Source organism: Corvus cornix, chromosome 4, assembly GCF_000738735.6.
Source record: "Corvus cornix cornix isolate S_Up_H32 chromosome 4, ASM73873v5, whole genome shotgun sequence".
Lineage (NCBI taxonomy): Eukaryota > Metazoa > Chordata > Aves > Passeriformes > Corvidae > Corvus > Corvus cornix.
The window spans coordinates 30,289,924-30,522,581 of NC_046334.1; the positions used below are offsets into that span (position 1 = coordinate 30,289,924).

Below are 232,658 nucleotides of genomic sequence, written 5' to 3' on the forward strand. Positions count from 1 at the left end.
TTGCATTGTCTCTTTGATTGTATTACTAATTTGAAATTTGAGGTCTCTTGTTCATCAGCACTTGTGTGCTCAAACAACTAGTTTCATGTGTACAGAAAGAGTAATATTATGAGCAAATAAAAATATGATAGCAAACATTTATCCTCAGTTAGACAATCCTATTTAACAAAAGATCCAATAATCATACTAAAGAAAGCTGTACAAAAAAAGATTCCTATTTTCATTAACTGAAACATTTACAAAAATATTACAACTATTAATTTCTTCGTTCACCTCACTCCCTATGCTGAATGAAATGCAGTGCTTAAAAATTTCGCTACGGAAGTTTTACAGAGCTTTGCAAATTTCTTCACATACAAATGAAATTTTATATAGATTTCAGTGATGCAGTTTCTACAGACAAAATTGTAGGTTGCTCTCCATAATTCTTTCCTCTACATCTCACCAGAATGTTTTTACATTCATCAGTCACCCACAAACAAAAAGCTTCAGATTTGGAATATATTTGAGATGATGATAATTTGAAATAGCTAAGGAAGACAAACCCAAAGAAAATCAATTTCAGAACTTTTCACTTACTGTATATAGATTTTCCCAAAATATTGTATTCAAAACTTAACTGAAAAATAAGTGACAGAGTGGGTAGGAGAAGGAACACAGGGAGAAGGCCACGGATTTTGACCTAAGGGCAGGGAGTGGAGTTAGAGCTTTAACTTATTTTACTTAAGGCTGGTAAGTTTAATTAACCAGGTATGGTTTGAATACACAGGGAATTCATTAGACTAAAACCACAGTTTCATACAGATGGTCATTTTGTGTGTTAATACTGAAAGACTCCCTCATGTGCTGAGCTTAAGACCACATGAAATCCCATGTCAAGTCTGTTTTGCCATGGTAATTGGCGAGTGACCTCTCCCTGCCCTTAGCTCATGAACCTTTCCTTGTATTTTCTCTCCCCTGTCCAGTTGAGGAGGGAAGAGATAGAGTGGCTTTGGTGGGCACCTGGCATCCAGCCAGGGTTAATTCATCACAGGGGTTCTACAAAAACTTTAGAAAGAAACAATTTGCAAGGGCATGTAGTGGCAGGACAAAGGTGAATGGCTTTAAACTGAAAGAAAAGAGGTTTAGATTAGTGAATAGGAAAAAATTCTTCACTTTGAGAGTGGTAAGGCACAGGAACATGTTTCCCAGAGAAGCTGTGGATGCCCCATCCCTGGCTGGAAGTCTTCAAGGCCAGGTTTGATGGTGCTTTGAGCAACCCAGTCGAGTGAAACAAATGTGCCCATAGCCATGGCAGGGGCATTAGAACTAGATGATCTTTCAAGTCCTTTCCAACCCAAACCATGATTCTCTAATACTAATACCATTGTCAAGGGATTTATCACAAAGTTGCCTATTGTGATGAGGAGCAGAAATTCTCATTACATGAACTTGATTAAATACATTACTTCAGCATCTATTTTTTCAATACGGTGAGAAGCAGTGAGAGGTGCAGAAGGCAAGGCTGGAGCAACATGCAAAACATGCTTTTTTGGATACCCCAGGTGCTATAGGAAGGGTACCCATGAAATCCCTGAAACAGTTGACAGCCTTCACCCCACCCTCCTCTACAGACATGCAGCACACCGTAAGGAAAACATGCCATGGACAAAGGTCTCCAGAAAACCAATTCAACATGTTGGCAGCCAGTGGTTTCACAGTTCCAAACTGTATTACAACTAAGTTTTGGGGAGTCTCCAGATCTTCATCTGCTGGCCCCCAAAGAGCTGAAGTTGCCCTTCACAAGAAGGTGATGGTTGCCCACTTGTTTAATGGAGACATCTACATCCCAGATATTCTGATGCTGTTCTAAGATAGCTCACCCAGGGAGACATTCCTTATCTCTTCCCTGCCTTCATAGAACCTTTTCAGAAGAAAATCTGAGATAATTCTCCCTGCTCCTTTCCACCAGATACCAACAGGATATAGCTACTTGTGTTTCTGTCGCTATTTTTCCCAGTTTCTAAAGTATTTTTTGTCTCTTTCTACAGCTTACTAGGCCTAGTCCACACTTCAAATTCATATTCTACTTGAAGTCTTATTAAATGTTAATCTGACAAAGAAATCTCAAATTATGGGTGCCTTTAAACTCAAGGCCTTATTTTAGAATTGCTTAGTTTCACTAAACTGCAAAAATTCAGTCTGAAATGATTCATAATTTAAAAAAATAATTAAAGCCCTGATTGATAATTGCACAGATGTAATCTGAGTGGCAGTACTTACACCAGCACAAAACCAACACACATCCTATCAGAATCCACTTGCACAGACTGTAGTCTTTAAACTGCTCATTTTCCCCCACTCCAGACACGCCGAACTTATTGTTTTAATAATTAGCATTAAAAAGCCTGAACTTTAAAAAAAAAAAACACAATAAGCACACAAGTAACACGATCCACATAAAAGACAAAAAGCATTTGTTCTTTCATTAGATTGACTTTTGCTTAGATGCACTTAAAATACCACATCATAAAATGTATGTGAGGAGACCATTTATTGCATGAACAATTAAAGAGTTTTCTCTTTCTTTATTTATTTGTATAGGACTAGCTACCCCACAAACCACTTGGCCAAACAACCTGTTGGAGTACTTCCAGGATGCATTGAGACATCCACCAAAATATCAAAGGCTGTAATTACACTTTCATCGTATATTCCAACTCATCCAAGCATAGTAAAGAAACATTAAAGACGACAATCTCATCTGAAGCTAATTACTGACAACTAGCTCAATATTGCCTATAGAACTCATCATCTTTGATTTTATTCATTAAAGAGCAGTCTCATCAGTTCCCATGTTTCTCAAAGTATTTCTTGAAAGGGTTATAATTTAGTGGCGATGAATTCCAGGTCCTGGGTTTCTGAAATTTTTATAACTTCACTGTCTTAATAGGTTCTTCATAGTTGGTCCAAGTTTGATCAAAACTGTAATGATGCAATGACTGGTTGAGGGAGAGGAAAAAAAAAAATAAAGAAAGACTACTAAGTTAATAAAAAATTTGGTGGGATTTTGTCCCAGAAAATAAAATAATGATAATAATAAAAAAATCCAATCAAATATATTTTATGATTTCTTCTCCCATTGAAATTTTCAGCATATTTAATAACTTAAAGTTTACTCCCAAAACATTGGTTGTTGAAAACAAAAAGTACTGTTGCTCACATTTTAGATAGGGAGGTGAGGCACTTTGGAAAACTGCAGCAGAACAGGAACTTTTAGCCTGTTCTCCAAACTATCAGATTGGTCTTCAAAATACTGAAAATCCTTTCCTATTGCTGTTCTCAAACAGCAGCTTCAATAACTGCAGGCTAACCACATTCTGGCTGAAGCTGTGCTGGAAACCAGATTGATTAAACCAGTGGAAACATTGCTGGAGACATTTCCTTAACCAACATGGTCAGCTAATATTCAGATTTTGCTCCTCAAGAGAGATGTTGGACAAGCTACTTGAGGGAGAATTTTTGCTATAAATATTAATCAAATTTTCCATGAAATCAGTATTTTGTTCAAAATACAATAAAATGAAAAAAAAGTTCAATAATACTACAGTGCTTTTAAAAGCCTCACTTTTCCCTTGGTGATTCCTTTGGCTAAAGTATTTCACTTACGCAAAGCACACTTTTTGGTCTAATTAGTGGAACAGGACTCGGGGGGACCACTCTCATCCCCCAGGTGGGAGGAGATCTCAGCAGACCACAGACCTGCTATTGTCTTCTACAGAAAACACAAGGAGAAGGCGCTCCAAGGAGCACTGGGTGGCAGCAAGGCATGCTGAAGACAGTCTTGAGAAACTGCTGAAACTGGATTTTCTTTACTATTTGGTCTATATCCTGCTAAACCTCAGTCCTGTGACTGAGACATACCAAACACTGTTTTCTAAAATTTTTTAATACCAGAAACTCTTCTGCGCTGAGATGACCCTCACATCCTTACACTTTCTCATCTGAAGACACACGTAAGCTAACTGAGGCCAGTACCGCGTCTCTTTCCTCATGCCACGCTCACCCCTCACATGTCGAACCAGCTACACACTTCTTCCTCAGTAATCCCCAACACCATGGCTTATGTCACGTTTCAGCTCTCTGTTGTAGGCCAGTAAAATGCACAGTAAATATAGTGCTGGCATTGGTTGTAACCAGGTGTTATCCTTGATTTTGCACTACGCCATGGTGGAGGTCTCAGTAGGTGTCAGTCTGGGCCTGTCTGGAGCTGTGCTTGAGCTTGTTTAGTTGTAAGTGCAATTATCTAACAACTCTTAAGTGACTTTGGCTTTACCTTTAGCCCTCAGCTTGGTTTTGCTTAACTGCAAGACATGAGGCTAACTTCCAGGTAGTAATTGGCAATAACAAGTACTGCTTGGAATTCTAAACCAAAAAGCAACATGGAGGGCACAGGCCAGAAGCTCAGCCTTGTTGGTTTGGACCCAGGATGACACTGGAGGTAGCAGGGCTATAAGCTACTGGCAACCAATGGTCAGTGACCAGCCAGGAGAGGGATGAGTCCTTGGGAGCTGGGTGAAACTAGCCAGGGATAACCAAGAGAGCAAAGAACAAGTGTCAAACATATGTCAAAAACACCATATAGAGTAAATTCAAATGCAATGTGGAACTACAAACCAGTCAAGAATGAGACAGGTGCAGACCATGCAAAAATGCCTGCAAGCTGATCCTAAAGTGAGCAGGAAAGATTTCTCCCAAGGATGTATTCGTAATACTCAGGATGCAGACAACTCACCAGAAACTTCCCCTTATGCCAAGATTGAACACATTGACCTCCAGACCCAGAGTACGAGTGGTAATTTTAAGTTAAGCAAAAGAAGTACGTAGAACTTCCATGATTCTATACATACTAGAAAAATGTGTGTATGCCTCATTTTATCTGCATTTGCTTTGAAGTGGGTCATTATTATTGTAACTGGAAAAGTAAGAGCCCTTTGACTGTACAATTAAGATTTTAATTATACTAATGAAAATTCATGTCTTTGAATAGAGGGTGAGTTCTTTTTGCCTGTTATAAGATCTTGAATGTGACAAATTTGTGGGAATTCAAGGAACCTGTTGTGTAACTGGGATGCAACAATTTCCTAACAGTAACACGCTCACTGGTTCATCAAATTCAGGGTATTTCTTCCTTGAAGAGGGAGCAAGAATGCTTTGGGAGAGTCAGAGCATTTAATAGACATCAATACAAAGAACAGGAGTAAAACCATTGACATCAACTTTTTTTCAGCCTTACAGCCTCAGAAATGTTTCCAAAGTGGTGGATTTCAAATCGATACAGAGTACCAACTCACACAGCGCTCCAACCCCAGGCAGATGACACATATCACAGAGCACCAGTAACATATGGTGCTCATCAAATATACTGCTGCCCGCTCATATTGGGAGAGGTTTATGGTTATGTTCTACACGGAGTTATCTTGTCTTAAGGTATCACACAGATGGATCACAGCTATAAGATCTGCACCTAAGAAAAACCACTGGCCTCCTGGCCAGCTTCAGCTGTAATCAATACTAAAAAAATAATGCTGTTTCCAATTCACTGAGCTACAGCAGAAAGGGCTCCATGAATTCCTCAAGGCTACACATCCATATAAATGTCACAGCCTGAAAGGGAGAGGTCAGCCACATCTCCCCACCCATGCCTTTTTTGCATCACCTTTGCTTGGGGCTGAGGCTTTCTGTCCTCCAAGTCTCCTTCAAGCAGGGTGGGCAGTCATCCCACACAGCACCTCTGAAGTTGTTTCAGCAAGAGAATCTGGCCAGGCCTAGCACCTCAAAACTGAGACCCTGCTCAGTAAGTCAAAGAAGGTTTGCCAGGATTTTACACCATGCATCAGGTGCTGCCAATTAAAAAGTCTCAAAATAGTGGAATTCATGCCATCATATGAATAATAATAATAATATAATGTATAATTTAAGAATAAAAACCTGATTTAATAAGTAATTTTGTTGAATAAATGGAAAACACGGATCAACAGTGGAAACTGGTATCTAACATGACTTTTAGTTATGATTTTGGAGTAGAAGGTCTAAACTTTGGAGGGGGTTTTTAGAATAAGACTTTATTAACTGAGAATCAAATTCTCTAGAAATTGCTCATTTTTCTTTTACCTTTTGTTTTATTGTTGGACCAAGTCACAGCAAATTTTGCCAAGAAAGGGTAAGATTCTGTATAATATAGCTGCTCTAGGGATAGTAAGAGGTTATATAAACCCTCCCAAAGGAAGGGATTTGGTTTTTTTTGTGGAACTATAAACATAAAGCAAATGGAATCGCTTAAGAGTTGCTATTTGCCCTGTTGGTTCTTGTTCATCTTGTAAACTAAATGCAATAAAAGAACAAAGACTGTTTTCCATTTTTAAGGATTGTTTCTCCATCAGAGCTGCTCAGAAACAGTTTATTTTCCAGTTGGTGAATTCAGATTGAGGAGGTTTCTGTCTCTCCTTCCTACACTTGGCACAGCTACTCCATTTTTGAAAAATACAGTATCATGTCAATGCCTTACACTTTACTTTGGTGCAAGGTACTTTGCCTGCTGAGGAAAATAAACAATATGTTTTAGAAAATTTCTAAAGGAAAATTTGAAACCATTCATATACTCCTATATGGAAGCTCTTAAGGAAATATTTTAAGATAGTGAACATGGTGAAGTGATTCAACAACTCATTCCTAATTTACTTGAGCCAGCAAATATTTTTTAAAGGAAACCAAAAAGCTACATGACAAATAATTTAGTAGGAGCTGCTAAGTGCTTACTACCAGAAAAAGAAAGTTATTTATTTAGGTACTGGTTTGTGGAACAGGATGGTATTTTAGATAGTGATTAGGGTTCTTTGCAATTAGACTGTGAATATTTCAGACCATTGTAAAAATTTATAAAGCCTCCTTCTACATTTTCTTCTTCTGTGTGTGTGGACAAAGCAAAAGTGAAACTGAGTTAATGAAAATAAATTTATAAAGCCTCCTTCTACATTTTCTTCTTCTGTGTGTGTGGACAAAGCAAAAGTGAAACTGAGTTAATGAAAATAAATGTATAGTACTTCATTAGTAACCCATGTCAACTCAGAAAAAAAGGGCAGATGCTAATCATGCAGTTCACTCTCCTGGGTTCTCTCCTGGTTTGTTTTTACTGAGTAAATGTATTGATGCAAATGGAGAGTCTTGAGAGAAAGGAGCAAAATGTGCAAGAGTTATCCATCATGAAGAACTGGGAGGAAAACAAAAATTTTTGCTACTTACGAGAATTCTACAGAAAACATATTTTCCTCCCTACAGGTTGAAACACACAGACACACACACACTCTGTTCCTGAGACGTACACATCAGAGTGAATTTAAAGGAAAATACCCCAAAATTCATCCTCATTGGCATACACTATTTGGTGTCCTTAGGCTATTTTGAAAAAATACTGGTGATAATAATGAGCAAAATTATGCCTGTTAAATGTAGTTCTATACACAGCACTCAGGAAGACTTCTGGCCCTTGTGAGTTCTGCTTTATTCCTTTGTACCCCTTTATTGGGCTCACACATCAATTCACATAACATCATGTATACAGTTAAGCCATCTAAACTGTGTATGCCAAGTGAGAAGTAGGGAGATGTTCACAAGGCACACTACTGGACACAGTATGTTCATATGTTTTTTAAAACTGAAATGTCACACACCTTTCCTAGACATACCTTGAGGAAGGAAAATAATTTTTGATTCAATTAGCTGCAGAAATATCTTGCAACCTCTTTGCAGCAATTTGTTAGGACCTTTCATAAATCAGAACAGTGTTGTTTAGCAGCCAATGAAAACATCTTTCAGAAGACAAAGAAATTAGTCCATACTCACATGCAAAGATGATTAAAATCAAATTCAGACATTAATAATTGATCCCAGGTGTCCCTCTATTCTTTGACCCATAGTTGTCAGTTGTCACTGATGTAGTTAGATGGTTAGAAAACTTTTTCTTTTTTTCCATGGTGATTTGGCAAGGTTCTAAAAGCTTTTAAGAGTCGAATCTAGGAATTCATGCAATAAATATCATTATTGTAGAAGCCACAACAATTAAAAACTTTTTCCAAGAATCTTAAATCATCTTAATCTGGAGCATTAGAGACCATAAAAATAACAACTGTTTGGGGATAACTTTGTCTGTGCTTTTTCTTTGGAAGTTTTGAAACAGATGCTGGAGGTGGGTTGCAAATTCAGCAGTATGTTTTGATCATTCATGTATTAGGCAGATGTGCAAACACTCAAGAAGATATGCTTTTTTTTCTTTCCACAAAACACAGGCAGTTTAACAGCTGAAAAACAGTAATGACCAATTTCATCAGCTAAGAAGCACTATGCATGCTCCGTAACAGACTTTCTTAATTCTTGGGCCTCTTGCATTTTAAACAATTTCTCTTCATCTTTTAAAAACCGATCAACCTGATATACACAGAGGCAACTAATACCTACAGTTTAAATTTCAAAAGGCAGTCCCCATCACCATACATGGAAAGGAGGAGAGTGGGAAATTCTGTAAGGAGGCTCTGCTTTTGAGTCAGTAGTGAGTGAGCACTGCTCTCAGTTCGACATTTTTGGTTAATAAAGAGTTATAAACTGGTCACTAAAGCAGCTACTGGACACTGAATGTAAAATGCACAAATTAGCAGTCAATTAAGAATTGTCGGAGTCTTTCTTTTGTTACTCACACTTAGATGAAGATTGTTGACATCTGAACACCCATATTAGCATTTTTTCTGTTATGCAAACATTCTCATGGAAATAATGTGCTTGCACTCTATATGTCAGGCAGGAACAAGACATACAAATATTGTTTTAAATACTTATTTACTAAGCCAAAACAAAAGTTTTACCAAAACAGAAAACCGGTTTCTGTCAAATGTCATGGTCTAGTAAGATCTGTTTAAATCTGTTCTGGTCTAGTTTAATCTGTTTAAAAGGTATTTGCTCATACGATGTTAAACTTCTACCCTTTGTTCTGCGGTGCAGCTGTAGATAACAACTTTGAGGCAATGTATTTAAACAGTGTCTGCCCATACACCCTGAGCAGGATAATTATGTTTGGTTCTAGATTTGAATTCTCTTTTGAAAGACTACGTTCTGCCACTACGAATCCATTCTTGGCAGAGTTTTTTCAGGGCTCCACAGTAGAACGAAGTGCACCCAAGGCAAGTGTAAGAAGTGATGGCCTGTTGTTTTGAAGAGCTATAGCCTTGCTGCAATCACAAGCCTGAAGTAAATTTACAAGTCAAACGTATGCAAATAGCTTATCTCTTATTTGCTGAGGAGCATTTATCATCAACTGTTTAATTAGCTGGAGAGCTTTTCCCAGCAGGTCTCAACTAAAGAACAAATGTTTAGAACTGAGAACTTCCCTTCAACTCTCCCAAATCCCTGGCTTTTTTTTTCTTCTGTAACTCTAACCCTAATACACAAATCTACAAAATTTGAAAACTGAAAAAATAAAAGAAAAATTGTGGAGATCACCATGATTTTGTCAAAATTCAATCAACCTGCTTTTCACTTGTGTCTCCTATCCCACCTTTCACCTGTTTGTCTCTTCGGAGAATAGAATGAATGCCTTCCTCCTAATTTTAAGAAAAGCTTAGTGAAATTCACCACACTGGCATGCCATGAGGCATCACCACCAGGATGCCACCATGCTCAGATGTAAAGACTTTTGTTACAAGAGAGACAGCTAACCCAGCAAAGAGACTGGGTCCACAGGGTGACCCTTGTGGTGACGCGGGTCTCAGGTTCATTTCATAGTGCATCATCTATCCGGAGCATCCCCTGAATCTGCAACTTAAAAATAAGAGTTTGTACAAATGAGCCTTAAAATTCTCATTTCCCTTTATAAGGAACTCTTACAGTCTCTCCTGACACACACATACAAAAAAAAAAAAAAAAGCATGGATGTAGAAAATGTCTTCCAGGGAGAGAAAAATGACAGTCCTCAGCACACAGTGGCACTGCAGTAAGTCTTACCATCGCATTGTGTTTTATCTTGTTACATTTCCAGCTGAGGCAATGCGTAGTCTTTCCTGTTTTTCCTAGAATTCTTCACAGGAAACCAGCAACCCACCATGTCTGACAAAAGCAGGCTGGGCCCAGCCAAAAGAGAAGACTAATAATATTCCTAATTAACAGCCAAAGGCCAAAGAACCAATGCTTATAAGCCACAAAAAATAAAGCGTCATAGTTACGTCAAGTGTACTTGATATGCTTAGTTAATGCAAAGAGAAAAAGAGAAGTTTTGTTAACAGATGAACTTTTGACATTTCCTTTTGCCCCAAAGGCCACACACTCACAAAAGCACTCCAAAAAACAGCAGCAGAAAAAGACTTCATGTAGGAAGCATTCTGTCACATCAGAGGCCACTGTGGCTTATTTAGAAGAGGGGCATCTATGTATTTGCAGAAATACTGGTTGCTCTTGCAGTAAAGGAATAAACTCAAGGTTACATGTGAATTTAAACTCACTGCCTCCTAACAGCAAAGTCAGGACTGTGTTGGCAGCTCTCAGGCTCTTTTGCTTTTCCATATTCAGCTGGAACTTCATACAAAGAGGCAGATTTCCATGATGTAATTAAAATCTTGCTGGAAATGAGATTTTTCACATACTTCATCAAGCTTAAAAGCAGAGACATTCAAACAGACTGCATCTTTTTAACTCTTGGATGACATGCAGTCTGTTTGTCTACCAGCTCTCATCATTATCCGTGCAGGAATTCTTTACAATTACCATTACATCAAATTAAATTAAATCCACAATCTCTCTGCTATGATCAAAATAGGTGCAGATGTTGAGATTGTATAAGGCAGGGTCTGCAAAAAATGGGATGGGAGCTGAAGCAAAATCACAACATCACTATCCAATAAACCAGGTTATTAGTAACAAAGAGGTTACCTGCTCTCAAGATACTATCATTTCCATCTAATTTCACATACTCTTGATTATCTTACAAAAGAAAATATCCTAGGTCTCAAAAAACATTTATCACCCCTTTTTGCCTTTGGAAGAATTCACCCAAACAAATATTTCTTTTCAAAAATCATATTCTTCTGAGTAATGTCATCTAAATGAGATCCTTCCTTAGCTTTTATAGCCCTCTCTGCTGTTATCTATGAGACTCTCATCACGCTTTTCAGTAACTGAGGACAGTATTTCTCCAGAAGTACCACGAGAGTTCATGTTAACCATTTATGGATGATTTTTATTTTTCAGTACAGAAGAGGCCTGCAATGCGGTATGGAAGTATTTAGCATGCACACAAGAGTTAGGTAAGACTGTTTCACCCTTTTTTTCTTTTTAGTGCCTAATTGTTTTCAAATTCCTGACAGAGTAAATTAGACAGAAAGAAAATCAAGAAAAAAAATTGTACTGGCATTTGGTATTCTGAAGGCCCTGTTCTTAATTTCCTCCATTCTTTCATGTAATAATAGCTTTGGTTAAGCCTCCGGATACATGGTAAATTGGACTGAGTTTGAGTCCTTTCTCTTAATAGCTTTTCTTGTAAAAAGGTCCAATGTGAACACAGTAGGTCACAGTTATCCACAAGTTTTTTGGAAGGGGGAAATCACAAAGTAAAAACTGATTAAAAGTTTGCAAGATTCATAACTTTAGAGAAAAGAAAAAGTTCATTCAGGTCTCTGCTCATCTCCCCTGTGATGCGCAATGATGATTCAAACCCACCAAGGTGTGCACATGGAGCAAAGCAGTGCTGGTTCTCCTGTCCTCTAACTCATTATATTTGGAAGATAATTAGCACTTGAACAGCCATTATTAGGTAGGTGACAGATTACTCTGCATGCTTTTTTAGAACCTGGAGTGGCTTTGCAGGACAGGCTAAGAATGAGGAGCAGCTTCCCACAACCAGCAAGGAGACCACATAGACAGTAATGTAACTTCTAACCACAGTCAAATCCTGAGAATTCAGTCTGAAAGTTGACTTTTCAGTTGATGACAGGAGTGCAATCTTATTGCGTTTCTAAATAAGTCTCTAAGTGTTTCTAATTTTTATGCGAATATAGACAACATTAGCATACCAAATTTAAAAAAATAAACATATATATTATATACATATCTACAGTAAGTCACAAGAGAACCACAATTCTCACAGGCTCGGGAGCTGTCCCTGCAGGGGACATATCAAAATCTTGCACTGACATAATATGTGTTATTTCCCCCACTTTTAACCTCTATTTTCCTCCTGTAATTACTATTTTCTTACCCACCCCTCTCCTGACTGCCTTAGTAACTCCTTACCTATCTCCTTTACCTTGTCTATAAACGTGGGTGCAGTTTTGGTCCATCAAATCACTTGAGTTTTCTTAGTAGCACTGCACCTGCAGATTTGCAGTCTCCTACAGTCTGCTGCTGCTAGAAGTTATCCTCCCACTGGTCAGTCTGTAGGAGAATTCTCCAGCTACTTCCAGTCAACATGAGACAGATTACCAAAGACATACAATTTGAACTAATTAACCTAGCCTAGATCCTTTTTGCTTAACCAGGTGTGGGGTCATCCACATGACCAACTTAGCTGGCAGCTGTGAAAAAGTGAAAACCTCTGGGAGGAAGGACGTGATGAGCAGCCAGTAACCATTGTACTTCCTCTTCCAGCTGCATCCACAGCTCTCCCTCTAAAAAACAGTCCTGATCCTCCTTGCAAAGGGTCATGCTTTCCTCTGCAGACTAAGGGAACATGTAGTCAGTACTAGCAGGCTGAAACCTGAGAACAGCAACTCTAGTTTAGCTCTTCCTTATGCTGTCCCAACTACTCTTACCAGTCTCTGAGGACCTCCTCTGGCTACAACTTGGCATTTGTAGGCCATCTATTTTCTCCTCTATTTGTGTACCATCAACACCATTGGATTGCTCCTCTTAATGCTGTGTCCTACCCAAGTTTCCATAACTCTACTCTGATACTCTTCCTCACTGGGTACTCTGGCCCTGTTCCAGCTAAGCAGTGTTGAGTAAATGAGGTAATTTGGGTGTCTTCACACAACAATGTGTGGTCACTCCCTGGGACAACCTCCTTACTCAATTACACTGAGAATAATTTGAAACAAAACTTGTACTGAAGGTTCTTGTAAAATACCAGCTGCTCCAAGGTCCATAATTCAGGCATCCCTGAAGCATTACCATGCCTATGTTGGCTGAAATATCCCCTGCAAATAGGCTCCCAGCAGTTTTCTTCTGTACACTTGCCACATCCTACTGTATGCTTAAGTGCCCTAGTACTGAAATACAGCACACTTGAAAACAGTCATGCCAATTTTTTAATTAAAAGCCCCTTTTTGTTACTTCCAATTAGGTAGGAGAGCAAAAATCTCCTTTTCCCATTTATAGAAACTCCTATTTTTGCCTCTATTTTTACAAGAAATACAGAAACATTGCAAAGTGTGCCCCAAATGTGTCATCATCCAATAAAATTCCACATGTGCAAAAACCAGCCCTAAAATTCTGTACTGAATTCTGTACTGACAAAGTTATAGCCAGCTGGAGGAAACAAAAGGTAGTGAGGTACAAGTTAAGAATACTATTACTAGCTGTTGAAGGAGAGTCCAGGGTATATTTCAGAAGTTCAAAAATTAAATCTCCTGGCCAATATAATAATGGAATTCCCAAACGCATCCAAATGAGTTTTTACTTCATCTTGAGGTAGGCCTGTGACTGTGCCTCTTCAGGTCCTCTACAACACTTTCAACAACATGAACTTTTTGTTCTGAAAACCAGAAGAGGAAAGACCTGGAATACATCTATGTGACATGAAAGCTGGGAGAAGACCCAAGCAGGGTGAGCTGCACAGGAAAAGAACACAGTCTTTGATGGGTTTTGAACAAGCACAGGTGTGGTGGCAAGAATTCCTAGTAGGATTTATGCATTTGTAGCAAGAAAGACCTTGAGGAACCAAATTTAATTGTCAAAGAGTCTAGAGGAAGACTCTATTCCTCAAAACACATAATTACATAACCATGTATGATTTAGAGATGGTGAAAAAGTACAGCACCTGTCACAGACTTTGCTAAGCCAAAGCCTAAATATGGTTATCCTTTATAACATGTTTCTGACTAATCTTTTTTAATTCTAGGTCCACTGCCAAATGTGAGGACTAACCCTTTCACCAGAAAAATAGACTGAAGTCTTTACCACATTATCATCAGACAGATGTTTACCAGCTGAGGAGAAATCCAGTGCCCTAGAGGGTATTATTCCTGCTGACAGAAAAAGCAGGTAAGGTGTGCTAAAAAATGTGCTCTGAAGTCAAGTGAACATTGTAGTGCCTTAAAGATAAACACTGGTACCAACATGAATTATTTCAGCTAGATGAACAAGATAAGAATTAAATATTTTTCTCCAAGTTTTCTTCCATGTTCAAGGCAACATTGAGAGGTCTTCATAAGGTGCAAACTAGTAAGAATAAGAACATAGACAAAGCATACATTAGCAAGTGGTGCAGCATGGTAGAAACATATCCATAAAGAGTAGCAGCTGGCAAAGAAGATGAGATATCCTCCTCACTGTTGGACATTCAGGGATTTCTGGTCCCCAACAGTCTGGTCCTGTGAGCTGAATGCCCACTAGCAGGTTGGAATGCATTTTTTTGTTTAGTTGCAGCCAAAGGAAATCCTGCTAACATGCTACCAGGCTGCCCCACAGAGTAAAACAATGAGCTTTCAATGTGGTTGAGTGGATGATGTGTTCAGAGCTCTAACATACTAATGGAAATGTTAAACACAGAGGAGCATAAACCTAAGCCTTGTTTAGGGCTTGTAACTCCAGGTCACGAGATTTGCAGCTTTCTTCTTCACTGATTGCTGGCCATCTTGGTAGGCTTATGGATTTCGGTGATAACTTCAGGAGCTCCCTTCACTCTGAAATCTAAGCCATTTTTATTGTGTATCTAATTTTAGGACTTTATATCTGATACTATTTATTTACATGTTTTAAGAAATGTGAAAGTGTAGCTGAGGTGAAGACATGTGGCAAGAGTATTCCAGATGGTCAGAGCTGTAGGGGAAGGAAACTGGATTACACTGGTGTGTTACAGATCCGCTGGGAAGAAATTAAAAAGAGTAAGTTAATGATAAATTATGAATGAAGTATGTGCCATGAATATTAACCACACACACTGTGTACTTTCTGAAACTGTCTGTCTCCGGAAGAATAGTTTTGTAGCTACAAGACAGCATCAGTTTATTTAGGGGACATGAGAACTCTGTAGGGATTAGGAATCTTACAGAACTAAAGAAATTGTCCAGTGTTGTGAAAAACAGAAAATTATTCCTAACTTATACAGCACACTAAATAACAAAGACATTAAAGTTTTATGGCACTCCTAGGGATGGATGGAAGCCCATTTCAATGCAGATTTAATTCTCCCCAGTTATAAAACATCAAGATTTACATGAATCTGGGGAGGGGGGAAAGCCAGGGAGATACAGAAGAAGCATCACATCCCAGTACAACATTAATTAATAAATAACAGAAGTGTCTTGAGACTCCAAAAATATGGGTAGAAATATTATTATCAGTAAGAGATATTTTTGGAAAGGATACCTGTGTGACTTCAGAACAATGATTTTTTTAAGTGTTGGAATGAAACTTCCACATGTCAACCATAAAAATGAAAAATAAGTTGTCACTTTAAGTTTTCTTTCCTAGGCAAGCACCTTATTTCAGACTGTATTGAGGAGCAGGGCTGTAGGGAGTGGAGAATCCTCTTTTTGAACTTTTTGAGAATATACAATAGCAAGCTAAGGTACTTCTTTAGCCTATAGTTCCCCATGCCTTAATAAAGTTTACTCAATAGTATCAGATATGAAGACTCTGCTGGCACAAAAAACTGAAAACACAATGCTCCCAACAGCCTTTCTGAAGGCTCAAGTGTTTGTGGTCAGACATCTCCCAACATAAACATGCAACTTCCCAGATTTCCATTGTTCTGGCATGTGTTCATGGTAAACAGGAGAACACAGCCTTGGAGGTCCTCACTGGCCAAGGAAGAGCAAAGAAGTCACCAGCAACATCTGCCAGTGCCTGGCTCAGGAATAGGCACATTATCTGCTTTTCTTCTTTGTTTTACCAGCACCAAAGACAACACTGGTCAGAGCACAAGGTGTCCAGATTAACTGTTGTGAGCAAGTATAATGAGTCAGGCATGTAAGAACGCAACCAAACCCACATGCTTTCTACTAGGGGCTGGGCTGAGCTGCTGATGGTGAGCATATGCAACAGGTAAGGAGTGCCTGAGATGCAACACAAGGCACAGACCTGGGAGTAGTGGCAGACAGACTCCAGCAGCTGGAGAAATCCATCACTTGCTACAGTGCTTAGACCTCAGTAAGGCAAGAATGAAGTTTAATATGTACATTTTGGCTTTTATTTTTAGAAGACTAACTTGCCTTGCTCTGTATTACATCCTTATTTAAGACATCCAGAAAATTATGCTCCAGCTCTGTGCCTGAGAATGTCACACATAAAACCTACCATAAACTTCTACTCTGCTCTAAAAGTGCCAGCAATTTCACTTTTAAGGCGTAAACTGAACGACATGTTTCTAGATACATGGAATATTACACAAGTTATATATATCATTGGCACAAAGGAAAAAAATACAAAGTATTAACATTTACTTTAAGAATGAAAAGCCTGAACAAATCAGGATGTGTAGTTTACAAGGCTGTCAGTCATGCAAGTAAAGTCCATATAACAAAGGAATATATTGGCAGTAACCCTCATATGCAGTGTTAAAGAAGTAACTTCCCCCTTACTTCTCCTTAAAAGGAAAATCTTACCTAGGTACACAGAAGGACACAAGCTAAGTGGACACAAGCCATGTATTTTATTCCACTTTGCAAACACCTGAAGTTTTTTGTTGAGTTGTTTGGGTTTTTCTTTTTCCCTTGTAACTTAGCTTTGGAAACAGCTAGGCTATTGTGGCATCAGTTTATTCAAAATGTCTGCCTCAGCATGGGAAGATAATGGCTGCTTTCTCTTACTGTCTCTGCTAAAAAATCTTTTACAGATATTTAATATCTGTAAAACTCTTTGAAGCTTGATGAAAATATTGCAGCCCTTTGAAGAAGGATCTCAAATTTAGAAATTAAATGGCACTAATAATAAGGAAGTAATGTCAAAATTGCAAGATAGCATGCTGTGTATCTCTTGAATATTATTTTCCCCTGCATACACAGACAAATGGAAGGATGATTATAGAATTTCCTGCTGTAATAACTTAATCTAGCTAGCAGCAGCACTGATTATCCAGTAGCTTCAGTGGTCTTCAGTGCAGGGCTGTGATGACTTGGAAACTGGTGGTGTGGCAAACATGCTCTGATGGTTGGTAAGACCTAGAGCATGTTGCAGCATCCTGAAGTCCCATCCTCATGGTCTTCAGCTTGCTGTAGAGATGAGGAAGAGACTCATTGGAATACCATGTGATATACTTTGTGAGCATCTGCTGTGTAGAGCTACTGTTATACCAGGAAAAAAACAAACAAAAAAACCCCAAACTAAATCAAGGCTAAAAGCAGAGAAGAAAAACAGATTACTTAGACTGGCAGTGTTTTAAAACCACTTGCTCTCTATCAGCCTGAAGCTGGAAAATGACAACCAGCACAAGTTCAGGCGGGTCTAAGTCAGGCAGCAGAGCAGGGGTGAGCAGAGGGGGAGGCTTGGCTGTGCAGCAGCCCAAGATCCCTGCGCTGAGTGTCTGGCTGGGGAACCTGCATCTGCAGCCTCCAGGGATGTAAGTAGCTCACAAGGCCACCCACAGCTTTTGCTGGATAAAGCTTATGGTGAGCTGTGCTCACTGTCCTGTTTTCCAGGGACATCAGTGCTCAATAACTACTTAAATTTTCACCTGTTCACTTGTCACCTTTCAAAAGAAGTCCTAATGCCACCTAATGCGTATTGGGTAGCAGATACAGAGTGCATGTATCCTGGCAGGGATAAGCTAAGTGAGTTGAAACAAATGAGGTGTTGCAGTCTATGACACAGGAAAGCAGGCAAATGATTAATAGTCCAGTGAAAGATTATCCTCATCTGATATTTCCACACTTGTGTGAAATCCATCCCAGCTGCAATTTAATGTAACAGTTGTCTATTTGGAGTTCCGAACAGCTCTGCCTCAACTACTTTTATAGCTGTTTGCATTGGTTTTCCAGTAATCTTTAAGAATTAATATAAAAATACCTTAGAATCCTAAAGGTTTTAAGCTGAAGTGTTCAAAATAGTTTGTTTTCCAAGTCTAGATACCAGAAAATGGTAGCAAAAACCCCTAGCCTGCCAGATGATGAAGTAACCTGCGAAGTCATAGCAAAGAGAAACGTTGCTGAAGTGGCAATGAAGATCCCTCTCTGTAGCTTAAGAAAGCTGCCAATGGCAACAGTGTGAGCATCAATCAGACCAGGGAGAGGAAAAAAATGCCTTTCTTAAGTCTAATCACCAAACACCAGAGCTCTTGTAAAGATGGGCCATGTCTCATGTGCAACTTGCTATTCAGTAGATAAATTCTTAAGCATCTTTTTATCTTCTCATTCCTGCAGTGACCAAAGGTTACAGGAAATTTTCTGTCCTATCTCTCTCCATTCATTTCTCCTGGTTTCAGTAAGCCTCTGCAAAAGAATCAGCAGCTCTTACTATAGCAAAACAAAATATTATCTCTAGTTCTATATTCTTATTACAGGGGAAAAGGTAAGAAAATTCACTGTAAAAATTCTTTACCAAAGGGGCCACTGTTGTGGTATACATGCAATAATCAGGGGAAAAACTTGTCATTAACAAGTCATCATAAGAACTCTGAATTCTTGTAAGATCTATTATTCCTTGTTACCAGTTCTTCCATGCCCATCACCTTTGATAGAGCAAGAGGAGTTAATTATTTTCTAATATACAAGGTGGGTGGGAAGAAAAAAAAAAGACGGAAAAGAGGAGATCCACAGGAGAGTGACAAGATCTGGTGATGTTCAGCTCATACAGAAAGTTTAGAAGGTCAGAGTTTATAGGGACAAATGGTCCCTCTCCTGCAGAAAACCCTGTTCCTACAGAGAGAAATCAGCTGACTGCTCCATCAGTTACCCAGGATGACAGATCAAATCTTCCTTCATTTCCTTCCTCTTTCCATTACACTTCGTGTACCTCCTGATATATTGCTATTGTATGTAAGAACAGGTGTCCTACCTTACAGTAAACTTCCCAAGGAGAAGCGCAAGGAAAACATCTGACAAACCTGAAGACATAATATTTTTGGTACCTTTGGGGGGGAATCTTAGGGGAACACACTTTCAAGCTGTGCCTCCCACCTCTCACTTGAGTGGAAAGACTCAAGGAGAAAAGACTTAAAGACAAGCTTCTCCAGGGAGCTGGAATACTGCACCTGCAGTGAGTGCAGAGAGAATGCTTTATGTCAGTGAAGTTATTAAGACCTTTGCAAACATTCTCATAGCCACAGTCCTGGTAGGATTTTCTTTTTGTTTTTTTCTCTTGGTTGGTTTGCAGAGGTTTTCTCCTCATTTTCCTTTGTCCTTTATCTTTCAGATTGAATGGGTGGTAAAATAATGAGCTTGGTATTCACTGGATTTAAAGATAAACTATTAATAGATAATAGGGGGATGAGGCTTAGATTTAAAGATAATGGAAAGAAGGCTTGGAGTAAATACCGTACAGGAAGGGAGGCTCCTTTGAAAGGCATTCCATACTAATAATTTCTCTTACAGTTAAGGAAATGGTATGATCCTTTGAGTTAACCTCTGAGTATAACCAGCAATCATCACTTCTATCTCCAGTTTATTTGTCTGAACTTTCAGAAACCAAACAATCATAAGAACAGTGATGCTGTACCCTGTCAGAGCTGGGAGCAAGGAATAGTCCCTAGGGTCACTGCTATTCTATCCACATGCTATTTAGTAAACTTGTCTCTCTGGGAGGAACAAAGAACCCTACAATGTCACAACATTTTCATGGAAATTTTGTAGCTTTTTGTTTTCTGAGGTTTTGCATTAACTCTCAACAAAATCAGGTGAAGAAAAGCAAGTAAACAGCTAAACAGAAAAATTATCCATTATTCATAGGTTCTGTGTTACGACTGGGTCAGTCTTCGGTTGTTACTTTCAAAGTGCTTTTTTAAAACACCTTTTTCTGTGCTTCTGACTTCCTTTAAAAAATCCAAATTTGCTCTTCATTGTGGAAATCTACTTTTTCTTAGTCAACAGGATACTCCATTTACCTCAGGTCTTTAAACCATTCCACCCTCAAAGTCAAACAGAACTACCAGGTTTCCAGATCTAATTTCAGCAAACCAGGGGTTTAATATTTTCTGAACAGGGACTTTAACAGGTTGAACACAGCCAAGGAAAGGAAGTTCTATAGACCAATATTTCAGCTAATGCCTTCTTCATAAGGCATCCAGCCAAAACATTCATCTGCAGAATTTCCTTCCTAGTTATAGTGAGATTTACCCCTGAGTGTTTGTAGTGATAGAAAGAGCTTTCAAGAGACCAACTCTCACTAACAGTCTCAAAGGCAAGGAACAAGAACTATGAACAATATATAATCCACACCACGAGCAGCTGTACCCAGTGTCTTTGCAAGTTTTCTTCATTTCGTCTGGCTGCTCATCTTTCTCAAGCACTTTTCAGGAACCAGCCACCTTTTCTGGGGAATTCTTCCTCTTCTGTTCCTTGTGAAGATACAGGTGGCAATGACGACGTTGCTATTCACTTAGGATTTGGATAGTGAGTGTTCAGTGTTTTATCAAGCTTGAGGAAAATTTATTTAAGTGTACATTTCATCATTTTTTGGATCTTTATTCTGGGAATAATTACCACTCAAAAAAGTGTGTTTCTGACATTTATGTCAGTTATACAAAACTGACATTTCTGATACAATTTTCACTTTTCAAAAAAGGGCAGCACTTGAGCCTTACCTTACCAACATAACTTAAATAAATAGCTCCTAAAAGGTATCCTCTGGTTTTGGATGAAATATTTGAATTTTAACAGTTAAGGTTCAGCTTGAGTTTTGCACCAAACTTACACTGAGTCTGTTCTACTGATTCTGGAGGAATTATTCCACCTTTGAGCAAATATTATATCAGTATCAGAACAGGAAAAAATGCTTTTCTTGAGGAATGTGGACAAATATCTAGATATTTTTTCTTTTATATAATTAATGTCTATGTTAATAAACTAATTCCTTATATTAAAAGTTACTCCACCTAGATTAGACCACAGATGGTGTCTCTATCTTAAACAGAGTATGCACTTTGTAAGCAAACCATGTAATACTGTGGGTAAGGCAGGATTACATTGGAGACACTGCTAATTTAAGTGTCAAATGTTTTTAAGAGTTGAAAGTGTTCACTCATAACTGTTATGAATTCAGCATATGTTATAAGTTACATGCATATAATCTAAAAACCAGATGAATTCTGCATAATGTCTTCTTTCAATTAAGACATTAATTGGCTAACATGTTAAAAAAAAAAACAGGATTAGGATAGGTGAGGCTGCTTTCTGGTTTAAAAAGCAAAAAAATATTTTGAGGAATCAGCCAAAGGGTTCCCTGGTAAAATTGGTAGCTTTAGTGGGAGAAGCAAGGGTATCTGTTTTTTGATGCTTCAAAGGCATTCATAAATTTGCACTTGCATCACATTCTTGATAGCTTATAGCAGCTGAAAATTCAGATGAAAAGTCACAGTATTTCCTTCATGAAGGGGCTGGACAGCAACTGGATATTTTGTCTTAATACCTTTTACTAACTTGATACGCTATCATTTTTACTGTACTGTGTAGACTGTAAAGCAGTCAAAACCCATAAAAAAGAGCAACAAATTTATAAGGCCTTCATTCTGCACCCATTTCTTACAAAAAGAAGCCAAGTAGCTAAAAAACCAGCTGTACCAATTTCAAATACTTTTAGTTCCCAAGCGAAACAACAACACTACAACCAAACCTACCTCATGTACACAAAAAACCCCACCAAGGCTATACCAGAGATCCCTTCAACCAACCCAAGCAGCTTCTCTGCAGCTGCCAGGGTTCAGCAAAGGCTGTTCAACAATGACATTTGCTGGCAAAAGAAAAACTGGGCAAGAAGAACTGAACAGTGGTGAGTCGTACTTTATGATTTAGATGCATATAAATTGAATTAAAAGTCTGGAACACCAAATAAAAAGGAGCTGTAAATAAAGGTCATAAATGTTTCACATCAAGATATACACAAAGAAGCAGTAAAACAATGTCACTGCACTCCATCCAAGCATATATTAAAGGAACTCTTAAGTTCTGTCACAGTGCATTCCAAGGTATTTAAACATAGCAAACGAACAAAAAATTATAGAACATTCTGCCAATACAAGCATATAGGATAAAGACTTCTCATCTAGCGACCAAAAAAAAAAAAAAAAAAAAAAAAAAAATCACTCTCTTTATTCTTGAAAGCAGTTTGTTCATCGTTTCTGGCCATTTTCAAGTGTTTGCAAATTACTGGTTTCCCCAAAAGTCAAAGTATAAAAAGTCACAAAAAAGACTGACCCTTGTGTTATTGTTGACTCTATGGAAACCAGCAAATGATGACGTATTCACATAAAGACTTCATCTCTTACAACTTGGGACTCCACAAAGCACCTAAAACGATTACTTTCTGTGGTCTAAGTCTCCCCTGAATGCACACTTCAACAACCTTTAGCAATGAAACATCTCAGAGTTGAGATTATGCTTTCTAGTCCTGCTAAATGCTTTATAAGAATTTGAACTTGAAAAGAGCCAAGTGCCCTTTCCTACTGAGGAGATCACAACGAAAATAAATTACCGGGGAGAAAGAAAATGCCACCAAAACAACACTTGGTCCAATAAGGTTGACACTTGTAGCGTTTACAGGAGGGAAAACAAACAGAAGTTAACTTCTCTGTAAGTCTAAAACAGGCAGTAAAACTTACAACCAAAGCCAAGGTCTTCCAATTCTCATTCCACTATCCAAGCCACTTGGTCTCAGTTGCCTTAATTTGATGCCTCAGAGAGGTCAAAGTACGGACTGCCTCTCAATTCAAACTATGCTGGAAAAGAACTGAAGCAAATGTCAACCTCAGCACAAACAATGCAGCCAATTGATGAATGAACTGAGGGGTTTGGACCCGCTTTTAATTGAACAGACCAAAAATCTCTTTCAATGGTCTTTGAATGAAACCTTTAGGGAGAAATCCTGGTTCTGCTGGAGTGAGTGGGAGCTTTGAGTTCCTTAAACAATGAAGCCAACAGTTAAGCAATGAAGCAAACAGTCCAGAGTTCACCGCAGAAAACATTCAGGGCTTCTCACCTCCAAGTTCATTTCACATTTAAATTCTACTGAGGATAACTAGAGTAGTCTGCCAATTCCAATTCACAAAAAGGCAAGCAGAGCCAGCCAGACTCCTTCTGTGCAATCTACTGGAGACAGCATCCCAAACTTTCTGTGTCTCACTTCACATCCTCTGAAGTAGCAGACCACCACATCTGACTCACAGGCACAACACAGGAATGACTCCAGTCACGTTAGTGTAGGTGCTCAGACTGCTATGGTAAGGACCACAAATAAACCCTATAAACAGAGAAGAGAAAAAACCTCCACATTTCTCTTGTTTACACAGGAGACACTATCCTGCTCCCCAGGAAGCCAATGATAAAATGCTCACTGACGTCAATGGGACCACATTCAAGCCTCAATTTAGGTTAAAATTGAAAAGTGTTCAAGTAATAGTTTTTGCTTTCCCCTTTACCCTTCGTATAAAAGTGAACAACTCCATCCTCACTAAATCATTCGTGTATGTCAGCTTCCCGCCTCTCCCTGCATGGTGGGATCCAAGCAGCCAAGCTTTTTATAGAATCAAATAGACTTGTGTATGATTTTAATTTTATTTGGACCTAGAGAAGAGCAAGACTTGCCAGGCGTGGTTTCTGTCACTACAGGATTAACTCATTTTCTTCATTCCTGTCATATTTGCAAAAGCGGTGGAAACACATTCAAACTAAGACTCCTGTGGGTGTGGCAGAAGATACAGTCCATAAATATTTGTGAGAGCTCCTAGAAGCCTTCCATAGTTTTAAGAACTTTATTCAAAGGCTTTCAAAAAACACTAAGGTACCCATAGATACAAGAAAAGATCTTGTCAGGTCCTCAAAAAAACATAAAGGGACAAGGATACATAATGCCCCATTGATCTCAGAAGCAATTAGGTGCATAACCTCCTTGGTTAGAATTACAGAACTCTCTAAATCCTTCTCTCATGTGTTTGCATCAACACCTATTAATCACACAGAAAATGTGGATCACAGATTTCTGCTCCCATTGACTTTTCCTGAAGCATAACTGGACTCTTAAAAGTTTATGTTGGTGGTGCCAAATGACCCAAAAGTGATGATCTGGAAAGAACTGATGCTGCTGAGATACTGAACACTGACATCAGAGTTGAGCACGAATGCTCACCTTCAACATTCCATTTCAGTTCAACAGTCACAGCTTCAAAAATTTTTTTCCCAAATGCTTCAGTCCCATAGACATTCACCTAGAGATTTCCAACCACTCAGCAAGGTTCCACTGAGTTCCTTGCTGAGTATTTCCTTTGATTTATGAATGTCTTCAAGAGGCAAGAATTGAGAAAAAGCCTGAACATCTTGGAGAAAGTCAGAGAGATATTATAAAAATGCTTACATTTGTTTCAGAATGTGGCAGTTGCTGCTTGTTGACTGAGCGAAAGTCTCAAGGACTACAGTAACTGGAAAAATTAATAAAGGAGCCATACAGGGAGCAAAGCAATTAGGAGAATATTGACCAAATATCCCTTCTTCTTTCTCACACATATGCATGTCAACAGTCAAAGAAAAAAGATGGGTTTTATGCAAGAAAGAAAATCGAGCCTCTCTAACCAGTTCTTTGCATCTTCATCTTTCTGCTTAGTGTGACATGGCTCTTTCAGAAGTCACTTATTGAAAATTTCAGAATTGTTTCAGCTTAATATTGAGACCAAGATGCCTAAAATAGATGACTTCCTGAGTAGCTGCACACAGTTTTTTAACAGCTTTTTTGCCTCACAGAGATGTTACAGGGGTGGGCTCTTCCCCCTCGCCTTCCCAAATATTTTCTTTATTGTGATCTGAACTTCAGAGAAAGATCCAGGAGGGTAGCTGTGCATCAGTCAGGCCCCACGCTGGCTCTCCTCAGGGGTGGGGAGCAGGCACTCCAAAGCTATCCTGCATGGCAAGTGGGGTCTGTCTTAATTACTAACAGACTGACATAACAGGCACCAATCTGAAGATGATTAAGTCTCCCCTGACATCACTCCAAAAGACACTTACTCACCCTCCTCCAGCTTTCCCCTTCCTTTATAGGTGAAGAAAGGCCACAGCTAACATCGCTGCTTCTGCAGTAAGGCAAAAAATTAGAGGGGAAAGTGATGGCTAACCACATAGCTCCATAGTATAAACTCTGTTAACGAACCTAAAGCGTTCCTAATGTACAGTTAATGGTTTCTGCCCCTGAAACTGCTAACATCTGCTGATTTATCATTTAGCTTACTTACCACCATTTCTAAGCCTTGTCTTCAAGAAAACAGGGCAGATGAGCACTTCGTCCGTTCTCTCAGATTAGTACTTACCTTTGGACGCTTTTAGCTTATTGTCTATTAAAATAAAGTGTGCCATGCTTGCCAAGGTTTCCTGTACAGACACACTGCAGAGAGAGAGTGAGAGGGAAGCCTCCAAGTACTGCAGTCTTCGCAGATAGTACAGCTTTGTTCACCATTCAGTGAAATGGATCTGTCTGATATGGGCAGACCATCAGTGAGATGTCTAGGAGGAGACACCTGCTCAGCAGAGAAAACCAGCAAAAGCTGAACAGTGAAAATGCTTTGGCACGCTGAATAAATTCTGCACAGTCACATCAAAGAATATTCTCAGGCAACCCAGAGGAAGTCAGCAGAAATTCCAGTAACTTAAAGAGTGGGAGACCACAATATAAGCAGTTGGCATTTACGGAAATTACAAACATAAATCAAATAAGAAAATAACACTTTTAAAAAGAATTTTATTTATTAATAAACCATACTCCCATAATCTAGACCATACACTGGCACAGGCAGAAACTCATCAATTTTCACCTTCTCATTCAGGACAATTTATGGTGTCAAATAAAAAACCCATGAAATTAAGGTGTCTAGTGAGTAGAGCATTTTCTTTAGAGAAATAAATACCAACAGATAAGTCTTAATGAAAATAGTTAAGCAGAAGGCAATGAAGAGATGTCCATAATGTTGTCAGAGAATTGCTGGTCCTCAAACTTTACTGAATATTTTCCAGCAATGTACTTAGCATGTGACCTCTCTGTGGCTCCACAGTTTCCCCAACTGTTTTCATAGCTCATAAAACGTTTAGAAAGTGTTTATAAAAACTGCTTGAGGAAACCGTGCCACAAAGAACTGGAGCTTCACGTCTCAGCAGTGCAGCTTTGATTTAGTTCTCTTCGACGGGATTTCATTTTGCGAATGCCCCACTAACATCTGCATGCAGGTCCTCTTGGGATAGCACCGAGACAGAGTGCAGTTTTATGTATATTATTTGGCCAAGTTCCTCTAGCATGTGATGGTTGACTTGCCTCCCTCATGAAATCACACATGCAAATGTTCCCCATGCATACACTTACTGATGGCCACTTTCAGTGATCTGTGTTGGGAAGAAATATTATGTCATAAACACCATTGCAACATCTGCGACGGATCCTTTTGGAACGCGACACGGAGCACTGAACCCAGAGAGCACTCTCACATCACAAGCCCATGACTGACGGTGCTCGACCTACTGCCCTGCGAGCTCACCCCGGCTTTTTCATGCATGTTCAAACAGCCTGTTTGGAAACACATGGCCAGAGAAGTGTCACAGACAAGCTCTCAGTATACAGCTCTCTAGAGAATGTTTGCAGAGTGAAACAATGAAACACGATCGTGAAAGAACAATGAGGTTTAAAACCAACATTCTACTATGCTTAATTAACTAAAACCAACATTCAGAGTGTTCTGGTGGAACACTAGTCTTCAGCCACAGACTCATGACTTCCTGCATCTTGGATATTAATTAGCAATTATCAGTAGTCTGTGAATGTGCTCAGGAAAAGGAGATTCGCCCCTACTCTTCATTGAATTCCTATGCTGTATCTTTCAAGTCAAATGTCACCAAGCATTCTACTAAATAAGGTAAGAAATCCTTCAGTCATAGCATATTTTTCTAAGTTAAGAAGAAATTTTTGCTGGTAAACAAGTAGTAGACACAGCTCCAGTAGACATATTTTAAATATAGCCATCATTAACCTCTTAAGTAGTAAGGGAACATCACATGGCAAACTGATGGCCCTGACAACTTGTCTAAATAGTCACATACTCCACCAAGATCATCTTAAAAGAGTTAGTTGAACAAAAAGCACTTCAATCCTATTCATGTACCTATCTCCATACACCTAAAATGCTTACTAAGACAGCTTGTGAAAAAAATATTAATACTATGCAATAAAATGCCACCAATAACTATGGCAAAGATTTTATTCTCTTACTGGTAGAGATTAAATATCCTTGAGCAAGACAAGCCCTATTTGTAATAAAAATAAATTACGGCGTAGACATAAAACTTTTAGCACATACTTTTGACAATAGAACTTTTCCAGTTCAAGGCTGTTTTATGACACTAAAATACTGTTATTCAAACCCAGGAATCAGTTATGTGATTTTTGAGTGTCTAGTCAAGCATGCACATTCTCACCCCTGTTAATTAATTATCCACTCCTAAGCAGTAAATAAGAAGCAGTCATTACCCTTGAGGAAAAAGCAGGACGTATGTATCAGGTGTTAGACATAAAAACCAGCTTCCACTGTTTATTTGGCTCCCAGGCTTAGCCCAGGAATTCAAATGAAGCAGTCAGTGTAAAACAGCTACCCCGTTCCCAGCTCCAAGGACCACAGGGCTCTTCAGGAGTTGTTAGACAACAGTGTACTGCATCTTTCTTTAGACTTCAAGTTACAATTAAGGTCAAGTCATTCAGATTTTGACTCCATCTAGACAGCTATGAGAGGGACAGGGGAAAAATGAGTGCCCCTTCTACACAGTCTTGACATCATTTCAGAGTAATGAATAAACTGCGCTTGTGACATCAAGAAGAAATTGTAGCATGCCCTGTGAATCTTTTTTTTAAAGTCAGTTCCACTAAAAATTTGTTATTGGCTACTTTTAGTCAACAAAGACCTCTTGTAATGAACACACATACATTCACCACACTACACCAGCTGCTTTACTTCATTTTTCTTTCCCACTAAAAACAAGAAAGCCTGCAATAATGCTCTCACTGCCCTCCACCTTAACAGGATGACCCAATCCAAACATTTCTTATTGTCTTGATGGTTAAACAGAGACAGAAAAGGCACAAGTGCTCAGATCTGAGAAATGAGATGAAATAAAAGAGGTCTGAATTGTGGCAAAGTGTGACCATCATTACTTATGGTAGTTTTTTACTTTCTCTGAACAATCAGCCACATAATGTGCTACTGATTGCTATAGTTTATATATCTGGGAACATCCCACAATTAACTTAACTTCACAGCTATGGCTTTTGTGCTTAAAAGAATGGCCAACATACCCAGTAACAGCTGCAACACTCAAAGTATAGGTTCTAAAAATCAGTTTTTATGTGTGCTTTGCTGCTGTTAAGATTAATCATGATTGAGAAGACTCATTTTGCAAATGTAGAGGAAAAAAAAATATCATTCAACAATGATGAAGGAAGGCTTCAGGATATTATCAAATCCCTGCTTATGAAAATCACTGAGAGAATATAAGAGCTGACAAATTAGTATGCAAAAATGTGTATAGCTCTTGCTCTCCCTTGTCTAAAATCCCTACTTCACACCAACCCTGTCTCACAAGCCTTATTTCTTAATGGACAAAAACCAGGCAAGGATCACATCTGCCTTGTTCAATGTAAGACACTGGAAATTCCCAATAATTTCCAGTAGCTGTAAGCCTATGACACAATTGCTTTACAGCAAAAGTCAATCTAAAATTTTTTGGGGAAAAAAAAGACCAACAATCAACCAAAACATAACCCAAAGAACATGACCTTCATTTAAATATCCCATGCCCTGAAAGTCTGTGCTCACCACCTGTCTTGAAAATGAATGCATTTTTTGCTACTTAGAAGTCGTGTAATCAGATCATAAATGAACACAATCTAATACTAGCACTAAAGAGGATACATCAAAGTCGCATTTCCCAGTTCCTCATTCCTTAATTAACAAAATATCTAGTGACATCACTACTTTTCTCCCCTACTATCCACCTCTGTGCTTGGCTGTCACAGAAGCAGACTGAATATTAACAATGCTAGCAATTAACATTAACATCACCATCACATCACTGTTTATTTGTTTTACTAAGGTCTATAAAGCTAGGAATATATTAACATAAATATCACCTTCAAGATCCTTCCATTCAAACATATGTTTGCTTGAAGTAGTTTCTCTAGATAATTGAAACTTACCTTTGTGCTTCCTCAAAATACAGGTGGCTTTATCACACTGTAAGCTGACCTACAACTGCTGGAAATGATAAGACACAAGAGGTACACTATTTAAATTTACTGTACTCAAGAAGGGTAATTCCCTCTTTGCTGAGTTAAGCTGCAGCCCTTCAATCACCATTGACATGCAGGAATGAAGGAGGCAATCAGCAAGAAACATTGTTAGACCTGGAGAGCAATTCACAAGAGGAACTGCTCTGGGAAGGCTCTTTGATGTAAGACATGACGCTTTATGGTCATAGTGAAATTTTTCTTCGCGCTGCTCAAAGCTCTTCACTGCGCTACAGAGTGCTGATATTTAATTTTTTTTCATATGGGAAAACTCAAGTCTATTCAAGAAATCCCTCTTCAGTTACCTTCACAGCACATTTGCTTTATTACTGAGCAGTTAATGTTCCAGACCTACACGTCTACAAAATTAATTCACTGTCTTTCTGTAGCTACGCTAATGGGCTGTAGCTGAATAGTTTTCTTTTAGATGGGAAATGGATTAAAGAATATTTCCTTAAAGCAAATCGAGTTATAAGTAAAAGCTTTTAAATGGATGGTTTTCTTCAGGGGGTTAAAGTAATAAAGTTAAATGAAGATGCAGGAATGAATACTTGGGCAGAAGCAACACTGTAGGGTACCACTCACTAATTGACATCTCTGCAAAGCCAGCAGGATGACCATGAACTCTGCTCCCAGGGGCACATTCAGTTCTGTAGTCCTTTCATTCCATCCCCACCAATGGGGGACCTGCATCACTTAACAACTCCTCCAGAGCACCTACCATTTCCTCCACAAAACTGAACAAAATTAGGTGTTCGTAATGTGCCAAATTCATGAGCTGTGATTGCAAGAAAGGTGTGTGGTGTCTTAACAAAGCCAAGATCATAACACCATCCCTTCACCTTAGCTAACAGAAGGAGTGATGTGCACTTGAGCAGAATTCAAAGAATTTTTATGGGTTTTTTAAAAATGTCATTTCAAAGCTATGACACATTCTGTCATTACCTTGGGAATAGTCTTACAATTTCTATCCCATAAAAGTACACCACTTCAACTGATGTGGAACGTCTCTAACTGGATGATGGCTGCCCATTGCTTAAAAGGCACCTTACTTGCTTGATGCAGTTATCTTTCTGCCAGCCTTGGAGCACAGACAACCTGGTCTCATGTGGTTTTACTTGTGCATTTGTTTCTCCCTTTATTGCAGATTCCACACCTGAATATGTAATCTTCAATGGTGGTGTGCGTGCTTGGCCAGAACTAAAAAATATTTTATGATCCCACCTTGCATTTCCCAACACATAGATGAATGCAAAGGATTTACAGAGTACTTCTGACCTCCAGCCCCCAGCAGTATTTCAGCAAGGCAGCTTCTTTTGGAAGAAGTGGGGGAGAAGGGAAAGAGGGAATTCCTGCCTTTTTGTGATGGATCTAGGACCTCAATAATTTGAGGTAAGGTGATTAAATGATGGACAGAAGTGTCCCATGTCTAATACTCTTGAAAAACAAGATCATTTTATCTCAAACATTCTTTCTATGACTTCCCCAATTTTCATTGCTAAATACCAACATGAAAGAATATTTTAAAAATTATCATACTTGCTTCCTAGGCTCAAAGGTACATAAAGAACAAAACCCCATAACATCAGTGACACTAGATGTGCCCCACATATTATCAAATCTAATACACTATCTAGTTTTGCATTGTCTGTTTTCACCAGAACACATTTTGACCACATAATTATTAGCCTTATGGTATTATATTTATTTTAAAATTAATTATAGGACAAGTCTGGTTCCTGTTCATGTTTACAATAGCACCAAACCAGATCAAATCTAACTTCAGTAATTAGTTAGTAATCACACTAACAAAAGCAAAATGCCACTCATATATCCTCTTTCTACATTCCTCACAGCTACTAAAACATATGATCTTTTGGTTACGTCATTGTATAATCAAAGAAACATGAAACCAATTTCAGTATTTTAAACCCTAATAATGTATATTTCTTTTCTGAGGGACTATAGGACAAGACAACTCTCTGCTTACATTTATTTGTATTCCTGTCACTCTATGTGGCAAGCCTGAAAGCAAAGCTTCACAGCATTTTATGACCTTACTCTACATTACACAAAGAAAGCTTAAGTCACCTTTTATGAGTGCTCTGCCTGTAGAGGAGAAATGCTGAGCAATACTGGCTTACCTTTGCTGGAGTAAAAGTCATTAACTCAAACCAAAAGCCAAAAAAAAGCTAAGAGAAGTTACAAGAACTTTGAGAGAGGCTTCTCTCCAGTAGAAAAAGAAGTTTTCTGATAAGACCATGCCTTGTTCCAAATAACAGAACAGTGCTACACCCACAGTGATTTACAGCATGAGCTTCAGTGTGAATATGGACAAGAAATCCTAGTCCTGCAGTTACTAGCAAGTTTTCAAACACCTGAGTCCAGAGAGCAAACTTGTTCAGGTACAGCCACAAATTTGAGTGGTACACAAAAGCCAGTGCTTTGAACACCTGATCTCAGCATACTTGTGCATTCCAAACGTAGCAAGTTATTGCTCTCTCACTAATCACTAATACATCTGTATGTTTGCATTATGCCTGAGGGCAGTTATGGGCCCCCAGCAGCATTTTAATAAGATATTATACGTGTATTTTCTGACTTCCATTAAGAAATTTGCCCCACAAGACACTCCCAGGAAATAGCAGAGGAGGGGGCTAAAGCTCCAAAATCCAAGTAAAACAAAACAACCCCATAAGTGCAGCCGACCCTCCGGTTGTCAGTATAATATTAAGGTTATGATAGATTAGATCCCACTCATGATAAAGCACCCAGGATAAAGCTGCACATTGATGACAATCTGGCCACCTTGGAGAACTTTCTGTTAGAACAAAATCCCCTTCAAGAGCCAGAAGGTATGGAAAGCTGATACAATGAAGCAGCTGCATTCATTTCCCACTATAGTTTGGCCATTGTTCCAAATGGCCCAGTTCATTGTTTTCTAGGGTCAGACATATGATATGGCACCAATATGCTCACTAGTGCTCCATGACTCCTGAATATTAGAGTCCTACTGACCCAAAGGTATCTGCAGATTACATTCATGAGACTCCTATTGGCTAGGGAGAATGGTTCTTCTCCATTAAGATGTGCTCACAGTGCCGTCACTTCACAGAATCAAGCATCTAATGTGTCTCATGAAAGAAGTGGAGTAAAGAAATACCAGGGATTTATGTATTAAAGGCTGATTAGATTCTTCTTTTATTTGAATAACTCTAAAAAAGAGACCCTATTAGAAGACATAAGAAACCATTTACTTCCAAAGAAGGGACAGTCCATCAAATGGTTGAAGACAAAATACTATGCAAAAAAAGTGCCGTAGCATTGGTCAGTGCGGATATTCAGTTCCTGCTTATCACCTTATGACAACTGTCTTTGGAGTCAGAAACTGCTCATATTTCGTGTGAGCCAGTAGGGGGAAAACGCAAACCAGACATTTCCGAACTATTCTGGAAGACCATGGTTGTATCACTTCTATCTCCACCCTGAGCTCCCTTGAAACATGTTGAACACATGGCCACATCTGACAATTGACTCGTATCAAGCCTGTCAGCCTCCCCTATGAGGCAGTAGGTGAGCACCAACTGGATGTCCACAAACTGACCACAGCTTTCTCACCTAAACTTGCTAATTTCCATGTGGATGCAAGAATTGTCAGGGAAGCATGGAGGTGATACAGAGCTGATGTTTGGGGATTTTTTGTTCTGGGTTCCTCCTCCTCTTCCCAACAAAAACTTGGTGGTTGGAGTATGAAATTCATTTGGGGCTTTAGCATAAAGATAGCCATCTTGCTTATTGACCAAAGTGCAGGATGCTTTCTTCATGTACTCAGAACCACTTGGTTGCAGTGACATGTATAGGAGTACATGATAGTTAAGTATTTGTGTTAATTAAATGGGACCTGTCTGATGAGGAACAGTGCTCTCATTGAGAAGAGATAGCAGTGTTTCTAGATATACAATTTATTTACGTGTTTTAAAGTCAGGACAGTCTGTAAGTCACATACTCATGCAGAAAATGGCATGTTTATTATTGAGCTCAACTCAGAGTACCTCCTACTGAAAAAAAAAAATTATTGAGCAGGGGAAATCCCAAGTGGCACAGTTTCAAATTATTGAAGAGAGATCTGTGAATGTTAACAAAAATACTAAAACTCATTCTAGGAATCTAACAATTTGTCTGAGAAGACTGAAGTATTTTTAATTTGTTGAGGTTTACTGATTCCACTTTTTTTTTTTTTTTAAAGCCCTCTAAATGCTAATGAAGTTATCTGAATTTCGCTAAGGAATTTCAACCACGTTGTTTCTTCCAGGATCGTGTTGAGCATATGACACTTCTGAATAGCTTTCACTTATTGAACACCAGCCATGAAGGTAAGCAATTTTTTAACCCTTGCTTTGCACACGGACTACAAGACACAAAACCCAGCTCATGACTCCCATTGCTTTTCTACCCTGCTCACCTTTCCTCTAGTCCTCACCCTTCCTGAGAAATTTTGCTATATTATTTTATTCATGAAGGAATCAAAGTAAAAACTAAGTGGGTAACCGGACAGTGTACTAGGTAAGATCTTTTCACTTACACTGGTTTCAGGCCCACCCAAGGGTCTGAAGAGAAGGAAACCAGGTGGTCTAACCTAAGTCCCATGGCAGAGATATTCTATATTACCAAAGCAAAATAAGTGATCCCACAGAATCTGAAACATATCTGTTGACTCTTTGCAAAGAGATGAAAGCTGAAATGAATGGAAATTAAATTATCTCCTTCCCCCAGAGGCAGTCATCTTCCCAGGTCAGAGGTATGAAAAGGAAATATAAGAGTTCCCATTTCATGGCTTGCACCATAGCTATGACTATACAGACAATATCTCCGATTTTTCTCTCCCACCCCACCATCGTGACTTGGAGCTTCCAAATATTCCTTTTAACAGAACTATTACAATACAGAGGAGGAAAAAATAATATATGCAGATTTAAACAAAGCATTACTTGGGGAAATGTGCTGAAGCTGAAAATTGTGTGGTTTTGTATAAAGGAAGAGCATACTGTCACATAACCTCGCTGAAACATACGGCTTGCATTCATTCTCAAAAATGATAAGTAAACATTAGGAAAATAATTATGAAATTTTTCAGAAATTGTTGGTGGGAATTGGAAAAGAAGAGACATGGCAAAAGAAAACAGACTGTCAGATTTGCAACTGCAAGCTAGCTGAGAATAGATACTTTCAAAAACAAGCTTATGTTTCCAAATATTTATAGTAGATGAAAAGCCTAAAGGCATTTAATAAAAAAACCCCCAACAAACCAGGAAGAAACACAGTTTCCTCATTAAGACCAGCATGAAAATTTCTAAGCTTTAAAGAATTCACTAGTCCTGCCTAGGTCTCTTGCAGTGATTTAATCAGAATTCAAGCTTGGCATTAACAAAGATGAGTTCTACCACATGTGTAATCTGTAAACATACATATAAACCAACAAAAGTAACACACAAACATTTTAATGCTTGCCATATTTGAAGAAGTTGATTATTTTTCTCCAACACTTTGACCAAATTACCTTCCAGATGATCAATAATTTGTCTTGAAAATTTACCTTGTTTCTTAAGCAATCAGAAAAGGGCATGACATGAAACATTACCACTTTAATGTGTAGAGTTTTAGATCACTGAAATTGCAGATTTAAATATTTTGGCTTATGATAGGGCAGCTATGAATCCATCAATTAATATTGGGAGTTCTTTCACACTAGCCCCAAAATAGGTACGCAATCAATGAAAAATACCTGCTGAACAGTGGTAACCAATGAATGATCAGTAATACAATCACTTCTGATTGTCTATACATGCCCTTCAACCAGCTTGCTCTGTAAAGAAGTGTTTTTATCCCAAAGATATTTATGACTAAGTCATGTGTGTTTTGCTGACTAGAACCAGGCAGATTATCCACATAATATTGACACTAATAATAAGGCAGTGTAAATTGACTGAATTCCTCACCTTTTACAACATTTAAGAAACAACCCTATATTGAAGACATTCAGCTCTATTACATATAGATGCAGGAGTGAGATCCATTTCCTTCCCTTTTTGTTGCTTAAATCTTGCCACCAATATCAAAAAATGCAGCAGCCTCAGAGGTTTCTGTAGTAGCCCTCGCTGTTCCTGCTCGCACTGCCACAGAGCAGGACCGGCACTCTAGCTCTGTCCTGCCTGCTCATGTATCTGTGTCTTTATGCAGGAAAGAAGTTTAGTTTATTCTCATCCAAGATAATTTCCACTGTGCATGCTGAAACTCTGTTTCTGCTTAGTCCAACACTTGACCATATTGTTAAAAATACGTAAGCACATTTTTGCAGGAACTGAATATTGAAGTCTTCTAAGTCAACAGGAAAGCAAAAATATGGCTATGGTAAAATAAGCACTTTCCGGGGAAAAGACACACATTTTTCAAAGCTTCCTTCCCTGGACCGTTTATGACATGATTTTGATAGAAGCAGTCAAGTGGAATTTGATTTTACTTTTCCTTTCCCTAAGGAGTTTTGGGGTGAGAAGACAGACGTGCTGCCCATAACAGTGAGCTCAGCTGCAGGACAAGCTGCAGTAGGTTTGTGATCATGTATACAAGCAGAGACTGAGTAACCACATCTGTCTTGTCTTTGGGGTCTTCTACAGAGAGGAGCTGATGACAGCTCAAGCAAATACATGCCATTTCACTATGGACAAATCCGTTTGTGGCACACACTTCTGCTATTATAAAACTTACAATAACAAAAATACTCTATCCAACAGCAGCATGCCAAGATAAAATAAGCAAGTAAGCTGGCTCCTCCCTCTCCAAACAACCCCAAAACATGTCCAACAAGTACCTAGATCCTCCACTGCTGAGCTGTATGGTCTTCATGATAGCTGAGCTTATCCATCTTAGCCTGAATTTACTCTCTGGCATGGAATTGTTCATCCCGTGAGACTGGTTTTTTGTTCAAAGCATTCTCAGAGCTTTGTTGCCTTTGTGGCACATTTTGTATCCATCAACATCAAGCCACAAAGCTCCATTTTTTCCTTGTTAATTATGCTTATGCTGCTCTGCTCTGGCTTTGTTCATTGCAGAGCTTTGATAAATGAGCTTTCTGCCCCCATCATTCTGAGGACACAGAGAGAATTCCCATCCAGTTCAAAATTAAATGATGAAAATAAGGAAAAGGTTTGGTTTTTATATTAGAAATTGATGAAATGTGCAAGGGAGGGAGGGTGGGGGAAAAAAAAGGAAAAAAAAAAGGAAAAAACTCCAGAATTAACCAGACTTGACCAGCGGCTCTGACTTCCTGGAGCCACTCAGGTCATCCAGCTCTGGGTATGTCTCCAGTTACAAAACAACTTTTCACTTGATTTTTGCACCAATGGGCTGGGAACCTCAGCCTCAGCAAAAGCCTGATTTTACTGCTCTGCTTAAGGTTAGGCTTAAGATTAGGGTTAGGGTTGAGAAAACCACAAAGCCCAGAGCTCCAGGGACACTGCAACTGCAAAAGACATGCCAAGGGGAGCAGGGCACTGCCCCAACATTGCGCCCTCCACACCATGCTCCTTGGCACCTCCCATGTTCTGGGAACCTAGGCCTAGGAAAATGCTGATTTTACTGCTAGTTTAGGGTTAGGCTTGAATAAACCACAGAGCCTAGAGCTCCACGGACACTGCAACTACCAAAGTCTTTGCAGTTTGAAAAGTTGTAAAGCTCCTCTTATTTGGATAACTTTTGAGTGCACCTTGTTTCCTCTATTTAATAACTGCACAAGTGCTGCATGAAACTATTCAAGTGCCACAAGGCCACTAGGAGATGTCCTGGGTTTGTGACCAAGTGACCCCTTCACATTTAAAATTAGCTTTCTGCTCAGTTCTGTACTTCAAATATTCAAACATTACAGCTACTCTATATCAGCTCATTTCTACCTCTGTGGAGCTAAACTGAAAAAAGCCCCAAGCTAAATTTTGCACAAAGAGTACAGTGCCCTCTCTTTCCAACACCCATGAAGGAGTAAAACAGAAGGGGTTGGTGGATTAGGGATGAGGGAGGTAGAGAAAGAAAGAACGCCCCAGTCCTAAAAGCACAAGCCCATGACTGCTCGGTTATTAACTAATGACAAGGTCTTTATAAGGGTGGCAGCACCTGCTTCTTACGGAGGCAGAAAACTGCATTCCGGACTGGATCTAACTAGCAAAATTACTGCGGCCTGTAGATTGATTTGATGATAGGAAAGAAGGAACACCATAAAGAAAAGTGATTTCAAATTGCTTTGCATAACCAGGTAAGATTTCTGGCTTAAGCAGGTAGAACATAACAACAAAATATGTTCAAACAGCAGGAGTCACCTGCTCTTTGCCTAGGCCATGTTCAGAACTGGGAATATCATGAGCAGCAACAGCCACATCAGAGCGCAGTAGCACAATACCATGGCTAAGAGGGAACGGGTTTCTTTCACTTATTATGTTAATTCCCTCTTTTTGTCTGTTTTCTGTCAAACAAAACATCCTTCACTTTTTGCTAATGCATTACAATGAAATGTACCTAGAGGGACATCCAGCTGTGTTTAAGTTCACTTAATTTCCTTGTTCTCAGGAAACTGTGAGTTTCAGGCGTGGTATAAATAAGGAAACAAACCAGACTTGATTCAGAACAAGAATCTTGGTGTTCCCATGAGCTCTCTCCTTTGTTCTTCTCTTGTTTCTCTCTCTGTATCTGATTTTTCCTAAGCTCCCACCAACAGGACGGCACAGTTTTTTATTTTGCTAACTGCAAGTCACTGTTGCTCTGGGTGAAACAAATGAAGTTTTCCTCTGTATTCTGTGTTGCCAAGCACTCTTTCCTGCTGATTCAGACTTGGATATCCATTGCTAACAAGGCAGCAATATCTTGTATGAAATAGATATTTCAGAAATAAACATCAGTGCACAAATTCTGCATTGAAAGAAATACTGTGCAATGCCCCAAGATTAAATGGGCTCATGTGTAGAGGCACAGCACTTAAAATATGATGCAATTTGCTTTGAAATGACTGAGAGGAAGATGCAAATTTCTGGGACAATCACAACTGCTACAAATGTCACTCCTGCCTGACCAGGTCCTACAGGCCCTTCCGTGAATGCACACCTTGGGCAGTGGGGCCTCACACAAGCGTTTTCCAACCTTTCCTTTGAATCAGTCAGCAGTGAAGCAATTTGGATTAAAGGTGGTACAGCCACTGTGTGCCCCTTAAGCACATGCATCAATGCCCTCTGCATACATGGACTTCTCTGACCTTATGTTTCCCATGTCTGACATGTGTTTCCTCTGTTCTCACAAAAAGCCCCTCTCGCTCTACATTTTAGTCATTTGCATGAGCCATCCATTTGGGATACTCCCATTTCACATTCACTAGTCGGTTTCCTTAATCCAACAATTGCTCTTTCCATGTTGGCGCCACTTGACTGTTCAGCCACCATGAATGAGATTCCTAAATATCTAACATTACAAAAAATTAATTAAGTTAGTTAGATATGTGTATGAAAAACCAAAACAGACCAAGCTAATAAGCATGGCATCAGCTCAGCAATTACCCAGTTGTACAGCATATCACAGTTTTCTTCATTAGATTAGTAGATGTGCCTACTAGATGCCTATACCAGCTTTGTATGTATTTGCATGCACACAAAAAGGATCTTATTTACTCAGTCCTTAGTTCTCTCACTGGTCTGAAGGAAGCAGGGAACTAAAGCTGAATAACCCTGCCAAGTAGTTACTTGTCCTAATACAAAGGTCTTTGAATTCTTTATTTTTAGAGGCAGCGGATAACTCTGAATAAGTCTTATGCTTATTTTTTAGAGGTAAACAAATATATTGATTTTTCAAAGACTTAATTGGAGCTGCGGTCTTTCATTTGAATTTTGACTTCCTGATAATGGAGAAAACAGTCAATAGAACACTCAACAGTGCCTTACTGAAATCACTTTCATACCACTGCAGAGTATAAAACCAGCTAACCCATCAGTACACTAACCCCAGAAACATGGGAAGCCACATCAAAGTCTGGGTATTTCGGTGTCTTTCCTGATGCTCGTGCCTTGTTTTCATACACTTACCTCAGGAAAAGCCCTGAATTCACCCTATGCCTAAGAAAAGAGAGTGGAAAAAGTTGAAGGCAGGGTTGTTCCAAAATAAAAATAGAGCTTACGATGTGTGGTGACTTGTGTAACGTGCTTTCTGTTTTACTGACATGCAAGCCAGGCACATCTGATATTCAGCTGGCTTTTTTTCACACAAGATAGTGGGATTATATCAAACACACTGTGGCTCACCACAGCAGAAAGGGAGGTGTGCCACATGACTTTCATTTGACCAACATGAATAAACATGTCACTAAAAGCTTTCTTAGGAAACATAGTCTTCTTGAAATAAAAAACATATTTTGAAAGAGAGCCCACAACAGAAGTCATGGAATCTTTGGTCTTTGCGTAACATGGAACGTTTTCTGGGATAACCATCATGGTGCAAGTCCTCAGGACTGCCTGGTTGCTGGCCTTCAAGTAAGAATGCACAAGGGTTTCACATATTCCATGTTTGGCAGCTGTAAAAGGTACCTTGAAACATCAGGGAAACTGAAGTCCAGATACAGTGACTAGCTATTAGCTTTTGTGCTGGCAGTGGCCCAGATTGTGCTCAGTTTCCTCACAGGAGCCATCCAGCTGAGGTCAATGTGATGACTCACAGAGACCAGAGTGCACAGGACTTGGCACAAAGTGTCGCAGAAGTGCAGATGTGGAACTACTCTACAGCCAGAGGCAAACGGGATTCACAAGGCAAGGAAGGTTTTGAAGTTGTTTCTGCTGACCTGTTCATGCACTGAGATCCAACCAGACAACCACAACTCCCTCACGGTAGAGTTTATTGCTAGTGTGTTATTTATGGTTTCAATAACCTCTATCTGAAGAGCTCACCAGTTCAACGGGACCCACTGACATTTTTCTGAGCACCTACTGCAAGCTAGATCCAACTATTAGGCCTTGAAGAGAGAATGTAATTAAAGATTCACAGTTCCCACTAGAACACCTTAACATATTAGCATTTCCCTACACCCACAGTACAGGAAAGTATTTTTCCCAAGACATTATGTGGAACCTCAGATGGTTTTGTTACTCAAGATTAGCCTTCCAATGCTATTCCTGATAAATCATCCCCATACCAGAAATGAGATCTTACAGGTTCTTTTAAGCTTTAATTATTTATTTAACAAGCCAAGTTGTGGAAACATTGAGCAGCTGTATTAGTTTTCAGTACACATTTTTTCAAATTCATCAGTTTATTCATTTTGAATAGATACTCTCAGATGTCTCAGCTTGTTCAGTAGTATGAAGGACCTAGATAACTCTGTGAAAATCATCTGAACAACTGCAATTTTATGAATTTTCATTCCATTTGCAATATGTCACAGTCGACAAGCTGGAAACTCCACCAGTTTTGACTTGTAGAGTGTTTCTGTGATTTTTCTCTCTGAGGGCATATTTGACTCTCCCCAAAGAGACCAGGAGTTTCAACCTACAGCTCCAGATGGATCACTAGAGGCAAAGATCACCTGCAGCGTAGCTTACTACATCTGCTACTCCCATGATCATACTCTCTGCTTAAATATTCTTTCCAGGTTCTTCCTTGATGGTGGTTTTTTTTTCAGAACTTCCTTTCAAGGGGGTCTTCCTAACCACAGAAAGGGAAAACATTATAATCTAGAGCTGACTGTGAGTTGCACTATCAGTTCGGGAGAGAGAATAAGAGAAATACAAAGAGGAAAAAAAGAGAATGGGAGGGTGAAAATTTGGCAGAGGCCTGTCAGTGATTTCTACACCATCCAAAGTCTGGATATAAAATATAGAAGAACAACCTGGGAGTCGACTGGGAAAGATGGAATATGGCATATTTTGTATGAGGGGAAAGCCTATTAAACAAAGAAAACTGGGCTGGAAATTAGATCAACCACACGTCTGACATATTCTGACTTAGCATAGAAGCCTTATTTTATTCCATTTGGGATTGTTAAATTTTAGGCATATAGGCATCATATTGTCCTTCCTTTAGCAAGGGTGTGATTATCAGCATCAAGATTCACAAAATAAAAATATTTTGGGAGATATTTTAGAATTTCCTCACAACTAGATAAATTCAGTGAAATTTATGGGCTTTTTTTCACAGTATTTAAGTTCTAAACCATTTTGGGAAAGAGATTGGTTGCTTTGCTGGCTTTGCACATGCATCCTTGAGTTTATTAGTTTGGCCATTAGTTCTTTGCAGTCATAGTGGCGACATTAGCTGGCTTTTACCATTAAGTCACTGAAACGTCAATGTTTCACTCTAAACCAGTAAATACTGCTTCATCTAAGTGGAAAAAAATATTTTTTCAGCAATCTAAGATGTATATGCTGCTTCAGCAGAAACAAAACCAGGTTCCCAGCTTTTGTGCCTGGCTCTTCTAACAGGCCAGTTCTTATTTTGTTCCTATACACGTAACATCCACAATCAGCTCACACACAACTCTTATACATACATGCACACATAACATCATCTCACCGTCTTGTTCTTTTGCCTTAGAAATGAGAGGTGACACAGGTGAAGGCAGTCCTTTCTGGTGTACGTCAAATCCTACCCATGCTCTCAGTGGACAGCCTTTATGTAGAAAAAAGCTGTTTGTCAGCTCAGGTGAAATGTCCCCAGGTTTTCCCATTAGCACCTGGCATTATAAGTAGTAATTTCTTCCCATCCCATCCTACAATGGTGCTGCCCAGCTGTCCTGTCCTTATCCCACTGGGACTGCATTCATATATGGCACAGCCCCCCTGATTGATTCAACGTACAGGAAGGGACTCCTTTGTGTGCTAATCGAAGTTTAAAGGAGACAAGAGTTCATGCATTAAACATGACTGGAAGCATTTTAATTCACCGTTTTAAATGTGGATCACCTTAAATCATAAGGTTTCCCACCTTATCTCAGCTTAACAATAGGTTCAGGTGCACAAAATCAGATGGGGAAAATGCTTACAAGCATATTCTTGAAAAGAGGAGAATCAATAAAATATTCCCTGTCCACCAAAGAAATATCTATACTTGTACTCAGATTTTAAATAGATGTTAGCCTAAATTAATTTTAAATACCAGAGTAAGGAAATAAATTTTTAAAAAATAGCAGAGTACTACCCCTGCCCATTCACAGAGAAATAAGGCATCTCCACCAAGAAATAGCTGGCAGAAATTGCTTAAATCTTAGGGCAAACCTAAATATCTCACTTGCTCTGGAATTTCAGAGGATTTCTCAGATGCATGTTGAATGAGTTCTGTACATGATGAATTATTTGGAGCTTTGCATCAGTGGTTGTAGCCTGATTACAGGATAATAGAATAAAACACTAACACTAGCATCAGACATCTTGTTTGTTTGATGGTTCAGCTCTTTTCTGCAGCTGTAAAACAACTAAAGCACATCCTACTAGATTTGTTACAGGCCTCCCACCTGCTATGTGAAGTCTGAGGAAGAGCCTTGAGCTAATCCCAAAGAACACTCTCATAATTTAGCCCTGGGCAAAATTTACACTGATCCTTCACACTGCAATCAATCCTTGTTTAGTTTTGTAGTCTAAGTCTGACAGCATCTGCCTTCTGTCAGCTACAGAAAGCCATATGTGACACTGGGCACTGGAAAGCAGACAAGTTTTGTGTTTTCATAGGTTACACCATGTACTTCAGGACATCACAACTGAAGAGACAGGTTTGCTTAATGTTAATCAGGGGCAGGATTGCATTCTATTACACCAGAAGTTCAGAGACTTGATTTAAGCCAGTCACTACAAAACTGTCTCTTAACAACTGACTCAACTCCTACAGGAACAGTGCCTCTATTCTAGTGCTAATGGCAGCAAAGCATATTTTGAACGTACGCAAGAGTCCACCAAAGTGACTCACTCAGTCTTAGACTCTTCTGGTTTAGGCTTTTCTGTGAACCTTGGCTTTCCTCAATCTTTCCCCAATTTGTGACAGAAGGAGAGAGCAAACATTTCTGTCACAATGGCAGGATTATTAGCCATTCAATCATACCTGCCAAGCTGGGAAAGAGTTCATAAAGAAACAAAGCATTTTGGAAGGTCTGCGGGACCAAAGTCTGCACTTTGAGTGAGCATGTTAACAGCATGAGTGGTCTTGTGTCAGCTCTTGGGTGATCCTGCTTAGCATTTGTTCTTCCCTTCATTTCTCTAGGAAAGTGGGGGTTTGGTAAGACACCTTGTCAGCTTTGCAAGCTAGTTCAAAAGTAGGGTAGGGAGAGAATTTCCAGTCAAGTTCAGCGTGACCAGATCAACTCTGCTTCTTGACATCATTACCTCACACAGACAATTCTCCCACCACCATGCAGCTTTAGCTCCAATACCTGGCCAACAATATATGGGCATAATACCCCCTTACGTGACGTTGCCCTTTCTAGTACAGCCATACTTGTAGCACTTTTTTTTTCTGATCCAAAACATGACTCTGTTTGCATGTTTTTATTTGCATGTAAAAAGGCATTATTGCTTCTTGTGCTAACTGCTCTAGCAGCTGGGAAAGGATTTTTTAGCTTGTTTTATGCTTTTTTTTTTCTTCCAGGCATGTCCATTCTCTAAGACAATTTACAAGAACAATCCCTTGTAAATGTTGGCTCTCATATTTATTGTGCTGTCCTAATTGTCACATTCTTTGCAGTATTTCAGGGACCCTGTATACCTTGCCTAGCAGCTACATGCTGTTGCTGACATCAGCATAACTTCCTTGGTGGGAAATGATGCTATTTAGAAATATAAAGCAACAATAATAAATTCAAGGAAAAAAAATGCAAAAATGCTCCATGACCTCCCAGACAAACTGCTGTAATGGTCTGAAAACTGCAGATGTTTTTCCACTAAGTTTTTACAATGTTTGTTTTGAAATGATTCTTTTCTAAATCATGTTGTTTTCCTGTTATAATTTCTGCAAAGCAGATGTGACATCTTGGGCTTAAGGGCTTTAAGCTGGTTTTAATGGCTCAGTCTTTCTGCTATTCATGCAGCACAGAAAGTTCTCCTGCAGTGGAATGGGATTCGCTGTGTAAAGAACAAAGAATCACCTGGGAGGAAAGGGGTTGTCTTCACTGTCAGTGATGGGACTTGGCCATTGGATTTAGGGAAAGGGTCCATCTACTGCCTAGTCCCATATGGCTAGTTCTTAGAAACTGGAAGAACACAATAGGCCATATCAACTGGCCTAACAAATCTCTATTTCGAGCAGTCTAAGGTCACTTTTATGCACACACACTGGTGCTACAACAAAATTGGGCCTGAGAACAGCAGGAACATGGATTGCATCCTTGGAAGGATTTACAAGATAATTCTTTCTTCTAAAATTAAAAAAATCTGCAGAACAGTTAGGAACTGGACCAAATAGATTACCCTCTTATATAACCAATTTACAGTCAAAGCAGAACTAAAGCTTTTTGCCATTGTATGTCCTCAGGACAACTACAAGAAAAGCTATGAATGTCCAGCTGGTGAGAGTGATCAGCAATCATAAATGCCTTGTCTGCCTGCCAGTTAAGCTGCAAATGGTTTCAATGAAGTGCAGAACAAACTTTTGTAGGTTTTTTCCAGTCTACAGTCTTAGGTTTCACCAAAGTCTACAAAACATGCACTTTTATATCCACAAAACCACGTGATTCTTATGCAGTGCTATAGGAAAAATAAAGATGGTTTTCTCCCTTCTGCATGGCCCTGCTGCCCTCCTCATCCTCAAGGCCCTCTTACAGACTCCCACCTTTCAGAATAGTTATCCCTGGGCAGGGAGTTCTACTTGTGACCTTTTGTGATGAGGATGGGTGTTATTCTAGAATTAGCCAGAGAGGTTGTGGTTAGTACCTAACAGGAAAATTAACAACAATTACCCGCACCTTCCTGCCATCTCCCTACTCATCCATGGCCCTTCAGATTGCACGACAGCACCCTGTAAACCCACCCACAATGAGATCCTTATGCATATCAGCAGCACTCAACCGAATTTTTGACTTGCTTGAGTGATGGAAAATCCCTCATGCACCTACATTCAAGTCAGGAAACTTCTCTCTTTTCTCAGGAACCGGGATCCCTGAACAAGTAATGACCAAATATTTTCTGCTGGTTCTCAGTCATGTCAGATCTTTGTGGAAAGTTAACTTCCATACTTAATGACTCCCTGCAAGTCTACACATCCACTGAAAATTTATGTATTCAAATTATGGTGCTACTAGAAGATGGACAGAAAGAACAAGGTAAATATTTCAAAGCTCAGGAGTGTGATGTGATATCTTTTAGGTGAAAGGCAACAGCCATTTAGTGCCAGTCAGATATTCACTCAAAGGGTGAAATACACTTAAAACCACTCATTAATCATTCCCAGCATGCTGTGAATCTTGAAACAGATGTTCATTGCTGGACAGATCATGTGGTTCAAGTGTCCCTCAAACAGTCAACTACCTTGGCCTCTCAAGAGGCAGCGTTTTGTTTTATAGCATTACCTCAGAGAACTTGGGAAAGTGCAGTGAACTTTAACACACATTAAACACAGCTCCAAAGACAAAGCAACATACCTTATGGAAGCAAAACAAAAGCCAAATAATGATGGATATCTTAGGCCCTCAGGTACTCATCATTAGTAGCATCTTCCCACATCTGAGATAGTCAATAGTGCAGAAACATTAAAAATGAGGATTTCAGAGCTGCCTGGATGATTTAGATATCCATTAATTTTCAAATATACTTGACAGGTCAAATGCTGCCCATAAATTTCCAGTGATGGTTTAAGGGCTGTATAGCTAAGACTGAAAGAAAATTATACTCATAAGTAGACAGTAGGAACTGAAATAAGAAGCTGAGGGTGGCAGGCAATAAACCCAGAATGACTGTTTATTTGATTTCTCAGTATAAAACGAGCTAGACTTTTCCTCTTTTTACACAGGCTGAAAAGGAAGCTGCTCTGTGGAACAGTGAGACCATGCCTACATCAAATCCACTGTTCAACAAAATACTCTTATTGGTGTTACTCTAACGTGAATCTTTGTGTCAGTATTTTATTTCTTTTGCACCTTGAATCAGAGACAAGACAGCAAGCAGTGTAGTCCCACAAGGTATAAATAAGGCAGCTCTATAATCAAACTGAGCCCTCCACCTCCCTAAAGATTGCTCTTTCCAAGCTGTTCAAATATTGAATAACTCCAGAATATAATTACCCCTTGTATTCGATCATGTGCCAAAGTTAAATTAACCAAGCATTGTAATATAATATAGTTCCTTGAACCAGCTAAACTTGCACATTGTTTATCTCTCTGCCACATGTGAAAGGACCACCCAAACAGAATATCAGGTAAAGGTTATTGTCCGTGCTCAGTGAAAAGGAAGGTGCTAGAGAAGAGGCTATAGATGACAGAGTAGTAAGGTGATTTAGTAACACACAAAAGAGTTGGAAGATTTCTGCTTTTTTCCTGATTATAGCCACTGACAGCTGTAGGAAAAGCAGTCACATAACTTGTTTGGCCTTGACTCAGTACTTTCTTTGTAAATTGGAGGCAACCCCATTGAAATGTATCTGTTGCCTAAAGGTTTTTTGAGCCAGACAAGAAATGCAACATTTTATTAAAATAAAACTAGATTTTAATTTCAGAAAATGGTGAGGGTTTTTTTCCTCAGTGTTAAAGATAACAAAAGTAGAACATACTGCTTTCAAACAATCACAGAAAATTCATTTGTCTAAAATGTAGTATTATAATTAGGTTTAAGGTCAAAAAGAAAAACATTCCATTTACTAAATCTGATGCTAGTAAATATTCTCCTACTTTATATGAATTAATAAAGTTTCAAATGAAGAGATGCTATCTGAACCTGGGACTATAACCAGCTACTAAAGATTTTTTCCTTTCCAGATAAACCTCAAACTCTGAGACATGTAAAAGTAAGAAAACACTAGATAATCTGTTGAGACCGAAAAAGTTACATTCATAGATACCTTTTTGGAGAGTGGTTTAAAGACCATGTGGGGAACAGCTGATGAATCTAACAGGATATTTTCTTAATGTGGGTCATATTAAGGACTAGGGTTCTTAAAAAAAAAAATTGTCAGTGCCCACTAGGCTTAGAATATGGTATTTCCTGTCTGTTTCAGTTCAGATCAGTATCAGAACCCAATTTTCCTGCATTTTCTTCTCCGAAGTCCTTCCACTGCCATTGTCTGGAATATAAGGTAGGACAAAGTATGAAATGGGTTTTCCATACGTGGTGAAAAAGTCATCACCACTATTCAGTTTAAACAAGGAGAGAGACATTATCGTTTACTGTTGATAGGCAAAGGTGAGCCAGAATCTCCCAGTTTCTGATTCTAGTGCTATATAGCACCATCTTCAGACAGGTCACTCACACAGTCATCCTCAAAAGATGCCTAAGTACCAAATTTTAGTGGATTTAAGGGCTCATATCCCAATCCAGAGAAGCACTGAATAGTATTGTGCCTTTCTGGACCAGGATTTCAACATATGTGCTTTCCTTTCAGTCTGTAAAACTTGGACAGAAAACTGTAAGAAAAGGGCAAAAGAAATTCCTACAAGATTGAGAACAGGATTTCCCAAAATCTCATTTAAGTGTCTTAAGTGAGATGCCTAAATACCTTCTGTGCAACTCCAGCCTTAGTTTCTTTTTAAGCTTATAGAGACAGAACTTCAAATGTGGCTCTGACATACCATTAGCTTCTTTCCTGGCCATTCACACCATAGCACCAAAATACACAATTATGAAGCTTTCTAAAGATATTTCAACTATTAGGAAGAGAACAGAGAACCAAATGGTAAAAGAAAATTACGTGAACCAGCAGCAAAAGTCACATCTAGAAGAAGGGGGTGGTGGAGTCTCAACTCGGTTCAAGAACCATAGAACATCTGGGACTTGCACATGTCAGAACTTGCCCATGTCAGCAGATCATGCATTTGAAAAGTTGTAAACTGGTGTGACAAAACTGAGGGAGAAGGGAGGAGAATTCATGTATCATTGTGTATAAACAAACGGTTTCAACACACTGGTACTACCAGGTAAGCCTCAGAAAGATCCTACAAATTCTTATGATTTCAACCTTCTAGAGACAAGAGTAAGATAAAAAATAAGATCCATTTATCAGAACAAGCCTCAACCCATCTGCAAGCCTGAGCACATCCACAGTGGAGAAGACATTTTACCTCAGGTAGGAGCCATACCACTAGGACAGCTGATGAAGGGATACTGGGCTGTGTTAAAGAAGGGGAAGGATTATCCTACACTTTGCAGGCTTTTAAGCTGCTAAAAGCACTTTATAAATTCCTCTGGCACCAGAAGCTACATAAGGAAAACATAAGTTGCTCTATATGAGTGTAAGAGTTTTTAAAGCTTTCAAGGAAAGCTCAAACTCAGTGCTTATAGTACATTTCCAATAAAAGGAGAGATAAAAAGAGAAAGAGAGATTTTTGTGTGCATCATCCTATACAACAATTCACATTTCAGTCCAGCTGTACCCTCTGAAAGGACTTGCTATACTTACACAGGCTGTTTTTCAAATGCCATGCAACCCAGTTCCAGGTGATGGGATTGTCACTACAATTTTGCATCAGTGCACTAAAGAAAATGCCAAAACCCAAAATTAACAACCAACTAAAAAGAAAAAGGCTCACACCTATCTTTGCCTGCTTACTTTGTGGTAAATGCTTTACTGAAGCATTTTTAAAACCTACTCAATTTTTAAACCTACTTTCTATACAGCCCCTGCTCAGTTCACTGCACAATCCTGAATATGCCATCAGAGCTGACAAATGCGTTTCTGAAGAGAATGAGTTTGTGGGAAAAACATGACAAAAAATCCTCAAAAAACACAAATAAAAACTTTACTAGTTTTTTGGGGTTTCTGCAGAACAGTTCTAATCTGACATTTTGTTTGCCTGCATTTTGTCATACAAAAAAGCCTCAGCTGCTCTCACTGGCTGCATGTAATAAAGAGATGCTGCATTTTGGTCTGTTTAGCCACAGTTACACCAAGATGCTTTCAGCCACTGTAGAATTTAATATCAACGTGCCTCTTGGAAACACAATAACACCATAATTAGGGCTGGCAAATCACTTGCTACTCATTAGCTAAGAGAAACAGAAGCAAATTTAAATTGTATTTAAATTGACTGTGTGCTGTGTATTGAAGGTAAGCCAGCCATTCTCGCCAGTGGGAGACAAAGTCTACAGACATAAATAAATATCCATAAAGATGTTTATTTATGAACAAATGCATGGACTTCAAAACAAAGATACCTCAGAGAACATTGCTGACATGCACTACATATCCTTCTAACTCTGAAATAAATGCTAAATGCTGTGGCCACATGCTATTTTTAATTCTTAAAATACAACATTGACCACAATTAATACATGTATGTACAGATGTGAATAAAGCTTAAAATTCAAGAAGAAAAGAAAAAAAATTAAGCAGGAAGAAGATGGGTATCCATAAGAGTAAGGGCCCAAAATATTCTTGATCAAGAATTGAAGGTGACCTGAGACAATATGGCTCTTCAAAACAATGGGAAGTGTGTATAAACAGCAGTAACTAAGTAGCAGTGTTACTAACACATCACTCTCAATTGTTTTGATATAAACATATTCTTCTTAAATAGTTATTTGATTTCTACTTGGAAAATATCTCTTTGTGGTACATAATGAGCTTTGAGACAAGGTGTGAATAAAATCAACTTCTAAACTGGAATATCTTCATTAATCACACAGAAAAAAAATTAAAATGCAAGTAGGTCACCCTTCACTCTTACAAATTTCTCCAGCTGTCATCCAAACAGCACATAATCAGGAGTGGTGTGTTTCAGAAAACTAGACTCCAAGAGGGACGACATTCAAACATTCAGGAAACTGGCCAAGGCTTGCAAATATGGGATTGATTTCTTGCTCTCACAAGGATTTCCAGTGTATCTTGGCTTACATTACCAAAGGGATTCCAAAAATCTAAAAATCAAACTTGGTAACAAATTTAGCATCAAATATTCATCAAAGAGTAGTTGCTTGACTTGGAAGCACCAAAGACCATCAGCATGTATTCTTTCTAGCTTCCAATTAACAAAACAAGAAACTCTCTGGTTTAGAGTACAAAAATAACATCTTAGCCTTACCACAGATGAACAACCATCTTCTAGTGAGACCCCCAAGGGACACCCTCAGGGAGCCAGGGCAGCAGGCTTCTGTTATCCACTCCAAATGGTGCTCCCATTCCTACTCTGCTTCCGTGTGTTGGGGGTAGGACACGCACAGACAGACTTCCTGCACACATGCAACAGAAGTAAACCGTACCTATGCTTAAATTGCCACTCCAGCTCCGTGGGGTCTGGCTTGCACTTTCACACCATTGTCTTTGAGTAAGCAGAAAGGTCCAGGTGAGATGCTCAGGTGCTGCAGGAATAGGGCCACACTATGCAGATGGAAAATGTCCCCATCTGGGATATAGCCACAAAACAAAGGAGTGGCGAGTCTTGTGCAGCAAGTGTTTAAAAACTTTTCTAGGTCATGGTCCAAGGGGAGAACAAGCCCTGGAGATCGCAGCATTCTCTAACAGAGGAAAATCGATCAGTTGTATAAAAATGTCCTGACAGTTTGGCACACCTGTAGTTAAGGACTTTAGTGAATAACACCACAAACACAGTAAAATGTGTTTTCTATTGTGTTGCACAAAGCCAATATTTAGATTAATTTTACTTGACATTTTCCACTTCATATCATTACTTTTTTCATCAAAATGGGAAAAAAGTAATAAGATGGATTCCCCTGAGTAACATTTTTCCAGCGTGAAGAATTTCTATAAGGGATTCTGGCCAAGGTACAAATTTCATATAAAACAATCAAATGCAATTTTACCTGCAGCTTTCTACCTTCTCCACCCTCAGCAAGCTGAAGGTAGTCCTGGTTTTCTACTTCCTTCTCCTCTGTCCTATTTAGGTACTGCCATGACCCATTGTGTTATGAAAACGTGTGAGCTCCTCATTTGTTTGATTTTCTTTTATCTGTCCTTCAGCTCTTGTGAGGTTTTAACTGCAGCTGACATTAACAGAGAACATAAATCCCTATTACTACCATATTCCATTTTCACAATTAAAGCACAGAATTAATACACAAGAAGACAAAACACTATAACAAAAAACAAATATTCTTCAACTTTTATCTCTTATTTTAGGACTCCCTAGTTTCATTGTAGTTTCCCCCTGCATTATTGCTGGATAGACTGTTGGAGCCTCTGTAGGACAATCAGTAGTCAAAAGATTTTTCTGAAAGAAAATGGCCCTTTCTAATCTTCCTCTGCCTCCTGATAACCATGAAAGATGAACCAATTTTGCTAGGCCATTTTGAAAGTCCTAACATGGATGTGCAAGGGTAGTGAGGGTTCTAGCAAACTAACAACAGAAATGCTTGTTAGTAACTCATATTTAGTTTCAGAATCCCTAAAAGTTCAAAACAAATGGCTTTTTAAAAATTATTATTTCGTTATCAATTACACAAATACCATGTGATGAAAGGGATATTGATTTTTTTTTTCCTTTTTTCCTGACCAGGCCAAATTCAGACATACTTTGTGTGCCTGTCCCACATACCTGGACTCTTTTTGATACAAAGGAGGGAGGAAGAATTCTACCATGTCCCATTCTAACCCAAACAGGCTGGAAATCGGCCAACTACATACTGTGGCATGGTAGTTTGAAGGCCTTCCAAAGAGATGCAGTTTAGATACACCTTTAGCACAATAGAAGTAAAATTTCACTGAGGAGGAAACTCCGCAGCCTTAGCCAGATGTTCAGGAGTGGCTATGGATGTTAGAGGTACAGTTCTTCCTCAGCTGTTCATCCAGAGCAGTGAAAAGACAGGTAAAAGCTGATAAAATCATCAACTCAGTGCTTTGACTTTTCAACTGAAGTGTTGCTGAGAGTTCCTCACTTACACAATCAATTCTTGCCAGTTTTAACCAACAAAGTTCTGTTCTTTAAGACAAGTTGGTTTAAATTTTTCCTTATAGAATGGTGATATGACCCTGTACAAAATAACAGTATTATATCTTGAAATAATACCACATATTTAGAATACATGTCAATAAGAGGACATACAGTTAGTACAGGAAATTGAAACTGCCCTACTTTAATGTACACTAAAATTTTGTGCATCTCCCTCTCAGTCCAGTATTAGTCAGAAGTGAAGACAGAATACCAGAATAAAGAGATCCAAGGTCAATTTCCAACCCAGGTGGCCATTTCTAGGTGCTCCTTTGTGACAATTTCCAACAGCAAAAAAGGCAATTGGTCATAGTTTTGTACATACACAAATCATTAAGATTTTTACTTGCACTTTATACATATTAATCAGTCACAAACAGTACCAGCAAAAGCCATGATCAGGAACAGAATTCTCACACTTGAAAAAGAAGTTCCTCCTTTGAGCTATCAGCAACTCAAGGACGTACCAGGAAGTGGTTATTTAAAGAGTTTTCTGATCTTTACCAAGAACTTTGCTGCTAAATGAAAAAGAATGTACAAGCACAAAAGCAGCAGTGCTTTCTGTTACAGTTACTGAGGAAGAACAGACTCTCCTATTCCTCCCTTTTCAGTGAAGCATCTTCTACACTATGTGCAGTCCAGGAACATCTCTGGCACTGACATTTTAATGATCCTATCCCACAAATTATTCCCTTAACCGATTAACCTTATTGTTGTAACACTATACTAGTCTAATTTCACTTCTAATTTGGCAGAAGTTTTCTGTCTGCCAAGACCACTTGTTACTTTGAAGCACTGTTTGAAACTCAGCTCCAACTATACAAAGAGAGTTCTTAAAATAGCCCAAGAACTGTGTGAGTTAATGCCAGAATGAAATCAGATATTTGCCTGTGCTCTTCCAGCTACTCTATTTGATCTCTCCTGAGAAGAGCCCTAAATCTGTATTTATATTTACTATACTTCATATAATGCCTGGCTATAGAGAGATGGGCTTGATGGATGTATCTATCTGTGCTAAGAGATACATACATCCATCTGAATTCACAGAGCACAAGATTATGAGCACTCATTCATGTGAATGTTCCTTTTATGAATTGCTAACCAAAGGATTATCTCTCAGGACAGAATGCTGCGTAACGGGAGAAAGCAAATACACACAGCAACAAATATGAATGAGATAAAAATCAGTGATTTAAAGCACAGCATCCACAGCTGCACAGAGAATATCTAGAAAGACCATTTCTTCTTGGAAAGAGATGCTGGTTGAGTCTCTGCTGTTGTAATTGTCGGTGTGTCAGCTGTTATGCCAGCAGGGAGCTAGCACAGGATCCTTTCACCTGTGTACTCCCACAGGGAACAAAAAACTTAATCCTTTTTAGCTGAATGATATCAGAAACTTTTTTTGTCTGGCTGTTTCTGTTTTTTGGGGTTTTTTAACTGTGTAGGTGTTCTGAAGCAAAGGATTTGGGAAGAAACTGGAATTTACTATATATTAATGCACATTTTACCAAGTAATCTAAAGTCTATGTTTCAAAGAAGTTTACATGAACAAAGCGTTAGTAGGGTATATTTTCAGTGAGTTACTAGTATTTGGTAACACTGAAGGATGAATAAATAAAATGTAAGCAGAGATATGCCTGATGAGGAAAGGGTGATTTATGAGCAGTAGGTAGACACTAATCACAATGTTTTAAAGAACTCATGCAACCGCAAAAAGGATTCAGAATATATGAATTTTTGAAAGATGTAACATCTGATAGAATTTTCTGAAGCTACAAGGCCCTCCTAACCTCTAGAAAAAATCTGTAGAACAAATAAAGCCAAAGCTATAAAATCTGGGGAAAATATTTATTTAAAAGGAAAAAAAGGTAACTCTACACAAAGACATGAGTTCAGTTATTCAAAATCTTCATTATTAGATGTTAAGTTAGAACAACTTTTATTTCTTCAAATCAAAACTTCTGGAATTCTCCTAAACATATGTTTTTGGTAGATGGCAATACTCTATCACCACATCATTACACTACTGAATTAAAATAAGCTGTATAATGTCAAGTTTCAGCTAACTACTTTACCAAAACTTTGCAAAGCTACCTTTTAAACTAATGGAGAATTACTTTTAGGGACTTCACTTGAACCCTTACTGCTTTTTCAATTCTCAAAAGATTTAAGAAAGGGGGCTTTGGGGTGGAAGTTGGAGGTAAAACTAAGAGTGATGCAGTAATGCATTTTGTCCCAGCTAGGAATGCTGCCTGGTGAATCTTTCAGCAACATAGGAATATTGGCAAAAGTCTTTACTATCCCCTGAGAATGTCATCTGGATTACATCCTCTCTAGCAGTGGGATCAAACCACTTGTAAAGAAAGAGATCCCTTTTCATTAGCTTTTATTTATTTATTTAAAGAAAACAACTATAAAACTAACCCCACTAAAAAAATAATAGGAACATTTGTGTGGATTTCTCAAGACCCAGTCTGAATTTTATAAGCTCTTCAGAAGGAGCAACTCTTTGGTTTGTATTTTCAATGTGTTGTAAGAGTCTCACTTATCCATGGGTCTAATCATGACATTCCTGTGGGGCAAAATTACTAAATGGTGACAACACAACACTGAAAATTCTGCAAGTATAAAGATGGGAATAGGGGGTCCAACATCTACAGCCAGAAATATATAATCTTCTTCCCCCCCCCCAAAAAAAGTTCTTTTGTTGAACCTACTGAGAAAGGCTCTTAGCTGTAATCAATAATTGCCCACTACAGGAATTTTGAAGACAGATGTTAAATCCAGTAAGTAAATCACTACACTGTATTTCTTCAACACTGACCCTTTAACAGTATTAAGAGAAAGGTTTGGGTTTTTTTCACCTCTGCAACTCCAACTGAAAAGTGATGATTTTGGCTGGAGTTTAAGCACACCTTTGAGTAGGATTTGGGATGTCTATAACCATGGAAGAGAGAAGTTTATTGCTCCAGCTCTGATCTTAATGTTGGCTTTCACAAGGGCCTGTGGGAGATCCTCTGACAGCAAGCAGGTTTGAAAGCAGCTGTGATTACAGTCACTCTGAGGCTGCCAAATACTGCATGTGGGGTGAGACAATGCACCATTCAAATTTTCAGTATGTTTTCTTCCAGCAGAGATTTTACATTTTGATAAAGAAAGAGCACAGGATTAAGACACCACACAGAAGGAACATGGGGGGAGGAAGGAAATCAAGAGAAAAAGCAACCCTTGGTTGTTTTAGCAGCAGCATGGTATGAACCAAAGGCACATACACTGAACAGCCATGTGAAATAATACAAGACATTTCAGGTACACAAAACAGACCAGATATGATGATGGCTGGGAATCTATTAGTGATATGAGTATCCAAATTTGTCGAGTATTTTAACCTGAGTTTTACAGCAAACTTCTCAGAGCGGCTCAAATGCTCCCTCTTTCCAAACCGATTTTTCTCGTCACTGCCTTCTCTAGTAGCCAGGTCATGGAACACCTCTCTGCCAGCACACCATTCACACCGACTAGTGCTTTGGAAGAAGTACACCATCTCACACTAGGACCATCTGCTCAACAATCTGTCCAGATCTCACACACATCACTTAAACGGAGCCATGGGGCACTCTGAAATAAGCTGAGCTCTTTGCGGCCCACAGAGACAGTTGTAAATTACATTTGGCACAGCTCTCTGAATACATGCAAACCATCTTCCCCACTTCTCTAGACTGGATCCTGACTTTTGATTAATTCATAACACAAATGCTCTTTATTAATCTCTTCTCTAATCATTTTACGGTCATCACATATCTGTGTGTTAGGTGATGCAACACTTTCTTAACAGATCCTCCTGGACTTAATCCAAAATAATAATAACCATGAAAAAATCAAAAATTATTTCCTCTCATTTGAGCACATTCTTTTTACTCTTACTGAGAAAAACATTTTACATCAGTGTCAATGAGGTAACAGTATATGTTTAAATAGAAGGATAGTTGTTTTGATTTGCTGCTAATTTATCAAGATTACATTTTTTTTGTCAAAGGATGTTGATTTAGTTTGGAAATCCTAAAGTAGTATTGCACATGCACAATATTACAAGAACTACAAACTGGCCCGCATTGTTTAGTATTATTTTAATTTACCTTAAAGTTTTAGAAAGGAATTGATAGCAATTTATGAGAAATTAGTTGCAAGGATGAATACTACCAAGACAAGGCATGAATCCAAAGAATGTTAAAAATTAAATTGCTGCACCCTAAGTCCATGTCAGACCCCTTAAAGCTTTTACTTCATTCTCAGATATTAGCTGCCCATCAGTTTCTATTATCTAAGCAATTGTATTTTAAGTCCTACACAGGTATGGCAAAAGCAGAAATGAAGAAGACGTGTCTCATTCAGTTCTATCAAGGGCTGCTTTGGATGACAATCTTTGACCAAGACCGAGTCTCCACTCTGCCTGCCTGTGTTCACATGTAGGCTTCAGTCTCTACAGCTGACTACATTTTTACCTTATCACTGTTTACCCTATCTTTGCTATAAATTTAGAATTACAAATAAAATGGCTAAGACCACCTAACTCAGAGGGAAAGCTCATTGCTCCTCATTGCATCTCTCAGTATCACCCCCACTGTCAGTATAATACTCTAATTCAGTATGATCTCATGTAAGGGACCTGAAGGCTACATTCAAGATGTGATATATATGGTTGTTTCAAATTATGATATGCTGTTTCTCAAACAATGACAATAGAGTGTGATCTCCAAATTAAAAAAATCTGTACTACAAATGCAACGCATTTTAAATAAATATTAAATACCAGAGCCAGGTTTAACCATGTTACTTAGGCATGTCTTTAATACAATATTCATCTAGAACAAAAAGAAACGTGGATAGCCTTTTGTTTTCTACCATTTGTTTGGCAAAATCCTTCATTCTTTTACCTTAGTCATGAATGTTTTTGACAACAGATACTTGGCTGAGAAACTGAAAATCAAATTGTAAGTACTACTGTAAGAGGTAACAGACAGCATCTTAATCTTTCAACAAAAGAGGATTCCAGCTTTACAGTGAAATAGCAGACCTGCCTCTGAGATCACTTCTCATCCTTTGTTCTGCTCTCTGTTTCAGGACCACTCACTCCTTCCTGAAGCCAAATTAGAAACATAAAATCATTTAGGTTGGAAAAACCTTCAAGACCATCAAGTACAACCATTAACTGAGCACTATCAAGTCCACCGAACCATGTCCCCAAGTGCCACTTCTACTCATCTTTTAAATCCATCCAGGGAGCATGACTCCACCACTTCCCTGGGCAGCCTGTTCCAATGTCTGTTCCCATTTTGGAAAGAAAATTTTCCTAGTGTCCTGTCTAAACTTTCCCTAGTGCAACTTGAGGCAACTCCTTTCATTCTGTCACTTGTTATTTGGGGAAAGAGGCTGACCCCCACCTGGCTGCAACCTCCTCTTAGGTAGCTGTAGACAGTGATAAGGTCTCCCCTGAGCCTCCTTTGCTTCAGGCTGAACACCCCCAGCTCCTTCAGCCACCCCTTACCAGACCCGTGCTCCAGACCTTTCACCAGCTCTGTTTACCTCCTCTGGACACACTCCAGCACCTCACTGTCCTTGGAGTGAGGGGCCCAGAACTGGACACAACACCAGAGGTGTGGCCTCACCAGGGCCGAGTACAGGGGGACAATCCCTGCCCTGGTCCTGCTGGACACAGGCCAGGATGCCTTGGGCATCTGCTACTGCTACAATTCTCTCTAGATGAAACAGAACTGTAAAGTTTACTTTACTGTCTGTAAAGTAAAACCAGCAGAGATCTTGGTCCTTTTTCTTTCAGTATAATAGAAGTATCCATTTAAGTCACCAGGAGAGAATTTGCTTTTCCTCTGCCACTAAAAGACTGCACTCTACTTGGTGGTTAGGTTGCAAACACCCATTTTAGGACACACAGATACAAAAGTGAAAAAGAAACTAGAGGAATCCTAGATCAGATTTCTAAAGTTGCCAAATAAAGTTGTATTTTCTGCTTGATGTGAAAGCAAAAAGAACAAAACAGTCATCCACCTTATATCCAAAATAATAATTCTGCTAGTCAAATGACTGCCTTTCTTCTCATTTCACTTCCAAAATTGTTCCCAGAATGCATCCCGTTGCACAAAAGCAAATAGATTTTGTAATAATTGCCACTGATAGTCAAGAAGCTGCTTCTTGCCATTTTAAGAATGTCAGTTCTCCACTGTTTGCAAGCATTTTTAAAAATGTGGTTAAAACACCAACATTTTTGTCACTGAAGCAATCAGATCTAAGTACACAAAAAACCCCGAAATCTCTATGATGTGACAGGAGTGAATTTCAGAAGCCCTGAACTCTCAAAAGATCTGTTGAATTCTGGGACAGACACAGTGACGCCTTTGTCTGTGCTTCCCCCTTCAGGCAAGTTATGAATAAATCTTTCTCAGCACTAGGACTAGCCCAGGTTTACCAACGGCAGAAAACAGTCTCTGGTGCACAAGCGTCCAACGCCATCCCAAGATTATGAATTCGAAGTCATACAATGAATAGGCTATCAAAGGCTATATAATGAATTCAAAGTCATTACTATCTCCCACTGATGGGTAGCTTTGTTAGTAAAACCCTGGTGGAGGCAGCCATCACAGCAACCTACACCTGAAAGAAGCCCTTGAAGCAGTACTAAAGCATTTGTTTAATTCTCATTTCATGGCAATCCTCACTTTTTCACATTGCAAGATGCATTACAGCTCACTGTTGTTCTCCCTCTAATATTTAGGTTGTCTTACATTCTTTATTCACTGCAAGTTTGTCTAGTGAGGTATCCAGTTATTCTTAGATCTAATTACAAGGTATGCTATACAGAAAAGCCACATAACTTTTATTTGTTCCTTGCTATAATCTGAGAGTGAAAATGCCCTAATTCTTTCTAGACATCAGAGGGATGTAATACCTGCTTCAGAAATTAAAAAACCCAAACAGGTCAATTCAAAACAATGGAGTCACAATTAACACTTTCACAACAACTTTGAACTTTGCAGTTACTCCTGACTTGTTTAGTTCACTTTTCACTTGCTGTATAGTATGTACTGCTGTTTCAGGCTGTCATGCTGTGCTGGCTTTCTGAGTATTATATATATTGTATACTGCCAGCTATGAAGTCATGCTAAGATTGTGAAATACATCAAAGCAAGGACATTCAAAGTTTCTTCAGGCATTCTCATCTAATTTCCTCCTTCTCTGCTTAGCTGCAGTTTATATTGCACTACATTGAAGCATGAGCCTGAGATTCTGGTAATCCATCAAAAGAACAAGATGCAGACTTTAAAGGCATTTTTCAGAACTACTGTTAGTGGGTGAACCTCAAAGGCATTACTGAGAACACCCAGTATAAACTAAACCTCAAGTCTTTGTGACAGACTTTTAGGAATCAGCTGGCATCTCACTTTTTCTTCTCCCAAGTAATATGAAATATTTCATGCCATTAGAAATCAAAATGTAGTTTTAGTGGTCATTTTGGTTGGTGGGTTGTTTTGATTTTTTTCAAACTCAGATGAAATTCCTAGTGGCTACATCTCCCTTTTTTAACATTACTTGCGACAAATATTTCTTGGGAAACTTGGATACGAGTAGCTACAATAGTTTTAAGAATTGGCAACAGCATTTAGGTTACTACTTCAACTTTTTTCACTTACAGGTAATATGCTGCTAAACCAGGTCTTCTGGTCCTACCATTAAACAGCCTGCGGTTGATGCTGTCCACCCATCACAGTTAAATTTTATATTAATTTTTAAACCTGTCTCATTATCAACATAAAGAAAAATATAATTCCCCGTGATGGTGTTTGGGGGGGTTTTTTTTATAGTAAACATTTAAGCTGACACCAAGTTTCTTTAATTGCATTATAAATCTCATTGGTTTTTCTGATTAACAGCTTGTGTTAGCATCAGAGGAAAACAAGAGGTCACAGAGATCTTGTATTTATGGTAGAGTTCTTCTGTGTGCTCCTACTTGACCAGTTTGCTGAAACGGCATTGATTATTGTCTTTATTTCTACAGTAACTTCAAACATCTCCTTCATAGGCTGTTATCATTTTCTTCTAGGAGCTATTCTTCTTTCTGTCAAGAAATCCCACTTGTGGCTGGGATGTAGCCGATGCAAATGAATGGGGATCAGCACTGAAGCTTTGACCATTCCAATTCTGATCTCACTATTGTCACAATCAAGGCTTTGTCCAAAGCACATGAAATGACATGAAGAGTTTGCTAGTTGCAATGACCAAGAATTTGGTGGAAGTTCAGGAATTATTCCTGTCACATAGCAGTACAACGCTCTTCTGGCTTTTAGACACATCAAGCAGTAACTCACTATTCCACTGTAGCTCATTAGACTGCCATAAAAGAAAATTATACTGGAAGAGCTCATGCATTTGCTCTTTCCAGGAATTCAGATGAAAGAGACATTAAAATACTAAGCTATATCTGTACTTATGCTGTGCTCTTGCAAACTGACTTCTCCCACTAGCTATATGGGATGCTGCTTTCCACTGCCTGCAACTTCACTGCTCAGCTTGCTTCCCTAACTGTTGGCTCATCAGCTAATAGGGCTTTGCTGACCCAACAAACATCAGTTAAATCCATTTCTCTTACTTAATAGAAGAAACAGAATTAAATTGAAAAGCATTTTTTATTCTGATAAAAAATCCAATTAATCTATTCATTATTAAGTCATCATTGTACACCAGTTATCAGGAAGAGTTTACAGACAAACTTTCCTCAGAAGACACTGGCAGACAGCCTATTGTGTCCATGCTAAGGACACACTCTTACAACAGTCTGCCATTGCTTTAAATATATATATGTATATATATATATATATACATATGAAGTTATTTAAGATATTTCAGGTTAGCAGCTATACTGGTAAGACAACTTTATAGTGCAGCTGGCATGGTTTAAAGGCTATTTTTTATTTGAAATTCAGTGACTTAAAAGAAAGAGCACAATGGTGGTCAGACTTTCATTCACCAATCGCTCATAGAATTTAAGGATGACCATCCTCTTTTCCTTCCAATTATATAATTTTTTTCAGAAAGTCAGCTTTTTTTTCAACTGAATGCATGTACATTTCTGGGGGTGAGATTTGGCTTCTTCAGTTATTCCACAAATAAAATACAAAAGAAAGAAGGGTGTATAGGCTTGGGATTTCTCCCTTCCTCTAAATTATTACTAAACAAATGTAATCTGTGGTCTTTATAAAGACACGGAGGTGATGGAACTGTTACCCACATTCCCATTAGGAGGGGCTAACACTTCTGCTAATACATTTTTTCTGCCATGACTGTCAGTCTATCACATATTAAACCCCAAAACTGTCTAGCCAGCAAGCAAATCAGAGTTCCCCCTCTTATGTGCCTTGTTCGTGGCAGCACCAGCTCTGTAATTCTCAGTCTTACATTGGATTCATGTGGCTGTCACAGTGGCATCAACAGTCCTATTCTACTTCCCAGCTATATAGACCCCTGCTCTTTAGTGAATCCAAAATTTACCAAAATTCTCACTCTCCCCTGTTCAGCAAGTGACTGCATCAGTACTCTGTAGTAAGAGGGGACTGATCTTTGTTTGTTTTCCAAGAGTAACACTGTATTTTCAGCCATTCTTACAGCATTTCTCAACATGCCACAAGACAATTTATCATGTTATTCATTGATTGCTTTCCTAATTTTCTATAAACAGCCAACATTCTGTTTTTACTATGCAATACAAACAAAGGCATGGGCATTTCAGAAGAGCATGGGGGTGGTTGGTCTTTGGGATTTTTACTTTCTTCTCCTTCACTCCCACCACCTTTTTTTAATGAGGTAACTAGACAAATATCTTTAAAATTCTTCTGTGTATATTTAGAAATAATTTTTTAAAAATCTAACCTCTAATAGAATACTTAAAAATAAAGTAGAAGAAAGGAAAACTGAAAACTATTTCCACAATTACAACTTCACTGGATGCATGTAGCAAACAAAAAAAATGAATGCCCATTGTTTTGATAGCATTTCCACTTCACTTGGTGGGCATCACATGCTGGACCCTGTAGCAACATAAAGTGTGAAGCTCATTTTATACAGTTTAGTAGTCTATGTGCATAGAACAGGTCAGAGGATATTGTATGACATTATATATATATATAATGTTATAGAATAACTAGTATTTCACTATTCACCTACATTCTGATCCTAGGCTTGTATCCAGATTAATTAAGCTCTTACTTATTTTTTGTTCAGTGCAAGCCTGTCTCCTTTCATGATCAGTTTTGGTGAGTAATACCGTATCCAAATGAAAACTTTAATTATATTAGTTAAGATACAGAGAATCCCATAAACATGAGCCTTAGAAAAATTAGGGTAAAATAGAAACACAAAAACAAATGGTAGGGTGAAAAAGCCTCTAAATAAGTTCAATCCCTCTCAGTGTGATATTACTTTAACAGGGTTACTCCTGATCAAGAGCTGTTCATGGAAAACTGAGAAAAAGAGTTACTACTGAAAGTACCACTGCAGAAACCAGTCAAACAGATCTTGCATATAAACTCTTCTTGTTCTTCATTTAGAAAGCTTCAGAACATTTCCAAGATTATCTGGATGTTTTCTCAGGTCTAGACTATACAGACATTGCTTCTGACCAAAACCAAATCGTTTTGGTGGTGGACATGGGAACTTTTTAACCAGTATGCAGCATCAATCCTTTACAGCCAATTACAGTCAGAAGAAGGGAGTAGACTAATAATGCAAATCACAGTTCAGGTGGGGGAGTTAGAGCAGGGACTTGTCTCTCAAGCAACCTGGTTCTCTTCTTACAAAGAAAAGAGCTGTACAGGCCCTGGAGTGAGCAGCTCCACTGCAAAGTCTCTGTGGCTTTGGTGGACTGGTGTCTAAACACTAGTGACTTGTGACGTGGTGACAACGAAGGCTAATAGCAGATGTGGCTGTACCAACCAGAGCATCACCAATTTTCTAAGGAAATTATTAAGTTTCCTTAATTAAGAAACTTCAGACTGTCTCTGAATTAATTGTTGGGCAACCTCCTAAGGCCCCTTCCAACATGAATGATTTACATCAATGTCACCAGATTGTCAGGATCATGATGGTAATTACAGAGATCACTTCTACCAGTGCAACATCACCCCCCCCAAAAAAGCATCTTCTTCTGCAAACTATTGTGTCCAGAAAGTTTCACGTCCAAGATTTAGCCTTACTTGGCCCTACCTTGCTTTGAGATAAGACAAGACCTCTTTATTATCATTAGGTATGTTTCTGAAGAATAGCACCTATCACACTAGCCAAGCCAATCGGTCTTAACAAAATCCATGCCAGCATATTTGAAAGATTATATGTATGAATCATTCCTTCAAAGCAATTACTGTGATGTTTTTATTGGAAAACTCTTGCATTCCTCAGATTCTCAGAGCTGTTCCTTGCAACAAGACCTACAAGCACAGAACATTGTTTCTTTTGTTTCACATCACCAAAACGAGTACAATCAACTGAGTGAGATTTCAAGACCATTATCAAGAGTCAAGCCAGATTGTCTTGTGAAAGGAAATGATTATCATTTTTGTCATACTTCTAATGGAAGGGGGGAAAAAAAGAAAAAATAAAAAGTTGAAAGAGAAAAGAAAAAAGGAAGTTACCACCCCTGTAGTAATGTTTTTCCTAAAACCTACAGCTAAACTGGGGAGAAAGTTACTCACTATATTACTATATTAGACCATTGATTTATATTGTCTAAACATACACATTCAGCTAAAACATTCTATTCAACCACCATTCACCACCAACTCAACCATACATGATGCAGCTGTATCTGTGCCAGGGCTGCTGCAGGAACAGTAACATCCCTGCCCCCAGGATGGGGAGGGAGCCGAACAAGGAGGAAAAATGACATTAAAATATTCAATAGCAGTTAAAAAATTTGTTAAGTGAGGTTAGTACATTCCAGCTAATAGATTAACATTCATACTTCAGGCATCTCAGAATGTTTAAAGGCTTACAATAGGTAACTATTACTTTAAGGAAGCACCACATGGGAACACTTATTATGAAATCAGATTTCAAATTAAACACATGGAAAAGAGAAACGCTTTGGTAATTTACTCTACGCCTACCTCTAAAACCCCCTGTTTCATCTTCCACACTGCCTGCTCGGTTCTGTGTCAAATTGTCTCCTAATGTGCTCCTAAGTCCTGCCTGTCTCTTATTACTGCACAGGCGTGTGCCAGGCAGCAAGCCAGCCAGAGGCATATGTCCTGATGGCTAACTGATACCACCTGATTCCCTGCCTCCTGGAGTTAGTGTGATCCACTGAAGCAGCTGAACCACACTTCACCTCCACATGTTAATCCTGAGCACACCTGCATTACGCCAGTTGCAAGTGCTGGCCTCCAAGCTGGTGCAACTTTATCCAGAATAGAGATCATTTCAATGGCTGGACTAATTGACTCCAGCCTAAGGTTTTCCATACAAACTTCCCATTTTCCTTTAAAGTTGGTGAAACTCTTTCTTCTTTGTGAGAAGCAGAAAAAAATGCCACTACTTATGGGGTTGGCCTACTTGCATAAATTCAAAATGAAGTGAATACAGGAGTTAAAAAGTACAGTACTTCAATCATTTCACATTCATATGTGGCATTCTAAGATCAGTGTAAATAGACAAGGAGTAATCCTTTGAAAAGCACCGACTTTCATGCACACTAGTAGAGGTTCCTTTTTCATTTTGAGCTGTATCACCTCCATCACCTGAGACGTCCATGGTGAACAGTGAGGACTGTAGTGGCAGACATTAATTGCTTTCCTTTAACAATTCAACCATGACATCACTGGCATCACTGGCTTGCTCTTCCCTACACATCAGCAGATATGAAACACACGGCAGAGCTTCACATACCTGTAAACACCAAGTACCTCCAGGACAGTAATCATCTCTGTGTTACTCAGGCTCGACAGGAGGCATTTAGCTCTATTGGGAAGATATTCTGACATGCATTCATATTCTGACAGTCCACATACCAAAATACATGTATGACTTAAAGCCATGCAGCACATACGACTTACCTCAAAGTGATGTGGAGCTTGAAAAACAGACCACAATTCCTCATGCAGATCTAAACCTGTCCCTCTGCCAGGGTTCACTTCAATATTATGGCAGCCAGGCCTTCACACAGACTGGCCTTTCTTGAAAGGCTCAAGAAGCAGTGAGGCTGATGCTTTCCTCTCCTCCAACTTTCCCCCAGAACACAGGGCACGTATACACTGGATCCATGTCCAAATGACATCCATCTCTCCATAACAGCCCAACTGAAAACTGAGTTGTCAACTGCTTCCCCAGAAAGCTCACAAGTTAGAACAAATCTCTAGAGACTGAAGGTATTTGGTAGCAATCAGAGAGTAGATGGATTTCTTAGATGTGCACAGAAAGAGCTTCACTGACATTCCCCCAAGCCCAGACCAAAAAAAAGCTCTTCTAACAAGATTTAGAGCCTCAGATGTTCCGGAAAAAGGGAGTGAGCCCTCTAAATTTCAATTCATCCAACAGAAGCAAAAGGGCATTGACATAATAAGATAAACAGGGACAAATGTCTCCTCCACAGGCAACAAGTACCATAAAATACCAAGATAGCTATGGGGATCCAAATCCTTTTGTGCACCTGTAAGCAGAAAACAGGATTTCATCCACATATCCTCTATGTAACCCATGAAGCACCACCACTTCTCTACTGTGCCGGTCTACCTTCTCTTCTTCCCCAGCTTACATCTTTCTGTACCTTAACAATTAATTTCCACTCCCCATCAGCACCCAGCCACTCACCTCCATTATTCAATCCAGAAAACCAGAGGCTGCTGCTCATCAGAGGTCAGCTTCTCTTTTAGTTTTGCAGCATAAAATAATTAAAATAACTAACTGTACATCAAAAACTACCACAACTCTTTAGAGAAAAAGCAACCTACACAGAGCAGATCCATGCTCACCCACACAAATCCTCAAAAAAGGGAGCAAAACCTTCCCATGGCATGCCAGCAGCAACCGCGTTGGATTCCATCATCTGTGTAACACAGGTGGTAAGGATCAAAGCCTACATCACCACTCAGTCACATTTTTGCTGGCTCAAAAAGATAACAGCATCACATCAACCACGCTTTACAGCTGCCATAAATGCCTCTGTGCATGTCTGAAAACAAACCACATGTTTTCTTTTTCTTGTTTTATCTACAAGAATATTAGAAAAACCTTTCATTTCAAAAGTGAAGAGGGGGACTTCCCTCACAGATCTCTAAACTCTTAACACCTTTCCTTGAAACCTCTTGGTGCGTAATCTAAAGAAAAACATTGCAAGAAGGCTACAGATTTCCTTTCGGGCATCAGGTTCCTTTGTTTGGCAAATCTTCTCTTCTATTGTCTCTCCACTGCCCAGTCTTACAGATTTATGCAAGAGGGTAAAGCTATTTAGCTCTCTTTTTCTTGCAATCTAATTCCTATTCAACTTAGTCTGAGCCACTTTTCTTATACTCTTCCCTACTTTCTGATGTGGAAAACTGTGGTCAGTAAGTAAGTAAGTAAGAATCTGACAATTCCTTAAAATGCATATTTTGTTGGCAGTGATGCTTTTAAGAACAGGGTGAAGATACCATGTTACAATATTCTGTGCTGCTGTATGATGGGTGTGAAAACTCTGCCAAAGCAGCAGCACTGGAGAAGGGTGTGAATGCCATGGAGCAGCTTGTGCCCATGTCTCTGCTGTTCCCATTAGAGTGGCTGGACACTTCTCCTTGCTTACATGTGTTAAGCTTGATGGATTTTTTGCTGGAAATTTTCTCCTGGAGTGGCTGAGAAGGAGCATCTTTAAGATGATTTGGAACAGTCAGTGTTTTACAGCTCCAAAAGAAATTAATACAGTCCATCAGGAGTCAGCAAAGATATTTCCATTGGCAATCAGGAATGCCATTAATAACATTTCTAAAAGTACAAGTAGAATCCCATCTTCATTACCTCAGTAATCCTGGGAGAAAGAGAAGCCAAAAAACTTGTATGTTTAAAATTTTAGTTACGTGTTTTTGTTCATGTCTCACAAGAGACAAATCTGCCTGCCTTTTTCTCTGCAGTATGAGAGCCAAAGTTTTCCCATGCATTTCATTCCAACTTTGTTCTCTATTTTATACCTGCATTAGTATATATATAACCTTTGTGGTTCTATGTGGTTGTACACTACAGTCCATTGCACTGAACTGTGCATTCTCACTTTTAAGAATGTCATATGAAAAAAGGGTCATGGATTGGTCTTAAATTTTAGGGTAAGCTGCTCCTATAGACACATGCTATGCAGCTTGAATAGCAGGCATACTATGCTTTGTCAGCAAAACTTATCTTTGGTAGCAGTTCTGCTCCTTAAAACTGAGTTTCCAGAGTTACCTCTTAGCATCTGCTTCTCTTTTCTTGCTATCTACATACCGATGTCATTAATATATAGGTTATATGGTTGTACATTAATTCTGCTGTCCCTACCTGTTTGGTTTTTTTTTTTTTTAATGAGTTTCTGATATATGATACAGTAGAGAACACGGTGGAAAGTACCTGTGGTTGGGCTGAAAAACAGTGGTGTTTGGACTGGCTTCACTTTTATGCACAGCACCATGGAAAGGCACTCAGGAAAGTGCCTCAGGAGCTGAAGCCTCTCAAGACCTCTCCTCTTCATAGACTGAGCTCCTCTTACAGTGCTGCTACTTATATAATAGGAGCAGGATGAAGTTTAGCCACCTACAGAGGGCACGAGGACAGCAGGCAGAATGCAGCAATTCCCAATAGTTAGAAATTGTTGGAACAAACCCTTCTGTATTAGTGGTTTGTACATGGTGAAGTTCAGCAAAGTAATAGATTTCATGCAGACAAGTTTCAGTTTTAATTGATAAGTTATGTATTACCTTGACTACATTCACAATTATTTTGTCCTTCAACCTCTGTAATATTGACTCATACCTTTCTGTTTTACCTTGTTTCCTCTACTCTTTTCTACTTTCACTGTGTCTTGCTTAACCAATGCCTAATTTGTCAACAGAAGCCAGGGTCTGTTTGCAACTCCTGTGTGTCCCTTCATTTCATATGACAAGAATTCCTATAAACTACATCAGTGTTCTTTACAAGTAACCTGTTTCTCGCTATCTCATGGCTTTTAGTTCTGAAATTTCACCTCTTATTTCAGCTGCATTGAAATGTGAGAAATTACTCTTGCCATGTCTGTGCCACTTCTTTTTAGAATTCATCTCGCTCTTGAAGAATCTCTTTAATCTGTGAGCAGAAACAGGAACTTGTTCAGTTACAAAACATTTCTCTACAATCAAATTAAATGTGAGTTTTCTAGTACCACCGAATAAAGTATTTGCATTCCTTTGAAAACCACCTCATAATGAGCTATGTCCATCCCATTAGTGGCTTCCACTTGCCCCTGAATTATGGTTCAAGCTAATATATTGACTTTTTCTTTTGTTTAAAGCACTACACAAAACCAGGATGTCTTAGAAGAACTGGCAGTGAAACCTGTGATCATTAAAAATCCAGTACTACATTTTGCAACATTTTTGATGAATCACTGGATAAATATTTGGCATGAGCATGACTTCTGCAAGCTTGAATTGACTTTTCTCACCCTATTTTCTTGTCCCTTGATGCTTTGATCTTGTGTAAAAGGAAGAAAGGACAATAAAAACACTTACACAGATATTCTGGTTTCACAGAACATGCTTTTTTAATTTTGACAGTTTTTAATAAGGTTTCTGATTTCTTGAAGAACTGTAAAAAGAGAAACTGTGATTTTCCAGAAAAGAAAATAAAGAATAAAACAAAAGAAAGATATCCAAAAGAGTTATAAAAGAGAGTTGAGGATATTCCAGTTAAAGTTCACAAAAACAAGTATCTCAAGATGTATGTTATGAAATGGATATAGGCTTCATAAAGGATAGCTATAATTGTACACTGAAAACAAAGGCTTTTTATCCTGTCATAAAACTACAGTTAGATAAAAATATCTACAATGAATGCAGAAAGATTTGCTATGGGTGGGAAGCAAAAATATGAAGTATATTAAACAGATGTTAAATAAGATAAACCCAGAAATTTATTTAGAAGTTAGATAAATGAAAAGACAGATGAAACTGAGAGGAAAAGCAGTGCACTGCCTACAAAGTGTAGAACTGCTGTTTATTTTTCTATTTATATAAGTTTTATTCTTATTTCTCTCTATAGACTACCAGAATTGTCCCTAGATTTTACTTCTGACTAAGCTATCAAAGAATAGATAGCTGTACCAACAACTAAGTTATCTGTTGTACACAGGAAGATAACAACCAAGATGAGAAAAATAAACATTGATACATATGAGAAATGTACACATGCTTTTTTAAAAACCCAAAACTTCTCTACAGTTATTCCAAACTTTCTGATTTCCAGGGTAATAGGTTTGGTGAGAACCAGCAAAGCAGTGAGGAAAATGTAGTTTAAGGTTTCCTCAGTTAATTCTTTTCTTACTGACATACATGAAAAGGCACAGTTCCGCCAACATCTTATCCACTCACATATCTGTACACTTTTTCCTAATGTGATTTTATATAGTCAAATGGTCATCAGAGTCTTGGAAAAAGCTCATACTCAATACTTAGAGGCAAATTTAGTGTTCAGTTTCACAGGCTAAGTCTGTCAAGAAGTTTCTAAATTTCTTAATGAAATAGTTTGCCCTCCAAGTTTTCTATAGGTCCTGGTTTTTAATACCTGTCCTTGCAAAAGAATCTTTAGAGAGAAGAATCAGACACACACAGTGATTCATGGTTTTTATAATGGCAGCAATTTTTCTTGACACATACATATAACTAAAAACATTATATATATCTTAAAAGCTGCATAGATGCTATCACAAAATGAACACCGTCAGGCTAGCTCTCCATATCTAGCAACTGATGTTCATGCGTCCTGGCAGGTAAGATTCCATGGATGTCATAGCTGGAACTGTTTGTCAAGAAATCCAGCAGGGCCAGTGGTTTTCCCCAGGGCATATCCAACATGAAGCTTCTGTGATGTGAACCATTTTCTTTGGGCCTCAATGTACAGCACCAAAGTTATTCCAAAAAAAGCAAGGAGTAACTCAACCTCATAAATTGCATTCATTTTAATGAGATATGAGGTAGGGATTGGAGGGGTCAACAGAAGACAGAAGCAGCTTATATTTCCATTGGGAGAAAAAACAGTATTCATCAACACAGGTCTTGTGACACGAACAGGAAAGCTTGCTTTTGGTCAATTTTGACTGCAACTTTCATACAGGCAAAGTAGGAACATGGGAGAAATCCTTTCCTTGGGACCACCAACCAAAATGAAATCCTTGAGTGGAGCCATGAAATGAGAACTTAATAAATAAAAGAAAAACTGCTCTTTCTTTGGTTTGAAAAAGCTGTAAAATTTATCTTTCTTGTCTGCTATTCTCAGTTACAGAATACCAACACTCCTTGTTCTTTTGTAGGCAGAATATATGACTGAAGAGAAATGAGAAGCAAGGGGGGAAAAAAGGCACTTAAAGATAGTGTCTTTTAATCAGTGACGAAATATTTGACTCCCCTTTCTTGAGAAGTTTAGAAGAGTGCTGCTTTTTATCCTTTCAATAAATACTTTTCTCTCTCTCAATTCAGACTATTAAAAATAATAAGAGGAATATAATACAACTTTAAATGAGAGTTTATATATCACATGCTTTATGACAGCTGCTTTTATTTCACTTTAGATTAACAAAGCCTTTATGTTGAGACTTTGGAGCTGACCTTACAAAGAAGCAATACCATTAGCCCTGAAGCACATGTTTCCCATTTAATGTTTCTGAGGTAACATTCTTTGTGAAAGTGAGAGAAATGAGAACACAAACTTGCAGGAAAAATAAAAGTTTGACTGTCCTCCTTTTGAACAGAATTAAAGTCAGTTTGGACACTTGAAAATATGAAGTGAGAGGCCATGGCCTTACAAAGAGTTTCTCAATGTGATCCCAAGAGTTACAATGCTCAGCTTTCCTTTAGTACGCCATAGCTTTTTGTCATTTCCTCTCAAGAGGCTGAACGTATTTTGCCATCTCAATCTGAAGTGAAAGGTCTCACTTACATCAATGTTATTTCAGTTTTAACCAGCACTACTCAAATGATTTATAAGCACATGCAACCAAGAGAGCACTGTAATAGTTAAAGCAAATGAACCCAACAAAGTTATTCTGGGGTACAGCAGAAAGGAATTGGATCTGCCATATCTGACAGGGCCCTAAGTTACTGTAATGCCTGGAAATCAGACTAATCTTAATGACGTTTTACCATTGCCATGTGCTACTGGCTCAGTTCAAGAGCAATTCACTTGTTTTTTTCCATCAATAAACTTAACAGTGCCTACGCACAAGTCCTCCATCCTTCTTTTGCTCGATACCTTCATGCATTAAAGCCTGTTCAGTATTCTTCAGCTACTGCCACAGTCAAAATTTTATGCTTGTAACCCTTCTTACATTCTTTTTAGTCACTGAATGTGAAAAGCTGCTGACTAGAGTCTACAAGGTTCAAAACAAACTCAAGAGAACCTAAAAAACACAGGAATGAGATGGACAAAGGCACAGTTTGGATGCTCTTTATATTTGGGGCCTTGCCAAAGCAAAGAAAAACCTGTATGCACAAGAAAAGGAGAAAAACTGTGTGATTTGAAGGAGAAGCTGACAAATTCAGCTCTAAAATTGTCATTGATACCAGTGGAAGTTGGACCAAAGTTCCTCTAAACATATGGCCTTTCACTCAAAGCAAGTCTCACCTTTGAAATACTCTTCTGCAAAGTTTTCCAACAGGAACACTGCAGGATTTGCTAGAGCTGCATCCAGGTTCCAAGAGACATCCCTTGCACAGATACCTGGGACCAGTTTAGAGTGGAGACATGGGACTTTCTTATCTTTTTCTATTTTTTTTTTTTTAAGAAAGAGACAAAACTGTTTTTTTAAATCCACGTTTAAGCATTTAAATTCAAAATTCTAATTGAAAACCACTACTTTTCTCTCTTCTTACAGACCCAAATGAGAATTCTTGGAGGCTGAGCACTTCTGAAAATTAGAGATGTTATTTAGTGCAAAAGACAATGAAGAAGCAGACTGCTTGGAGCATCCCTGTGACGCTCCTGTCCTAAGCCCCAGGAATTTCAACTGCTTTTTGCCCCAGGACCAATATTAATTTTCAGAGAGCCCACCAGAATGTGCACAATACCTTTTCCTAATCTTGCAGCTAATCCGAATCTATGTTCCAGATATCAGATGCAAACAGACACACAGATTTTCTAAGGCTTCCCAAAAAACTGTGGTTATTTTAACTTAAAATAAGCAAAGCTGTACAATTTTACTATTTGCTTTACCAAGTCCATTCCCTCATATGTACGTATTCTTTAGACCAAGGTTAGACTCCTCCAACCAATAAACCAACCAATGTTCATAACTTTCCTTCTGCCCTACCTTTTGGTGCCTTTTCCTCACCAGTGGAACACTTTGTCCTGCACTCTATGTGCCAAATGTCTGAACTCTCCTCTTTCAGTTTGGGCAACCACCCTTTTTTGTTTGGTTGGTTTGGTTTTTGTTTTATGCTGTGTAAACCCAGTACTGGGGAAGAAGAAATAACAGAAGTATGCTCACATGACATTTTTGCTATCAGGTATCTGGTATTCCTTGGCAATATTCCACGTAAGAAATTACCCTCTTCCTGTACAATCCTCCACTTTCCTCTGATACATTTAACTTCTGACTCTAGACTGTTGATTTCCTGTGTTACACTGATGACATAGCTGCAGTTAAGTGACTCCTATGTCTAAATCTGTATTTCAGTAAGGTTAGATATGTTCAGATCCAAGAAATCTGAAAGGTGAAACACTATAAATAAAAGTCACTCATGTGCAAGTGCAGACTTAAGTACCCAATACGTCTTATTGAAATGACAGTCTGAATTATCACATCATCCTTGTACTCAGGTCCAAATAGGCTATTTTTGCCACATTAGCCCAAATTACAATTTACTTTTGTCCACGATTAAATACAAACTCTGGGGAAATCTTCCCTTTGTTTTTTCCCATTTTGCTTTCTCTAATAGCTGGTCTTGATATCATTAAATGGCTTAGAACAGGCCAATATTTAGATTTTTGTTCAATTTTCTGTGTTTGGTCATTTTGACTTCATTCTCTTTGATGTCTAGAAAATAATTTTTCTTCATGCTGTTTGTATTCAAGGGCAAAAAAATAATCTGCAACTCTTTTGGTGTGCTAAGAATAGGCATGGACATGTTGGGACAGGAAATGCATACATGCCACTACAATTAAAATAGACTAATTTGTTAGCAATTCCATAATATCCCCCAAATGCAGAAATTCTAAACAGTGTGTAGTCAGCTGGGTAACTCCTCTTCTCTTTTCTGCTGCCAGGCTCCACAAGCTGAGTCTTCCATAACAGCAAATATCATGGGGAGCGAGACAGCACGCCAAATTTTGTGGACTAATATTGAACACTGCAGCACTAGCCAGAATGATATAGCGTGAATTTCATACAGTCATTGAATCTCCCACCTACTAAAGCTGACCCCTTTTTTGCACGTTCCTCCATTTTATGATTTCTCCAGCTTTCTCTGCATGCTCTCGTACATGTCCACCTTTCCTGACGCATTCCCTTGCAAAGCCTGACAGCTCCATGTGCTGCCTGGGGAACTCTGGTGCTAACTGTAATTAAAGAATGTCATGTCTAAGAAGCTCTTTTAAAAATTTTTGAGAAAGTGTCTACTTTATTTATTCCTACAATGAACTTATGTGTCCAATGAATCAATATGGCAAAAATGATGTCCTCGGAGCTCTAACCGAACGACTGAAATCTTTTTCTCACTTCCCAGGTTCCAGTGAATGCTCTCACATCTACCAGAAGACAACCTATTTTATACCCAAACAGCTTAAGTAATGGTATAAAAAATGTACCATATCACTACACACAGACTTCTAATTAGAAGAAAGATATCACCTTTTCCATCTGTTTAAGGCTATCCCTCTGTAGCAACCTGTCTAATATACATTTCCTGCAGGCCTTCAGAGCCCCCTCAGGAAGCACCAAAACTCAACTAACTGTTGAATTTTGTCACTAGTTTATCTTTTCTAAGAAAATGGATAATTTAGCCACAGAATTCTAGTAGTATACATGTTAAAGAGAGACAGTACTTTCTTAAATCAGGCTGGATTTGAGTCTGAAGTCCCAAACTCTCCAGAAAATCACAGCCAAAAGATGATCACAGAAAGCAATTTAAGATGCAGCTCTCTGACAGGTGTTAAAACCAATACATCTTCTATACAAATGCAGAAAATTTATAAATATAATCATTCAGTTATTCAAATCTAAAACAAGAAAAACAAAACCATGTTTTATCTTTACACCAAGGTTGTAAATTAAGACATGAGAATTGGGTCTTGTGAGGTTATGGAAATGCTGACAGCTGAAAGTTTTTGTTCCTGCTTTACAGTTTCCTTTTTTTCTTTTTTTTTAGTTTTAAATGAAGCCTTTCTCTCGTTTGATACAAATGCCATTTCTGAAGAAGGAAATGTGGGTGCAAAAAATTACTACTCTTTTTTTCTTCATGGCCCTCTGATGATTTTATGCTGACTCTAAAGAGAAGTTTTGTAAAATCTTAGCTGCTGACAATGAACAAGCACTGTTTGAGCTACAGGGAGATAATGTAAGAACATAAACTCATTACATGATTTTATTTTTCCAATTCAAAACTAAACTTCACTTGCAGCCCTGAATTACTCTTGCTGGTTCACTTAACTGGGAGACAGAACTTAACTGGGAGTCACGCTTTGGTCTCTGTTATACAGCTGTCCCCTGTACACCTTTGTTCTGAGAAAAGGCCTCTGGAACATTGCATGACAGTAATTTATAACTGGATTTCCACCAGCAGTGCTGCTTTTGCATGGTGCTACAGATGGAATATTCTCATCTCTGCCACAGAAGTTATTCACAGCGTGATGCCACATTTTAAACTCGTCTCATGGTTCTGTGCAGTTTTACTGTAAAGTATGTCAGAGGCTTAACTATTCATATAAAAACCACAGCTGAGAACAGGAAGGGGAGACAATACTTTCACTTACTTTATCAGAGTCCATGAACCTGATAGATGGTTAGTGAGGCCATGTAATCATCAGTCTTCCCTTCTGACCCTTTATCCCACTCTCTACAGGGAGTCCAGGTTTGCATCAGGACTGGAAGCACCATCAAGAAAACTTTATCCAGGATGCCGGATGTCTGAGAGTGGGGGGAAAAAAAGAAAAAAAAATGAACCCAAGAACTCTCTTTTAAGGCAGAGAGGCTGATGTCAACTAAGGAATCAAATGCGCAAAAGTTTCACCCAGCTCTTTCTGACAGGAAAGACTGTCACATCAAGAAGGAAACAAGCCAAGTCGAGATGTGGAGGAAAGTAGGTGAAAGGAGGAGGTGGCCATAGCCAGACTTTGAGGATTTTGAGGACTTTGAGGACTTTGAATCCATTGAATTTGTAGACCTCAAGAAAAACAAACAAACAAAAAACCCAAAACAAAAAACCAATGTAAATTGACTTCTGAAAATATTTTTCTAGTCCCTATTTGTTTCTTTGTGTATCACTATTACCCTTAAAATTTCCAGTCTAAGTTTTGGTGACTTAACCAAAGGTGTATGACATCAGGAAGATCTGGGTTCACATTTTCTGTGTGCCACATGGAGTGCTGGACCTGGGCTATTTTATCTGAGGTTACTCAGCAGAAGGCTTCTGCTGTGTGCAGATGATGAAGTCTGCCAAGCAGTGATATAAAACCATGGAGGAACTCAGGGAAAAGTCCAATCATCCTGCAACTTCTCAGTGCTCTGCTGTATCTGAAGCTCAAGTGTGACTTCCATTGCTCCTAATTATGTCAGTGCTCTCTGTAAGTAGGCTTCAGGTCTGCAGCATTTGCACAGACTAATTTTATTTCTCTAAACCTACAAAACTTTAATTTCAGGAGAGTGAGTGGTGATGCAGCTCTGTATTTTGCATCAACAGCAAAATTCCAGCCACTGAATAAGGTAATAGTCTGTCACACTTCAAGGCCTGAAAGATCCTAGACACATTCCACAATTTATAGATATAACACATTCCTGAATGCAACACACTGCAGATGCTACAACACACATAGCATTGAAGAGAGGAAGCATTCTGATTTCTTATGTCCTTTCCACTCTGAAAGGTAGGTAGGGATTTTTGTTCCTTTTGTCCCCTCATGCAGAAAAGACACCAATTTGAAAAGCTCCAATTTCACACTATTTTGTGACAGTTAATTACGGAGTGTGGGGCTCCCAGTCCCAAACCACATACCAGCTCTGTAACCACATACTTTGTGCTCCTTCCTGATCAGAATTTTAATAAACTATCTACAGCAATTCACTTTTCCAATTCTGTTGCCAAAGCAAGTGACATTGTCTTTTAAAACAACTTTTATAGGATAATTCTGACATTACATGTTCAGTGGCTTAACATCATGATACATATTGAAAGTTAACCTTGGATTCAGCTTGTTTGAAATGTTTTGAAATAGAAAAAGCATCTGTGCAGGTTTGATGTCCACAAGCTATCATGATTATAAAAACCAAGGAGTGTAGTATTTCTAATTAATAGTCCACTTTCTCAAACTTGTATTTCTAAGAAACGCTCTTTGCAATTCAGCACATTGCCTCTAAAGGGAAGGTATACAAAGAGAAGACAGGAGGGATTTGGAATCAGAATAAAATATAAAAAATATCAAGTTGCTAGCTATTGTGTATTTTAAGAGAAGTCCTCAACATAAGTTGTACCTATAGAAATACAAACACCCTAGAAAAACTGGAACATAAGAAAATAAAGGAACCAAGTAATAAATCTGTCCTGAAAACACACAGATACCATGTTATTGAGCAGAAATATGTCATTTTTACACATCCTTGACTTGAAACTTTGTAAGCTCTGTATTACTGGCACTCTATGAAATATCTCTTAAGGATTAGAGTGCTTAAGAGTAACAGTGTGGCCAGTTCAAGTCCGTGCATCAGTGCAACTTCTGTGCTTACTAGTGTTACAATGATTATAACCTTTCCAGGCATCATGGGAATATTTTTGCAAAGTATGTCTTCAGCCATTAGGGTCCCTATGGAGCAGTGTGCAATATAACAAAAAAACTTTTTTTTTTTTTTTTAATGAAAGCAATGCTGTTATTGCTGTGCAGAAATCCGTTCCCTTCAGCTAAATCACTCCCACTACACATCTTCAAAAGAAGTAGATACTCCCTGTATTATTTAGATGAGGAAACTGAGAAACTGTGCAGCTTCTCAGAATTAGGGAATGAGTGTTACAGAAATAGCAGCCAGATCTGGGTTTCCTGAGCTTCCAAATATGTTCACCATTCACAGGACTTTTTCTCAGGGGCAAAATGTTTTTACACATGGACACATTCTGAAGGTTAAGCACAAGAAAGTGAATGAGTATGGTGCCCTGACTCATGTTGTTACAACAGGAGATGTATGAGGCAAGTCACAGAATTCATCCAAGCATGTATAAGGGAAAAAGGATTCTTTCTTAAGTCTGTATTTTCATTCTTTCTGATCATTGTTTCTTTCCCAAGTGTGTGCCTTTGCAACCAACACTTTATGAATTTGGGTTTTTTGTTGGTGGCATTTTTATTGCTGTTGTTTTTAATTATTTATATATGTATAGTCCTCTTTGTACTATCACCCAAATTTCTTGGGCTATTTTCTATTTTTCATATGAAGCCTTGAACAGACACAAACACGCCAGCCTTGTGGCACAATCCTATAGCCAGACCAGTGCACTAGTGACTTAGGTCCAACCCTTATAGTGTGGCAAGCATATCATGGCAACACAGGTGAAAACAAAGTAGTTGAAACATCTCTAAATAATCTGATCAAGAGACAGCATAGCACAATATAGTATATTGAAAACATTCACTGCATATTAAAATATAAATTGATATGGTGCCATGGGGAAAATCATCAGTTAAATGATGGAGAAGGTGGGGATTAGGAAGAGAATCAAGAAACTGGCATCCTGCAGCAGTGACATGCCCTACTTTACATTGCATTCCCCCACATTTTGAATAGCCGTGTCACACCAAGCCATACTAACAAGAAGAGACTCTGTTCCTGTGGCTTGTTACAGTGCTGTTCTAAGTACACGGAAATGCAGAGTGCTTAGAGGAATATTATTCCTGCCAACAGAAGGAATTCCTGTGCTACTTCCACAGCAGACTCTTACCAGATGAGCATGTCAAATCTACTGCTTTCAAATCTGAAGCTGCCTATTATTTGCAAAGGAAGGACAAAGATATCTTGTGGATCTTAGTGATTCCTTTGGAGAATAGAGAGGGGGAAAAAACGTCCAGCTGATGTTCTCACTGTTTTGGTTGTTCTGTTTGATTTTCTTTCAACCACAAAGCGAGTCCTTGATCTGCCTTTCTGCCAGCTGTATTTGTCCTGAGCCCATAATCAACTGTGATAAGTACAGGGGAACTTGAGGAGCTGCTTCTACAGTTGTACAAACAGACATTGCCCAAAACCTGGTGCAATTGCAATGTTAGTCTGCAGCTACACCCCACCTCCTTTCCCCTTAGCAATGCCAATGGAGTAGCACACAACCTACATAGCCACCTATATTGCAAAAAGAAACATGATCTTGTAGACTGCTGATAATTGATTACTTATGTTTAAAAATACTAAGGATACTAAGGACTGCATTAAGCAAGGGAAAAAAAATCATGTGTTTTAAGGAAAATGTAGTATACTTTACATGTGTCTTCCTTTGGAATCAGAAGATTTTTGTGTGAATGCAGTCCAAAAGGAAAACATCACTAAATCTGTCCTATTTCTTTCTCAGCAGTGACATGCCTGCTCTTTCTTAGAAATTGCGCATCTAACAGAACTGAAGCCACACTGACTACATGGATTGCATACCTTCCTGGATTTCTCATGTTGTTTGGGCAGGCTAAGAGCCTCTCTTTGTGTGTGGCAATCCATAAAATGGCCTCACTGGGTTTTCTCTAAGTAAGAGAAATTCATCAAAGCACATCTTAAATTACTTATTATGGCATCATCTTGGGCTAAAATGAGAGCCCACATCAGGAAAGAAGCTGTAAGGGATGGAAAGGCGTGGGAACTGAAAGATGACACATCGTAAGAGATACCATGTGCCTAAAGAGAAACTGCTATTTCAGTTTTACAAGATCTAGCCTGCTCGGTATACCCTGACAAGCATCATGAAGAGCTTGTTTAGGGTGTGTGCAAACCAACTGGGTAATCACAGGGACTACAATAGAACAGCAGCTTACACACTAATGCGACTAAAATGCATTGCAACTCTAGTTAACTCTGTAGATAGATACAAAACTAATGGTTACTTGCAAACTATTTTAGCCTTGTTTATTTAAAAGATAAATAAAGATGCTAGACACACAAATGATCCTTATGTTCAATTAGATTAGGGATTTTACTTCCTTAGATTCCTGAAAATTCCTCACTAGACTTGCTTGGTATTTCCATGGGAGCAGTAGAGGGCTTCCTTTATCAGTTACAAGAACCCTTCCTGCCTGCCAATCTGTAATAGGCTCAGTTTTGATTTTCTCTTTGCCATTTCAAAAATAAAGAAATATAAAAACAAAGCAAACAGAAAAATAGTTTATCCACTGGAAGCAAGCAGTGCTAAAAAGCATCCTAGGCAATTTTATTGTACTCTGTACAAGATGGTGTTCTGACAGTAGACTTTAAGACCTTGTATCTAAAGCCTCATAATAATTATCATTGACTCAACTTAAAAGCTAGTGAAAGCAAAAGACCTTGATTTTCAAGAGTCATGTAAGGAACAGTGAATAACACTTCAGTTTCTTAACTGCTACCTTTCCATTACTGATGTTCAAACTCATTAATTAAGCAAACAAATTAATTAATTAATAACTGTTCATATTTTATATGTAAAGTAAAAACGTTTCTTGTGAAAGAAGAGAGACTAATGCTTTTTACATTTCTTATCTCAGGAGATACTTGAAGAGTCTTGTAATTATCCTGTGTTTTCTAATGGTGTAGCTCATTTCTGATCTGGTATTTTATTTCAACATAGGACTGCAGAGCAAGGGGACCCCAGCTGAGTTTTACAGTACCTGAGGAGCAGGCTGATACTGCCACCTTGGGGAGGACTTTTTCCACATTTGAAGAGCTCATGCAAGTGTCACATAAATCAGTTTGATTTTTCCCCTGTCATATCCTCCCAGGAAGACAACTTTTTAAAATCTTCTGCCCGTGCTGTTGTAACACCTTCCAGATGTGTTCCAACTTGGATTGTATTACATTCATAATAATACTGGAAAGAAATGCCTTTTTTTTTTTAAAGTTTGCGTAGCCAAATTTTAGAGCTCATTTAGGTAGTGCCTCATTTACACTACTCTTAATTTTACAGCCATCTTGCCATTGTAAAAGCCCTGTTCTGCATCCGGCTGGGCAAGCTGTATTTTGCATACAACATTCCCCTGCTTCTGGTATTCTAGCTTTCTTGGTAGTCTAAATCCTTGTCCATGCCAGCTTAAATTATCTAGTTTGATGTGACTACTAGGCCACGTATGATCCCAGATGTCATGAGGGGCATTACTATGCAAAGGAAAAATGAAAAACACAGAGCGAGACTGGTGGTTTAACCAAAGTCAAGATTTCTAGGCAAATTAAAGAAACCATGTGAGTTTTATTTTACAATATCTATAATTTTATGAGACTGACCTACTCTTCTGCTTTGCAATTGAGTGACCCCTCATTCAGTCTTGAGTTTCTATTCACTAGCGCATGAAGGACCTTGCCATACACTTTATACATAAATGTGCCTTAAGACACAAAGGCTGTGCACAGCACAGAGGTCTAAATCAGTGGAAACTATCAGAAGTTGCCTCAGGTGCACACACAATACAGGGAAAGATTTAATGTCTGATTTCTCACGAGACTAGGCAGGCTCAAGAGCACTTGTCTGTGTGCTTTTAAAAACATTCAGTAACAAATTTTTTTACACAGCTACTTCCAGCCAAGTAAGACAAATGATGAACTCATTCATGACGAACTATGAGAATTTACACAAGGAGCTCCTACCTTCTGCCAGACCACTGGTTGTGCCTGTGGCTCCACAGCAGGACACAATGAGCTTCTAGAGGAGCTTCAGTCCCCCTTCACTGCTGTGGTTGGCAGGAATAGCCCTGGTACTGTGGTAAACCAACCCTTACAGGCTCCCACATAGAACTACACCTCGTATGACAACGTCCCCAGCAGGACTGGGCTCTGGAAAGCACATTCCTCTTTTCCTGCCGCCACATTCAGCTTATATACCAGATTCATGTTCTCACTGACACATATCTTAATACCCTTGGAGTAAACTTGTGCCTGCACCCCCTGGGATTTACAGCTGGAGAGATGGCTGAACCTTGTGAACAGACAGGATGGGCTCATCCACTCTTCTATTCTGTAACTAGAACCTGGTCATTAAAGCACAAATTTGCATTTATTTTCTGACCAGTTACTTTCCCACTTGTGGAAAATTGTCTAAAAAACAAGTGATAGGTCCTTTCTGGACAATCTTTTTTTTTTATCTCTGGTTTTAATGCTATTATAGCATGCCAAATAATGATGCTTGCAAGAGAAATGTATTAGGCTAACAGCCAACAGCTAATGCACATGACTGGTAGTTCTGCAAGCCTTCAGTTTTCTTCCTGGTTCATAAATAATTTCTGCATTTTAATATATTTGTTATTATTTTAATCCATCTTTGTTAAGCAAACATCTTTATCTCTGCAAATGATTTACACGGTGCTATGAAAATATTGCAATTAATAATTCATTGCAATAATAGGAAAGAGTGCATTTGGTCTTCACATGCATATATGAAGACACATTCAAAAACACACAATACAAAGGAGTCCCACTACCACCATTATCGCTTGCACATTTAACTGCTGGTGGAATTCAAGTAACTTTTAAAAATATCAGTATCATACAATCACTTAGATGACTTCAAAAACAGTATTTGCAGCTAAGTCACAAAAATTCAACAGTGCCAATTACTGACCAAACATACCCAATTGAATGAGGATCTATCAGTAATAGATTAACCAGATTAATGTGTACGTAACAGTCTCAGCGTGGTACGGCACTGCTGTTAGTTTCAAAGTTCACATATGAACTTCTTTCTACACTGCACATGTGGTTTATGAACAAAGTCTGAATGAAAGAAGAATTTAAGGGAAAATAAGGTAAGTGCCACAATATGAAATTAATCTAAGTATTTAAGCGTATTCTGTTTACAGGGGAAAAACCCCCAAATCTTTGATTGCGATTTAAAAAAGGAATAGACAAATCCATGTCCACTACCTCCTATTATTATGCTACAAAGTATACAATGCATATCGAGACTGATGAATAACTGAAGACAACCATTTCATAAGATGTCTTTTTTAAAAGGAAATTGATCAATGAAAAATCCACAAAACCCCACTGTGAATTCAGTAAGGAAGATGATCATGTACATATCTAATGCCACCTGTAACAAAATTAGTGTATTACCAGCTCTTGCATCTTTGGTGTTGTATTGAAGCTATTTCAAAAGTTTTATTCAGGCATGGAATCATTATGATAGAGAAAGCTTAAATTGCACAGCAAGAATCTAAATAAATTAATCACAGGAAATCCCAGTCTAAAATTATCCATGATCTCTCTATAAGTACCTAAACGTAGTAACTTAAGAACAACAAAAAAAACCTCTTTCTGAAGCTCACATGTCACAGAAACTTAAAATCCACTATTTGCTACTATGGTTTTACCTTCTGAAACACATCTCGATTTAGTCAAATAACCAGTCTTCCTGTTAGATGTTTAACATGCACTAAAACCCCTTCAGATACTGGATTAGAGAAAAGTACAAAGAGAATGAAAATTTTTATTTATGAACAATTAGAGTAACTGGAAATGATACCAAGCCAACTCTCCTCTCTATCCACTAGTCTATATACTTTTCCACTAAATGTGCTAATAAGCTGGTTTAGTATACATTTCCAAAATCTCCTTTTCATGAGATTGGCTATTTCAGCTCTTCTTTTTTTTTTTTCTTTTAAATTGACATACTTGGATTTATCTGCATCAGAAAGCCCTTTCAGATTACTGTCTATTTCAACATCAGTGGTAGCTGATGAAAGACATATTCTAAGCTGTTCTCTGCTGTGAAAAAGTGCTCCCTTAGAATCTACTTCTCCTTGATTATTCATTTCTTTTTCCTAAAACAAGTAAATATTTACATCCTGAAACATTGTCAATAACAGCAGCACCCATTTGTCACCATTCTCTTCTTCCTTCCCTAGTTTGCCTCCTTTTCCTAACCTACTACTCTCTCAGAATGGCAACAGTGTTTTTCCACAGCTGTTTCCCAACTCCTCCCTTCTCTGTTGCCTCTCCTTAGCTCTATTTTGCTTCTTCCTAAAACTCTTTTCACATTTCAGGCAGGGAAAAACACTCAAAAGACATTGAATATTGGAAATTCTTGCCTCTTTTTTTTCCCCCTCCCCAAAGTTACTGAAATATCTTATGTTATTTGTATTCAGTGACAGGTTTGTGGATAAAAGCGCAGACAATGGCAGACAGCAATGAGATGAACATCAACCTTGTTGTCCTTGGAAAAACTCAGACTGGCAAAAGTGCTGCTGGGAACAGCCTGTTGGGCAGCTCAGACTTTGAGAGCCGTCTCTCCCCCAGCTCTGTGACTACGTGCTGCAGCCTCGGACGCAGCGGCCGCATTTTGGGGCTCATACGGAGAAATGGCTGTGAGTCAGCTCTCCGCGTTCGAGTACTGGACACTCCAAGCTACCCTCACACTGCTCTGAGCAAAGAGCAAGTGAGAGACACGGTGAGAGCAGCCTTGGCTCACCACTTTGGAGAGGAAGGCCTGCACTTGGCTCTCTTGGTCCTGAGGTCTGACCTGCCTCTGTGTCCAGATGAAAGCAGTGACACGGTTCAGCTCATCCAGGTAACCAAAAAATAAACAGAAGTCTCTGCCCTAATGGCAACTCTTCAGGTGACAATAGCTACAGAAGAGGTGACTGCAAAAGTGAAATATTTTTTTTCCAACAACAGCCTAATGAATTGAGAGTGGCAGATGTTAATTTCAGAACAAACATTGTAATTGAGTCCTCAGCAAATTGAAGCTCTATCCTCTCTTTCTGAAACTGATAACCCAAGAATTCCTTAGGCAGCTTAAGGCAAAATTTTGTATGCATTCAGTATTTTTCATCCCTACTGTCTAAAACAGGTGAATCAATATCAATACACCAGATCTTCTTAACACCCAACTTATCTTGGAAGTGGACAGACATCCTTTAAAGTAGTTTTATATATCTTAGCATTTAGGTTACAGAGTCAAGATCACTGCAGAGTGTCCTTCATCACCAAGGTAGGCTTCTTGTCATATAGGAGTTAGCAGGATTGCACCTAAGTTGTAAATTCATTTACACCTGTAAATTAAAGCCCAACCTCTTTTATTCCTATTAAATTTTTCTGTACTTCCTGCCAGAAAAGCAGCTTGTTCTCTCCATTCTCCTCCATCAGATAAATCACCGAAATTGAAGACAAACACTCTGGCCCATTATTTAGGGTGATGCACTTGATTTGTGTTTTTCCTGAATTGCTAAGAATAGTTCAGTTTTATGGATCACAGCTGGAACTGAAGTTGATGTTACATAGAAATTCATCATTTATTTTTTCAACAAAAGGTGATCCAGTGTTTTTCAAAAAATTTTTTTCGAAGAGCTGTTAACAGCGTAGCAATATGGATATGTGGTAACTACTGATTTCAAACTAACGTGTGGCATGGCTAAGCAACTATTTTTCCTTATTTACATGAACACTTTTAAACTGGAGACATTCTGTTAACATCTGTAGTCAGGGAACAGAGAACTGCTAGTACTGCATGACCACGTATTTCCACTGAAGGTGGATGTCAGTGTCTTGGAAAGGAGAAAAAAGACCCAGAAATTTCAGCAACTCGGATAGCATGAACTGGATTACTGCCAGGAAAAAAAACCCATCCATGTAATTGGTCTGTTAATGTACTAAGTGTATGAAATGGGAGTGGGGAAAAGAAATAAGAGATAACTATCTAAGATTTGCTTTTCATTACAGGAACTTCTGGGTCCCACATGGAAGGATTTCACTGCAGTTCTACTTACTCATGCAGACAAGGCAGAAGAGGCTGGATACAGTGAGGAAACATACTTGTGCAGTGCCTCAAGTACCCTGTTGTCACTTTTGAGCTCAGTACAGCATAAATACATTTTCCTAGACAACCATAACAGCATAATTAAAGAGGAAAGAAACATTGTCTTAACAAAGCTCTTGAATTTTATACGAAAAAATAATTATCAAGTACTACTTAAACACAGCAAGGAATAAAATTAACTTTCAGGTGCTCATGTGTCTATTTTCTACAGTAGATAACATCTAATAGAAATAAAAGAGTAAAAGCCATCAACTGGAAAACTCCACATCCATACCAAACACCTTTGAACACACAATTAGAAATATCTCTTTAGATTACTGAACTACTTGCCTTTCATAGAGTACCTCACATTACTGCATCCAGAATCCTAGCTTCAACCACAGAATCAGAACAAGCTAGTGCTCCAAAATCATGCTCCTAATATGTATGTAGTCACAAATGAGATTTTGCACTACTCCAGACTGTATATTTCAGTTCACACAGAATACATATCTGGAAGAATAAAATAAAAATTTTTAAAAAATTAAAAAAAAAAAAAAAAAAAATTAAAAATGCACATGAGTTCAGACTGTAAGGGAGCCTCTTTACTCAATTCTAGCTTTTAGAAGTTCCTCTGAATTCAGTTTCCTCTCAACTTCCATTTCTAAGAAGAGCTCTCTGGTACTAAAAGCTAAGATTTATCTATTATAAAAGTGTTTCCCTACCATGACTCAAGATTAGTTATAATTGAGTTCTTGAACTACAAGGACTTTGTTTAATAAAACATTATTGGATATACAGTTTACAAGGCAGATAAAATGGCTTCCATGTGCCTAATGCTATTCAGCACATTTAAAAGAACTAATTACTATTGCTTTTTCCCAGATGCATGAAAAACTAATAATTTACAGGCACAAACAAAACTCATTCTAAAGGGAAATCTGTTCATCTCCTGTTCAAGTAACGCATGTTACTTCTAATTTTATATCATTGTCATTTTGTTTTCTCTCCACGTACTGAATGAAGTTCAAAGCCTGCAAAATTTAGAAAGGCTTAAGTTTTTTTAATTTCAGTAGTTAAAATAGCATTTACTGTTTCAATGGTTAGACAATAACAATTTATTATATGCCAAAATATCTGAAGTATCCCTAAATAGCTACTTAAAAGGGTTATTGTAAATTGATCCAAAACATTTATTTTCATACTACTGAAAGGAAGGAATTAAAATAATTGATTTGAGGCTAATAGCCTAGCAACATGACTATTTGTACAACATAACTATGAAATAATTCTAACTGTAAAAACTGAAGAAGCTATTTCTGTTAAAACCAAAGCACTTTTTGTAAAAAATATCATTGCATAAAAGCACATAAAAATGAAACAAAATATAAATTAATTTTATACCTGTTTTAGCACTGGAGAAGTATCTTTTGTTTTGTTTGGGTTTTGGGTTTTCTTGGGGGTTGGTTTTTTGTTTTTTGGGGGATTTTTTAGTTTTTGATTAGTTCCAGGAATCTATTTGTTATTAATTATTTCTCAGTCCTTAGTCTTATCGTTTGGAAGTATATACCTAGGCAGACTAGATAAAGAACTATTCTAGCTAAGTGACAGCTTTGATCTTAAAGCAATTATAACAGCTTAGTTGTGGGGACATGAAAGTATGTCCACTTGTACATCTTAGGGCATAAACCACCGTAATTTAATCTTCCAGTTACAACTGACTGCAGACTACAGAGAGAACACAGGCAAGAGAAATGGGGCAGAGGCTTATAATTGATTTGGAAACTGCTTGGGAGAAGAGGAGAAAAACTATTACTAAGTGACTAGAAGAATAAAGACAATTGTGGTCTTCACTAACCAACTGCTAGTACTGCAATTAGCACACAAGGAATATGGCAGAGTATTTTCCTTATTTCCTTTAGCTCTTGCTAAATAGAATTTCTACACCTTCAAGCTGTCCAGAAAATTTACTTGCCTGTCTGTAGTCCTACCACGAACAAGACTTGGCAATTAAGTTATGAGCACTGAGTAGTTAATAACTGCTGACAACACACAACCTCAAGGACAATAAGCATAGTGGATGAGTGCATTCTCAAAACATTGGAGAAATAACATATTCTGGAAAAGAAGTCAAACAAAACGGGTCTTAGCCATGCATTTCGTGTTTTTTATTGTGCTTGCATCACTTTTCATTTCAATATCTGTAAAAGTTTCTAATAACCATTTATTTATTTAATTCCGCTGTTTGCCATGGTCTCTGCCCTGCAGACTCCTTTCCCTTTCACTTCAAATGGAACTCCTTTGTACGTAGCAACACACTGGTCATTGGTATGAAGATCAGGTTGGATTTGCTCCCAAATCTTCTTCTTTGGATTAAGTTCCTTCTCAGGATCTCCTGTTTCAAAACAAAGAATAACGTCATAGCACACAACTCAGTGCAAGAGCTCTATGTACTTGCACATCTGTGAGAGCCCACATAGCATCACTGCACACACTTTTAAGGGAAAAATCCCCCAGCATTCCTTTTGATTCTCAAAATGAAAACTTTGATTGGAATTAGGAAGTGTCTAGGAAATGCCTCCAGAACCTCTCTGAAAATGAGGATCTTTCAAGATTAAAAGGTTATATCAGACAACAAGCACTGTCAAAAGGAAGAAATTAAACCATTGGTGTTAGTTTATACTACAGACCAAAAGAATTCCCAAGAATTAAGTACATATGGACCACACAAGTACACTGCTCACCAAGACAGGTTTGTCAGCATCTTAAGTTTAGGAATTAATGATGTTTTTATAAGCAATTAAGTGCATTTAGCAGATGCTGCTACAGTTGAGGAATACTGAACTTAGACAAGAATAGTACAGAGGTAGAATACTGACATGTAATTTTAGCCCCAAGTTTCAACCCTGTTCTTCTACATTTTGTACTGTTTGATGACAAGCTCTGGTGCCCAAAGTAACAGAAGCAGAAGTTAGCTACAGTTTCAGCAAGTATGGCCTCAGTCTTGACAAGCCTCAGTTTCCTGCTTCAATGGATACATCATGGTAAGATACCTACACCCCAGAGGTATTGACAGTCTAACTACATTAGCAAATCGGACTACTTAAGGATCTCTAATGACCACAAAATGCAGGTTTTTTCTATTAATGTTTTGTAATTTTGTCAACAAATTAGATAGCATAGTGAAGTACATTTTTCCTATTTTTAAATAAGCATGAAATGCAAAGTATAGAAACAAAACAAGCTAAATAATCTTGCTGCAAAGATACTGAATAAACTGCTGCCTGCTGATACAATCTAGATAAAACAAGACAGCAAATTCACTGTACTATTATTTTCTGTTCAAAGGTCAAGTAAGTTTAATGTCTTAACTCTAAAACAATACAGATTCTATTTAAAAATTTCATTAAAAATAATTTAATCATAACATTGTTGTGTGCTTTTAACTTCTTGTGCATCACACAGGCAAGACAAATAAAATACCCCACAAGAATTGCACATTTAAATACCAAAAGGAATCTCACGCTATTTCATTGTTGTTACATTGTATATTTTTACTTGCTTGTAGTGCCATATTGGCACCATTCTGACCAAACTATCAAAATCAAAAGTTCAAGAACAAGCAAGAATCAAAAACCAAATCCTAGTAATCATATCATCCCTGAGATTCTCTCAGAGGAAGAGCTCTCCAAGTGAGCAGAACATCAAGTACTCCCAAGCTGCACTACAAAGTGTTCCCAAAGGTTTAGGAAGAAAAACTAAAACTACAGGGATTTTAACCTTTACGTTTTTACCTTTTACCTTTTTCTAGTAGCTGGTTGAAATTCATCACTGCTTGGTAAGTCCTGACTGACTGACCAACAAGTGGTTAAAAACTACTGCCTCATGCCTTATTGGTAATCTCCTGTAAATGTTTTCAATAGTTCAGTCTACTCACATTCACAATGCCTGCAAACCTGGATTATTTCTGTCCGTAGATGGGTCTAATTCTGTAGCTTCTATATATGCAAGAGAAGCAGACTGGGCCAGATTTCTCTGTGAAGTAAGCTAGCCTTACCAGAGCAGTATTTAATAATGCAATCAAGTTATTTCACAACCAGAGTGCATTTAGTATTTCAAAGAAAAATCAGTAATAACATTAATAATTATCTTTATATAATATTTATAATTAATAGTAAACAGAGGAAGAAATCTAACTGTGTTAATTGCCTAAATAATTACACTATTAAATAAAAATTATTAGATGTTTAGAGCTAACTGTGCATTTTCACAAAAATAAATTAGCTTAATGCTCAGGTTCATGAACAAAGGCAAACTTGGATTTAGACCACAGTGCATGCATACAAACTAATAAAACCATTAAACAGAATGTTAAGTGATCCATTGTGCATTTTCCTTCCCCTCTTCAAATATTAAAAGCACATGATTTTTTTTTTTCTTCAGTAAGAAAAACCCCATACTTTTATTATAAAAAACACGTTTTGGATGTTAATAAATTTCTTTGGAATCCTGCGTCAAGCCCCCTTGGGATCTGTGGTGAGCTAATATTAGATTAGCATAGGCACCAATTTTAAATACTACCAGAGCTTTAAGCTGTGCATTTTCCTATGCCTTCTCCTCACTGCATTCCTTCTTCCCAGAAAATATTCTTTAGAAGAGTTTCTATAAATAAAATAAATTGAAGCTTTTAATCGTTTAATCAGCTTTCCACTCTTCTTTACTGAAAATGAGCCAAATAAGAGGTCCCAAATTTTATTAAACATGTCATTCCATCTTGAAGTTTCAATACTACAAAAAAATTTTCGTAATAAGCAAGAAACCTCTCCATTTTGTAACAGCTCAATAACTACTGTAGGAATAGATCTCAGCGCAGCAAGGGGCAAAAGGACACAATGATGTGTGACTTTACTTAATGCCACTTACCCCACAGTGAATTGTAACCGTGCAGCTGAAGGAAAACATGAATACTCTCAAGCTTTGATTAAAGAAACTTGCCTAACTACAGGCTAACGACTGCACTCCAGCTTTACCACTTTTTATTTTTCTAGAGATAGTAATTTCCTTAATTGCTAGTGATTCTTAGACCAGAATGATAATTTAATTATATGATTATATAATTATAAGTAACAGATCTCTGGTTCCTGTGGCATCAAAGCATCTGTCACTGCTATCAGAAAACAGATTTCACAGTTAGCTGTGAAATCTTTAAGTATTATTGCTGTCTTACGGCTTTGTAGGCTTTGCAGGAGGTTATAGAATTTACACACACACACACACGACAGAACAATTCTTCCACAGTTTAAAAATCAGACCTTTTCCAGTGAAGTAGGATAAAAATTTTATAAAGTTTTGAATGCAAAAAAGGCCCAAGAGATCTTGAAGATTCATGCACTGGAGTATAGAACAGTGTTAAAAATTCCACTGAGGGCAAAGACATCAAATAAACAAACAAAACAGAACAATACTCCAGGCAACAGCATTCTTTATCAAATCTCTCCTTTGTAACACCCAAGATGGTTCTAGGTAAACACTCCAGTTGCTACAGAAAAAAAATTTAAGTGGTTTGAAACAAGATACAATTGGTTTACTTCAACTAAAACAACCAAAGAAAATTAGTCTGTATCTCATGAATATTGTGTATGATGGAGAGAGAAGACTTAAAAATAACTCAATTCCAAGCTGCTTGATAGACAGCTGCGTGCATTTTAGAGTTGCTTTATTGTTGCCGGTGGTGCTTCTGTTGCTTCACAGGCTTTCATACTTCAAACTTAAATAAGACCCAGCTGTCCTTTCTATTTTAACTTCAAGGATTCCAACTGAATCTTTATGCTTTACAGTTACATTTAAAAAAAAATTGATCAGAACATAAACGGTTACAATTAAGCATTGAAATTAAATGACATGTGACACAACAAGGAGTCTATCCTCCTGGTAACATCATCAGGGAAGTGCCAGATGGTCTTTGAGGAGAGAGCAGCAGCTAAGAAGCATGAGGTTTTAACACAAAAAAGGTCAGTAGAAGATAGATGTTCAACCCCATTAAAAACTGAGAAATAGTTTTCCAGTCTCCCAGTGAGTTTCCCCCTATCTTAGTTTACAACAGCAACATTAAAAAGACAAGAACCCAACAAATAAATTTACAGAAGCAGATGTCACCATGATTTTGTAAGTCTCCATCTACCAATGCTTTTTTTTGCATCTTCCTACTCAAGATAGTAAAATCTCAAGATTTAGAACTCTTTGAAATAAGTTTTAGGTAAGAAAAAGACAGATCACTTCGCACTATTAAGCATTAGGTAAATTTTCAAAGTCAGTGATTAGCTTTAATCTCATACCTACAAAATTTTCCAAGCAGCTCTTTATGAAGCATTAGAGAACAGTGCCACATTTCAGACTACAATCTATAGCCCTGGATATATACACCTGGCAAACAGGTTGTAAAAACCTTCATTTGGCACTCATCAGAGCTCCATGTCTTTGGCTGCCCACCAGAAGGAAACGATATAATGCACACAAAACCTTGTGTCACTGGCTGCAAGCCTTCAGAGCCAGAACAATTTACACACCACCTTTAGCTTATTCTGTACCTTTTAAGGATCAAAATGTCAACACAGTGTCTGCATACTGTAACAGATGGGAATAATTTTAGAACAAATATTTCTATAACTGATTGCTCTAGGAAAAGCTTTTTGCCACTGTAAAAAAACCAAACAACTGAAGTCAAATAGTTCAATTATTTTGACAGAACTCACTTCATTAGTCATGTGCAAGAATAGATATGCTGGTGAACAGAAAATAGCAGTACTACCAGCTCTCCCATTTTCAAATGCCAGGCATATGAAGCTACTTGAGATATAAGTTCAGAGTAAGGCTGTATCTTAGACAAAAGCAAACAAAAAAAGACTCTCAAGCTGGGCATAGGGCGTTTTTGAGGGGTGAACTTGTATATCATTTTGCAGGGCCTATACACTAGAAATGTTTATTCTACAACTTGATGCTCTCTTGCACATCCACTTCCACAGCAACAGAAGGCAGTATGAGAGTATTCTTGCAGGTAACAAAGGTCCAAGATTTAATCCATCTTTACTCACTATATGTGATAACAACTAGAAGCTATGAGTGAGTATTCCTGCAATTTAGTCAATGCAATTGCTGAAGCATTTAAGATTTCAGTATAGCTTACCAATTCTGCATCTCAACTAGCAAGCTTGCTATATTTTTAATACAGGAAACTAAAACTGAAAAAAACAAATGCTGCCAGACTGATTTCCTTTTTAAATACGGTATTATTTTAAAGTATTTTCAATTGGAGCATTAAATCTCAGCAAGCTGAGCTGTTTTTCTGTTTCACAGAGCACCTAGACAGAGCATTGCTTCCTTTATCATATTCCAACCAAAATATATATATATATTTTTAAAGCATCACGATTTCACTCTTGGGAAGTATTAAAAAAATTATATATATATATATATATACACACGCATATATATTTCTGAAAAGTATTTCATGCAAATATGTTTACGCATAGAGCTTGCCAAGAGGTTTATAAATCAAAATGTTGCTGTACAGCTAGAAATTGTCAGAAGTACAATAGTTTAAAAAGGTTAATATGGTTCTATGCAGAAAATAAAGTTACACCATCTTCTCACATGTGAAAGCCAACTTTTGAACAACAAATTCACCTTGAAGATGAATACTTCATTGATAAATGCACACACATACACTTTCACCCACTATGGGAAATACTGGGAGTTGGACCACATTTTTTTTATGTTAAAGCGATGCAGCGATCCTGACCAGAAGAGCACTGTTCATCAAGACCTCTGTGATCCACTTAACAGTTAACCTGAGTAGATCTGAGCTTGGGCTGTGCTGCACAAATTCCTAAACTCTTAGGGTACAGGATAAAGCTAGGCAGCTGATCGTAGGAGAGGAGCCTGCAGGCAGGCAGCTCCCATCTGGCATCAGCAACTGAGCCTCCTGTGTGTCCTCACCTTTATGGAACAGGGCAGCACCAAGCTCTCACACAAACTTCCTTTATGATTGACAGTCGCAATGAGTAAAAAAAATACGGCAATAACTCAAACAACAGAAAGGGAAGAAACTCTCCTTATGGACAGGGAGTGCACAGCATGCCGCAGGTACATTCCCATCATCTGCGCAACCTAAGATTATTTACACCAGTCTTTCTTTTCACACTCAGCTCTCATAAACAGCATTTTAAACGACACTTTAGTCTGAATCTTTAGTCTGAGTGGCTTTTTACTGGGATCATAATGAACCAGCACTTCCTGATGAAAACACTCATAACCATTATAAAAATAACAAAGTAACAGTGCTAACAAATACAGCAACAGAAGAAGATGATCTGACTGTATCCCTTTCAGACTGAGACTAATGAACTGGCATTTGGGTAGGAGGGAAGCATTCATCCACATGATAAATCTGTGATGCTTTATTTGAGTTCCCAATAAGCAGCCAAAAATTAATCCTTTTTATAGAGGTTGAAGAAATGGAAAAATGGACGAAAAATCATCTTTTGATAAAGTTTAGATTTGGTTAAATTCTTATTTATATTCTGAATGGATTTATTGATTTAATTAAGTGGGAAGAAGTCCAATGTCTCTCTTTGGAAACCTAAGAAGACATTTCATCCCAGACAAACAAAAAAACCCTGGTGTTTTGAATATTATGGGCTCCTCTCATGAATAGACTCCCACCCCCTTCTATCCTCTCCATCTCTTCCTCCTCAAAAAAAAAACCCTCCCCAAGTTCTGACACTTTCACTACAGGGAGGAGCTGGAATTAGGAATTTAATACTTCATCACTTACACTGAGACACTGTGAAAGATGCTTTACATTTGCTTGTTGTAACTTGCCAAGTGCAACTATGTTTATCCATATATTTCAAAGCTGAAATACTTACTGAGACTTAAAGGAACAGGATATTTTACATTTAGTTCTATACAACTTGATAAAGTTACAATTTTTTGACAGATGATACAGTATTTTTAATCCTTTATTTACACAATATTAGCATGTAAATTAAAAAAAAAAAGAACTAATTCAGAAAATTTCAACAAAAAACCCAACCAACTTTAAAAAAAGCTCTTTGATGTGTTTCGATGCTGAGGCCACATTGGCATACCTGTTTCCATCATTTTCCCAAATATCTACTTACCAGGAAAACCTTCAAAAGTGATTCTGTCCCCAGGTACTGCTCCAGGTGGGGGAGCCAGAATTTCCACTTTTTCTGGGGAGCTGGCACACATCACCATTGCTTGAGACACCACTCCTCTCATCTTTGCAGGTTTCAAGTTACAGAGAAGTACTGCCATCCGATTCTGCATCTTGGGGGAGGAAAACAGAAGGATATGAGTACTTAAAATGCCATGTGGTTCTGGGGACTCCCATTATTTCGTCACAACGAAAGAAATACAGTGACGAGATCTTACCATGATAAGCGAAGTGTAAGAGAAGCACGTAGCAACAGATTCACGATTTTAATGCCTGGACACCAGTAACATAACATTTAAACCCCTTAAGAGCTGGCCAGTGAATAAGGGATTAAATGCTGAAATGTGACATATTTATCATGGAAATATGTAATATGCAATTCAGAAATCTAAAAAACAGGCGAGGCATTTCACTTGCATTCCCATCTTTATTCATTACAGACCACCACTTTAGTCTACTTTCATTATAGCACTATTACCAAGCAATTTCTACTTAATGATGATAATAACAACAACAAAACCGGTCTGCAAATTAGGCTCATAGGTAAAAATTTCAAACTGTATCCTGGAAGCTTAGAGGTCTTTTACATAATAAGCTCATTTGAATCTTAAATTTTATCTTATTTAACCCAAATGCCCTGAATTTTTTTTAGTCACTGAAAATGGCTGTATATACTGTACACTGAATTTGTTAGAGCAAACCTGTGAAACTACATTTCTCTGGGTTTTGTTTTATTTTAATAAAAATTACAGTAGTAAACCAGAGAAAATATACTTTGTTCAGAAAAACTGCCACACTTGGGACTATAAAGCAAACCACACTTTCACAACTAATAAAAATGAAACCCTGAACATTCCTAAGTGACAAAGTAAAGATGTCTTAATTACCATGCTACTAGTGCACATTATATATATATATTTCATATTTCTAGATTTTGGTCTTTGTGCATCACTACACAAACTTTCAACAAACCTGCAGGATTAATAATTAATAAAACTCATATGATTGACTATTTCAAATACTGTATATTTTCCAAGTAGAACACTTTAAAAAGCAAAAATATAAATAGCCAAAATGAAGCAGTTGCTAAGGAAAAGTTGATCTTGCATAAGTTTCAAGCCAGCCCATTGACTGAAAATTTCTCAAGTTATTGCTATGGAAATAAGTAGCCCAAAACACAAAAAATGGTTGTAACATGTCAGTGACTAAAATGCAAGTTGTGGTATTATCTAGCACTGAATTATCACTATTGAATGGAATGCTAATTACTGGGTGGACAACACAGTGATCTAGAAAGAAAGGAGTTCAAGGCATCTAAATGGAAGAAAAAGTTTCTGCTATAAAAATCAGAGTATATAGTTTATAACAGATGTAAGTGTAATGCGTCCTCTTACAACAAATGTAGAATAGAATGGTAGAACTGTAGAATAGTATTTCTGGAGGATGATGGTGGCCTTTTCCCTGCTTGTTAAGATACATTCCCTGCATTTCTGTTCTTCACTTCTGATCACTGACACGAGGTTCTCTTAGGTTAAAGAGGATTTCAGGAGGTGACAAAAAGTGACACTGGAGAATTGCCTGAATTTCAAGAACAATTACCTGGAACAGGTATCAATGCTAGAAACACAAAGATCCACTTCAAAAGCCAAATGCAGTGGCAGAAAAGCTGTCAATTCCTTTTGACATTTCAGAAATTTCCCCAATTGTCCCCAGCTGCCAAAAGAGCTCAGCAATGGCATGGTCCACCTCATGCCAACATCCTTCCATATCCCTATTACTTGTGACACATCTGTTCATGACAACAGAGGGTACAACTTCTGACGTGGCTTCACCACCATGTGAACAAAAACACAGCCACATATAAAGTGGGCAAGCAAGACGTTTTCACACGCATAAATAACTTGCACCGTATACTGAAATGTTAGTGAAGATACACACTGTGCTTCCTAACCAAAAGTAAAATCAGATGATACAAATACTACAGCCTCAAACACTGCTAAATTACCACATCAAACACCAGAATCATGAACAGCTGAATTTTTTTGTGAAAAAATTTATGGCTATGGTCCTTGATCTGATGTATATATTTTTATTTCAATATATGGCAGTAGACACATGCCAGGCCTTCACATTTTTGAACACTTCAAAAAACACAAAAAGATGGATGCTTGCCCCTAAGAATTTACTGTCTTAATAGAGACTTGCCAAAACCAAAAACAGACACGCAAACAAATTGTTCTCAAAGAACGTGCAAGGATGATCCCTAATTCTCTGCTAATGAGCACTTCAGATTATTCTACCACTCAGAAAGAACATTAAAGAGAAAAGACTCTTGCTGCCATTTCATTCTATGCACTTCACGTTTGTAAGTCTTAAAAGTCATTTAGAATGGCTTTTAAGATGCTTTCTTCTACATACTTTCTTGAAAGCAGACTGCTAAAAGCAAGCAATTTGAGATTTTGTCCACTGCAAATCCAGTAAGTGGACACCATAGGGTGATCAGTGCAGAATAGTTACTATATTCAGTCTTTCTTTATTTTTTTGATTCAGTAACTTTGTGTAGCATAAAAACAATCACAATTTTAATTGCTTCCTATGTTTGCAGTCTTACCATGGGGACAGTGTGCAAACAAGGATTGAAAAGACATTTAAGAAAGTGGAGCTTTTTCCAGACTAAGACCAATTCCTTCATGATCCATTTTGCAGTTGCTCAAACAACAATGTATTAAATGCCGAGCTTGAATTTGAATTTAGGAGAAGCCTTCAGTCAATTCCTCTCCCCCTCTAGAAGAGGTGTGAAAGCAGAACTTAATCTTGAAGCCTTAGGTTGTTCAAAGGCACCCATAAACCATCTGTGTCAAACACCAAAGTGTATTAACTAAAAGAAGCACAGAGGCAGATTCTATTCTACACAAGGAAGCAAAAATATGCATTTTGTATTCCACTGTTGTTTAAGCTATTTATTGCCAGCTAAGCTGAATTTACATGCTCTCTGCTTTACTTCTTGCCAAATATTTCAACAGGCTATAAAAGAGAATTGGAAGGCAAAGGTTTCGAAAGTTTGGATCATACCAACAAAGGTACTATGATTTCTCTACTACATAGTAGGAAACCTAAAGGAAGGGTAACATCTGTTTAGTTTCGGAGTCCAGTGTGTACCAATGGCATGGAATAAGATCTCAGGATAGAAGCACTGCAATCAGAAACTGATTTGGGGAAAGGGTACTTCTCTGGTTTCTGGCAAATGTTGTTAAGCATTACTTCCATCTGCATTTTATTTTTGTTTTCATGACTGTACAAGTCTTTTAGCAGAATGAAAACATATCCTATAAACAGATGAATGTCTTAAGATACTTTAGGAAAGGAAAAGCTCTAAGTAAATAATTTTGTCAATACCTTATCCAGAGGAACATGTTTCACTAAACCGCTGACAACAGTCCTTGGGCTTGCTTCACCAACATCCACTTGCTCAACGTACAGAGTGTCTGCATCTGGATGCTTTTCAGCAGTAATAATGCAGCCAACACGAAGATCCAGACGAGAAACATCTACAGGTTTTGCATCACTACTTCCAGCAGCTGGCTGCTGCTTCTTCTCCTTCTTTTCACCTATCGAAGAACATTTTGTTCGTGAAATTAACATTTAAAAAAGCACAACTAATGTATATGAATACTGCAAGGGAAAAGTGAGCTACAATCTCAGAAATAAGCATAAATTCTGTGCAAAACACAAAAGAAGAGTAAAGAGTTAGCACCTCTATTACCAGTTTCCAGTGGTGAATCATCATGCATACTTCAATTTACATCATTACCTCAACTAATTGCCACCTCCTGTTTGTAAAGTCACCCTGAATTTAAGTGCAGCTAACATGGGTAAGTGACATAAATACTCTAACAAAGGCCACATCAATAAGCCTGATAGTCCCATTTTAATACTTAGCAATTACCAGTAAGCCTTGCCATGGTGTTTCACCAGTAAAAGCAAACTAGGCAATCACAGTCCATCAGGTTACTAGTGCTTATCAGCATTATCAGCATTGTACACAGTCAGGAGCTGTGAACTCACTGCAACTGCACTGTCACAGCTGCAATGCAACTCTTCAAGATGACCTTAGCCAAAATTCTTCACTTCCCAAACTTAACAGTGCATGAAAATGCTCATAGCTTACAAGGTTCCCCTGGTGTGGTGTCTTTACCCCGTGATCATCACCCACACAGACTGTATAGTATAAAGCAACAGTGACTCAATGCTCCCCATACTCAGCTGCTTATTTAGATCATAGAATCATAAAACATGCAATACAGCTTTCAAGATGAGCAAGTTACATCCAGTTTGTAGATAAGACTGTGCTGTTTAGGAGACATTCAAGACTTGTTTAACAGCTATAATCTCTGGGAGATTAAGAAATGTCTAAGATGTTTACTAAATGTCTAAGATGCTTACTTTAAATAAGCATATTCAGTTATTCTTTCATCCAAGATAACTTACATATTAATGTAAACTAAACTCTCTTCTTTAGGGAACAAAAAAGGAAAAGTGAATACAACATGCAATTTGATTCATTCATCATTGTTCCAGTACAGCCTGAAATTAAATTATACATTCAATAATAAAAAGGCAGTATTTTTTTAATGTAAGCAACAGCTCTTCAAAAATATTTCAGCTCATTTATGATGAATGAAAAGCTCTAGTGATTACGACTGGGGTTTTTAATGTAATTGACAATTAGATTAATAAAATCAGTCATATATACAATAATGTAAGAGAAACTGGAAAAAAAAATCCCAATCCAAATAGCTGACATATAATATCTAAAATCATTTGAAAGTCCTGCCATGTTTATCCTTGGTATCATTCCACACTGCTCTCCATGACATTTCTCTACAAGAGAAATGAAGTCTTTCATCAAAAGAGAACACAGCAAATGTGTACATGGTGCATATATACAGATACATAGAAAATATCCATTTCAATGCCACACGCTAAGGAGAAAAATGCTCTCCTTTGGCCAGTGTCAGAGTCAGTCCAGAATCAATACCCAGAGAAATCACACAGATGAGATTTGCATGAAGTAGAACAATGAATATGAGAATAATGAATATGAGAATAACAGAGAGGAAACAGATGACACAGAGGACAGAAAGCAAAGGTATTTGAGATATTCCATAATTTCATCAATTTCTAGACTTAAAACCAAATTTTACACATTGGTTACTTCAACTGTTAAATACAGTATCTACAACAGATGCTGAACTCCACAGAAATAACCTGTTCAGGGCTACTATTTAATGTTCATGCTCTATTTCACCTTTTTCCAAATAGTCACTGGAAGGCAAAAGTCAACCATTGCTTTCCATATGAGATGAGCTCAGTTGGTCAGAGCATGGTGCTAATAACACTGAATTTGTGGGTTCAATCCCTGTATGGGCCATTCCCTTAAGAGGTGGACTTGATGATCCTTGTGAGTCCCTTTTCAACTCAGAATATTCTGTGATCTGTGCTTGTCTAACTGAGTCTAAGCTACTTGTATTGTACTTCCCCTCATCATATATAGAAAGTATTATTTTTCCTTACCAACTGAATACTTGCTCTGTAGCCACTGAATACTTGAGGGAAACAGTTAATTGAATGATATGTGGCCTCTGCTTTTGTGTTTACAGCTCTGTGGAATATTAATGCAGCAAAGACTGTAATACGTCAAAAAATATGAAATGGCTTGTAAGTCTCTGTACAGCTCACCAGAAAAATAAGAGAGACAGAGCACTATCATAATATCCAAATTCTGAAAACCTGTACAAATCTATTCATAGAAAATTAATAATAATCTGCATTAGAGAATGTGTGCAAAACATAGGTTTAAGTTACAAGATACGCTTGCACGAAAGTACAGGTGTCCAACAGACATGCCTTGTTTTTTGTTGGTGATGGTTTTTTGAATGAGGAAGTTCAGTCACATTAAACAGAATTTGGCATGCATCCCATGCAAGGAAGAATCTGTAGCTTACTTGACAGCCTTCATTAGCTTCAAGTACTTTCAAGATTTAAGAGCTAGCACATGACTCTTCCTACTGTAGCTGTATGAAAGCTTTTATTCTGTGCTCAAAAACATGCAAAAGCACTTGCATAAATTAAATACCTCAACTGTCTATCACAGATAAGAAAAGTGAAGCACCTTTTTTTTCTACTTTTTCCTTCTTTTTCTTTTCTTCATCTTCACCTTGAATTTGATCTTTGGAACCAGAAGATGCTGTAACTGCTGTAGGTTGTGGAATATCCTCTGAAAATGAAGCTGTAGAAAGGGTTGTACCAGGAGGAACTGTGACCTGCTTTACTAAAATCAAAACCACAAAAGTTAGGGCAGTACCAGAACTTTGAACACTGACATTTTTAAGTGTCCAACATAAATGAAAAAGCAGAGAGAACTGAAAATTTTGCTTCATATACCTAAACCACAACTGCTGAGTAGTGAAGCACAACATTACAAAACACGTTTCAGAACTCAATCTATGTATGATTATTATCATCAGTTAAAACGAAGTGTTTGACTACATATTTTTAAATGGGAGAAAGTGCTAAATAACAGAAAATATGTAAGCAAATACCATCTCTTTTTATAGTTGATGTCAACATCTAGTTATTTTTTTCTACCAATTCCTTATTTCCCATTTGTTTAGTTTCAGTTTATAGCTAGTTTCAGTTTATAGCTCATCATACTGGAGACTATTCCATAAATGAGTTATGCACAAAATCCTTTTTATACAGTATTCAGATCATCCCTCAACTCTTATGATTAAACTTCAGAAACTGAGCCTGAATAATATGAAACTATCTGCAGACCTAACATGATCTGTTGATTTCGCACATCCCTTCCCTAAATTCTCCACATTACCTTCAATAGCTCTTTAACCTGCTGATACAGAATTCTGGACATTGCACTATCAATCTTACCAGACGAAAGTGTACGAATCACCTCTCTTCTACATTCTGCTCTTCAAGAATCTCATCAAGGCTTTTAATCCAATAACTGTAGTGAGTAAGCATCATCAGTGCACTAGACAGTATCATCAAGGCTCCCTTTCCCAAGAAAGGATAGATTAGATGATTTTTGAACTTCCTTTCAATCCAGGCTGTTCTATGATTAACAACTGATAAATCCTTCTGATGTTACTATTATAGAATTCTCCATTCTGCATACATTTTGTTTTGTATTTCAGATATTTATTAACTTTCCTGAAGAACTGCACTTTGTTAGTTTGATACCTATCCTCTTCAACACAGAAATGATTTGCACAAATTATATTCTTATAAACGACTTTCTAAAATCATTTGAATATGAGATTTGTTCTACCAACAACCACTTGCTTGCTAGTTAGGGAAAGTCTTTGTTTCTCAGATTTTTGAAAAAATATCTCATGATATTTTTGATCTTCTGTGTCCATCTAATTTCTGTGCTCAACTACTTAGTACTTTCAAAGCTAACAAACATCTATTTCCTTCATAAGAAAAGATATTAATTTAGTCCTACTACCACTTAGATGAACTAGCTAATTAAAGGAAGATGCACATCAAGCACTTCCTTTGCCATCTTGGACCAATATACCTTGAGACCTCTCTCAAGCAAAACAGATTCTGTGAAATATCCTACACCTGTCAAGAACTGCTGCAGACTAACAGACAACAGAGAAATGTAACTAATGGTTTGGTTTAGTACATGAAAAGGCTTTACTGGTGCCCAAAGAAGCAAAATAATTCTCTGTATTCACAACATGTTAATCTTTTTAAAGACTGAATGTGCTGTTTTACCAGTAAAACATTCAGTACAGTTGAATGCTAGCATCCAGATACTATCTTAAACAATTACAATACTGACAGCATGGGAATAAATAGCAATAACTGTTGAGGGCAGAAGAGGACTTTAAAAGACAACATCCTGTATCTGAAACACTTCCATTTTGGGGAGGTTTTTCTCTTTTCTTTTTTAATATGAAGTATATAATGATGATACAAGCTGAATAGAACTACATAGAGGAGTGCAAAGAACAAAGAAGTCCAATGGAAGGCTGGTCTAAAGCACAGAATCATAAATTCAGAACATACTGTTTCTAATTTTACATTACCACAGCTTTCCTAGTTAAGTCCCTGACCATCTGTACTTTGCACTATGGCTTGATTTGTCCATAGTAATTTTTCAGTCATGCCAGATTAAATATTCAAAGTAGCAAGAAGAGTTAGACATGCAGCAATTTCTATGGTATTACAAGGAGTTATTGTCATCAGTGAGGTTCGGGGCTTATTATGAAAGGCACTGAACAAAAACATACAAAGAACTAGTTCCACTTCTGATTAAGTTTGGTATATGGATCTGTCAGGCCTGCAGCTCATTAAAAAGTTGGAATCAAGTAACTTGTCATAGGCACAGAACCTAGGAAAATCCAGGATTTGTAGGAAGTACCATAAAATCACATACAAAAGGTAAAAATCAAGAAGAATTAAGATAGTTTTGTGCTAACTACATCTATGTTGTATGAGAACAGCACTTTTTTCCCCACCTCCATTTCGAATTTCAGCCTGAATCAGCTCTTGTTTCAGCCCTTCAATTTCTTTCTTCAGTTTAGCATTTTCTACACGGAGCTTCTTCTCTTCTCGGAGAGATGCCTGCAAGACTAGAATTGACACATTAAAGAAACCAGGTTTCAGTAACTAGCATTCAATCACTTTGGACACAGAGGTTTCTTTTTAAAGAAAAGTGAAACATGGTGAGCCAAAAGCACGTAAGTGAAAACTTTCAAGGAGTGTATAATCAGAAATACTTAGTAATTATTTACTTTGTTAGAAATAGCCATTTTTACAATACTTACATAATCAAGTTGCCTCTCAATATACTATCTTCTCAGTCCCCTAAACAGAATCACAAGAAAAAACTCCAAGAAACCTACAGAAAAACCTTGATGATGTTTGTAATACACAGCACCTCAATTCATGGATACAGTGAAGTTAAGTACAAAATATCAAAGTTGAAGGTATGATACTCTTGAAAGAATGCCATAGTTGTGAAAAAGCAGTAACAAACTCAGGATAATGCACGGTCTTGTGTTCTTTCCAACTCCCCTTACTCCCTTCAAATGGAATCCTGTCCTATCAAATTTCCATAGCTTGTGTCACTAATTCTTCCTCATCCATACCTCTTCTAGATCAGAATAAGCAGCTTCGAAAACAAACAAACAAACAAACAAACAAAAAAAAAAAAAACAAAACCAAAACCCCCACAAACCACAGGACAGTGAAGTGGTGCTACTGTTACAAGTTTTATCTTGGAGAACTTGAAACACACTTTAAAGGCTGAGCACCACATATTCTCATTGTCTCCTATGAGCATTTTCTGTTAACCATCTGGTTAGTAGGTTTAGCATAAGATAGGTAAATCCTTACTGGCTTTTTCCTTGAGCAGAGCAACTTGTTGCTTGAGGTACTCAATAACTTGATCAGCCTCTGCACCCTTCTGCTCCAGTCTGTTCAGCACTGCATTGTTGGCTGCCATCTTTACCAAAAAACGGGATAAAAACCTAGACAAACAGACAGCCTAAAATTAATAACTTCTTAATGCAATAACACTGTTATCTCTTACCACGTCAAGCAGTTCTCAAATCAGTTGCTGAATAAAAAAGCATTGCTAAGTGAAAAGCTGGGCTCCCACCTCTTAATGCAAAGCCTAAACAAAAAGCAACGTTAAACAGAATCTGATGTTTGACAGCTGCTTTCAAGCATTTTGGAAGAAAAGCTATTTTTCTTCCCAGCTGTAGAAAATGTGTTCTCCCTTCACGAAACAGAAAAAATAATAAATCTACCTTCTCAGAAGGAAAGGTATGAATAAATTTGGGGAGGGGGGGAGGGGGAAGGGGGAGGAAATAAAAGGGAAAAGATTGGACAGGAAAACACTGTATCCTGTGCTTAACTAAAAAAATATATATTAAGTGTATACCGATTTTATGGAGACGAAGAAAATGGAATCATCCCACAAAAATTTCCAAACTTTTCTAATAAATTTATTCAGAATATACTGAATATTTCATACATTGTAGTTGTGCATATATTAAGAATGTACTGTTGTTTTATTTTTCATACTGAGAATTCATGAGTATTTTTACTTATCATGGATATAAAAAACTTTTATTAAGTTTACACCTTCAGAGTTATTTTAGCACCAATTTTGATTGTTCAGTTTTGTATCCACTGAAATAGAAGGGGCAGCACACAGATAACAAAGAAGCAGGGAACACAGCAAAGAGCACAAATAAATGCTGTCTAACCTTCTTTTATAGTATTCACTATTTACTAATGTTTCACAAAGTAGCTCTGCCTTGTGTACAGCCTTTATTTCTTGAAAGCTACCAAATCTGGCCTACCTTCCTTCTCAGCAACATTTGTGTCTAAACACAAGAGCTCAAATAGTGGCAACAGAATGATGAAATACAGTTACAGTCACTCATATCTGCAGCAGAAAGTACTTTTTCTCTCTCAGTATCTAAATGAGGAAAGAATCTGTTCAGTTAGTTTTCCAAACTAATAGCTGCCTCATCTGTAAATCAAGAAAACTTTTTACAGGTGGGAAGAAAAGATCTTTACAAGCAACAGTGATTTAATTCCTGCGAGGTGACTTAATACCTGTGGATTTGTCCATCAACTGCAACAAAGGGAAGAATTGGTAAGAAAATGGCAATCCAGGCACGTGTTGGCTCCTCAATTTTATCAAAATCCAAAAATGCCTTTTCTCATATCAAACTGGCAGAAAACTTCCTATTTTATTCCAAGAATACTCTAACACTGTGATCTAAATCTGGTTTCAACATACAAATATTCCCTGTTGGGATATGTAGCAAAAGTCATGCTGAAGACAAAACAGATTAGAAGTAACTGAAAGGTAAACAGATACAATCACACTCATGCCAGTGTTAACATACTGCCTCAGCTGCATTCTAAGTATCAACACACATTTTATATCTGATCTTATGTTATAAATAACTCAAATCCCCACAGCAATATATCTAAATAAATAAATAAATAAATAATAGTTTAAAAAAAAAACAGGAAACAAACTGCAATTGTTCGGGAATAGTGTATTTAAAAGTTCCCAAAGTAAAACTCACAAAGCCAGAGACAGACATAATAGTCAGATGATGCATGGGGTATCTGGCAAATGTAATGCATGAACCAACATCCTGCCTTCTTTGCAATACAATACAATCAAAGTCTGTTTTACACACACTGTTCCACTTAGAGGTGTAAGAGTATTACTGCCATCACACCTTCCACTCATCCACAATAGTTTTTTTCTTTTAAAAGAAAGAAACTCTCCCAGAGCAAAGAGCAGAAAAATCTCTCCAGGACAACTAAATTAATTTTTATATTCAAATTAACCTCTGCTAACAAGAAAATAATTTTGTTTTCATGGGCAGACCGAAAACAGAGAGTTTTAAAAAGGAAAACAGTGATTCCAGTGAGTTACTAATTAAGATGTCAAATAGAAACAGACATAAATCTGTTATGGCACAACACAGCATAATACAAAGCCTGGGATATTACTGTCTGCATACCAGTAAGATTTCTTGCAAGCTACAAATTCTCTCAGGGGAACACAATACTAACAGTGGAAACGTTGCCAACAACAACAGAAATGCTACTAAAACTTCAAAGTGAATAGAATTGGTACATTTTATAGATTTTAGCCAAGTTGGCTAATGAACTGAAGATCTGGAAATGAAGTTACATGATTACAATTTTCCCACTTGTCAAATAAATTTCCGTAAAGCTAGTATTGTAACAATAACACAAAGGAATAGGTATTTCCGATGCTAATATAAAAAGGCAACAGGCTGAAGTGAACTGCTGCAGGAACAAGCACAGGAACCCATACAGCAGAGTGATAAAACTGTATCCAAAAAGGGCGCATTAAAAAAAAAAGCAAGATCCACCCTTTATTATAGAACACAAAACGCATCCAAAAAAAATTAGAACTGCAACAATGAAAGTTCACAGTTTTTCTGGGTTTTTTAAAAATTTTTTAACCTTTACCCTATTGGTTTCAACCTTAGAATATATCCAAATCAAAAACTGCACACACAAAAGACGCTTAAAACATAAACCTGGTCATAGCTTACTCTTCAATATTAATATTGTCTATTGTTAAAAGCAAGAAAAAGCCAAAATCCCAATAAAATTAATGACAAAACTTAAAACTTAACCTCTAAAAATTAGTTTTGGAATCTATCCATAGTCTGAACATGGAACCAATTACTTTCCACTATTGGAAAAGCAATCATTAAACAGAAAAACCAAAACCACAAACAAACAAGCAAAATGAAAAGCAACACCTGAAATCTGAACACGACTCCTAAAACCTAAAATAATTAGCTCTGAGCAGTTTTTTTTCCAGGAAGTTTCAAAAAGCTCAGTACTTTGAAGTTCTCATCTTTTTCATGCAATGCTTTGCTAATACCAACACACGAAGATTATAACTGCAGGAGATTTAACCACAAGTGCTGCCTCCTCCTCTCTTCCTCTCCCACTTACACATTAATTCCTTCATAATAAGAGGGTAAACTTTGACAGGTCACCACACCTGGGCAGCATCCTCCTCTGCACGGACCTTTCCTCCCACCCATCACTGCTCTTTGCTCTGTGCTCGCCATGGAGGAATCAAGTATTCCTACGGCAAAGCTAATCCTATTCATCTTTAACAAAGAGCAGGTAACAATCACAAATGGCCCAGGTGGCATTCTCTGTGAGCCATATGTTTACGGTATGTTAATGAGTGGCTGCCAACCAAGACCTAAGATTTTATTTTCTCACTAGAGGGAAAAAATAAAGATCTGCAAAAGGACATATTGGCTTTTCAATTAAGATGATCTGTTCAAATGTAACAGAACCAGTGGCTTATTCTAAAAGTTACCAACAACACAAAGGCAATTTCTCCAATGCTAACCAAAGTTCAGTAATTCAAACTATAGAAAAATACTTAATGTTAATTTCTCTTCCTAAGCTTTTGGTCTTAAGCAGATCTCTAATTAAACTCTTTTTCTTCCTTTGTGAGATTGTGGCAAACTTGTATAGCAAAGTATTCTACCTTCTGTAAAACACCAAGTACCAGCAATCACTTTGCTTCTGCAAGAAGTGTGTTCAGAGACTTCTATCTGAGCATCTTTTCAGAGTATGGTCATTTCTGGCAAACAATCTTACAAAAACCCATAAACCTAACAGAACGTGCCAGCTGCTTGCCAGATTCTGCTTTCCTATGCTTTGCACTTCTGTGAACTGTGAGGATACAGTGAATCAGATTTGAGAATCTCACATCACACCTTCTTATTCTACAAGGTAAGGAACAACAGTTAGCAGGTCAAAACAGAAGAAAGCAGACTGGTATGTTTTCTTTGGCTGAACTGAAGTATCACTGCAACTAGGCAACTGTTGTAACTCATCCCACTTTTTATCATCTTGGAGAATTGAGATCCATGTTTTAAAAATCAATTCTCTCTTAACAGTTTCTCCTAACTTCTGATAAGGTATTCTAGACCTGATGCTGTCAGCATCTTTGGCTAAGATTTAGAATACCTGATTTAACAATTTCACATTTTTGGTAGAAAAACTTAAGGTGTAGTTTTCAAACCTCAAAAATTAAAACTACATAAAAAAACCCAAACCAAAACATAGGAGAGCTACAACTAATTAGTTTTGCAATCAAATCTTAGTTTTGACTCCATCATCCCCACACTTCATTCTAAGTAAAGCAAAGAAAATCAGCAGCAGTTCCCAATTTGTGTTAGGGAAGCAACAGCCGAAAACACTTCATTACAAATTTCCAATTAAATAGTTTTATTGCTAGGACATTTTGGAAATCAGGTATATTTAGTACATTTCATGCACTTATACCTATCACTACCACAAAAGATTGGGTATTTCACTGGTTTTATACCTGTCATACATTGTAAAACACAATCATGGCTTTTACACCCAAATATTCCTTCTCAGGAAATGCAATTCTAAAAGATCACATGATTCCAGGCTTCAATAGACAGAAAATAATCAGATTTACTTATTGGAAATGCAGGTTTTCCACAGTTTTATCTGTGGAAAAATATAATTCCTCAATTAAAAAAAATTTCCTCCATTAAAAAAAAAATTACTCTATCAAAAAAAAAGTCAGATATGGAGATGTTCACAAACAGTTTCAAAAAATATGACTTTTAAACCCATATAAAAACAGGCAAAAGTATCAATAACAAACAGTGTAATGCTGAGAAATAAGACAGAAGTATTCTAAGTATTAGATACTTTTGCACTGCATTACTGTTAAACCCACAGTTTCCTTGCTACAACAGAGCAAAGAAGACATAGTGCACTTACACTTAAATATCACTTCAAGCACATTTGAGGCATGCACATTATCAGTTAAGATTTAACTACCAGCTCACGTCTCTTTCAGAATTAAGTTTATTGTTAGCTCTGTAAAGGAAGAATGTATGCTTCCTGAATAGCAGAAAGTTCACACATCTAAAAATATGGTCCAAGACCTTAAGCAAATATGTGTAAGTATTCAAAATGCAGATGCTCACACAGGTCCCTCTCTACATACAGCAAAGGAAACCTGTCAAAACATTTTTGGCAGAACAATGGCAAACACTTGAAAAGCAACAACAAAATTAAAAAAAAAAAAAAACCCAGCTGAACAAAAATACCTAGCCAAAAAAAAACTCACAAAACAAAAAAACCCCAGAAAACATACAAAAATCCCCCCAAAGGAAATGAAGACAACCCATAAAAATTAAAAATATAAAAAAAAAAAACCCAAACCAAAACAACAAACAAACCCCCCCCCCGCAAAAAACCCAAAACGCCCAAACCACAACTGTATTTTTTTTTTTTCAAAATTTCAGCAATATTGGTAGATGGCAGTATAAAAAGTCAAAATCTAGAAATTATCAAATGAATCATCATGGAACCTGTTTTTTGATTCTCAGTACTAGACCAGTGATTCCCTGCTAGGTACTAGAAATTTGGGCACTATAAAAGATCAAATGAAATTTTAACTACTACCCTTGTATTTTTCTAAAAAAAGAATAGTCTTTTTAATATGAGCAAAAAGAAATTACAACCTAAAATGTAAAAGGGTGTTACAAAGCATGGCAGTGCAGCTTTAGAGATTCCTAACTGCAGAAAGACATCAGAACTCTTGTCTTCCTTTCTCCCGAAAAAGTGATTGCTGTAACTGGGGCTTTAAACAGTTGAACAACCCGATTTTCTTTTCTTTTAGCTCTTAAATACAATTTATTATGTATTCATTATCTATACCCTTCCATGTAGACAGTATTGAAAGGAATCTGCCAAGTACCGAAGTAGTAGGAAAAGTTGCTCGTTTTCGCCATATGTTATTTCAATGCACATCTTTGGCACTGACAAAGTCAGAATATTTGCTTTGCAGATTTTCAAACACCCAAAATGTCTAACACAGTCCATCCAAGTAGCAATGTCAGCTCTATGGAATGATTTGCCAGCTCTGGAGACTACAGTCCAAACCTTCTGGCTGCCAGATAAATCAGGCTCAATCCCAGCTGCAGACAGGTCCTTTTAGTAGTCCTAAGAGCCTACCCCTCCCTATTTTAAATGGCTGTAAATAGTAAAAACACAGAAAACTGAACTTTTTCATATTGAAAAACACTGCGGCACGAAAGAGATTTTTTAAACATGCGATGGAACATCACACAACAAAAGGCCCATCCACTGGTACCAATTTTGAGGCAACAGAAGTTACTTAGTAATGACTATTTTTAAACATGAAGACAAGTCTGCCTTGGAAGGGAACAATGTACCAAAGCTACAAGCAAGTCATAGCATTAATGAGACAGACAAAAATCAAATCTATGAGAAGCAATGAATGAGGAAGTAAGACAGGCATACATTACAACAAATAGAGTAGAAGCATGAAGTTGACTGGCTTAATTTGCATTAAAATGGATGCCTTCGATTGATACCATAGAGATCATTAGAAACTCAACAGTCAGAAGTAAAAATCATTTTAGTATTTTGTTCAATTTGCATTTCAAGACTTTAGCAAATGCCACATTGTATTAATTAACTGCATCATACCTTAGCACGCTACAGCTGCAACACTCAAAAGGTTAAGAGTACTCGCAGTTTCATTCACATCCCTGATGTGACTTGTGCTAAATGTCTATTCAGGGAGAAGAGAAAAAGAGAAGTTTCTACTAATGCTTGCCTCAGTCCAATCCTGAATCAACTTCATGTTCTTTCCCACCTCAGAGCAGACACTCCAAGGACTAAACAAAGCAGAGACATGACTACCCTTCAGGATTTCTGTTCGGGTTAAGACAGCAGTTAAGTATTTGAATGCGGTCTGTAACAAAATTTACACCTTAATTTATTAATCTGAGAAGTCTGCCCGGTAATTCAACAGCCAAGGATGGCTCACAACAGGACTCAAGGAAAGCAATTTCTTTGCACCACTTGACTGAAGTCTCACCAGGTTCCACACCCACAGCATCTGCCAGGTCCCTTCAAGTGCCGGAGAGATTCACCTGGTTGTGCTTTGTAGTGCAGTCTGCAGTTTAAGTAGCAGCTCACATGCCAGAACAGTTGGACAGCCTTATGTGTGTTTCAGCAATGTTTATCCATCGAATCCCACTGCATTAATATTTTAATAATACTATCAAAATCTTTCAGTAAATGATCACCGCGTGCACAAGAAATTCCCACAATAAATCCCATGACTAAAAAGATGCAACGCCCACGACATCCTGCCTCGTCTCTTTGACTGTAATCACCGATTTCCAAACCCAAAACACATCCAGTTCTTTAGAACAGAAAGTTTACATCAAAAACTGACAAGTTTTTTGTGGGGTTTTTTGTTTTTCTTTCATTTTGTTGGGGTTTTTTATGCGTTTAAAAGCTTAAATTACCAAATCACAGTGTATCCAGTGGTTATATACAGATGTGTGTGCATATACAAATAAAAATACATATATTAAGTATTTGCTATTCATGTCTCAAAGTATCCCCACAAAACTTCCCTGACAGGTGATGAACTTTACAATTACAGACACACACATATGCCTATAAATTCAGAAATTTAAGAGGACTCAGCTGCATCTGGACAAGTCTGCAAGGTCAGCATATGCCACAAGAACTCGAAGAATCTGTACTGTGGTTCACCCTCTGGGGTTTTACTGGAAAAGTAAAGTGAAAGCTTTAGATTACTGTTGTAGCTACAGAATAAACTACTCATAAATCAGATAGAAGAATCAGAATTGCACTGAAATCTACCTGCTGATGTCAAGTAGAACAGTTCCTTAGGCATTTTATTGATTTTTGCAACTTTATCCTAAAAAAGTGAACATTAACACTACTTCCTTAATTTACAGCAAGTACAGCAGTTATAGAAAGGGAAAGAAAGAATAAGAATACCATTAATACATTTTATGTCTGCAATAGTCTGCATAATAATAGTATTGGTTAGGTAGTTCACAGGAACATTGATCCCCCTGCTCCATTTCAATTCATAATGCTCTTAATATCTGAAACCTGTCTGCTAGTTATCTTACATAGTCCAAGTGTGTTAAAAAAGAATCTTGAAATGTATTACTTTTACATTAATATCATCTTTTCTACTTGTGAAAGTAGTATCTCGAAGCACAGCTAAAGGAAAACAGGATTTAACCATTCAATTTAAACAAGTGCTCAGGTTAAAAAGAACCATTATTTACACACAAAAGCACTGAGCAGACCTCATGCAGATGTATTGCGAAAGAAATCAGTGTCCTCTAACTTCAGACACGTTAGCAACTGCTGGTATTTACCGAGGCAGAAACTTTAGGTGTTCTTTATGTGGGCCAAATAAAAGCTGAAGAAAAAACCTGAAAATGTGCGTGTTTGTGTGCACATGTTTGTGTGTAACCAATGCAAGAATAATGGCAAACATCTTTTAACGGGGAGCAACAAAACTGCCAAACAAAATTTTCAGGGGAAAAGCAGATCTTGATGAACTTTGAGCCTGCAGCACCTTATTTACACAGAAAAAAATCCCTCCCCCCCAACACATCACAAATAACCGTACTTTCCAATGCTGAATTTACTCACGTAATAGAATAGGATGGTATTTTAATGAAAACCTATAAAGATACAAACTAACCCTGTGCAGAGAAAATTATTTATTCAGCTGTGGAGTGAAAAGTCTAAATGAACTTTTGTATCTAAAGTGGGTTGACAACTAATCCTCAGCAGCCAGGAGCAGGTTCATGTAGCTTCAAAACCACGTGCCAGCAGCATCTACCACTTCTTTGTAGTTGTATGTAGCGAGAAGCACTTGAGGCTCACAGCTTTCAAAACTTCTAGGATGAAAATTATTTCCCCTCTTTTCATACTGATCTGTGGAGTGGGGAAAAAAAAATTCACTAAAGCAAACAAACTCCCTGTGCACTCATCTTGGATGTTGAGAGGGCTGATGTCAGCTATTAAGACTGATAGTCTCTGACAGAAGAATCCTCCAAGCAGCTTTTGGGGAATAGCCATTTTTCATTTATGGATTCAAACTACAGAAACAAAAGAAGTTTTAAGACAAGTTTAGCTAAAGTCTAATTTTGCTGTGTTCCAAATTCCTCTATTAAAAATCCAATAATTTTTAAATCAGTATTTTCAATTAAAATATGTTGGTTTAACGTCTTCAGAAGTGTTAATTCGCAGGTAAGTTTTCAGTAAAAAAGGAAAAAGAAAAGATCTGTGTGTGCCTAGTTCTTATCATGAGCATTATTTTATACAGGGTCACTTGGATGCGAAATTACTTACCACTGTGATGCAGCAAGGGTAACTGAACCTCTAAGAAAAGATTAATTTCCCTGGGGTACAATTCAGTGTCATATCCTAGTTGGCAACAGTGACTTCCTTAGCGTGTGACTGTTACCAATTATTAGAGCCCTTGACACAGGTTTCAAACCTTAAGGTAGGACTAGCACAGATGTGAACCTGGGGCCTTGCCTCCACAGCAGCTGCCAGCAAGCCAAATGCAGTGCCTCTCGCATGCCACGCACCAGCCCCTGCACTCCTGTGGGAACAGCAGTCCCCAGCTGCCCCGGACAAATGAGCTGCTGAAATGATCTGTCCACTTATCTTGAGAGTCTGAAACAAGACACCACTACAAAGCTGTATATTAAACTGTAATTGAGAAACACTCTGGGATAGAAATCAGATCCAATAGCCATGGATAGTTTCCGAGAGAGGGTCCTGAAGTCAGAGACTAAGCTTTACACTATTAATTCGTACTCAGTTATGTTGGAAAAGCTCCTGATGAGAGGGAAATGGAAATAGAAGTCTTCCATAATAGGTAGTTTTATGCCAAAAGATTGAAGCAAATTACCTCAAGAAGACATGTGCTAACTTGAGGCAATTTTTGATGATGTTTAATGCATTACCAGCTGCCAGGAATTCAACTTTCCCCTAATCCAGAATAGAATCTCTGTCAGCGTTTCAGAATTCTGAGGAAAGAATGAGTTCTACAAGAATTGTGTTTAGCAGATGATGATTAAATACAGTACATGTTGCTTTCTAATATGAGCACTAGTGTAATCTTCCCTCTCTACAGTTCTGGAAGTCAAAGAACAATTTCTGGGCTGTTAATTTATATAAAGCTGCATAAGAATTTAAGAATTGAGAGTGGTGAGGCACTGGTTGAGGCTGCCCAGTGAAACTGTGGATGCCCCATCCCTGGAAGTGTTCAAGTCCAGACTGGAAGGGGCTTTGAGCAACCTTGTCTAGTGGAAGGTATTCCTGACCATAGCAAGGGGGTTGGAACTGCATGATCTTTAAGGTCCCTCCCAGCCCAAAAACATCCACCATGTGCCAATCCTGAAAGGCATGCCTTTTTAAGATGGTTTCTTTGTGGGGGTGGAGGAAGTCAAACCTGGCATTTAGAAAAAATCCTATAAATTGATTTCTTTGTGTGTTGGCCAATCACCTGGTATTATGGAGTATTATCCAGCAGCAGGCCATGATTTGCATCATAAACAACTGCCCTCTAGAAAGAACAGGAATCTGGCACACTGAATTTTGTAATCAAGAGTGACAGCAATTGCCATGCCTAAAACCAGTTATAACTGCTTAGAAATTTCTAACTGGACTGAATTTAAAAACATTTCCTAGAAGCACAGAGCATGCTCAGGCAAGGAACTTCTCCTATTTAAATATAAACATGGATGTTTGACAGTTTAGGAATACTCAAATGAACATGGTGACAATCTCAAAACATTTGCAGCTATCAAGCTACCAAAGCAAATTAGCACATTTTTATTATACTCAAAAAACCACTTTCCCTTGTTCTATCTATTAAACTGACACTGGAGCCACAGGGGCTGTATTGTCATGAGGAAAATACCTGCCTGCAATATGTTTCATGCTTGTTATAGACTTCACCATTAGAAAGCTTTATGGCTCAAAAAGCATAAAGGCAATTAATAACTCAATCAATTAACACAACTCTACGCCACAAAAACTACAGAGAATGACTTCTCACCTGGGAGTCTATTACCCTGCCACGCCTGTCTGCTCCAGTGTAAAGAAAAAAAAAAGTTCAAACTTCTACTTTCTCTAGAAAACAAGTGTGAGGGACACAGGATATAAGGAGAAGCAAGTCAGGAAAGGCCTGACCAGCCACATTTTATTATAGGCAAACCACCTCAGCTGCTCAAGAGGCTGCCCGAGCAATACTCACGTTGAACTCATATATACTCAAGACCCCTACAACTGGCACAGAGATTTGCCTTTGTCCAGATTCCCCTTTCCTGTCTCTCAACTTTTTCAAAACACTTCAAAGAAGATCAAAAAGCTTGAAAGAAGTGCAGTTGTTTAGTCTATAGAAGACAAGATAAATGGGAGACCTAGTCTTGTTCTTCAAAGAGAAAGCAAGTTGGTACGAGCATGGGACTAAACTGTTCACCAGGTCTGATGCAGACATGAAAAAGAAAGCAAGATTTAAGTTTTGGAAAACTTTCAAGTAAGAGTAATAGACTGAACAGGCTGGCTTTGGAGGCTGTGGAATATCCATCACTGGAAGGTTTTAAAAACAGGCTAGGCAAACAACTGTCAGAAGCGATTAAGTTATAATAGATGAGAAGATCTTTTGCTCCTTTTCTGCTAAGGTTTTCTTGTAACACCCAGTGTTAAAAACCCAATCACATTTCTGTCTTTTACATGCCTGTGTTTTATTTAACTTTAAAAACCATGCAGTAAAACCTACCCTTCTGTGATATTTCCACATATTCAAGTGTATTTATTTGGGACAACATAATACACATCAAAGATTTGCTAAGTGTGAAAGCAGGATAAAGAAACCACCTGTGAAGTAAAATACCAATGTATTCAATTTACACTCACTCTGAATAAACTAACCTCTAACATCATAAGGTAGACAGCACTGCATTGTTTTGTCTTCCAAGAGAAAAAATTGTTCAGCTGATGACTTACTGATCTGGAGTCACTTTAAGATTTTCCTTGAAGGAATTTTTTTTTTAAAGAAAGCACTTTTCCCCAAGCACAAAATAATATAACATTAAATATTACAAAATATTAATAGAAAAAAAGACAGCAGGAGGCTACTTTGAGACGTATCCAAGTCTTTTGTAAACTATATTTAATTACGAGTAAGTATGGCTTCCATCACACTGGAGGAAAAAAAGCCATCAGAGACCTCTTTCCTCCCCCTGCTGTTTAATACTAATGTAACCATGGAAACAAAAAATAAACACTGATTTCCCCCCACCCCCAGTATGACAGGAAATCTAACAGCAGAAATGTTTCTTGGTAAAGGTAAGAACCATGCAGGTAACTGTTCAGAAGAACACATGGGTTTCTGGGGGTCTCTGCTGGACTGACTTCATTTAACTCCTATCACTACAAGAAGCAAGAGGTGCTGTTTGCTTTGCTCACATGATGCTCCTATCAGCTGTCCTCTGTGCTGACTCCTCAGTTTTATCTATGTTGGCTAGTATTTGACCTTCTTTAGGTTTTAGGTAACACTCCCTTAGAAGAGACAAACATGAATTAATAGCTGTGACATAAAGCAATCAGATCATAATCAGGAAAGTTAAAAAATATTACGGCCGATACCAGATTTGTCTTTCTGCACACGTGACTAATCCTTCTAATGACAACTGTTTTATGTTATTTTCATTACAAAGGTATTTCCCAAGTTTGTTCATGGGGACTTATAAAGTAGGTGGGATTTGCAGGCATACAAGAACTCAATTCTTCTTTTCATTCTTGGCCTTGGATAACATTTATCTTGTATTTTGCATCTCAATATGTGTTTTTTCTTGTCAATTCAAGATCCACCCTTCAGTCTGATGTCAAGCTTTCTCAGACTAACACGACATAAAATTATTTATTCTACTTTAATGTGGAAAGGGCAGGGAAGCTGAGAAACCAATATTTTTCTAATTTGGCTCTACTGGCAATTAGTAAATTTACATAGAGCAACAATTTTAGAAGTGGTTTACAGATTCAGAAAGAAAACACAAATCATTGCAGTTGATTATTACCTTATGTTATCTCTCATGATCTCATAATTCAAAGCATCACAGTTCCACAGTATAAAATGTGCTGGGTAATAAAAGTACAGAAATACTTTGAGGCATGTTTACGATATTTCCAGAAACTGTTTTTAAAGCTTCCTGCTAACTGAAATAAGTGTACTGTATCTCAGTGTGTTACAGTCTAATATAGAATCAAAGTTTTTAACTTTCTACTTTAGTCCTGAATTAAGAAACAAGAACACACAGCCCAACCCCCAAAATTGCAAACAAGGTCTCAGTGAAGTTTAGGAAACAAAAACAAAGGAAAGATTAAGAGATAAGTTGGAACACCCAGAAAATTATTGTAACAATGTATCAAATAAGTAATTCAGTGTATCAAGCACATAGCATGAAATTTCAGTGATAAACTATAGTCAAGTATATATATTTCATCATTCTCTAAATTAGGACCCTGTCCTGCACAAATGTGATTTCACCAAGGATATTAAGCAGGCAACTTTAGAAAGAATTGAGAGAAAGTAAAGGGAGCTGTGCCACCAATACATCTTGCAGGATGGAGCATTACAGGGTATCTTATGGCTTTCTTTTCAGGAAAACATAATATTGTGAAACTTGCAGATCAGTAGTAGAAAGTTAAAGACTCTAGTAGACTAGAATGCATAAATTTTTGACTTTCAAAAATCATTTTAAGAAAATGCTGTGATTTGATTTAAAGGATTTTGCAAAGCATAAGAAGTCCCAGGGGGTTGCTTGCTTCCCCCCATCACGGCATATAATTAACTTAATTCCTAGTCTTGGATAACACAACTAACTGAAATGACAATGACATATTAAGCAGACTTCAGTCAAATATATTTAGGAGAAAAGCCATTACAGACAGTATCTCCTAAATCAAAAGGATTAAGAAAAATCCACAGACTGCTTAGCCCTCCTTTGATAGAGGCCCTAGGTTAACTTGCCACTACTAAATTCATACTAAATTAGAATTATATCAAAGCTGTATCATCGTACCTTTCTGCATTAAACTTATTTTTTAGATTGTTTTCCCACTCAAATATGCTTCATGAACAGAAGCATCAAGTTTTCAAGGCTCTAGGCATCTCGAGTCCTATTATTCCAATCTGATGGACTATTTTCAGATTTGCACAAATTTTTTTAGCAAATACCTTTTTTCATTTGATACCATTTTTTCCACACAATCCACTGCTTTCAGTCTGGAGAATGAGAAGTTGTTTCCTTCTCTCTTTACATTTAAAGGTGTAAAATAAACAAAGATACCTATAGCAATGTATGGAAAATATGCACAAAGTTACAACAGGAAAGAGACATTCCAGAGCATAAATTTGCTGAAGATAGCTTTAAGAATAATTTCTGTCTTCAACATCTTGTACCTTCAGGATTCAGTGTTGCTAAAACATCAAAGCAACTCACAAATATATTGCTTAAAAATCTCGTAAGTCAAAATTACTGCAACAAGAATATATTGCTAACATGTGACAAGGTGGAGAGAATATATTATGATGAAGCTGTATTGATAAGCAATGACCCTTGAGGCTACCTAAAAATATACAACACTGCCTCAACTTAATACAGATTTCATGCAAGTATCCTGAATCCCAGAACTATTTGTGAAAAGCAATGAGTTCACTTAAAAGAAAACAACAATCTCTGAGTTAAAAAGAAAGAGCAAGAAATGCAGGTATTACTTAGTTTGCAGTAGCATTGTCTTTATTTTGCCAGATGCCAAACCCAGTTCAAAACCACTTACTGATGAGCCTCAGGTATAACACTACCTGATATATTCAGTACTGATATATACAGATATATATACTGATATATACCCGATATATACAGTGCTTCAGTAGCGTTGCCATATGCTAGGGAGCTGTGGAGTGGCAACATAACTACAAGCTCATCCCTGTTGATCCAATGCACGCATCCCTGCACAGAACACGTGTTGTGTGTTAAACCTTGTAAGTATCTCTACTGAGAGTGGACCGAATACTTATTTGAGTTATACTCTGTTTTTCACTCAAGTCTATGCCAAAGTATAACGAACGTTATTCAATTAACCAAAAGTGAGGCAGCATCTACTTTTCCCTAAGTAATAGCAAACGTCAGTGGATACTCCGTGCACGTACTTTGCAGGCTAATATAGCATTTTCTTGAACAGCCCACCACTACGCCGCTTCCAAACCCTCATTCCAGGGACACAGCTGAATAAAGGAACACAACCGATTTGAGATGAACCACTTCACGTGCGGGCGCGTCCTCCACGCAAAGCGCGGGATGTGAATTTACAATGCCGCCCTACAGCTACAGCGAACGTCTAGCCCTGCCATAAAATCCCTTGCGTGAATTGAACCACGACCGTAACGCCGGTTCCTGCGGCTCGCGGCTATGATCCTGCCCCTCCGCCGGGGCACTGCCCTCACAAGGGCGGCCTCCCTGCGACCACCGCCACAGGGTACCCCCGCTCCACCCGACTCGCGCTGCGCTGGCGGCTCGAAGCAAATCAGCAGGAGCAAATTACCGGGACCCTGCCTAGCTCCCGCCCACCCCAGGGAGCTCGGCCCGGCCCGGCCCTCGGGGCAGCCCCAGGGCACCCATGGCGCCGTCCCCCAGCGGCTGGCGGGGGAGCAGCGAGGCGAGGCCCGGCGGGGGCACCGAGAGCGCGGTGAGGGCAGAGCGCGTCCGGCCGAGGCCGCGGCCCCGCCGGGACACTCACATGAACCGAGGAGCCGCCGCCGCTGCCCGCCCGGGGAAGAAGGACCCGCTCCCGGGGCTGCTCCAGCGAGTGCCTGAGGTTTGCAAGCAGGCGCCCCGGAAAGCCTCGCTCCCCCTCAGCAAGCACAGGGCTAAGGCGCCCAACGCGCCGTTCCCGAAACACTGGCAGAGCACGCATACATACACACGGGGGAAAGGGTGTTAAGCTCTCTCTCTCTCTATCTTTTTTTTTTTTTCTGTTATGTTCTTTTTTGGTTTTGTTTTGTAATAACCCGAACAAAAAGGATGCTCAGGCACCGTGCAGGTCACCCCTATGGTCCTACAGCGAGCGGCTGGCGGAGCGCAGTGACGTCGCTGAGAGGGCGGGGCGCGGCGGGGGCGGCGGCTCTCGCGCAGGTACCCCCCGGCCCCTTTTCCTTTCCTCGCTCCCGTTCCCTTGCCTCTGCCCATCTTGCCCCTCCATCCTTATCCTCTTGCCCATCCCTATCACCATTCCCTTGCTCAGTCCCTCTCCCCATCCCCTTCCTTCATCCCTGTCCTCTTCCCCATCCCTATTCCCCCTTGCCCATCTCCTTACTCCTTCCCCCCCCCTTCCACCATCCCCTGCCCCGTCCCCATTCCCTTTCCCTTCCCCTTCTCCAGGAGCTCTCTGGCCAGTGAGTTTGTAGCAGCGCAGGGGGTATCAGGGTCCCCAGCATCTCTATGAGTTATTTAGAGAACCGAGTGAAAGTGTTTTCTCTTGTGCCAGGTTTAGTTGCTGGGATAAATCAAATGGTGACAAACCCCATTTTAGGTCTTTATTGGGACAATGACGTAGCACAGCAGGCAGGCTCTAAGCAAAAGACACTAATAAACAGGTTAAAGAAACAACAAATTTATAAAGGAGGGAAATGGGACTAAAAACCTATTCTGATCTATCTAATTGCTTATCAAAACCGATTCTATATGTTTTCTTCGAGCTGTCCAAGTGTTGCTATTTTTTTCCACTGTGCAAGTGGAAGCTGTGCAACTTGAGGTGTCTGTGTAAATCTCACCAACTCTGACGCCTGGTTTTCAAAGCAGCAGTGTTTTAATGTATGTAGTAACGTTGTAAAAGCTCCTAACAGCACCAGTAACTTATGCAAATACCTACACTGAATGCAGAGGCATTCATGTATGTGTGACAAAATTCTCCAAATATTACTGATACATAAGCAATCAGCAAGGATTAAAAAATGCTGTTTCACTTGAGTGATGTTCTAATATCGCTACAAAGGAATTACTGTTTAGCATTTTCACAAAATAACTTTTCAAATATAGTTGGAATACTTCTTACTTCAATGAATGTTAGAGAAGTTAGAAAATTTTATAAAAGAAGATGTTTTGATATAAAATCATAGGGGAAAACATTTAATTAAAAACAGTACTGCTGACATGTGGATTTTTTTAGCAACATAATGGCATTTTGTAGTAGATGCTTATACTGCAGATGGAAAAAAGAATCCCATCTCATTGTTGTGATTGTTCTAACAAACCCTTATCTATTTTCTGTGCTCCCGTCCATAGGAATCAGAATTCAACTTTTCTTCAATACCTGTTCTGCATTTTAATAAACTTTGTGAAATCACTCAGTTTCGGGGTTTTTGTGAAGTAGCAACACTAGTTAGATTGTATTTTCTATTTCAGTTATTTTATCAAATTAATAATTACTGTAGTTGCAGCAGAAATATTTTAAGAGCAAAATTATTTCGTGTAAGAATTTCCTCTTACAAAGTAGCCTACTTTGTTTAACTTACCATGATTTAATGAAGAAGTATAGGATGTTTGGGCTACCTGCTCTCCTAAAATTGCTCTCAATTGCTTTAAAACTAATTCAATAGCAGTATTGATTATAATTATGTCTTAATTCTGAAAAGCTGCCTTCCTTAAGTAAGGGATATTTACATCTGAGTACTCAGGAGGCATTTAACTAAGTAGCATGTCAAGTTACTAATGGGGCTACTTGCCATTATTTCTGCATGTGGGTGCTTTAGGAATTTACTGATGTGTTTTACTGGATGGATTCATTCAGGTTGGCCTCTTTATATGTGTAATATTTTCTTCTGAGAATCAGATTTATTATGTTTTGACTTTTTTTCCTGAGGGCAAAGTTCTAAGTGTCCATTAACTTGATCACCGTAGTACTGCTGCAGTGAAGAAGTTGTAACCGATGTTTCTAGAAGAGGCTGACTTCTGAAGAAAAAACATTTGTTCTCTGGCAGCAGTAGATATTCAGAGGAGCAAATAAATTGCTCAGTAGATGGAGTTCCATTTTGTATTTTATTTGTCATTTTTGGACACCAAACAGCTATCTAGTGCAAGATTTTCAAAGTAGTTCTAATCTGAATATTGGAACAGGAATTTCTAAAGGTCTTTTTTTTTTTTTTTTTTTTGTGTTCTCTGATTTTGATGTTGGTTAGTGGTTTTGTGCGCTATAAAGGTTTCTAATGGGGATTTAGATGAAAGTAGGGAGCTAGGGAAGGTTTTTCAGAGGTGGGATGCAAGAAATCCTCTTCTGGCCTTCTAATCTTTATGCCAGCATGTTTCACGGCTGTGATAGACTGTCTCTCATAGATGGGATAAATGGTGCTTTGGAAACAGTGACTCAGTGATTTTAGATGACCATAAGACAAGTCTTTGCTTCCTCTTCCATCCTAGCTGTTTTGGATTATCAGAATTGGATTTCCAGAATTCAGTCACAAAATTGAATTTGCGTTAACTGGTTCTGGTGTTAGTTTAAAATAACAAACCTTTCTTCTTCTCTTCTTATTTTTATTTGAAAGTCACAGGGAAGTTCTGCAGGATATAATTAATTCCTTCAAATCATAAAATTAATGCAGTATGTGTCTTTTCTGTGCAGTAGAAGTGAGTTTGAAGTATAAAACTGTGTACATTGAACTAAGGACAATGTGTTTATAGTTCTGCTAGACTTTGATGTGGAGTGAAAAAAGAAACCAAAACCAACCAACCAAACACCCTCAATTTAAAGTAGTCAGAGGAGAGCTTTTTTCAGATGAACTTTTAAAATATCTATAACCATACTTTTTGAATTTGGAAATGTCAGTAAGTTACTAGAGAAATGTTGAGACTGAAAAAAATTTGTTAAAAAACACCCTTTCATTTAAGCTGTAATATAAGTCCCTTTCTAAAGGTGGTGGAAGGCTTAAGTTTGGGGTTACTTGTTTTATTTTTCAACTTAGTCCCTGGAATTTATGTAAGTGGAGAATTAAGGAGAGATCAGAGTTTGACTGTGAGGGCAGCAATTGACAGAACTGGCTGGTTTCCATCATCATCAGAGAAAACTTTTTTCATTGCTTTCTTGGTTTCCCTGGAATTAATTATGTAGTAAGAGAATGTGGTTTATTGCATACCTTTTAAAATTCTTTATTGATTCCTTTAGGTAGGCAACAGGAAAGTTTGTTTGCTTATCTGATGTCTTGCTTTTTGCCCATCTGGTTTCTAACCAAAGGAGCAGAGTGAAAAGTCTGCAGTTACCTACTTGAACACATTGTAGGTGCTGTAAATTCCTCCTTGTAAGCCAAATGATCTGGAGTGCAAGGAAAGTTTAATCACTTAAACTAGTTATTGAATTGATAGTATTTAATAATTCTTTTCATTAAAATTCCTTTCTAAGTGTCAGCTGAATGCAGGTACAATGTATTAGAGAAGTATTCTCTAACATTTTTCTATGGTAAAAATGAGAACATTTTACCTCCGTAAATATATTGTACACAATATATATATGTACCTATTTACCTTCTTAGAGACATAATATATCTTGCTGCTAGACATAATCTTACTCTTCCTTACCTCCACTCTGATTGTAATAACCTGGTTTTGTTTTCTTTTAGAGCAAGCATTAGAGGACCATTGTGTCAAGCAAGATTATGATTGCATCTGTAACCTATAATATATATTTTCTTTCTGAAACCGAATAGTTTATTTGGCAGACTTGATGTTTCTTAACGTGGAATGTTAATGAATAATAAAAAATGGGGGTTCTTGTTATAAATACGCTGTTAAAGGTTTCCAGTTGGAACCTGCTACACGCCAATGAATCTTTGTGCTTGCACTCAGTCCAACTGATGTCTTTCCAATGGAAAATTCTAACTGTAGTGTGCATTGTTCACATCGTAAAATAAATCATCTGCAAAAAACTATGAAATATTCATGAGATATGAAAGTATTGAATCTTTACAAATAAGACTTTTAATACAAATAATATAATAAATATTTCAGTGCTCAAAGCTGTTTCAGATTTTTCTTCCTTTTTAAAGTTTGATCCTTAATATTATACATTCATATTTAATATGGTTATATTTATTAGAATGTAAAAGTACATATCTCATGTCTGTTTCTTTGGGGGGGGAAAAACCACAAATGAGATCAGTCTTTTATATTTGTTTTGTATCTTAAGTTGGACTGTATTAGTTAAAATAGAAGGTATCTTTCATAATTTCCATTTGTATAGACTTAGTAAATAAGTTTGGTATGTAGGGATCTTTGTGCAACCTATGTGGAGTTGCTCTCAGTTGGGATTCACAAATAAATTTAGTAGTTTTTTACTGGGAATTTTGTGCTTTGAAGAAGATTGTTCCCTTAGAATAATTTTGAGACACCAAATTGTTAAGTGTTCTGTTTCTCCTGTGTGACTTCCTGAGGAAAAGAAAAACATTTTAATTGCATTATTTAGTAAATAACTAGTAACTTGAGTCTGTATCTTTTGCTGATAAATTTTTACTCTGCTTTCTCTATTTAAGGAACACGAATAGCTCTGAAGAGCTTAAGATTGTGTGAAAAATATGTTTCCTTTAAAAGACACTGTGATGGGTGCCTCCACCTTCTTTGCCTCAGCTCTGCCACATGATGTCTGTGGAAGTAATGGCCTCCCTCTAACACCTAACTCCATAAAAATTCTGGGGAGATTTCAAATCCTTAAAACAATCACCCATCCCAGACTTTGCCAGTATGTTGACATTACCAGAGGTAAACATGGTGAGTATCTGTTCAATGAACAAATTTTGTGTATGATTGTAGTTTTGGTTTTGGGGTTTTTTGGTGACAATATAATTTAAGGTGACTGAGCAGAATACTGCCTTCATAGCACCAGAAGGTGGCCAGTTTTCAGTCTCAAAATTCTTGAATACCTTTGCTATGACCAGCAGTATTAGTCCTTTTGTGTCTTCTTGATAGACTCAAAGCAGAGATTGGTTGTCTGTTCTGTTTTGTGTTACATTAACTGGTAAAAGAAGAGCGCTTTCTTCTTTTTATACCTCACTAAAATTCCTGTACTCAATTGCTCTGCCATGTCTTTGTGTGGAATATAGAAATACATGTATTTTTGATGGTGAACTCCTAACCCATGTTCATGTTCATCTTGTGAACATTTTCGTGTGGTGGTTAGGTTTCTTGTACTTGATTTGCAGCTGGTGTTGTCATCTCATGTGCTGGCTGCAAGCTTCCTGTATTATTATTATCTTTTGATTTCTTCAAGATTTCTCCCACTAATGGTTACTTTATTCCAGTACAGGTTTGGGATTTTTTTCAGTACCTGTTATCACACTTATTGTTAGCTCAAATAAAACTTCAGTTGTTTCTTTCTGCTCTAGATATTCTGTTGCAAGCTCAGCAGGACTACAGCACTTAATTTCCACAAAAAGGCTGCAACACCTGTGAGAATTTAAGTCATTGCCACCTTTAACTTTTAAATCAACAATGCTCTCATACAAAAGTGCATTGTATGTATTTGATTAGCTACAGGGTCTCATAAAGTAGAGCAAGTAATTTTTTCCCCTTTAGAATGCAGTATGATGGAATGCTTCAGATTTTTACAAAATTAGGATATTGCCAACTCCAGATACTGAAGTATTCTATGGGTCAGGGAGTTCTTTATGTGTTTTCCTTTGCCCTCAACATGTAATTTTTTACTTACGCAGTCAGGAGGTCTAGAAAATTTAATAATTTTCATTTGTATTTACTAGTATCTCTTGAAACAAAAACTGGGATTTTCTCACAATATTGTTTGGGATGGAAGATTAGGAAGTATTAACTAACATAACATTTAATAAATAATAATTAAACTTGGCCGTTTTTACAACAAAGAGTAAATCACATGAAAATTCATGTGTGTTTATAAAAATGGAGGAAAAAAAAACCTTCTTATAGTTAAAGTAACTTGAAGGATAGCAAATAAAATGTCTAACCATGAAGTCAGGAGAGTGTTCTGTTTTAACAGTGGTTAGAATGGCAGCTAATAATTTTGAAATAACATGGGAAATTTAGTGGCAAATTTTGTCATTTCGATACTGACAGAATTCTCCGTGTGTCAGTTCTATGCCTAATGATTTTAATGTTTGTGGAGATTTTTTTTGCAAACGTCAGTTTCTACTATTGCAGAGAAATGTGAGAGCAGACTAGGAAAACAATGCAAAAAAAATTAGATGTATGAATTCCCCCAAAAAAGACTTCCGAGGGGGGAATATAAAATTAAAAGAAAAACATTCTGATGGATTTTTTTTTCTGTAAAAGTAAACTTTTTTCAAATCTTTGTTAGCATTGTAGAAGACAATCTCAATTTTTTTCCTTCCAAAGCAAGCTTAAATGGTCTTTTGATTTGAAAAAGGAGAAACAGAGTTGTGTAACAAGCTTTCCAGCTTTAATGTGATGACTTGTGTTCCTTAATTTTCCATCTTCATCTTACTGTAACAGTCATGTTACAAAAATGTTTGTAATAGTTTAGTTTGATTTGGCTTTGAATGTGAACATTGACTGCTGGGTTAGTGGAAGTAGCAAAGCTTCTTTAGTGGTTTTCTCACATGCCCCTGTAACATCTTATACCTTTGTCTTTCCCTACTGCATGGTTGTTGTCTTCAGTGCAACAGTAGTTTTGGTTTTCCCTTTATGTTCAGAGCCAGCCCATCAATGTCCAGAACATGTGGGATCCCTACAGCTTCGTGTTGGGCAAGGGGTGCTAGAGCTCATAATGTGCTCATTGGCCCATCAGGACTGAAGCTCCTGTGCTCACCCTGAGTCCCTTTTTTCAAAGCTGGGGTTGCTTTGAGTTTCTTTCATCAACCCAGCCACAGATTTCTGCAAATTTATATATGCTCATCTTTGAGACCTCTGTTCAGTCAAATCTGACTGACATTGGCTGAGGGCTTCAATATTTGTTGGGAGATTACTGGATGCATGGATGGTTGGATTGACAGTGCTTTGCATGAGGAAACTGGAAAGATAATTTCCTGTATCTCATAAATAAAAACTAGTGGTGTTATCAATAAGTTGTACATCTTGTAACATTTAATTGTGTGTAACTTTCTGTACAACGTATATCAAAATACTTTAATGTCTGCCAGATAGGTAGAGTGAGAAGTCTGTACTCTCGGAGTTTCATTTGGATTCCAGTCCTCTTACACTTTTTTGTTTACCAATTAGAGAGACTGGTTGTGGCGGCTGAACACTGTGAAAAGAGTCTGGAAGATTTGCTACGAGAAAGAAAGCCTGTCAGGTGAGGTGTCAAGCTAACTCAAATCCACTCATCATTATTTTACATCTCATCTGTGGCAAAATTCTGGACCATCTTTTAACTTTACTGGTTTATATAAATTTCGTTCTGTTAAAGTTTAACCTAAAGACATTGTTTGTCAGACAAAATATGCACCCAAAGAGAGAATACTCATTTCTGTGAAATTTTGTTATGGGGAACTTGCTTATAATTGAAATATATTGTAACTTATACTGTAGTCTTGGGTTTCTTTTTAAGAATAAAATCAGACCTATGGCAGGATAAGGAATCTTCGCATCAATTCTTAGAAAGCAAAGTCTGCTAGGTGATGAAATACAACTTCCACCAGAATGGATGGAATTTGTTGTGTGTTTTTTATTTGTAGAAATCTACTAATTTATCATCCAGAAGGTGGACAAGATATTATGCCAGAGTGCTAATAAGTGATTTGAATTTGGGTTTATGTAGTCACTTCAGCAAGGCTTTGGTCCAAACCAAGTCCAAAGGCTGTCAGGACTATTTGCTTAAATAGTAAGAGGTATAGAATAGTTGAGCTTTATCTTTAAAGAAATAAGCAAAAACCCAAACTCATTGTCAGGCTTGTTGCAAAAAGTGTTAACTGCCATTTTGAAATCTATCACTATTATCTTTGAAACGAAGAAGTGGTATCTTGTCCAAGATAATATGTGACACAGAAAATGTGAAGAGTGGAAGGAGATTAACATTATTTCCATTGGATAGTAAGGCATTTCCTGCCAACTGGCTGGTTAAGAACACGGAAAATACATAAATATAAAACACATTTAGAAAAATTCAGTTTCGTTTCTAAAGTTTGTATCAAGTGTTAGGTTTCATCGCTCTTGATATTTATGCAAACATAGAGATGATAATTACTCAGTAAAATAATTGACAATTTTTTTGTCTTCCTGGTTAACATGAGGCATCTCAGGTGGGCTGTGTTCAATAAGGTACTATGCTACTGTGACTTCCTGTCGTCCATCCTAAGTTAGCTATGTATAAATGGAATAATACTGGATCTCTAGCCTTTTGAGCCTTGCAGTCCCTAAATAGAATGCTAACAATGTCTGGCAGAGATACATCTAAATGCCTTGTGTTTGTGTTAGCATTTTGTGAACTTGAACTTGTATGACAGTGTGTGTTGCAGAGGGCTGTAGCTTGAGGAGTGTTAGCTTCCATTTTTTTCTTAAGATAGAGAGGTAGTTAGGTGTAAAGGGTTTTTCATGTGTGATATATGCTATAGTTCTTCAAACAATTTTGCATCAGGTTCCTAATGTGCAAAGTTCCAGAGGAAGTTAAAGCATCAGAAGCTCTTTTCATTCTTTTAAATTCAGTTCTCACACTGTTCTTTGAGCATGTGTGTCTTACTGTCAGATGAGAAATAGTCCAGACTGCTTGCTTACTTCTAGACTGTTTGGAAAAAACTTGCATGTAGTTATTTCAATTTGCTTTGAATTGCTTGATGCAGTATACTTACTCAGATTCTCTGACAAGACTTCCTCAGATAACAGATGTGGTCTATATGCACATCCATTATGCCCTTCTATAGTAGCATGTCTCTTGTGGCATCCAGAAGGATTTTTTAGGTTTTTTTAGATAGCTTTCTAAGGTATGAAACTGTGGGTTTTGGCATGCTGAAGGAAGCTACTTAGTTTGTGGTGTTAGCTCAGCTCTTTGAGCGGTGTCTCGATTGAGAGTAGTTGCACAAAGCCTGGCTTTATTTTTTTCCTCTTGTCTTGAGATAGTTTTTACTGTAGTAAATTATTCTATTATCTGGTCTTTCTTTTAATGAGCCAGTTGGGATTTCTTCTGGAAGTTGTACCACCTGAGGTATAGGGCTAAAATATAGTCTGTATGTGTATCCATAGTTTTAAGAGACATTAGTGATTCATCTACTGTAAATTACAGCTTTTGCAGTAGTAGCTAAAGGATAAATTATGTTCACTTCAAATGAAGTTTCTTGCAAAACTGACGTTTTCCTTTTACTTCTGTTTTTTTTATGAAAACAGATTTTTTTGTTCCTATGGAGACCCAGAAATTTCCAGAAATAAGTTGGATGGACCAATGCCCAGTTATTGGTTATGTGATCTGTCTATATCAATTACTATTGGAGGAAGTATTTGGCTTTTTTATTAATTCTGATTGCATTGGTCAGTGATAGCATCGCTGGCTACACATCCGGAGTTGATGTGTGTGCTATTGCAATTAATTTTATAAACTGTTCATGGAATGTGAGAAACTGCTCTTCTGGTTCCTAGATTAATTTCCCTTACACTTGCCAGTAACCTAAGTCCTTTGCACCTGTACCACAAGCTGATGTAAAATCAGCAGGAAATCTTCTACTATGTTAGTCCTGAAATTCAAGACATTACATTATGGACTGTCTGTCTTTCTATACATTTTGGAAAACAGGCCATACAGCTGTTTGGTAGTTATTTGCAGTTAATCTTTGCTGAAGTCATGCATCAGGTGTAGCATACATTCCTTAATATATGAATTATATTTTTAAAAAAGAAATGTAGCAATGTTTTTTCTTCAATTACCTTCAGACTTTCCCCAGGTTTTCTAATTCTAGTAAATCAGTTGCACATAGGGATCAAACACTGGAAATTAGAGCTTCAACTGTTTGCTTTATCTGCTCTGTCACAGTTCAGAAAGTCATTTTACTGAGCATACCACCAAACATTTTCTAGAAATTGGACTTGTGACATATTCAAGAATTCATTCATTCATTACCTAACAATACCATGTCAGCAGTCCCCAGGAACTGCAGAGATAGTTTGTCATTGTCCTCAAAATTAACATGCTCAACTTCATTTTCAAAGATTAATGCAAGTAAGTGTTTGGTAATTTATGGCCAGATTATTTTCTGCTTTGAGTGTTGCATATTTGGGATCCTGGAATAAACACCTGCTGCTGTTAGAACTCCTATCAGGTAAATTTCAAGAACTCTCAAAGGGAGGAAATGAGTGTTGGCTCATCACAATTCTTACTGTAGGTAACCAGGTACAGAAAAGGAATTTAATACAGCTCTTTAGTGTTTTCTGTTTCAGAGGATAGCCATGTGGACATTGTAACTACAATTAATGCTTCTAAAAGCGACATTAATCCTAATTTTCTTTACTGTGCTTCCGTAGGGCATCACAGTAACAGCAGGGGAGCTCTTTTGGAGTTGTGTGCCACAGGAAATTCAGGCTGCAGCCATGGATATGGTATGATAAGGGTAGGATAAGAATTTTAGGCACCGATATCCCATGTTTCACCAGACTAGTCTCCATTGTCTTCTCAGAGAGCGATTGTAGTCTGGGTCATTGTTTCCTGCTTGTACATTCTTGATTTGGTGTCCTATGTGTTGTTGTGCTCACTGCAAGGATGCACTTCATTTCAGTTTATGATAGTCACACTAGTGCAAAATCAGCTCTCTGAAGTATGTTCAGTTAAATGTTTAAAGGGCTGGGAATATATGTATAGTTGCACAAAAATAGTAAATACCTGATTTAAGCTCATCATGGTTTATTGCTGTTCAGAGATTTGAAAATGTGTCTCAGTCTAGCTGGCTTCCTGTCTTCTTGCACATACAAGGATTTTTTTCTTGTGAATGAATTGAAAATAAGTCACAAAAAGTTATGGCAGGTTGATGTTTTATACTTTAACAGTCTCACTAAAGGTAGTGGCAATCAAAATTTTAACTTTTCCAAGTTGCTAGTTATTTTAGCACTGTTGATTTCAAAGACCAGAATGTGGGATGTACATTTATCCTTAAGGTCCCCCATCTTTTAAACACATTTCCAACTACTCCTTTGAGATACCTTTTCCAGACAGTGTTAAAGGAATTATTTTCTCTGCTCCTGTGCTGTTATAAAAGGAGTTGTGAGCATTTCCTTTTCTGTCATGCTTGAAGTGTGTTTCTTCTTTGAAGAAGTTGGTCTGCACTTGTGTTCATAACAATAAAAATGCCAGCAAATACTGACATTCAGCAGACTTTTGGCACCTACAGTACAGTTTCTGGTTTGGTCTTCAATTTGTGGCTTGGACAGTCTAAGTCTATTCCTTTCTTCAATAAAATATAGTTGTCATATGTTTTGAAAGTCATGGTATTGAAGAATTACTAGTGGACCATCAGAGATACAAGGTATAGTTTGTTATACATGAAACATTTGATGGGAAGCAGACTGTGTCTGCAGCTGTTTACTAGTTTGGAGAAAACATGATCTGATGGATTCGGATGAGTAGATTTTATTTGGCTGTATTAAACAGTTGTCTGTTCATTGATTGGACTAGAGTTCTTCATGCCATCATTGCTGTTAGTGTGCTTTTGGCAAAATTGACGTGCAACTGTGGTACAGAAGTTATAAGATGGGGGGAAACAATTTCTGAGTAGCCAGACATTCTCAAAAATATTTTTAAAACAGGTGCAAGTCATCAAAGGGCTGAAGGTTTTACATGATTTGACTTGAAGGGCTGCATATGAGCAGAGCTTCATGGGCTGAGTGTATTCTGCTTTGAATCAAGTCTGTGTTGGAATTTCACGTAAGAAATCCATTTATCATAATAAGGCTGAATTTGGCAAGGATAAATTATGTAATAGTAAAATGAAGTAGCATTAATAAACTGAAAGGTTTTTTTCTCCTAAGCATGTGTGAAGTTCTGTAGTTTGGGCATTTAGTGTCTGTAGACTTTTTATTTACTTTCTTGATAATGCTTTACTTGCAAAGCTATGATGAAAGATCTGTTAGTCTGGACTTGTTTTATATTGTCCAATTATGCTTTTCTTCATATAGAAGTATTGGGTTTTTTCTGTAAGTAATTTTTAGCCTGACTGCAAATCTTCCTGTAATGTTCCTTTTAGCATAGGTTGTCTCCTGTGATTGCCTTCCTCTCACAAGAAGACAGTTGTTTGGAATGGAAAATGGGTGCAGCTTGCATGAGGCATTTGAGGTGAACATTGTTGTTCTTGATGTTTGAGTGATCTTTTTAGGTATTTTGCCTGTATAGTTGGCTGCACTGTTTGATGGCAGCACAAAGACTTTTCAGAACACACATGTTTCCTCCTTACATGTGAAACATAACAGGGAGTGCACACTTGTTTCTTATCTTCTTCTTTTCCAGGAAAAAAAAGAAAAGAGAAGAATCCTACTCTTTGAGGTTATGAAAGTCTCTGCCTCTTGCTATTAAAATGTAGATATGATAGCTGTATATTCTTGTCCTGGTTTCAGCTAGGGTACAGTTATTTTCCTTTCAGTAGCTGTTACAGTGCCGTGTTTTGGATTTGGAATGAGAATGGTGTTGATGACACACTGATGTTTTGGTTTTTTACTAAGTCATGTTTATCCTGAGTCAAGGACATCTTTCCTTGGCTCATGCTCTGCCAGTGAGGAGGTACACAAAAGAAACTGGGAGGGAGCAGAGCTGGGACAGGTGACCCAAACTGACCCGTGGGATCTTCCACAGCACGTCGTGCCCAGCACATCAGCTGGGGGTTACGTGGACGGGCGGCCAGCCTGGGTCTGGGAAGGGGCTCTGGCATCGGTCAGTGCGTGGGGAGCAACTGCACTGTGCATCGCTAGTTTTTCCCTTTTTATTACAAATATTATTATCATTTACCATTATTACTGTATTTTACTTTATTCTCAATTATGACACTAATCTTATCTCAACCTACAAGCTTTACTTTGATTCTTCTTCCCAATCCACTGAGGTAGGGGGGGGAGAGGGAGGTTGAGAGAATGGCTGCGTGGTGATTAATTTCCAGCTGGGCTTAGACCATGACAGTATAAAGTCTGTAGATGGGGGAAAAAGTATGATTATTTCAACCTTTTGTTCAACTATGCTTTTTCTGTAGTTTCTTGTAGTCACTTCATACAGATTTCCGTGCTAAAAGCAGTATTAAAGATCTTGAGCTGAAGATGAGTTATGCTGAGTTAATTGAGAACAAAAGTACTGGAGAGTTTTGAGTCTACAGTTTCTAGTGAAAGAGGATGTTGAGTTTCAAACAGACAAAACACCATCCTCAGTGGGAGGGTGGCTTCATCCTGCAAAGATATTTCTGCGAGGAATTGTGTAAGGATCATGTTAAAATTCCATTCTGCATTAATGAGCAAATTACTACTAATGAGCTAATGGCTGAAAAACCATATGTCAAATTTGTCCTGTGCAAATCTTAGGGGATTTAAAGTACGTTATTAATCTTAATGTTGATTTATGATAGTTGTGCTTAGCATAAAAATTGCTGTAGACTGTGAGAACAAGATGTGGTTAGTATATGGTTATTCTAACAAAATACAGTGTTTGACACTTCATCCTGCTTTTAGAAAGGAAAAAAAAAAGGAAGAGTGAACACTTTTAAGACTTACTTTATTGTGCATCCTTCTAGAAAGGGATTTTATTTTCTAAAGTGCTAGTTCTTGCTTTTGGACTACTGAGCAATGTCTTCAAGGGAGCGTTTGTCACTAATTAGGGATCAGACAGCTGGTTTATTTAGATGCATTGATATGCTTGCAATCATCTCTAACGTCATTGTGGTTTCAGACTTGTTTCTTCTGTGCATATGGATATTCTCTTCTTGGGTGTATAACTAGATAGGTACCAGGGCATTGGACATTGTTGTGATGGGAGTGTTTAGAAGGCTGGCAGATCAGGCTAATTTTAAGGTTTAAAATGTTGATTTCATTCATTAGCAGTACACATCTTGCTAAAGGTTAGCTCATGCATACTGTTACTTGTCACTGTATACACAAAACTGATACTTACTGTAAATTAGCTGTGAGTATCCAATACCACAGAGCTGGTGCTGTACAGTCAGCAGAGGCAGCTATGGCCCTTGGTGGTTCTTCGAAGTCAAGGTGGTAAAGCTTGAGAGCTCTTCAAGTCAAGCATGAACTGGTCTTTCTTCTGTGCTTGTCTAATGCCTGATATTTTTATGTAATCAGCACTGTCCAGCCCCTGCAAAAGTGTGATTTCCTGTATTTCCAGTACTTCTTGTTTTATGTTTTGCCAGCCATCCTACCTATGTATTTGGGAGTAGTCCTGCATATTTACAGTTGGTTCTGCTTCTCTTGCCCTTTAGTCTGGTAAATTTTGGTGTGTGGATTTCTCCTACATGCAACTGTATCCCTCTGTATTTTCCCCTTTGGTGATCGCATTTCTCATGTCACTTTCAAGAAAATTTGGTCTTAATTGTATGCTGATTGATAAATTTCTAATTTATAGTCACAGGCATCTGCTTGGTCTACATGTAACTTTATGGTTACCTCTCTAGATAGGTGTTTTCTGCCTGTTGTGATGACATGTACTGGTTTATAGATCAAAGTGATGCCCTCCCTAATGGCTTTTGCAAGATTAGTTGTTAGCTATGAAATTCCTAACAGCACCATTGCTTATTGGCCTAGTTGTAAAGTCCCTTTGATCACTTGAATTTGCAGGCTGTTCTTCTTTTGAAACTTTCTGTTCTGTTTCACTTTTTAGCAGTGTCTGTACCATTGATATAGGGATCCAGATTTTTTGAGCTAACACTAAAACATACCTAGGTAGGCATTTCACCTTAAATATTTAGATTTTTTTTTCTTTTTAGATATGGTACGGTCAAGTTATTTGTTGAAGTAACACTGTTGCAAAATCTAATTTACATAGAGTGCCTGGCTTTGGGGAAAGATCTCTGCAGTGTTGCAAGATTTGTTCATAGTTCTCAAAGCTCTGTTGCAAATTTGTAAGATGGGGGAGAATTAATTAGAGTTTAATTAGGAAAGCGGCTTGTTAATAATGCTTAATCCTCTCATAGAGATGCCTGCAGAAATTAATTTTAAAAAAATCAATCCTCTCTGACTGCAAGGACAGCATTATTTACTGTCAGCTAAGTTATGATTTCTAGAGCTGTCAGTTCAGTTCATACTGCCCCGCAGCTGCAACAACATTAACTGCATCAATAATTTCACTTCATTTTTAGCTTTTCTTTTAAAATTTTTCATTGGTCAGGTTTTTCTGATCCACCTAGGGTACCACAGTAAGAATGAGGGAATCTATCTCTTTGTATAATGAGTTTAGGGACCCATCACTGTGTATCTAGTTCTATTATGTTACTCAGAGTGTATAGTCAGTGTTAAGAATGCAGAGTCTCTGATGGGGTTTTAAATCAGGGCTACTTTACCTAATCTTTGTATCTAGTAGTTGAAATCATTTATTTCATTGCACTTTTTGGTCCAATGTAAAAAGTATCACTATTACATGTTTTACATATGAGCCAGCTGCGGCTAAGATGCAAAAAAAACTTCTTAGAAGTTAATCAGGGGCAAGATCAAAAACTGGGAATATGGACTGTCATTCCTGTTCTGTGCATTAAACAGGATGGCACTAGAAGTTTCATTAAAATAATGCTTTATAACGTGTACTCTGCTTTTCAAAACTACCTTGTTCATTTGCTCTCCCATTTTTTGGGATGAATGCTGGATGTCTTAAAGGAATTCAAGGCGCAGTGTTTGAAAATTTTTGGCTTATGACTTAATTCATTCAGAGTGATAATGATCTGAAAAATCACCTGTCTGATAAAAAATTTTGTATTCAATCTGCTCTATATATGAAATTGTTCTTCTATATATATGAAGATGTGTCTTCATCTGTTGTTTTATGGACTTTTATCATACATTACAAGTTGAGACCTTCATAAAAGTGTAACATCATCTGTGTTGCTTTTAAAGTCATACTTGCACCTTAGAACTTTAAAAACGGAATGAAAGGACTTTCTGAGTTTCCTCAGGTGAGCAATATAAACTTGTTGAAGATATCCTGTGTGAAATAACCTTGTCCATGAGTTAGAGACTTCTGAGGACTTTGTCTATAAAATTCTTTTTTTGTGTGTGTGTCTTACTCTCTGTTTGTTGCATTCCCTTCCAGTTAATTTCATTCTGATAATGTGAATGCATTTCCAAGTAAATTGGCAGTGTTTACAATCCTGGTCCCCAGAGCCATTTTTTAATCAAACACATAATAAAGTGCTAAATAAACCATTCCCACCTGCATCAAACTCTTTATTTTCTATATAGGGTATTTTGTAATTTATTTACCCAGGAAGACCCAATTTATCTGCACATCTGGTTTTCAACCCGGTTCTGCTTTTTATCCAGTTTTCCAGCTGGTTGATTGAGGAATAAGGAGGTCAGATGGCTTTCTTGAGGTCAGCGTAGTGATTGTCTCAGCTGGGATTATACCCAAACTTTATCCTTTGCTGAACCACTTGGCCACACCACTCCTAACTAGTCTATCCACATTGTTGGCAGTAATGGAACTAACTGCAAATGTCATTTTCTTTGTTTTATAGTTTTGCTTGTACTGAAATACTGTCACTTTTATGAGTTCAGAAACATGACATCTGTTCACAACCTGCTTCCCTTTCACTTTGAACAGACACAATTTTTTTGTGATGAATCTCCTTCCTGGATTCCAAATGTGTATTAGTTTCACAAGTTCATGGGTAGTGATTGATGATGTTGCTGGTTTGTGTTGCTCTGGTGTGCTTCCTCAGGGCAGACCCTGTCTGACACTCCGCTTTGGAAGAGGAACCCATGTTTTTGCTCCTGTGTATCAGTGCCATAAGTTTCTTGAGACTTCTGGTTGCTGAGGTCCTCTTCCTCTAGAGTTTACTTTTTACAGGAATATTCCAATGTTAGAACAAGATGCACAGATTTAATAAAGGACTTACTTAAGCATGCATTACTAAGTATGTACCCATGAACTGTAAGTCTGAGGAAAGAGAAACTGAGCAACACAGTATGGGCAACATAATCTTACCTTGTTTGGTATTACCCTGCCTTCCTGAAAGAAGTCAAAATTAATTCCGGTTCGAGTTTTTGTTACCTATTTCCTCTTTCCTTAAATTGCCACTGCACTGAAGAAACACGACTTCATACTAATCCACATATACATCTCTAGTACCTACAAAATTACAGGACTCTGTACAGTTAAGTAAATTACAAGGAGGCTTGCTTTCTGATACCAGTCCTGTGTTTTCACATTCTGGTGGGGCCTCTGTTCATTTCACTTCATGAAATATTCTTACTCAGAATTGTCTATTAAATACTGCATGCACTGTCTTTCCAGGCACAGCTTTATTCCTTCTACAAACTGGATTGGTAGCTCTGTGTTGACTGATACAAAAGCATAAAAGGAAATGAAATTTACAACTGGCCATAACCAGTTAAAAACACCACAAATGTATTTGTAACAGCCAGAAATATTGCTCCTTTCCCCAAGATTTTGCTCCTGCCTTCACTCTGCTTCCAGCCTGTTGTTTTTGCTCCTGTCCTGCTGTCCAGGTACATCACTGTGTTCTGATTACCTACACTATCATAGCTGCCTCTGCCTGGGTCACAGTCATCAAAAGGGGAGATGACGTAGTCTAGGTGAAGGTAGGACTGGACACAGTAAGATGACAGGAAGCTCTTTTGAGATACCAAATTACTCATTCTTAATAAACCATTGTAGCACTGAAAAAGGATGGAGAAGATGTATTTCCAGTTAATGCCATGAATGCACTTCTCTTAAAGATAACGGAGTGAGTTTGTGTGTGGGTTGGCGTTGATTTTTCCTTTAAACTGGAGGAAAAGAAAGTTGCGTGAGCCTGTAACTTCCATGATATTGACATGAATGCTGAAAATTTATCTCTTCTTTTCATTGTTTCTTTTCTCATGTTGGAATTTTTTTAATCATACAGTTTAATAAGTCTAGTGTCCCAAACCCACCCATCTCCGATTTCCAGCTGTGTGATCTGCAGTCCTCTTGTTCTTAAGTATTCAATATGTCATGCATGAAGTAGTTTTGATTTTCCCTCCAGCAATCTGTGGTGTATGTAGCGACCATGCTGCTGGCTGTCAAATGTGTTTTTCCACAACTGTTTTTCCTGCTCCAGAGTTAAGCAATGATGAAATAGCAGGGACATTTTACCAATAGAATTCTTGATGGCTGTGAATTGCCACAGGAACTAGTAGGTGATACTATAAGACATGATGCCTAGGAAGCAAACCTTTGTTTCACCCAGAAAAAAAGCTTGGATTAGAGCAAGTTAGAAGACAGGAAAATACCATTGAAAATTTTGTATATGCTTGCTGCATATTCCCTCTCTCCTAGGCATCTGCCTTTTTTTTTTTTTTTTTGAAAAAAGATAGTGGTCTCAAATAGTTTTTGGTCTGAGCTAGTATGACTGTTCTGGGGTTTGGAAGACCAGTAATTTTGTCTAAAATGGAAAAAATTGGTTACAAGAAATTGTCCTAGGTGGATGTAGAGCATCCTATCTTGGAGTCCAGTTCCCACTTCTACCAGCAGCTGCATTATCATTCCCATTAATCACAAATAATAAGTTAATAAATAACCACTCAAACTGAATAATATATAGGTAATACTGTTGGGGTTATTTTAGCTGGAATTTAGCATAACACATTTTTGTCATAAAATTTTGATTTCTAAATGTTTCAATTTTTTTTGTTTAATCTTGTGTTTATGTTGACCTATGGCTTGGGCAGTTCTCCTTAGATGTTTCTTCCCAAGTACTGCTCAGTTGCTACTGGGTGAGTATGCTCACTCTTAGCTCCCCAATCCCCTAATTGTTTTCAGGGTTTATTGTCTTTACTTGGTTCTTGATAAATCCATCTTTCCCACTCTCTCTGCTAAAATCTGATCCTTTTGAAAAAGGTAAGACTCTGGGTATGCCAACTTCTTCTAGTATTTTCACTTTCGCCTTGGCTCAGAAGCTCTTCTCAGTCAGATCAGGGAGTGTAGTGGGTGCACTAAGAATTTTTTCTTCCTCACCGCACCTGTCTAAATCCAAAAACTGACAACAGTCTCCTAAGTAATCAGATTATTTCATCAGTGGGTTTGCAGAACCACAAGAGATTGAAGCTCTGCTAAAACATCTGTTTCCTGACAGGTTAGGTTTATTATTCCTGAAGTAAACTTCCAGAAAATAGCTTTGTGTCCTTAACAGTAAGAATTCAGCAGACTGGAGATCAGGCTGGCTGCTAAGTGGAAAAGTTAATGTTTTTTGTGAAGGCACAATGCAGCCACCTGTGTACTATTAGAGCGTGGAAATTAGTCATTTGTCTGGTATAGCTTTTGGTCTGACAAGTTCTGGAGGTAATAAAACAATCCTCCTTTTTGTGTCTTTTTAAGTCGACTTCCCTTTTCTCTCCACCCACAAATGCCATGCACATGCCTCTCTTAACCATGCTGAGTTTTGTACTGTTGGCTCAACTTACTCATATCAACTTGTAGAGATTTTTTTTCCTCATCCTACTTACAGGATGAATCTGAGGGAGGAATACAGTTCTTGTTTGTGCTTCCTTTTCTATACATTCAAGTTATAGCCCCAAACCTGGTATTGATTTTAATCCTTACAGTCTTTTAATTCATGATCTCTGGTATGAAGGAACACAAAATGACCTCTTTTCATGGCTATGTTTCTTCTCCAAACCAGGACAATCATTAAATTTAACCAGTTTGATTTTATAGCTATATGCAATCCTTTCACTTGAAGAGACCCCCTTTTCAGAGGCCTAGCTGACTAGGCTATAGCTGAATAGGGTTTTTGGTATCCAGACTGAGGATAAAAATGCAGACAGCTCCTTGAATGTGTGTTCCTTTTGCAAAGAAATTTGTGTTTCTTTTCTTGCTGGTGGAGAGGAACATAACCTTAAAACAAGTCTTGTTGAAAGAGCTGGGAAACTCCAGTGCATCTCACACTTTCATGCTTTTACTTGCTGCATCCTACAGTATTGCCTTAAGCAGGGGAGTGATTTGCTTCACTGTAATTTGAAGTCACAACCATGATCATCAGCTCCTGAGATGAAGAGGCTGCTTCATGCCATACAACTGTCATTATGGCTCTCCTTAGGTCAATGGTGTGGCATATGATTGGTGTCAAACCTGGCCACCCTTACATTTGGCCACCTTATCTCCTGTGTTGTTTCTAGTGCTTTTGCTGTTGTTTTTTTCCCTCCATCTCCTGTTAAAGAAAGGTGCTGATACCTCTGCAGCTCGAGAGGCCCAGTAGCTAAACAAGGCTACATTTATTGTAGTTCAACACTAGCTAGTCTATTGAAAAACAGGCTTCCAGCTAATTGGGAAAAAAGTTTCTGAATCTGCTCAGAGCTTGCCACCAACATTGGATTTTTGTAAGTGTCCTCCTCATTTATAACACTGTTTTCTTTTCTATTTGTGGGGGTTTTTTAAAGGTCAGGTTAACCTGAAGTCTGCAGCGCCTTTGAGTCTGCATTTGCCGAAGGCTGATGCAATGCTTGCAGTGTTGACGGTGGCTGTAGAAACTGGGACAGAGACCCATGGAAGCAAGGGGACAGCCTTGGTAGTGACCTCCAGTGAGGCCGGGAACATCTGCTGAGCTTGGCCATGGGGAGTTTAAAGAAGAGAAGTCTCTTGGGCTTGATAACAGCAGTAAGTGTAGTTGTGTAAGTGCAGTTGTCAGGTCCTTGGCAAGTAAATACGAATCCCATGGGTTGTAGCCGCACAGTGTATTTTCCCTAATAAATAAGAACTAGACGATGTGCAGCAGCACAATGCAGAGTTTGTTACACAGAGTTCCCTCTCTCCTGAAGGGCCAGTTAGGTGCTTGGCTCAGTGCTTCTGCCCGGCAGGGTGGCATCAAGAGTTTAAGAGCACTGAGCATTGAATGCACATGGAGAAATAGTTATCACTAGTGTGTTCCTGATAGTTGTAACGACGTCAAGGGTTTATCTTAAAGAGCAAAGAATCCCGGGTTCTGGTGGGGGGTTTTAATGAATTGCAAGAGAACACGGAAAAAAAAATGGGTGGCTGAAGCCCCCTGGTGGCAGCAGAGCGCACTGCATGCCGCCGGTAAACGGCCACCAAATTGCACTTTCAATAGTTACTTTTGGTTTTTCAATGTGCCATATTTACTTCTATTTTTTAACACAGAGAAACAATGTTTAGGCTAAAATACCTCATGATGTACTAATTGTTCACAAGGAATTGTTTCCTTACTGGAAACATGAATATTCCATCATTTATTTTTCATGTCTTGTTTTGCAAAGCTGTGCAGAAAATGAGAGAGGGGATTCTGTTTGCCACCATTATTATTAGTATTTGCATTGCAGGCAAAAAAATATACAAGGAAGCTGAAGGCTTCTAAGGTAATGGTTTTACCACATTTATATCTGTGCCCAAGAATGACTGAGAGGAAAGGTACACAGCCAATAGTGTCTGACGCTGTGGTGTAGTATTCAACTTGGGGGTGGGAGATGCTAGGGAGGGAGGAGCTAGATGGTTGTTTGGTTTTGTGGTTATTAGCCATGAGGTTTTGGTCAAATTGCGAAGACCTTGCGAATCACTTTCAAATGCTATGACCTAAGATACAGCAGTATGAACATGTGTTAGAACAGATTCCTTTTGTGCTTAAAATTTATCTTAATAGTATATATTCACAACTATTGTAAATTAGTACAGAGCTCTCCTAGGAAAAAGGTGAGGACCTAGAGGATAGCTCCATGCAGGGTAACTTAGTCATGGCTTTTTTCAGAATTTCTGTGTTGCACTAGTTTCAGAATTTGTTTGAAGTGTAGCTTTTGTCAAAATCTACCTATTTACTCTTGTGACAAAGTTTTGTCATTACATCAGGTATGAATAGCAGCTGATGAAGTTGAATAAAGCAATTCATTTTGGTGTTTAGTCACATAGTTGGCTTGTCACTGTCATCAGTCTGTAATACTCCTCCACATTTTGCTGTTGCACAAGTTTTTTACCAAGCAAGAGAAGGTGGTGAATATCTTCCAGAATGCTGTTGTATGTTATTCTTTAACAATGAAATACAAAAAAAAAAAAAAAAAAAAAAAGGAATGGTCTTTTAAAAAAAAAAAATGTACGTCTTTATAAGTAGATACGCTTTGCTTTTGGATGTTGTGCAAACCAGTGCCTGCAGAGGAAAAGATACAAAAAAGACCTGAAATGGCTGAGGGGGAGTAGACAAAATGAGGAAGAGTAGAAAGTTAAATGGAATCTCTCTGGGTGACATGAGATCTGTGCCTTTTGTTCTTATTTTGGGTGCACTTTGGAAGCCTGTTACTGGTGATCTGGTAAAAATTCCCGATTGCTAACTCACAGAAACTCCTCTTTAAGGCTATCAGTCCTTAAAGTAAATGGTAACTTTTGTCAAAATACATAGTTATGTCAAAATGCTTTAGATGGTAAGTTTCTTGACAAAGATGGTAAGGTTGATACTTCCAAGGCTGTAAAACAAAATGTGCTGAAAATGCAGTCTTCTGCCCTTTCTTTTTCTTATGTTAGATTTTGAGATTACTGAAGACTACAGGTATGATCTAGTCAGGCATCTATGCTATCTTCTGAATAAGCTCTAGTTAACATCTGAGTTTCAAAAACTTGTTCAGCTGAACTTTTTAATGAATATCAGTAGAATACTTAAGAGCAAATGAAAATAAGGGAGGGTAGAGAATTTTTTTTCCCTGATTAGGTGAGTTTCTATTGCAGAGAGAATTCTATACTTTGTCAGCATTTTCTACATTTCCTAAGGACCAATTTCAGGGTGAAAAAAACTAGTTGTGGGTTTTTGAGGATATGTGTGTGTCTTGGGGTGTGTATGGCACTGAACTTATCCCACCATATTCAATGCTGATCCCTTAAACTGTTCTGGAATTGTAAATGTCTCACTTCTGTTTGGAGTAGCTGTGGAACACTGCAGTTTTACAGATTAAAAAGGAAAACATTCACTGTAACATGTTGTTGGTTTGTTTGTTTTTTTTCAGTTCTTCAAGGATCTTATGCATAGCATATGAGGTTTTGCAAGGTTTACAATATATGAATAAACATGGGATGGTCCACCGAGCACTCTCCCCTTGCAATATTCTTTTGGATCGAAAGGTACAGCTACAGAAATAAATCTATGGGTTTGTTTGCTGCTAACAAGTGCCGTGCTGTGTCATAGATAGAGACTGGATGGTCACAGTCCTTCCAATAGGGAAAAAAAATTGCATATCTGGAAAGATGGTTTATTTTTTAAAACTACAGTTTTCCTCCATTTCACATGTTTCAAATGTATTTCAGAATTTATTTTTCTGTTTTCTTCTATCCCAAAACACACTGTTTCTCCCTTTTCTTCTCAAAGTGGTAATGTAAGTCTACTTGTCATCATTGTAATTAGTTACAAGACCTTCCTAGCTGTTTGAATAGAAAAATACTTCTTACAGCTAATTACCTGTCAATAATATTTCTTGTGTTCCACGGTGCTATGATACTTGACTTTTAAGATATCAAGATAGTTTTTTGTTCATGTTAAATTATTCAAATTTAAGTATCTGTTCTGTTATCACAGACTATTGAGTTGGCAGTGTGGAATATAATTTCTGCTCATAAAAGTTGAGAGAAATTAATATATGCTATTGTACTTGGAGCAGTTTCTTCATCAGAACCAACAGCTAAAGAGTTTTACCTGTCTGTATAACTCCTCTGTCCATCCTTTTTTTACTCAGTTTAGGTAGAATAATTAGATCTTCCTCTTGGAAGGCAAAGAGAAAGAAGAGGACAAAAATAAGGAACACGTATATTTTTATATGGTTGTAAATAAATGAATATCATAATAATGCTCCAACATGCAAAAGTACTCTAGGATTTTAAGATACTCCTAAAATCATTAAAAGAACAGAAGAGGGCTGTAAGACAATAAACTTTTAAGCTCTCCCCTGCCCTTAGAAAACTTTCTGATGTAGCCTTCTCTGTTGCACCATCTGGAGGCTGGCTGAGTGCAATTCAAAATCCAGCAGAAATAAGGCTTCAGTTTAACTTCTATGCCTAACTTTTTGTTGTTAGCTTTCTGTCTTCACAAATAAAAACAAAGTACCTAGAAAAATTGTTTGTTTGAAATAGGTGTTGATACAGTTAAGGAGAGCAAGATAGTAGTGAGTTGATGGGAGGTATACAGAAGCAAGGCTGGGTAAAGAGAAGAGTTGAGGGAATGGTGGAGCCTAATCATGTTTAGGGAGCTCTAGGAGTCAGACAGGATTTTGAACAGTTTTCAAAGAGGAAAAATGTTCAGTGGCGTATTTAAGCCTTTTCAATTACTGAAAATATACTGTAACTTAAAAAGTTATGATGTTTTCCAAACAAAGTGATTTACTTACTACTCTTAAGAAGTAAAAACATTAGAAATAAGCACCTCTTTAACTTGCAGTGAACTTCTACATAATAGATGAGACAGAAATGTAAAAGGGTGCTTTTTACAGGTTTCTGTCCTCTGACAGCTAATGCACTTTGAAATGATTTTTGAATTTTTTTGAACTTTTTTAACTTAAACACAGGTTCTTCCAATGTTGAATTCTGCTGCTCTTGATTGTTTATTTTTCCTTTTTCAGGGACACGTGAAGTTGGCGAAATTCGGACTCTACCATATGACTGCTCAAGGTGTTGATGTTGATTTTCCTATAGGGTAAGGATTTAGCTACACAGTACAAATGTATCAGAGATGTATTTTTGCAGGAAACATACGATGTTTGGAGCACTCCTTATACAGAAGCTTCTGATAATGGCACTAAAGAGGTTGTCATCTGACTAGGTGAGATGAATGAAAAATAGAGAAGGGGTACCATGCCAGCATGTTATCACAAGTCTGTGATGTCAGTCTTTATTCCCTAGATTTGCTTTCAGATACTGATAGTTCCCTATGACTTGGATTCCTAACTTCAAGCTTAGGGAAATGCACAACCAGTACTTTACTATTGCATACCAATGTAGGCTTTCTGTCTCTTTATAATTTTATGATTTATTTTCAAGTGATCATACTGTACTACAAACCACTGCTTTGTTGCAGTAAGGTTTTTGTCACTTTTGGGTTTTTTGAGGTGTCATGTCATTTTCAAATGAAATACTGAGCTGATTCTTAAATACATGGCCAAAAGAAACTGATGTTTCCTTTCAAAACATGGCTGTAGATTTTTTTAGGTATTATAGTGAATTGTTAACAAAAAGAAAAATGATAATACTATTTTAAAATTATCTAGTAGAAGGTAACATGTGTCCTTAACGCTTTTTGTTACTGTTTTTGCAAATTCAAAAGTTATTTGATGGGAATACACTATCAGTGGAGAAGAATACTGCCACCATCCCTAAGTATGAGTCCAGGATACATTTATTTAATATACTAATGCAGAAACTCAATGTGTGTTTTCCCTAAGACATGTAAACATACCACTTTTAAAGCTGAGGTTTCCTTTCACAAAAAGACAGAACTAGTGATTGGGATTTGACGTTTTATGTAATAAACACTATGCTGGAGTGAAACTTTGCTGCCATGTGTAGATTTTGACTGAATAAAATAGTCAGTATTCTGGTTTCTCAGAATGCCAAATTATTCTGATTATGGAATAGGAACACTTTCTGGACAAACAGGATAGTATCTAATGTTGCTGCATCTTTCTAGGTACCCATCATATCTGGCACCTGAAGTGATTGCACAGGGGATAGGCAAACCAAGTGATCACACTCAGTGTGAGAAACCTCTGCCTTCCGGCCCTAAATCAGACCTGTGGTCTCTTGGTGTAATATTATTTGAGCTTTGCATGGTATGTAAAAGAATAGTTCTCTTGATTTTGACTCTGGGGGAATAGTTTCATTAACTTGATTGTTCTTGAGCGTGGGGTTAATGACACCTTGCCCATCACCCAACCCCAAATACCAGAATATGTTAGCACTCCTACCTGGACAGTAGGGGTTGTTCAAGGAATAGGATGCTTGGTATATGTCTTAACCATGGAGGATAGTTGCCTGTGGAGCCACAAGAATTTGACTGTATTCCATTTAAGAGAAGTTATCAATGATACATTTTTACTATATCGTGGCATGAAATGTTTCTGCCATAGTTGGGGTAAATAAGGTTTTTTGTTCTTACAGGTAGTTTTGATATGTCTAAAATTCACATGTAGAAGCTTGTTTCACTGGCTTTGTATATAGATGGGATACAATGTTACATAAATATTTTTATGTAGTAGCTGTTTCTTTCAAATTCAACTGTAATTTGACTTTGTTATTTGTTTAGGGGAGAAAATTATTTCAGAGTTTGGAGATAGCAGAAAGATTGAAATTTATACTTATGTTAGGTAAGTAGCACAAAATCACTTTTTCAAATTTCCAAGCAGCTCTATGATTAGAGCTTTACAGACTAATCAGCTTATTATGCTCAGACCTAAAGCACTTCACCTTTGTCATCTTTCATCTACAGATTTAAATAGGCATTTGTAGCATGTTGCTTCTCTAGGGAAAGTATGGAGCTGGATGCCAGGGAAAAAAACTTGGGAAGAGCTGGGGGTGTGTTACAGTAAGGGCAAACTATTAACAGAAAGAAAAGAAAAAAGGAAAGGAAAGAAAAGAAAAGAAAGTGTGCTCCAGAATGATGGTCGTTTTCATGGTTATTTGTTGGTTTGTGTTGCAGGGGGTTTCTGAAATGAGTTAGGAATTTATGCCGCTGAAGAAAGCTGTCCCCACACTAGCAGTGCCTGTGTAGTAATGGCCAAGCAGTGAGAAGCAGGACTCAAATAAGAAGACAGAAATAAAGAGAGCTGAGAAGTGTTTAGTGAACCCAGGCTTTTGTCTGTGGTTTCACCTTCAAACATCACTGTACATGTGGAATTTTTGCTTAATGTAAATGAGTTAGAAGTGGGACTATTCTTGTGGCTTTTAAAACTTGATTTCTGGTAGTGTTTATGTATAAACCATGGGAAGGGGAAAGGCATGAATTTGCAATTGGAAGCTTTAACAGTAAGTTATTATTATCTGGAGCAAATAGCAATACTGCTAAAATTAATTGCTGTAGGAAGAAACATTTTTTTCATTCAGCAGTTAGTGCTTGAGTGCTGAAATTCTGACTGTTTTGGGGGTTTGGTAACAAGGCTTCCTGAAGCATCTTCATCCACTTCAATCTGAATGAAAGTTGTTGGTTTATCTGCTGAAAAGCATTCATGTCATGACTTGGAAATTATTTATTCAGTAAAGTAATGACAGAAGTTCTAAAATACTGCTAGTATTATCTGCAAGGAGCAACAGAGGGAAAAATGACCTCAAGACTCATGTAGGTACCCTGAAGTTCTTCCAAGGATTTTTTAAAAAATTTTTTTATTTATGAGCTGAAAGACTGTTTTACTTTATTTGGCAGAGACTGACACTCTGGATTTACTAGGCCTGTAAAAAGATTTTCACTCTTAGCTTAAGATGTGCTACTTAACTTTCCTAGGCTTCTGTCTGCATAGGTTATAATAATTTTCATTTCTGATTTTGATAATTCATTTTCAAGTGATGTGGCATTGTCAATAAAAAGCCAAAATTAAGTGGTTTTTATTGGAGTGGATATTTATCTGATATCCTGTTTAATTGGTATCACTTTATTAATAATCTTTACCTTTTTATTGTTCTGTTTTTCAAAGGCTGTGTGGATGATATTGTAACTGTATTGGCTGAAGAACATGGTTGCCTTGATATTATTAAGGTTTGTGAAACTAGTTTGCTCTTCCATGCTGTCTTATCCAGAATGTTTTATTACTGTTGGATAGTATTTCACATATATATTTTTTTAATTCATTTGGTCACTTACTGTATTGCAAAATGATGAAAAATTTTGAAGTCCAATCTACATATCTTGGATCCTTTCAAACAGCCAGTACTGGCAATATTCTTTCCTAAAATTGCTGTCAGTCTCAGTAAATGTAATGCTCTCTGGGTAATTTAATAAGTTATAAATTTTGTTTAATGTTTTGGTGGTTAAGTATTTTTCTTCCAGAAATTAAGTCTTCTATCTGGTCCACTTTATACATTCTGATAACATAGATTTTTATAGTTCAACTTTTCCTTACCCACAAAAATAATCACTGAATTTTAGTGTCTGTATATTTTGGGACATTATATGAAAGGGTTCTGATTGTTAGCAGAAGGAAGTTGCCAGATACTGCATTGTTTCCAGCAGGGTACAGAATATCTAAATTAAAAAATAAGTAAAAAGCTGCACACATTGCAAATTTTTCAGATTTTTTTTCCCCTAAATCAAATGTAGGATTGGAAGGCGAGAAGAATTGCTTCCCCAGAATTTTGGTCTCACGCAGCTAACCTCATGTGCGTAGGTGTGAAATTGTATTGCCCTCAAAGGAATAGCCTGTATGTTAAAAGTTAAGTATGAGCCAAGTGACTTGCTGAATTAAGACAGTAATAAACAGACCTGCTCCATATTTTTCTTATGTTTCAGGACCTTTCTGAAAATGCCATAGCTCTACTGAAGAAATGCCTTATGTTCCAGCCTTCTAAGAGGCAAGTATTCAGTCCAAGGGCCTAGTAAACTCTGTGGATTACTATGAAATTAGAAGAACTGTTGCTGAACCTTTTTTTGGAATACTGACATTTGGTCTACCTATAAAAAATTCCCAGTTTTCTGCTTTTCAGTGTGCAAATGAGAAGAATTAGAAGTCTGAATTTGGGCTGTAAACAGACTAGTATGTTACGCTGCATGAATTGAAAAACATTGGTAGACATTTTTCGCTATTAAAATTTCTGAAATCCCATATAATTTAATGTAACTTGCTGGTATTTGTTACTGGGGACCTTTTTGCTGAAATGCAACATTTTTGGGAGCACTTTGCTCTAATTGTTTTATCCTCTTCTCTTAATTTAAGGCCAACTCCAGAGGAATTGCTACATGACAGTTTGTTCAGTGAAGTATCCTCACTATATCCTCCCTTCCACAAACCTGCTGGTCTGTTCTCATCTTCTCCAAGGTGTGCTAATTTAACACTTCCTGAAGACATAAGTCAATTATGTAAAGGTAAAAGCAGGTAGTGGGATAAATGTCATTGGAGGGGGAAGGAAAATAAAATGTTATTGCATTTTCTCTCCAAAAAATTATTCACAGAGACTATTAAATGTTACAACACTACATTAACACAATAAGTTGTTCAATGGTCAGAGATGTGGGCAAACATTTTGAGGGATGTGTGCAAATCAGAGGAGTCAAATCTTAATTTTGTGCTTCAGCCTCAGGGAAAAAATAACATTAGTATTCAAGTCCATGTTGCAAAAGCAGTGTCATCTTTTGTCTTTAGAATTTGGACATATGCAGGTATAAAGTCATTTTTTTTTTCACTTACTGGTAATTGGATTCTGCTAGGTCATAGCATCAGATGATTTTTGGAAGTACTGGAAAACAAGGTCTTTGTAAAAGAGGTCACATTCTGGACTAAAATATACTTCTAAGTTTTAAACTAGAGTATGTTGAAAATGTTACCTCTACTAAATCCTCATTAGTTTTTTCTTATGAACTTGGAGATGTTTAAAAAATCTCACTTAGACAAGGATTTTATACCTTGTTAGAATGAGTATGGTATGTGAAGGGAAGAGAGATTATAACTACTCAGTAGGAATCACGTTTCTTATTTTAAGTCTTAGTGTTGTGTACAAAACACTTGTTTTGTTTTGTTTTTTTTAAAACACACAGGAAGCAAAAGTCCACACTTCAGTGTATTCATGTGAGGGGTTCATGGCAAACTGCAGAAATATCTGCTTTTTAAATTACTTCTTTCCTTAAATCTCCTTAAAGAGCACTTGCAAAGGAAAAATCCCTTTTCCTGTAACTTCACATTAAGGTTATGACCTTTCAAGCAGAATAATTTTTTTTCAATAGTATGTGTTCAGACTTGTAGAAGGAAATACAGACTACCTAAAAGGCTGTAATTTACTTTTTTGTCATTTCTCCCAACAGATGAAGATAATGATTACCTAGCAGAAAGATCAATTGAAGAGGTTTATTATCTCTGGTGTTTGGCTGGAGGAGACTTGGAGAAAGAACTTGTCAACAAGGAAATCATTCGATCAAAGCCACCTGTCTGCACACTTCCCAAGTAAGGATGGAGAAGCAATTTAAGGACAAGGAGGGAGAAATGATGGATGGATGGATGGATGCTAGTGATGGCAAGAGAACATATTTAGTTTTAATACCTGTATATGTGAAAAATACTGAAAATGGCATTCTTTAACAGCAGGAAATTCCACTTCCCCTATTACCCAATTTCGTTCATTATTTGAATGCCTTGTATCTGTCACCTACTTACTGCTTTCTGAAATTTGAAAAGATGCTGGTGAAATGAAAAATACTGAATGGAAGTCCCTAAATTTTGCACTCTTTCCAATAGAATTGAGTTTTAGTAATAATGTCTCACTGTGCTTCAGAGGGATATTTGTAATTGTGATTTGTTATGTAGCAAATTCTCACATTCTGAATTCTCTTTCACAGAGCAGCAGTAGTTAATGGACAACCCAGTTATTCAGCAGATCAGCTGACTTTTTTTTCAAAATGCTTCGTTTTATGACTTAGAACTCTGTAGCAGCATTGTAGTGATTGCTACTTTTATTTTACTGCTGCACATGTTGCAATTTTATGTAGCACATTCATGTGTTAATCCTAAAACCTGATCTTAGTAGCATAATTATGTGCCCATACATATCAATTTACTGTTTCTGTTTAAAAAACAGATGAAGTATGTGTACAGCCAAAATGCAATATGATTATTTAAAAAAAAAAAAAGGATATAGATTTTAAGTGTTATTTTTGGTATCAAAATTAGTGTGAGATTTTTGAGGGATTACTTATTTCTTTGCCCATAGGTGAATGTAGGTACTTTTGAATTATGAGGGAAAAATATTTTCCACCTTACTGTCTATCTTGAAGATGAGGAATTAATTTTAAAAATGCAGTCTAACTCTTAAGTGACACTGAAAATGGTAGCTTAAATTCTGAAAATCAGTTTCATGTGGTCTACTTTTAAAATATCATGCAATGGAAAATTTGTGTACTCTCTGCCTTGGATTCATTTGTATCCTTAGATGGACTGCAACAGAAAAGGTCAGACTTCAGCTTGGGGTTTTTTGTCGTGATGAGAACTGGCTTTCATATGATAATAATATTTTATTTTTGCTTTTCACAATGAATGACAGTCCTGGTCTGTGCCAGATCAAGGAATTAAAGGGAATATTAATCCCATGTCTCGTAACTCTTCCTTTGTGTGCAAAGCAATGTTACAGAAAACCTGAAATGTGCCATTTTACAAAAAAAGCTGTCTGAATAATTTAAGGTGATTGTGCATTCCCTTGATAGCAGGTTTCATGCCATGCAGAGTCAGTACAGTATACTTCTAAGACCTAACACTTTGTTTTAAAGAGGAAACTGCTTGATGTAAGAAATTTTTTTCCTAGCTCAAGTCCTGTGTTATAAAATGACCTGATTCTTTTTTTGTTCTCCTTTTTGAAGCTTTTTATTAGAAGATGGTGAGAGCTTTGGGCAAGGACGAGATAGAAGTTCCCTCCTAGATGACACAACTGTGACTTTGTCTCTGTGCCAGCTCCGAAATGTAAGAGGAGTATTGTGCATTTCTTATGTTCTTCTCTGCAGAAACATTTGTTTAAAGGGAATATGTAACAGCAGCTCCTACTGCTGTTTCTACCAATGGAAGTGTCACTGATTCCAAGAGAACACTTCTTGGTGTCCAAGTCAGATTCTCATTTGTGCTATTAAATTCCTTTGTCTGCAAAAGCTTACTAAATTAGATTTACCTTCTTTCCCTCCATTTCCTTTTTCTGTTACCTGCTTTGTTCCAGTGTAGTGCAAATAGTTCTGTAGTACCTGGTATTCTCCACAGTTGCTAAAAAAGTAAGTGTCTTCTGTATGCTTTAATTACTCTGTCAATGGCTTACATTATCTAAAAGAAAAATCAACTCAGTTCAGTCTCAGCTCCTCAAAAGCTTATACTTAACATTGGATACCAAGTTTCCACTAGTTAATTACTAATCTTTGGAATATATATCTATGAAACAGCTAGTTCAAAAGAGCTCTTCAAAGCGTTTTGCAAAAACGCTGTAATGCAGTTTTCTTCCATCTTCATTGGGAAAATCAACATATGATAACTCATGATTTGGCTTGATGTCATGAGCAGTTACAAGATTCACTGCATATACCACTGAAATGTTTTAATTGTTTACACGTCTTTGTTCATGTGGAGCTTTATTGCTGTTGAATTGGGAAACTCCTGCACTGTTTGAAGCTTGTTTTTTATAGTAGCAAATGCAATTCTGTCCGTTTTTTTAAAAAAACCCTTTCCATATGATTACAGAGATAGTACAAAAAAGATGACTCCTGACTCTGCCACCTTATTTTTGGAGGTAGTGTGTCAAACACTGTGTAAACACATTTCTTCGGTAGAACTTTGCACTTCTTCACACAAAAGCATCAAGGTAGACCAAAGAACTGGGTTATTTTTTTCACTAAGTCAGTGGGGCTTGTGAGGCAGAAGGGAGGTTAAAAATATGCAACAACTATTGTCAACATAATACACACTGCAGCTCCTACTGTTATTCTTACTAGAGGGCAGCTTTTTCAGGCTTTTTTTAAACATTCTGATCTGTAATTTTGGATATTGCTGCCTACTTCTATAAGTACATCAAGAAATAATTATATACTGAAGTTTCATTTTGGGGAAGGTGCAAGCCTGAACCTTGCAGTGTTAGTTGAAATAAATTTTTGAGCTTGCACAATTTTTCAAACACCTTTTATAGAGCAAAGCATGATGCTTATAATTAAAAGAGGAGCAGTACTGAATGAGCTGAGAATGAACTCTTCTGCCAGCCCCAAGAGAACAGGCTGTGTGCCGTGTGCCTGCAAGTTAAGGGCTGAACTGCAAAACAGAGCACTGCAGGGAGCATGGTATTAAACATTAATCATGCACCATAAAATGTCTGAAAACTTCAGTCAAAAATCCAGCCATGTTTGTCTGTCACCTTTGCTGAGTGTTTTTCCTAAAAGGATTTCAAGTTTGCATAACTCTTGAACTGATTGGCACCATAAAAATAAGTTGTTCATTTGCTTTGCAGCTACTTGGATGGGAAGTCCATGTAGAAAAATGAGGAAACAAAGAAGAACTATGTAATATTACTGATCTGTTAATCCATTGTCGATATAAACTGGTTTTTTTGTGAAAATAGGTTTATGGATTATATGAATTCTCTTCAGGCGGGAGAACTTCCATCAACTCCAAAAGCCTGTATTAGCAAAAGTTTGTAGTGTTGAAGGCTGTATGCTTCATTGATGGAGAAGGACTAAGCTAATGCTTAGGTCTCAAGGCGAGCTACTGAATTTGGCAAATGAATTGCTGATTAATAGTTTCTGTATTCCACTAAGGTTTCCACTTGAATTCTGGGCAGCATTCTGGTAATGAACTATTTTTCTTCCTCATTCCAGAGATTGAAGGATGTTGGTGGAGAAGCATTTTATCCATTGCTCGAAGATGAGTAAGTATGTGTATCAATTTGTACGTCTGTAACTCACTGAATTTTGAGTTACTAGTTTTATTTGAGTGGCACACTGCACAGCAGTGTACAGCAGACACAACTGCTTCCCAAAAGCAAAACTAACATGTCTTTGGCTCTAAAATTTGAGAGCTGATTGGCACTCTGCACTTAAGGCCCTGATACCAAACTGAGAATCTTAGCCTCTGTCCTAGCAATCAATTGTTTGTGCTGAATATTCAAAATTTTCCATTTATACTTGTTTCTGGCTCAGAAATATTTCATGAGGTACTAATTTTTTTTCAGTGATCTGTTTTTCTTGCTGTTCACTATTACTATCCTTTTTTTTTCTAGCCAGCCAGCTTTACCTCATTCCAACAGTAGCAATGAGCTCTCTGCAGCTGCTACTCTTCCTCTGATCATCCGGGAGAGGGACACAGAGTACCAGCTAAATAGAATTGTCCTGTTTGACAGGCTGTTGAAGGTATGGAGTCCTTGTGATGCTGGATAATTGGATTTGGTCTGTCAATTGGAAGATTTTGAAAGACCAAGTAATTGTAAAAGGAAGCAGAGATGCAAGAGACCACAGTGGGAAAGGGGGAAGAAAACCATTCAGAAGTATAAGGAGATTGAAAATAAAAATAGAACAAATTATTCTCAGTACTGATAAATTTAAAAGTAGATTTTAAAGTATGCACATGAAAGTAGAGCTGCTGCTAGTACTGGTTATTTACTGATAAAAACAACTTTACATCCTTCATTTCATAACAGACTAAGCTGTTATAAATATGCCTGTAACATTTCTGCGTTTCCACGCAGTAAAGTATTTGAAAACATGGCAGTGCCATGTTATGAATGTGAGGTTTATACTGGGGAAAGGAATAGCAGCCCCTAATTTCCATATATGCAGAAAGATGGATTCCTCTTTAAGAATGAGTGAGCTGATGCACATTATCAAGTATAAACTAGAAATGTTTAATAAAGCCAAGATGGATACATAGTATGAAAGGAAACATAAAATGAAGAAAAAACTTGTAATATGAAGTTGCATTAGTATATCTATCCAGTAGAGCACATGAATGCATTTATGAGAAAGAGTGGATATCTTAACATCAAACAGTAGTCCTTCATCCAGGCCTTCCAGTTAGGAATTAAATACACTTTTTGTGAAATTTGTATTCACTGTTCAGGCTGTTTCACTTGGGGAAGGACTGTCCCAGCTTTGGGATTTGAATTGTCTCAGTTACATGGTAACATTTTTTACAGTTAATCTCTTCTCTTTGAAGGCCTACCCCTACAAGAAAAACCAAATTTGGAAAGAAGCCAGGGTTGACATCCCTCCCCTTCTGAGAGGCATAACCTGGGCTGCCTTGTTGGGTGTTGAGGTAAGGGCATTTGGAGAAGTTCCAGTACTGACCGGGGATGCAGTGGGATAGGAATGGGGTTGACAAGGAAGGTGGAATGGGTTTAAAATTTGGCAGGTAGAGTTACTGGAATTTCAAACAAAATGAGTCATGAAATTGTGCAAATAGACAGTGTTCTGAAAAACTTGCTTCTTGTCTGTCAGGTTATTTGATTTCAGAAAGCCTATGTAGACTTGACTGCCTTTAATTTTGATTATGGGGTGGAAAATAATATCCTGACATTTGGTAGTTAACAGGGGTTCTTTGTTTTGATTTTTAATATTTTTGACAAATGCAGTTGACAGTCCTTCTGCTCCAGTCAGCAATAATTGGACAAAACAGGAGAAAACACATGAAAGGTATTTTTCTCACCTACCAATCAATACACTTCCCAGAAAGAATAGAGAATAAATAAATCAAATACAGTCCGTTTGGGCAGTGGAATGTGCCAGAAATGAGGGCTCCTCACAGAGTTGCTGGACTACCTAGCCTTTGGATTTACCTTGCTTGCAATCCTGCAGGAGCAGAGCAAAGAGATTCTTAGAGATAACACATCCCAGGTTATTCAGGAGATTTAGCTTAGGATGTGATCTTCTGAGTGCTATATAATATAATCAGCAAAGAAAGCTGTAAAGGTAAAGAAAAAAATGCTGGTCAGGACTGTAGCCTGAGTCTGAGGAAATGAGTCAATTCTCATGTTTCAGCAACTTGTCATCTGTACAGTATGGGTGTTTTCCTGTCCCATAACATTAAAATGAACTTGTTAGTATGCCTGCCCTGGGATTTATGCAAGGACAGGCTACTTAAGTCATCTGTATTGGCAATATCAATTAACATGCAGCTGGATTGAGTGCCTTTACAGAGATGATGCTGAAAGCCACTTGCCATTGGCTGAGGTAAGCACTGGATTTAAACTGAGAGCATCTCTTAACTTGAAAATGGGAAACTACAAAGTACATAGCTTTCTGCATGAACAACTGAAAATCATGCTGAGGAGATCTATAGAAAGGTCTGTATGTCCTGAGTTAGTAACGGAATAAAGATGTTTTTGTTAAAATTAGCTGTCAGAATTTTCTGTTGTTCTGCTAACTAAAGTTCTTAACAAAACCAGTCAACTTCTGCATATCAGCATGTACATTGTCATATGCACTTGTGTTGGTAAGGGCTTTCTAAATTCAAATATTCTTCTTCCACATTTAGGGTGCCATAGAAGCAAAATATGATGCCATTGATAAAGACACACCGATTCCTACAGACAGACAAGTAAGACTTATGGTGTTACCAAATATTGTCACTTGAAGATCTTTCCCCCCCATCACTTGCCTATTACAGCACATATGGTGGATAATAACAGTATGGTTCTTCTTGCCCTCTAGCCTTATGCTGTAGCAAGAATCTTGCAAAACAGATTGGCACAAGTACTTTAACTCAACTTTCAACATGGGGAAGCTGAAATCCTTTTTTACTTTATAATCACTGTTTCTGTAGCAGCAGCAGAGTAGTGAACAATATTAATGATTTATTGTTAAAAATCCTGGGTTTAGAGAATGCTTGTTGTGCCTGTTGGACCTTTTACCAGGTAATGAAGAAAAGGAAAAAAAAAATCTCTATTTTTTAAAGTTTGACAGGTCTGTTAGGTCCCATGTCAGTTTTGGTTTTGAGAGTGATGGAGGAAGCAGATTGTGTATGATGGTGATCTGACCTACATATTTTGGCTGACTTCACCTCTAGTGTTGCAAAATTGCTGTAGTACTACCCCACTCATCCCCATTTCTCTTTATATGCTTGGCTGTGGTGCAGATTGAAGTTGATATTCCTCGTTGCCATCAGTATGATGAATTGCTGTCATCACCAGAGGGTCATGCAAAGTTTAGACGTGTATTGAAGGCCTGGGTTGTTTCCCATCCTAATTTGGTGTACTGGCAAGGTGAGTTTGACCATAGTTGGCAAGGGCAGATAATTGAATGGAAAGCTTTGACTGACTTGAAAGTACCTCCTGCTTTTCACCCCCACAATAAGCCTTTTTTTGAGTGCTTTCCTCTGTTTCCTTTAAAGAATGAATCTGTGGGTTATTGCAAATTTAAATCCTAATAATTTATATTTAATTTGTAATAAAAAATTGCCCTACTATTTGTTTTATATTCAGTCTTCATAACTTTCAGTCACTTTATTTCAAAAACAAAAGTCTGTTGCTTGCTATTAAGCTCCAAGATAATACTGCAAAAGTTACTGACTTCTTGGGATGGTAATTGGCATTTCTTGGATGCCTTGGCAAAATAATCAATTTGGCATTATAGCTGAACAATTTGAAATCCTTGCTGTTTTCATGCATTGATTTCACAGTTGTTCTCACCATTACTTGTGAAGCCCTGACAATGCAGAACCAGTAACTAGTGTGCAGATTTTCGTTATAAATGAATGACTTGTGCATTAAAATAAATGAGCTCTTTGTGCTGTTTCTTCATGGCTCTTCGCTCTTTAGGTCTTGACTCTCTTTGTGCACCGTTTCTCTACTTGAATTTTAACAATGAAGGTGAGTACCTTTTTCTGCAGTGAGTGAGGAGAAGCACAGTCTCTGGTCTGTATCTACATGCAGACAGATGTGTGCATCTGCTTAGAGATGGAAAGTTTGTGTATCTACAAAGGAATTCTAAAGTTCCTGTTGCCACTGGTCAAAAGAAATGGTTGGGTTTTGAAAACTGCATGTGGTGTACTGCTCTTCAAGCAGGTGTTCAAATACTGTTTATTGCCAAGTACAATAATGATATATAATAAAAAGCACAAATAACCTTGAGTAGAAAATAGCAAGAAATGCTGCTGTTGTACTTGAATTATAGTTCAGCATTGCTTAAGGTGAATATATTATTTGGAAACCTAAATGTTAAACTGTCAGACCAGCTTTATTCAGAAAAGCTGATGGTAGTTTTAAATGCCTGAAAGTTTATCAGATCAGCTTTACATATATGACCTTTATCTTCTTAGAATGTGATTTGTTCAAAACAGTGTAGTCCAAGCTTTTATTGTCTTGTACTTGGCTTTCTTTATATAAGGTCTTTTTGGGGGAAAACTAGTTTCTTAGGTCAATGACTCCTGTTATACCTACTGTACATGCAATCATTTTTGTGTATAGATTAATTTAAGTATTTATGCTTATTATCTGGTTAATAATGAACTTTTTTAGGTGTCATTAAATTGTGCCTCTGTCCCTGCATCTGTTTTTCTAATTCTTTCAGCTCTGGCATATGCCTGCATGTCTGCTTTTATTCCGAAGTATTTGTATAACTTCTTTCTGAAGGATAATTCTCATGTTATTCAAGGTAAGTCACGTTATTTGGTGTAGTTCTAAGGAAAGTAGAATTATTTCTGGATACATAAATACACTTTTTTAAGGGGTTGCAAAATTGGGACACAGTTAAAATCATGTAACTGTGCAAGAAAATTTGGAACAAAATAAGTGGTTAAAGATTCAGGTAGGAGAAAAAATCCAGATGTGCGTGCACACACACACACATACAAAAATGTTCTATGTAAAATCCAAGGTAAGAGTCAGTCCATCCTGCAAAGTTGTGAAAGCAGTGAATAGTCTTTCTAGTGTTACACTGTTAAGACTTAGCCTTCAAGGGATCGAAGTCATCCTGTTAGAGGAGCTGTTGGGACAGCAAGGGAAAATGAAGAGGAACAGTATAAACTAGAGGTTCCTCAGAAAATGAAAGTTATGGTATTCATGAAAATAGGGATTCAAGGGGAATTTCTTATTGAGCAGAAGATGGTGTTATTCAATACAGGACAGGAGTTGGAGAATCCTGAGGAATAATGTTCCGTAATTCAGCCTTCAGCAAGTATGTAGGTAACTTAGAGAAATGAAAACAATGGCTAGGAATGTCTGTTCTTATTGAAAATTAATTTTAAATTTCATGAAAACATGAAATAGGAATTGTCTCGACCTAGAAAGTCAGCTTGGCACAGTCTGTATTGGGAAGATAATTTGTCATCCAGACAGTTTTTAAAAATCAAAAGTTATGAATGTTTATTGAATACTGAGTATCAGCATGGCTTGCTGTCTTTGTATTTCTTTTAAAGAAATTCTTTTGTATATTTCTTGTGAAACTCATCGACTTTAAACAGTGTCATTTTTTTGTCTTCAAGAATGTAATTAAGAACTAATCAAGAAAACTAATTAGATGTAAAAGCATTTACATGTTAGATAATTGGGAGAGAGCTAACGTAAGGAGAGAATGCAGGGGTTAGGAGAGTTTATGTATCAAAGACAATGGGTAAGAAGTGTTATAAACTGAATAAAATAATAGGAAAAATTATTCTAGAACATGTTTGCATCCTTTTGTCTGTAAAGAAAGATCTCTTGCAGTAAAGGTCTAAAGAGGAAGAGAATAAATACGTTCCTCTGGAGACAGGTAATTCAAACTTCAAAATTAATAGCTTGGTAAAGATTTTCTCAAGAGGTTATACTTTCCATAAAATAATACTTTTGCTCTCCAGGGTTTCCTGATGTTATTCCTAAGGAGCTTTGCAAAAATATGTATCAGCCAAAGTTAGAAATACAGGTCAGTAGGATTCTGTGAGCCAAGGTAGTGTAGGCATTCCTGAGTTCCTGGTCTGCATCTGACATCATGAAGGACTCAGGGAGAGTGGACCCTTTAGGATTGTTTCAGTATTCTAATTAATCCTTTCTAGGGTTGTACATCAAAAAACAATGTATAAATAAAGGTGTAAAGGAAAATTCTGTGTAATTTCCCTGCCTTTTTAAGGTAGAGGAAAGGGTTAAGAATGTGTAATTTAACTACCCACTGCAATTTCAGCTGCTTTGTGTTTTCTGTGTAGATAGAAGCTGTGTGGAGCATTGAGATGGCAGCATGTTCCGGAAACAGAGTTTGCCTTCTCTGTTGCTCCCCAGGACTAGCTGTCCCTGCCCTAATTATTCTGTTCTTGGGAACATGGAGGAAAAGGAACTGCCATCTGTTACAAAACTGCAATGCTATTGCCTCTTCATCTTTCTTCTCACAGAGTATGTGACAGTGTGGACAAAATGGAGAGGAGCAGAACAGAGAGAGAAACCTGTTACTGTCCTGTGTTCTGCTGTCTGCTTCTCTTCCTATTAAAAGCAAGTTATTTCGACAACTTAATGAAATTGTACCCATCAACCTAATAGGCCAGGCTGAAGATGTAATAAATTTTATAGTGGGTGTTTCTCCTTGCTGGTTACAAGACAGTTTTTAACTCTGCATGTCAAGCATGCATCACTACCTAAGTGTGAGCCAAGTAAAACATTCTTAAAAATCCAAATTGAGAAGAACTAAAGAAGAAAAACTAAATGTTTCTTCCTCTGTATTGAATGTAATGGTAATAAGGAGTAGAGTGGTGGTACTCACTTGCTGTTTTATTGTAGGTTTAAAATTAGTGGCTGTCCTTTCTTACAGCTCTGTTGTGAGCTAGCGGCATGTGGTGGCTTGTGTTTTTGACAACAGTCTTGGATTTGTTGTTTCAGAGTACCTGACGGTGTTTTCCCAGATGATTGCATTCCATGATCCAGAGCTAAGTAACCACCTCAATGAAATTGGCTTTATTCCAGATGTAAGTGTTAAGGGTCCTTATAAGTATTATCCAAAGGAATTAAAAAATGGAAAATGAGGGAAACTGGGGTGAGATGCCTTTCCAAACTGCTTCAGTAGCACTTTGACCAAAGTGAAACTTCCATATTAATAGACTTTATTGAATATGCTGATAAAATGGTAAAGTTTTGATTCTGATTTTACATGCTTTAGTCCTTCCTGTTCTGCTGGGATGGTAAATACAATAAAAATACTACTAACCAGTTATTATGACTTAGATTCATCTTAAAAGGTATATATACATTTATGTTTGAAATGTGGGTTAATATACAAAAATTACTACCCATGAAGTGCTAACAGCAAAACTACTGCAGCTAGTTAAATGCTGTTGTTTAACACAAATGACACATTATTTTGCAAGGAATAGAAAAAGTACGTTCAAGTGATCTTCAGTTTTGTAGATATGTCAGACCTTGGAAAATGCTTAGCAGTCATTTGCTGCAGTGTGTCACAATCATGGGACAAGTGCATAACATAGACACAAGTTTTATGCTTCCATTGGAAAAAAAATCTCTAAGATGGAGTAAAATGAAAACTGAAAACATGGCCAAAGCATTGTAGAGAGGGTGGACTTTGTGAAAAAGCAAAAGAAGGCCTTCTTTAGAGCCTCATTTCGAGCTATCATTGTAAGTAGTAAAGCTTTACTCCTTTTTTTAGAGAGGTGTGTATAGTCAAGAAAGCCAAAATAAAAATGTTTGTCTGCCTACAAATATTGATGTTTCTGAAAAGTAGATTTAGGCATGGCCATAGAGATAGCGTTAATTGATATGGTCTATATCATTCTATCTTTGGCACTTAGTAATTTGGTAATTGCAAGTTGGTTGTAAGAGCAGATGATGACTGAGAGGTCAGAATGGAAGAAGACAACTGGACTCAGGAGATGTTGATATAGAAATACAAATTTCATAAGTAAGAAATTTATAAACATTGCTTCTATAAGCAATATAAAGTTTAGTTTATCAGAAAAGCCTTATGCTTACTGGGAAATATTTCAAGTTGAAGCAGCAAGGCCAAGCCTCTGAAAAGCATTTGTTTTAGACAGTTCCTGAAAGAATTTATGGGAGTTTGGGACTGGCACATACTCATTATCACTGGTTACAAATTTTGTAATGGAAAAGCAAGTATATACTTTCATTTGTTGAGAGTTTTTTAATGTAATAATGTTGTTTGACTGAAAAAAATTCAGGAGATACAGTGGTGTTAAAATGAGCAGAAGAGAAAGCCGGTGTATTGCCTTATAAAGAGAGGAGTTTGAGAAAGCCACATATATTTCAGATAACACCCCTCTGAAGAGGATGGATGGGAGGAAGATGAAAGTAAAGTGAGGAGAAGGAAAAATATTCATCTGTAGAAAGCCTAAATATTTGGGTAGATCAAGTGCAAGGGTTAACAGCAACTTTTAAGTTCCTGAGGGAGAATCAATTTTGCAGCATCACTATATAAATGCTTTTAATATTTATTTTTTTAAAGGCTGCAGTTCTTCTGTGTGTTTTGTCCAGGATGCTAGTTCCCACTAAAGAGTTAGAGATATAATTTCCCTGACCACCTTACAGGTCCTTGTTTGGGCTAGTGATCTGTGCAAGAGCTCTGTAGCAACCCATCTTGGGTCTTATCTGATATTTCAGCAGCTCCTAGTGTCTGCTTATAAAGTTATAACTCTCCACTGAAGACTTCCAAGGTACAAGTGAGATGGAATAGTTTAAAATCACGTTTTGCTATATTTTAGTTTCTGTTGTGCTAGTCATTGGACAGCACATAGTCATACATGAGCCTTGTCTCTAAATATTGCGGTCTAGAGATGATCAGGTGATACAGTAAACAATTGCAAAAGAGGTATATTTTTTTAAAACTCTTGCATTGAAGTTCTGAAGTTAACACTAACCTATGAAGAGAGGTTGTCCTTTCTGAATTATCTGTCAGGGTTTGGGGTTTTTTTTTTTAATAAGTAAAAGTTGTTCTGTTGTTTAGATTAGTCAGAGAGGTGATTTTTTGTAACTGTAACAAGGCAGTACAGGATCCATCAAGGTGAAGGATATGCACTGTGGTAATGAGATCTGAACCAGAGTTTCGTGCTTGAGTACTAATCCTATCAAAGTAAACCCTGATTAATCTTTCATCATTGAAACGTGGGCTCTGCTGCAGGGAAGATTGTGTTCCTGGCACCCTTCTCATTTGCTTCAGGTCACGTAGCTCTCAGAATATTGAACACTGCTGAAGCTTGAGTCCTTGTGAATATTATTAGCTGATGTGATGCCTGGATTAAGTACATTGCTGTGGCTATGTGATTTACATATAAATAGAGAGATGATATATACAGTGAATCTTACAGTTCTTCTTTGCTCACTCTCCCAAATTTTATCGTCTTCTCCACCCTTTATAATGCTTTATAACACATTCCTTATTTTACTGGATAATTCTGACCCAAAACAAAAGACTATTTTAAAGTGAAGAAAAACAGGAAAGTGTACAATGTTGCTAAAAGTGTAGCTGTAGCAATAAATTTTTCTAAAGCACTTGCAGCTGCGAAATGTGGAAGGTAGACACAGTTGTCATCTATCCACTAACATAGAAGGCAAGCTGATTGCAGTTCCTTAGTATCATTGTGCTGAAGCTGCTGGCACAGGTAGATACCTTAGCTTAGTTTTGGTGACAGGCCCAAGGTGTCAGTAATAGGGCTTCATCTTCAAAATCCTGCCCTTGAAGTACTTCATCTCTGTTTGTCCTGTTACACAATTACCTGATGATGAATCTGGAGGAGGAGTTTCTTGCTGATATTTTTATCTTGTGAAGAAAGTGATCATTCTTCAAATTTTGTTTGTGTAGGTACATACAGCTGGGTAGAATCTAGTAGTAAAAATGTGATTCAGTTTGCCTTATCTTTTGCACCTTTCTATAGCCTTTAAATATATGATTGTCTAGGCACCATATAGGATTGAAGCCAAGTGTGTATGTATTTCAAACATGGAACAGGAAGGTGAAAGATCCGGAGTTGGCAGAAGAGACAATTTCCTTTGGAAGGAAGCTACAACACTCGTGTAGTCCAACTGCCTGACCACCTCAGGTCTAACTTAAAATGTGCTGTTAAGGGCATTCTCCAAAAGACTCCTAAACACTGACAGCCTTGGGGCTTCTTCCAGTGTTTGACCACCGTCTCAGTAGAGAAAGGCTTCCTAATGTCCAGTCTAAATCTCCCGTGGTGCAGCTTTGAACTATCCCAACATACGCAGTCACTGGATCCCAGGGAGAAGAGCTCAGCATTTCCCTCTCCACCTCCCTTCCTCAAGAAGCTGTAGAAAGCAAAAACATAGTTTTTATTCACAACTGAAAATTAAAGCGAAAAGCAGCAGGTGGGACAGCTGTTAGAACAACTCAGCAAAATAGAATTCCACTTATTGTTGGACAGCATTGTTTCATGCATACATCAAACACAAAAAAAAAAGGAACAGGAATTTAATAGACACAGAAAAAAAAGAAAAACCTCTTTGGTTTTGGCCCCTCATGTAAACTGCAATATGTGGTACAGCTAAAGTATAAGCAGAAAAAGCATCACTGAACTGTTCAGAATAAGACTGTGATTTTTTTTCTTTTAATTTTATTAAAAGGTTTTATTCTTCTTGAGAGAATGGTTTGGGCCTGGTCACACCACAAGTCGAGTCAGAGATAGGTAACAAGAGATACATGTTTCAAAGTCTCCCTTTGGTCAATCTGGTATTGCTTAACAATGATGGACTTCCCAACAATATGTACAAAAAAATTACCTAAAAAGTAGAAGGAATTTGTCTTTTAAAGTACTTCTAAGAAAGAAAGCAGGGCCGTGAAGTTTTGGTGCTCGGTGGTGGGAGTGTCTTTGGGGAAGGTGGGTGTTTGTGGCAGCACTGAGCTGGAGGCCTGAGGTTCACTCTACTTGGTGAGGATGACCATGACAGAGGAGGGAGGAAGGTTGGGGGTGTGTGGGGATGGAGTTGAGACAGCTGGGGGAGGCGGAGAGGGCAAAGGTGAAAAGGATTCCTTTTAGCTGAGAATCATTCTTTGGTTCTGTTTGACCAGCCTTCTGTGTAGCTATGGCAAATGGTTTTTAGTATGCTGGGAAAGAAAGATTGGATTACTTAAGAGATTGTCAATATCTGGGATTGTTACTGCACAGTCCAATAAGAAAAGAAATATGTGATACCTTTTCTTAATCCTTTCTGTTGTCATTTAAGCTAGTGCCTGCCTAAAGTATGTAGAAAGCAAGTTAGTAGGGTAGACACTGCCTTACAACTGTCAATTTCAGGGTTCTTAGCAGGTTCTCCTGAAGCAAATGAGCTACTCACTGTTGGAGTTAGAATACTTGCCCCTGTTGCCATTGATTGTGGTAGTTCCTTTATTTCTGTGTGACTTCACTATGAGAGGGAAAGGCTGCACCACTGAAAGTCTCGAACACTGAAAATAGTGTGAAATATCTAATATTTCATAGGGGTTTCTCATTATCCATCTATAAATCATTTGTATCATCTATAAATTATTCTAATAGTGATGAAGACATGACAGTTTACCAGTTTCAAAATGTGTTGAATAAGAGATCATCAGGTGAGGATTCTCCTATAAGAGTTGGGAAGAATAATTGTTGTGGTAATTCTGTTGTGGTTGTAATCTTTAAAACTGTAGGTATTTAACCTTAATCTCAGCTCTGTAACTCTGAGATGTGGAAGGTGAACTTCCATAAAGATTTTTGAATTTTCCTGGAACCTTTTGGTAAACATGTCCTATACACACGTAACAAATAAGTTGTAAAAAATATTGACATTTTTGATGTTCTGAAAACTCAAACCTTCAATTTTAAATAATATATTTACATTATCCTGCAAACAGGTCCATAGCTCCCTTTTGATGTTCATAAGGTGCACCTGGGTCATACAGAAGAGTTACTTTATTCTTAACAGACTTTTCACAGAGCAAGAAGCTTGTGTGTACCTTTTAATACTTCCTAACATCACTACCAACAAACGTTAACACTCATTTTCACCTTGTTCTTCCCTCTGAAATCTCTCTAGATTCAACATCACCTGAGCATAAATTTCTTTAGAACTATTTTCTTTACAACTGAAATCTCAATCTTCTATATATCCAAGTATGTAAAACTCTCATATTCTGAAGGAACACTCAAATAATGAAACAGTCCAGACAGTTTTAGCAGGCAGTAAAGGAATCCTCATGGAAAAGACTTTCAGCAAGGTTTGAACCAGTATCTCTAAGAGCTTTGAATGTCTAATGGAAGATGCATTCCTCTCAGAACATGGCCACTTAGCAATAGGCAATTAAACGTCTTCATCCTGCTGAAAAACAAAAAACTGCATCTCCAAGCTCAGGTACTGAGCAGGATTTGTCATAGCAGACTGAAATTGAAGAGGAATTTAGCTGTTGAAAAGGAATTTAGCTAGGTATAATGGAAAGATGGGGAATGAAGCCTAGTCTGAGGTCAACAGATTTAAATTGTAACTAGAAAAACCCTGTGAATCTATTATTAAGATTGTTTGAATGTGAACTGGTGTTAAGGGGACTGCTGTGTGCTTCATATATAAGGAATGTCGAGGTCCTTACTTTAAAGCACAAAAGAGCTTGTATTTTACTAGCAAAGCAAAATTATAATTATGGCACTGCTCCTCTCAAGGTCTCTCTAAAAAATGATGTGTTAGTTTTACAGGCTCTTTTTTAAATCTGACTTCTTCTCAGGCTGTTCCAGAAGTTCTGATGCTACTTTGGTTGCACGTTAGGTACACTTCCCAGGTGCGGAATTAAGTGTCCAGTAAAACCACAAGTCCCTTCCGTTTGAGGGCTCAGCACTGAAGGGTTGAAGCCCTCTTTTGCTGGAGCTTGTTTTTGCGGAGGCGCGGCGCGGTGCTGTTCCGGACGGCGGCCGCTGGAGGGCAGCATTCACTAACGCTGTGAGCAGTCCCGCTGCCAAGCGCATCCCGAACTCTGCCCTGGACTCAGTGCGGCTGCTCCTTCCCTTTCACTGCCGTCGTGGAGTAATGCCACCCGTGTTGTGCGTTTCCTTTCCTTGCTTACTGATAGCATCCACAGCCTCTTCAGGCTTACCAGCACCTCCTTGTATTAAACCAATAAAACGTCAATAAAAGCTCACCTGACACCTTCTACTTAAATTGTTTGACCTACTTTTCATGTCACTGCTGGTACTTCTGGTGAGGATGGTTTAGAGCAAAGCAGTGATTTTCCGTGTGATTACCTTTTAATAAACTTCAAAGCTTCACATTTCATATATTTTCTTGTATATTTCTGTGTAAATGCATGTACGATAGAGGTGTTTGTGAAATTAGGAGAAAATGAGGATCTGCTTTGGTAAAACATTTTAATCAAATATATGAAATGGAGGAAATAATTGCTTTTAAATACCAAGGAAATAATGTGGTTTACATAATATGTACCTCCAAGCAAAGAGGAGCCTCAGGACACTAGGCTTGTGTTCCTACTGCATGGGAAGCAAGATATTGCATGTAAACAAGGAGATAAACAGGTATTGGCTTATCACAACCACTGTAGGAGGTATTTCAGGTAACAGGATGTGTTATTGTTCCCTAGAATGCTATCTATTTAAAACAAAACATAGATATACTCAAGGAAGTAGTATGAAAGTATTACAAGATTAAATTGATTTGGTTTGGATTTTGAACACTTAAAATGAACTGGTGGGCTGGAGGCCAAGCTTCATAAAAGCCTGCTGAATATTAAAAGTGGTGAAAAAGTCATTGAGCCTTCTGTAGTTTATGGACAGTATGGTTCAGATCTCAGATGCTCAGATGGAGGCATAGGAATAAAATTTAGAGAGAGCTGTGCTTAAGAAGGTTTTCAGCAAATGCGTACATCATTTAGTTGGAACCATAACCCATTTCCGAGTTTATGGAATAAGAAGTAATTATTAACATAATATCAATTATGTTTTCTGCTCCTCATTTGTTTACTTCCAGGAAAAGCTCAATAGGAGGATTCATTTGCACTTTTTATGAGTTAAAAAGTAACATATTAAGCTTTATGTTCAACTGTAAATCTTCATAGCACATGAGCTATGCAGCTGAGTAAAATTTAACAATGATCGTCTCACTCTTGCATTTATGGAAACTTTCTGTGCAGTTTGATGTTTCAAGAAAACAGATTCTGTTGCCTTTGTCTTGCTAAATACTTCATTGAAAAATTAGAAATTCTTAAGGTGTCACAAATGCTTAGCTCTTCTTTCTCTGTATGATGTCACGAGTGTGAAAGTTTGCAGATGTTAAAGGTTTTCTGTAGCTGTTGCAGCAGCCCAAGTCTCAGTGGTGTAAGTGCAGAAGCAGGACACCTTTGGATGACACCTGCCCTAAAATGGTCACAGTAGAACTACATAAATGCTTAGGATGTTAGTGAGCATTTATTGAGACTGAAACGGTCCTTAATTTCTTCACTGACAAGTATGCATTTTAATACATACTGGCATCACAGAAAAAGGCAGAGGTGGTTATTTTTTCTCTTGGAAATCCTGATTTGAACTTTTAATTATTTCTATAAAACTATTTTCTTCCATAGTCAAAAAGATATATTGGATCCAGTTGGTTTATGCTTTTTCAGGCATCCTTGGCTAATTTTTCTAAGTTTAGTGAGAATTGTAGCAATTTAGTAGAGCAGGTTTTTGTGTTCTTTAAGACTTTGGAGGTTCTATTTTGCAAACCAGCCTAGTAAGGGTGGTGATTGATTTTTTTTTCTTTTTTTTTCTGTGCAGTGTCACAAACTAGTAATTTGAAAAATTTGGGGATGAAAATAGCTTCTGAGGGGCTATGAGCTATGTGATAGTAGATCTGCCATGGCAGTTATTTTCCTTTCTAATTAAATTCATGCAAAATAGGCAAGTTTTAATGTAGTTGACAATTGTCATAGACAACTTTAGTTCTCAAAACTTGTTTTTTGTCTTCTTCCCCCCATCACCACCTTTTGCAGCTTTATGCAATTCCTTGGTTTCTTACAATGTTTACACGTGAGTATGCTTTTCTTTTTTCTTTTGATTAGTGTTCTTATATTTCTTAATATTAATTCTTCTCACTTTTTCATCTAAAGCCCTTCTAAGTATCTTAGTATGATAGGTCATTTAGTAGGATGCTTGTAATTTGCAAGGAGGTGGTGTGAGTGAAAAACTCAACAGTGCCTGTCACTTACTTTCTGCCCTGATTTGGTAGTAATTAGCATTTCTACTACTTTTTTGAGTTGTTGTTATTGTTATATTATTATATAGTTGGTTTGTTGTTATCTATTATCTGGATTATTTTACATATACAGTATTTAGGATGTGTTCAAAGGAAGCTGTTATCTACTGGAAAAAGACATAATAATAGTTAAAAAGCAAAGCCAAACCTCACCACCATCCCCTGCCCTCACTCAAATAATATAAGAAAGAGAATGACTTTGTTTTTGAAGATAATCATATTTTTATTGCATGTAGACACACAGTTTTTCTGATAGCACTAGTTTTCTATATTTGTGCATGTGTATTAGGAACAAAGAGAGCTTTATAATTTGGTGAGCTTTAATTAAAGAGGACAAAGTTAATAAATCCAGTCTAGAAAGCAATTTAAAAACTTTCCTAAAAATCTGTGATTTTTTTCATGTCATATCAACATTGGCAGACGTTAAATTTAAATTTTTTAAAAAGTGGCAGAATGAAAAGAGCTCATAGATTATTTCTCTGATGAAATATCAAAGAACCTACTGTGCAACTGTTAATTGCAGTTTCTAAAGATCTTGACTGTGAAGCAGTAGTTCTTGCAGTTGTCCATTTTTCTATACCTTTCATGAGAATCACCACATTTAGAAAACCAAGGAGATGGTTTCCTTAAGCAGTCAAGTGTGAAAAAATCTTAGAACTATTTAGTTAGAAGATAGCTTATTTTAAGAGAGCCACCTTCAGCTTTATATATAAAATCTTGCTATTTTTAATAGGCCTTTTTCCTTGTCTTTCTTTTATTCTGTCAATTTTTTCTTTATTCTGTTCATTTTTTTGTCTAATTGTAAGTAGCTGGTCTTACTGATTAACTCACTAATATCATCTTATTGTGAAAAACTGATATGCATGCCTTAATACATAATTGTACTGTACCAAAAGAAAAATAAATTGCCTAAATTTTGGCATTCTTTGAAATGTGAAAACCCATGTGCTTCCAAGTATTCATTAATAAAAGAAGACTGTGATTTCCAGAATAATCAAACTGCCTATGAAGACAAATATGATCCTAAACAGGCTGAGTCCTCTTTGCTCCCAAATAAAAAAGAAATAATTCAAGATGGGAGAGGAAGGAAGTACATAAGCAACTCATTAACACTGTAAATGTGTGTATATGGTTATAGTTTTATTTATTGTGCTTATTCATTATGCAGATGTCTTTCCTTTGCACAAAATTTTTCACTTGTGGGATACATTACTGCTTGGAAATTCCTCCTTCCCGTTCTGTATTGGAGTTGCCATACTTCAACAGCTGAGGGATCGTCTTCTGGCTAATGGATTCAATGAGTGCATTCTCCTTTTTTCAGACTTGCCAGGTACAGAAAAAAGCTGTTTCTTCCTTTTTAATCTGTCTTCTCCAGTGTGTTTCTAAATATGTTTAGAAATCATGGTAGCTTTAGGCAAACTCACTGCCAGAGTGTGTAGATCTTAACTACAATTTACTGTAGTTTGTTGAAGTCTTTTTGCTGTCGTCAGCAAGAATGCAGTAGGGTTGTTATTTCCAAGTGAAGATGGGAGTATTTTGTTGTGAAATTTAGAACAATTTAATATAATTCAGAAGCAAATGTTTATAGTCATGGCACATACAGACACCATCCAGTTGATACGCATTATTTTTTTAAACAAATTGGGTACTGTTCTGAATAGTCCTTTTCCACTTTGATGCTGGTATTAGCCTGTTTTCCTTTCAAACATAATTAGACTTCTACTGTGGAAGTAATTAATGTAAAAGGACTAGGGAAACCAGTATAGGAAGCCATTGGAATTCCTATGCTAAATGTTTCCATTTGAAATGTAAAGCTTTTAGAAGAACTTTCAAAATTGTATCAGAGTCTGCATGATCATTGTGCAGTTCTATGTATTTGCTCAGTGGGAGGTGATTAACCTATCCATGCAAATGAGTACCTTACAAAAAAAATTGCAGTTAACCATGCAGTTTGTGTCTTCCTTCTGAGCAGGTATCTAATAAGACAGTAGAATGCATGTGAACTGAGTAAGCCATGTCACCTGAAAGATGTGTTTTAGTTGTAGTAACACAAGTAGGAAGGCTGCTGGACTCAGAACAATCTTATGTTCTTGTATTAATTCCCTCCCTCCAACTCAGGATCCTACTTATGTAATACAGGTCTTAGGTTAAGAGGTGGCAGTGTTTTAAATGTGTAGCTTTTCTTTAGATAACTCTAACTTTGGGGTAATTCCTGGGGTAATTATGGATTTAGTGAGCTCTATTTGAACACCATGTGTGTAATTCAGTAATTCAAATTCATTTAAAGTAATTCATATTCAGAAGAACTGAAGGAGAGAATGAAGTTTGGAGGAGAATTTAAAAGGTCTTGTTAAGTGTTGCAGTCTCCACAACTGCAGAGTTTACAGAGGTTAGCAGTAGTCTAGGATACGGCAGCAAGCAGATGAGGCTGAGTTCACAGTTGCATAAGTCAGTGAATTATCATAAATGAAGCTCTGTGATTTCTTTAAATACTGTTGTCACAAATTGTCTCTTGCTGTACACCTTTCCATATGGGTCTGGATTTCAAAATTTGTCTCCTACTTATTAGCTTAGTATGTAGTATGTATTTGCTACTGTATTTTTCAGTTTATAAGAAATTGAATTAGGCCATTCCTTATGGTGTAGAATTTTAATTTTCAATCTGTATGCTTAGTCATTTCACATGCTCATGGTAAATTTAACAGGATATCTACAGATGGCTGAAATGTGAGTGCTAAACTAAAAGATTGACTCTCTCCTCATCCTCTCCTCCCCCATGGGTTAGCTGTATGTCCTAGTTAAGTACAGATTCATTAATATTCAACTTATTTTCTTGCCTAAGGTCATTTCTCTGTATTTTTTTTTTCTCGAAGGGTGCTAAATTATAGATTCCAATTTATCTTAATTCAGCTGATATACTGACACTGGAAGTACTTTATGCTGAGGTCATGTATAAGAACACATTAGTTCTCTTAATACATATCTGTTCATATAATAAAATTAAATCACTAAAATCCATAGTGGTATAATGTACATGCATTCTGCTGGTTGTAGTTGATGACAACTTTGCTGATACTCTGGTAGGAAATACGAATTTCTGAAAATATTTTTTTTTTCTTAAATTGGTGATGTCTGTGATAATTAGGATGTCAACAGTGGCGAAATTGAATATTTTGAGATTAATCTAAAGCATACCATAAAATACTGCTAGTAAAACTACTAAGGGGGAAAAAAATAAAGATGGAAGACAATCCTAGTGTGACTTAAAAGTTAAATGTTGTTGATCTAGCTTAATCAGTAACTTTTTCAACATATAATTCTCATAGCCTTGTCCCTTTTCTTTCTGACCTGAGTCTTATTTCTGATTAAAAAGTATTGACTCATTATGCATTTTGTCACCTGTGTCTTCCAAACAAGACTTCTGTTATTTTGGGTATGATAAATGGTGTGCCAAGGCTGAGAATTCTCTGAAAGTAATTTACAAATGACCTTCAACTGAAACTAGGTCACTCCCAGGAAGAGATTGTTGTTCAAAACGTGTGCAATAATTTTAAACTAAAATCAATTGTTGCTCAACAGTCTGTAACTCCTGCAATTTTTAAGCTTTGTGTGCAGTGGAATGGCTTATTTCAGGCTGCCAGTGAAAACAACTTCCTTTCCAGACTGATAAGGTATTTTACTGCCATCTTGCAACTTTGTGGAACACTTTTAAGATTTCTTGTTTTTAAAAAATAAAAACCCCACTGCGTAATTTCTAGTTCATTGTATATAACACAGTTTAAATTACTGTTTTAAAATAATAGTGATGTGAGGAAAATGAAGGGGCATTGTGTCCTTATTGATTACTTGATTCTGAAAACCCTTTCCAAATACAATTGGCCATATTTTATCTATAAAGCCAATACAATTGGGCATTACTTGCTATTTTTGGGAGCTCTGTTGGAAATTTTAATTTATTTTTATATAGTTTAAACAGTGTCCTATCATATCAGGAAATGTATTTGAAGATTTTGAAAAAACAATTGCTTAATTAAGAGCACTGGAAAATCCTTTTGCAACAAATGTCCCCTTGTAGCAACAAATGTCCTAGTTCATTCCTCATGGAGCTGTATGAAGGGGGCATATAAGCAACTGCTAAACCTTAAATAGAATTAGGTTGTTTAGGAAATACTACCCCCAAGTGCTGGAGTTTTTTTACTTAAATTCTCTTTCATTTTTTTCTTTCATATTTCTCCTTGGGTCTAAGAGCTCTGTTAAATACAAACTTTATTCAAGCAATATAAATAACAGACAATATTTAGGAAGTACCATTTGAGACAGACAAACAAAACCAGCCCTGGAGTTGTTGCTAATTGTTTTACCTGTAGTTTTGAGACTTAGTAAATTTTGTCTTATTCAGGTGATGCAAAGAGAGAACAAAGACAGTATTTCTGCAAGTCTGACGTAGCAGAATGTGTCAGGAAAATGAGAATGGTAAGGGTGACACTACTATGATGAGATTCCTGAGGTACCAACAACAGAGACAGGACTCTGCTTTCACACCAGTGCTGATTTGTACTAAGCCAGTCTGGATATCCCTTAATCTCATGTATCAGCAGATTTACAACCCAGAAGGCTTTTCATGCACTGAGGACCAACTGTATGAGTTTATTTTAAAACATGCACTTTTCCTTATAGCTTAGTCTTTAGAATCTTGCCATAAGTTTGTGTGGTAATGTCCATTATTCAACTCAAAAATTGTGCTTATTGTAGTTTGACTTGATTACCAAGTTCATTACCCGCTGCACAAGTAGTACAAAGTCAACAGCAGCTTTTGTTAGGAAGCATCCAGACACATACAGCTCTTTGCAAACAGTTGAAGAATCCTTAGACCAATCCACTCCCACCTGGAATGGGTGCAGTATAGGGCCTGGCAAACAGATCTTCCTCCAGTGATCACTGCCAGTATCAGCGCTGCCATACTGAGATGAGTTACGGCCTTCTAAAGGGATAGGGAACTGATGAAAAGGTGGGGACAGATGTTGTTAGAGAATAGGGAAATATCAAGCCTAGACATGAGATAAAACATACTCAAACCTTTTAGGTTACTTCAATAAGCTCATTTTCTGTAATTTTGGAGCAAGAGGAGGGTTCATTCTTTTAATGCTGTGCACCCTAGGAAGGTGTCTTTTTGCTGACTCCAGTCTAATCACTGCTTCCAAAGGAAGAACCTTGGCCTCAGATAGGAAGTTTGTAAAGACTGACTGTAGCAAAGCAATCCAGTAGCTTGCATTCAGTGCAATGAGGAACTACACTAAAATGGTTGAAGTGGAAAACAGAGGATTATGCTTTGTGAGACACAGGCATGTGGCCTTAAGATGCAAGATCTGGCTATCGTCAAACCACAGACATAAATAATTCTCTAGGGAACAGAGTTTCTCTAATTTGGAAGAAATTATTATTTCCATTGCCATTCTAGTGATGTGCCAAAATGCTGAATCTCATGATGGTGGAAGCCATATGAATGCTTAGAAGGATTGCAGCCAGCTTATAGATGGACTAAAGGTTAAAAAATAGTAGAAATTCTCTACTAAGATTGTATGGAGCAATTTTGAATGATACATTTCTGATGACAGCAGCAAAATTAGACACACATCAGAAAACTCTACTTCAGATGTTCTTCTGACCCTAGGTAGCTACCATTTTACTTTCTGCTGTTTTGCTTCCTGAGGATCCTTTGTCTGCCCACGTCTGTGATCCATACACTTTTATTGTACTGGAATTTCTGGTGGTTCAGCATTTAGTTAATATAGATCTTGTAAGAGGAAAAATGGCAGTTGGCCACCAAGTCCACATTGAGTTTGTGGGTGTTTGGTGGCTGTTCCCATTTGTTTCAGCACTCCTCCAAGGAAAATGTAACCTCGGGGATTAAAACACCACCTTTGAAGGGACTGACAAGAGATACAGTGGTCTGTCATATTCCAGTGAGCAACAGGGATAAAAAAAGTTAATACATCGTTTTGATTAGGGTTTGACTTTTTTCATACACTTTTGAAAATGTCTCATTGCTTAGATCAGGGCTCTGAGGAACAGAAGCCATAACAGCTCTTCTAAAAGGAAACTTTTTTAACTTCAGCTATGAAATTTTGACGTATCGCTCTTTTGTTGTTCATGGAAGATAGCACTGGAAAGTATTTTGTCGTGAAGCTGACTACTTTTTTAAGTTACAGTATAGCTGAAGAAAAACAGCACTTTGGTCTCGTTCACGTGATACACATGATAATGGTGTTGTAACTATGACAAAAACATTGATTGGAAATATCAAAAGACATCAGAATTTAAAAGGAAGTCACTTTTCCTAGTTTTCTTTTCTTGAAATATGTAGGTCGGGCTGATATTTATGGAAGCATCTTTTTCTGAGCATGTTGCTCATCTTTTCTATGTTAGATGGCTTTTTGGAGATGCAAGTGTATTTCATGATGCAATTCCTCAAGATTATTGGCTTTGGGACAGAAGCAGAGAGATTTGTTAGGGCACACCTGCTCAACAAGGCTGTCTGGTAGTGTCAGACTGTAAGATTGATGTTTTTTTACCTGAGGCTGTGAATTCTTTAATTATTCACCTTTTCCACTCATTGTGACACAAACAAAACAGTTCTAGATTATAGATTCTACCCTCTTGAGACTGAAGAGAAATGCTGGAGTGGGCAACACACTAAGGAAAGAAATACTGAAATCCTTTGTTGTAGTCTGTAGTTGTCACTGGCAGAAGAAAATCAAATATATATCCTTTATCAAAGGGCTGTCTGCTGCAAGGAATGATGCTTCATAAGAAGGGTAAAAAGTGAGTTCATTGGTAGAACTTTCCTAGTCCATGTCTTTAAAATAGTCTGACACACAGGTAATGCCTCCTGTTCCTTGAGAGACCCCTGATAGTGCTCTCAATAGTGAAACGGCTCTTCAGAAAATAGAATAATCCATCTGTTAGTCATGTAGGATTTTGTACACCTTTACACTGGAATAAAATGAAAGTACAAGAGGGTAGACTGTCAAGCAGACAAGCATTTCTAGGATTTCTAGGCATGAACTGACAAAAGTGAGGCTGCTCTTATCTGAGCTTTGTTCCTAGATGTGGCGAATTTTTTTTTCCTCATTACAAAGGTGTCTTGGGAAAGTATTTCCTTTTTTTTTCCCCATTAAAACTACAAGCATAGCAACTGCTTCAGGATTAGACTAATGCTTAGAAAGCAATAGCGTGTACTAGACTTTTTTCCTTTTTCCTTTTTCCTTTTTCCTTTCCTTTAATTGTGGAAAACGTTGCTGACAGAGCAAGGTGCCTCATAGGATATCTGTTTATAATTTTGTTATGCTGAATATGTTTGTTTGCCTTACAGGTATAAATGTTCTGCTCAATAATCTTTAGTTCTCTAACTGCTAATTGAGAATTTTTAAACGAGCTGCACAAATAATGCAGTATTAAAAATTCTTGATTGAAATGTACATTAGCAGCACATTTCTATATGATTGTAGATATATTTGGGGAGTGTATATCTAGCATTGTAATAGAGATACACATAACTGCTTAAATACAGAATTGGAATGGCAGTGAACACTGAGAGCTAGAAAAGTCTTTCTGTCAAAATAAGGGCTATGAAGTGAGGTTAAGTGAACTCTCCGTGCTCTTATACTTTGGGATAGCTGTCAATTCCCTTTGATTTACTTTCACATAATATTTCACTTAAACTCTTGCCTTTATAAATAGGCCTGGGCCATTTGGTTCTGTCTGTCCAAATTTCTTCATTTTTAATATACTAAGAGTATACTGGAGTTTAGTAGAAATCAACAGAAAAACCAAAACTAAACATGGAGAACTAGAGCAGGGTTTGTACCTAAAGGTAAGACTTTATTGATATTGCAAGCTTGGAATAAATTTCAGGACTGCAATGTTAGTATTGAAGGGCAAAACTTGTTCAGGGAGAACGGGTATCCCAACTGCGAAGAGCTCACATTGTATGTGAACAATGTTGCCTGCATTCTGAAAATGATGAGAAATAGTCTGAGTAACCAGCACGGGTGTGTCAGGTGACACCTCTGTCACTTCACAAATTTGAGAAGTCTAGGCAAGCATCTGTAGGGGATAGGGAGGATAGCCTGGTCACATTGCATTTGGCTTTAGAGCAAGGCAAGGAGCTAGACAGTCTCTTGCTGGTTCTTCAGTCTTCATACTAAAAAAAAAAAAAAAAGCATAGCACCATTCTAAGGAGACAAATCATGTAAGCAATTGTGTAAGCTGAAAAACCACAAATTTGTCTGCTGGGAATGCAACCCTGAAATGACAAACTTTTATGTCTTGAGTATAATTTAATATTTTCATGTGTAAATTCAAATGAGGTGTGTTAACTTAGCTCTTTCACAGAATAAGGGAACTTTTTCCCGTGTCTTATGAGTAGGTTAATTATGCAGCAAGCTTTGAATAACTTAGAAAATGTATACTGACAAGGTTGGACTGATGTTAGTTACTTAAAGCTATTAGTTTTGCTATGTGAAACACTAACACAGACTTGACTAGTAGTAAACACTGGAAGTTTTGGATCTCAGTAAGTTATCTACTGTAGTGCCAAATGGCTAGAGCACTTTTTTTTAATAAATGAAAGCAGTTTTAAGTATAAACAAGATGATTATCCTTCCTGTTTACAGTTGCTGTATTTGTGGGAAATAACTTTTCAATTCTGAGTAAAATGTTGCTTGCTCTAGCAGTTTGAGAGTGTTACATGGTTCAGGATACTCATTAGGCAGATCTAAATTCTCTATTTGTATTTATATTTACCCAGAGTTTTTCCATCATTGGTATGGGAACAAACAGGTCAAATTAGAGGCCTTCATCCTTTTCTCATGGCAATAGGTACTCCTTTTCAAGATTACCTGAACTTTTGTCTTACTTTAAAAGCAGAAAATCTGAGTTACTTCATGTTATTTCCTTACGAACATCCTGAAGGCTAACAGGAGAGCTATGCCAATACAAAGGTCTTCTACTTATGGCTCTTAGGAGAGTCATCAGTTTTATAAGCATCTAGCCTGGTCAGAGTTTCTGACTGTAGAATTTTTTACAGGTTTATACCCGTTACTCCTGGGAAATAACTGCAGTAGCTCATAGTTACCACCCAGATGGAAACCTATAACAGCATGATCTCTAGTTTTGCATGCTGAGTTTCAGTATTTGCATATTATTTCTGTGAAGCACAGATTTAGGATAAAGAAGGTGAGTTTCGCTAGTATTTCAGATTCTAAAACTAATTTAACAAATATTTAGCAAATACTACAACAAAAAGAACATAGAAAAGCCAAAAAAGAGTTATTCTTTCAAAAATTGACTGTTGTTGGACGTTGTGTTGGTGGCACCACAGGTTCCTCATCGCCATGGCTTTCTCACAGGTTTCTCCTCTGAGCTGATCCCTGCAATTTTGTGAACCTGTCCTTTTATTCATCTTCTGGTTATCGTCTACCTATGAAGTAATGTTCATTTTTCTGCTGTGCTGCTTTATTTCCCCTTCTGTATTTCTCAAGTTGGGCACGGTAGCCTCCATCTGACTATTTCTATTATATGTTGTGAATTCCTGTGCATCTGTCATTGGTCAGTATCCTACCCTGTGTTAGGGTCCAGATGTCTTTAACAGTTTGTTAGTTTGTAGAAGTGTCTGCTGTTCAGCAGCACTGGCACACCTCATAAAAATGTTTAGAACGCTCTTTCTTGTTGGAGCTTAGCTACAGTCTTTGTGTAACCTATTTCTGTATTCTTTCTCAGTAAGACAGCATGTGGCATTTGGTGATTGGCTTACAGTAAAGCTTTACTCTTTGTACAGTCACTTGGCATTCTGCTCATCTCAATCAGTGCAGGACACTGTCACGTTTCCATACCGGAAGGCATTCTTTAGTAAACGTTTTCACTGAACTGCTGAGTCAGAGGAATTTTTGCAATCACAAGTAAGAAAAGAATTCATGTTTGCCCTTTATGCAGTCTAATGTCTAGGGAATAATTCATAGTGTTTGCTGCTTCTTCTCTCTACTGCTGTCCACAAAAAAATGAAGTCACGCAACTATCCTGCAATGTATGAAATAAATAATGTAAAAAGAATAGTTCTGCATTGACCTTTTCATTTATAATAACCTTCTTACAGTAATAGATACAGAGATGTTGGATAGAAATGTCACTTCTCTTCCTAGATTTGTCCTGTTAAATATGCACACTCAGTGTATCTTTTTGTATGTCATCAGCAAGAAAGAGTTTATGGCCTTTCACCTCTATTTCTTCTAAGAGCAGGAATCAGGAGTTTGAACTGACTGACCTATTCAGCTCCAGAGCTGAATAGCACAGAGATTTCTGGCCTATTTATGTGGCTGTGTGGTGAAAGCTGATGTTGCCTGGCAGGGTTGTAATAAAGTATTTATGATGGAGATGTCAAACCAAGCTCATAATTCTGGGCTATTCCCAAAATGCAGAAGCAGTTTATTTTGGCTGAGTTTCTTAACTGGTATCCTGTTACCGAAGGAAAAGGCTCTGGAATTGATTAACTGCACACAAAGACTTGGTCTGTGTAGATTTGTATTAGGAAAGAACCATTCGTCTTACATTTTTCTCCATCATTTGCCTTCACTTGCTGTGAACAGCGTATGCACATCCAGTTTTGCTGTAGAAATAAAAAATTCTATGTGCTTTTGTCACAGGTGTATTGCATTTAAACTGATGCTTTTTTCAACATCCGTTTCAAGTGCAATCTACTTGTCTCCTGTATCTATAATAATAAACCTTAAATGTACATAGCTTAAAAAGCAGCTATGTCAGGCTGAGCCATCCTTTTCAGTTGAGGCTGTGGATACAGGGAGACAGCAGCTTGGTAAGAAGTTATAGTTTAGCATGAACAAAGCAAAATGAAAAACATCTTAGAATAAACAGTAAGTTTGGTTCAGAAAAGGAGCAAAACATTTCAGTAGGCTTAATGTTAGGATGGGGCCATGGCAAAACAAAGATGTTACTGTTAGATAACTTTACTTTCACTTCCCTACCCCTACCTTTTTCAATTGCTGTATTATCTGCCTATTTAGATATGTCAGTGAAGCCTTTTGATGCTGAGCAATTAGCTGGTGCCACAGAATTGTTTCCTGTAAGTCTTGATTGCTGCTTGACTGTGAAATACTTGATCTCATTTGAACCAGAACTCCTAAACATAATGTTTGAAAATTAAACTTGTGACTTTGGTTCCTAAGATACTTGGGTTCCAGCTTTGACTTTTTGAAATTGCACTCTGCAATTTTTCAAAAACAATTTGAAGATGTACTGAGTTTTGAAATTATAACTTATTTTTATAGTATTTTTATTATGTTTTAAGTCAGCCTTAAATTTTTTCACGCTTCACATTTAATGACACCATGTTACATCAGCATGTTTTCATTACAGATTTTCCAGTGAAATAATTTGTCTTACTAAAAACAGAAGGCACATCATTTCTAAACTACAAAATACCCCAGTTCTGGGATCTTGGAGAGCACAGAGATGTTACATGTACATCTCCATGAGTGAGCATGCCCTCTTCATCCTTTCTAAATATTACTGTTCACTTCTTGCTCACACCTGGAGATGTATGCAGAGCCTGCTTTCAGAAGAATGTTTTTTAAGTTGTTTGCTCGTGTCAAGTGCTCTGGCATTCTGCTGAGGTAGTCTGTTTGTTCATAGTCCTGTCCAAGAATCCAGGCTCTGGCTTGATGTGCTTCTGACATATCAGTGGTATGTTTCTAATAATGTGGAAGCTCTAATGTTTTCTGGCTTGTAGTGCAGTGACTTGGGAGCAGGAAGAGTAGAGGCAGGATTAATGCTGTGTGAATGCACAGTCTTGGAGAGATAATAAAAGATGGACATTTCACCAGAGACTGACTCATTTTTCATATATTTGAAAGGGCATGGGAAGGAATTGGGATTGAAGTAGTGCAGCAGAGCCTTACTTATTAGCCAAAAAGAGGAGAGAAGATCTTATCCAGCAAGCTGCACAAGATTGCATTGCATTTTAGTTACTGACGGGAAGTGATTTTTCTTAAACCGAAATTGCAAACAAATGATGAAGACAGGCTTGAAGGTTACCCAAGTGTGGAGCCTGTTCATGCAATGTGGCTAAAAAATATTCTGTAAATATTTATACCAGTTTAATGTGGTCTTAAACTCCAGTATCCTGAAAGTAATTGTTTTTTAAAAAAGAATGTGAGTAAATTCTTTGAGTAAATTCTTTTACCACCCATAGTCTTGTCTCCCTTGTGGGTGCTAGATGTTGACTGTTCTCATATTATATGCATGCATGTGCCTATGGTTTGCACATGGTTTGGGGGGCATTTTGTGGTTGTGGGGTTTTTTTATTGTTACTTGTGGAAACCCCAATTGCCTTGTTGTAGTTTTTATTTTGCATTATTGAGAAGCAGATCAATTAATTGACAGACTGTAAATTTGTTTTAGGCTTTAGATGGCTTAATTCGCTCTTGATCTGTGGAGTTTCATTTTCAGCCATGCTTGCTGTCCTCCTGAAATGCTGCTTGTAGAAGTGAAAAACCAAGCATTCCAAAATCGCAGAAAAACAGACTCCTACATTTTTTACTAGCATCCTGATTTGTGAGAACTGGTTGTTGTTTTTGCACACACACACACACACACACAATAAACTGAGTTGGAAGGGGCCAAGGATCATTGAGTCCAGCTCCTGGCCCTGCACAGGACACCCCGAGAGTCACACCATGTGCCTGAGAGTTGTCCAAAAGCTTCTTGGACTCTGTCAACTTTGGTGTTCTGACCACTTCCCTGGGAAGCCTGTTCCAGTGCCCAAGCCTATTTTCCACTTCTCTAAAATGGATTCCTTTTGGAATTACAGAGCTTGTTTCTAAGAAAAATATTTTGACCCTTTTCTGTGTTTAACACTGTCAGTCTTGATTTCTGCTTTTAGCTTTTCTGTAGCTTTACTGCAAACAGAGTTCCTATTCCATCCCCCCATTCTCTGTTTTCAATTTCAGATATATGCAGGCTATTATGCCCTCTCACAGCCAAATGTTTCTCATGCTATTAATTGTTGGTGTTCAGATATATTTTTTTTGCTGGCTAAATTCTGCATTCATATCCTTTATTACAGAAGTACTGCTAATGTTTCCTTAGCTAAGAATCTCAGGAAATGGGGCTTATAACTCAATTACAGCAGTCTCTTTACAAAAGAAAAACAAAAACAAAACAAAAAAAGAAACCACAGCCCTGCTATAAATACATTACAGTCTTGAACTGAAAATTTCAACTTTTTATAAAGACAGTGAGTTTTCAGGAATGTAGAAAAAAGTGCTACTGTAATGATAGTGCTTTAGGGTGGTTTTGGAGCTTTAGGAATAATAACCAGTTAAAGGCATCTCCTCCCTTTACCTGAATTTAGAAATTGTGTAAAATTCTCCAGTTGTGTGGATTTTCTTTGGGAATGATGCTAAGTAACAGCCTTCTATTACAGTATAGTCAAAATGAAAAATTGTTAGCTACTGTTGAGACATCACATACTCCATTTATCTTTGGCATCTATTATCCCAAGTAGCTAGGGAACCTGATACTGTCAAGAAGAATTGTGGTTTACTTTCACACATCCACAAAAAGGTTTTTAGAGCTAGAATTAAAACTGGGTAAGCCACAGCTTTACTCTCAGACTTTTCAGACTTTTAGAAGCAAGATAGCACGTAAGCATGCTGTCATCAACGGAATTAAGGCATCTGCTGCAGATTGTATCCTACCTGAATATGGACAGCTTTTTGAATGGGAGAGTAATAGATCACATCTTTCAGATTTTAAACAAAGTCAATCTCATCCAACTAGATTATTCTGCCCCAAGCTTCAATTTCAGCTTCTGCTCACCACCCTGCTAATGACTGAGGTTTCTGAAGTAGCTCCCAGACTGATGGCAAGGCATCAAATCTGCTGATGGCAATGAGTGACTGGTGGCAGTGCATCAAATCTGTTTGAGATATACAAATAAAGCCTGGCTACAATGCCTCTGTTTTCTTCATAGAAGCTGATGCTTTAATCGAAATTGTGACTGTTGTAATGAATCATACAAGATCTTGGGACAGACACAAGAAGTGATGATATCCCTGCTGTTTGTCTGTCACACTATACCAGTTTTGTCTTAAAATGCAAGTTAGGATCGTTTTTCTCTTCTTGAGACCAGATACAGGATGTGCAAAGTTAACCAGTCCTTTTATAGTGATAAAAGAGTAAATGGCTTTTATGTTATATCTTGTTAGAATATAGATGCAGGATGCTTAGTGTTGTGAAAAATACACCTTTTTCCTTTTACATATGTATTTCATTGTACTTTCATACTTTTTAGTTGACCACATCTTATTTCAGGATGCTTCCCATGTGATACGTGTCAGCTTTCCTTACAAGCTGAGTAACATATTATCACTATGGCACTTCACTCTTTCAGCCAGGATGTTTCATTGGGATGACTGGTTGGGTTTTGGACTGTATTGTTTGTTTGCTTGTTTGTTTAAAAAATTCTCTAAAATCTCTAAAATAATCCATTATGTTTGCCATCAAGCACAAATTAATGTTGAAAACTCCTGTTTTCCAGCAAACAGATAGCATGTGGCTTTGTCAAAATGGCAGGCCATTCGAAATTCAGTAGCTGACAGCTTTTGGTTCTGGCTCTTAGTAGGATTTAACTGACAAATAAGACACTCAGATGATCCAAAAAATCCTGATGTCTGTACACTGTATGAAAATCTACTTACAATGAACTGCATGAACTTACACTGAACAGTCAGTAGTCTGACTTGTAAAGACTTTAAGATGCCTTACAATGACTAGACTTCAATTACTGTCCTGACTTTGCATTGATTAAAGTTCTGATACACTTCCCTTAAACAGATTTCACTACATGACTGGGGATAAAATTAGCTCTTAAAATGTCTTTACTAGTTTTTAGTAAAAAAATTGAGTGCTTTTCTTTTTGAATGGGAACATGTTCTTGAAATCTACATTGCCTTTGAGCAAGGCGCAGAGAGACAGACAAAGGTATAGATGGATATGTGTATATTTAGCAATGTCATAGCTGGGTTACTTGGCTTTACTGATATTTCACTCTTGCATTCCTTGTTTCTCCTTTAAATCCCTTGCAGAGATCGATATTGAGCGTTGTGTTCGCGAGTCAATCAACCTGTTCCGCTGGACTCCTAAGAGTGCCACCTACAGGCAGTATGCGCAGCCTCCGCGGCCAGCCCTTGAGAGCAACGGCGCCAGAAGCTCCATGTCCTGCTTCTCAGCAGACTACCAGGAGGCTCCTCGAAGTGACCTAGTAAGTAACCTGGGAACTGGAGCAGGGAGAATTGTTCAGATTGCGTGTTTCTCCTGTCTCTCCCAACTCCTGCTCCTTCAGTCCTGCTACTACAACAAACTAATGTCCACAGGTCACCTGCAGAACTACTAACAGGCTTTATCGTAGGAGAAAAGCAGTAAAAAGAACAGTTTGCCAGTGAGAAATAGGGAACTGGAAAGTGATGCAGGCAGCTCTGGCTGCTTTTTCTATCTTGGCATATGAGGTAAAGGATATGCCACAAGTTATTCTGATAGTTTAGTAGGTGAGTTATGCCTGTGTTTATCTTGGCAAGAAGTAACTAATAACTAAGAGAATATCTATATTAAATAGATACTCAGTTTACTAAAAAGATTTTTCTTCTATCTCTCTAGTAGAATCTAATGGTTGTTTCTCTTGTCTGATGCACTGTCTGAAGACTGGTGATTTAAAATTATTCCTTTCCTTCCTCTCAGTAGTATAAATCTAGTTAGTCTCTTAAAAATTAAATTCTATTTTGCTGGGTTTTTTTTCCTTCCACCTTCTCCTACAATCATTTCATTCATGAGCACATTCCAATAATAGGGGAAGTATATATAGACCTGCTATATCTGTTTGGCAAATTTTGTTAGGTTTTAGTCTTTCCATTTGTTTTTCCTAATTACTAGGAAACTAAGAGGAGTTGTTGTCACTCAAATGACTCTTTACTTTTTAGTCCTTAAACTGGAGCTTGATATTCAGTCATTTTCTAGTTTTTTATTTTAGTTTTTATTTTATTTCTGTTTTAATTTCTGGAAGCCTTAGCTAGAAATCCAGGACTGCAAGTGTAGACATGAAATGAAGAACAAAAGGAAACTTCAAAGACCTTACAGGATTTAAGAAACAATAGGTAGATGTAGAAAGGCAAGGGAGAAGAAAAATGAAATTACAGGGGAATACTGGTTGTTGTCATCCAGGAATTGTAGCCATCATAACTGCTGCTCTGCTGCTGGAGAGATATGTAGAGAGGCTTTCTGAAGGAGCCAAGGGCTGCACTTTCAAAGAGTAATTCAGATAGGTCCTCCTAAGGTCATCTGGTACAAATTCCTGTAGAAAACACACATGACACTGAATTCAGATGGGGTTGCCCAGGACTTTGATCCATCAGGTCAAGAAAACTTTCAAGGAAAGTATTCAGTCTGGTCAGATGCCTGACAGTGCTAACAGTGAAAATTATTTTGTGTATGTGCTAGCTTTTCTGAATGTTATGACAAAAGAATAAAAAGCCAAGTCTTCTAATTCCCAGGCATTTGCTTGTGGCTTTATGTGTACAAGCAAGAGTCAAAGCACTTGGTTGTAGCAAAGAGGGAGATGGGGGAAAGCAGCACTAGTCTACTGAACTAATAAATAACAAAAATATTTGTATTTGTAACAGAGATAAAAATCCTTATTTCAGATCGAGCAAGGTTCTTTCAGTATTCTTCCGTTTCCTGAGAAATATTTTGGATGGTTTTTTCCTGATAGTGTTTTTATTTGCATACCAGAGGTTGTGTTTGTTTATAGTGTCAGTAATTAGGCTCATCCGTCCCACAGTTTCCAAGAAACTAAGCAAATGTTTTTGGTATGTTAAAGGGGAGAGAAATAAATACTAGAACTTCTGTTGCCTTCTCTTTCATTTCTGGTTCTGTCTACCTAACAGGAAAGACCTCTTCATTTACTGCAGTGCAGCTGAAGCACAGCTTAATATCTTTTGAAGCACAAGAATATTGGATCTTTTGCTTACTGCTGTATTTTGGTTTTTAGCTCATCATATGAAAGAGAGCTGTATAGATTCTGGGATCAATACAGAAATGTGTGAGCAAAGAGGAAACTAATCTCATGGACAAAATAAAGACTATTCATATCTTAAATTATAGTCTGCAAATGTGTTGTTTGCTTTCATGTGCTGTATTTTTGTGTGTCAGATTTTGAGACAGATAGATATCAGTCAAGTATGTTATGATTCAGTCAGGAACCATAGTTTGGACTTGGAAAGTCCCATATAACATGAGTCCATAATGAGCTACATCTCACTTGTGACCAGTTCTGCACTTTTGGATGTTTGTCTCCATAAAATGACACTTCTCAGGGATTAGAGCAATATTGATTAAAAAAAAAATTGAAATTATTGGTGAAATACACTATTTACACGCAAAGGTGGTGTGGTTTGTGTTTGTTTGGGGGTATTTTTAACCTTAATCCTGGAAGTATCTATCTCTTTCTTCAGACATGCCCTCTACTGGTGTTTGCTGCCATGGGGAAACTTTTTGTCTACTAGAAAGCAGTGAAATCTGAGTTCAATCTTTAGTACACACAGTACCCTTCAAATGGATTTTCTAAAACACCATTGTGTCCTTGCTCTTCAGTTTAGCTGTTAAAAAAATAACTTTGCTGTTTCCTTACCTATTTAGTTGGTCATTCTTTGGACGAGTACTTTGCACTACATTTCTATCTCCAGTTTTATATTTGTGGGTCACCTCTGTATTTTAAAGTGGGTAGGGTATGAAACAATTCCTTTGTGAAGAAAGTTATGGGTTTGCTTCTGAAGGTAATTTATGACTTCTTGAAACATTAAATGTTCAGTATTTTTAATTGTAAACACTAGCTGTCTCTTACCTCTATATATGTGTTTTCTTTTTACGCTGCTTCAGTTTGTTTCTTAAGTGCTTTTTATTGGCTACTCAAGTATTTGTGTGTATCTGCATGTTACTGTGCTTTGGTTAATAATAACAGAAGAAGTATTTCCCCTCTGGGTGTGCATTTTTCTCCCTAAACCAGCAGTCAGTAAAACAAAACTGTTTTGACTCTTTTCTATCAGTAGCATTGCTTAGTTTTTATTTTAGTGACATCTATTTGCAACTTCATAAATAGTCTTGGGTGCACTCTTTTTTCCTCCTGGACATGTGTGTTGCTTAATCTTGTACTCTTTCAGCTAGAAAGCATATTTCTACTGAGATAAAATCTCAAGGAGGAAATAGTTTCAGAGAAAATGAATGTGCATCTTAAGTGAGTTTGCATGTTTATTTGAGAAAGATAAAATGTCAAAAATGACAACAGAAGAAAACCTTTAAATTCACTACTTCATTTACACTACAATCTACTCAGTCTTGTGTCTGTAACTTTTCTTTACCAGTACATGGATGATTTTTTTTTGTTCTTACTCTTCCTGAAACTTACTTTCATACCCTGGAAACTCCCAAAGTATTTTTCCTGAATGTCCAGGAGTCACAGAGACAAATAACGCTGTAATATAAAAATTGTCTGCTATACTTGTGTCTCCATTATTATAGATATGGTAGACATACACTCTCTCCAGCTACTTTCATAATTCTAAATAAAAAGGAGAAAATGTTGCAGCTTCTCTATCTGCTCCTGTGAACTCACAGAAATGCAGAGACTGATACAGTTGCAGCTTTGCCTTGTTCTTCTACTCACAGTTCTCTTTTCAAGGGTGGGAGTTCCTGACAGATGTTGAGGAATGAAAGCATTCAACTGGAGAAATGTTTACCAGATGATTATTGATCCTTGCACTGATTTAAATGCCAACCGTCCGGTTCAGCTTTTAGTTTTTGATGAAGCAGTAGAAATACCTAAGCAGCAAGATGTCTTAATGGCTTGAACAACACAAATATGAAAAACATGGTTTTACCAGAAGTAGTATGAGCAAAGTTTCCCAATAATAACTTTCCTTTGCCAGTAATTAGGGAGAGCTTGCGTGATAGACTTCCTACAGATGGGAATTCAGGCCTATTTGTTGTACAGCAGCACTGGCTTCTGAGTTCCTGTGTGCACCTAGGAAGTATTTGTCCATATGAAATGTATTAGCTAGGTTTATGTTAAGCCATTAAATAACTGATGTGTAAATCCATTTATTCTTCAAAAAGAAACATGGTCAGTAGTGTATACCAACACTTCTGTTTCAGTGTACAAGCTAAGAAATATCTGTATGATGTTCATGCTGTTCATAATGGCTGTTACTTATATTCTGCCTAAAGGGTCTTCTGACTGCCTTGACCCATTTCAGGTTTCTTTTGTCTTCTGTTTTTGTATGGAACTTGATTTTGTTTTCCTCTTCCATTGTTCTTATATTCAACAGAAAGCTGTTACTCAAATTTGTCTTTAGTTCAAATTGTGCAAAGCATTAACTGATCAGGATCTCAGTTAATGCTTCTAATTTATTTCACATTTGCCTTTGATGCTTCTGTTTTTCTGGTTGTAGCTGCCAACAACTTGAGTGAGAAGTTGGGGTTATTTGTCATTTTTTAGATGAGTTGATTAAAATGCGCTTTTTATGTCCCTCTCTTGTGAGTGAATAAACAAATCCCTGTTTAATTAGGCATGTCATAAGCCCATCACATTCTGGCAAGTATTTTAGGAATTGTTGCAAACTTAACATCTTTCTCTGTTTATTGGTTAGCTTTTTAAAATTCTTTCGGTACTTATAAGCCAGGCAGCCAGCTACCAGGAAGTGGGGAGTGTAGGGAAACTTCTGCTTCCAGTACTTTGGTTCTGCAGATTAAGTTACCTGAAGGAAGCCTTATTTAGCACTTTTTTCACTCTGACTGGTCTTAAAAATCTCTATGTATTTTCTATAGTTTTGGGACTTTTTCTGGTAGAAGATGAGACATTAAATAAATTGCCAGAGTGGATAAAATACAAAGTATAAGGCTCAGGAAATAACTGATGCTAAATGTTAAAGTCTCTAATGAATGCTGTGGCTGGTTTTTTTTAAGTTGTGATACAAATTGCAATTACTTTAATTGAATGTAAACTCATTGAAACCAGTGTACTGCTTAGTTGAGACAGAATTAAAGGAGTATGTTTGTAATGATCTAAATATTATTTATATGAGACAGAAATAGTTTGTGAGACACTCTAGATCGTGTTTAAGGACTGTAAGCTTGTTTTGCACAGACTTGGTTTTCAGGTCTCCCTAGGATGTGTTTATCTGCTTTGAATGTAAATGGGGCATTTGGAGCAGCCAGAGCACTCTCTGCTGCAGCCTTAGGCTCAGGTTCTGGATTCATTGATTGTCCACTAGTCCTTCCTCACAAGCCTTGGCAATTATACCCACTTTGAAGTTGAAAGATGGGTGTATTTGACCTTTTAGACCTTCCACAATTGGGATTCCGTGACTGATTAACAAATGTACAGAGGGGGAAAGGGTAATTGTACCAGTAAAATTAATTATTTTTAAAAATCTAGCCGGTTCTCTCTCTCTGCATCTTGTAGAATGTTATTTTTAATTTTTTTTTTCCCAATTTGGAAATTGTTTTAAAATCAGATTCTAGGTTTGATAGCCTTTGATCAATTAAATATTAGGAGTTCCTTTTTTCTTCCTCTTTGGTTTTTTTCAAGTTTTGTCATACTATTGGAGAAAGAAATTTACTTTAAAAATCATAAGTAGTAGCCACTGTGTGGGACTATAAGGAATATGGCAGCTATCTTCACCACTCTTTGACGTGTGGAACTTATTGATGAATGAGCTGTTAACAAGACCGAGGTTGGATCCACAATAAAGTAGTAAAAAGAGCAGAATAGTGCACTGAAGTTTGCTGCAGCTATTAAATAGTTTGGACTTAAGGTAACTCTGTTTTTCCTTTCTATGTCCAGTCTTAGCCCCTGTGGAGTGTATCCTGTGAGAAGACATTGTCTGAATGCCTGTGGTAGCATGGCCTGATGTCTGTCCTTGCCAAAGAAAATTACCAGAATATTAAAATGCAGAATGGTGGCACTTCCAATGCATGGAAAATATTAGTAAATAATTACACACCTCCATGTTTGAGTAATTTTTCAGGCTCTAGTGGTCCTGATTTGCAGGCTGGCTGGCTGACTGAAGACACAATTGTTATTTTGTTTGTTTTCATGTATTTTATGACTGACTCATTTCATCTTTGAGAGGGAGGTCTACAGTGGAAATAAGTATTTTTGGCAACCAAAGCCAAACTAAAGTTTCCTGAGTGAAAATTTTATTTCATACCTTGTTAAATAATCCATATTTTATTTTAAAAAATAGTGGCCTACATCTAAAAAAGGGAAAATGAAAGAGCAGTGCAGTGTTTATGTGAATTTACTTTACAAGAGAAGTAACAGTCAAAATAACCCACTGACTGTGCTACAATACACTTTAGGACCAGCACGGATTTAAATAGCGTAATGCTTCATTCAGCTTCTGATGAGCACAATTAGATACTGCAGAGAGAAATTATCCACTTGGTGTTACATTTTTTCATGTGCTTGTAGCATTAGAAGCAATGGAGTTTGGGAGACATTTTGTAAGTTTTGGAGGAGCTTAGTGATTGTCTCACACACCAACATGCTCAGGTGCACAGCTGTAGCTACCTACCAGTCACAGCAACTCTAATTCCAGCTTGCAGCAACTCCTGTGTGTGCCATATACTGCTGCTGTGAAAGTTAGGTCTTCGAGCACAGTGCTGTGTAACTGTGCCATTAAGAGAGTTTCCATGACATAGGGAGGGGGTGTGTTATGTCAGCCTAAGGTGCCTTTTCCCTCTACTCCTCAGTCTTCTGTCCTACCCTATTCTTCTTCTCAACATACGGCTCTATAGGAGCCTGCCTTAGGCTAGTCTTGAATTTAGGATTCCTCACATTCCTTTCTTAGTGCACCTCAGGCCAGGCTAGGTGCTGTATGTTTTCTCAGTTGAGTCAGGATGCAGTGTCATTATGATCTAACTTTATTAGGAAGTGCAGTTGGAGGATAGAAAAGACTTTCTGGATGCAGCTCTCTTGCCTGATGCTGTCACTGTCTTCTTGCAGTTCATAGCCTCATACAAATTGTCTGTGTCATACAAATTGGCCTGTGTCATTGTGTCAACACCATCTTAATCTATTAGTAAAAGTGTTACAGCTATGTATATATATTTTCTCATCTGACATTATTAGGAGTGGAAAATCTGATTATCAAATGTGTGTAACAGCATAACTAGAAGAAAGAATCCATACTGGTTCCAAAGTTGAGCCTGCACCAAAATTTAGTCATGGAGCCCATCCTGCAAATGTGAATGAATACATTTTAGGCTGATGGGAGTAAATGTTGATGATGAGTTTCATATAGCTCAACAAAGCTTGGGCCCAAGTCTCTAAAATGGGTGGAATGGTGCAGAAATCCAAAGAGATTTATGTGAAAAGCACATTCAGCTTCCAGGGTAACTGTCGGGCTGACCATATTCTCAAACTTCTTGTCAGTTACTCAAATTCAGCACTCATCTTAATAGTCGCCAGTTAGGGGAGAGCCTGAACAGTATGTTTTGACAGGCTTCAGAGTGGTAAATAACTGAAAATGTCCTAGAGCTGCCACTGTTAATGCCAGTTCAGAAAACAGGAAGGTGAATAAATAGCAACTACAGATGAAAAAAGGTAGACTGTCTAAATCCAAGGTCTCTGACCATACATGATCACATTATGAAGAAAATTCCTGTAACAGTTGCAGTTTGCATTGAGATGTGATACTAAATTCTGGTTGGTTTTGTTTTTAAACAAGACAGGGGAATCTCTGACTGTTTCCTAAAGATTCTGTAATAATTTTTCTCAAATCAAAGGAATGCAGTTTCTTTTCAAGGACAGAACATCTATCAAGAGGGGAAAAAAGAGGCACTGATGGAAAGTGTTCAAGGCTGGCAAGATCATTCTTGCTCCTGCTTTTACTTCAAGTTTTATTGCACATTAAGGTATCCTGTGAGTATTCTCAGGCATGACTGGATAATGTCTCAGCTTTGTGTTTTGAAATGGTTCCATGCAGTGGTGAGCAGCTTTTACCTTTTTTATCATGTCAGGGGCAATAACTGAGAGTTTGCAGCATGTCTGCCCTGCTGGATGCAAGGGAATATCTTGACTTTTAGCCCTGCTGACTCAGTTTATTCACTCAATTATGTTACTCCATTTAGAGAGGTTTCCTTAATAATGAGCTGGTTTGGCAAGCAGAGCTCACTCACGTTTTTTGTAGACTGCCTACAAAGTTGTGTGCAGACATTTGGAGGATGTTTATGATTGACAGTTGGCTGGACGTTGCTGTTTGCGCTTCCCAAGGTGTGAGTTCTGGAACAGGGAGCTTTGTGGGGGAGCCAGGATGGTGGAGGAGGTGGAAGAGTACAGCTTGCAAAACAAAATGAGGGAGAGGGAGCATAGAGAAGGTAAACACCAGTGTCTTGACTAGGTAATCTGAGAAGCAGAATATGATGGCTACAGAGGACTGAATCTGAAGTGTAAGAATCAGTTTGCTAGAGAGGTTGCGTAGAGAACACTGGCTCTCAAGTGCTGAAAAATTGTAGGAAAGAGTTCCTAAAATCTGGAATTTTGGCTGTTCCTCCTTTATAAACAGTTGCAATTGAACATCAAAAAACACTGAAGCCTTTTAGTATGACCCTTTGCTAGTAATTGTCATAAAAAATAGTGGGGATGGCGACTGGAGGGCTTAAACCATTATTTTATAAGCTTTTTAAAATATGTTTTTGTAGCTTTATTCTATGTACATGAATATACACTGATTTCAGAAATATATTCAAAAATTATGGAATGACATCTTTCAGAAAACATGTTTCTTCATGAAGGACCTTGATATTTTTAGTAGAGTATTTTACTTGAACCCCAGATTCTAATTATACTGACTGAAGTATAATTAAATTAAAGTATAAACTGATACTTTTAATTATACAGGCTGAAGTTCCTAGTATATTAAATAAGCTGCACTAAGTTTTGCCAGCTTCAAAGACAAAGGGGAGAAAGCCTGGATCTACTCAGATAAAGCTGTCCTTTCCATGGATAGAAAGTTCCTTTATAGCTTCTGTGTTTATCAGATGGGACTGTTAAATTCAGGTCCAGCAGAACTAAAGATACTTGGCTATTTTCTCAAAAAAAGAAGTGTGTATCTTCATTTAAAAGCCATGATGAAATGCCTGTAAGAGATTACAGGCTAGTGGGAAAAGAGAGAAGAGCTGTGATTGTACCAGTCTCATGTTCTGGAGTGCTTTAATCTTTCTGAAACTCGACTTCCAAATTGAGAATGGTTAAGCAGCTTTAATTGCCAATATTTAAAAAAAAATTAAATTCTCAATGCCTATTTCTTCTTATTAAGAGTAGTAAGTGCATATGGATTAGCAAATCTCAGGCCTAATTGAAAATTAATGGGGTGAGAAGAATAAGTACTTTGAAAGTAAAGAATGTAGGGTGTTGTCAGAGAAACTTCTGGGCAGCAAGGAGACCTCAGACTTCAGCTTAAGTACTCTTCTTGCTATTGCCATCCTGCTGATTAAGCAGTCTTCCCTGACAAACAGTTTCTTATAGCTGAGTAGTCTAAAGCAAGATTCATGTTTGTAGTTAGAATATGCTAAAATAAGTTTCTCTTTGCAGGAAAACAGATAAAGCGACTTAAGTAGTAAGCTCAGTATCTTAGCACACGTAGACTTGTGTGTACATGGATGTGTGAAAATGGGAGTGTCTTTCTGATAATTTTAATGTTTCCTAAATAATGACAGCAAGTATATGGGTATGCTCTGTATATGAGCAGTACTCAATTTCAGTATTGTTGTCAGTATACAGTTTCTTACACAATCTCTAAAACACAAGTTTGTAACTGGACTTTTAACTACCTTCTGGTACTGTGCTTTAAGTAGAGCTTTTGCCTTTTTTAAGAAAGAGTGGAGGTTTTTTTAGAAAGTATGTGCCATGTCTGCCTTGGAAAAGAGTAAATAGATCACAGCAGGAAGAGGACTGAAAGGAAGAAACAAGCATTTTATATATGTGAAAAGCTTTTAAGGTTTTTTTAAGCTTTTCCCGGTGGTTATCCTGGCTTTTTCTTTTTTATTTGTCCTGTTTGTACTCCCTATAGAGTATTACTATCATGGGAATTTTGGGTTGTGAGAGAATCATTATGCTCCCTTCATTGTTTAAAACAAAAAAAAATTACAAATTATAAATTCAACAAGATGTTGTAAGTAGCTGTCCTGAGATGTGCCTACCTGCAACTTAATGTAGCTGAAATCAAAACCTCATTTACATGCTACAGCCTGTTCACAATTTGTTGGATATTTGTAAATCATTACTAAGACACTGTCAGTGCCATAAACTTTTTCTGAGTGCAGCTAACCTAACTTAAAGGATTTGGTTTAAAGTGGACCATCTTCCGTCCTTCACCTGCTTTTCTTTCTGGTTCTTCACAGCTGGAAAGCAATGCCCGCAATGACATAGTAAAGCCTAAACAGGGAATTGAAGCAAATAGTCCTGAAAAATGTGAAGACTCCTGTCTGAAATGTCAGCCTGCCTCTTGTACATCTCTTCTTATTTGCCCATGCTGAGGCAAAGGGAGTAGGCACTGAAGTGATGGACAACAGCTGGAGCACTGTTGTGTAGAGGAGTAGGAAATGTGTTAAAGGTTCAGAAGAATCTGCAAGATTTGTGTGTTCAGTGGCTGTGACAGCCTGAAGAGCTGATTAAACTCAAGTCCAGTTTCTGTAGTAGTTTCTTGCAGTTTCCAAGTATGTGTCTCAGGATGGTGGTTATGCAGAGGAGGCGTGAGGACAGGGTAGAAGAATTGACAGCTTGATGTTAGCCATCCTTAGCTTTTGCTGACTGACAGTTCATTAGAAAATTCCTGTGAGGAAATGCCTGAGATGAAATATAGTTGTTACCAAATACAGCAGATATAGGAATTTTTTTAATGTAATTGACAAAGATTATATTACAAGTGCATGCATATATTTCACTTTGCAATTTGAAGGAAATAAATTAGTATGATAAAATAGCTGTTAGAGAAATAATTGATTCAGCAATTCTATTTCCAGCAAGTCTGTTGAGAAGCTTCAGTTTTGTTCAAAGCCTATATAGAGATGTCATATCTCTGAACCTATCATTAAGGCAGGTCTGGACATAGTAGGTCAAGGCAAAGATGGTTGTAAAATTCACAGCTGAATGTGTTTCTCCTTATTTTCAACCCAGTTAAAGAGAAAGAATGCTTGTCCTGGTTATTAAAACCTATTAGCAGGACAGATAGTGTGTACCTGTAAAACACTTTGTATGGCTTTATACTTTTAGATGAAGAGCAAATGTTTTTGTATCTGATTAAGTGAATTTTGGTTGGTTTGTTTTCCTCTGTAGACTTCATGCTTTCTTCTTAAGGTTTCATTCTTCCCTGAGGCATTCATCCCATCAACTGAATGGACAAGAGTTGCACAAATAAAAGTAGGAAGTGGTTTTATAATTAGAGTCCAACATAATGTAAAAGTTTCTCCAGAAGACTTAATTCAGGTCATCTCAGCCAGGTTCAGTGACTTTGCTACCCAAGTGTTTATTGTTACCGGTAATCATGTGAACCTGCTTCAAGGACTGAACTCTTTGCAGCAGACTTGCCTCCCTTCCCTCCTTGGTGTTGCTCCTTAAACATGCTCCTGAGGCAGAAGCTGATGTCTGAGGAGAGCGTAGTGATGTCTGCCAGTTTGTCATCAGGCAAATTAAGCCGTGTCAGCCAAGTGTGTATTTATGTAATCAGTATTCCTTCTGCATTACTGCCTTTCTTGGGTCTTGCAAATGTGTCTGCTGTGAATTCCCTAGACGTGGGACTGCTGAATTAGTTTGGCAAGTTCTGAAGTTTGTGAGAAGAGTTTGACTTTTTTCTTCCTTCTCCCCTTTAATACAATTCATTTCCTTGGATGATTCCTGGGAAAATTCAGCTATTCAGCTGGGAGTTGGCTGTGCCCTGTCACGCTGGTTTTTTTATGGAAAGAGGTCTCTCTTGAGTATTGACTATTCTGTTGAAATAAATAATACATTATCCATAAATTATGCATTTTTCTGATTATGAAGTGTCTTGACTATTTTTCTGAACTTGGAAGGAAATGATGTGTTGAGACTAGCAATTTGTAACTACTTTTGTTTTGAATATTATTATATAAAATGAAAAGGCAGTTTGGTGAGGTAATATTCCCTGAAGTAGAATTACTGATTTTGTTTGTAATTTTGAAGGCTTTTGGATAACTTGCTTTACAGCAGAGGTATTTCTAAGTGCTGGAAGTCTTAAGAAGCCTTTTCTGGGGCATAACTCAAAAAAAAAAAGTGCATGTCTCTCTGTTTTGTCTAGCATATTCCCTAAATTTGGAATAGTCCTCAGATTAAATGAGGAACTAGTATGGTTAAAAACCAAAACAAAAGCTAGGCTAACAAGAGTCAGTTGGACTAACACCAGTTAGTAATGCCTCCATTTTCTTCAGAGTGCTACTCCTGTTCCCTTGAATCCTGGGGCTATAAGCAAATAATGTATTGGTGTGATTACTGCAATCTAAAACAAGATAACAGAAGTGGAATATTTTTTAGAAACAGAAAAATTGTTACTGTGATACTCTAAGAATCTGGAGTGTAGAAATTCTAGTATTTGTGAATACTTCTGAGATAATTCACAATGAATGTTCTCTTACGAAAAATAATTTCAGGTATTATCATGCTAGTTGCTTGAGTGCTACCAGGGATGTGGTATGTGCTGTGTCATAATCTGTTGCATTCCCCAAAATATATTTCTTGATTTGATATGTATTCATATATCTATAAATTTTCCCATCCCACAAAACTGAGGACAAATTTTCCAGATTAGAAGACAGAAATAGTATATTTCTATACATAATATAAATCTTATATTTCTGGTGTCCTGATTTGTGCCTAGTCTTTGGGCTGGGGTAATAACAGGTAGCTCTGTATCTTTCGGAGACATCCCTGCAGTTTCTGTGGCAAGTTGCCAGTTGCTAACCATCTTTTCTGCTCCAGTCATGAGACCTTTCAGTTTCTCTTTCCAGAGAGTGTTTTCCAGCCAATTTACTTAATTTCTGATGCTAAGAAATGTTCTATGGATGTTGTGAGCCCATCAGCCACAGTGAGTAATTCATTAACAAATCACAGACTGAAATCATTTGCACAGATTGTCAAACAATTTTTCTATTTTCTATTTTTCTATTTTAACAACTTTTAACAGAAGATAGAGCTATAGCTGTCAGGCATTTGGCACTGCTCTGGAGCTTTTCTGTATGGATAGTTTAACTCTGACTAGTTCAGAGTTATAAGAAAAAGATGTGTTTCTGTCTAACTAGGTCGTTACACGTTGAGTTTGTCAAATAAAAATAAGTTTAAAAAAACCCCATGTCTCTAATTCTTTCACCTCTAATATTAATTTTTTTCTTTTAAAGTCTAGGGACTCCATCAAGTTGGATGACCTGAAGGCAGAGGTGTCACCACGAATTTCAGCAGAAGATCTGATTGACTTGTGTGAGTTGACAGGACCTAGTCATTCCAAAACACCTGTAAAGAAAACAAAGCCTACCAAGCCAAAGCTGCTGGTGGTGGACATCCGTAACAGCGAAGAGTATCCTTCAAATCTGAGTGCTGGCCTTGCTAAATCCTGCTTGTGACAATTACTTCCTCATTGTCTGCAGACTGATATGTTGGAATGGTACATAATGGAAAGAGAGGGATCTGGTAGAGGTGGAAGAACTGAAGGCCAGGGGGTTTGCATGGAGAGGCCTGGTTTGCAGAGAAGAGGACAGTTGTATTTTTTTTTTTGCCTTCCCATATTCAGTTGTGGGTTTAGTGAAATCACTTTGTACCAGTAGCACAAGTGCTTTAATGCTCCATTTTTCCTCATAACGGGTGTTATCAGCAGACCTTCCCTGTTCAATATGACCAATATTTTGGAAAGGTGTGAGACTCTCCAATTAAATGGAAGGGAGATAGAGAAGATTTGATAGCTCATGTGCTTTGCCAGGCCCTCAGTGGAAAATTGATTCCTATTGAGTGTCTTTTAGCTATGTCAGGTAGTGCAACCACGTGGCCACCCTAACTTAAGTCCTCTAGTGACTGATAATCAGAAAAGACTTAAAGGTGTTTTGGAGCTATATTTTTACCAGAGTCACTACCCTGTCTACACCTTACTCATGTGTTCCTTCTCAAGTACACAGTTCTTTGCATGTGTAGTATTTTTTTAATTGTTTGGACTTGGTTTTTTATGAAGTAGTGTAGTTACAGGACAGGGATTGTTTGCATTTTGGAAGGGGTGGTCCTCCAGGAGCACACGTCTTGGTCAACATCCATTTAAAAGCATAAATAATGGTAAGACATTATTAGAGGTATCTCTAAACATTGTACTGAGTATTTTGGAATATACTTGTTATTGGTTTGTATCACTTTTGTTAAGCATTGCTCATTTCATAATAGCAAAGCTGATGTAGATTGTTTGGGGGTTTTTTGTAGTCTACTCTTAGCTTGCTGTGTCAGAAGTGATAATTCCTACTGGGCTAACAATACTCAGTACAAAAATAACAGAAGATTCAGAGTTTAGCCTGGAGAAAAGGAGACTCAAGTAGGGACCTTATCACTCTCTACACTGCCATGGTGGTGGCTGGGTTGATGGTTGAACTTGGTGATCTTAGACTCTTTTCTGACCTTAAAAAATCCATGATTCTATGAGTTTTAGTCCACCTTATACTTTGAGAAAGGAAAATCGTTCCTTTTACCAATGTCTGACTTGTTCTTAAAGGTCTCCAATGATGGGGATTCAGCAAGCTCCTGACAGTTTTACCATGAAAAGAGATCTTCCAGCGTCTAACAAACGCACCATGAGGACATTTCCCATATTGTATGTGTATTAGAAGAGTGCAGTTTCTAGACCAAGAAGTGAATGATGGATCAATGCCAGTATTTGGGCTAAAATATGTAGTAAAAATTTAAATAATATTTAAATCTCTTTTTTTTCACCTAGTTTGTTAAAATGCCACTTTAAAAGTAATTGTATATGCAGAGAAGCACCTCCACTAACATTTTTTTCTATTCATTTTTTATCAATGTTTATGACAAAGTATGGTGATGTAAAAAAGTAATATTCTTTCTACTATATAAAGGTAAATTTATTGTTTACATAGTAAATGGAATTTCCTAATATTCTGAATTAAAACAGTTATTTTCAAGAAATTATTCTTTTCTTGTATGCCAAACTGGAACCTTTAATGTGATCTGCTGTTGATAAAACAGAATGGCCAAAGGAGTACAAAAAAGGTAATTTTTCTTTCAGTTGGATGTATTATTTTCATGTATAAGTTAAGGATTCTAATTTAGTAGATATTTGTGTGTCTGGATAGTTTGACTCATTTTCTGGTCTTCAGTGTTTTCTTTACTCTTGGATCTAGATTGTTGAAAATGAGGTCCTTGTTATTCAGATAACAGTAAAAATGCAGGTTATTTGTTGAGAGATAATTTCTTCATCAAGAGAGAATACTTTCAGACTCCAATTTAAAAGAGAAGTCTCTGGAAGTAAAAGCTATGAGAGGTTATTGTTACTGCATAGAAAGCTTTGATACTACCAAGTTAAATTATGTTTCTATTTCTACATGCATCATTGTCTTACTAAAGTTACTTCCTAGAAATCACCAAGGAGAGAGCAGGAGGAAGGCAAGTAATATAAAATGCCTAGACTACAATCATTGCACTGAAAGGCTATTATCTGTATAGGGTAATGGATTTATTTATAAATTCATTAATCATCCTGTAATCAGGATGAAAGGCAAGGTGTTTGCTTTAATGTTTCTATAGCTTTTCTACTACCTTGATAATAGGTTCTACTCTACTGTTATATTGATCCTATTCTACTCTAGCAGACTAGATTCAAAATTTCAATTATTTCAAAATTGTTTGACTTCTGTGAATTAAGTGGGTTTATGAGGCTGTTTCTCGTAGTATGAATTTCTTAATCACACTTTTTATTTCTGTCTCTTGAATGAGGAGCCATCATGGAGAGAGGAAATCTCCATTAGCTTCAATAGTGCACTGTAGTCACTTCTGATGATGTTTTAGTATGTTTGAAGTTTATGGTAGACTAAAATGTCCTGCCCTTTAAATAAGGGGTGCACTGAAATCCTAGCATCCATCTAGTATTAAGAGGTAGGAAGTATAAATAAAAAGGCAGCCTGGTAGGTAGTAAAATTGCCCTTGAGTGTATTGGTTTGTATGTCAGTTGCAGAAGAAAATACCTGGTATGCAGAGAGCTGTTAAACTGTCAGGAGTTGTGAATATACGTGGGACACCATAAGAATACCACATTCAGTGTCCTGTTCATTCTCGCAATAAGGAAACAGGCTTTGTGTTTGTCACAAAATTTCGACAAACTAGGATAGGATCAGACTGTCTGTATGTTTCTGTGGTGTGTATTTTAAAATGTGACAGACCACTGTGAGGTGTTTCAAAAATATCATTTAGTATATTTTGGTTTTAGTCTTTTTCACCATATATGCCTGTCATGCTAAACTTCACTTTTACTTTGTTTTCTGAGTGCTTTGAGAAAAGCATGAGAGGATTTCCAACAAGTATCAAACATGCTTCATATTTCATAATAGGACCCACATGAAAGCTGAGGGATTGCTTTGTAATGAATCTCACGTTGCAAGGCCAAGAGCTACCAGCCCTCTTTCCCAGTAGACAGCTTTGTAACAGAAGGCTTTCTAATGAAAAGCTATTATACACAAAGCACTGTTTCAGTTGGCCAGCAATTCTTCTAAGGCTTATTTCATTAAGCACGTTAGCAGATATATTGGCAGCCTTTCATTCATGTTTTGAAACTTATGGCTGCATACTTACGGTGTCTCAGTCTGTAGCACAAAATCTTGGCCTTTTTGTTAATTGTCTTAGCAATTAGAACTTTTTTTAAAGACTAGGTCATGTTTCTCTGAGCAGCTAAGTGTACTCAGTAGTTTAAGTAACTAAATTTGTCCAAAGTTATTTTCTGTCTAAGTGATGATCATTTCAGAACCTGATCAATAGCAGTGGGAGTTACGTGGTTATAAATGGGGTTGGGGAAAGGGGATTGGCACAGATGAGTGAAGGAGGGATATAATTTTCCCATTCAAAATAGAAATAAACTGACAACATTAATTAATGATACATGATCATCTTTTGTTCTTTCCAATGTTTTTATATAGCCATGTTTTTCCCACACTATAACAGTGATGATCATAAAACTAAAATTGTTACATAAATAATGAGAAACGAATGCTAATATTAAGCTAAGTCAGTTAAATCTTACCTCCATTTAAGGCAGCTCCTTTATTTAATAGGATTCTGGGATTTAATTATAAATTTAACTGGCTTTCTGCAAGAACAGGAATAGAGTGACTAGTCTCAATATTTGACATTGTGTATATTTTTGCAGAACTTTGCTGTTTCCCATCTCTTCAAAGCTGTTTTTGCTTATAGCTGGGGAAGGGGAATATTCCAGGCATGTGTGTTCAGTCTATGAAAGTAATTCAGAGTTTTGTCAAGGTCATGGTGGATTTTCAAATCCATAAAAAGCTAGGTAGTAGTAGTCCAACTTAATTTTTATTTAAGAGACTTTCACATTCAGTATTTGTTTATAAAATCCCATTGAGTGATCATCCTCTGAAACTGAAGGACAGCTAACTATGATGTCTCAGAGTTGTTTTCTTTTCAATACCCATTATACACTTGCTGTTAGTGGAACTCAGATAATATACATGGTGCTCATTGTCTGGGAATCTGAGGTCATATACATTCGAATTTCAATTTGGATCAAAGTTGTGGAGGACATGTGGGGGTCGATAGGAAGTTTGAGGACATTTCCCAATAATCCCTGTTTAGTTTTGGTTCTCATTTTAAGTACCTCATTCCTTTTGCATAAAATGCCTCTAGAACAGGTGCTCCAACTGCTTATTGGTATTTGGCTCCTGTTAGCAGACTAGAGTTGAAGTGAAATCCACAAATTTAGGTATACTGGGGATATTGGCTCTTTAGCACTAAGTATTTAATTTAGCAGACCATTTTTTGTCGTGCTGTGCTATGTTGTGTCCTTTTAGAACCAACCAGTTCTTCATTATGTGCTTTCTTTCCTATGTAATTTTCCTATGAAGGTTTTTCTCCATATGAGTAAACAGTAAATGAGGTTTGTCGAAATATTCTATCACAAAAGACCAATGGTGTTGTATCATGACAGCCAGGATGAAGAGCAGGTTCATCCTACAGTTGTTCATGTACCACAGGTTTCTCTGCATTTCAGACCTCCTTAACTGACCTTCCAAAGCTTTAACCGTGGCCACATTTCTGGCAGCATCAATGTCGCTTTTGCATCAGCATTTACTGCAGAAGGGGATCTCATCCAGTGCCCAGCAACTGCCACACTCCAGAGCTTTAAAGGAAGAGTTGTGGTAATTGTAGGAAATGCAGTGAAGAACACAACTGCTGTAAGTGTATTGCTAAAATGTATATTTTTATCCTTAGAGATAAGCAATAGCATGCATACTGGCAGTAGTAAAATAAATGCTAGCGTCTGGAAAATTTAGGTTAGAATTTTGTGTATGATGACAGGACCTGGGGTAATGTTTTTTCTGCTTCTAGACAAAGACATTTCCCTTCAAATGGTCCACAACTGAGAAGGCTGATGTTTTGAAATGAAATTGCTTGACATTATCTTCTTCAGCTTTAAAATCTTTTTTTTTGGCATGTCAGAGAAGTGACATTGGCACTTCTAATGTGCATAATGTTCAAAATTGGGTTGCATTTACTTTTTGTGGTGTTAGGAAGGACACATAAGGTAAGTTGGATGGGGACAGTTACGTTATGAACTACAAAGGAAATAAGATATAATTCATATTCCTACTAGTAAGAAACAATGTATTGCCCAATTTTTTAGAATCACTTGTTCCTGCAGTTGTGCTTAGAGAAGAGGAGAATGATCCTAACTGGTAACTTTTGTATGATGTATTTATTGTTAGTGCCTTAGCTAGGGACAGAGAATATTCAAACTTCCTATTCTTTTCTATAATTAAATATTTGATGGTGTTGAGAACCTCCAGAATAACAACTAAAAGTACACAAGTATTTCTTTCACTATACTTCTCTCAGATGAAGGAAAGCTATCTTTTTTTTTTTTTTTCCCCAGACACACTCTTAATTATGGTTTACCTTTGGTTCACCCATTTCTTAAGCCTGTTTACACAAAGGACCTGAACTGTAACCCTGGTATGACAAGGAGGGCTGTGAATCATTAAAAGGTCTTCATGTCAGGAACAGCAGCAGCATCAGCACAACACATGATGTTGATTTTAATAGCTATAGGGAGTTGTAAGTAGAGGGAGAAATCCCTTTAATTAAACTGCATTTCATCATTTAGAAAATTAACTTGTGGTATGTATCAGGTTTCTTAAATAGTAACAGAGATGGCATGAAAGAGGCTATAAACCATCTCTCACATAGTTTCAGTAGTGAATATCTAGGTTTGTGTGTGAATCCGAGTAAGTTCATGATAGATATTTCATCGTGATATCAGACCATTTGAATAATCACAATTCCTCACTGAATGCTGAATGCATAAATCCCCTCTCAAAAGAACAAATGTAAAATGAACAAATGTAAGAGCGAAATGGAGATGATTTAAGTGATGCTTTACATGTCTGATGTGGATTATGTAGCTGCTTTCAACAATTACATTTCAAAATACCAAACATGCAAATTTATCTCAGGAATAGCCTAACCATTCACTAAACCCCTGAGGATTAAGAACAGGAAAAAGTAAGTTCTTCGGTGTTCACTAGTGAGTGTCTTTATGGGACATATTCCACACACTACCAAGCCATTTTCTGGCAGTTGTTTTTCACAACCAGTCAGAAATGTTTTGTCTGAAACAAAGGAACTCAGAGTGAATAAACAACTTGTAACAAAATTCCAGGGATGGAAAGTACAGTGTGGGTTGTCTATTCCACCAAAGCCAAGCAGATACTATTTTCTTCTGTATTTGAGAGACAATTCTGATGCAACATTAGACGGTTTTTTTAAACGTTTCAAAATTTTTGAAATGAACATGGAATGTTTCCTTTGCTATGCATCTAAAAAAATCTTGCAGTGTGCTTAGTGAGTGCAAATACTTCAGTCACATGACAGGTGCTGTCTTATCCTCTAAACCCAGATTTTATGCAGCTGAGACAATGTTGACCCAGAATTGTCAATATCATAGCTCTCCATAAAGGAGAGATGCTGCTTTGCCTCTTGTTTTGCTTTTAGAGTTCTTGAAATCCTGCCTAAAGAGGTTTGAGCTTTAAATAGCAACAAAATACTGGATTGACCAGTTTGACCAGAAATTAATTAAATACTAAAGCCTAAATACTGGTAGGGACTCGCCACTTCTATCACACCCTTAAAATACATATAGAACTAGCTTCAATTTGACTGTGCTGATAAAACTTTTTCTTTTGTGGGTAATTTTTTAAGGTCAGTTTCAGTTTTACTCTGCATGGCTGCATAGAACTGTCTGCCACTCTTCATGCCCAAGCTATGTAGCTCAAGGTTTGACAAGAACAATAGTTATTACTTTTTAAATTTTACTAGGTAATCCAATCATAGGAAAAAAATTTAAAAGTTAATGCATGGAAACAAAACCAATTTTTGTCCACATTACAAGATGCCCAACTTTAAATGTATTTTTTCCAAAAAGAGGTATGTATTTCCAGATTAAATGGGATGAGCCAAAATTTGTATACCCTCTGCCATAAAGGAGCATTCTTCAGAAATGCTCACTGATATTTACTTCACTAAAAATTTGGAGATTGGCAGTGTGATATGTTCAGTTTAAATTTATATAGGACTGAGTATTTCCAGATTAAATGGGATGAGCCAAAAATTGTATACCCTCTGCCATAAAGGAGCATTCTTCAGAAATGCTCACTGATATTTACTTCACTAAAAATTTGGAGATTGGCAGTGTGATATGTTCAGTTTAAATTTATATAGGACTGAGAGGCAGGGCTAAGTGTGAAAAAACACTAATTGTATATGGGTCTGTTTGTAGTTAGAAGGTTGAATCTTTCAATTATGCTTCCTATGAGCAGCCTACTTGGCATCACTTAAAAATAATTTTAAAATCAAAGTGGCGTACACTGAACAGACCTGTAGAAAAAGTCTTTTTGCACTTCATTTCTGTTTCTGTTGTTTGCATTTGATTTGGTGCTCAATGATAAAAAATTTGAATTGGAAAGAAAATGCTGTCTAGAGTTTGAGATGTGAGAGGGAAAACTGAAAACTTCACCACAACACTGTTCCAGCAAGAGGATAGGGAAGCCAGCAATGTCTCGTAGTGCCTCTGGATATGACAGCTTTGGCTCTAGTTGAACACTTCCTTAGGACGGAATTAAAACAGGGTAATCCTGCATGATAAGACATTGATGCTACTACCTCTAGAAGTTAATATATTGGCTGATGTACAAGAGCCTTACTAAATGCACCATTAGCAGCATAAAAATATTGTAAAAGGGGTATCATGTGGTGGTGTTTGGCTCACACCTCTCTGGAGAATATTCCTTCCTTTAGGCTGCTTCTCATGGTGCCAGCCTTTCTTCTAGGTTTTCCTGGGCACTTGTTAACAGAGCAGATATTTGTTTGTCTCTGAAAACAGTGGGAAACCTCCACATAAAAGGCATTATGCTGGAGTTCATCAACCAGATTCTATTTTTATATGTAACTTTTGGATATGTTAAGTGGCAGCATCTCCTAAGTGAATTGAATTCCCCTTTCCCACATCCTTAGGCAGGTAAGCACGTTGTAAATTCCATTATGGTCAAGGGATCATTACAGTTGGGAATATAATAGTTAAATAGGCAACAGGTGTTCAACTGTAGCTTCTTTTTTGGTCTAGGACAAATAACACGTCTCCTGATTTTTGTCACTTTCAGAGATACAGCAAGTAAAAAGGTGGATTATAGTTATGCATGTGTAGGACAGGGATTACTTTGGATGTTTTTGTGGAAAGGTGACATTGCTTCATCTTCCCTCCTTCAGTCAGCTTTGAGGTGCTAAGCCATTATCTGTTTCCATTTCAAACTTTTGCCTATATTACCGCAATGTTAACTGAATTTAGAACAGGAGAAATACCTTACCTGACACTAAATCATTCCCTAGCAACTTAATTTTGATAGTGGCAAATTTCTGCTTCTGGTTGTTTAATAAATGCATGCTTTCCCCAGTGGTTTAATATATGTGCTTTATTGTCAGCTAAATGCTATAACAGAATAAAATATACAGGACACTTTAATCTGTCTAATAATTAGTAACTTATTTATATTTTGCTTGGAAAAAGATAAGTTGTAAGTCAAAACTTGAAAGACATATGTCTTTATAGCTGGGAAACAAATTCTAAATTGTAAATTCTAATTGTTACATTGATTACTTTTTGTCTAGATAAGTTATGCTGCTGTAAATATATTGTCTAGAGAACCTCTACAAGTTACTGAGGCAGTCATTCTTATTGCATTGCAATAGCTAATAGATAAAGTACATGAATCATCTCCAAAACAAAGACAAGAAGTTCTGATTTTCCATGAGATCTTTCTGACCATTTTCAAGGCAAGAGGGACAGGGTCAAATTCAGAATTCTTTTTGTATAACATATTCTTAGCTTGGAAAAAAGAAATTTTTTTTTCTATATGAAAATAGCATATAGTATTTTCTCTCCCAGCACACTATCAAAAATGCATTTTTTCTTGTATGAAGACTGAGACACATAGGTTACAGTGTCTGGTTACTACTGAATTTGTGTGATTTTATTGTCATCTTCCTGAGGCCTTTTTAAAACCCCTTGCCAGATAAGCAAGTTCTTGCATTATTTCTTCTGTTATAAACTTGTCTTAAAACTACAAATGGATACCTAGGAAACTTCATAGGGTGATCTGAAGATTAGGTATTGCATAGAATACTAAAGGACAGGTGCATTTGTGCTTCTAAAGACATATATATTTAGTTGGACGGGCCTAATAAAACTTGTGGAGTGTGAGTAAATAGAAATTAGACAATAAACTTCTGGAGATGTTCCCACTATACATCTTTTAAACTCTGTTTCTTTGTAAATAGTTTCTGCAGAAAAGTGACTGAACAATTGGAATGGAAACCCTTCTCTTTGCAGGGATGGAGGGGCCCCTTATGATTCACAGAATGGCTTTCATGTTTCTTTGTTAAGGCCCCATCATTCCATCTGCATTCAGACTCGGAGGCTACTGGAATCATCAGAGCCTCCTTGTTGCCTTTAAAGAGGAAGAGATTAAGCTTGTATTTTGAAAAGTTTGAAAGGTTTTAGTTAATCAGCAACAGTCCTTCTGGTTTTAACTCAACCCAATACATGGTTAAGTCTTCATTATTTTATTCCATACATTTAGCCCTTTTTATTACTGTAACATGCATAATGTATGCATGCTTTCCTTCATGGAGAGAAAGCAGCCCAGCTGCTGTTGCCAGTACATGCTCTTCACACAGCCCAAGAGAGACACTTGGGCTGCCAGCCAGGAGTTGTGTTGTGCTGTTGTAATTCTGCCCCTGACCCTGGCTTTGGTTCGTGTGCATTGAGTGCCTCAGCTACAGCAGTGATGACCTAAATCTCTCACTGTTCCAGCCAGGTATGAAAGAGGACGGGGCAAAATGCAAGATGGATCTTCGGAGCAGAATTTGCGTGTTTCTTTTCCTCCTCTGAAGTAAGCGCCACGGAAAACAGGCTAATTCCAAAACTCCAAACTAGGTTCTCTTTGTTAATTTTTACTGAGACCAATGGTAGCGGTCATTGGAAATTTTAGTTGTTCATTTGATGTAGGTGTTGTTTGGCCTGTCTGTGTGCCTTGCTACGCGGAGATTTGGATCCTTCTGGAATGAGGAATTGTGGAGTCCTTGGCTTTACCTATGAAAATATGTCTGAGAGATGCTGGCAAGCAGGAAGTCAGCTCTTTTCAATCATCTGGGAAATCTCTAAGGACAGGAAGGATGGGAGAATGGTTAACCTGAATCTTGGAGTGGTGCTGTCAGGCTCCAGACTTTCTCCAGACTTCTGTCTCAGCTGTTGTTATACTCCTTGTAGACTGCACCTCTGAAAGAGTACTCTTGTCCTTGATGGAGCTTGGATTTGGTTGTATCCATGTTGCTCAGAGCTATTGCATTATAACATAGAAGTTGGGCTGTTTCTCAGCTCTGACAGAGTGTTTTGTGTTTCCTGGTGTTCCAGTTCAGAGAATTGGAAATAGTGGTAACTGAAATAGAGATGGTAATGACCTATAAATAGTGTTAGAGGTTCAGGACCTTGTGTAAGGATATACCAGCTAGAATGGTGCTGGTGAATTTGGCAGTTAGAATATCCGTGCTGCTTGTCTGGAGCAATGTTGTTTTGCTTTTCTCTAAACTGTATCTGAACCAGCCTTTGAAGAGGACTGACTGACTGAATGACTGACTGCTGCAGGAGGGTTTGAGTAGAGTTTGAGTAGAAACTGGACAAAACTTGCATTTTAGGTAGTGTTAGGAAAAAGTACTGCAAATCACAAAGAAATGTTTTTCGCTATCAAATACTCCTTTGACCATTATTCAAGATCTCGGGCAACCCTTAGACGTGGGGGGAGGAGGTAGAATCTTTCACAAAGACTCATACTTTCTCTTTTTATATCCAAGCCAGCTGTTACACCTCTTTTCAAAATCCTGTATTTCTGTTCACTAACAGCTTTTTTATTTTCTGTTGAATGAAAAATAAAATAATTTTCTTTCTGCATTTTCATTTTACATTCCATTCAACTGTAATGTGTGCACTGCATTTATTTTAGTCAGTATAAATTAGCTGTGTTACAGCAGCTAAATCTTGGCAACTGACTTTAATTGTCAAGTGCTCACTTTCAACTGGGTATTTTTTTAATGTATATAATTTCTAGGTAGAAAATTTAAAATACAGGTGTTTAAAATTTATTACCTGAAGAAATTTGACAGTTTACTCTTACTTTTGTTCTCAGTAAAACTTATTCCGAAACCAGCTATTAAATACCTGTTTGTGTAGGCTTATTTTCAAATCTTTGCATGTATGTCCTTTAAATTACTGCTGTGTTTTTGTGATAGAATGGAAAGTGTTCCACTTTGGCCAGATCTTCATGTAGAGAATTTTCCCTTGATCTTGTTAGAGTGATTGGTTCTATGTTCCACCCCTCCCACCCCTTAGTATGTGTTTGCACCAAGTTGTCCTTTCTGTGGTTTTTTTTTTACTTCCATTCAGTTTATGGTAATACCATAACCAACAACTAGGCACTGTTTTGTTGATATGGGAGGTTTTAGGTTCCTATCTTTTCCATGGTGTTAAAGTGTCATTTCATTTATCTGGAACTCTTTAATATAAGAAGTAGGTCACTAAAAATAATCTTGTGTATTGGATCTGTGTTCTGGCATATGGAGAGTGTTGTTAAAAAAGTTGCAGACTGATCACTTCGACTGTTGAGCTTTCAGAGAGGTGTAGGTGAGCTCTTGGACTGAAATCACCCAGCAAAATAGCCTGCAGCTCCTGAGAGGTTTGTGTAGCATGAGTTTACAAGTAGAAAACTAGAAATAATCTTGTGGCAATGAATGAATAATACAAAATTCGGTTGATATTTCTCCTCCAACTTCTATTTTTCTTCTGACTCTTTCAGAGTATGCTGTTAATATTTATACCATGGTAACACTTGTCACAGCAATCTTTTCTGGTATTCTGGTGCAGTATGTTACTCCTCCTTCCCTCCCAGCGTGCCCTTTAATTAAAGCCTGTCACAAGAATGTCTGTGAAAGTGAATAATGTGTACATAGCAACCCTCGTGGCTGGCCCGAAGGGTGCTGGGAGTGGGGCTGCTCAAGCTGTTGTGTTCTTAGACTCTGTGCTGTAGACAGTCTGAAAACGTGATGTGCCTGGCATAAGACATGCAGCACTTGAAAGCTGTTACTTTGCTGCTTGGAACAGGGTAGTAGAAACATTTTGATAAATTCTGCAATGTGCAGATCATTAAGGTTCTTGATAGTGCTTAAAGGAGCAGTCCTGTTATGCTGTTTATATTGAGACCGTCACCAAGACAGGATAAAATATTTAATATTTGCCCTAATTTTGGTATGAATTTTCTGTGATCTTGTCTTTGAAAGCCTGACTTTTTGTATCTGCATTAAGAGTCTTAAATGACTACTTTCAAATGCAAATTGCAACTTCCTGGCTTAGTTATGCTCACCAAGAAGGGTGTTTAATCTGGAATTGATGGATGCATTGCTTAACAGAGGAACTGTGTTTCCAAAGTCTTCAGCAAAGTCATCATATTGGAGCCATTAAACAATGTTTCTCACATATTCATCCTTTCATATGTAATATTTGCTGTGAAAGCAGCAAGAAGAATTTCAGTTTGGAAGTTCAGTTTAAACATTAGATGCAACCAGAGAAAACACAGCAACTGAATTTGGGAATCTCATTTTGAGGAAAGACCATCTGAAGCAGGAAGTAAAAAGCTTAAAGTCTTGTAGTAGTATCCCTTAAAGCCTTTCCTCAGATGGAAACAACTCTCATTTCCCCCAAGTAGTCTTCTTGTCTAAATGAAAACAAAAGCATTACAGAGGAGTGTGATCCATTGGTGGTATGGGGAAAGATGTATTTCAGAAGTTATGTCAACACAAACATTTGATAAAATTGAGAAAGTTTAATCTTTAATAAAGGACAGTTTATTTCTATTTACAGAAATATATTTCTGTATAATGGAAATTCAATTGTACACTACCTTTGTATGTTTCAGTACATCGCTCTTTAAAATGTGAGTGCTTTACAGGTTGCTAAGGATGATGGAACCCATGTGCTTATCTCTTCACCATGTTATTTTCAGTCTTAACAGCACCTTTGTAAATTGGATTATTTAGTAAATTACAAATTATATATTCAGGAGCCTGTTAGTAAACTTCTAGTTGATACTTCATGATTGCATTTATAAAGCAAATAGAGCCCCTGTATGCATGCCAAGATGGCAGTTTCTGTTGTAGAAAGTCTGGGGTATTCATTCAGAAGAGCACCTTGGGATTTTTTTGATGCATGAAGTTTGTTCTTTTAGGATCACTGATTTTACCTTTTTTTTCAGCTTTTTAGGTAACCTTGTTTTTTATCTTTATTTCTTGGATTCAGGCTACTGATATTTGGCATAACTGAGGGTCATACTGGGGAGAAAATCTAAGTAGCTATTTCAAATAGTCCTTCTTCTCCATCAGTGCATACACCAGAAATAACACTCCCCTGTGTTTTGAAAATACTGGCTTCATAGAGTGTATTTTGGCAAGGCAAGATACCAGGTGATGATGGGACATTTCAGAAACATGGTGAACAAGTTCCTGTTCTTGTCTGCGACAGACAGGCTCCTCTGTCTGGGAGAGGGTGGCACAGACACATACAGAGGAACAGAACTATAAAAAGTCAAACTTTTAAATAAGGGAGACTGCTAGGCTAGTAAGAGGCTATTTCTAAGTCTACGCTTTACCAAAAGTTACTGTTTCTACTTTCAGCGAAAAAATGGAGGGACGCAGAAGGTAAAACTAAGAATGTCTTTAATTGGATCAAGCCCTATTGCCATGTGACTTAAACCTGGAGTCTTCTATGCATTGCCTGGACAGATGTATGTGCAAAGCTCTTGGTGGCTGATATTGGGAGTTGGATGGCAGCTCTCAGCTTATGTCAATGTGCCTCTAGGCCCTGACTCACAGCTAACTCCCACAGTAGTGAGGTACTGATAGTAGTACGTTTCCTGCTCAGTGGTTTTTCCCTGGCTGGATGTTCAATATTTTGAGCCGTATTTGCAGCATTTCTCACTTAAACTAGGCAGACAACAGAAAACACTTCTGTGACAACTTAAAAAAAAAAAAAAAAATAGGAAGTTCATCTTATGGTATATCATCTTGTGCTCTTGTGCTTTCTGCCCATCATTTGCTACCAGCCCCAGATTTTGCACTGCTTTCTTCCCAGAGGCCCTGCAAGAAGCAACAAATTCCTTACTATAAGGTTTTAAAGTAACCTCGTCATATGCAGTGAAGAAAATTACTTTTACATAACTTGGCTACTGACACAGTTCTAAAATACAGTGGGACACAGGCCTTTATGCTCAAACCCCAAGTACAAGGCATTTGTTTGTGTATTCTCTTTTAAGATTACCTTGAATGTATTAGAGTTAGGGCATTCAAAACACGTGGAGCAGAGTTTACAGTTTGTTTTCAGCATTTTAAAGTTATCAGTAGTCAGAGAGTGGAACATCTCTGTTGGCACATGGGAGGCTGTACTCAGGAAATAACATGGAGCTGCTTCCTGCCAGCCTGAACGCTTGTTGCCATTTTTCATTTCTGCTGGCCCTGAGCAGTGTTGGTGTCCAAGACAGAGCACTGTCCATTAGTCGCAGGTGGAGAGCACTGTGAGGTGACAGGTAAGTCCATGTGAAGTCGAGGTGTCTGGTAGGAGTATTTCACTAGGAATAGAAACTACTTTTGTAGTTCATGGTATGCATAGCTGAGTGCTATCTTTGTCTCTTTTACTGTACACCACATCTTTATGGACTGTGATTATAGCAAGAGGTATTTGGACTTTTCTAGTGATGCCTCTGTGCATATTACACCACCTGTGCACCCAAGAACCTTTCTAAAAGCATAGCATTTACTTTGCTCATGAAAGCTGACATCCATATATGGTGTAAGTTTACTGTCAGCTGCTTTGATTCCCTGATTGTGGGGATTTTTTTAGTTGGTTCTTTGACTCCTATACTGAATAACCCAAACTGATGGGGAAAGAGATAATTGAACTTCCCTTTGGTCTTCTCTGGGCAACTACCTGAAATAAATTTAACAGCCAAAATGTTTACAGGTAATTGTGTAGTACATCTAGTTCTGCCTCAGTATCTGTTACACTGTAACAGGTAATTAGAAGGAAAGTAAATGAAAAAAGAAATCCCATGTAGTGAGTTTGATTGGGGTGCCCACAGCTGTTCTTGAGTTGGGAATTTATTTGTTTGAGCAAAGTTAGCTATCTGGACATCACGCTTGCGCAGGTTCTCAAATAGCATCACTAATTATTTTAAAGAGTCAAAAAGGGAAAAGCAAAATTTTTACATAGCCCATTGGAAGCACTCAGTGATTTTACAAATGGTTTCTGATTTGACAGCCAAGTTTAAAGCAACAGTCTCAAAGACTGGGATGGCAGAGCAATCTATCACAGCTACTGGAAATTAAGTAAAACTATTAATTTCTCACTGATTAGTCTGTTTTGGTGCTTGCTTTTTAATGAATTGTAGTCAGTGTATAGAAGGCAAGTTTGACCTGTAATGCACAAAATATTGTTCCTTTGGGTTGGATTTTGGTGTTTTGAAACACAATTTTGATTTTTTTTATCATTATTGTTTTGATATACAAAATATCTTTGTAATAATGTTTCACAAAGTTACTATGTGGAAAGTGGCAATTGCTGTGTTTATGGCATGAACTATTTGAGGAGAGAGGCTTTCAGTGGTGGGGGTACACCTGCTTGCACTATTTAACCTGCCTGTGGGCAGATTGGTGGGAGCAGGGAAGATTAAAGATGATAGACCCCAATTTCATTTCTGACAGCTGTGAGATCAAGTCACATCGGATGAGTTTGACAGGGTAAGCAAATGACTATACCCTCAAACTGTGATGCTTGAACATTTGGGAGCCTACAGGAAACAGCTGGGAGTTAGATTAACACACAGAAAAATATCTGTTAGTTCATGCTTTGAGAGAGGCTCCAGTGATTGCCCTGAGATTAAGCAGTCCTTTTAGGATGAGGTAAAATCCTGCCTAAGCAGAGATAAATAAAGTTCAATGTTATTAGTGTGACACTTTCATGACCACAAAATTCATCCCAGCTGTTTCAACACACTGGCCTGGGCTCCTGTGTTGGACTAGTTGGTGCAAAAAAAAGAACTTCAAGGGTCTGATATTTTTTGTTTAATTTGCCTTACTTAATGTTATTGCGATTTAAGGACTATGATATGCAGTGGGCTAATGATACATTTGTTTCAGTTTGCAGCTCATCTAGTGAAAAACAAGTACCCAAGGGTCTGCATCCTAGATGGAGGAATCAACAAGATCAAGCCAACTGGTCTCCTCACGGTTCCTTCTCCACAAATCTAAGTGACTGTAAACATTCAGGACAATCTGTCTGAAGAGGAAAGTCTTACCTACAACACATATCCTGAACCTAAAGGGCATTATGGCATCTTTGCCATACAAGATATCCTGATGATCAGTGTCTTATCCGGCAGCTGTAGAGCCCAGGAGCTTTGTGTTTGTTCCTTAGTATAGAGATTTGGTTGGAACTGACCAAAATTGAAGCTTTAAGCTTTTCAAGAAACCTCTTTCAGCACTGATGTAGTGCAGAAGTGCTTGGGCAAGTCTGAACAAAGAGAGAGGACCTCATCTGGGGTTTGGTATCTTATATTTCTGCGGAGCAAAATTAACTGGCACTTGATGGTTCTAAGGTGCACTTAGATTATTTGAAAAAGTATTTTACTGTGAATGTTGAAAGTAGCAAAGTGAAACTGTACCATGTATATTGTGTGGAAAAAGTGTGTTCTCCAATATTTTAAAAGTAATTGCTGTATCTTTATTTCTGAGAAAGCATTTTTTTCATCTGGTTTGGAAATAAAGATGTGTCCCAAATTGGAAATCACTGTAAGAGCTGCTGCTGAGTCAGTCCAAAATCTATCAAAAGTTGGAAAATTTCTTCTACTCTGTGGTGAATTTAACAATTTGTTTCTATAATTGTATCAAGTGTAACAATTTCTCAAACAATTACACTTACCAGAAAGGTGGGTTTTCAACAGTACTGTGTCTTAGGACTAGAAATCATTTATTTTGCCAATAATAGTGTGCTTCCATTTTAGAAGCTCATGCCTTGAAAGGAAACATTGCAATTTTAATTTTCATTCAAAAACATTCTAGAATAATCACTCTTTCATGGATTGGAAGTTGAGAGTTTTCTTTGGCCCTCTGCTCTTTCAGCTAGTGGTGTCAATTTTCTTGGGGCTTTTTTAAGTCCTTGAACATGAACTTTAAAACTGACAGATTGAGACAACAACCTGGTTTTGAACTGGACTGGTGCAAGGGCTGCAGATGAGTGAAAGCAGGCTCCCACAAAGGGCATGAGGTGGCTGTACAGTAAAGATGTGGGAATTACTTTGCAGTAAGAAGCCGAAAGCATTTAAAGCACCAACAGAAACAGGAGTTGGCATATCTCTTGCTGAGAGGCTGAAAATAAACCTGATTCAGACAAGTACCAACTTTCAGGAGATGAGGGGAAAAAAAACCAACATCCTAATTCCTCCCCCTCAAAATCCCAGGTTAGGTTTGCTATCTTGTCAGGTCCATTATTCTAAAAATAATGGTGGAGATGGGAGGAAGGCTAGGAAAATAAAAGAATCTGTCTTCAAGAATGTTCCTTGAAAATACTACATTTAATACTGGGAAACCAGTTATGATAATGTAAGACTGTCAGTATGGCTTTGAAATTAAATGGGAATGTGGAAGAATGTGTTTTAGAAGACAAGAAAGTGTTAGATGTGTCTTTTTACATTTTTGAAGCTGGAAAAAACTGATGTGACATGAGGCTTAATAATCACTGAAGCATGGGGATTAAAATGTATTTTGTAAAATTAACAAAATGACACCAAAGACCTGTTCACCTGGTTACAGTCTCATATTAGCTTGCATTGTGAATTTGGCACCCTGCTCTTTATTATTAGAGCATCATCTGAGACATGTCAGTTTCCACCATACAAGGTCACTGTAGGGTAATGAGGATTTGCTCTGGAGATGGGATTATTGTTTGCCTTATTTGAGGATTTTCTATCAGGAATAGTTTTTAATTTGGCAAACAGAACATTGCAGCACCTTACTTTATTTTGGTTTTCTTCTGTCACAATGGGCTTCCAAAACTGAGAATTCTCAGAGAGAGGGGGTCAGTGAAACACTGGGAACAGTGTCTATAAATCATGGGCAACCTGATCACTTGTTCTGTGGAGTTTTTAGTGTTGGTGGTTGTGGGGTTTGGGGTTTGTTGTTTTGGGAGGGTTTTTTTGAGCTGAAACTGTGGAAGATGAGACTTCGTGAAAGGTGCTGAAAGAGGAAGTCTTCATTCTCTTGGTGGGGGAAGCAGAAGGTTTTGTAGAGCTCTTGAAAGATTTTTGGAGGCTGGGTTTTCCAAACATGTACATTTCCAGAAGCATGGTTTGTCCAGCTGTACCATTGTCATTCTCTGTTTTAGACTGCAACTGGATGCCATAAAGATCTAGTAGGAGAAAGAAAAACCCAATATTAATGCTCCATGTTGGTGTCTTTGCTGCTAGCATAAAAATATCCTAACTAAATATTTCCCACTGCTGGGCCTGGAAAATGCACCCTCTCCTAGTCTCTTTTTTCCTACCATTTTAAAAACATCCTGAATCTGTCCCAGCCACCTGGGCCTATAGCTTCCTGCCCTGACAGCCGTATTCCCAGAGGGTAGCCAGGTGGGCTTCTAAAAAATGCAAAGGAATTAAACCTTCTTTTGGCAGCCTGAGACCTATTAATCATTGCAGACTGTGAAACAATTGCTGCTAACACTTGAGTGTCCTTCTTAGACAACATACAGTCCTTTGAGCTTTTTATTGCAGTTTGCATCTAAGTTCCTTGAGTTTGTTTTTGGTTTCACAAGTGTGTATTTGTCTGTTTGGTCCTCTTTTTTTGGAGCAAAGACTAAGGCTATTTGTTCTTATCCTAGGAACCTCCCTTCCTGCACCCATTTTGTTTCCCTTTTTCATCCCAGTTTCTCCATGTCTAGGTTCCTTGTGACCACAGTACCTTCCCAGTTCAGGATGGGAACAACTCAGCTAATGTAGCAGAAAGGAGGAAAGTTACAGTGTTTACTTCACTCTAACTTTCACTAATCTGGTTCACTTAAGGTATTTCTGGTTTGTTGATTTTGGGGAGGTTTTGTTGATTTTTGAGAGGTTTTGTTGTTTTAATGTAGCATATGTTTTCCCTTTCAAATTATGTTCTCCCCACTGGTAGTCTTTTTTGGTAGAGTCTTTTGGTAGAGTCTTCCTGATATTTGAACTAGAAACAGTGACCATAGCAGCTGGGCAGACAGTGGTATGTATTCTTTCACGTAGGTAATTTCTTTTTCTGATTTCCTGGATGGTCACTAGAAGGACTAAGGACTAAATAATTTGTCAGAGTGGGTAAGGGTTAAATTTCATGTGATTCTTCCCTTGCTTCTTTTTCCTGATTTTAATCTATCCTTGGGCTTACTGACAAGGCCACTGCACTTAAATGTGTTGCCTGTGCCTTTGGGTATTCTTAATCTGTGTAGGCATCACACAGTGGTATGATGTTATTTCTGTGACCTTCTGGATATTAGTATCTACACTTATTTTGGTATTTTAGCCAGCTAAAGAAGATGTTTGTTAGAATATCTCTTAGCTGGACTTCAGAGCTGCAGCACACAAAACTCAACAAAACAAAAAAACCCAAGTGACGCAACTTAGTTCTTCAGCAGCTGCATCACTCGTTATTATTGAAGGAGGTACTGTGAGAGCCTGTTAGTTCTGTGGCCTGAGACACGCTTGCTGTTCTTACTTACAGGGTGTGAATGTTGTACACAGTATCCCTGAGATTTAATTTATGTTTGTATCTTACCAAGTTCCTTCAGTTCATATAAAAAATTGGATATGTCTTTATTTAGCTTTCACAGTGTTCAGATTGAGTTACTGAGAGGTCTGGGAATTGTGTGGGACTGAATATGGCCTTTTAATCTCCCATTTCCAGTTATCTTTGCTGATGAGTCAGACTGGCCTCTCCCATTGTTATGTTAGAAACTTTACTGTCATCAGTCTTATCTTGCTATTTTTAATTCTTTTTGTTGGGCCCAGCTTGTGAAAATTGACTGAAAGAGTTACTATTTTTCCCAAAAGAGTGTTTCTTTCCGGGACAAGTGATGAAACTTGATCTGTGCTGACTGAGCTAACATTAAATTTGTGTATTTGACTAGTAAAATTGCAGATTTTCCTTTTTCTTTGAATCCCAAGCTATAATGCTGGTATTGTCAATCTTTTAGGTTTCCAGACTTAGCAGAAAGCTAATGCCAGAAACTGCAGGCTCGTTTGGAAGTAGTGTTTCATTTGCATTTCAAGTAACCATGAAGCTTTAAGTTTGCTACTGGTAGTGTTCTTTAAATAATAGCACCAAAATACCTATTGGACAACAGTCTCTATTCTATGACAACAGAGTCTGTATTCCATTCATTTAGGTTTAAAAATTATTCTTGTACTGCCATAAGCATGTGTGATTGAACATAATTCAATATTGTTGTATGTGTCTCATTTTATCAACATTTAATAAACCAGTGTTATACAGAATTTAAACAAAAACAGAATCAGTGGAGTATTATTATCACTGAATCTATTTTTAAGTGTTTTTTCTAAAGCCTTTTCCCAAAATTTCTTGAACCATAATGTAAATCCATATTCAGATTAATCTCTAATAGTGGTCTTGCATGTAAAGGTAGAGAGACCCCAGTGCATGCTCTCCTGTAACTCATGTATTTTCCTTCCTTGGTGATAGGTCCTTACGTGCTTTAGGGGCAGGGACACCCAAGTTTGCAGACACAGTAATGTGTGTAAAAGAGCAGATACAGTAAAGCAGTATGGTAGTCATTGTATTCAGTGGGAACAATCCAGGGAAAAGTTGCAGATCACTGCTTTAATTAATATTTCCTAACTGAAGCAGTATTAAATGTCTCCTCTTTGTCTGTCTAGAATTATCTTGCATTACCTCATTTTAGAGAGAAACAGCATCTGGTGGTATCAGCTTTTTTTCAGCAGAGCTGGCCAAAGGAGTAAAACTGAGAGTGCAGAACAGGTACATAAAATAATTATGGGGTTTTAGGAAATCCAGTGCATATGGCAGTAGCTTGAGTTATCAGGCCATTATTGCCTTCCTTGCTACAAACTTTTGATATGTTTTTATAATCTCGGTGACTCAGTTGCCCTCACTAAAACAAGCTAATAACATTTCCTTGTTTTTCTCAGTGTAGAAAAAAGATATACAGTGAATACTGTGACCACAGTACTGTGTGTGAGTGTGAGGACAGAGCAGACAGCGAAGACTAAATATATCTTTCCTAGGAATAAACACTTTCTTTGGAAGCCAAAGGTAGATGACATATTAATATGAGTTCTCTATCACTAATTTTGTAAACAATCCTTTCACTAGCAAGTACTGTTAATGAATGAATTTCACAGATTGCCACAAACAATTCACAGCTCCTATCAAGAATATACTAATAGTGATTTATTATTTATTAGGTATTGCAAAGCTTGCTATAAATTTTGGTCAGCTATGTCCAGCAACAATGTTAATAGTATATAATAAACACTTTGGTGTAGTTAGGCTATAATAAAATAGGATGTATTTTCAATGACTACAATACTTAGATTTTTCTTTAATGTTAATGAAGATTACTACTTTCTGTAAACTTAGCCAAACACCAAGCTCTACAGCCCTAGAATACCAGGAAGAAAACCATAGCCTCCCTTACAAAGCTGAGGTCAGAGCATAATAAAAAAAGTATTTTTAGTTTAGATTATCAGTTCTCTTTGCTCTTTCAGCATTTCAAGTGGGTTTGCACTGCGTGCACAGAGTAATGTGTAGGTCAGCTTGCGTTGTGCTGTTCTGTCCTACTATGGCTTGGGAAGGCACGAAAACCCTGCCTGACTCAGCAGCAGTAAAATGTCAAATCCTTTTTGCTAACAGTTTTCTCACAGCTTCTCAGTAGGGAAATACAGGCACTGAGGCTTGCATGAAAGTATAGCAGGGGTGTCTAATCTCACTGATGCATTCACATGCTTCACAAAAATACCACAAGCTAGGAAGTATCGAGCTTTTTGGATGGATCTTTCTCTTCCTATCCCATCCGCATTTTCTCCACTTCATATGACTATCTAAAGGACTCAATGAGAAACAAATAATTCTTGTTAACAGGGATAAATCTAGACTAGAATTTTTAAATTCAGTGTCATAGAATCAATCATGATATTTAGCCTTTACTAGTAGTCATCATTTTAGATAAATTAGCATGGGATTTCCTACTATTACTCAGTTTTTCATAGTTTCAGACTGTGTTCTTGTTTAAATTGAATATATTCATCCTCTGCGTATTCCTGACATGTTCTCACAGCTGCTGAAAGACAGGGTTTTTAGCCTTAAACTTTTCTCACATGGCATTTTCATGGCAAGCTGACTCAAAACAAGTCTGAGCTGTGCTTTTGTGTTTTATACTGACATCCATAGAAAGAACTTTATTTTGTTTGGGAGCTAGTGTGTAGCGTGAGTGAGACTGTGCCACTTGTGTCCTATCTTCTGCTGTGTAATTATAATTATTGCTTTAGAAGTATTCAACAAACTGCGAATTTCAGAAACGTACTTTTAGGGAGCACACAGTATTCAGCTTCCACAGAACAGGTGACATTTTGTCAGTTAATTTGATTTGACTTGGTTCAGTTGCTACCCTAAATGCATTTTTTTTCTCAAGTCCTTTGAAATTTGAATGAGCTAATGTCTCTGATTTTAAATATTTGTTTTAAGTAAAGCTGTTATTTCAAACAACATTGTTTCTCCAGCCTCAAAGAAAAAGGTGACATCAGATGTAGGATGTTGTCCTCAAGAGAGGAACTTGGTGGCTCTGAAGTATTACAGTGTGGAACCAGTTCAATGACAGCTCTTCAGCAGCTGGAATGCCCATACTCCAGGTCCGGAGAGATGCCCCATGTACAATATGTACCTGGAAGAAGGAACGTGGAGAACTTACTTTAGTATAAAACTTTATGGGTATATATGTAGCTGTAATATGTGTATGAATACAACAATATAGTTAGCAAACATCTTACTTTAAAGTGACAAGGTTGTTAAAAACTACTAGCTCTTTTTGGAGGGTACTCTGAACCTAGTTAGAATAGCTCAAACAGGTTGTAATAATTAAAATTTCTCCTTTGCATTAATTGTATAGGCATGCAGTGCATGCACATACACATGAATCCAAGGGCTTTACTAAACCAGGTAAGTCCTCCTGTCACTTCAGAGAGAAATTTTCCAATTGCTTCTCAAGGAAAAACAGCAAAATGGGCAGTTAGAACCCAGTGCTGTTGCAATATATCTGAGCTCAGTTGTTCTAGTTACTCCTTTTGAAATGCTTTGTGCCCCTTGGTCAAATATGTGCAAATATGCACTTACCCTACATTTCTTCTTAAAGTCCCGGAGATAAACCAGTATTTGCCTGCGCTTCTTGGCTGTCTGTCATCCTGCCTGATAGTGCTTTTACTGGGCACTCAACAGGCCCTCCCTCTCTCCCTCCAGGATTTCATTCAACTTTCCACAGGCCCTTACCTTTAGCTCACCTTCCCTATTGGAAACATGTGATGAGTTTTCTTTCTCAGAAGAGTTTTTAATGCACTCATTGTGTTTTCTGTTCCTGGAAGCTATTTGTTCCTTATTAGCAAATATCTGAAGCCACTGACATGGGAATCCTGGGCTTGTAATGAAATGGGGTTGCTGCTGTGCACAGTGGATGGAAGGGAGGGAGAAGTGGAAAATTCCTCTCAGTGCTGCCCTTGGAAAGGCAGCCCTCCCATGATGAATCACTGAGAGAAGTCTTCATGTCGATGGATGAGAACTGGTGGGGGTAGCAGAGAGAGTTAAAGGCATCAGAGAGTTTTTCTCTAATTACTCTTTCCTGGCAAGGTAGAATAATTGACACGTAGAGCTGGTGCTTCAAACTACGACCTCTTGCTCACTGCTCGTTATAGGAGCACCAATCCCTCATGGACCAGGGCTGCTCTTGGGTGAGCACATCCTGAGACTGTGTCATGAACTGCCACCTCCTCTTCTGGCAAAGATAAGGTGGATGCCTTCTTTTTTTTCTTTTTTTTTTCTTTTTTTTTTTAATATTGGGTAAAAACAGGCACTGAAGAAATTCAAGCAGCTCTGCTGCTCGTAGAAGTAGTGTGATAAATGGTCACGGTAGGAAGGAATCTAAACATACGGATATTAGGAATCTCCAGTGCACACCTGTTCATTTGCTGCAATGCTGTGTTGTCCTGTTGCAGAGCCTCACCTGTTCACAATGTACAACACCTTGGTAGATTACTACAGCATTGGACTTTTGCAGTTTTGTGCAGAAATATCAGACTTGTGTTTGTGCCACGAGGTGTGAACCAGGTTAAGAAAAGGTTATTTCATACAATGGAAACAGCTTCTTGTAACACCCAGCTGGTCTTCAGAAGTCTTCAGTTACTTACACAGAGGTCTTGCAAAAATCTGAACCCTTTGTTAATTTGGGTGTAGATGGGACCCTAGTTCTTGAAAATCAGGCCTCCACACTCGCTGCTAAAAATTTAAAAATTTGAACTTGAGCTTGGAAAATTTGTCCTCAAAAGGGTCAGGATTTACATCCACAGTCTGTAATGGTTTCAGTGGGAAATGCTGGCAGAGCCATCCCTCTAGTGTTGCTAGCCTGTTTTTCAGACCACCCATTCTGTCTGTGCAATAGAACAAGCCTGAGTGAAGCATTCATTGAGGAGATTTGTCCTTACTGATCTCATTTAGTTGATTAAAAGAAAAAAATCTCCTGTACCTGTTTTCCTTGTGAAATCTTAGACTGACTATAAAATCCTCATAAAGTCTCTGCTGACCCTGTTTCAGATTTCATTTTCAGGGGAGTGCTTTTTAATAAGAAACCTTAAGAAGTTCAAATATTAGCAGGCATGAAGATTGCTTTCCTCACTGTTTTAGTGATTCAGCAAGACACAAAGATGATCAGAGGCGCCCTCAGGTTGAAGATAATGTCATGACTCCTAGCTTTGAGTTAGATGTAGGCTCAAGTTCCTTAAATGCTTTATTCTGAGCTGGCTAGAAACAATTAGCAGGGATGGTCAAAACTTAAGCTTTGCCTGAATTCACTCAAAGACCTAAGGGATTTCCGCTACGTTGTTTTGTTTTATTAAGCCAAAATTAAAAATACCTCCTATATCCAGAGAGCCTTAATCACACTAAGGAATAGCTGTTAGAAGAATAATAATGATGGTACTTTGAGGGAAAGAGGAGGGGGTATAAACAATCAAAACCAAAACTGAGGCCACCCACCAAAGACGTTGAAGGGACGTAAACAGCCCTGAGAGTACACACACCAGTCCTGGAACTTCTCCTATTCAAGTAGCACATCCCTTTTGTGAGCAGTTGCTCACAGAGGTCGGAGGAGCCTTTCTTGGCTGTAGTGGTGGAGCTGCAGTCTACAATTAGGTAATGTTTTGTTTCAGGGACCTGCTCTAGGGGAGGTACTGCTTGTGTAAAGGCTGCCTTTACTCAGATTTAGAAGTGATGTAGCTTCCAAGGAGAAAAATTGTTTCATTAACTCTTGCCGAGGAGACAGTGTGCAGCCAGAATGCTCAACCAGTGCTCACCATGGTCTTTGTCACATAGTACAATTTGTAATTGCTGATTACTTTTTGGCTGATGCTGAAAGCCTGCCTGGAGTACAAAACAGTAAGTAATCATCCTCCCCCCGCTCCAGTCTAGTTCAGTGGGAGCTTCACAGAAGAGGCAGGCAAGTCTGGCTGCAAGAAAGGCTTGTAACCTTTGGTCATATCAAACTCTCCAAAACTATAAGTTAAATTCTAGAAGGATCATACTGTAGGTAGGTTTTGTCTCTGAGTGCACATGTATATAATACACTTCAAAAGTGGTTTTTTCCCCTCCCTCTTCTATTTTTTTTACCAGCTATTTGAGTGCCTGGGTTTTGGGGGATTTTCTGGGTGTTTTTTTAGTGTTCTTCATGGAGCTTGAGAAACCATGGGATTTCTCATACGTAAGTGCATCCACTATAGGATTGTTCTTGCTTGCAGTCAAGAAGTAACAATTATCCAAGCATATTTTTGCAATATTTAGAAGGAAAACAGGTTTTGGACCAAAAGCTATTATTTATTGTAGCTTTTAAAAGTGACATACTAAGGAAGTTGATGTTCATTGTTGTCATCAAGGTGGTTAAAAGTTTGCACAGCTCATGTCAGTGAAAACAAAGGAGTGTGCAGAAAACAGAGACACTGAGGAGAGCAGATATTCTACTCAAATTTGTCCATTGCTCAGTCAAACTCATTCAGCAAGTGCTCAGTCTCTAACCCTGGTTCCTTCTTAGGCCTGTCCTGCACGCTCCTGGTTCTTATCTTGTGTGTGAACACAGGCTGTCTCTGCCTGCCTACTTCCCCTGCCTCGTTTCCCTGGTACATGTATCCTCCTGGAAGCAGGAGATGATGTTTTTAGAGGCTGAATAGTTGTGCCATCTGTTATTCCAAGTGGAAAACTAAGGAGTTTTTTTAAAGAGAATGCTTCCAAACCTAATGACATAACAATTAATTATAAATGGCAATTTCTCTGAAATCAAAGAACAACTTGAGAGAGGGAAAATCCGTCCTGTCAGAAATGCTGCTCTCACCTGTACAAATGGCAGATAGTAAGAGTAAATGCTGGCTAAATTGACAGCAATTTCTGTGAGTTTTTTGAAGCTCAAATGGCTACAGGGAAAAGTTATTTCAGTATGCCCCTGTGCCCTATAATACAGACTAGACTTATTTTGTGGGAAGATATTAGGGGGCTATTCAGAACTCACGCCTCAGTCAGGAGGCAAAACCAAAAGTATTTTAGCATAGACTAAAATTCATTTATATTTATCAATCCCCCCCTTCCCCCCAGACATATGGAGGTATCTGTCCAGTTGACCTCATGGAGAGGAGCTGCTGGGGAAATATTGCTCCCTCTCTGGTACAACTGTTCCCAACACAGCAGCAGAACTGGGAGGGCACATGAGAGCTGTTGGTGCTGCATGAAATGAATCCCCAAGTTGCTGTCATGGTGGAGTACTTCTTCCCTCTTCCAAGGCAAATTAACAGAGCTGGTGCTCAAATAAACATCCCTGTGCACACTGCACTGCACATCTCTAAGTACACCAAGAAAAATCCTGCAGTTTTAATGAAAATGGAAAACAGCCTTCATTTTAATAGGTAAAAACTTCAAGGAACAGTTCTCCAAAGAGGGCAAGTCTGGGAAACTAGATTGCCTAGTCACCAGATTGTTGTTGAGTTGGCTCATACTGATGGTTCCTGGGTTGCTGACATATGTGAAACACCAGAGCTGTGAAGGAGAGAGTCTTGGTGATGCTGACAGATTGGCTCACATTGGAGCATCTTGTGGCAGGATTTGTTTTGCTGAAGGCTGGAATTCATGTGTGTGCTGTATGTGGCATATATGTTCTGTTTTGACAGAACCAGCGTGTGGGAAGCTCTTTGTACTTGCAGGCTGCATTACTGAGGTACAATAATTTATGATGATACATGGAGGGATCATTTGAACTGTAAAGGTTTTCTCTGGGGAAATCTGAGATAGCAAGGTAAATTAATGCTTTCTGTGGGGATTAATTATACAAAAATTATGTTTAATTAAAAGGAATATTTTACTGTAGCTTAATCAAAAAATCCAGAGTCTTCAGTCTCCAAGTGGGTTTCTTCAAATATCAGGAGGGCTGGAGAATATTGGCAGTGCAGGTGGGAGTTACAGTCAGGTATCACTGGAAGAGTTTTAACTTCAGACCCATTCAGAGGGGAAAGAAGGGCTATGGAAACCTGGGAGACCTGCAAAGTCAAATAAAATGTTTGTGTAGGCATTTAGAATGTACTGCCAGCATGGAAGGGGTTTTTACCATTAAAAAAAGAATAGAAACTGGACTCTTTCTTTATTATTCAGAGTACTTCCAGGTAACAGACAGCTCCCCATATTCTATCTGTTAACCACAGACAACATGGGAGCAATTTAATATGTACAGAGAACAAAGGGATTAATGTCAAGTGTTGCTGAACTAATTTGTTATCCAGAAACTCTCAACTAGTGCGAGTCTGGAATGTATCCGTTCTCCCAGTATTGCGCTTGTGTAATTATTTGTTTAAGAGGTATTCTCGTGTTTACTGCCTTTCCTGAAGCTGGTGTTTGCTTTGCAGAGCCCCTCAGGTAGGTCTGGCCTCTTCGGGAAGTCTAAGGCCCAGTCATGCGTAAATGAGGGACACGTCTCATTAGTGAGCCAAGAGCTCACATTCTGGGAAGGCGTTCAGAGCATGACATGCAGAACATTTCATGCCAAAGGAAAGATTATCAGATATACATCTGTGTCTTGTGGGCAGTTGTTTAATGTGACAAGTGTCCTGTGGCACACTCATGACATAAGGGTATCCTGAGAAATGAGCAGTTTCTAGAATGTAGCAGATTCTCTCCTTGGTTTTCTTTGCCCCCCTTTTTCAACTCTCAGCTATGTCAATTGTCATTTACCAGAAGTAACACTGATGTTGATTGTGTTGGTTTTTCATGCCCAGGGTTTTTGGTTTTAGCCAGCTTTTATATCCTGCTGTTTCCCTTAATGTCTTTGGGATTTGTATACAACTACAGAGCAAGACTTCTGTGTCTTCCAGTGGCAAACATTCAGCTTGGAGCTGAAAGGAAAGGTGCCAACTAGAATCCTGAAGGATGCAAGTGTCCATTTTTCCCCTGTGACACAGATTCTGTTTCATGCCAGCCAGTTATTGTTTCTCTCCTCTTTATACCACCTCCAAGGGTATAAATGTTGTTCTCACTCAGCCTGTGATCAGGCCAATTTCCTTCCAGTTAAAACTGCACACAGGAAATCCGACATTAATGCAGCAAGCTGAATATCATACTTAGAGTAGTAGTTTAGACAGCTGCCTGAACAGTGGAGTAAATCCAACCATCAGCAAAGATCATAATGCATTTTTAGCTGTGGACCAAGCTGGGCACTCCTCTTGTTAAAAGCATCTGTCAAGAGCAGCAATATCAATTTGGACACAGAAGAAGAAAAGTAAATGGAAGCAATCCAGACTGGGTATTTTCTGGGTGTGTCTCATACCCTGTGTCTTTTATTAGGATTCATGGTGAGTAAGAAACCGTCACTTAGAAAGAAAACTTTGCATCTGATCTGCCCCCAAATGAACACTGAGGCAAGACACTGAAGCTTATAGCAAATATCATTGTTTTGGCTGGAAACTTCCATACTGAACTGTAAGAGAAAACTTGACTATGTGCTCCAGTGCTTGATTTGTCTGTCTTTCCAGATCCTTAATACAATGACAGATGTCATGTTTGCTCTGCATGACTTCTCTACCCTACTAGGGCTTGATTTTCTGTCATTGCTCTGTTATGCTGCTGTTCCTCCAATGAATTCTCCTATTGTTACCTCCCTTTTTTGTTTTCTGGGGTTATTATTTTTGCCACTTCTAGGTGCATGCTTTTGTGGCATTTCTTGGATGTGTTTCAGGGAGTGTATTCCAGTGCAGATCAGTGGGATATGACAACCTGGCATTTGATAGCATGATTTTGGCAGAGCTGAGTGTGAGACTTTACTAGACTGGGCATTAAAGAGCAATGTTGTTGCAGATTGCTGGCTTCAGTGTGGTGTTTAGCCTGGCAGACTCGAGGGCTGTTTCAGTTCTCAGATGTCCATGTGCTGGTACTGCAAACAGGTATCCTCTAGACCAGTGGTCCCCCTGGAGCACCTTCCCGCAGGGATAGCTGTTCATGTAACAATGCTAACTGCTGTTAACCTGAACTTATGGGAGGAAGATTGTACTTGTGTTCACCAGGTGTCCAAGGTGTTAGCTCTGTTCCCTTTTCAGGCTGCAGAAGGAATCCTGTAGGTGTATTTTTTAAAAAGAACCACGTCTGAAGTCTGTTGGACAGGGTTCTTTTTGTAATCTGAGAACAGTGTAAGGCAATTTCAAAAAGCAACCACCTTTTTAAAGTAGCTTGGGGATGAAACTCTGCCACTGAGCTGAGTAAATGTATGAGGTGGAGAGGGTGTTCATTGTGTGCTACAGACACTGTGTCATAAAGAGGACTGATAGCCTGACTGATAGCATGGTGTATCGGTGGCAGGTTTGTGATGAGCTCATATATTCAAAGAACAGAAGTTGGGAAACTGTATACAATGACTGACAGGCTTTTTAATTGCCTTTTGTCCATGTTAAAATATTCTTAATTAAATTAACATTGTCCTAATGAGAGACTGCGGTGCTGTGCTGACAGAGCAGCACTCAGGGAGCAGCTGTGCTGCTGCTGACGAGTGGCATCAGTTTCAAATGAGGTTGGGGTGGGAGAGAGCTGGTGCTGGCCACCTGATTTACCAAACATGAAAACAACTGGTTTGCTCAGCTTTTGTTTTAGTTGGGCATTAGGGTGAGAGCATGATGATAAGTACACTTCCTTTGCACTTCTGCCAGTACTTTCTTGTGGAAAAATACACCCACTCTGCTGGTAGCAAGGAGGCACCATAGAGTAGAATTATGGGAAAGCAAAACTGAGTTTAATTTGACTGAAAGACAGGATGGAGTAGTTTAATCAAGTTGAGAGCTTTTCTGTGAGAGATTGGGTTACTCCACACTAGAAAGTATCTTGACTTGTTTTATTTTTTAATCTTTGACATGGATGGTCAAGAAGTGGAGCTCTATCCAGCTGTATCACTGCTGTGTCAGATACATGGATTCAGTTTCCTTTAAGAATTGCCTCTCAGTCCTTTAAAGCATGCTTATTTTCGGGTCTGTTGTTTTCTGGTTTGTTCTTTTCTCTTGAAAATGGAATTGTCAAAGGTGACAACTTTTCATCATTTGTGAAATGTTTTCTGTGTAGGGTTTAACTTCCCCATGAAATGTTTTTTAGGAAAGAGCCTTCATCAATTACAGCAGAACAAGAAAAACTGCATCTTTCTTTAAACTGAAAGAGTCAAAGTGGACACCAGGTCTATGAACTCAGGGAAGAGCTCTCTTAAAACTGAAAAAATGTATCTGGTTTATCTTTTGCCAGAAATCTATTCAGAAGACTGCCAAGTGCATATACTGAAGAGGGAGGGAATGGTGTAACTTCCTAGGTTACCAGCCTGATGCCCTGCCATTGCACTGCCCTTGTCTGCTGGAGGTGTGAAATAACTGTCTGAGCAGAAGAATGGAAATTAATAGGTGATAAATTTATTTTGACATGGATGAGTTGTGTGATTCAGAGGAGGAAAATTGCAGGCACAATGCATTCAGGAAATACAGTGAAGCAGTCAAAACTCAGAAGTTTGTGAAGCATATTTAGATGGCAGCATCTCTGACAAGTCTCAATAGCTCATACTGTTGCTGAAAATTAAAAAGGGCAAGTTTTTCCTTAGCTGTCTGGAGGTTTGTTGGACACATTGGGGTCAGGACTCAGAGTTAACTAGACTTAATTAGTCTGTTCTAGCTTGGTAGTGCAGACAGCAGTAGCTGTACTGACAGTGAAATGCTGCAGATTGACACAAACTGTACAGATAGAGTCCAACCAAGATAAACTCACATCATCTTTTCATGAATGTGTTAGTGTGTGTCCTCAGGTATAAAGTTCCTGATTTAGGCTAACAGATTATTCCTATGAATGACTCCTATTTCATTATGAACTTAATTGAATACCCAAGATGTTTTGAGGAATATGTAGACCTCTGAATTATACTTTTGCCAAATGAAATGTAGTTAGATTTCAGCGAATGTCATTGCACTTTATCGGGGCACATATTCATTCCGGGCCAAACACAATGAAAGCTAAACTTATGGGTTCATTTGGAGAAAAGATTATTCAAAGTGGCACAGACTTTCACTGGCAAAACAAGAACAAAAATAAGTATTGACATTATTGCTATTAAAGATACATCAATTTTTAAGGGGGGGGAAAGTGATTTTTAAGGAAGATACTCTGAGGGAGAGAAGTCTTAAAATGGATAAAATTGATCTCTTTCTGCTTTAGGGGTGAGTGAATGATGGTGTTTCTCGCCCACTCACCGTTCCCAATCCCCCTCCTCCTCAGTTCCAGGCACTTAACTTTTCATGGAGGACGTTGGTGTGACAACTCTTGGTCAACTAAATCTCTTCGTGCAGCAATTCCTATAAGAAATATTGATTTCTTTTTTCTACTGCTGTGAGTCAAAGTACCCCAGATTAAGAGAGGATCCCTTCTTTTCTGTATCAGAGAGGGTTAGAACAGAGTAGTTGAAGTAAAATCTTGCTTGCATTCTGAAATCTGACATAATTTAGCTTGTGAAACATTGGATCTCATGTTTCCCCAGGGATTATATGGCAAACCTGCAACACCTGAGGTGCTTAAGAGACCTCCCACTAGGCCATGATGGGGGAGAGTATTTATCTTGCATATTGACCTTGGCAGGGCCTGAAGTGAAACTCTTATATTCAGGAGACAAACAATTTTATAATGCTGAACAAAAAGATCTTTAAGTGCTGTTAGCAGGCTATGCTGAATTAATCTGAGAGAGGTTTCTTCTGGATGATGGCACTGTACCAGTCAGGAGGGTATTGCAAGAGTCAAGTATATTTTTTATTGAAAATAATCTTTCCACATAAAAAGTACCCTAAAGAAGAGATGAGAAGACTGTTTTGGGGCTTTTATCTGTCAAAGCAAATGGCATAACAGGTGTGATTCCCCTGAAAAAACTCCTTCTTCATACAGCATCTAGTGTAAGATCTCTCATGGATCACAGCGGCACAGTATAAAAATATTAATTAACTATTGTAGCATAAACTATTTGGGCACTACTGACTTTCCAAAAACAATCTTTCTCTTACAGTGGCATGGGATTTTCTCCATCAATTCTTTCAATGTTTCCTAGTCTGAGAGCCCAACGCCTTCTTTCCTGCCACTTTGTGGCATCACTTTTGCATCAGCGCAAAGGTGGCGTGAAATGCACCCTGACCCAAAGCTTGACACTGGGCATTCAGAGCATGCTGATGTGAGCAGCAGAACAGTGATGAATTGCATGGTAGGAAGAGCAGCCTGGAGGCATTGCTCGGAGGCAGTAACCCAGGGCTGCTGTCAGGCTCTGGCACAGTATCATAATTTCCCAGAACTGTCATGCAGGAAGTCTGGTTGCCTGGCTACTCATTGCATAGTCTGTAACCTTCTGTTATTTTATACAGTAGGGTTGGCGATATAGTTTACATTATTTTTTTAATTTACATTATTTTTTTAATATAAAACGACCCTGTGTAGTGGAAACCTGGGACATGTAGAATTTTCCCAGCAAAGAGACAGAATACTGGTGGTGGTGGTTTATCTGCATTATGTGGATGTTATTCGTCATTTATTTCTTGATAATTTTTTCTTCTCTCTGTAGCAGTCCCTGCATCTGAGAGCAGCATCAACAGTGGCAAAGTGACCGAGAAGTTTGATTAACCATGAGAGATCAAAAGAGCCGCAGGGCTTAAGTTTGGCCACGTGATTAAGACACAACCTGAACTGTACAAAGACATTTTGGGTGGTCTCCAAGAGGAGGAGCTTCAAACTAGGTAAAACAAACCTTCTGGCTGAAGGTCAGGAAAAGTACTGCAGCGTGATCCCTCCATCATCTGTTTACATCAGGTACCCCTGGAGGTGCCAGGCTCTGCCCTGTTGTGCCAGGCACAGCCTGGGTGTGCACAGGCTCTTTGCCTGCTGAGAAGAAGGGGTCATTGGGGCTTTCAAAGCACACCAGGCAGGGCAACAGAGTAG

At 37.7% G+C, this 232,658-nt stretch overlaps 3 protein-coding genes across 3 annotated transcripts; 2 read left to right on the forward strand and 1 right to left on the reverse strand.

The window, feature by feature from the left end:
- Positions 1-83,080: 83,080 nt before the first annotated feature.
- GIMD1 (GIMAP family P-loop NTPase domain containing 1) lies at positions 83,081-86,723 on the forward strand. Its single transcript, XM_019293413.3, has 3 exons — positions 83,081-83,167; positions 84,509-84,930; positions 86,082-86,723. The coding sequence occupies exons 2-3, from the start codon at positions 84,538-84,540 to the stop codon at positions 86,349-86,351; spliced, it is 663 nt and encodes a 220-aa protein (XP_019148958.1). The 5' UTR covers positions 83,081-83,167; positions 84,509-84,537; the 3' UTR covers positions 86,352-86,723.
- A 1,580-nt stretch (positions 86,724-88,303) lies between these two features.
- Positions 88,304-120,814, reverse strand: AIMP1 (aminoacyl tRNA synthetase complex interacting multifunctional protein 1). Its single transcript, XM_039551641.1, has 7 exons — positions 120,710-120,814; positions 104,825-104,958; positions 103,945-104,058; positions 101,568-101,726; positions 98,792-99,003; positions 95,340-95,508; positions 88,304-88,552 (listed from the first exon to the last, which is right to left on the reverse strand). Coding segments are annotated over exons 1-7 (957 nt in total). The 5' UTR covers positions 120,712-120,814; the 3' UTR covers positions 88,304-88,385.
- Positions 120,815-121,030: 216 nt separating this feature from the next.
- Positions 121,031-215,687, forward strand: TBCK (TBC1 domain containing kinase). Its single transcript, XM_039551640.1, has 26 exons — positions 121,031-121,104; positions 125,487-125,721; positions 128,161-128,233; positions 144,022-144,136; positions 145,624-145,697; positions 146,688-146,829; positions 147,303-147,363; positions 148,684-148,745; positions 149,496-149,557; positions 149,920-150,068; positions 151,002-151,140; positions 152,547-152,646; positions 154,530-154,579; positions 154,931-155,060; positions 155,863-155,961; positions 157,180-157,242; positions 157,780-157,906; positions 158,462-158,512; positions 159,213-159,296; positions 161,483-161,568; positions 169,572-169,608; positions 171,003-171,164; positions 184,996-185,171; positions 198,368-198,543; positions 203,260-203,419; positions 215,031-215,687. The coding sequence occupies exons 2-26, from the start codon at positions 125,529-125,531 to the stop codon at positions 215,139-215,141; spliced, it is 2,682 nt and encodes an 893-aa protein (XP_039407574.1). The 5' UTR covers positions 121,031-121,104; positions 125,487-125,528; the 3' UTR covers positions 215,142-215,687.
- Positions 215,688-232,658: the final 16,971 nt, after the last annotated feature.

Coding starts and splice junctions, on each gene's coding strand:
- GIMD1 (XM_019293413.3), top strand. CDS start 84,538: ATGGCAGACAGCAATGAGATGAACATCAACCTTGTTGTCCTTGGAAAA. Junction 84,931..86,081: donor ACACGGTTCAGCTCATCCAG/GTAACCAAAAAA, acceptor TTTTCATTACAG/GAACTTCTGGGTCCCACATG.
- AIMP1 (XM_039551641.1), bottom strand. Junction 101,727..103,944: donor GGCTGAAATTCGAAATGGAG/GTGGGGAAAAAA, acceptor TTTTGATTTTAG/TAAAGCAGGTCACAGTTCCT. Junction 99,004..101,567: donor GGAAAAAGTAGAAAAAAAAG/GTGCTTCACTTT, acceptor GTTCTTCGATAG/GTGAAAAGAAGGAGAAGAAG.
- TBCK (XM_039551640.1), top strand. CDS start 125,529: ATGTTTCCTTTAAAAGACACTGTGATGGGTGCCTCCACCTTCTTTGCC. Junction 151,141..152,546: donor CCTGTCTGCACACTTCCCAA/GTAAGGATGGAG, acceptor TCCTTTTTGAAG/CTTTTTATTAGAAGATGGTG. Junction 152,647..154,529: donor CTCTGTGCCAGCTCCGAAAT/GTAAGAGGAGTA, acceptor TCCTCATTCCAG/AGATTGAAGGATGTTGGTGG.